Source organism: Rhinolophus hipposideros, assembly GCF_964194185.1.
Source record: "Rhinolophus hipposideros genome assembly, chromosome: 8".
In the NCBI taxonomy this organism is placed as follows: Eukaryota; Metazoa; Chordata; class Mammalia; order Chiroptera; family Rhinolophidae; genus Rhinolophus; species Rhinolophus hipposideros.
The window spans coordinates 17,491,567-17,718,022 of NC_138054.1; the positions used below are offsets into that span (position 1 = coordinate 17,491,567).

At 37.3% G+C, this 226,456-nt stretch overlaps 1 protein-coding gene across 2 annotated transcripts; it reads left to right on the forward strand.

Moving 5' to 3' along the window:
• Window positions 1–63,998: 63,998 nt before the first annotated feature.
• CAP2 (cyclase associated actin cytoskeleton regulatory protein 2) lies at window positions 63,999–206,080 on the forward strand. 2 transcript variants are annotated; one of them, XR_013993898.1, is made up of 14 exons: window positions 63,999–64,439; window positions 89,585–89,706; window positions 92,887–92,987; window positions 116,328–116,405; window positions 152,923–153,066; window positions 153,402–153,487; window positions 157,071–157,176; window positions 179,581–179,767; window positions 180,749–180,924; window positions 181,973–182,096; window positions 182,180–182,262; window positions 201,203–201,343; window positions 204,678–205,499; window positions 205,615–206,080. XR_013993898.1 is itself a non-coding variant. In XM_081057890.1 (13 exons), the coding sequence occupies exons 2-13, from the start codon at window positions 89,586–89,588 to the stop codon at window positions 204,759–204,761; spliced, it is 1,431 nt and encodes a 476-aa protein (XP_080914016.1). In that variant the 5' UTR covers window positions 63,999–64,439; window position 89,585; the 3' UTR covers window positions 204,762–206,080. The 2 variants fall into 2 exon arrangements, 1 of the variants encoding a protein (XP_080914016.1); XM_081057890.1 differs by having other exon boundaries at window positions 204,678–206,080.
• The last annotated feature ends 20,376 nt before the right edge of the window (window positions 206,081–226,456 follow it).

Genomic DNA, 226,456 nt, shown 5'->3' on the forward strand with positions numbered 1-226,456 from the left:
CTGAGGGACTATATGCAATATTAATTTGGAAATTAATCTCAATTGTCTCATATTAAGTGACCCTTTCCAAAAGAGGACAAAATTGTATCTCATGATGTTATCTTTATTCTGTTCCAACCAAGTAACGACGAAACTTACAGCACAACAAAGGCAGCACAAAAGTAACATTGGAAAATGGAGAGATTACCCAGATAGCGGAAGGAAGAGGAGACAAGAAGATTATGGAATACATTTCTCTAACAGGGGAACTATATTTAGTGCCTTCCTCACTCCTGTCAAATATTGTTCTTCTTAATTCCCTCTGAGGCTTGAAAGCGTTCATTAAGATGGCAGCCTGTGGTTTGGAGGGACAGAGGTGAAGAGCAACCAAAAAATAAAGAAATGCATTTTCATGCTTACTTTTGTCCTCTCTTCTCCTTTGAGAGTTCCAGGCTGTTTCCATGGAAATTCTAACTTGTTTTGCTTAAGCACTTGGCACAGAAGAGGTTTCATTTTGGGTATTTGTTCTGAGTTGAATTTTAGAAGTTCAATAATGATTTTAGCTAAGTCATTTAAATTCCAGGCTTTGCAATCTCAATCGTAAATCAAAATGAGAAATCAATCAATACATGTATATGAACTACAGAAGTTTTAGGTAAGAAAAATGAAATACATTGATAGCTTTGGTGTCACAAATTAGTTCTGTTCAGCATTTGGTCATTCTAGACCAACTTCTTCAGAGAGAAAGTCTATAAAGTTCCTTTCTCTCCAGTCACTTTTCTCCTGGAAGATGAATGCCACCGCTTTTTTAAAAATCCAAGATGCTACCACTAAGCTATTCGTATACTTTAAGGCAATTGGAGGATGTGCATTGTTTTCCATTTTGCCACTCTTAGAGGTAATTCTGATTCCGTTATAACAGGGATTGCGTGCCAATTGTTTTTTTCTGTTCATTTAATAGCTCAGATAATATGTTCATAAAAGGGCAAACATCTGAAGTTGACTTCCAAAATGAGTTTTAAATAGAAAAATACGTTTTGCCAAGTTTTGCCAAGTAGAAAATTGTGTTTTAGCTCTTTTTCTGAACTATCAGATTGGTGCAAAAGTACTTGCGGTTTTTGCCATTATTTTTAACCTTTTAAACCGCAATTACTTTTGCATCAACCTAATATGTTCATCTGAGAGTTTCAACCAAGTATGAACTTGTTTACTTTCTAAATATTCTGACTCCTGGCTCTGTCAACCTGTACTGCAGGGGCCTCAGACGAGGCAAAAGAGATACAGCAGATGCCTTTGGAGAGACTTAGGGTATGCATTTCCACTCTGCATTTGCTTGGTACATTTTGAAATTTCAGAAAAGAGGAGTGAGAAAGGATGTAGAACAAAATAATGAAGAAAAGGGGCACTAAAATCAAAAGCATCTCCTAAAAAGAGGTGAAAGAAGGTGCAATGACAGAGTGGCAATCACATGGGCTAGATCATGTGAAACAAGAGCTTGCCACTAAGGGGACCATGGAGGGAAGACAGAGACGTGGTTTGCTGGGTGGCAGGAGACTTCATCTAGGGATAGGGAGAGGGGGAATCATTTAAAGGACAGTAATTGGATATGTAGTTTTCTAGTTAAGACAACAGCTGAGTTTTTGAACTTGCAAAGGTTTAGACATCTTAAAAATGGAGTATATCCTTTGTAACTGAAAACGTTTAGAAAGAGACCATTGCGTTACCTCTGGTAAGATTACATAGAGCTTCGTCACGGACCTTGGGCCTCCAGGAACATTGGCATTCTTTTACCTTATCTATCGTCATTTCCCATTTTAAGCAGACAAGCGAGTCAGAAGAGAGAGGGGAATGATTACAGAAAATGTATTTACTTTGCTATCCAGTATATTTTCCTTCAGTGTATTAAAATGTCATTTGTGGCTGAGAAACATGAGCTCTTAATGTCAGTATTTGCACACGCTGTAGGCTGCTTCTGTCTTGACACTTGTCGACGCCTGTTGATGTGCCTTTGGAAAAACAATGGAAAGTTTGCAAAGGGGTTTCAAAAAAATAGGCCTACACCACTGTGGGGACAAAGCCCCCAAAAAAACAGTTTCCAGGCTCTCGGCCTCACATAGAAAGGTGCTGGCTCGGGTAGTAAATGGCCATCAACTGTGATCAGATGGCCAGCAGCTGTGGCTAGTTGGCCGTCAGCTGTAACCTGTAGGCCATTGGCCACTAATATAACGGCTGTGGCTGTGCTAGCAGAAAGGAATGGGGAATGGGGGCTAGCAAGAAGATGGTGGCTGGCAAGCGCGGACTGCTGTTAGGCAGATTATGTAGATCCTGCTTCCTGTGTCTCCAGCCCAGCCGCCAGAGAGAATATATTGGTTTGACTCCCCTACTTATGGCTCCATGGGTGTTCCTTTTTGGCCTTACCGTGTCCTGCGTTCTTGGGCGGGGAGTGGGAGCAGAGACCCCGCACGACAACCACTAACCACATAACCTGTACCAAGTACTTGCATTTAATCCTCATAACAACCTAAGGTAGGTAATAGTCCCTCATTTTTCAGACGAAGGAAAGAGTGTAAAGGAAATGAACAGCCTGCCCAAGGTCACAGTGTCAGCATGGGGCAGAACTAGGATTTCAAGGTGGGGTGGCCTGAAACCAAATCCTGTATGCACATCACCTCATCATGCCGCTCCCCAACTCTCCTCTTTCTAGTGAACCGTATGAGCTTCCCGTGGGGTTCCTTAGACAGAGCTACTAGTTCTCTGTTCTCAGTCTCTTATTACATATGAGCAAACAGCCACTGAATTGGTGGAGGGAAAATTCCTGCACGTTGGTGTGAATTATTGGGAAGAATGGGGATAGACAATTATAGGGGAGACTGAAGAAACTTCCTGTGTTGCCTGGAATAAATTGGATTCACAATTGAATCCACTCTGTTGATCTTCAGCCTGACATCTAACTACTTTCTGTACCTGCTTATCACTAGGGTACCATATTTTAAAAAATCTAATGCCAATTTTCTACACTATGTCTACTTCCTCAATAATATTTTCAAAACACTCCATATGCTCTGTTATTGACCGTGTTCAGCAACATGCTTTGCATAAACCAATGCCCAATGGGAAGATAATACATTGGGAAAGTGTAATGGGGGCAGATATGAAGTTAAAGCAATTGTCTGAAGCCCCCTAAGAGCTCAGAGGAGAATTTAAGTACAAAACCTCTGATCTTTTGCTGCTTTCCCTGCAGCACTTGCTTTCACTATTAAAGACATATTCCACGTCACAAATCTATATTAGAAAAAGACTGTTGGTAATAATCAACCCCCAATTGAACACTCTTTATAACCATCGTTCGTTTCTTTCCTATAAATAGCTAGATTTTTGGCTACCATTTGCTGGGTATCCATTTATGCCAGACACTCCACACATTATCTTAAATCCTCACAACCTCACGGTAGGCTTGGTGTTATCTTCATTTAACAGAGAGGCTAGTGAATTTGCCTAAAGACGCAATTGAAAGTGGTAGAACTATGAGTTGAAACCCAGGTCTGCCTGAATCCAAAGACTAACTGCCACTGGGTTATTTTAGCAATATCTTTCTGTGTCACTAGGAATTGTCTTAGAAATTCTAAGGGAAGCTTAATAAACATGCCTTCAGTTCTATAGACTCTAAGATCAAACCAAATCTAAGGACCCCAAAGCAAGTTATACACATGATTAAATCTCTTAATGAAAATTGCATAGCATACATGTCTCCATGTTCATCTTCTTAATTGAATTCCTATGGTCAACATTTGTTTAGTAGTAATAGTACTAAGAATTATAATGACTAATCATCTTGACCTCCACCACTTGTGCTTTTATGGGAAAAGTATTACCACTGTAACTTGCTATTGTAAACTACCATAAAATTGAATGAGTATTATCTTAGTTTGTGTCAAAGAATGTCAAATAATTATAAGCTTTTAATAAACATTGCCAATTTTAATAATAATGACAGTGGATTTAAGTGCAGAATACTATTAAAAGTGTATGGTTCAACTCATCTGCTGTTGACAGCTTGACTGTCTCCATGAAAACTGAGAGGAGATTAAGAGGAGAAAATGAGAACTTGAAGAAGAAGTAATGTCAGAAATGGGAGCCATAGGGGCTTGAGAATGTCTGTGAAGGAAAGAGGTATGCAGTGTGCTCACCTGGAAAGAGTTAAAGAAGTGAAACTGACTGGTAAAAGAAGTCACTGTGTCTGTCCCCTAAGCACACATGTTGAATGTCTTTATGTCCCGGGCATACCGAGAATCTTGATAATTTACCCTTTCATAACAGCTGCATTTCTTATCATCTTTGGCATATTTCTTCAGCGTGCACAAAGCCTCTTATCTCTCAAACAGTCTCTCCCTGGACCGCTGTCTCTTTCAGCTGCTTAGAGGCCATGTCCCTTAAATCTCCCAGCTGTCTTTCTTACCTCTCAGCCCTTGCTTCCTTTATCTGTATATATACTTTATAATCTTTCCCAGCTGCCACTTTTGGCACAGTGGTTGTCTCTTGGCTCTCCCAGAATGAGACATTTCAGCATGCTGATGTGGGGAAGGAACATAACCATTATAACAATGCAGTTTCAAAATTAGCCTTGAAATCTAGCAAGAAAAAAATTTCATCTCAGCTTTTGTACAACCTGCTCTCCATGAATCAAGCCATGCATTTCTAAAAGGATGAGACATCCCAGAGGCTTTCACAAAGAAATGCTAGACAACCACAGGGCATTTAATTGTCCAAAATAAGAAATTTCTCCCCTTAGAAATGCAGATTCTATGTGGCTACAGCCTTACTGAGGTTATGCAACACCCTCTCGGTTGGTTAGCATGTTAACTGGCATCCCACTGCATTCAAAATATAGATGCTACAAGCTGGGGAGAAATTTCATTTCATATTGGAAACTATTTGTCTTCACTTACCTGCTTGCTACCAGTATCTCTAGTTGATTATAAGCTTCTATAATCATTGTGATTTTCACTCCTCAAGGTATTCTTACAAGAGAATTTTAGTGGTTCTGCAGGATTACCAGACTTTCTTAACATGATGGATTCTGAGTGATCAAGAGAAATAGCATAATCTTAGTTTGCGGGGAGGAGGAGGAGGGAGGATTTATTAAAAACTATGTAATAAGCACTCAGGGACCTCTGTAAAGCAGAGGGGGGCAACTTCTACGATGCCACACTGCTAGGCATAGCTAGGAGTTTCTGGCTTGGCAATTCTCACTCCTTTATTCACATTCAAGAAAATGCTCAAGAAGTACAGAGGTCTTGGGTAATATCTCATTCCCTTTGGCATTGGCCAATATTGCTCTCTTCCATATTAACCTAGGAAATTGGAACAAATTTGTTAAAATATCTTTGTGTTCCTATAATGCTATTAAGATTATTATTCCAAAGGATGATATCAACCAATATTGAAGGTAAGCCTCTTGATTGTACAGAAATACATACCCACTATGCTTTGAAGTAAATGGGAACTTTATATATACTTAACTATGTACAGGTTCTTCGGAACAGGAGAAAATCAACAGGCAAGGTCTATCCAAGCTGGACTTACTCATTGTGACTGCCTTCTCAGTCAGAATTGGTTGCTGGATCTGAATGTAATCTGTAGAAATCTGCATTGATTGTAGTCTCCAGAAAGAACAGCTGGACACACACACACACACACACACACACACACACACACACATCTCCAAGTTACAAAGGGCAAACTCTTTTTAGCAATTAATAATTAGATAACAGTTTGGATCCTGATAGAAATAGTTTGTGTTAGGAGAATAGAAGCTCTATAACTGTCAACAATGAATTGGTGTCATATTTGAGATCTTGCAATTCCCAAAATTTGTAATCTAACTCAATTGGCTCAGTACTTCAGGGTTCTAGAGCAGAAAAATACCAGTAGCCAGTAGATTCTTCAAATTCCTACTTAAAAACTAAAGCTGGAATTATTTTTCATTTCCAGAGTCGTTCTTAATCTTCTTTTGTGCCTTACTAGTATTCCATTTTCCTATTCTATTACAATGATATCAACACTAAAATCCAATCTTTGGTTGACATACTGGGCATTTTCTATGTATAAGGCATGTTAAATATAATACATGTTTATGGGATTTTGCTTTGGTGTAATAGCCAACATATGGTGGCTAACATTCCCTTGACATTATTCATTTTCACCAGATCATTGAATAAATAACTTTTAAAATTTCTGATAGAGTAAAGTAGGAGTAACTAAAATGGTAGAAACTGGTTTCTTTTGTGTTTTTTCCCCTTCTTCTGCCTCCCCCCACTCCTCTGGTTCAAGCCGTTGTTTCTCAGTCTAGTTGTGTAGGACACAGCTCCCTGGCCCATGCTGGTATTATGAGCCTTGCGCTTCCCCCGCCACCCCCCCCCCCGCCCCGGCAGTCTTTCACCTGTTGTAGGTCAGTTGCTCACAGCAGCCCAGCTCCAGGGAGAGCCATTGTTCACAATCTTAGCTGTAGAGGGCACAGCTCACTTGCCCATGTGGGAATCGAACTGCTGACCTAGGTGTTAGGATCATGGCGCTTCAACCACCTGAGCCACCTGGCCAGCTCAGGAACTGGTTTCTTAGAAGTACATTTTTTACTGTTTTATAGATCAGTTATCTTTCTTATAATTATTCCAGAAGAATTATTTGCAATGGTAATCATAAAATTTTAATAAGTTTCATGATTTCAGTTATGTCAAATTAGATATACCTAGTATGTGTTTATAGATCTTTCAGACACAGAAGAGAGGTCAGTTAGTACAGCCATGAATTGAAGCGTAAAAGCTATGTAAAGACTATAGATACATGGAAGTGCCACAAAGAATGAGGCAAAACATTCTCTAAGGGTGGCAAAATGAAAATAATGTGAACTGTGGTATGAAGAATTGTAAAATTGAACAAAGAGCAGCAGTGAACTATTTAACTATTCCAATGTCTATTGAGATATAATAGGCCACCCCAAAACTCAGTGGTACAAGATCAAAAACCTGCAATTTCTTTATGCTCACTTCTTGTAGGTCAGAAATTCAGAAAGGGCATAGTGGGGACTGCCCTTCTCTACTCTATACCATCTGCTCTGCAATCAGCAAGCATGAGTAGAATGGTTGAGGTGACTGGAATGCCTGGTGGCCCCAATACCTCAGCCCCAGAGGTCACTTCCAAAATGGCATTTCCAGCACGGCAGTCTCAGGGCCGTCTGGCTTCTTACACAACAGCTCAGAACTCTAGCCAACAAGGTGGAAGCTGCATGACCTCTCCTGGCCCAGCCTGAGAAGTTATGTAGCATAGTATCTGCCACATCCTATAGATTTCAAGTGAGCCACTAAGGCCAACCCAGACTCAGTGACAGGGAACTTACAGACCCCATGTCTTGATGGAAGAAATAAAAGGTATTTGGTACCATCTTTTAAACTGCCACATTAACAAAGCTTTTTTGCAATATAAATTCATTTACCCTTAATGCCTTTTTCATGCCAATATTTAATTTATAAAAAATAAATTCTCTTTCTCTTACTATGGCTATATTTGCTCATTTTTTAAATATAAGAATTGGTGTGTTGAGTTATGAGTGGCAGAACCCCAGGATATGTCTGTGTAAGAGGCTACTTCTGACATATTACTGACTAGTTTAAATAGTAAAATAGAAATTCAGATGTCAGTAGGATATGTTAAATAGTTAGCAGATATGATGTATCACCCAACCTTCAGGAGATGGACACTTTTTCTAAATCTGCTAACCAACTTGCCAGATGTTAGGATGTTGGTCCAAATTCCTAGGGTTCAGATATACACCAGAGGAAAAATAGCCAGATCTAAGGCGCACGGAGTGAATCATGACAATAAAGGACAGGAACTCCCATCCAGAAGAAGCCAGCAGACTGTATCATTAGAAGGACACTGACCTGGAAGGCCAAGTGCTGCAAGTTCAATCCATCGCCCACCAATACTCACCATTATGTGCTCGGATAGTGTCTTTACTTCTTTGTCTTCAGTGTCCTCATCTGTAAAGAGTTTAGTTAGGCAATCTTTGGAGTCCCTTCCTTCAGTTAAAATATAATAAACACTATGATTTTAGCTCAAGTCCCGCCTACTAGGCTCGTAACAGATCAGCTCTTAAAGTGTGTATGAGAAGAAGATGGGAAAAATAATTAAACAGGCATTTCTTTGGTAACCTACTTTGTCTTTTAGCCTTTTTCATACTTCAGTGCATTTTTATTAATAAAATACCTGAATTAAAAGAAGAAAGATGTGAGAAAGAGCTTGAAGAAAAAGTCCCGTGATACAATTAATGTGTTACAATTAATATTGTGGTTCCAGAGAGAGCTTCCTAGTCAACCTGAGAAGCATCCAGTAATGATGTCCGTCTAGGGTAATGACAACAATTGCCAGTGCCCCTCCCCTCCCCTTTTTTTATTCTCTCAGCCAGGAAAAGGTGATCTTCCTTTGATATTTAGCTTGATTGACAGCCACCCTCACATTGCCTTGCGCAAGTACGCACATGGACTGCCATGAGGGGACATTTGTGGCCGCTGAAGGGAGGCTGAAGAGCTGTGTCATATTTGTCTAGGGTGACAGGGGCTTTGCCTAACAGTGAGATCCATCAATAATCCATAGCCTGGTGGAGAAAGAACCCTATTAATAAGAAATGTTGCCGTTTGTAGAAGACAGAGCCAATGGTGCCCTCGTTCCAGGGAAACAGAATATGCTCAGAGTGATGCAGCACTCCCTGAACTTTCCAGTTACGTCACCAGATAGCTTAGATCAGAAGCAATTTTAGAAGATACATTCAACATACGACTCTCCTTTCTGCCAGCCTAATTTGTTAAGGTCAAAGTCTGGTCAGAAACACACTCAACCGCTTTGTCAGTTATACTTCAATGAGAGAAAGAGACAGAGAGAGAGAGAGAGAGAGAGAGAGAGAGAGAGAGAGAGAGAGAGAGAGAGAGAGAGAGAGAGATTAACCAGAGGTTTGCTTGCTTATTTTTCTTTAACATGGGTCAAGTGCACTGAGTTATTTTGGAGACTTAGGTTTTATATTAAATCACTGTTTAAGTATAAAAATGTTATCTGCATGGTCTTAGAGCCTACATGCAAGGGTAAAAATCAACAGAATTCCCAAATCTGTTTTTTATTCCATTTATAGCTCACAGTCTTCTAGGTCTGTCTAGTTCTTCTTTATAGTAACATTCAATTATTAATCCTTCCTTACTTTAAGGTTCTAATTTAAGAGTGCTTTAATAGATTGCTCACTAGGGAACTTGCCAACATCATGGCAGGACAAGGTCATTAGCATATGATGACTATTGGAATGAACTTGGAGGCAGACAGATCTGAGACTGAGACTGGGCTCCATCCTTGCCAACTGAGTGACCTTAGGCAAGTTACATACCCTCTCTAAGTCTCTATTCCTCCCCTGTAAGAGGGAGATGATGCATCATAAAGAAGGATAATGTAAAGCAGACGACAAGACAAGGAGTAAGCATGCAATATAGTTAAATACTTTAATTTTTGCTTTTCTTAATTATTTATCTGACATATTTATTGAGTGTTTAATATGTGCGAGGCATTGTTTTAGGCATTGGAGACATAGGAGTAGAAAAGCACAGCTTTGATATCTGTGCAGCTTATGTTCTGGGCACAGAGGAAACCAAAAATAACAAGTAAATTTATTTTTCCAATAGGTGAAAAGAAACGACAAAGAATAAATAAAGAAAAGGAATTGAGGAAAAGGGTAGTGACATCTTGTTAGTTTCTCTGATAAGATGGCATTTAAACAAAGAACAAGAGGATATAGGAGAGTAAGCCATGTGGACATTCAAGGGAAGGTCATTCCAGGCACAAAACACTGCATGTGCAAAGGGACTGAGGCAGGAGTGTGATTGGTGTGTTCAAGGAAGCACAAGGGAGAAAATGAAGGTAAAGTAGAGGAAGTAAGGGAGAGGTTGGTAGGAGATGAGATCAGGGACGTGGCAAGAAACAGCCCAAACGTGTAGAACTTTGTAGATCATAATGACTTTGGATTTTACTGAGGGTGAGATAGGGAGGCACTGACAGGCTCTTAGCCCAAGAGAGTCAAGATATGACAATGTTTCAGGAGGATTACCCTACCTTCTGTGTGAAGGACAGACTATAGGGAGGCAAACAGGGAAACCATTTAATAGACTGTCACAATCATCCACACAAGAGATGATAGCAGTTTGCACTAGGATGGTCATAATAAAGGAGTGAGAAGAGGTCATAATCTGTGTATGTTATTAATTAAAGATCCAACAGAATTTGCAGATAAAGTGTGAGGTTTGGGAAAGAGAAAGTAGTCAAAAATGACTCCGAGGTTTTGGCGTGATAGAATAGAGTTGTTACTTAAAGGCAGAGTCAAAGGCAGTGGCACATTTGGCAATGTGAGGTAAGGGTGAGCGAGAAATCAAGAAATTTGATTTGGATATACTAAGTTTGAATTGTCTATTAAATACCCAAGAGAAGATGTCAAGTAGACAGTTTGATACAGAGTCTAGAGTTTAGCAGAAATGTCAGGGTCTGATATAAACTGTGAGAATTGTTGTAATCATTAGAGCTGTTCACCAATATTTCTAAGTCCATGGTGGGACTGTACTTCTTCTCTCTTCAAAGTTAGGCATAGGCGTGTACCAATTAGATGGGAGCAGAAGTGATTATGTCACTTCAGACAGAAGCTGTAAGTTTTGTTTTGTTTTCTTTTTCTTTTTCTTTTTTTTTTTGGAAGCTGTAAGCTTCCCTTTTCTAGCAACACCCTTTTCTAGCCTACGTGATTGTAGACGTATGTCAACCGGTCCCTGAGTGGCCACAGTGAAGGGGTACCGCTGTTGACTCAAGATGTAAATTTAGAGCCAAAGATAAATAAATCTTTGTTGTTCTAAAACACTGAGATTTGAGGGGAGTTTGCAGAAAAGATCTAGCCTATCCTGATAAATGTGTATGAGTCAGGAAGATAAAAATGTGTTCTAATAATTGGAACCGGATAAGACCACCTGTGGCATGAGAGTTCATGGGCTGAGCACTGAATCCTGCAGTGTCCCAAGAGTTAGAGGTTAAGGAAGAAAAGGAAGACCCAGGGAAGGAGACTGAGAAGGAGCAACTGCTAAGGAAAATTAAGAAATCACGTGTAGGAAATGCCTCAAGAAACAGAAGTAATCAACTGTGTCAACTGTGTGCTACTGGTTGGGGAAGAAAGATGAGAATTAGGAGATGAGTAATGAATTTGACAACATGGAAATTATTGGTGCATTTGACAAGAGAGATTTTGTGAAGAGGTGGAAGCAAAAGTCTGCTGTATTGGGTTCAGGAATGAATGCAAGAAAAGGAATGGGGACGGCATGTACAGACTATAGACAAGACAGGCGAACATTTTTCTGTTAAGGAAAGCAAAGGATGGACGGAGTCAAAAGAGGGTGTTCTAAGATAGAAGATTATAGCAATAAAAAGAATTATCCAATCAAAAGGAAAATATTAATGATGCAGGAAAGTAATGTCACTGATAGGCAGAAGGGGTGACCTAGTGTTCAAATGGAGAGGCTAGAGTATGGGCAGTCATCCATGGTAAAAGAGAAGACAAACTAAGGGTACAGACGCAGATAGGGCGGTAGGTGTGATGGTGAGGAATCTTTTGACTTGTTTAGTTTTTTTCAATGAAATTAGAAGCAAAGTCATTAGCTAAGAGATAGCATGATGAAGGTGAGAATGGTCTCCAAGGTTCTATGTGTTCTGGCTGCTCCCTGACACAACCCTGACCTCGTCTCCTACCACTCTCCCCCTTACTTTCTCCACTCGAGCTGCTCTTTCTTCCTAGGCCTTCCTTTAACAAACCAGGCACACCTCTGCCTCAGGCCCTTTGCACATGCTGTACTCTGTGCCTGGAATGATCTTCCCTTGAATGCCCACATGGCTTACTCCCTCTCCTCTATCCTCTTCCCTGTTTAAATATCATCTTATAAGAGAAATTTACCAGACCAGACAATCAAAAACACAAGCCCCTCCTTCCCACCTCTATCACTCTCTATCCCTTTTTACTGTATTCCTTATCATTACTTTTATCACCTGTCTGAAAAGTATATTTGCTTGCTTATTTGTTTTGGGTTTTCCATGCCCCCAGAATTTAAGCTCTATGAGTTCCAACAGTTCATGTTTTGAGGGGGGAGAAGAAGGTCTAATGCAAAAGTCTAGGAGAGTGTGAGAGTTAAGAGAACAGAGTAGGACTATCAGGCAGCTCTCAAGGCCTACTAAAGTTGATGATTGTTAATTTAAAGAACTGTATCTTTAAAATTATGCCAATATTTAGAATGTTCTTGTTTTCTACCTGAAAAACAATTCCACTTCATGAGGAAACAGGAGAGGTAAGAAAAAGTCATGAAATTCCTGATGAAGTATTTTGGGTTTTCATCTTAATGGAGTTAAAGAAGGTGTTCCAGGAGTCCCAAAGCCTGATATTGTAACTAAGTAAGTTCTTTGCTCCCAACGTAACTTTTCACATGCACATCATTCATCTCCTATTAGATACTAGTATTTTCTTTTTAGGAAATTCAGAGAAGCAGTCTGGACCAGGAACTGACTTTTCCACTCTCATTACAAAAGGCTGGACAATAGAAAAAAGCTGCGTTTACTTACAGCTTTTTGAGTTTCCCTATACAAATCTGAGTGTTTGATTTGTGCCTTTTAAGATGGAGCTACATTGAAGATGGGGACAGTCTTTGCTTATATGTCTAATTTATGCATAAGTTTAGTTTTTGCAATAGTGGTAACTACTTAAAAGGGTAAAATGACAACTTATTCTGTTATCACTTGCTGAGGGAGACAATGTATTCTCTAGAATAAAGGTGAACTACATCAAGGTAATATGCTTTCCTTCCTAGAATCTATCTTGAGTTTCCCTGCCCACAAAGGATATGGTTTTGGTGCTCTGACCCCTGATATTTTAGTATTAATTATAATTTAGTATAAATTATTTAGTATAAATTTATTTATACTAAATTATAGTATATAATTTAGTATAAATTATTGTCTAACATTTATTTCTTTGTATAGAGGACTCAACCCCACATTACTGATTAGCCTTCAGAAGTCTGCAATCTGAATGGATTCCCCACATCACAGCAGCTTCTGATAACAAAGTCTGAATCCCACTCAAACTACATATTCAGCGGGGTTGGTTGCCACTCTGTTTCTTGTCATCTTCACTCTAGGACCTGGAGTACCCTGGCGGAAACAATCTGGAATGTGGCTGTTCAGTGACAGATGGAAAAGAGTGTGGCAAAACATAAACTGCTCTTAAACTTTTTGTGGATGTGATACACATCACTTATACTCCATTGGCAGAAGCAAGTTTTTTGGCCAAGCATGACTTCAAGGGGTTGGGAAACTAGAAATCTTCTCCCAGGAAGGGCAAGCAGATATTGGTAAACAGTAACGCAATCTATCAGGGAAGCCCTCCAGTGATGGGTGCATTTGGTATTTGTTTTTATTATTCTTAACATAGAATGTATACACTGTATATGTATATTGTGCGTGTGTGTGTGTGTGTGCGCGCACATGTGTGTTTGATAATAAAAACAACAACAGATCACTCTGGATACTTTGAGGTGAATGGGCCATAAAGGTCAAAGGTAGAAGCAGGGAAACCAGCTAAGAGGCTATTGCACTAAACCAAATGAAGAATGATAAAGAGTTTAGCTTAGAGTAATGACAATGGAGATCAGGGAAAGAGGTTGAATTTATGATATATTTTGAAGCTGAGCCAATGAAATTGTTATATTGAAAGATGAAATATTTAAATGTATACCACAGCTAGCTAGTTACATAAAGAGTGGTATTCATAATGGAATATCATATAGCGATTAAACAAGGGTGTAGATTCACATAGACTGATGTCCTTTCTTGAAGTTTGCATTCCTGATTTGCCTTGCTTTTTACTATTTGTTATCACTTACGTCATTTGCCCTGCATAATAGAATAACTAATGCTCATCAAGATTACTGGTTCTTCTTCCCTTGTGGACACCCACAATGTTGATATCAAGCATAAAATCTGAGTTGTTCTAACGAGTGAAATGTGAGCAGAAGTGACATATCTGAGAATGTATTTATTTTACACTCATTGATGAAACTTAAATTCACAATGCATGTGGTTCTGGGTTTACAATCATGTTCTGAAAATGTTCAAGGTATGTTTCTATTGTCTTCCAGCTTCTAATGTTGGAAAAGTCACTTGTATATCTAAGTGCCATTGCTTTCTGGTAATTGCCGTTTTTCTTCTCTTTGACTGCTTTTGAAATATTCTTGTCTTTTTGGCTTTCTGCAATTTTACTTAGATATTCAGAGGTATGGATTTCTTTTTATTTATCCTGCTTGTAATATTTTGAGAATCCTGAGCCTAAGGATTGATATCTTTTAATAATTCTGTTCTCAGTTCTGTGTTTATCTCTTAGACTATGTGTATTTCCTTCTCTCATCCTCTCTCTGTTTCCTTCCAAAACTCTGATTTGAAGTATGTCGAACTTTTCCTCTCTGTCTTCCTTGACTATTAACCTCTTTACATGTTGTATAACATTTAGTCTCTCTGAGCTGAGGTTTGGGTATCGTTTAGGTAACTAACACTGTCTTCAATTCTGTCGAATCTGCTAATCATTTCATCCACTAAGTTTTAAACTTCTATTATTATTCTTTTTACTTATACACGTCCTTTCCTCTAACCTGCTTTATAAAATCTAATAGTCTCTGTTCTTTGTCATAATTGTAAGCCTCTCATATTTCTTTAAACATATTAAACATTAACATATTATATGTGATAATTCAAACACTCCGTTTCTGTGAACTGTTTTTTTCTGTTGGTTCTCACTCATGGCCTCTTGTTTCCTCATATTCTGGGACATTTTTGTTCATGAGCTTATTATTCGTAAAACTTTATCTAAGAGAATTCTTTGAGTACTGGGTTGAACCAGCATTCTTCTTGTATTTATTTCTTTATAGTTGCTTTATAGGCACTAACAACCTAGGATCATTTAAATTAAATTCTTCCCTTAGGATACTATGAATTATTTTTTGCTTTCCATTTACCATCAAAGTCAAGACAAGCACGTTTTCATACTTTCTTTCTCTTCTTCTATCATTTAATTAGGAAAGCTTTCGTTTTACTATATTTGTTTTATCTCATCTACCTCTGTATCCACCCCATTGTCTATCCATCACTTCATCATGTTTTTGATGCATTTGAAAGTAGACATCACCCCTAAGCACTTTAGCATACATATATATTATTAATTGAGTTCATATTTTTTTACAGTTCCTTCCTTTTAGAAGATAAAATTTAAATGAAATCAAATGCACATATTTAAAAATTCTGTTTTATAGCTTTCGGGACCAAGATATAAAACATGAACGTAACACCAGAAAGGTTTCTCGTACCCCTTCCCACTCAGTCCATGTCTTTTATTTCCAAACCTGGGGGTATCAGTTATTCTGATTTGTCCTCCTTAAATTAGTTTAGCTTGTTCTAGAATTTCATATAAATAAAATCATATAGCTTGTGCTCTTTCGTGTGAAGCTTCTTTCACTTAGCATAATGTTCCTGAGATTTATTCATGTTATTATATGTATCAGTAGTTTGTTCCTTTTTATTGCTAGCTCGTATTTGATTGTGTACATATACCGCAATTTGTTTATCTATTCTTGTGTTGACGAATACCTGGACTGTTTCCAGTTTGAAGCTATTACAAATAAAGCTTCTATGAACATTTACATACAAGTCATTTTTTGGACATATGCTTTCATTTCTCTTGGGAAAAGACCTCGGGAGTAGAATTGCTGGGTCATAAGGTAGGATTATGTTTAGTTTTACAAGAAATTTCCAGCCCATCTTTCGAAGTGATTATATTATTTTATACTCCCACCAGCATTGTAAGAGAGCATCTGCTTTCTCTTTTTGTACTTTGGTTTTATTTCTTGTTCACTATTTAAGATCCATCCTTTTGGGATCTGAGCTTTCGGTGGGGGTTTCCTATTACATTCCCAGCTTGTGTGGGCCCTAGACTTTATCTACTTTTCTGTGCCCTGAACATCAATCAAAACAGAGATTAAAGTCCACTAGAGCTGAGCAGGTACTCTTAGTTTCAGAAATGTACCTCTAGGATTCCTGTTTTTATTTCAGGTACATCCCAGTTTCAGGGATGTACCTCCAGGATTCCTGTTTTCATTTCATTTTGGCATCTGCAAATTACTTGTTTGCAAGATCTTTAAAGCATTAAAAAAAAAATCCAAAAATTTTAGTTGTTTTAACGAGAGAGATTCATTTCCCATTTTAATGGAATTAGATTTCATTAAGAAATCTAGTCTGCTGTGCTATCATAATTGGAAGTCTCCAGGATATACTTTTAAAATGTAAATCAGATCACATCACACCTCTGATTAAAATTTCCAATGGCTTCATATGGTTCTTTGAACAAAACTTCAACTTTCTATTTTGATCTTCAAGGCCTTACATGGTATAACCTGAGTTTACTTCCAGGATTTCATCTTAAAACATTACACTCCTGCTACGTTGGTCTTCTTTTTGGTCCTGAAACACACTCAGCTTTTTTCTATCTTAGGTCACTGCTGATATCCTCCATTTGGCTCTTTCCATCTTTAAAGAGAGACTTGACTTTGCCATCTGAAGTAGGCCCCTCACTACCAATCACTCTTTATTTCAACAGTCTGTTATTTTCTCATAGCTCTTATCACCATAAGAAATCATATTATTTACTTATTTATTTGCTTGTTGAATATCTTGCCCTGTTAGAGGATATAAATTCCATGAGAGTAGAGATTGTCTCTTTTGTTTCATTTATGTTTTCCCAATGACTAAAAGTGTATTTATAACCTAGAAGTTAACAATTTAATAATTTAACAATGAGGAATTGTTAAATAAATTAATAAGTGAATGAATTCTGCAGGGAATAGCCATATATATTATATATTGCGGGGCCAAAAAAAAGATGGCTTGTATTCATCTTTTGTTATTGATATATATTATTACAATTAATACAGTTTTTTCTTTCTTAAAATGTGTATACATTTTTGACACCCTCTCTCCATCTATCTATCTATCTATCTATCTATCTATCTATCTATCTATCTATTTACTGTAAAAGTACTCATGCCTGAATATGTGATTATTAAATCTTTATTTAAAAAAATAAACTGATTTCCTTATTTCTCATCTACCTGGTATTATTTGGATTCTTAAAAATGTATATGTGCATATTACTTGTGAATTGCAGGATATTACTATTTGTTGTATAAAGGAGATGCTAGTTTTCAAAGGATTTAGAACCACTGTGCTAAGTGCTCATGAATCTCTATACTCGAAGCACGAGGTCCATATTTGTCCAACGTTCTACTGAATATTGATGGTTATTCATAGACTTGTTCATATAGTCTATGAATAAGAGGGAGGTAGGGGATGGGAATTTTAAGAAAAATAAAATTCCAATAACTACCCTTTATTAAGCCTTTTTAAAATGTTACATTCTTATGGAAGATCCTTTTCATTGATTAATGTAGATTCTGGTTTGGTGCCAATGCTGAACCTGGAGCTACTCAGCAAAAGTCTCACAGCATACCGAGGCCAGTCGCTGCCTGCCTGGGGCCTGTGGACTCAGATAGTTTTCCAAGAAAAAGTGCAATGTGGGGGGGGGGGGCCTGGCTGCTCACAGAGAAAATACCTCTGGAATTGGGGGACTTCGGTGGGACAGGGTCCCAGTGGAGTCAGCAAGGTGGAGCCGTGGAGCTCACCAGACCAATCAGATTCAGATTTGGCCTGTGGGGGAGGGCTCAAAATAGGGAAGATGGTGCCCGCCTGCCTGATGCTTGGGAGGAGAACCCCTCACAAGGAAAGTGCCAACTGTCCTCCAGCCTTTGCCCCACAGCCTACACATTAGTCTGCACCTCTGACACACCCCGAGTTGCTGTCCCTGCACCAGAGCCCAGGTGAGTGCCTGTGAACGAGTGAGACTGTATATGGGCCCCTTAAGAGGATGTCTGGGTTTGTCGTAGCCCTCTGTCCCACCAGATGGTTAGAATCCCCACTGCCTTTCACAGACAGATGTTGTGGGGGCTCCTCTTCCTGGCACCAGCACTCCAGGCTGGGGAGACTCATATGGGACTGGGGATCCCTCGTTCCTCCAGGAGGAACCTCCATGGCTGAGATATCCCTCCTAATTTTCGTCCGGTTTGGAGCCAGCCTGTTTCGCATCTCCGCCCCTTCTACCAGTCTCGACACTCTCTCTTTTTTATATCCTTAGTTATAAAACTTCTGCTCAACCAGACTTCAGATGGTTCTTCAGGTTGATTGTTCTATAATTCAGTTGTAATTTTAATGTGTTCATGGAAAGAAGCAGGCACAATATTTACCTACTCTGCCATCTTGGATCTCCCTCTGTCTGACTTATTTAACTTAGCATAATACTGTCTAGGTCCATCCATGTTGTCACACAAAGCAAGATTGTATTTATTTTTTATTGCTGAATATATTTGAATTTGAAATAAACCTCTGAGGTTTGCTCTGAATCCCTGCAGTCATTTTGATCTCTGTAATGAACTCCTCATTACAAAGAGTGAACAAGAAAGTATTATCTGGTTTTGGTGTGTTGTTTGTGGCTCTGCTATGTCACTTGCTTTTCATATCTTCCATGTTTCTTGAGATGGTCCGGGATTGTGGGAATTTAATGTCATGAATCTGGGTCATGAACTCCATTAGTTTGACATTAGCCCTCAAGGTAAAGATCCAATATTAAGCTTGTCCTTATACCTTTTTTTTTTTTTTTTTGACATCTTGGATCTGAAAACAAAGGAGATTAGATGGAAACCCAAAAACACATTAATGATTGTAAAATAATGAAAATGTAAGTGGAAGCATGAAGAATTAATGTGTTCTTTATCATTCTTAATAGCTTCAATAAAGTGACTATTTTCAAAGTCAAAAATAATTCAGGATTTAATTGGCAAAGGTATTTTAAGGTTCTGTCTTTTTCTATTTTTCTCCTGACTTGGTGAAGCTATGAATTATGTTGAAAGCACTCAGCATATTGAAATAGTAGTTACTAAGACAACGTGTTAATTTAAGAATTAATTGGATTTTTAAAAATTCTCCTGCATGCGCATACAAACATATTGGTATTGTGATTCTTATTTTGCCTTAGCATAGCATCTCCTAAGAAGAGCCTATATATTCATTAGATTCTAAGAATTAATGTTTTCATACCTCCATAAGTAAGTAGAATCCTTTAAACATAATAAAGGATCTCCTTCCTGAAGGAAAGCTATTTATTACCTGTGACAGAGTCATGTTGTATACTTGATAGTGGGTGTCCAGGCTGACTCCCACCAAATTATGATAAATAGCTACTTTTATCTAAAAGTTGACTCCAGAGTTCCCATGATTATTTGTTAATGGTGCCTGGATTTATTTTCTGTGTACTTTTCTTAATTGCTTATTGTAAGCACATGAGGTTTCTGTAAAGTGGTAAATTATGCAGTCTCAAATTTGAGCTACGTAAGAGCTGGCAGGTGCTCTTGATGATACAAACTAAAGATTCCAGGTGAATGTTGCTGTTCTCTGTGGAAACCTAAGCCTTCCAGTAGACGGAAGGTTAGGGACTGACGGAAGGTACGTAAACGTTACACAACTCAACCTACATATGTTACTTATAGAGAATCAAAGCACAGGTTAGGTAAATCACTTCCCCAAGACCAGAAACTGGTGGCAGAGGCAAAATTAAATCGTAGGTCTTCATAAGCTTGAAATTCCTTGTCACCTTTTATGGAGATAGTGTAGCAATAAGCCTTTTCCCATCACCTTCATTACACACCTGTTGGCTAGGTGACAGGCATGGTGCTAGGTGCTAGGGATACAAAAGAGATTGAGACATTATCTTGTTCTTAAAGAGCTCATGCTCTTTAGAAGCTTTGAGAAGAATGAGAAAAATGGGAAGGCCCTATATCAGGTACAATTGTCTCTGCCTGTGTAAGAGAGAGAACAGTAGGATGTTCTCAAGGATGGTGATTTAAATTAAATGAAGCCTCTGCTTCTCCTGATTCTGTCTTTAAACAGTTGTTCTCAAAAGGTCCTGTAATAGCTTTGCCTCCAGCAGACCGAGAAAACAAATCTTGGCTCCGCCATTGTACTTCTTTGCATCTCAATTACTTCATCTGTAAATAAGGATGATAATACTTAACCCCTAGAGTTGTGACTATGTAGTAAAATAGAGCCTCTCATGTGTGTATTAAGGGAGAACTTACTATGTATTCACCAGGTGGCCTTCAGAGTTTCCTCTTATATTTGTTCAGCCTAGTTTTTCTCTCTCAAACAATAAGCCTTTCAAAGCTACAAGAAAACTTTCCTCAATAGCCTTCTTCTTGTGCCTCTTGGGTCCGGTGACTCCTAAAGCTGTTGGCAATGCAAAACCCCTAGAAATCACAAGAGTGAAGAGTGGGCTAGGGGTGAGGATGGGAACAGCTCAGCAGGATGTGTTGAGTGGGGAGATGGGAGGAAAGTTGTAGCGGCAGCCACTGCAGGCTCCTCAGCCATGATTGAAGTGTGGCCCAGAGCTTCAGTCCAGGCCAACTCTAGAGCAGAATCAATGAATAGAGAGTCTTCAGCCTCAATGTTCAGGATTTACATTCCATCCCCATTTCTCAGCCCCTGCAGTATAGGTACCAACAGGGGCTAGTTCAGCATTATTTAAGATAATGTTATCCTCTCCACTGGGTATAGTTGGAAACTTCTTAGGTTTTTTATTTATTTATTTATTTTCTTGTAATGTAAAATGATGGTTTTCTTCATTCATTGTAAAAAGAATATATGTCATTTTTAAACATCAGGAAAAGAAAAACGTTGAAATATAAACAATTAACATTTTGAAACATCACTATCTTTTAAACACAAGCTTGGCAATGAATTGTAAAAAAAAAAAGGTTCGATAAATGAATATCAATATTTCACCACTGATTCATGAAAAATGTTTCTCTTGGCTTAAGCTTTCAAGCATCACAATAATAATAAATATATTCAGAGGATGCATTTGCCTCATTTTAGATATCTTTATTAGTATGTATATTATTCTATATACCTATAGAATATGTATAATATGTATATTTTATGCTTATAAAGTTGGGAAACATAAGTAATGGATATCATGTCAAAAAATCTTTGGTTTGTAAGCATAATAAATTAATCTCTAGTACTCTATGCTTTCTGGACATTGTGAAATACAAAAACAAATGCCCTCAAAGAGCTCACAGTCTAGTTGGGGAAACAACCATTTCATTACTGCCAGAAACTGACCTCATTGTCTTGCTAGCAGCTACTGATTATGGTCCAAGATTCTGAAAAAAGATATTCCAACTCACAAATCAACTCCAATTTATAGAAGAACTACAGTTGCATACTTACCACCAATTCTATTGTCTTCTTTCCTATCTCTAGTGCTATACCATATGCTGCTAGTCAAGGATAAATGGAGTGTTGCTGAGACTTTATCCTACTCAGACAGTAAGATGTAGGATTGAGGAAATTATTCACATAGGTCAAGCTATTTAGGCTGTTAAATTATTAGATTATTTACTCACAGAAATTTTTGTCCTGAATTACCTAAATATCTGCCTTGGTTCTTTCATTCATTTTAGAAGTACGCTCATAGGATAAGATTGAGTCATATTCTGAAGAATCTTTGTTTACCCACTTATCTGGTACACTAGAAAAGGGAGGCATATTTAGGCAAATCTGAGTTGCTTGGCAACTGCATCAGCTTTCCATTGTAGTTAACCAGCTGTGGATGGACCCTGTTTGAGTCGAAGGATTGAGCTGATCCTCACATATTCACAAGAAGCCTAAGGTCAGTGACTGAGCTGCAATCTCAATAGGCTCTCAGGTTTGGAAGTCCCAAAATGTTATTTGTCTAAGTGCCATCCTGTCTTGTAACATCATTGCAGAGGTCTAGACCAACCGCTGCATGAACATCTGCTAAGTTTAGTGAACTATTAAAGTCAAAACTTTCTTTCAACAATGCACTAGCATGCTTAAGTTTAAACAGATGGTGAGGTGTCCAAATATTAACACTGTTTATATTTCAACGTTTTTTGTTTTCTGTTTTTCGTGTTGTTTTTTTAAAGGACATACATTCTTTTCACAATGAATAAAACCACCATAGTTTATTCCATCATTGGACAGTTTTTGCTCATAAAAATTTTTCCTTATACTGAAACAAAAGTCTATTATTCTCCCCATTAAAGATAGTTTACCTATTGGTATCTTATAGATCAAATCTATTTCTTTCCCATGTAACAGCCTAGAAACATTTTATTCTTGTCTAAGTTTTTCCTTCAGGCTAAATTTCCCATTTCTTTAATCAAAAATCGCATACATAGTGCTTAGTCCCTTCATGATCTCATCTAGTTTTCTTATTTTGTTTTTAAACTGGACTCTGAGAGTAGAATGCAGCCTTCCAGGAATCGTATGATAAATTGGTACCATGCACTAACTTGAGTTGGTACCATGTTGATACCATGCTTCCATTAATGTAACTCAAGATTGCAGGACCTGTTTGATATGAATAATTGTCTTTTTCACTACTGGATGCCATCTCTGAAGTTCATACACACTGTAGCTACCTAACCTTCACTCAGTTCAGTTTCTTCACTTTATGTCTTCTATGTGTAATAGTTTCCTCTTTATTAAAACCCCTGTCTATACGGTCTGTACCTTTTCCCTAGGGAGTGACTAATGATGGGAATTACAGACATCACAACAGACTGATAGGGAAAATGTATGGGGCAACCAGACTATCAGTTTAGAAGGAATCGTTAGCTCTCTGTTTTCCTTGCAGCAACTCACTTTCTGGTTCTCTTGTTATCCAATAAACATGGATCCATCTCTTAAAAAAAATGAACAAAAGCTCCCAAGTGAGGCTAGACAGGCTGAAACACATTCAATTTCATACTTATAAGTAATAAAATGTACCTCAATTATAGTAAATTATTAACTATGTCTTGTCATGCCCAAAATCTTGCCTTGGAGAAGAGGATGAGGGTTGAGGATTTCCAGTGCTAGCTTTCAGTTACCAAAAGAAACACTAGAGCTGTTTTTAAGGCAAAAGATAAAAGCAAAGTAGTTCAGAATCTTTTATTTGTCCTTATTCTGTTAAGTAACAAATTTAAGTTTATGTCCTTAATCTTTTACAATTATCTTTTCCCCCTAATAAAATCATAATTAACTAGATTATTATCAAAAAATAATAACTGAAACTGGATTAAATTTATTAGTAGAACAAAAGGATATATAATAAAATGGAAGCCTCCCAAATTCCCACATCTCTGTTTGTGCTACTCAGAAACAATCATTGATTATATTTACCTGTGTGTTCTTCCAGACCTCATTTTCTATGTACATACGTACATGTATGTATTGTTGTTTTTCTTGGAGATCTTCTTGTAGTAGACAGGGGAACTTATCGCATTCTTTTTAATACTTGTATCATATACTCCTGTATGAATATATTATACCTGATTTAACCAGCCTCCTACTGATAGACATTTAGCTTGTTTCTAGCTTTCACAATTAAAAGCAATTATTTTCACTTCATTAATTCAAAATGTATAACAGGTACCAAGTGCCAAGCAGTGTTCTAAGCATGCTACAAAAGTGAGCTCATTTAATCTCTAAAATAACCCATTGAGGAAGGTACTAATCTCATCGTCCCTAATTTATAGATGAGGAGACACAATAGAGCAATAAAGTGACCTGGCACAGGTTACATGGCTGTAAAGAATTGAGATGGAATTCAAACCCGGGCTGCTCTGGTTCAAGACTCCAAACTTTGATGGGCTTTGATTCCTCTTCACTGCCACAGCACAATTGTCTGGTCCTGAAGGAGATCAGCTGCTAGCCATAAGGAATGAAAGATGATTTTAGTAGCCAGTGTTAGCATATGAAACAATTGTGAAAGAAGAGTAAAAATAGAGGGCAAAATGCATCAAGAGCCACTTCCATTACATTCTACCATGTTCATTCTCAATGACCTCTGCAAAGCTTTTTGAAAGGCAGACAGGCCAAACCACCCTAAGTGATAAATTCCCCTGCAAGTGTGAAGTCACGTCAACCAGACACATTGAAGGAGTGGAGGTGACAGCCCAAAGAGCATTAGCTTTTAAATCCTGCAGAAAAATATACAGACACTGATTCAATTTTGTACAAATCTTCATTGGGGGCACACAATTATAAGTTAAGGATAAACAATCTAATCAAGGGTTTTTTTTAAAAGGAATTTGTCTCAAAAACAAAATCTTTTATCAGAGCTACAGTTGTTTCTCAGTCTGAAGAGAAGCAATTTTGTTGATCTGAAAAGCTCAAAAGCCAAAATGCACTCGATTCTTTTTCCCAGAAGCAGAGCAATTTGCTCTATGGTGCCAGTTTTTGTATTTCTTAAGATGACATTGCACGCTGCCAACAGTAATACTACTTGAATCTCAAAACACTTGAGTAGAATCTTGTCAGTGCTTTGGGTTTTAAACTTGACAAACCCACCCTCCTATTCCCAAGTGGTAAATATAAAAAATACTTGCCAGTTTCTTTTAGTACATACAATGCTAATTAGATCACTGCTCTAATTTTATTTCTGGCCTTTGGTACAGCTATAGTTTTGCTGGTATATTAGTAATGACATTAATCTTTGCACATGTTTGAAAGCATGAGAATATAAGTCACTTAACAGAAATTGCTTTTATCAGAACATTAGAGCTACATCTGAACAATTTCTTTACATTATTGGTGGTAGAAAGGCAATCTGAACTTCAGAATGAAAAAATTATAGCAAATAAATGAAGTGAAGGAGTTCATGCAAAGTATATGCAGCTCTTGGGTTAGGCAGTCAAAAGAGAAAAATTCAGAAAATTAATAGTTCATCTGGGAGACACAAATTAATTTGATGATATGATAAAAGAAAAAACATTTTCCAAGATTTAGAACAATTTACAAGTAGAGTTCTAAAACTATTGAAAATTTTTGAAATGCTTCTTGATATTTCCTTTAACAACCCCAGAGGCCACACCCACCAAGGATTCAGTCTGCTGTACCCCCACTTGAAATCTCCCCATTCTAATATCTTCCCTCCCATTTAGTGTGATCTTATTATAAAACCACTTGAGATGCACACTTCAAGAGGGGATATGAGCTCTCAATGGCCATTTTAATCTGTTTCTGCAAATAAAAGATGAACCTTCATCATCCAATAAATATGTGCATACCATTTCTCTATTTGGAATAAGTCATATTTGATAAGAGTACATCTACATCAAAAATACAAACTACAGTAGTTGCCCTTATCTGCAGGAAATATGTTCTGATACCCCAAGTGGATAGCTAAAACCATTAATATAGTACTGAACCCTATATAGACTATGTTTTTTCTTATACATACACAACTAGGATAAAGTTTAATCTATCAATTAGGCACAGTAAGAGATTAACAACACTAAATAATGATAAAATAGAATGATTATAACAATATACTGTAACAAAAGTTAAGTGAATGTAGTCTCTCTCTAATAACCTAGATGGCTACTAAGTGACTAATTGGCGGGGAGCATCTACAGCGTGGAGACTCTGGACGAAGGGATCATTCACTTCTTGGGCAGAACAAAATGGGACAGTGTGAGATTTCATCACAACACTCAGAACAACATAAAATTTAGAACTTATAAATTGTTTATTTCTGGAATTTTCCGTTTAATATTTTTAGGCCACGGTTGACCCCAGGTAACCTAAACCACAGAAAATAACACCACAGATAAGAAGGGTGGGGCTACTATAACAACTTGAGACAATCATAGGGCTAATTGGGTTTGGTTTTATATCATCTATGTAGGAAAAAATTGTGAAAGACTTTGAAATGTACCGAAAGGTTACTGGGTGTTTTCAGTGGAAAGCTATGTTTTGTTTCGAGCACACTATCCTGGGTTATTTGGTTCTATGGGATTTGTGTCTTTTACTGTCTTGGAGCTATTTTACAACTCTATAAGTTGTATATAACAACAGCAATGCAAATATTTTTTTGTCAGTGGACTGGGCAAATAAATACTGCCAACTGGATTAACAACTGCTTTCTCTCCCCTACCCTGCAGAATGGCCAATTTTGCATCTATATGAAAATTTATTTTATGGCCTACCTCTGACTCTGCTTTTTAAATTCTCCTTCGAACCATTAATTATTGGTTCCCTTATTAATTAATGAGTTAAATAAGCTCTTTGACACTTTTTCATTTTATATATATGTCATGCTTTTATCTTTTATGAAAATTATCTTTAACAAATTACTATATATTAGAATTTAATTAATTTTTTAAATTACTCAAGCTATCATTTCATTTTTCAAGAGATGCTCTAGGTTCTTATTCCCAAGAACAGAATATGGAACTACGGTTAATTCCCTCAGCTCTGCTCATCATTCTTATCTTGCAAGTAAATTTTTTCTAATGGTTTCATAAGATCTTTTGTTTGCCTTATACATGTTTTACTCACAGACTTCCTTGTGGGCTTAAGTCAGGAAAATTCATCAAATGGGGGCCATTATGGCTATTCCATCAGTGGAATAGGTTTCCTTTCTCAGACCCTTTCCTTTCTTTTTCTTTCTTTCTGTCTTTTTTTTTCTTTTTTTATTTATTATTATTATTATTTTTTTTTTTTGTATTTTTTGGGTTAGGCAGTCAAAAGAGAAATAAGTATATATTTTTGGTATATACTTATATATTGTTGCTATTTTTCATTTTCTTTTTTTATTTTACAATAGCTAAGTCAATTGAGCCAACAAAGTGCAGTTAACTATATTTATGTAGAAAGTATACTTGTGATGATGCTCAATTCAAAAAATGCCCCCTAAAAAGGCCTTTAAGTAATACAGGAATTGCATAATTTGTTCAAATTCTCACAGTGCATAAATTATTGCTGAGAATGTATTGGATATTTGAGAAAATAGAATATCTGGCTTCTAGGAAATCTTTTAATCAATGAGTATCACAGTTCTTTGAGTAGTAATTACTGTGGTCTTATGTATTATGATAACCACACACACATGCCCTCACTCAAAAAGTGCTGAGAAGGAAATATGTGTTTTTCGTTGAAGTTGATTTCAGTTTGAGACTTCTTTTAAAATTGCAAGCAATACAGCCCTGAAATAAGTAGAAACATTTGGAGTATTTCTGTAATATCTGAGGATTGGGAGCAGACAAAAGACCAGCAGTTTTGTTAACAACTTAAAACTATCCTCATGGAACCTATAGCTAACAGGAAAGGAGAGACTCAAGGAGGATCATGAAAGTTCATTAACCCTATTAGTGAACCATAGCATTCCATGCATCCATAGCAATCTCTTTACAAGGGTTGAGAATCATGAGTTTATTTTTCTCTTTAACTTACTCTTTCTGGAAATCTATAAATAGGAACTGTTGTCAACTCTGAACCTTAAGCTCCCCAGGAAACAGAGTATTCATAGGAACAAATAGACCCAAGAATGCCACTTATGTTTATAGATAAAGCAATTTGTTTTAGTTTTACTAATGCCATAAATGGCAGCATTTTCCATCATACTCTTTACTTAATAGCAAAGTGATGATTTGCATAAGAAGTCCTCAATCCTGCTGCATCCCGTCCTGATCTTCCCAACAGTTCCGCTGATCACCTCCAGGAGGTAGAGGGTGGTATTAAACAATCAAGTCAGATCTTACCATTTACTGTTGTTTATGGGAATCACCAAATTCCCATTCTGGAAAATGACTAATAGTGGTATCTACCTTACAGGGCTGCTTTGAAGATTGAAATGAAACTCGATGCGTATAAACAAGGTGTCTTGGATGCAAGAGGCACTCAGTAAACATTTATTAACAGCATAAAGGTCAAAGAATGACTCAAAAGCTGCTGCACAAAAGGTCATTTTAGGCAATAGTTCGGGAACAATCCACTCCAATTAGTACAACTCTGTCTTCCTTCCCTCCAGATAGGAAGCAGAGAATTCTTGCCTTGACACATGGTGGGAGGTAGAGGACAGAGAGGGTAACCCCCATCCCCTTAAAGGACTAATCAACAAAATTAATGTAGAAGTTCCATGAGCATTTGTTAAAGGATCCCCTGAGATGGAAGTTCTCAAGGGCGGCATGCATATTTCTGATGTGTCTTAAATATCCTCCAGGCGGTCTGTGAATTCCCTGTAGATTTAAGCTCAGTGAGAAGAATTTAAGAAAGCACCTAACTGCTCTAAATAAATTTAGGTCTCCCAACCTGGATAAATTATGTCTCAGAAAACTGAGGGAACCAGCCAATGCATTTGTTAAATAAATGTCAGTTGTCCTTAAGGAATCTTGGAGAATGAAAGACATGCCAAAAAATTAGAGAAAGGAAAATATTATCTTCTTATTCGTAAAGGGTGGAGTCTATGAATGATCAATATATGCATTTGGCAGAGTTTCCAGACAAAAATCTAGGGAATATTATTAAATAAGTAGTTTTAAGTACTTGGAAAATAAAAGGTAATGGGTAAAAATTAACAAGATTGATAATATCTATTTTAGTGAATGAAAGAATATATAGAGAATGCTTATCAAACTTTAATAAGCATCTGAGTCACTTGAAAATCTTGTTAAATGCTGGATTATAATTCAGTGTGTCTGGATGGGGCCTGAGAGTCTACACTGCTAACAAGTTCCCAGAGGATGCCAAGTCTGTTTGCTGTTAGACCACAGTTTGCATAGCTAGGCTGTATAGTACTGTCATACACTCTTGAAAGAAATACAAATTGGAGAAAAATTTATAATGTTCATTAGGATTTTAAAGAGTGCATGCTTTTTATTATAACAATTCCATTTCTCGAAATGAATTATTTCTCATTTGCCTGAAGATAAAAGGATGCTCATAATTGCGCTGTTTTTTTAAAAGCAAAAATTTGGCCACAACCTATGCATCCATCAGTAGGGGAGTAGTAAAGTAAATTGTGGTAAACTGAGGACTACTTTGAAGCCACTAAAGAGAATGTTTACAATCAGTTATTTTATTAAAAGAGATAATACTGAGCACCAGCCAACATATATTTTTAAGAAACCAAATATGTATATCAATACATACATGTAAGTATATAAGAAAGTATCCAGAAGGATAAACATCAATTTCACAGTGGTTTCCTCTGTGTGAAGGTATGGGACTAGATTAGAGGATTAAAAAGGGGACTTTACTTTTCAGTTTTTTTCCTCCTGTATTTTGCATACTTTAACAAAGAATTTATTTACAATTTGTATGATTGTTTTGAATAGAAAGGCAAGAGATGACCAATGAAAGCTGCCATGGGTTCATTAGGAATCTGTTCATGAGTAATATCTAAAAGAAAACTTATGTTTTTGTCTACTCCTCCTCCTCACATTACTTGTGACACCAAATGTGTGGGTTTTCCACACCAAGCAATTCTGACTCTAATTGCCTGAAGCTAGCATAGACCCTACACAGTAAGAGCCCAGTGTCACAAGATTCCTACTTCAGATGCCAATCTGAAGTCTGGGCCTCCAGTATTTCTGACTGTAAATCAGGAGTTCCCAAGACCCTCTCCTCAGGTTTAATAATTTGCCAGAACAGCTCACAGAACTCAGGAAAACAGTTTATTTACTATTGTAACTTTATTATAAAGGATAACACTCAGGAACAGCCAGATGCAAGAAATGCATAGGGCAAGATACCGGGAAGAGGTGTGGAGCTTTTGTGACCTCTCTGGATATTTTACTCTCCCAGAACCTTGATGGGTTCACCAACCTGGAAGCTCTTCAAACCCCTTTAATTAAGGTCTTTTATGGAGGCTTATTATATAGGCATGATTAATTAAATCATTGGCCATTAACAATTAACTCAACCTCCAGCTCCTCTTCCCTTTCTGGAGGTCAGGAGGTAAGGGTTGAAAATTTCAACTTTCTAATCACATGCTTGATTCCCTTGTCAATCAGTCTTAATCCTTACAGGCTTTCCAAAAGTCACCTAATTGACATAAACTCAGATGTGATAACACATTTGTTATGAATAACAAAAGTTTTATTTTTTATTGCTTTATTGCTTCGGAGCTATTTCAGAAACGGGAGGCAAAACCCAAATATTATAACAAAAAATGTTCCTACCACCTTATCACTTAGGAAATTATAAGAGTTTTAGAAGCTCTGTGCTAGGAACTGGAGACAAAGTATATACACATACATACATATACATATTTCTTATTATATCACAATATCACTGTGTCCTTATCAATGGATCAATGGATTTGGTCCAAGGAAAATGAGGTGGATTTGTAATTGTTAGAAACAACCAAATCAAGATCTCCATTCACCACCGAGAGAGGGATCTTGTAATGTGCTCCAAAACTCTGTCCCTGGCCCTATTTAAAAAATATATTTACCTATGCCTTTCATTAGAAAAAGAAAAATGCATTTGATCAAATTTTCAAATGAGATGAGGCTGGACAAAATAGCTAATTCTTTGGATTATAAATGTAAGAATTCAAAAATATCTTAACTACCTGGAAACGTTGATCAAATCTAAGAGAATGAAATTGATTTGGAATAAATGTAAAGTCCTATCCTTAGATTTAAAAATCCAACACACAAATACAAAATGGGGAAAACATGGTTTAACAAAGTTTTATTTGACAAGACAGGGATTTTAGATGACTGACACTCCAAATAAGTTAAGAATATAATTTGGTTGCCACACACATTTAATTACTTAGTTGAAAAAAGGTTTCTCAAGATTCAAACTAGGACCAAAGAGGGGAATTTTCATGAAGATGAATTTCAGGTCTCTGTAAAGAACTTTAGCCTGTCTAACAATAAAATGGATTGTTCTGGGAGGTCTTGTATTCCCTATTTCCAAAGATGTTCAAGCAGAGAACTACCCGTTGCTAAATGAAGTAGAAAAGCATCAGGTAAACAACCTTTAAGGCCAAATATGTGAGTCTAAAAATGTACAATTTTATGACATAAATTAGTAATTGACCTGTCATTTCAAGTGGTTATAAACAAGATGCAATATCATATCTTAAGCAAATAATTTTCTTCATTTGATCAATTCTATCAAGAGGGATAGACTTATGATAGGCATAGAAGGTAGAATAGGTGGTCCAAGGGATTTCTGCCTCACTGAATAGGGTGCATACTTCTTTATTAAAGGTACCTCCTTGAATTCCGAACCTGAAAGAGATGATAAACATCTAGTCTAGAATGATCTGATTGAAGATGAAATAGAATTTTGTGCCTGAAGCAGATAGAATTCTTTTGTGCTCAGTCTCAGCCTCACTCCACTGAGGGTGAGTCGAGCTCCTTCTCATTCCTTCACCTTTCTACCCTGGACACACCCAAAGCAAGAGCACATAGTATCAAGGATGGCTGTTACCATTTAAGATGCTGGAAGTAGTGGTACTGCAACTCCTCTACCATACATATATACTACTCTAACAGTAGTTTTTGGTGATATTCCAGAAACAAAATCCCTCATTTCCCAGACAATGAAGACCAAAGATGTAGATTCATTTTCTCCCCAGCCCCCAGCCCCCAATGGAGGACTGTACTTTGTACTATGCCTACCAACTTTATGATGTTAATGGGAGTTTTCCTGCCAAAGGATTTCTTGTTGCCCTTACACAAAACTACTGTGCCATGAATTTATTTTTTAACCAACACTTCACCAAAAATAAAAATCAAATTACTCAAGCTAGTCTTTTCATAGCTTACTTTTTGTAGACCGTAAAACTGCTATTGGTTGCCCTGATTTTGGTGTTGGTATAGGTGTGCATGCTATTGTTAAGTTAGATGAAAAATAAACCTTCAAAGGAAAAAGCAAATAGATCCATTCTGAGGATTCATGCTGTGTATGGGAGAGAGGAATTTGTGTCTCCGTGTGTGTGTAATGCTGTCACTCTAAAAATTGATGCAAGTGGGCAGAAATATGCTAGTAGTTGTTTAACTACTCTCCAGAAAGAAAGAAAAAAAACCCCACTGATCTGTAGCATTTGCCAATTTCTAAGATATAAACACTCCCACCATGGTTGATTTCAAGCTACCAACATAGACACCACTCAACTTGGCATTGGGAAGAGATATGCTAATAGCCTCTGATAAGTTAAGCAAGCCTCCTCAGCTGGAAGTGGGTGGACAAATTTAGTTGGGTATTTAGAGTAAAAAGACAAATGCCTGTAACATTTGACACCTGGAGTGAATCTTCATAACAGATTTTACAGAGGTATTTAAGGCTGGTATGGCCTGGTATGTTAAAATAAAGCAGTATTTGTTTCTTTTTCCTGTCCTTTCGCCAACTATTTTGATCAGCTGTCTAAATTTGTGTTCTTACTAAAAATTATTTTAAGAATGAAAATTGTAGCTGTTCTAATATTTATTTTGAAGTCCTTCCCATCTTTGTAAAGTTTAATCTGTATTTTTACATCAAAAAAGAAACTTTAATAACAAAGCTTTGTGTTTGCAAGAAGAAACATAATTAGATACCTTTAGAATGATTCCTATACAAGTGATATCCCTTCTTCAATAAAATATCTACATAAATATTTTGATCCCTTTAAATATGACAAAATCTATTATTTAAGGTTGATATTCCATGGCAGAAAAGAAAAGAGTGTCAGAAATTCTTGGCTGGATATACTAATAACATTTACCAACATCCCTTCCTTGCCTTCCTGAAGAGAACCTGGAAAACTGAACCATTTTTAACAGGTCTGCCTAATGAGATGTAAATTAAAGCCTACTTAGAGATTAGGAGAAAAAAGGAACAGACAGAACTATCAGCATCCTCTCCCCATCCTCTTCTTTCTGAGTGAAGTGTGAATATTGTGCCTACTGTGTTTTCCTGAAAATGAAACCTAGACAGACAATCAGCTCTAATGCATCTTTTGGAGCAAAAATTAATATAAGACCTGATCTTATTTTACTATAATATAAGACCAGGTCTTATATAATATAAGACTGGGTATAATATAATATAATACATTATAATATAATATAATATAATATAATATAATATAATATAATATAATACCAGGTCTTATATTAATTTTTGCTCCAAAAGACTCATTAGAGCTGATTGTCCAGCTAGGTCTTATTTTCGGGGAAACACGGTAAGTCAGTGGCAGGAAAGCTCATGAGGCAACTAACATGAATGAGTATGAAAGCTAACACCATAGGACTGTAGATTGAAAAGAAACAGACATTGATTGAATGAATCCTGACAACATGGTCAAACCATTGACTATACTTGGACTGTCTACATCTAGATGTCTTGTTATACGAGAAAACAGCCCTAATTTTTAAAATAAATTCATTGAAGTATACTCATATAGTCTTTTGTATCTGACATCTCTCATTTATAATAATGCTCTCAAAGTTTATCTGTAGCATGTACCACTATTTTCTTCTTTGTAAATGCCGAATAGTATTTCATTTGTGTAGATATTCCTCAGTTTGTTTTGCCATTTGTCTATTGGTTGATAACTTGGCCATTTTCAGTTTGGGGCCATTACAAATAAAGCCAGTAAGAATATTTATGTATAAGGTTTTGTAGATCTATATTTTCATTTCTCTTGGCTATATTCCTAGGAGTAAAATGTGGGAGTCACATAGTACGTTTACATCTAACATTTAAAGAAATTGCCGACTGTTTTCCAAAGTGGTTGTATCATTTTACATTCCCACCAGCAATGTATGAGAGTTTTAGTCTCTCCAAATTCTTAAAACTACTTGGTATTGTTTGTCCTCTTTTTATTGTATGTATGTGTGTATGTATGTATGTATGTATGTATGTATGTATTTGGTTTTTTATTTATTTTTAAAGTTTATTGAGGTGACAATTGTTAATAAAGTTACATGGATTTCAGGTGTAAAATTCTATAATACATCATCTATATATCACATTGTGTTTTCACCACCCAGAGTCAGTTCTCTTTCCATCACCATATATTTGATCCCCTTTACTCTTATCTACAACCCCCTCTCCCCTTACCCTCTGGTAACCACTTAACTATTGTCTGTGTCTATGAGTTTCTGTTTCTTCATTTGTTTGTCTTGTTCTTTTGTTGTTTTCAGTTTTATATACCACATATCAGTGAAATCACATGGTTCTTGACTATTTCTCTTTGACTTATTTCGCTCAGCATAATAATCTCAAGATCCATCCATGCTGTCGCAAATTGCACTATTTCATCTTTTCTTATGGCAGAGTAGTATTCCATTGTGTATATATACCACATCTTTATCCAATCATCTATCGAAGAACACTGGTTGTTTTCGTGTCTTGGCCACTGTAAATAAAGCTGCAATGAACATTGGAACACATATATCTTTATGGAGAAATGTTTTCATATTTTTTTGGTAAATACCCAAGAGAATTTGTACTCTTTTTAGATAAAAATTATTACTAGACATATAGCTATATCTTGCTATGGCTTTACATTTTATTTCCCTAAGGACTAAAGATTTTGAGCACTTTTCCGTGTGCTTACTAGCCATTCATATGTCTTCTTTGGTAAAATATCTATTAAAATCTGTTGCCCATTTTTAATTGGGTTGTTTGTCTTCTTATTTTTTAGTTGTAAAAGTTCTTTATAGATTCTAGATACATGTCCTTTATCAGATATATGATTTACAAATATATCTCCCAGGCTTATCTTTTAATTTTCTTAATCTTGTCTTTTGAAGCACATATATTTAATTTTAATGATATCTAATTTATCATTTTTTTTTATTTTAGAGTTTGTGCTCTTAGTGTCATGTCTGAATTTTTTGCTAACCCAATAGCATGAAGGTTTAGTCCTATAAGTTTTTTATAAAGGTTTAACCATTAGCTCCCTTGGAGCTAATGTTTGAGTATGGTGGAAGTAAGACTCTGTATTTATTTGTTTATATTATTTATTTATTCCTTGTTTTTCTTTTTCACAAATGGATAGCCAATAGCTGCATCATTATTGAAAAGACTATTCAGTCTTCATTTAATAGTTTGGCACCTTTGTTGCAATCAATTTACTTTAAATGAAGGGTTTATTTCTGGACTCTCAATTCTATTCCATTGATCTATAACAGGGTTGCCAAAGCATGGTCTGTGGGTGAAATCTAGCCCAGCACTTTCTTTTGCAAATACAATTTTATTGAACACAGCCCTTTTCACATGTTTACATCTTGTTTGAGCTGCTTTTGCACTACAACAGCAGAGTTGAGTAATTGTAACAGACACCACAAAATCTCAAATGTTTACTATATGGCACTTTATAAAAACAATTTGCCAATCCCTGTCTATGTGCTCATCCTTATGTCAATACTATATTCTTAATTGCTATAGCTTTGAAATAAGCCATGAAATCAGTTAGTAAAAATCCTCCAATCTTGTTCTTCTTCATCAAAATTGTTTGGGCCATTCTAGGTACTTTGCATTTCCATATAAATTTTGAAAACAGCTTCTTAATTTCTAAAAAATAGCATGCTAGGATTTTAACAGGAATTATGTTGAATCTACCAGGGGTGTCAAAAAAAATGTATACAAATGGACAATTTTGTCAGTGTTGCTCAAGCAGTAGTTCGCTGTAATCAGAAGTGTCTGGAAGAGATGTCATCAAAATGGCGTCGTGAGGTGAGCCTCCGTGAAGCTCCTCTGGAATTTACAACTACTTGAACAATAACTCCACAAAGGACACCCTGCACAGCACACAAGCAAGACGAAGAGGCCCACTACTGAATTCACCTAAAGGTGGGAGAATCGTGCGAGCGGGGGAGGTGGGAAGGGAGAAGTGCAGAGACGGACCCGTGTGGACGCAGGACGCAGACCTAGCTCAGTGCTCCAAGCTTGCTGCATCCCGGAACTACCGCAGCTGTGGGAGAGGGAAGAACTCGGACTGCTAGGGCTCCGCTTATGGCCCACAGGGTGAGGAGGCAGCATATAACACGGCTGAACCCAACACTCATGGCAGAGACCTCGAAGAAAAGACTGAGGGAAGAAGGCTGAAAACGGTGGTTTAAGCCCTCACTGCTGAGCAGAGAACAGAAGCCTTAGGCACTGAGACTAGCTGCCCCCTCCCTACCTTCCCAGAGCTCGACCCTCCCCCACCTGCCAGGTGCTAGAAGTGGAACAGTAGCAGTGTCAGATCAAAAGAACAGAGTGTTTGCTGTTCTGAGAACTGTGGACCGCAGACACAGATTCGAAGCCCAACTAGTTCCGGCAAAGAGGAGGGAGCTGTGAAAGTGGGACTGGCTGTGGTGGTGGTTGCCGCCATTGCTCTGGGCCACCTCTCACAACTCACCCCGCCCTTAGTCCCACCTGTCTGGGCAGATCCCTGCAGGAGTAAAGAACACCTGAAACATACAGGCTCTGAATCTGGTGCAGAAAGAGATGTGGAACTTCAAAAGCTCTCCGCATCCCCACAAGGATGTGGAGCCTTATGACTCAAGTGAACTGTTAACAGGAGAAGCCCGTTTCCCAGGGAATCCCCTCATTGTGTGAGAAGCTAGAATAGTGCAGAGAAAACAAAGCACTACTGTGTGAGAGAGGAAATATAAGGCTGCAGTCGGAGAGAAAATAAAACATTCTACAAACAAGTATTGAAAAACAAAAGAAAGACCTCTTCCTATCAACCCATTGCAGAAGCCACTCCTGTAGATGTCTAGGAAGAGAAATAATAAATCAGTAATTGCCATGAATATCCAAGGCAACAAGACAGCTCAGAAAGAAAGTGAAAAGTCTCCAGATAAGGAACTTAAAGATATGGAAATATGTGACTTAAATGACAGAAAATTCAAGATTGCAGTTCTGAAAAAACTCAACGAGATGCAAGAAAACACAGAAAGGCAATTTATTGAACTCAGAAATGCAATCAAAGAAAAACATGAGCATGTTACGAAAGAGATTGAAATTTTCAAAAAGAACCGAAGAGAATTTCTGGAGATTAAGAACTCGATAGAAGAAATTCAGAATGAAATAACCAGCTTAGGTAGTAGAGTTGACCAGATGGAGGAAACAATCAGTGACATCGAAGATAGAAACCTGGAAATTACACAGATGGAAGAAGAAAGAGACTTGAGACTTAAAAGAAATGAAAGAAGTCTACAAGAACTTTCTGACTCTATCAGAAAGAGCAATATAAGAAAAATGGGCATACCAGAAGGAGAAGAAAGAGAGAAGGGAACAGAGAATATATTCAAACAAATTGTTGATGAGAACTTCCCAAACTTGTGGACAGAACTGGATCCTCTAATCCAAGAAGCAAATAGAACAACTAATTACCTCAATCCCAAAAGACCTGCTCCAAGGCACATGGTATCGAAGCTGTCTAAAATCAATGACAAAGAAAGAATTCTCAAGGCAGCCAGGGAAAAGAAGACAGTAACCTACAAAGGAAAGCCCATTAGATTCTCATCAGACTTTTCAGCAGAAACTCTACAAGCCAGGAGGGAGTGGAAACAAATATTCAAACTGTTGAAAGAGAGAAATTATGAGCCAAGAATAATATATTCAGCAAAGATATCCTTTAGATATGAAGGAAGAATAAAGACCTTTCCAGACATACAGAAGCTGAGGGAATTTTTCTAATACACGACCTGCACTACAAGAAATACTAAAGGAGGCTATTTGACCACCATCAACAGGGACAATTTGTGGCAACATAAAAAAAGGGAGAGTAAAGGCCTGAACCGGAATATGGGAATGGAGAAAGTAAGTGTGCTGAAGAAAATGGAATACTCTAAATATCAAACTTTCTTTTACATAAACTTAAAGGTAACCACTCAAAAAAAAAAAAATCCAGAACTGAAATATATACTGTAATAAAAGAAGAAACAGAGGGAAACATCATACAATACCACCTCACAGAAATAATAGACAACAACAAAAAGGCAAAGAAACAATGGAGGCACATCCTTACCAGAAAACTAAAGACAGAATGACAGGAAATCCTCACGTATCAATAATTACCCTAAATGTAAATGGACTGAACTCACCAATAAAAAGGCACAGAGTAGCAGATTGGATGAAAAAACTAAACCCAACCATATGCTGTCTCCAAGAGACACATCTCAGCTAGAAGGACAAGCATAGACTCAAAGTGAAAGGGTGGAAATTGACACTCCAAGCAAATGGTACCCAGAGAAAATCAGGTGTAGCCATAATGATATCAGATGAAACAGACTTCAGGGTGAAAAAGATAGCAAGAGACAAAGATGGACATTTCATAATGGTACAGGGGACTATACAACAAGAAGACATAACAGTCATCAATATTTATGCCCCCAATCAGGGAGCACCAAATTATACCAAGCAACTACTAACAGAACTAAAGGGAGAAATTGACCAAAGCACAATTATACTAGGGGACTTAAATACATCATTGACAGCTATGGATAGATCATCCAAACAGAAAATAAATAACAAAATAACAGCCCTAAATGACACATTAGATGAAATGGACATAATTGACATATATAGAGTACTTCATCCTAAAACATTACATTCGTTTTGAGTGTACATGGAACATTTTCAAGGATAGACCATATATTGGGACATAAAATCAGCCTCAGCAAATTTACGAAGATGAAATCATACCAAGCATATTCTCTAATCACAAGGCTTTGAAATTGGATATCAACTGTGAAAAGAAAGCAGGAAAAAAACACAAATACATGGAGATTAAACAACATACTTTTAAAGAACGGCGGGGTCAAAGAAGAATTTAGAGGAGAGATCAAAAGATACATAGAAACAAATGACAATGAAAATACATCCTACCAAAATTTTGGGGATGCAGCGAAAGCAGTTTTAAGAGGGAAATTTATATCATTATAGTCCTATCTCAAGAAACAAGAAAATCCCAAATAAATAACCTCAATTACACTTTAAAGAACTAGAAAAAGAAGAACAAATGAAACCCAAGGTCAGCAGAAGAAAGGAAATAACAAAAATCAGAGCAGAACTAAATGAAATAAAGAACAAAAAGACAATAGAAAAAAATTAATGTGACAAAGAGCTGTTTGTTTGAAAAGATTAACAAAATCGACAAATCCTTGGCTATATTCACTAAGATAAAAAGAGATAAAACACTAATTAATGGAATATGAAATGAAAAAGGGGAAGTTATCACGGACACCACAGAAATACAAAGGATCAAGCAAAAATACTATGAAGGACTATATGCTACCAAATTCAATAACCTAGAAGAAGTGGATAAGTTCTTAGAAACATATAGCCTTCCAAGGCTGAACCAAGAAGAACTGGAAAATCCAAACAGACCGGTCACCAGTAACGAAATTGAATCAGTCATCCAAAACCTTCCCTAAAGCAAAAGTCCGGGACCAGATGGCTTCACTAGTGAATTCTACCAAACCTTCAAACAGGATCTAATACCAATCCTGCTCAAACTCTTCCAGAAAATTGAGAAGAGACAGTACTCCCTATCTTATTTTATGAGGCCAACATTACCCTGATACCAAAACCTGGTAAAGACAACACAAAAAATGAAAACTACAGACCAATATCGCTGATGAATACTGATGCAAAAATCCTGAACAAAATTCTAGCAAATCGAATACAACAATGCATTAAAAAGAGTATTCACCACGACCAAGTGGGGTTCATCCCCAGGGCACAAGGATGGTTCAACATCCGCAAAGCCATCAATGTGATACATCACATAAACAAAATAAAGGACAAAATCATATGATTATATCAATTGATGCAGAAAAAGCATTTGACAAGATACAACATCCATTTATGATTAAAACACTTAATAAAATAGGTATAGAAAGAAAATACCTTAACATAATAAAGGCCATATATGACAAGCCCTCAGCTAATCTCATAATTAATGGTGAAAAACTGAAGCCCTTTGCTTAACGTTCAGGAACACGACAGGGCTGTCCCCTATCACCTCTGCTTTTCAACATAGTGTTGGAAGTCCTTGCCAGAGCAATCAGGCAAGAGAAATAAATAAAAGGCATCCAATTTGGGAATGAAGAAGTTAAATTATCACTCTTTGCAGATGACATGATGCTATATATAAAAAACCCTAAAGACTCCACCAAAAAGCTGTTAGAAACAGTCAACAGATACAGTGAAGTTGCTGGCTACAAAATCAATGTACTAAAGTCCATTGCATTCCTATATACTAACAATGAAATCTCAGAAAAAGAAATACAAAAAACAATTCAATTTGCAATTGCAGCAAAAAAATAAAATACCTAGGAATAAACTTAACCAAGGATGTGAAAGGATTTATATGCTAAAAACTATAAGACATTTTTGAAAGAAATTGAAGAAGACACAAAGAAATGGAAAGACATTCCGTGCTCATGGATTGGAAGAATCAACATATTTAAAATGGCCATATTACCCAAAGCAATATACAGATTTAATGCAATCCTCATCAAAATCCCAATGGCATATTTTAAAGAAATAGAACAAACAATCATCAGATTTTTTTGGAACCACAAAAGACCCCAAATAGTCAAAGCAATCTTAAGAAAAAAGAACAATACTAGAGGTATCGCACTCCCTGACTTTAGCTTGTACTACAGGGCTACAATAATCAAAACAGCATGGTATTGGCAGAGAAACAGACATATAGACCAATGGAATAGAATTGAGAACACAGAAATAAAACCATATAAATATGGACAGATAATTTTTGACAAAGAAGCAAAAAACCATACTATGGAGAAAAGACAGCGTCTTCAATAAATGGTGCTGGGAGAATTGGATAGCTACGTGCAAAATAATGAAATGGACTGCTATCTGTCACCATGTACCAAAATTAATTCAAAATAGTCAAAAACTTAAGCATAAGACCTGACACAATAAACTGCATAGAAGAAAACATAGGTACTAAACTTATGGACCTTGGGTTCAAAGAGAATTTTATGAATTTGACTCCTAAAGCAAGAGAAGTAAAAGCTAAAATAAACAAATGGGACTGTGTGAAACTTAAAAGCTTCTGCACAGCAAAAGAAACCATCAACAAAATAAAGAGGCAACCAAATGAATGGAGATTTTTGCAAACAGTGCCTCCGATAAGGGGCTACTATCCAAAATATAGAAGGAACTCATGAAACTCAATAACAAAAAAACCAACAACCCAATTGAAAAATGGGCAGACGACCTGAAGAGACATTTCTCCAAAGAGGACATACAAATGGCAAATAGACATATGAAAAAATGCTCAACATCACTAATCATCAGAGAAATGCAAATAAAAACCACAATGAGATATCACCTCAGCCCAGTCAGAATGGCTTTCATCAACAAGACAAATAGTAACAAGTGTTGGAGAGGCTGTGGAGAAAAAGGAACCCTCATACACTGTTGGTGGGAATGCAGACTGGTGCAGCCATTATGGAAGGCAGTGTGGAGGTTCCTCAAAAAATTACGAATAGAATTACCATATGACCCAGCAATCCCTCTCCTGGGTATCTACCCCAAAAATTTGAAAACATTTATCCATAAAGACACATGTGCTCCAATGTTCATTGCAGCTTTGTTTACGGTGGCCAAGACATGAAAACAACCAAAATGTCCTTCGATAGATGAATGGATAAAGAAGTTGTGGTATATATACACAATAGAATACTATTCGGCAGTAAGAAAAGATAATATAGGAACATTTGTGACAACATGGATGGATCTTGAGAGTATAATGCTAAGCGAAATAAGTCAGACAGAAAAAGCAGAGAACCCTATGATTTTACTGATATGTGGTATATAAACCGAAAACAACAAAAGAACGAGACAAACAAATGAGAAACAAGAACTCCTAGACACAGACAATAGTTTAGTTGTTACCAGAGGGTAAGGGGTGTGGGGAGAGTGAGATGAGGGTAAGGGGGATCAAATATATGGTGATGGAAGGAGAACTGACTGGGTGGTGAACACACAGTGGGATTTATAGATGATGTAATACAGAATTGTACACCTGAAATCTATGTAATTTCACTAACAATTGTCACCCCAATAAATTTTTTTAAAAAAGTGTCTGAATGCTGATGGTAACCACTTTGAGGACCTATTGTAATTGCAGAAGTCAAACGTGACTTGTATTCATCTTTTGTTATCAGTATATATTGAGTATTACAATTTTAATAGTTTTTTTCCTTTCTTAAAATTTGTATACATTTTTTTTGGCACCATCTGTATATATCAATTTGGGGAGAACAACCATCTTGACAATATTGTGTCTTCCAATCCATGAACGTGATATCTCTCCATTTATTAGATATTTAATTTTCCTCAACAATGTTCTACTTTTCAGTGTACAAATCTTTGATTTCTTTTGTTAAATGCATTTCTAAGTATGTAATTATTTGTGATGCTATTGTGAAAGATTTTCTTAATTTCATTTTCAATTTTTTTATTGCTACTATATAAATATACAATTGATTTATATATATGAGTTCTGACAATTAAATTCACGAACTTGTTGCAAACTTTTTTGATATCAGAGGGATTATTCATTATGAATTTGTACCAACTGGACAAACAGTTAACCAAGTTTACTATTTAGAAGTGCTGAAAAGGCTGCGTGAAAAAATTAGACAACCTGAACCTTTCCCCAACAAATCATGGTTCTTCCATGACAGCAATGCACCAGCTCATATGGCATTGTCTATGAGGGAGTTTTTAGCCAGTAAACAAAGAACTGTATTGGAACATTCTCCTGACTGACCTGATCTGGCCCCCAATGACTTCTTTCTTTACCTGAAGATAAAGGAAATATTGAAAAGAAGACATTTTGATGACATTCAGGACATAAAGGGTAATACGACGACAGCTCTGATGGCCATTCCAGAAAAAGAGTTCCAATATTGCTTTGAAGGGTGCAGTAGGTGTTGGAAAAAGTGCATAGCTTCCCAAGAGGAATACTTCAAAGGTTACTATAGTGATATTCGGCAATGAGGTATGTAGCACTTTTTCTAGGATGAGTTTGTGAACTAACTTGTTAGACCTTGTATTTATCTTGTATGCTGTGAACTAGTTTATTATTTCTCTTATTTTTTGTGGCTTTTTAAGGATTTTCTCCATATAGGCTTATGATATATGAAAATAAACACAGTTTTATTTTTTCGTTTCCAATGATTTTAGGACAAAAGTTTTCAGGTTTTCACCATTAAATATGATTTTAGCTAAATATGATTTTAAATATGATTTAGGTATTTCACAGATATTCTTCACCAGGTTGGGAAAATTCCCTTCTATTTCTACTTTGTTGAGATTTTTTTTAAACCATGAATGGGTGTTGGATTTTTTCACATTATTTTTCTAAAATATTTGAGATAAACATATGATTTTTGGTTCTTACTATTTTATTAATATGGTATTCTATGTTAATTGATTTTCATTTGGTAAACCAACATTGCATTCCTGAAACACATCACAATTTTTAACGATGTATAACTCTTCTTATATGTTTCTGAATTCTCTTTTCTAATATTTTGTTAATGATTTTTGCATATATATATAGTCATGATATTGGCTAGTTTTTTTGTCTTGTAATGTTTTTATTTGCTTTGTTATCAGAGTAATACTGGTATCATAGAATGAGTTGAGAGGTATTCCCTCCTCTATTTTCTAAAAGAGTTCATGAAGAATTGGTATTATATTAAAATACTTAACAAAGTTCACCAATGAAGCCACCTAGACCTGAATTTTTCTTCGTGAAATATTTCTAACTGCTAATTCAATTTTTCTTTTTGTTATGGGTACGTTCAGATTATATATTTCTTTCTAAGCCAGTTTTCAGAATTTGTGTATTTCTAGGATATTTTTCCATTTTATCCAAACTCTCTAATTTGTTGCCATGATATTGTTTATAACACTACTTATAATCCTTTAAAATTTGGTAGGGTCAGTACTAATATCAGCTCTTTTGTTCCTGATTTTGGTCATTTGTGCTTCTTCCTTATTTTCTTGGTGGGTCTAGCTATGGGTTTGTTAGGTTTATTGTACTTTTAGTTTCATCTGTTTTCTCTATATTTTTTCTCTTTCAGTGGTTTTCATTCTAATTTTTATTATTTCCTTCCTATTGTTAGCTCTGGATTTAATTTTTTTTTCTAAGTTGGATGTTTAGGTTATAGATTTGAGATCTTCTTTTCTGAAATAAGCTTTGCTGCCGATTTGATGATTTTTTTCTTAATGAATTCAATTTAAAATTACCAGGCAAAAACATAACTTACATGTGAAACTTATACTGTAGTGAAGTCATTTTGATAACAACTAATGTTGTAAGGTCAGGGTGCTTTCTACACTTCCTATTCTGACAAATGTTAAAATAAGAAAGAAGATCTCTATTTACATGCCAATTTTCTGTGGATATAGTTTCTGATCTTGAACTGTAAGAGAAGAATCTAATAGGATCATATAAATGCCTTCCAAATGATAAATATAATCTATCAAAATGATGTGATTGCAGTTTGATATCAATATTTGGCAGTACCTAGGTATAAAATGACATTTGCAAAGAAAATACATAAAATTTCATTACAAATTAGGATTAACAGATGAACATTTGCAATTGACTTTGATGGGAGGGAACACTAAATTTGAACCACAATTAAGTAAAATGCCATCCCCAAAAGAGAATTCCATTGTTTTCATTACTAGACTTTTCTTCCCCAAAAAGTTACCGTATTTTGAATTTCATCAACAAAAAATGGTTAAAAATTTATTTTCTCATTTTACTTAAATATATATATATAATACACTTGATTTTTGCCTTCTGGACTACAAAACAAAATATTTACTATCTGGACCCTTACAAAAAGAGGGTTGTAACTCCAATATAAGAGGATATCTGCCAAGCAAGTTAAAGATTTACCCTCACTGGAAGAAAATAATACCTCCAGACCCTCGAGAATTTATCACATACAATGTCTGGCATTCAAACAAAAGTGAGTAGGCATTCCAAAAAAAAAAAAAAAAAAAACTAAATAACTGAAAACCAAGAGGAAAACAGATGATTGAAACAGAATTTATCTGTTTCAGATATTGGAGTTATCAGGCAAGAATATTTTATTTTAAAAAAATGAAAAAATGGAGAATTTCACCAAATCACTGAAATGTATGAGAAAATACTCCAAATGCTACATGATCTAGGGTGAAAAAGCATAGGACTTTTGAAAATTAATATCAGACATATCACCAAATGCTTTTTTCCCAACTTTTGGGGCTGCTTATTCTTTTATTGCCTCTTTGCATAATAACAATTTATAATATTTTATATTGGAGACATTTATATTATTTGGTCTTTCCTCTAACATGATTGATAATTTCCTGAGTTCATAGCAATTTGGGCTCTGTTTCCTCAGAAAGTACCAGATTTTGTGAGGGCAAACTCTATGAGATATTTTAAGACACAATCCAATATATTGATATACATAAAAGTTGTGACATCTTGCACAGACGTAGTCACTCTTTGTGGCAGTGCTACAGGTTTGTGTTCTATAAGTGCAGAAATTCTTGATAAATATTATTTTACACAATTCTCATGAGAAAAAAAATGAATGGTACATTTATAATTGTATGAACTGTGTTATCGACTATATTCATAACAGAAGATAACTTTAGTTTTGATCAGATGTTAATGAGAACCAAATCCTTCATTTATAATTTAAAATGTGTGATGTTTGGAAGATTTTTTCCCACAAACTGTTTTTCACTCTAATTTGAAATGTTGTTTCTTTACCAGTAAAGATGTTCTTCCAGTGTCGGGTAAATTATGACATGTCCATATAATGACACAATCTCTGGCCCTGCATCTATGTTCCCTGAGGCAGGGTGATTCAACATAGTGGACAGCAGGAATATTCCTAGAACCTATTCTTATATTAGAATAGCTACCAGTAGCTTAACTGTACATGAAAACAACTATAAACCACATAAGTATATTTTTCTAAACTTAAATTAAATGTATCCCTCACACAATGTTCCTTGGGCTAGTTTCCAAAATTGAATGCAGCCATTCTATCACCACCCCAATGAGGGAAGGTATAATGGAAGGGAAGTTGTAGTGGAAAGAAACAATGCTCTTAACTTATTACAGCTGAACATATCTTATTTTTGCAACAATTACAAAAATATACTTCTTTGTGACCACATTGCTGGCACCTTACCCGGGGTCTTAGAAGAGAGACCTAGGTAAATAGTGTCCTGAAGCTTAAACTTTATTAGATAAAAAGATAAATAAGGAATAAATAATAATGATCAAACACTGGAGATTCAGGAACTGAGATGATAGGGGGTAGGGGTAACAGACGTTCTATGATATGTCTTTTTATCATTCTGATATTTGAATGTCCTTTAAAAATTAAATTTAAATGTTTTGAGGCCAACTATTATAAATTGGAAATAACTGGTGACTATATTAAGCACTAAGTGACAACTGCCAGAAGCCTCGCTTTCTGATTAAAAAAAAGAAAAAAAAATCAGGAACCGACATGGATTGTGAATAAAACGGTCTATCCAAGGATTCTGAGGACTGAGCAAGGATACTGAGCAAGTAGTGAGAGGACTATTTCTCGTTAACCACCCTCAGTCTCTCACCATTTAGAGGGCCTTCACAAATAGTGTGCTGAGATATAGCCGAGGATTACATAATGTGGTTGCATGAGTATAAAAATTCTGCCACTGCAAATTCAGGAAGTGTAAAACTTTAAAGCTGCACCATTTACCTAGCCACGTGTCTATCGAGCACTTGACATGTGGTTAGTACAAACTGAGATGTGTTTTTTAAGTGTAAAATCCATACTCTATTTCAAAGATTTAGTACAATAATGTCAAAAGTCAATTTTACAAAAAAATTAACTTGATTGCATTTTGAATAATATTTACAATATATTGGGTTAAATAAAACCTATTTTCTCCATTTTTTATTATTTCAAATGCAACTACGAGAAAAATTTAAATTATGTATGTGCTGAAATTACATTTTTGTTGGAGAATGCTGCTTTAAAAGCACACTTTCCCTGCTCCTCCAGTTTGTAGAACTGCTGAGGACATCACTTGACACACCTATGCCAGCTTTATCATTTTTAAAGTTAAGTTTCAAAATATCAAGAGCTATAAAAACTCCCAGAGTGAGAAAATTACATATCTACCACAACAATTGACTAGATCCATTAAAGTGTTATATAATTACATTGTTCCACAATGTTCCACAAGTTTGAAATCATCTCAAGAATTTTCTTTAAAGTAATAAGTAGTTCCTCCAAATACTTCATTCTAGTTATTTCACCAATTCACTTCATGCCTCTCTAAAATATCTTAAGCTATGTAAAATAAGAATGATGGACTTCCATGATCTTTAAAAGTGATCTTATAAGAAAAAAATTATATGCAAGAAAAAGACATGTGCAAAAGCTGAATTATTTCTTACGTTGACAAAATTATTTATTACAGTAAATATTGTACTGACTCACCCTTCAATATCAGCGAGTCTACAAATCAAAAACTTATGTAAGATGATTCAATATATGAAAATCAATCAGTGCAATAAACCACATTAACAGAATGAAAGAAAAAAACTACATGATCATCTCAATTGATGCAGAAAAAGCATTTGACAAAATTCAGCACCGTTTCATGATAAAACACCTAACAAACAAAGAATAGAAGGAAACTACCTCAACATAATAAAGGCCTATATGAGAAATATCAACAGCCAACATATGACCCAATGATGAAGTTCTAAAATCTTTTCCTCTAAGATCAGGAACAAGACTAGGATGTTGCTTTTGCCACTTCTGTTCAACATAGAACTGGAAGTCCTAGCCAGAGCAATTAGGTAAAAGAAATAAATAAAAGGCATCCAAATTGGAAAGAAAGAAGGAAATTTATCTTTGTTTACAGATAACATGGTCTTATCTGTAGAAAACCCTAATTATTACACACACACACACACACATATACACACACACACACAAACTGTTAGGACTAATAAACAAATTCAGCAAACTTGCAGTACACAAATCAAGACTCAAAACTCAGTTGCATTTCTATACACTGAAAACGACCAATCAGAAAGGTAATTAAGAGAATAATTCCATTTGCAATAGTCTTGAAAAGAATAAAATACTCAGAAACAAAGTTAAAGAAACAAGACTTGTGCACTAAAAATTATAAAATGTTGCTGGAAGAAATTAGAGAAGACATCAGTAAGTAGAAAGACATCTCATGTTCATGGATTGGAAGACTAAATGTTATTAAGATGTCAATGATGCCCAAAACAATCTACAGATTAAGTGCAATCCTTATCAAAGTTGCATTGATTTTTTTTCCCCAGAAATGTGAAAATCCACCCTAAAATTTATATGGGACCTCAAAAGATCTAAATAGACAAAATAATCTCAAAGAACACAAAGTTGGAAGTCTCACACTTCCTTGCTTCAGTACTTCCTACAAAACTATGATCATCAAAACAGTGTTGTACTGGCATAGGGGAAGACATATAGACCAATGGAATAGAACAGAACCCAGAACTACACCTTCACATATATGGTCAAATGATTTTCAAAGAGGGTACCAAGACCATTCAATGAGGTATACCACTTGTCTTTTCAACAAATGGTATTAGGAAAACTGGATATTCACATGAAAAAATAAAGTTGAACCTTTACATCATTTCATATGAAAAAATTAACTCTAAACTATCTAATCCTAGAACACTTTCATCAACCTTAAAATAAACCATTAACAATAATTCCTCATTTCCCTCTCCCCACAGTCCCTGACAACCACCAATCTACTTTCTGTCCCTATTGATTTGCCTATTCATGCAAATGTATTTGTACACTATGTGGCCTTTTGTGTCTGGTTTCTTTCACTTAGATTATATTTTCAGTATTCATCCATGTTATTTCCTCTTTCAGTACTTAATTTCTTTTCAGGAATAAATAATATTGTTGTATAAATATACCATATTTTATTTATCCATTCACCCATTGGTGGATATTTAGGCTGTTTCCACCTTTTGGATATAATGTTATTATGAACATTAGCATACAGGTTTTTACATTACCACATGTTTTGTTTATTTCAAGTAGATACCTAGAAGCAGAATGGTTGGATCATATGGAAAATCTGTGATTAGCATTTTGAGAAACAGCTGAACTGTTTTGCAAAGTGTCTGCTTCATTTTACAGCCCAACAGTAATGTATAAGAGTTCCAATTTCTAAACATCCTTACCAATGTTTATTATTGTCTTTTTTAATCGTAGCCATGCTAGTGGGTTTGAAGTGGTATTTTTGTTGTGATTTGATTTGTAGTTCCCTAAAAACTAATGTTGTTGGCATCTTTCATATGCTTATTGGACATTTGTATATCTTCTTTAGAAAAATGCCTATTCAATAGGGCTATTTTAATTTTAATCGAGTTGTCTTTTTATTGTTGAATTGTAACATTTCTTTATATCTCCGGATACTAGACCTTTATCAAATATGAGTTGCAAACATTTTCTCCTACTCTCTAAGTTGTCTTTTTACTTTCTTAATAGTGTTCCTTGAAGCACAACATTCTTGAAATTTGATAAAGTCCAATTTATCTATTTTTTCTTTGGTTTCTTATGTTTTGGATGTTATAGTTAAAAACAAAAACATTGTGTAACCTAAGGTCTTAAAGATTTACACCTATTGCTTTCTTTTAAGAGTTTTATAGTTTTAAGTCTTACATTTAGTTCTTTGATCTACCTTAATTTTTACATATGGTATGAGGTAGAAGTCCAAATTCATTGCTTTTCATATGTTTATTGAGTTGCTTCAATAGTATCCAGTTTCAACTTTTTGTTAAAATGACTTTTTTTTCTTTATTGAATTATATTGTCACTCTTATCACAAATCTATTTGCTGATAAATGTAAGAGTTTATTTCTGGACTTTCAATTCTGCTCTACCTATATATCTAGCCTATGCTAGTATCATACTGTCTTCATTTCTCTCACGTTTTACTATGTTTTGAAATCAAGACATACGAGTACTTTGTGTTTTTCAAGATTGTTTTAGCTATTCTAGGTTTCTTGCAATTCCATAAAAATCTTAGAATCAGCTTGTCAATTTCTACAAACAAGACAGTTGGGATGCTGTTAAGAATTATGCTGAATCTGTAGATTTATTTGGGGTTGTTGCCATCTTAACAATACTAAGTTTTTCAATCCCCAAATATGGGATGTCTTTCCAATTACTTAGATTTTCTGTAATTACTTCTAATAATGTTTTTTAGTTTTCAGTGTGTAAATCTTGCCCAAATTTTGTTAAATATAGTTCTAAATATTTTATTGTTTTTGACGTTACTGTAAATGGAATCGTTTCATTAATTGCATTTTCATATTTTTCCATTACTAGAAGGAAAATTGATTTTTTTGCATGTTGATAGTGAATCCTTCAAACTTGCTGACTCATTCATTAACTCTAAAAGTTTTTTATGTGTGTTTATTAGGATTTCTATATTCAAGGTCATGTCATCTTCAAATAGAGATAGTTATACTTCTTCCTTTTCAATCTGGATGCCTTTTTAAAAATTGCATATTGCCCTGGTTATAATCTCCTGCACAATGTTGAACAGAAATGGTGAGAGTAGGTATCTTAATCATTTTTTCTGATCTTATAGAGAAAGTTTTCAGTCTTTTATCATTAACTTTGATGTTAGCAGTCCTTTGTAGATGTCCTTTATCAGGTTGAAGAAGTTCACTTCTATTCCTAGTTTGTTGAGTGTTTTTATCATAACGGGAGCTGGATTTAGTCAAGTGCTTGTTCTGCATCTATAGAGAAGATCATATGCTTTTTGTCCTTTGTTCTATTTATATGATGTATTACATTGATTTTTCTTATGTTGAAGCAAGCTTATATTTCTAGGGCAAATTACTCATGGTTATGTATGAGGTGTGATAAAAAAATACGGTGAATGTTTAAATTAAAAAAAATGTATTACAGTAAAAACGCATTGCCATTAATCTCCCTAAAAATACTCCTCTTCGATTCGAACACACTTATCCCAACGTTCTTGCAACTTTCTGAAGCAGTTCTGAAAGTCCTCTTTCATGTGTGTCTTTGGTTGCATTGTTGTGGCTGCCTCAATATCCTGAATTGATTCAAAATGTTTTCTTTCCATGGTCATTTTGACTTTGGAGAAGAGCCAGAAGTCAAATGGTGCCAGATCTGGTGAATCAGGTGGATGAGGACACACTGTAATGTTTTTATTGACAGAAATTGCTGTACCAGAATCGATGTGTGACACGGAGCATTGTCATGATGGAGGATGAAACCGTTTGCCCATTTCATGTTAACGCATTGTTTATGATCCATGATTTATGACACACTTCAAAACACACCTTGTCTCAACTGTAGCTCACACCCAACTGACTTCACTGAACAAGCTGAAACTTATCACACACTGTTACTGAGGTTTGACTTGCCTCTTCCCTTATTGAAGATCCCTGCCTTTCCATTGGATGGCACTCCGCAGCAGCGTTCGCCGTATGTTTTAATCACACCTTCTATGTTGTTGGATAGTTTGATAGTATTTTGGGGGGGATTTTTATATCTACATTTACAAGGAATATTGGTCTGTAGTTTTCTTTTGGGGGGATGTCTGTCTGCTTTTGGTGTCAGAGTAATACTGGCATTGTGGAATGAGATGAGAAATGTTCTCTCCCCATCCTATTTTCTAAAAGGGTTTGTGAAGAATTTGCATTATTTGTATCTGTATTGTACATATACTTAAAACTATTTGATAAAATTCACCAATGAAGCCATTATGACCTGGACTTTTTTGTGTGAAAAGATTTTTATTTATTAATTCAATGTCTCTTCTTATGGATCTATTCAGATTTTCTGTTTCTTTTTGAGTCAGTTTTAGTTGGTTGTCTTTCTAGGAGTCTGTCCATTTTATATAGGTTATCTAAGTTCTTGGTATACAATTGTTCATACTAGTCCTATATAATTCTTTTTATTTCTGTAAAGTCAATAATAATGGCTTTTTCGCTTTCTTTCCTAACTTTAGTAGTTTGAGTCTTGTCTCTTTTTTCATGGTCAGCCTATCTCAAGGTATGTTGTACTTCTTATCTTTTTAAGAAAATTACTTTTGGTTTTGTTAATTTTTTTCTACTGTTTTTATGTGCTCTGTTTTATTTATTTCTGCTCTAATCTTTGTTATTTCCTTCTTTCTTGTTGTTTTGCATTTAAATTGTTCTTCATTTTCTACTTCCTTAAGACAAAGGTTAGATTTTTGATTTGAGATATATTTTTTCTTTTTAAATATGGGTGTTTATAAACTTCCTCCTTAGAATTTCTTTGGCTTATATCCTGTAAGTTTTGTTGTGTTTTTATTTTCTTTCATCCCAAAGTATTTTCTAACTTCCCACATGATTTCTTTTTTGACCCATTTATTTAATTTCCATTTATTTATGACAAATTCCTTCTAGTATTGATTTCTGGCTTCATTAAGTTGGCATGGCATATTTAGATTTATCCCTCTTGTTGGGTGTATAAGTCGTTCATCCCTTTTAATGCTCATTAGTATTTCATTATACAGAGTGACCAGTTTGTTTACCCATTCTCCAGTTGAAGAACATTTGAGTTATTTCCAGATTTTAGCAATTAGGAATAAAGCTACTATGAGGATTCATGTATAGGTTTTTGTATAAACGTAAGTGTTGTTCACTTGGGTGAATATCTAGGAGTAGGATTAATGGGTCCTATTGTTAGTGTATGTAACTTTACTTTTTTCTAAAATGGCTATGTCATGTTGCTTTCCCACCACTGATGTATGGGGGTTCTAGTTGTTCCATGTCTTTGTCAGCACTTGGTATTATCAGTTTTTTTATTATTATTATTTTAGCCATTTTAAAGGATGGTACCTCATTGTGGTTTTAATTTATATTTCTTTAATGACTGATATCAAACATCTTTACCTGTGCTGATTTTATATAGAAACATTTTTGAGAATCTCTCTCTCTCTCTCTGTCTCTCTCTCTCTCTCTCTCTGTCTCTCTCTCTTTCACACACACACACACACACACACACACACACACACACATCATGATGACACACAGTGCCACAATGGGAAGGATTTACAGTAGCTAGAGGTGGGAGAAGACTTTCACAATTCATAGTCTACTCTTATTTATGTACTATTTAAATTTTGTCAAGAGCATGTTTATTTAAAACTTTTTTTAAAAAGTTAATTTTTAAAACATTTTCTCCTTTATATAAAACCATCTCTATGCTTTATTAATCCTTTAATCGGGTTTCACATGTAAAATACAAGGACAGTAGATTATCCAAACAACTACAGGGTAATCCAGCTTTAAAGGGGATTGCATCCAGATCTCTGCGCTATCCTTTCTTTTTAATTCCCTTAGTTCAGACCTCATCATAAAGTAAAATTTGTTGTTATTTATTTCATATTTCCAAAAACAATCAATAACCAATCACTTTGGTGACTTTAATAAAAAAATAATAGCAAATCAATGTCATATGCTCAAAACATGCCTATCAGATGAAGAAATAAAAGCTTAGAAAGGGAGCAATGTGGAATTTTTATTAGAGATCAGAATGTCTAAAATTGGAAAGACTGAGTGTTGGAGAGGATATAGAACAACTAGAACTGCCATACACTACTGGTGGGAATATAAAATGTTTGGAAAGCATTTTGGCTGTTTCTTAAACACTTTCAAAATACCTGGACCATATAGTCCTTCCACTCTTAGGCATTTACCTAAAAGAAAGAAAAGCATGTGTCTATACAAAGACTTGTACACAAATGTTCACAGCAGCTTTATTTGTAGATTCCTGGACTGTCCATGCATTCATCAATATGGGGATGGATAAACAAACTGAGGGTTACCCATAAAAACAGAATATGACTCAAAAGTAACAGCAAAAAGAATGTGGGTGAATGTCAAAATAATTATGAGTATGCTGAGTGGAAAAAGCCTGACAAAAAAGAGTACAAGCTATTTGGTTCTACTTAAATAAAGTTTAGAAATTGGAAACTAATCAATAATAACAGAAAGCAGATCAGTGGGTGCTTGGGAATGGGAGAAGAGGCATGGAAGAGCAAGACAGAGGGAGTACAAAAATGCAAGAGAAAACTCTTGGGGGTGACAGATACATTCATTATCTTGGTGGTGGTGATGGTTTAGTAGGTGTACTTAGATGCTAAAACTTAACGGATTATGCAATTTAAATATGTAGAATTTATTTTGTCAATTATTCATCAATAAAACTGCTTAAAAATGAGTTAAACCTTAGCAATATTTGAGAAGTGTTTGATCTCCTTATCATATAAATACATTATATAAATAAGAAGCCATGCTCACAAGTTTGAGCAGCAGGCTGTGTTTTTTACACCTTAGAAGCATTAGATGTTACTGATGATGAGGAAAGAGTGTCAGAGATGGGCTGTTTAAGTGAGAGAACACTGTTCTCCTCTCAGCTCTTTTCTCCTATATCCTATTGAATGGCCAAATGCTTTAATGTCCAAACAGTTGCCACTACCATGTGTGGCTATTCAGCATTTGAAATGTGTCTAGTGAAGAGCTAAATTGTTCATTTTATTTTAATTAATTAACACATTAAATTAATTTAAATTTAAATTATAATAGCCACATATGTCTAGTGGCTACCATATTGGACAGAGCAACTCTAGAGCACTTCCTAGTAGAAATCTGTTTCATGGTCATTTTTCCCCAATTGCTATTTTCATCTTTCTGTCTTCACCAAAGGGTAACTGATAAAGACGATGATTTCTGGCAGTGGTGGTGGAGGCTGCTGCTCTGGGAGATGAAGCAGGTGGGCTGGAGTAGGGAAGCACACCTGAACTTTACAAATCAAACTTTGATGAACGCCTCCATCATCACAGAAAGTTCTTTTGGGCAGCATTGCTCTCTAGAGGGTTCTCGAAAGTGTTTGAACATGACAGGTTTGAAATAACGTGCAAAATGAAATTTGCTGTCTGCTTATTTCCAAAGCCAGGAACTGGAAAAGCTATTGAACTGCACTGGCTGCTTGTCTTAAAATACACAGAGCAAATGCTACAATGAATCAGCCATTATCAACTGGGCTCAGAACACAGCCGGCCATCACTGCTCCAAAAACCAGGGAAACATGAGATCTGGGACTTTGGCAACAGGGCTGGATTTTATGTGGATACCTGAAAAACTATCTACAGAATGTACTCTTACATAATAAATAAGCTTCCTTCGCTGATAAATGCCAATTTTCCAGTGGACCATGGAAAATTGGCTATTTTGAGCCACTCTGTGGGAGGCCACGGAGCTCTTAACTTGTGCTTTGAAGAATCCTGGAAAATTCATATCTGTGTCAGAATTTGCTCCAATCTGCAACCAGTTCTCCGTCTTTGGGTGGGTGGGAGGGCAAAAATCTCTCAATGATTATTTGGAATCAGATCAAAAATAAAAAATAAAAAGCTTATGATGTTGCTGTTCTTAGGAAATTTGATACAGGTTCTGGTTAGACATGATCTAGGAGATGATAACTAAACATTTCAGCAAGACAGCTACTTCCTGACATCAGGCATTTTTCGATTACAAGAGGGTATGATTATAGTTACTTTTCATTACAATCTCTGTTAATGACCACATTAGACTTTATGCAAAATTCCCGAGTACAGGAAAAGTCAGACACTGTAATCTCTCCTGAGTTATAGAAGTTAGAATAAAGAAAAACACAGTTATTCAATTATAAAATATGGGTGTTCATGACACTAAAAGAGTTTCATGCTGTGGTTGAATCATCTGCTAAATAAATGCAATAATTCAAATTTTAAAAGTTCAAGTGTATAATTATAATTTTAGAAGGCTTATCAACCGTCAGACATATTGGAATGGCACCAGACAGTTATTCAGACTTTTCTGCAGTTACTTTTAAAAAAAAAATGTAGTCAGCCTGGTCTTATCTTGTAGGTCTCTTTGACACTTTTTATGAAGTTGTAGTAAATCAGTCAAGATCTTCTTATCTGAAGATCAAGTTTTGTTGAATGAAGAATGAATTTTCACTGCTACATCTGTGAGAAGTAAGGAATTAATCACTTTTTTTCAAAAATCAACTTAGATTTAAGATGATAATGATGATGATGATGATGATGATGATGATGATGATGATTCCTCTTCCTCCTCCTTCTTCATGTCAGAAACTGGAAATATAAACTGTACTCCATTCTGTGCTATAGAATTCTCCCCATTCCTGTTGACAGCCCTCTCCCCACGGGCATTTAAAGAAGTTGCATTGATTGTATTTTATTCACTTTTATTTCATCACAACTAGGGAAATCCACAACAGTATATTTATTAAAGTTTCAAAAATGCAGAATTGCACCCATTAATGTTTTTATTATTCTTAAAACATGAAATAAAAAATGTAGCCTCTCTAGGTTCTTCCATTTTAGATTCAGGACTACTTTCAGTGAGACTTGTCACATGGTCATGGACGGTGGACTTGAAAGTTTTTATTCCAGCCACACCATGGTCCCAAACTCCCTCACACCGCCCCGCCCCCAGGGCATCCACCCCAGCCAGCCACGTGTCTCACCAACCCTGGCACGGCAGGCTTTCATGGCTCTGGCTCTGTCTATTCTCTCTGCCCTGCACAGGACCACATACCTTTCCTGCTGCCGTCTTTAGGGATGCACTGCCAGATGGATCCATGGCTATCCTTGCCTTTCTCCTCTCGGTCACTGTGCCTCCAGTTTCGCCAGCCTCCTGCCCTTATTGATCCCTCAAAAGTAGAGGCATGGGAAAAGAGCCAATGCTGAGCCCGACCCAGCTCCTCAGTCAGAGCTACTCCCTTCCTCCTAATAATAGACTTGCACTATTAACAGATTTGACAGGGCCCAGAGAACTTCTGAAATGGCATAAAGTGAACAAGGATGCCTTCTGTGTATCAGATGAAACCCAGCTGCTAACATTCTAGTCCCACATGAAATCTCATTTAAAAGAACAGTAATGCAGAAGCTAACAGAATAACGAAAAAAGCCAAAACTTTACGGTAGCTTCACATATCCTTCAGAGAACTCTTCCAGGGGGTGCAGACAGAGGTACCCTGCCCCTGCTACTACCAGAAGAAGCCTGAGGGTGTAATCAAATGTTTGCATGTTGACTCCTTTTCTTGAATTCGGGAATTTCCTTCTGTGTGGTCACGTTCTTGAGTTGGCAGCTGAGAAAGCCACTGACAGCTGCGGAGCTATTTTCTCCTTTAGTCACAAGATGATGGAGATAATCTAGGATGGAAGTGTGGGGGAGAGAAGGAGGAGACGGATGCTCTCTGCTCCAACCAGAAGAGGGTAACATGGCTCTTAGATCATCCCTTCACGAAGATCAGACACCTAAATGACTCATGATTCTCTCCCTTCCATTTGATGAGAACCAACCGGATCATATCAGCTAAGCTCCTGAGCTGTCAGAACGAAGGATCAAATTTTAAAAAGTCTTTTTATTTTGTTTTGTTTTGTTTTAAGGATCATTACAAAATACATAATCTGAATTGCATTGTTTCCCCCCAAAACTGAGGAATCCATAAAACTCAATAGAATACTATTTCCCAAGTAGGAGATCTAGCGAGGAAAATTATTTAAAGTTAATCCTCTCTGTTTTGTTGATGACTGTCTAGCTAAAATATGAATAAAGTTGGATATCTAGAGTTGTTCACTGTAAAAAGTTTTCAGGTGCCCTGACTGGGAATGTATCTGATTGGAGAAAGTTATTGTTTTGGAATTTTCCACTTGTCGTCACAATTCCATAAAATTGTAGTTCAATCACTCTTTATTTTATATGTATTAAGCATACTCTGTATTTAATCCATGCTAATATTGTATATATATTATAATATTGTATATATATTATTGTATATATAATAACATTATATATTAATAATATATATTAATATAATATATAATATATAATAATATATATTGTGTATATAACAATATATTATTATTATATATTATTATATTATATTATATTGTATTGTATTATTATATATTATTAATATATATACAATATTAAATTCATAATAGGCCACTGATCATTATATTTATTGTTTAAAATTATTTTGAACAATGAAAGTTTCTTCCAGACAATGCATATTTTCTAGGTTGTTCCCTGAGTGTTATGTATAACAATGCTCAGTTCAACCAATATCTGTTGAGCACCTTCTATGTGCAAGGTGGATGGATATTTTAACATTGCTGTCACTTAAAAGTGAGTTGTTAATTTTGGCTAAGTTCTAGGTAGACTTCTCCACATCCTTCAGTTTTTCTTTCTTCATCATTATTAACTGACCATCTTATAGCAATAGCATAAGCCCTTACTTCCGCCATGATTAAATTAGAAAGAGTATTCCACTCAATAAACATAATTTTATTTTAAACACTGAAATGTAATTCTCTATTTTAGCTATATATTATGGCTTCATCTTTAACTTACAACAACAAAATATACCACATAGAAGATATGGAAAGAAATGAAAGAATATACAAATGCTAGCATGTTCTGTTCAGATGATATGATTATTCTTATCTGTTCTATATTTTCATTATTTTTAAATACTACATTAAAATGAAAAATATGCAAAGTGTGCCTTCTTACTAATAAACCTCATCTAACCAGTGGCCTCAGGCAGTTTCACCTTCTTAAGCCTTCTTTAAACTCAGAATAAAAGAGTTGAATTCAATATTGGCACCTTTTCCGGCACTCACTCTGGATTCAAATTGGCTTCCAAGTTTCTTAAATTCTCTTGGATAATCTCTCTCCCTTAGGCTATCTCTAAACTTTTGAATCTGGCTTTTTTTTTTTTAATTAGAAAATAATAATTCTCTTACTGGCTGTTTTTAAAGCCATTATCTTATTTCCTCCCAATAATTGGAATTAAAAAAATATAAAACACTTGTTTATAGTTTTATTTTCTGTACTATTTTGGACAAACCTGTCTATTTCTCTGAGCTCTGACTTTAAATCTGGATTTGTTTCAGTAAACAAATCAACAAAACTCTTTACTGACCACCAATCGCATGTCATGCACTGTCTTTGGCTAGGACCACTGGTTTCAGTTGTCCACATGTATCTGGCTAATGGGTGAAAAGAGGCAACTGGCCAACATGTGCCAAGAAAAAGAGATTCTGGGCAGCCCTTTCCTTAGCATTGCATAATGATATAAAATAAATTTGAGATAGGTATGTTCCTGCTTTTAGGAACTTAAATATAGATAGAGGAGATGGAAAACAGAAAACAAAGGAAAAAAATTTTGAGACAGTAATTTATTTGCAATTTAATAAAACTGTAAATTTCGAAGGTATTCAATGAAGGAAAAGAGGACTGGAGTATTTAGGTATAGCACCAATGAGTCAGTGGAATATAAAAAGAATATTTAGTTTTAAGACCAGCGGTCTTATCTATTTTTAGTTACATGAAATTTTCATGCAGGGACAATCTTATCCATAAAGTGGGTTATTAGAGACATGCCCTGTGGTTTGAGTGGTGTCCACCAGCTCCCTTCATCTTCTCAAATGCCTCTGAACCTCACTCACACCCACCTCGTTGCCTGAGATTAGTGAGTTATCTCTGTGGGCTAAGGTATGGCCATCACAAGGTGCCCTTTAAAAAAAGAAGATGGCCCCTAAATTAAACATCCCAAACATGATCTGCTTGGATGATTCTGCTGAATGAGCATGTTCTCACCTCTGCTCTGGAGAACCAGAGTATTCACCTGAGGCTGATATGCTAGCTTTGCTGAGGGACTTGGAAAGAAAAGGCAGGAAGGAACCACTTTTCTTTGTTTTGTACTTCTGTAAATCATAGATATCTCCATCAGTTTTTAGACATAGATGACTCTAAAAAAATGATAAAAGCATGGATTATGGACTCAGAAAAATGTACAAAACCTAAAAAGTTACATATAATTAATTCATGGAGCTCATAGATTCCTGAAGCCTGTTTGGAGATCCTAGAGATCAATGAACAAAGGGTCATTTTTTAGTGTCTGTGGTGCTGGGAAAACTGGTGTCCACCTTCCCTTTCTTCTATTTATAGTTCTTCCACTCAACTTCCATGCCCCTCCCTTTCTCTCCCCCACACCATTTGTAGTGGCGAGAGCCGTTAAAATAATGACTAAGGATTTTCACATAGGAAAAAGGAAGGCTATGTGCTTCTACCTCCAACTTGTTTCCATGTTCTAAAACTATGTAACGAAGAGAAAGGGGTAGCCAAAGGACGCTAGGGAGTGGGGAGAGGTGGGGAGAAAGGTGGGTGATGGAGGTGGTTTTGTAAAGATCATGTGATGTGGACCGCTCTGCCATACTTGTTACTTGCTCTGTCAAATGGAAGCTCAGTTTAACGTATCCGGGAAAATCAGACCACGGGGCACAGCCATCACAGAGTTCTGTGTCTGGGTCAGGACATACGGAAATAAAGAAGATAGAAATCCTTACTATGGACTTCACATGGCAAAAGTCTGGAATATTTTAAACTTGTTTTCAGGGTCTTTGACTTCTCAGGCACAAGGTTCCAATGCTGCAGTGCAGAGGAAGAGGGTCAGGATGCAGGCACTGAGCTACCCTGGTTCCCTGTTTGAGAACAAAGAATGTAAAGAATTCCTCCACCCAGAGTAATCAGGGGCTCCCTGCTACCCCTGCCAAGGGAGTTTGTATTGCTGAGAGGGGGGCACTCTTAACTTAATTTTGTCTATGTAATTTACTCTTGTCTCTATCTCATAAATCCAAGACAGTATTACTCCCCTTCCCCTTTCTCTGCACAACTCACCCTGAGGTACTATAAAGTTCCGCCATTTTTTTTAGTCGGGTTTATTCATTCCTGTTACATCAGCTCAATGGAAGCAGGATCAGCTTTATTTCTAAGGGTTCTTAGTGATGCTTAGACAGAAATCCCATCATGACTGCTCCAATATCAGGTCTCTTAGTAAGTTTTTGTGATATTAAGTAGTAGATTTCTATTTGTTCCTATTTGTTCCTACAAAGTGTAGGGATTAAGTCAAGCCAGACTGCTGGATCCCAAATGCCACTCATTAATGTTGCTTTGCTACGTAGGCAAAGGGCTAACCCTCTCTATGCCCATTTCTTCATTTATAAAGTGCAGATAAGAACAGAACCCTCCTCCTAAGACTGGCGATTTAATACATACGTATAACATGCTTAGAACAGAACTTGGCATATGGTAAGTGCTCATTAAATTTTAGCTATAGTTGTTAGTCTGTTTGCTGAGAGTGCCGTGTTTTCAGCACCCACAATGTGTGAGTCAACCACTGGTAAAATTGCCATCGATAACCTTGCACTTAGAAGTCATTAAAATGAAATACAAACTCCCAGGGCATATGGGGAACATGTTCTTCAGAACTTCTGACTCTAGAGAAGGTGTATTGGTGGAGGCACACCATCATTATCTTTTCCTCCTCATGTGCCAGGGAAAATCTCCAAAAAAGAACGCTGTATTCACTGGGTGTTTTCCATTTGCCCATAAGAGACCATAGCAGTAGGGTCCAATAGGCTAAGGTAAGATGGCACAGGGGTAATAATCTGATATCAGTTGTGTCAACAGCCATGTGGGTAGCGTAAGCTTCACAGAGACCTGGGGCCCAGCATACATTGAGGGCACAACTTGGAGTCCCGAGACTCATTCTCTCTCTGTGCACCAGCAAGAACATGGCTTAGGGGTGTATTGGTTTCCATCCAATACACCCCTTGTGGGGAGAACTTTTCACCAAGCCAGCACAGAGACGGTTAGCCTCCTGCATGTCAGACTCATACACAGGTGCATTTGGACCCCAGAAGCAGAGTCTGGGAAGACATCATGGAAGCCTAGATTCCATCTGATACTTGTATAAGTTTTATAGACTATGAATTTTGAGGTCTGAGTCACCTACTCTCTGTCAAGGTTCTAGCAAAGACTCTTCATACACAATAGTTAGCTTAAAAGTGTTGTGTTACATAAAGAAAGGCAGAAGAACAGTAGAAACATTCCAATGATGAGCCCTTCTTCCCCACCTGTCTACCATATTATCAGCTCTTGTTGCAGCCCTGCCTGGTGGCAATTGTAGTGTAATCCAAGGAGACAATAAGCAATGAAGAGGAGGAAATTCAGATGTAAGAGTAGGGGCCCCAGGTGGCATAAGACAAGAATATTATTAGCTTTGGCAAGGAAGGGGATATCAATTCAAATGAAATCTAAGGAGCAGGGAAGAGAGGAGAAATTATGAGATAGAGGGGAGAAAAGTTGAAGGTGTAGAAATTAACACGGTATCAGCAGATCTCCTTTGCAGCAGATAATGAGATCATCTGCTAAGGAGAAAGGCAGGTTTGGGTTGGAATTTCAAGAAGAACTGAAAGATCTGGAGGATTTCCTCGCCTTTCATATCTTTCCAATCCTAGACAGCATCACCAAATTAACCACTGTTTTCCTGATTCTGCTGCAAAACTGTGTATAGTCCCCCAGTGCCTGCCTCTTAGGGTTCAAACATCCTAGGCTAAGATCGAAGGATTCCACCACCTGGAACCTACCCTTCCTTCCCAGATTTGGTTCCCACAACTCTCCATTCTAGCTAAACTCACTGACTGTCCTTCATACATTTCCCATCCTTTATCATCTCTCCACTTGCATTCCTGCTCGCCTTTCATCTTGAGTGTCCTTCCCGCACAGTCCACTCTTACTATTTAATTTCTCCTTGAAGGCTCAACTTTCCACCAGGATGCATTCTCTTACCCTAGTACTGGAAACAACCACCCTCTTTTCTGCACATGCACAGAACTTTGTTCATGCTTCTCTTAGGATGTTTTTTGCAGTCTTCCTTACACTGTGGTTATTTTTATACTCTCTTCATCTTCTTACTGTGTTATAAATCTAAGGGCAGGATTTGTGCCTTATTCACCTTTATACTCCATAATACTTGATACCCCAATGCAAAATACACTTAGCTAGAGAAAATGCTCTATTAATATTTGTTGAAGTCAATGCTAGGAAAAATAAAGTCATATTAGGATGCTTGGAAGTTTCCTGTGAACCCGTACAGATAAGTTGTTGTGGATATATTATTTTTTGCATTCCTGGAATAAAATGTTCTAAATACATATATACTTCATTCATTCATTCTTCAGTATAAATGTATTAAATACTTACTGAATGCAAGGCATGTGCTTGCAAGAGATGGCACTGGTTTTGGATATACTTGTATGCAGTATATGCATTCATTTGTCATTTGTCGTTTTGTTTCCCTTCTTTCCAGACAAAAGGGAGCAAAGAGGCACTCCATCACCACTGTTAACCGAGGGCAATGTGTAATAAGAATGACTTTAAGTTGTGACCTATGGGGTCAGAATAAGACTTGTAATGCTGAACTGAATTAGCTGCAATTTTAACATCAACACAAAACATTGGCTTTTTAGACATTCATCCTTGTGTTTACTTAGAAATTTTGCTTTAAAAAGTATCAGTTACACCCTCCCCATTCTCTCTCTTGTCTGTATTTATTTTCCTGACGTTCATTCAATGAAGAGCTTCAAGTCCACTTTTGAACATTGAAATAAACTGATGAAAATTGAAAATCAATGTTTTCCTTCTAATAGTTTGAGCAAAAAAGTAAAATGCCTCCAATTTTCTAATTATAACTAATATAGAATGGGGAAATGGTCACAAACTTACACGCTCAAAAAGTAGATTGGTTTGGGGTACGTTTGTTTTTAAATAATCAAGCTTTTTTTTTCCTTTTCAAGCTGCTGCATGTAAATACATTTTTAAAATGTTGTTTCAAGATATGAGTTCACCTGAACTTGATGCTAAAGGATTAGATGTCCACTCCTTTTCCTGCCAGGGCCTCTAGCCATGTACCGGGGTTGAGGGACACACAGGCCTGCCTCTTGCTTCCCAAGAACCCCTCATTTCTCTGTACAAGTGTTGGAAGTCTAATCTGTCCGTGGCTCCTTCAGCCAGGAGCTTCTTGGATCCTTGCAAAGCTGTCTGATGCAGTTTCGTTTCTTTCATAGCCTGGCGCTTGGCAGGCTCCCTCTCCCTTCCTCTCCTTCGCTATCTCCCTCTCTTTTCTCCCAAGGCCCATCTGCCCCTCCTTTTCTCGATCCCCCTTTCCTCTCTGCTGCCCTTTATTTCTACTCCCCACTCGCGCAGCTTTGCTCTCACTCTCCCCCACGGCTTCTCTGTATTTGGAGCTTCCGGAAGCCACCGGCGACTCTCCCCTGGAGCAGCGTGACTGACACCGACTCTTTCAGGGGGGAGGAGGGGAGGAGGGCAGGCGGGAGGAGGGTGCGAGTGACCGAACACGGATTTGCATCGCCGAGAACAAAACCCCAAGACATCCAAGCAGGTAATCCTGGAGCTGCTGGGCAGGGCGAGGGAGGGGAAGGCCGGGGATGCAGGTGCGGGGGGCGCCCGTGGCCCGCGCTCGCAAGTTGCGCGGAAAGGGTGGGGTGCAGAGCGGCCGGGACGCGGCGGCGGCGGGCGAGGAAGAAAGGCTGTGCGGACGTCTGTGGGGACTGGACACCCGGGACCTGGGGCGGGGACCCTGGCGGGGGCCGGGGCCGGACGCCTGGGCCGCGGGGGCGCAGGCGGGGGCGGCCTCCTCATCTAGGTCAGCGCAGCGGCGCGCCCTGCCCCCGCGACCGACCCCGGCTCAAGGTGCCTCCCGCCGCTCGGAGCGGGTTTGCGGCTGGACAGGCGGCGGCGGCCTCGCGCTCCAGGCTCCGCTCACTTTGCGATGCTCGTCCGCTGGGCTCTGAGCCTCACGGGGAAGCGTGTGTGCGGGGAGAGGGGCTGTCATTAGACTGGATCTGATCACAGCCACCTCCATCAGGGCTGGAAAAAACCAGCCCTGGCTTCTCTGCAGGACCTGACTTGAGTCAGTGTGTCATTGTAAAAACATGCAAAGGCAGCTGAGGCACTGAGGGACAGCTTGGAAAAGGGCACCTCACCACTGCTGCTTTGGGTAAAGAGGGTTGTTCCTGGCAGTATCGGCGTTATTATCCTTTTTAGGGTTAATAATCACGTGTGGGTGGTGTTTCCTTTCCTCTCATCAGAGTGGTGTCCGGCATCACAAATAGCCTGCAAGTTTTAGCGGTACTTGAATCGATGCATTCTTTACAATGAGTAAATATGGGTGACTGCATTTAGGAGACTGAACTAGGGTTAGGTCCAAATAGCCAAGCGGAGATGAACAGTTAGCAAAAAAAGATCAAGAACCTTTGATTATTATTATTATTATTATTTTAATGTGGAATCCTAGTTTTTTTTTAATTGAAAGGGGCCTTAGAGATTTTCCAGTCACTCCTGGAAATTTTTTGAAAGGAACAACTTTGTTTCTCTGAGCAGTCTGCTGTCTAACAAAAAAAAAAAAAAAGAACCTTTGATTATATAGTCTTGGGAAAGCAGAAGCCTATGAGACTTCCGCACCGTAGTTTACCAGAATTGTTTACACAGCACTGTTTCTCAATTGCGAATAAAGATTTTTTTTTTAATTTAAAGAATGCCTTAGAATTCTGGGATAAAATATCTAAGCTCACTTAATGTAAGATTACAACAGTGCAGTGATGTTTGGGGAAATGGTTCTTATTGGCTATACTGTAAACCTCTTGAGGACAAGGTTGGGGTTTTGGTAGTTCTTAGAGCATGAAAACAGTATTTGAGTCACAGCATATAATGAGAAGACGATAAAAGTTTATTAAACTAACTCAATAGTTTGAGTGTGGCTGGATCATGACTTCTTGAAATTGCATATTTTGCAAGGAAAGACTATTCCACAAATCTCCAAATCTAAAAATCCTAATAAAGTTAGAATCAAGGTGTCATATAAATATTAAAGATAAAGAGACAAAGAAATTAACTGTGAGAAATCATGAAGGTGACCATCAAGCTGGTCTTAGCTGGTAGGAAATAGATTTCTGCTGCTCAGTGTTGATGTGAGAAGTCAAATTGGTTGATAAAATGAAAGGTTTGGCAAACTTTTTGTGTAAAGGGCTAGTTGGTAAATATGTAGGCCATGCTGGCCGTGTGGTCTGTTTAGTAACTACTCAACCGCACCATTGTGGCTTAAAGCAGCCATAGGCAATACGTACAAGCATGGTTTGGTTGCATTTCACTTTATTTGTAGATGCTGAAATTTGAAGCTCATGTAACTTTAACCAGTAGGAACATCTTTTTCTTTTTTTCCCCCCAAGCATTAAAAAATGTAATAATCATTCTTAGGTTGAGAGAAGACAGGAGACAGAAAAACAGAAAGGTGGCGGGGAGGTTTATCCCATTGGTAGTAGTTTGCTAATCCCCCCTACATGTGACAGAGTTTGGAGATGAACCTTTTGAAAGGATTAGTGGGCCAGATTCTCCTAGTGCTTAAGTCTTACCTGGAAGTTAAGTTAAATGCCTTCAAAAGTAGCATTAGCTTATTTGTGGCATTATAGTGTTTTGTTTGGTCTTGAATTCTACCTAACAGATGTCTTTATGAATGAGGATTTTTTTAAGTTCTTTAATTATGTAATATTTTATGTATAACAATAATATTCTAAGTTTATGTGAGCTTTAAACATTATATTCAAATGACCACCTGCGACACCATCACATAGCTTTAAAAACTAGGGCTTAAGAACTACATAATTGTGAAAAGATAACCCAAAAAATGGGTGAAAATATTTTAAAAGCATATATGTGATAAGGGACTTGTATCTAATGCATATAAAAAGCTCTTACAACTCAATTTATAAAAGATAAATAACCCAATATAAAAATGGTCAAAGGATCTTAATGGATATTTTTCCAAAGAAATGACCAATAAGCGCATGAAAAGATGCTCAACATCATTATTCATCAGAGAAATGCAAATCAAAACCACAATGAGATACCACTTCACATCCACTAGGATGGCTAGATTCAAAACATCATCAGATAAGTGTTGGCGAAGAAGTGGAGGAATTGGAATCCTTATACACTGCTGGTGGGAATATCAAATGATGTAACTGTTTTGGAAAACTTTTTCAAAAGTTAAAAATAGAGTTGCCATATAATAAAGCAATTTCACTCCTAGGATATGTATCCAAGAGAAATAAAAGCATATATCCACACAGAAACCTATATACAAATGTTTATACCAACACCATTCATAATAACCAAAAGGGGAAACAACCCAAATGTTTATCAACTGATGAATGGATAAACAAAATGTGGTATATCCACACAATAGAATATTATCTGGCCATAAAAAGGAATGAGTACTGATACATGTTACGATGTAAATGGATCTTGAAAACATTATTGGAAGTGCAAAAAGCTAGTCACACACACAGAGAAAAAAAACATACCGTATGATTCTGTTCATATGAAAATGTCCAGGACAGGGAAATCCCTAGAGACAGAAAGTCAATTAGTGGTTGCTTAGGGCTGGGGGTTAGGGAAGCAGGGCGGGGTTGGGGAGGGTTGGGGTGATGAAGGATACAAGGTTTTATTTTGAGCTGAGGAAAATGTTCTAAATTTGATTGTGGTGATGGTTGCATGTATCATTGAATTAAGCACTTCAAATGGGTGAATTGTATCATATGTAAGTTATATCTCAGGTAAGCTATTAAAGAAAATAAACAGAAAGCTACAAAAAAAGAACCAGATTGTTACCTATACTGTTGCATACTGCGTTGTGCCCTTCTTTTATGCCATTCTCCATGTCCTTCCTAACCCTGAATTTTCTGTTAATCATTCTCTGGTTTTATAGTAAAACAGTTTTATGAAATATATATGTAGTTCAAAATAGGATGTTGGTAGGTTGGCTTATTTTTGATTTATTAAAAGGGTATATATAATATTCTCACTTTCAAAAAACTCAACATTAATTTTTTGAGAATTATCCGTATTGCTGCATGTAACTATATCGTATTTGTTGGCAAATATTTCACAATTTATCTTTTCTCTTACTGATGGGCGTTTGAATTGGTTCCCATGTTTTGCTATTACAAAGAGTGCTGATTTGGAAATCTTTTACACTTATCTTGGCACACATGTGCAAGAGTTCTTCCATGTGAATGCAAATGTCCCATGTATCTTAATGACGCCCCCAAATTGATTCTTTTTCTGACTTTTACATTAATGGTATATACCCAGTTTATTTGTTCCCCCAAACCAAGATAAAATGACTAGAGCTGAGAACCTGACTTCTCATCCTATTTAAATTCTAATTGTAATATTTATTTTCTCATGTCCTAAGAAGTGTGGAAAAACACTAATCTAAAACTGTACAGCTGAATTTTACAGCAGGCTCACTTAACCCAATCACTTATGAACATCTTCACCTCCTTATATCACCTGGGTTTAGGATGGGACAGAGCACAACTTTAACTATTAAATCAAAGGGATATTACTTTAAGCGAGGTAGGTAAGCGGTTACTAAACTTCACTAACATTTTCCTTGTCTGGTATCTTGCTGGGTAGTCTAATATTTCTAACATGATTAATTTGGTTATTCTGGTAGCAAGCCAGTTGGAAATCTGGTATTTTAACTTTGGGTACTTTCTAGGTCTGCCCTGATTCAGGCTGTGAACTTTTTCAGTTCATTCAGGATATTTCCACTTTATTCAGGAAGGGGAGAAGCACCCTAAGGCCAGAAGAGGCCATTATAAGGGATTTTTTAAAGGTTTTTTTCTTTCTGTGGTAAAATATACATAACATAAAATTTACCGTTTTAACCATTTTAAATTATACAATTCAATGGCATTAAGTACATTGACAAAATCATACAATAGTCAACACCATCCATCTCCAGCACTTTTACATCATCCCAAACTGAAACTCTGTACCCATTATACAATAACCCCCCCACAGGCCCCCCCATAGTAAGTACTATTCTTTCTGTCTCTATGAACTTGCCTATTCTAGGTATTTCATATATGTAGAATCATAGAATTATTTGTCCTTTTGTTATGTGATCTTTTATATGCAGCGGAATTCCATCTTGTTTTGTTTTTCTGTTCAGTAGACTCTTTTTCCACTAAAGGAAAACATGGCTTGTTTCACGTAGAAAATATGCGATACAATTGTTTGCCTTTCAATATACGGCCCTTAGAAAGGAACAGACATAGGAAGTTGTCTAAAACCAGAAGAACATTTATGGATGGGGTCTTTATCTGCCCTGTTTAGTTGATTAGACATTTAATAATCCTGTTTTCTCATTAACCACTTAGTCAAGTGGAGAAGGTACAGTTAGTCCTTAATTCTTAAAGTTTCATACCTATCTGATGAATGGGTGAATTAGGTAACCTTTGATGTTCTTGTTAGCCCCCAGCTTCTCGGAACTTTAAGGCCATTCTACAATAGAAAAGTTTGATCTAAAACCATTCTTGTTTCGATAGAAAGGGGTTTTAAAGATCAAGAGGGTTCTGGGAGACTAAAGTAGAAATGTGGAGGGCTAAATGGCAGTATTGAAGGGGAGGATAGTCCCTGGAGAAGCTAGATTATGGAGACATCAAGGAGAGACCTCATAGTACATAAACAACATTTATTGTCTTGTGTCAATACTTGTACTCAGTTTCATTAGAAAATAACCTTCATTACTTTGCAGCAGTCCGTGTGGAAATTCACAGAAACTCTGAGATCCTTTGGTTTTTCATTTCCTCATGCTGAATGACTATAATACAAGGTCTGACAATGAAGTTTGGAAACTTGTTGCAATGATGTTGCTAACATTTTTTGCTATCAGAGGGATTATTAATTATGAATTTGTACCAACTGGACAAACAGTTAACCAAGTTTACTATTTGGAAGTGCTGAAAAGGCGGCGTGAAAAAGTTAGACGACCTGAACTTTTCTCCAACAATTCATGGCTCTTGCATCACGACAATGCACCAGCTCACACAGCACTGTCTGTGAGGGAGTTTTTAGCCAGTAAACAAATAACTGTATTGGAACACCCTGCCTATTCACCTGATCTGGCCACCAATTAGTTCTTTCTTTACCCAAAGATAAAGGAAATATTGAAAAGAAGACAGTTTTATGACATTCAGGACATCAAGGGTAATACGACGACAGCTCTGGTGGCCATTCCAGAAGAAGAGTTCCAAAATTGCTTTAAGGGTGGACTAGGCACTGGCGTCGGTGCATAGCTTCCAAGGCGTGTACTTCAAAGGTGATCATAGTGATATTCAGTAATGAGATGTGTAGCACTTTTTCTAGGATGAGTTTGCAAATTTAATTGTCCGACCTTGTATGCCCAGCACAGTGAGAATCACAGGGGATGCAAAGATGAATATCAGTGAGGGATCTGACCTAAGAAAGAACAGAAGTTCACTACGGCTGTGAACATAGGTCTAAAGGGTCTGCTTAGATCGTTGTCATCATTAGTTTCAACTTTGTTCCTACTTAGTTTGATTCAGAGAAGAATCACTGGATTCTTATAAGTTGGTTATTTTACTCGAAGGCAATAAGAATCAATCAAATAGGACAACACTAAAACTACTGGTCAACGAGATTTTCCAGAACTAAGTAAAATAGGCTTCTGAGTGGCGAATTTTATTTCAGTATGATTGTAGTCTGATATGTAGTTGAGGTGTCCATTTTATGGACTCTGAGTTTTGAAGCCTCTGTATTGCCCAAAGTGTGTATGTATGGGAGTAGTGTGATATAGAGGTGGTCTTTCCATCAGATGAATACTATTTGGTACTTCTGCCCACCTCTCTCCAGTGGCAGGAAACTCAGATATTTGGCCTAGTTAGAAGGTTGATGGAAAAGTCCATCTAATTAGTTGCTTGGTATTAAGCTAAACACAGACAGTCTTTTTCCTGGCATCATGTAGCATACTAGAAACTGTGGCTAGAGATTTTAATGGGTACAATGCAGGTTCACAAGTATTTGAACAAAATTTTTAAAGTTTGAATTTTCATTTTTCTTCCATAGCCACTTTTTCTTCATTTCTTAGTATTCTCATGGTACCTTCTATCTGTTCAGAGTTTCCACTGTGGACAAGCCTCCACCCCTCTTTCCTACTTCCTAATGGCCTCTCCCTTCATTAGGACTCCTCTTCCCTCAGTGTCTCTTCTGAATGAAAGGTGGACAATTATCTAATTTAAGTTCTTCTGCAATTGAAAACTTTAAAAAATAAATTTGGTAATGCAGATGAGTCTAGGTAGTATAGAATGGGGGGGCGGAACTCTTTTTTTGTGCTTCTTATTTTAGGCTAGCAATCTTCGAACTGTGTACATTAAGTATATACAAAAATTTCCACAGGTACATGCACATAGGAACTTGGAGAAAATAAATTTCCAAATCCTCATCTTACTATATTCTTTTTTCCTAAAAGTGGTCTTCTTGCAGGTTCTCTTTCCCACCTTCTTTTCCATAAACATATTTATCTCACTTTACATAAGAAAGGCCTATATCTAACCTATGTTATTAATCCATTTTACTAAAGGGCCTATCTCTCACCCGTTTTATTAAATTGTGTTATCCAAAGATGTAAAAATCTAGGGAATGGGGAGGGCAAAAAAGGGGAACATTTCAGAATATCAGTTTTAGGGGTGAGAAAGTCAATAATTGTAATTCTTGGGCATTGCAAATCTGTGTTTTCTAAGTCTTTGTTTAAAAACAAAAACAAACAACAAAGTTTTGGTCGAGATGGCAGAGGTATGCCCCATACCTCTTGCTAAGCAGTCCCAATAAATGCTATACTAGCCTTCTCTCATGACCACATCAAAATTACAACTAAACTGCAAAACAACCATCATTGAGAATCTTCTAAACTCTAACTGAACCAAATGTTTATAACTAAGGATATAAAGAAGAAACTATGTTGAGACGGGTAGGAGGGGTGGAGATGAGAAACAGGCTGGTCTCATACACACATATGGCATTTAAAAATTGGGAAGGATATCTCAGCTGTGGAGGAACCCCATGAGGAGCAAGGGGTCCCAGCCCCACACCAGGCTCTGCAGCTCAGGGTTCCAGTGCTGGGAAGAGAAGTCCTCACAACTTCCGACTGGTTGTGAGAACCAGTGGAGATTTTGGCTGCTGGAATCCCAGACATTCCCTTTAAAGGGCCTGTGCATGGTCTTACTCACTGATGAACTCACTGACTCTTAGCTCCAGCACTGGGGCAGTAGCTCAAAAGGAAACAGGGACATATGGGGAGGAACTGAATTGCCTGGTTCCAGCACAAGGGCTGGAGGAGCAGCTTCTTCCCAGACAGAGGTTCTGGCAGACGCCATTGTTCCTTTGTTGAGCACTCCCTCGACCCAGTGTACGGATGAAGGCTGACACCATATCTGAGTCTCCATCAACCTGGTTAACCCTGTTTGCCCCACCCTGGTGATTCCCTGAAACTACACTCCACCCAACTTGTGGGCCCACCCAAGCAGCTTCCAGTGGCTTTTCCATACAAATGCCCTGTCTAGGACAGTGCCTTGGCTAAGGACTGTCCTAAAACCTCTCAAAGGTTCACAAACCCTAAACAAGCAGTATCTGACTTTGCCATGCCCCATACCTCTTGCTAAGCAGTCCCAAGCCTGGCACTAGCAGTATCCAGCCTTGGTTCCCAGCTTAGTCTCTCCCAGATACCTCCAAGCCCTGCACAAGTGGCAACCATCTAAAGATCACTTAGTAGCTCATACCAAGTGGCCCGAGGCATGGCACAGGCAGTTGCTGAACTTGACCTGCAACATAGCTGCTCCCAAGAGGCCTCAGAACCAACACACTCAGAGGCCAGCTTCAGACCACACCAGAGTACAACCCAATCACCCCCACAAATGACACCCAAAGGGAAGACTGGGCAGGCAACACAGCCCTGATAAAGCAAATCCTGCTTTGTAGGGTTAGTCCCTGCACAATTGCTCTTTCACTGTAGTCACAACCAGTCCTCACGATCAGTCAGCCTGAGGGTCAATCCCTCTCATTGAGGTGCCAACAGTAATCAAAACTCAACCATAACAGGAGGGCCCACACAACCCAAATAAGGGACACACCTGGAGCACCTGGCTCCGGTGACCACGGAGACCACACCACTGAGCCCCTCAAGACTCCTATTACAAAAGGTCACACTTCTAAGATTGGGAGACACAGCATCTCTACCCAATACATAGAAACAAAGACAGGGAGGCAGCCAAAACAGGGAGACAAACATGTCCCAAATGAAAGAACAGAACAAAGCTCCAGAAAAGGCACAAAATAAAATGGAGACAAGTCATCTACTGGTTGCAGTTTCAAAACACTAATTATAAGGATTCTCGATGATCTCAGTGAGAACTTTATCAAAGACATAGGAAGTATAAACATGGAGATAGAAAACATAAAAAAAGAACCAGTCAGAAATGAAGACTACAGTAACTGAAATTAAAAATACACTAGAGGGAATCAACAGTAGATTAAATGAAGCAAAGGATCAAATCAACTATTTGGAAGAGACAGTAGCAGAAAACACCCAATCAGAATAGCAAAAAGAAATTGGAATACAAAAAAAAATGGTGATAGTTTAAGGGACCTCTGGGATAGCATCAAGCATAACAACATTTGCATCCTATGATGCAAATGTACCAGAAGGAGAAAAGAGAGAGAGCAAGGAATTGAAAATCTATTTGAAGAAATAATGACGGAAAACTTCCCTAACCAGGCAAAGGAAATAGACATACAAGCTCAGAAAGCACAGAGAATTCTAAAGATGAATTCAAACAGGCTCACACCTAGACATGTAATTAAAATGCCAAAGGTTAAAGATAAAGAGAGAATCTTAAAAGCAGCAAGAGAAAAGCACTTAGTTACCTACAAGGGAGCTACCATTAGACTGTCTGCTGGTTTCCCAACAGAAATTTTGCAGGCCAGAAGGGATTGGCATGAAATGTTCAAAGTGATGAAAAGTGAGGACCTACAACCAAGATTACTCTATCCAGCAAAGCTATCATTTAGAATCAAAGGAGAGAAAAAGAGCTTCCCAGACAAGAAAAAGCTAACAAATATGACAAGAAATGTTAAAGGGACTTCTTTAACAAGAAGAAAAAAACAAAAACAGAACAAAAGATGAATAATAAAATGGCAATAGCTACATATCTATAAACAATTACTTTAAATGTAAGTGGATTAAATGTTTAAATCAAAAGACATGGTATCTGAATGGATAAGAACACAAAACTCTTACATATGCTGCCTACAAGGGACTCACTTCACTTTGAAAGTCACACACAGACTGAAAGTAAAGGGATGGAAAAGGATATTTCATGAAAATGGAAACAAATAAAAAAATTGGGTAACAATACTTATACAAGACAAAATAGACTTTAAAACAAGAGACAAAGAAGGACCCAGTAATCCCACTGTTTGGTATTTATCCCAAGAAACCCAAAACACTGCTTTGAAAGGATATGTGCATCCGTATGTTTATTGCAGCATTATTTACAATAGCCAAAATATGGAGACAACCTAGGTGTCCATCAATGGATGAGTGGATAAAGAAGAGGTGGTACATATATACAATGGAATATTACTCAGCCATAAAAAAGAATGAAATCTTCCCATCTGCGACAACATAGATGGACCTAGAGGGTATTGTGCTGAGTGGAGTGAGTCAGATAGAGAAAGACAAGTGCCATATGATTTTACTTACATGTGAAATCTAAAGAACAAAATGAACAAACAACAGAAACAAACTCACAGATACAGAGAACATTTTGATGGTTGCCTTATAGGAGGGGTTTTGAAACGATGAGTGAAAAAAGGGAAGGGATGAAGAAGTAAAAACTGGAAGTTACAAAATAGTCATGGGATGTAATGTATAGCATAAGGAATATAGTCAATAATGTTGTAATAATTATGTATGGTGTCAGATGGATACTAGATTTATCAGGGTGATCACTTTGTACATTATTTAAATGTCTGATCACTATGTTGTACACTTGAAGCTAATATAATATTGTATGTCAACTGTAATTGGAAAAATAAAAAATATTTAAAAATAAAAAAAATACAAAAACTGAAGTTCAGTCTAGTCAAATTGTAAACTGATGTGAAAGCAAAAATTTAAGAGAGGTTGAAAGTATGACTAGCATACAAATGAAAAAAGGGAATATTTTTAAACATTAAAAACTGAAAGACCCAGAACGGTCTGCAATCTGTTCAAAGGGGATCGTTGATAGGAATGTTGAAATGAAATTGCTTAATAGATGTAACTCTGGCTTCTTCAGTTTGAGAGGGAAGTCAGTTGAACTTCCACAGGATAAAATTTATTTGCATTCCCATAGACACCAATTACTTACTTTATTATAAATTTTCTATAAGTTAACTTGTATGTCTGCAGAGTGGTGAAATAACCTAGTCAAAGATAATGAAAGGCTGAAACAACCCAGATGGATGAATAGATCAGGTACTCACTAAATTTCAGTCTTTCCCATTTTTTCCTTACGCTGATGATTAAAATAATTTTTGATATTTCATTACCATGTGATATTTAGTATATAGCTCAGAAGACATTAAAAAAATTGAAATTGATATTTCTCTTCATCTATTCCCATCTCCTCGTTTATGTGAACATAGTTTTCCAACATTTATATTGATAAACATAAAAATTGAGAATGAAATTGATGTTCCATCTTGACTCATTCACAATAAGTATACTCATCCACATATGCAGGAAATAATTAAAAATAAAAGTGCTCATAAGGGGTGTTTCCAATAGAAATTACTTTTTATTTACATTTAACAATTATTTGTCAACATTTGCAATATTTGTGTTGTTTTGATAAGTTGTATTCTAATAATAGTAACTTTTTTGCAATTGAATTTAAAGTGTATATACATGTATTTGATGCAGAAAGAAATATGATAGGGTAATGAATCAAATATGTTACAGCATAAGATGCATAAAACTAGGATGAACTTGTGTAGGGCAAGAAGAGTGGAAATATAATTAGCAAAATTTGTGACTGTTAAAGGGCAGCCTGTTCATTCTTTTAAAATGAAGGATGATGAATTCCAATAAACATATTTCAGTGAGTGATAAAGTAGTTTAACTTTTACATATCAATGTTTACAGAGTGCTAAAAGTTACATTCTTCACAATTATTCATATTTTTGTGAAAGTTTTTACATGTCTATCTAAAAATGTGCGAGAAAGTTTTACAAAATTCCTTTAAGTTATCTACAAATAAAAGCTTGAAAATCTCTTTGTAACTCATCCTCCCTCTGTTTTCTGACCAAAATCAAGAATATACAATGTGATAAACACTTTCTGCAAGTTTAGCGTTGGTAAATGAACCAATTTATTGATTGACATAGTTCGCGTGACTTCTTTTTCTGTTCAATTTAAGGCAGACATTTAAGAACTAAAGGCCTTGGTACTTGGGAGACCTCTCAAAATGGGATGATAGCCTTTCACATTTTATTTCTTATCAGGCAGTTACATTTTGATTTCATTCATCTTTCCTTTTTTCCCCTTTGGAGGCACTTACTGTAACATATTATGTGTGTGTGCATGTATGTGTATAATAATCTGTTGATAGCTCTGTTTGGATCTGTAAATGTATAGCCTTCACCAAATTTGGGGAGTTTTTGGCCATTATTTCTTCAAACACATTTTCTACGTCGATCTCTTTGTCCTCTCCTGGGATTCCAGTGACACTAACATTAGGCTTTTACGCTTTGTTCATTTTTTTGTTCAAACTTTTTTCTTCTCTATTCTTTAGATTGGATAATATCTATATCATCAAGTTCACTGACACTTCCTTTTGTCAGCTTCATTTTGCTATTGAGCCCATCAGTGCATGTTTTTTTTATCATTATTGTATTTTTCAGTTCTAAAATTTTCACTTGTGTCTCTATAAGTTTCGGGTCTGTACCAAGAACTTCTATCCCCAGTCCCTGGCATGTCAAACGTTTTGGGATTGAATTCTTGGCATTTTGAGTATTAAGTTGTGAGACTCTGGGTCCTTTGAAATGTTCCATTTTTTTTTTTTTCATCAGGCAGTCAACCCAGTTCTGTCTTGCAGTCTGTGGGCAATGGAACATCCAACGTCAGGCACATCTAACATCAGTTAGTTTTTCAAAACCCATACTGTGTTGTTTTGGATCCTGTAGAAGGAGAATTTAGGGGTTAGTCAGAACTTGGACAGTGGCTTATGTCATAGCTCAGTTCTCAAGCCTTTGGACCTGTCCTACATACACACAGCCCAGCGGAGGAACTGGGGTTTGTGCTAGTTCATGCACAGGATCGGAGGTTTCCCCTTCTTCAGTCTCTCCTCTCTGGGATTCCTCCCACACTCTCCTCTCCCTTAAGAGCCCTTTTTTCCTGGCCTTCTGGACAGAAATATTGGGTTTCTCACAAAGTGTTAGTTGCTCACACAGCTGCAGTATAGACTGGGGCCACCTTCAAGGCAAAGCCGTGAGAGAAAAGTGAGAGGAAAAAAAATAACAAAAATTCTCCCACACTCTTTGGACCACAGGGCCTCTTTTCCCTGCTCCTCTGGGTTTTGGAGGAACTTTTAGCTGCCTCTGCTTTTGCTTACTGTTCTGCCACACAGTTCTGTGACTGCGGCCACTCATGGGAGAGAAAAACGGAAATAAAAAAAAAGTCTGGACTTTCCCTCTCATTCTTCCATTTGCAAGGCTTCCTTTCCAGGTCTTCTGGAAAGGAGGAGGAGGGGTCTCTCAAAGTTTTCTTGCTTACACCCTCTGTGCTGTTCTGAGCTCGGCCCAACTCTGGAAAGAAAAGAAAAAAAGAAACACAGAAATGTACTCCCAAATGGGTCCTTTTCTCAAGTTTTGGTTGCCTCCTCAATTCACCTGCTGCTGTTTAGTTTTCAGAGTCAGGGAGTTGCTTTTTGTGTTTTGAACAAAGTTTGGAGATAGGCTGCAGTGGGCTTATCCCTTCGTGGCCAGCACTGGTAACCCCCTTCCTTCTTTCCATGCCTTCCCTTATACCTTTTTCCCCTTCGATTCCCCCCACACCTCACCATTTTTTTCTTCCTGTTTTGCCATTTTTTCTCTGTTTCCCCTTTCCTCTGGGCTCTCAGCTCTAAAGAGCAAACAAGAAGAACCTACAGTCTTTTGGTGGCGCACAGCTCTATTCAAAAACTCTGATTTTGTTAAAGTAATAAATCGAAGTCAAGTATGAAAGTAGACCCAGAGTTTGGAGATACATGAAGAAGCAAAAAGGGGTTAGAAGAAAGCTCTTGGGGCAAATCGATCACCTGACTATTTTAGATCAAATGATCCACAGTCACGCTTGTTGAAAATGTCCACGCATAAAACTGGCCCAACACTTAAGAACTGACCCTTAGGGTTTTTCTTTTAAGGGATTTGCTGAATCTGTTATTCAATTGTATGTAAATACTACAATAAATACCAGAATGCTGAGATTAGGAAGATTTTCAGCAAACTTTACTACCTTCATTATTCTAGAAACATGGCATTCTTAACACTGAGATGACAAAGTTTAATAAAGTAAACTATTTCTAGTCATGTTGCAAGAAATAGCTGACTTATGAAATGATATCCCCTTATACACTTTCAGTCAGTGATGATTCTGCAGTTTATTTGTTCTGTGTCGTGGTCATAGAAGTGTGGCGTGTGAGATGGTATGGTCATTGTGTTTGGGGGGCAAGAGAGGCGGTAACTCTCGTGATAATTCACAGATTGAGCACTTGCTGGGAACAGATCACAGTGATGAATGTGCTATGGAGAAGTCAGAGGTAAATTACAATATGACATTTAGGCATCATTTTATAGTGTACGAAGTTCACCTCATCATCTCCTTCAATCTTCCCAAGAATCCTGAAGCAGTTATTATTTAATAATAAGTAGGTAACACTTACCATTTAATTCCATTCCAGAAGTCCCCTGAACTTTAGGTTCCTACTTGCAGCTGCCAGCTGTCATCTCAGTATCACTGTAGGCCCCTCAAACTAAGGGGTCTAAAACTGAGCTCCTCCTCTTCCTTAGCCACCTCCATTCTCTATCTCTGTTTTTATTGGCACCACCTTATCCCAGGGCAAGACATCTAAGACATCCTACCTTCTCTCTTTCCTTCCCAACCCCATTTAATCCCTTTAATCCTTTCTCAGATTTTACCTATTCTAAACATCTCTCAAATCTTTAATCCACGGTCATCTTCATACATGGTGAATCCCCAGATCCCCTCCCAGCTTTATAGACCACTTTTTCTAACTACTCACCAATCCCGTTACTCCTGGCACATAGTGAATGCTCCATAAATATTCTCTGGCTGTAATGCCTCCAGGTCTTTGCACAGGGTTGGGCAATAGGCTCAGGAATGCCTTTTCTTACCTTTCCTCTGAATAACACCTCCTCATCCTTCGAGATTTCGTTTAGTTTCCAACTATACTTTAGTAGCTTCCCTACTTCCCGGGGCTCAGGTGAGTACCCAGTTCTTGGCCCTGCCATTCTCACATACCCCGATAGCATTCCTGTGTACTTTTCTATAATAGGATTTTTCAAACGGTAGGCCCTTGTACTCTGACATGTGCTTCTTAAAAATGCTGATTCCTGACAAAATGCAGAACCACTGAATTAGTATTGTTGAGACTGTGGCCCAGGAATGTGCATTTAGGAGTCCCCACTCCTCCCCAGTGATTCTGACACACAAGAGGGAGAGGAGCAGTAAGAACCACTGCTCCGTTCTGTCCCCATATCTTGGGACCTACAGTAGTTCCAGGAGTGAGGGGTGGCGCCATTCAGAGCAGTTTCTGGCTAAGTGTAATCTCCACCTATGACTTTGCTGGGAGAAGACAGCAGCAAATTACTCAGGTTTAATAGGTTTTCAGCTATACCTTTATAAAGAGGAACTGGATTTATGAGGTCGGTGCAAAAGTAATTGCGGTTTAAAGGGTTAAAAATAATTGTAAAAACCGCAATTACTTTTGCACCAACCTAATATTTTTTTGTTTGTTTTTTAAAAGTTTTATTGAGCTACGATTTTGCATACCATAAAATTCACCCATGTTAAGGGCACAACTCAGCAATTATTAGTACACATACCGCATTGCACAACTGCCACCAGAATCCTATTTTAAATCATTTTCATAGCTCCAAATAGAAACTTTGTGCCCATTTACAGTCACTCCCCATTCCTATCCATAGCCCTAGGCAACCACTAATCTACTTTCTGTCTCTATTTGCTTTTTCTGGATATTTATATAAATGGAATTGTACAATACACGGTCTTCTGGCTCTTTCAGTGGCTCTTTCACATAGCATAATGGTTTGGAGGTTCATTCATGTTGTAGCGTATATCAGTTATTCACTCCTCTTTACTGCCAAATAATATTCCCTTGTATGGATACACAACATATCATTTTTCCATTCATCAATTGATGGACATTTAGGTTGTTTGCTTTCTTTCTTTCTTTCTTTTGGCTATTATGAATGATGTTGCTATGAACATTTGTATACAAGTTTTTTGTGTGTGGACATGTTATGTTTTTGTTTCTCTTGAGTAGATAACTATTAGTGGAATGGCTGGGTCACATGGCAAATATATGTTTAACTTTTTAAGAAACTTCCAAACTGTTTTCCATAGCAGTGGCACCATTTTACATTCCCACAAGCAATGTAGAAGTATAATTATTTATAGCCTCACCAGCACTTGTTACTATCTCTTTTTGGTTATAGCCATGCTAGTGGGAGTGAACTGGTGTCTTGTGTTAATTTGTATTTCATTAATGACTATTGATATTGAGTATCTTTGCATGTACTGTGGCTATTTGCATATCTTCTTTAGAAAAATAGCTATTCAAATATTTTGCCCATTTTTACATTAGAGTATTTGTCTTCTTATTATTGAGTTTAAGAGTTCTTTATATATTCTGGATACAAGGAAAACAATACTTTGACTTTATGGAGAGACAAAAGGTCCATGAAAACCCTGTCCAGGCTGTGGTAGCTGGCCAGCGGGGTCTTTCTTCTCCCAGTGTCAGGATGTGACCCTTGGGGAAATCCTAGAAGCACCTCTTTAACCTCTACCTCCTCCATGGCCTGAACAACAGCAAGAGGGCAGTGTGGGGCCACAGGAATAGAAAGAGCTTCCCCAACAGCACTGGAGCCTAGAACCGGTTATAGAGGAGTTTGGGGAGGTCATTCCTTTTCCCTAAAGAGTTCTTGCCTTACATTTAGCTAAGGGAGTTCCCACTTCATGATAAGTGAATGGAATAGGGGTCTGTCCTGGTCCCACTCAGCATTCAGAGTCTATGATTTTATGGCTCGGTCCTTACCCAGTCCCACCACTCCAAGTCAGGGCACAGAGCCAGCCTTCGAGATATACTTAGATTTGCCCTTGGTCTCAGTTCCCACTGGGCTCTTTCCTGCTGAAACAACCCTGGTCCCTGTGGCCTGGTGGCCTGGTGGCCTGGAGTGCTGTCCTGTTCTAACAGCCAAACTGTCCATTCCTTGAGGAAATCATGGTGCCTTGGAGACAGAGTATATGTCTCATCCACCACTGTAGCCCCAACAGCCAGCACAGAACACAGCTCAAACACATTCTTATACAATTTTCTTAAGTCAGTGAATGAAAAAGGAATGAGTTCGTGTATTGGAAATGAGAAACTGAGAATGAGACAGGTTAAGTAATCTGCCCAGAGTCATTCATGTGGTTGTCAATTAAGGGTCAGGGTCTCAAATTAATGTTCTCTGATGCCAAAAATGCTTTTTCCATTACATTAAATTATGAGCCTTAGCCTCTTCAGAGATTGTAACCTAGAGAATAAATATTTATGTTACAAGACTGATCGGGGTGGTTCTAAGGAATGGTACCACTAGAGTACAGAGGGCAAATGGGATGGGAGGTAACTTCTATATGTGGTTGTTTATTGTACTTTCTATAGTCTACTCTGTATTTGATGGAGATGAAAGGAAATAAATACTTCAAGGCAAGTTACCTCTGATTTTTGGCACACTCGATGACCTCTCACAGGAATTGGGATTTGGAGAATGGGCGCAACAGTGCTGGGAAGGACCTTTGAAGCAGTAGAAACCATAGAACCACAGCACAGAAGACAGATTGGAGGCAGGGGGCATATGTGGGAAGGGGCAAGTCACCCTTGTGATTGGATCTCAGGAGACTGGTGAGGTATAGAGGGCTGGGGTGAGGTTCTGTTGAAAATCAAGCTGAAGAGTTTGCTTTTTTTCTCTGCAGTGGCTTGTTACCAGAGGCTTTAGAGGAATCAGTCAACTAATCAGGATCTTATATATGTTTCCCCAGTTTTGTGAAAAATTTAAGGTGTTCTTTTGCTTCTGTAACTCTCTGATCTCTTTTATTCTGATTACACTGTTTCAACACTCTGAGCAACTTTTGGAACTCCTTTGCAATAAAAAATAGTGGTGTGGTTTTGTTTGTTTGTTTGTTTGCTATTTGATTAGAAGCTGGCTCCAGAAATGCTCTATAGGAGAGTAAGCGAAAGATATGAAGGCGGACACCTTAGCAACGTGAATGTATCTTAGTGAAACAATTTCCTGGCTTGATTGAGCAGGGTCTGCTTCCAGCCCCGCGCACTACAGTAGGCAGGAAATATATTTTAATCTCTCTTAATTTTCTAGATATGAGCACTGTGCTTAGGAAATCGTGGGAACTAACTGAATGAATGAAGTAAGTGAGCCAGTCACTGAATGAATGAATAAAGTACTATGGTTTGTTTCTTCTATATATATCATTACTCCAATTAGTAATAGTGAATTACAAGATCACTTCCCTTAGTGATCGGTAGCTTCCTGAAAGGAAGGAAGGTAATTGATATAGTCATGGTAAAGAGAATTTAACAATCTAGGACAGCCTGATTTGATGATAGTAGTTTAACAAAATTTTTAAATTGGGGTGTAATTATAGAGAAATTAGTCTATGGCGAATTTATTGTTTGCAGAGAGCTCTCCTATAAGCCAGCTGCCCAGATTTGCAAACCAGGCTGAGAACAGGTTTGAAAGTCTTCAATTACCTTAGTATTACGTCAAGTCTATAGTCAATTTAATCTTCTGCTCATGATCTTTGAAATCCATTGGACCTGGGTCTCCCTTATAAATCAGGAGAAACGGACACCACAGTTGTTTCTGCACCATTGGCCTCATGAGGAGAGCTTTAAACTACCATGTTTCCCCAAAAATAAGACCTAGCCGGACCATCAGCTCTAATGCGTCTTTTGGAGCAAAAATTAATATAAGACCTTGTCTTATTTTAATATAATATAAGACCGGGTATAATATAATATAATATAATATAATACAATACAATACAATACTGGGTCTTATATTAATTTTTGCTCCAAAAGACACATTAGAGCTGATGGTCCAACTAGGTCTTATTTTCGGGGAAACACGGTAGCAAGCCTGACACCCTGAACACCCAGCCCTTTTATTAACTTGAAAAAGTTGTCAAAGTTGCCTTGTTTTATGAACTTGCTATGAGGAATTTATAAAACCCTTTGCATAAGATGGACTTTTAAAAATTTTGAAATCCTAAAGAAGTAGGAGCTATGGAAAACCCACCGGTTCACCTTCGAGGGAGCAAGTACGCTCTTTTAAATCACGGGAGGAAGCCACTGTGGTTTTCAGTGGAAAAAACTAAGCTTGTATCTTCTTTTAAATGGAAATTTCTCCTGTGAAAGTCTGGCTTTCCGCCTGATCTGGGATTGTGCCAGTGCGTGGGTAGGAGAGGGAAAGGCAGTGAGTGGTAGCCAATTAATTAGTCAATCAAAAAGTATTTATAGAATTCTCCATGTACGTGGCAGCATGTAGACTCAGTGGGAGACCTCAAGAAGAGTATCAGTCCATGGAAAGCTTGGACTGGTCTCCTTAGGAGGCCAGGTGTGCCATGTGCTAGCAGAAAAGTTAACACAAGGAAGTATTTTAACTGGACAGTATGTCTTACAGATACCAAGAATGTAATACAGACAAATAGGCTGTTATTCTGGGCTTATCACCACTTACTCTGGACCATGGGGTGTCAACTTTCAAAGCAGCTTTCAAAGCTGCTTTTTATAACTAGTTAGACTGAGTAGTTAGGTCTTTCGTAGACCACTTACCACTGAGCATACGATGGTTTGGGTGAAAAAAAAAAAATTGAGGTATGAAGGAGTGCTATTTTCCAAAAATGATTCCACAGAGATTGTGCTTGTGTCCTTTGCAGAAGACTGTTTACAAGCAAAAGAATCATTATAAAAAGCTCTGGGGAAAAATATGTGATTAAAAAAACTACTAATTACCTAGCAAAATTTTCATTTTATGGTAACCATTACCAATGGATTTGAGAAAACCTCTTTTAGAAATGTTGGAGGAATATGTACATGCACAGAGGGCAATGAAATGTTTAAAATAATAATAATAAATATACTAACCTAAAATTTTCAGCTAATCATTTCCATTGGCCAGATATTCTAGATGATTGCTGAACATTTCAAATACACGAAAATTTGGTGTAGTGGTATGTAGATCTAGCTATTTCCCTGGAAAGCAAAATGAGATAGGATGTCTTCATAACAGTAGCTAACGTGTTTATCCCTGACCATGTGCCACACTGTGTAGGCCTTCACATGCACATTCTAGCAACCCTATGCATAGGTAGTTACTAAAGCAAACAAAATTAAGCTCTTTTCCCAAAGTTCCCCAGCTAATGATTCCAACTGCCCCAGTTAAATGTGGGCAAAACAATTGAGACCTTAGAAAATGTTTGAAAGTGTGGGGAACTCTCCTTTACTGGAAACTGCTATGAGAAGGTTAGACGTGCTCTCTCGTTTAGTGCTTTAGGCGTAGTCATAATACTATTGGTATAACACTGTACATAACACTGGACAGTCTTAGGAACTAAATATCTGTACTTTGATGATGGGTTCTATGAGATGACCAGTGAAACAAAAACAAAAAGAACTTTTAAACAATGATAGCAATCTTTTCTCTTCAGAAAATGTTTCCCTAACACCATACTATTCCAAGACAGTAGATGAGACAAAACTGACTGGCTTTCTTGTTGTAATGTATGAAGTATTTGTAAATGTAGGCAACTGTGTGTAAGAGATGTTTGAATTGCTTAAATATTAAGAATATTAAGAATGCTAACTTCCTTATTTGAGGAAAAAAAAAAAAAACTTTGCTTTATAAACTCACCCAGAGACAAATAATAGGCAATGCCTGTTTTCCTATCTTTTCTACACCTCTTGAAAATCATTTATAAAGAAAATATTTGATCAACAACCTAACATATCTTCATGAAAGTTCAAAATACTCAGGGCAAAGAGAAGATCACAAAACTTCCTCTAGAGAGGAAAACACAGGTTACATCCAAAGGATGAAGAATCAGAATGGCTTTGGACTTCTCAACAGCAACCTAGAAAGCTAGAAGACAATGGAGCAATGCCTTTAAAATTCTGAGGAAATTTTCTAGCCTGGAATGCTATACTCAGCCAAGCCACCTATCAAGTAAGTGTGAGAGCAAAACAGAGATATTTTCAGACATGCAAGGTCTCAAAAAAGTTGGCCTTTCATGTACCTTTTGAAAGAAGATAATGCTCTTTCCAATTAAGGAAGTACACCAACAAAGAGGAGGCTATAGAGTCCAGGAAAGAGTTAATACCACATAAGAGGACAGGGGAGAGAAATCCCTAGAATGATGATTCTCTATTCACCTTCAGTGAAGGTGAAGGCAGATCGCAGGTTACAGATATGCAGCAGGCCTACGGAGGAATCATGCAATCAGACTTACTCTCCAGAAGAGATATCTCTGAGAAGCTAAAACTAATAGAATTCCAGATGTGTTTGGCCCTATGGAAAGGAGACTTACACAACTTGGGAAGAGTCTGACAATAAGTAATTTTTAAGTATATAAAAAACGGAGAGGCTGAAGAATATAGATCTAGGAAAACAGGTTGTGCAAAACATGATTTTAGTATACCTCATGACTCAGCTGTGAATAGTCATCATTGTGTTAATACTAATTATTAGTTACACAAAAATTGTGATATAACACTATTGAGAGGATGAGATAAAAGGAAATAATGCACATATGTGCCAGTGGGGATAGGGCAAGGAAAAGGTGACCCCTCCTGTTTTGGGTGGGAACTCAAAACCTAAAACTGAAGAAAACAAACAAGACATAGAGGTATAACCATGTTACTTAGAGATAGGGGGTAATTACTAAAAGAAACAGCTAAAATAATTGAAAATGGTTGACTTTCAAGCCAAGGAACGGAAGGGGACAGTCATGGGACTTGTGTTTTTATCACAAGCCTGTTAGATTTGTTGACCCTTTATATTCTGTGAGTGTTTGGCTTTGATAAAAATTAAACTTTGAAAAAGGAAAACTGAGGGGGAAATTCAAGTAAGAAAAAAAAAAGACAAACAAGGGTGAGTTATACTTCCCATTATAAAGAAACTCAGAAGAGAATACTCAAAAATTAATGCAAAACAAGGAATTAAGATTAATCTCAAGTATTGTTTCCTAAAACATTCAAAAGAGAAAGTTGTGAAATTCTATGTTCTTCCACCTTTTTCTTTCCACCCACCCTCACACTCTGGACAAATGTTGGTGTTTATATTGTATACGCTGTAGGTTATAGGGAACCTCAACTCAAAGTTGGTTTCTTTGGAGTAGAATTACTAGAAAATCTGAAGGCCAAGTTTGAGCTGCATCATCTAAGCCAGTCTCTTGGTTTCCATATGTTTATCTGGGTTCTCTTTGCTTCTCATCTAATTCTTAGAACATTTTATATCTGGCCATCTTGTCATTTTTCCCTCCTCCACTGGCTTCCTAATCCAAACTCATCTGTCTGCCCACCTGGCCCTGCTTCATTCCTTACCCTGACCTTGCTGTCTGCATTTGCTTTGCCGGCTCTATCCATTTCCTCAGCCTAATTCTTCATTTCTGGCCCCCACCTCTTTATCAACACTTGGCTAAATCCATTTTGAATAACCACGGCAATTGGAACTTCCTGGGAAGAATTTGGAAAATCTGAAGCTCTGTTCTTTCTTCATTCTTGAGAGCCAGGACAGCAGCTGAGGGCACATGTGGGGAGAAGTGTGTGTACGCACGTGTGTGTGTGTGTGTGTGTGTGTGTGTGTGTGTGTGTGTGTGTTTTGGGAGAAGAGGGCACAGCCATTTTGGACCCTGTCATTTTCCCTGGGAATACTAACATGTATATTTTTGGTATCCTGGTGTATTCTTTATTTGTTCTTTCATTTCTCCTAGAAACTATTCTAAAATTTTAAACCCGGGGCATCTTTCCAGCCTCCTTGAATGAGCTGGATTTTGACCTCTTAAGAGGCTGTGGCAAGACTTCAGTTCATGGTGATTTTATATGCAGTGACATCTGATTCACTTTTAGACTGCATTCCACACCAATCTGCCCAGCCCTGCAGTTTATGGTCTAACTCCTGTTGTCTTTCAACATATGGAGCACTATTAGATAGTGTGCATTTGGGTCTTGTCCGGGAGGCTGATTAAGCCACAGTCAGGGACAGGACTCCTCCGTGTGAAATGTAACAGGCCTTCCTGAAACAGCTCTGGAGCTACTGGAGGTACTTGGTGCTTTTCTGTTGGGGGATGGGCAGTTTGCTAACAAAGCAAACACATTTTTTTCCTAACATGAGCTAGGTCTATGGTGGTAACATTTGGCAAGTTGAGTAACAGGGAACATAGATAACTGAACAGATGGGCAACTATTAAAAGATTTGAGGGGCTTTTATCATTTCTCAAATGGCCTTTACCCACGTATAGGATACCCAGTTCCCTTACAAGCTTACGTAATGGAGTCAATTAATTTCCTTCCTTTTTTTTTCAATTGCTATGAAAGCAGAAACTCTGACATTAAGAGGAAAAGAATAGATGAGAAATTTCTAATTTTGAATCTCCTTGGGATTAGATGCTGATTTCAGCCGTGCAGAAAATACTGCCCCATATTTTGAAAGAGTAGCTGCTGGCAGTTTTAGAGGAGATGACTTTCCAAAATAGACAGTGAACTCCCCCATCCGTATCTGGTGACCATCTGACATTTGGATGCAGAATTACAGAGCAATCCACGTGTTTTGATAACTATAACCTTGCTTTTAAAAAAGGCAGTAGCAAGTCATCATTACATTTAAGCTCAAAACTAATGGACTACAAAATAGAAATGCACTACAAAAGAGAAATGCATTCCCTGCTTCCCAGCAGAAACAGAAAACAGTCACACATTTTAGAGCAATAAAATTTACCCAGGCTCCGGGGCAGTGTTGTCTCTGATGCAGAAGCATGCCAGTCCTCTGTGGCTCAGGATGATGCTTGGAAAGTTCATAAAAGTGGGAAGTACAGACCCTGAGGTGAGGCCTGTTTTACTTTTTCTGGGGCAGCAGCCTGATTTTTGCCAAGAATAGGTTGGTACGGTCAGAGTTATGGTACCTATCAGCTAGACCTCATGCACCTGGCCTAATGAGAGTGGGTTCCCTTAATAACATCACATTCCAGGGTCAATAATTTTAAGGTACTTATCTTGGGTAGCTATCTAAGATCTGTTTGGAAGCAGGAAAGCCCCAGCCCCCCACTTTTATCCCCAAATCCTTACTCAGCTTCCAACCCAGTTTATCCCAGCCATGAGTGTTGGGTGACTGAAGATCACTTTGTCCAAAAACCACCCCACCTGAAACTAAGTTTATCTAAAAATAACCAGCAGCAAAAGGACATAACCACTTTTACTATTTTAAATTAAAATATCTACCACCCGGAATAATTGTTATTTAAAATAATTCAGCAACAGAAACACAGAAACAAACTAATAAGTTCAAGACAATTCACTCTGGAGGTGATGGCCTTGTTGGGCTGCTAAATGTTACACAGTTTCACAAACTCATAATTCTGTGCTGGGCTGTTTGCATTCAGGTAACCGAGTAACAAGGATTATCAGTGGGTTTAGTGTCCCCTGGAGAATTATACTTTAACAGAAAGAATTATCGGAAATAGTTAAAATATACTCCCACCATTCAGTGGGATAAGAGTTGGCAATATTAATTGTGAGATATATATTCCTGGGCTTTTAAGTAAATGCTAGACATAGACTGTGTCAAAGCACAAAGAAGCACTCAGTGAGACACTGGATAATGGTATAAAGAGAGTGAATATTTGTGTATTGCATATGGGACTTGTAAAAGTCATTGAATAGAAAATAAGCTAATAATTTGTTATTTTCACATATTTTTCTGATCGGTAGAAATACTCTCTAGGTCAGGGGTGTTCAAACTTTTTTCAACGGTTTTCTCTGAGGGCCATATGCGGTAAAATACACAAACAGCCGGGCCACTCACTCAAGGTGAAGTACGTATTGCCTCACCTGGTTTATTTAAGTAAACTAAATATATTTTTGGAATTTGCTGCGGGCCAATCAACAATGGATCGTGGGCCGCAGTTTGGACACCCCTGCTCTAGGTAATTACAGCCCTGTCGAGTAATTTTTGCTTTCCTTCTTGCCGCTGATAAGTTTGATGGTGGTGTCAGCTTGCTAATCCTGCCTGATACTCACATGGCCTGCCTTTGTGCCCCTGTTCTTCTAGAATGGCAGAGATGCAGGGGCTGATGGAAAGACTGGAGCGGGCAGTCGGCCGCCTGGAGTTGCTGTCTGCAGCGTCACACCGGTCTCCTGGGGATTGTGGGGAAATGAACGGTGTCAATGGAGGTAGGGACGCACCCTGTTTTCATCACTGGTCACTTAGTTGTGTCCCCAGCATTTAGTTCTCAAAGAATATTTCTCTCAACTTCCCTATTCCTTCCTTTATATGTGACCATGACATTAACCAGATGCAAGAAATCCCTGAAAAAGAGAAAGGGAAGAAAAGTTTCAACCCACAATCCATGAAAATTACCAGTATCTCTGCCTGTTAAGACTGTAATCCATGTGCCAAATACCATGATTCTTTCATTTTAGTGTTTATACTGCTGTTCCACCCTCAATGACTAAATATATTATCTAAGTAGTTATCAAAAAGAAACTAATGTTCTCAGTTAGAATGTAAATTGGAAGGAATTATCAGTCTGTAGATTTTAAATTTAAAGAGTCAGTGAGCCTGAAGTGAACCCAGTATGACTTTGGTGTTACATGATCACATCACATTGTTTTACCTTTGCCTGTTCCTTACCAAATATGCTTTTAAAGTTGTATGGTAATACCACACTTAAAAAAAAATTTTTTTAATTATATGAGCAAACATAAGAAGTTAATTATTTCTTTAAAAGGATTCCATGTATTGCAAACTCTCTAAGTTACCTACAGTAATTTTTCCAATTTCTTCTAGTCTACGGTTGCAGATTTAGCAAATAAAAATACAGGATACCCAGTCAAATTTGAATTTCAGATAAACTACTTTTTTTTTTTTGGTCTAAACGTGTTCCAAATACTGCATGGGCTATATTGAAAGGTACACACCTATTCTAAAAATTTATTCATTGTGTTTTATTTTAAATTCAAATTTAACTGGCCTATCTGCATTTAATCTGGCAACTCTCTTCTTGTCTCACATACGTTTCCTCCTTATCTGACCCATTTTGAAAACTGTCAGACTTTTGGGGGCTGAGAAAGCCTTGGGGAAAAGAAGGTTTCAAACAAAGCTTTTACCAGGCAAAATCCACATTGGTACTTCTAGAATTTCAGGCGTATTTGGAGCTGTGCCTTGTATTACATGCCCTGGGACAAAAATTACTGTGTGAGCACAAATTCACAGGCTGGTTTTTTCTTTTTTTCCCCCTCTGAACACAATGAAAATTAAAATGCTTTGAATGAATTGAAAGCGGATGTTTAAAAGAAGGCTGCCAGGGGCCTGTAAGTTTTTTCCGCATCAATTGAGACACATCTATGATTTCACTTTAAGCCTCTTTTTTTTTTCTTTAACTACATAGTTGGTCTATGAGGTTCAGTAAACCTTATTTGTAAGAAAATATTTTTTTTTACTCCTCTGTAACTTTGTTTCCTTATGACTTTGGCATCCAGTAATAAAAAGACCTTTCTCTAAGATTGCCAACCACAAATATAAAGCCCACAAATAAAATAAAGTTAAAATCCAATTCCCAAGAGATTGTTTAATGTTGTTGAATAAAGAGAAAAACCCCTCCATAATTTGAACTTCACTTACTCAAAGAACTAACTAGGCTGCATATTTTATATTCTTTATAAAAAGAAAAATTATGGGAAAACTAATAGGCTAAGCAAAATTGTAAGGCATATAATTAAATTAAGTATTTAAACTTGTTTTCTTAAATAGCAAAACATCCCAAGCCAGTTATTAAAGTGATGTCTTTTAAAGCAAGCAATTGGTTATCCTACTTGAAATGAAGTAATATAATTAGTAAGTAAGATAATTGGCAAAACGTCTGAATGATAGCCATCCTTAAAACATTTGACTAATCCTAAACAATGTAATTTCCATTTCTTCTTGATTAGTAGGCTTTGGTAATTTCCTAAATTCTCTTTTAACAAATCCTTAAGGACAACCTCTCACCTTAAATATAAATATTGTCATTACAATGATGCTATAATTCAAGATAAAAATTATTTTTTATTTAAAAAAAAACACTTTAGAAGGAAACCAATCCATTACAAATCCATAATATGTGCAGATCAAAAAACTGCCCTTCTTATGGTATTGGTATTATGATGTGTTTTGATGTGCTTTATTTTTCCCCTGACAATCAGGTATGTTTTGACCAACAGTGGAAGAAATATTGGTGCATGTCTGCCAAGTGACAAGTACTACGTTAGGTGCGAGGAAATCTAAGATGAGTTTTACACAGTCCTAATCCTGCAGAGTCGTTGGTGTTGATGCATTACTATACAGGGCCACAAGTGCTCTGATTGAGGGGTGCTCAAAGGATGCAGGCAGGGGTGAAAGATAGGCCGTTAAAGGCTGCCAGGAGGAGGTGTGAGCAGAGTTGACTGATGAGAGGAAATTGTAAAATACTCCATTTTATCATTATATTAATACCTTCTGCTGTATAGAGTCTTTCGTCACATTTCTAAAACTTTCCTCCACTTTAAATACTCAGCAGAAACCTCTCATGCCTCTCCCACAGCAACAAACAGGTTTCTCTGTTTCCAAGTGGATCCATAAGGAATCTTTGGGCTGACACCTTTTTATGTTCTAGAAATTGGGACAGACTGTATTTTGAACTTTAGGATAACTCAGCTTCAGTAGCCTGCTCAGAAGTTAGACAAGGTACAGAGAGCTGTAAACAAATATATCCATCACCCTTTGGGCCTATGGAAATGCGCAACTGGGAAAAAGGGAAAACGAAGGAAGCTTCATCTTATACATTTATGTGTGTGGAGTCCTAGGTTTTGGCTTGGATGTTAAGAACCTGTAGTGCTGAGTTTTTTCAGTTATTATCTTTCTCCATATTAGGGACGTGAAGTCCGGGACTTAGACACAGTTTTTTTTTGTGAAGTAAGAGGCAGGGAGAGAAATGCAGAGCACACCAATCACCATTGTCACTTAAGCTTTTATAGTTATTTGGCAGATCAAAACTTAATCTGCATCAATCAGCTCAGCAGTCATTTTCATGCCCACCATAGCCACTTCTCCTCCCCCTGGAAGTGAAGAAGGAACAAAATGTGTGACATTAACTTTCTTTTCCTACTTGCCCAGAGTTCATTATTACCTTTTCATTGTCATGGAAAACATTGATAACTGTTTGCAAGGCTTTTATAGCACCTGCTCCGGTCAGTATAGAAGAAAGTACACTGGCTTTGGATTAATAAGACTTGGTTCCGTTCTTGGATCTGCCTCTTATTTGTAATGTGGCTTTGGTCAAGTCATGTGCTTTTCATTAAACTACCAGGGCATAACAATATATTCTTTTTCAAAAGGTGTGGCACCCTCAGTGGAAGCCTTTGATAAGCTGATGAAAAGTATGGTGGCCGAGTTTTTAAAGAAGAGTAGAATCCTTGCTGGTGATGTGGAGACTCATGTGAGTACTTTCCTCCCTTGTTTTCCATCAAAAGGATCACTACTATTAAAAAAAAAATTAACAATGGTTAGCAAGGATATTGAGAGATTGGGACCCTGTGTACTGCTGGTGGGAGTGTAAAATGGTACAGCCAATATGGAAAAGAGTATTGTGGTTCCTCAAAAAATTAGAGACAGAATTATAATATAATCCAGCAATTTCCCTTCTGGATATATACTGAAAAGAATTGAAAGCAGGATCTTGAAGAGGTATTTGTATACCCATACTCAGAGCAGCGTTATTCATGATAGCCGAAAGATGGAAGCAATCCAAGTGACTGTGGACGGATGAATGGATAAGCAAAGTGTGGCATATACACATTAATATGTAAGTGAATATTATTCAGCAATAAAAAGGAAGGAAATTCTGATACGTGCTACAATATGAATAAACCTTGAGGATATTATGTTAAGTGAAATAAGCTGCTCACAAAAAAGATAAATACTGTATGATTCCATTTATATGAGGTACATAGAGTAGTCAAATTCATAGAGAAAGAAAGTCCAATGGTGGTTGCCAAGGGTGTGGAGAGAGAGAAATGGGAACTCGTTTAATGGGTATAGAGGTTTAGTTTTACAATACAAATCAAACTTCAGAAAACATTCTGAAGATCTGTTACACAACAATGTGAATATACTTAACACTACTGAACCGTACACTTAAAAATGGTAAAGATGGTCAATTTTTTACTATGTATATTTTACCACAGTTTTTTAAAAGTACAGCTTGGGGGAAAGCAAAGTAATAGAATTTGATAATCTCTGGATTGGTAGAGACCTTTAATGATATCCAGGCCTTTGATAAGCTGATGAACAGTATGGTGGCTGAGTTTTAAATACCTTTTACACATTTTTAAATGTTAGCATCTTCTCTAAGGCTAGTCATTATTTGCACATGTTTAGTGAAAATCTAATGTATAATAATAGCCAAACCCATTAACAATCTAAAAGAAGTTTATCATCAGGTTCTTTTTCATTTGCCTTTGTTTCTTGCAGAGGATTGAATTCCAAATCCATCTGCTTATAGATTTCTTAGCAATGAGACAATCCTGGCAAAACCATTTTCAGTATAGATTCACAGAAAATCTGATTCTTGAATAATGTTGTGGTTTGGGGTTAACAAAAAACTTAAAAAGGTATTCTCTCTCTCCTTGCTCCTTCCCCAACTAGACATTATATGCAATAGTCTTCCAGGACATCTGGTGACTCAAGTTATACCAAAGGTTCCAGGATTGTAATTAAATAGGTGCTTATCTCATCATATTTGCAACGAATTTGTTTGCCACATCCAAAAAAAATGAAGATTCTTCTCATGACCTCCATTTTTATTAGGTATTCCTGTTGAAATACCCATTGGCAAAAGCGGGGAAGTTCTGAAACACATGAGTTCTAGAAAAATCTGTGCAATAAGACATGTTTACTTCAAATATATCACAGAGCTCTGTAATTACTCTGGTCTGTTTTTGAGCTTAATGTTTTTGTTTACAAGAAAACGTATATGTAGAAAGATAGTGGCTGAGCTTCTTATATTCTAAGGCATGATAGTACCTGAAAACTAACATATAAAATGGAACATTATCCTAATACACTAAAAGAGATTCTTGAGTGATTGATGAACATTTACTCTCTTGATCACAATCACAATAATCATTGTATCATTATTGTTACTGTTAATTAATGTTGACATTGTACTTCTGAGGTATGCCTCTTATTAGTAATATCTCACAAAATTCTATGTAGACTTTTTTTACTAGAGAATAGTGAAGCCTGTAAATAAGCATATTTAATTTTTTATTTTAAAAATTGTAGACATTGCGTGCTAAGTCTCTTCAAATTGCGTAGTAAACAGTTCCTTTAAATTCTTTTTAGAACAAAATTGAGTTATAAAGTGTAGCATGATTTATATTAGGTTTTTTCTTCTCTCCACTCATGAGCCTGAAAACAATATGACTCAAATGAAAGAATATTCTCAATAATAAATACATAATACTTTTTTAGGAAGGAAAGAAGGAGGGAGGGAGGGAGGGAGAAAAGGAGAGAAGGAGGGAGGGAGAGAGAGAGAAAGAGAGAAACACTTGTCATCTGAAAGTTTAGACTCTGATGCTACAACACAAAGAAAAAGTGCAGGCAGCTATCATCCATCTGCCCATTATTTTAATACATTGAACAAGTAGTTTATTTTTTCTCTCTTATAGAACCATGTGTCATTGACATTAAGCTTGCAGCTGCTGCCTCTCACATAAGCCAGAAGTGGGGGTTGAACTTTGTTCCAAGAACACACCTGTTGCCTAGAAAAAAACAAAAAACAAAAACCTCACATACCTGATTGTACAGTATGGAAACTTGAGAATGACACAAATGTGCATCATGTTAAATCCTGTCCCTGTGCTTAAAAGCTATTTTACAGATACTAATAATGAATAAGGACAGCCAAGCTATGATTTAACGTCTGTCTCGATGTGTTGGCTGCTGGTTGGGCTTAATTTACTGAACATTCAATAGTCTATTGACAGAACAGACCGCAAAAAAAGTGGAACTAATAGCTACAATTAGGAAGCTCTGCTAAACCGAAGAATATAACAGGTTTAGCAAAGATTAGATCTTGTAAAGCCTTCTTGTATGTAGCATAAACCAAAGGGCTTATTTAAATTACTCTTCAACCAAGGAACAATGATACAGCTTGCACCCCTTTTAAGAAAGTACAAACAATGCATAATTTTATAATAGATGTTTAGAATAAATATAGTCCTCAATATCACAGGAAAGGATCCTCTAGAAACTGGGCCTATGTTAATACCAAGCCCTTCCTCAGACACCCTTAACCCTTAGATGGACGAATGTGATTGTTTTTCTTTTTTTTTTTAAAGCTGCCCTGTTGTTTTTCATGGCATATGGAACTAAGTTTCAGGTCCATTTCTAAATGATTTGACAGTCATGAAGCAGCTGCAGGTCACATAGCTCTTCCTAACTGGAACCCGTTTTGGAGATTTAGAGAATTTAAATTTGAACTGTTTCTAGAAGTCTGCAACATTTATTTCTTATTCTTGATTAAAATGATTTAGAAAACACTCTTTTATTAATTGTTTAATAAAGTGACAGAACCACAATTTGAACAAAAGGGCAATAAAGGTCTGCACACTTAAGCAGAGTATGATTAATCGCACTGCACTATGAGTTCCCCGACTTTATGTAGGATGAACCCTTTTAGACAATTAGCATAGCCGCACTTTTAATGGGTCACCATCAGTATTCTAGATGTCGTTAGTCTTTGTCATTTATTTAAACCATCTGCAAAATGTTTTGTTCATTTTAGACCATGCTGGATGGATAACGAGTTCAAGGAGTGGCAAAACAAGGAGTATCGTCCGCTGACTAGCACTGGCAGTTTGTATTTGGATTTTAGAGCTGGCTCTGCTTTTTACAGCATGACCTTGAGCTAGTCCCTTACCCTGCTCAGTAGTAAGGCTGGACGACCTCACTTGGAAGGGCCTTCCGGCTCTCACAGCCTGATTGAGTGACTCAGCTGCTGTGTCAGCCTTAAAACATGAGGGGCGATTTGGTTTCCAGTCGAAGAACTTGCGATAAGGCAACATCATCACCTTTATAAAAAGCTTCTTGAGCTATGCCAGGGAAAGTACCTCAATCATCTGAACATGTGAAGCAAGCAGAAGGAAACATATCAGAAGAAGGACACACACAACACTAAAGATAAAATATCCTCCTTTCCCATGGTATAGAAGGAAATCAGACTCCCTCAGTTAAAAAGACCTTGAGGCCTCCATGAGTCCGTCCTTCTTGGTCTTACAGGTTGTCACCTCTTCCTTTACATGGACCTTATATCTGGGATAATTAATAATCTTATCTCTGGAATAAATAATACAAAAATACACATTTATTTTGCTAATTCTATTCATATTTTTTGGTTTTGTAGTAATTTGTACTCATTTTTAAAAGTGACCATTTGCATTTTTGGTGTTTTATAATCTGGGACTACATAGGAACCCTCATGCCCCTGCCAAAAAAAAAAAAAAAGAAGATGGGAAGCACAAGTTTGGGGTTGACTGAACAAAAGAGCCCATTCTACACAGATCTTCCTCACTCCCCCACTCATCTTCAGTCCAGTTGGCTCGACCATTAATTTCTGGTTTCCTGCTAATTGTTTTAATTTGAACATTTATTTTTATTAGACATAGAATACCTTGGTAGTCTCAAACCCAAAGGATCTGTACATCTTTGATATTCTCCAAACAGCAGAGATCAAGAAATAAAAAAGAAAAGCCCATATAAAGAATTCTGCCTCAAGATTTTACTTACACAGGCTTTAAAATTGGGAATCTTCTTTCTTACCGTCTTAGCCAGTTATGATAGTCAGAATTATTAGAGAAGGAAGTGCCTTAGAAATCAGATATCCAATATATACTCCCTTTTCTGTTTTCTTTCCTTGTCTTCCTTCCTCCCTTCCCTCCTACCTGTCTTTTGCTCATTTCTTCAGAGCAGGAAACTGCAAACTAGAGCAGTTAGGTGATGTGTTAAATGGAGCCCCATATCTTAATGGCAAAGCCAGTAATCTTGTTTCCGAGTGTCAATCCATTACATTAGGAACCGCCTCGCTTTGGCTGGCTGGACAGCTGTGTCTCCCAACACCTTTGTCAATCACTGAGTCCCTAGGGAGAAGCAAGTGGCACTTACCTGCTACCATCTTTCTGCCCTCTGCACTGCACAGCTGTTACTGTTCTTCTTACCAAATTTCCACAGTATAAGGAACAGTCATTATGATGGTTGGTTCAGGAGCAAGGGCTGAGGAGAAGGTGAAATATCACTGTAACTTGTGCCTTTCGTGTGTCTCCTCAGAGCAGGGCTGAGGGAGCTGAGGGACAGGGAGAATGGTGGCCTCCAGGATAGATGAACTGTGTCCCTCATGGGTCTTCACTTATGCCCCATCGCATTGGTCTTGTCTCAGCCTGATCATCACTCACTGAGCTGTTGGTACCAAATTTGCAGAATTCAGAAAGGTCACAGATAGGTTAGTCTCTGTTATCATTCTTTACAAGAATGTGTAGAATTTTTATTCTCAGCATGGAACAAATACTTTGCTATAAACATATGCTTTGACTCATTTCTGCTAAGTCATTGGGTGTAGTCGGACATCCCTGTGACCACTATTTTACATAAGATGTTTGTTTTTAGAGCATGTAATCCTTGTTTCTTTCCTTGAGCATTCTAGTTTCATAGCACATTAAGAGCTTTGGGGACAGGCTAATAAGAAACTGGATTTGGAATCTAAACATCTCTTAAAGGGCCATCAGGCATCACTAACCACCAGGATTGCCCCCATTTGCTCTATGAAAAATAAAATATGTCACCAAAATATTTTGCTGAAACAATGAATTAGGTTCCATGAATCTCTCAGGTTAAGATGATACCTGCCTTTTTTGCTTCCTGGACAGTAACTATATTTTTGCTAAACTTTTGTCTGAGTGCTTTTTTTTTGGCTTCTTAAAGCACACATTCTACGGAAACCTATGGAACAGCCGTCCTGGTTTTCCTTCTCTGTTCTTTGTTCACTGGCATAAACAAAATAGAAGAGACAAAATACACAGGGATGCATTTTGAGTATGTCCAGGCTGCTGTGGCTGGGAGTAAGCTATGTCACCTACCAGCTGGCACCTCTTGGCCCACATCTGGAGAAAAATTAGATTCTTGAGTCTCACATAAATGGTATTGCTCTATGTAAGCACAGCAAGAATTTACATCTCAGTTCATGTCATGAGTTTCTGAGGGTAACCAGCAACTTATCTCCAAAGATTTTTCTCCCCAGAAATACCCTTTCAAAGGATTATTTCCCGTTTTAGAATTTAGTCACACTGCCCAGTACTGCAATGTGTGTCTCCTTTCCCTTTCCCTTGCCTGTTTCTTTTTTTTCTAGCCTTCCTTCTTTCTAAGACTATGCCAGTAATTGAACATTTGTTGTTGTGTTCTATTTAGACTGCAGGATTACTTCTTAATTGTTTGCCTGGAGGCTGTTTCAGCATTACTTTGTTCAAAAGTAATAACTTGATTTCATTTAGATTATCTTGTTATTTCTATCAATGCATCCATCCCCACAAAACACACACACACACACACACACACACACACACACACGTGCACGCACACACACACAAACGTACATATGCACCATTCACCTAAGAATTCCTCGTTATGCTGTTAATTAGCTGCATATAAGAAAAACCAGTTTGGTCGAATATATGGACACTCTCCCAAGAGTCACTCTGATTGTAGGAAATGTATTTGTAGATTTGTTTGTGTACATTAGGCATGTACAAAATATGCTTTCTCATCTTTTGCATTTTTCCAGCTGTATTTCCAGTTTAGATTATGGTTTAAAACTATAAGTTTTAAAACATCATATTATACATTTTATAACACATAATAAGCCAACTCTTTTTCTATATAAAATATAAGATGTTTTGCTAACATGAAAGAAAACAGGATATTCAAGGAATTTATAATTTGTCATTCATATACGTTTGCAATAGAAATCCTTCCCCTTTCAGAAAACAGTTTGCAAAATAAATATTTTAAATAGTAAAGTTGGAATTCTGATATTTTTGATTGCTTTAGTTAAAACAGATTAATATACAGGAAAGGTAGCATGATTTATCTATTGGGACCCACCTGTTGAGTGTTCGGGTTTATTTCAAGATTCCAGAAGTAGGCTGATATCCTCTGACCCTCTGTGTTTAGCACTGTGCCCATAATAAGTCGTTAATAAATGTATGCTAAATGAATGAATGAAAATAAATTCTTAAGTGAATGAATCAACTCCTTAATGAATTATTGAGTCAATGGATGGATGACAGTACTATGGCTGACAATTTGAATCAAGCAATGTCCTAGACTAGTGGTTAAAAAAAAAAAAAAGGCCAGATTTCAAGTCATGAATTAACAAGTGAAATATGGAGAAATATAGACTTTGTGGATTTTTGTTTATCACACACACACATAAAAACGTCCTGAATTTATCATAGCTCTGACAATTTGTCTAGTACCTCCCTTGTTTCTTTTGTTCTCATTCCAGTTTTATAGTTGAGGAAAGTGAGCCACTGAAAGACTAGAGCTCTAAGGCAGCTTAAGAAAGCTAGATGAAAATCCATAAGTGATATGAAAATGTATCCATATGTTAACATAGTCATTGCCAATAGAAATCCCATGAGCTCTATCTAAGACGGTATTTTTCTGAACCTTACTATAAGTATTTTAAACTGAAGGTCACATTTGAAAAAGAAATAGAATTTTGTGTGGTGTTTTTGTTTGGACTGAGTTTCCTCTTTGATCATTAATATTCAAAATAATTGTGGCTAGGCAAGAAATAACTTTGGAGTCTGAAAGGGCCAGTTGGGAAATTAAACTTTTGTCTGGGACTTCACTGTGTATTTCCAATAATCAACTCTCCCCAGTTTCAAGAGTCTTTAGCTTTATTTGTATAATTTTAAACATCTGGATGAAAAGTGAAAAATTCAGTAGATTGTCTCAATATAACCAAATACAGACAGTGCCAAACTTTTAAATGGGGACTCCCATCCCAAAGTTCATTTGTAAATTAGTTCTTAGAAACTTGGAAGACACCTGTCCATAAACCTAATGTAAGCGATGGGTGGTTTGGTTCCTAATGCAAAGATATGGAAAAGCATTACTCTCTGTGCAGTAGACAGACCACTGCAATTCACAAAATCTTTGCTAATGGTCTGCCACAAGATAAGTACAGAAATTGCAAGACTTTGAAAACTTGTATAACAATCCAACAGAGTAATTTTAAGTCTGTTAAATTTAGTAATTAAAAAATCTGGGGCTTGTGCTTTGTGTATCTGGTTTTCACTTCATGTTTCTAGTGAAGCTTGGTAATTTATTTTACAAAAGGATTAGGCTGTGACATGAGAAATTAAAAAGAAAAATCTTCACCATAGGTTTTTTTTGAGCAGCACGTATCTAATGCAAAATGCTGGAAAACATCCTTCCACTATGCTTTTAGTTAAATGATGCAGAAAAACAATAACATTAAATGAAAAAATAGTCATTTATTATGAATGCTGGTACCTGGGGGAATGTGAGTTTCATTAGAGAAAGACAAAGAAATAGATGGTGATTTCTATTCAGATTATCCATACTTTCAGCTGATGTTGGGCCTGATTCCTTTCTACTTTTTCTACCAAGCATAGGATTTTTCTTTTTCTTTATGAGTGGATGTCACACTCCTTTGATTATAAGAATAACTTTGAAATTCACAAATGGGACACAAGAAGGCAGGAAAAGAGATTTGCTAAGGGTAACTGAGCAAGAACTGAAAGAAGAGAGGGATGAAGTCATATGTACATTGAGAAAGATTATCCTTCCTACAAATAAAGTCTGGAACAGTATTCATCAAATAACTGACAATGATCATTTTTAGGGTCATTTTTAGTAAAAGTTTACTGAAAGTTTTTACTTGCTAAACATCTGTGTCTTTTAAACTGTTCACAAGTATGTTTATTATCATCAGAAGACAGGGGAAGGAATATTTGATACTTTAAGAAAAAAATCTTGGAATCAAGGTATTGCCTAGAAGGGAGTCTAGGCACTGAATAGCAAAAGACAAGTAAGACAATGCAGGCATCAGAGGGTGTTGATCCTACACAGCTTGGCTCTAGGACGACCCTAGTGGACAGAGGTCCAAGCTGCCTGGAAATTCATGGGGGTTGGGGAACCTGTGCTTCATCAAGGACCATTCACGGGTGGAGTGTTCATAGTAAGATCTCAGTGTAGTTGGATTGATGTTGGGTAGACATGGTTGATGAATGAACAAAATCTGGTTCATAGGAAAATTTTTTTGTCAGTAGAGATCAACTTTGTTTCCCTACCTCAATTTCATTTTCCATATTAGAAAGAGAGGCAGTGGTAAAGAATGGGAAAGAAAACTAGCATTTATTGAGGGCCCGCTATGTGACAGGCACTTTGCCAGCTAGCCACGAACATGGCTTCGCTTGATCATTAAGAGAACCCTTCAGGTGGGTAACATTCAAGACAAAGAGGCCAAATCTAAGAAAAGTTGGGTAACTTGTGTAGGGCCATGAAGCTAGTAAGGGGTAGAGTTGGATTCTGTCGTAGGCCTATCTGAATATCTAAAGCTCACAGTTTCTCTGCTACACCACACTGCTTTCCAATCTTTGCAGTCATTCATTATTAAGCAGAAGTTACTGAGCTTCTGTTGTAATAAATGTCCTCCTGTGTAAGAACCTGGCCTAGTCCTCAAGAACATATTACCTACTTAGGTACACAAAGCATATATACATGCATGGCAATTAGGTAAGAGAATGGCTTAAATAACACAAGTAAAAACATAATGCTTAGTGTCACAGTGCATTCTAGAATAAGGAGTACCTCTTGTCTCTAATATTTTGGAGTGGTCTTAGAGCCACCAAGTATCATTTACTTGTGTAGACCCAACATATATCAACCGTGAAGTAGTTCTGGCTTCCTAAGTCAAAAGATTACGTTTAAAATGTGGATAAAATGCTTTAGATTCCTTAAGTGTTAGAAAAACAAGTTACAGATTTGGAAAGGGGCCAATCTGCCAAGTATTTAGTAGCTACACCATTGAATTTAAAAATGAAGTTAATTTAGGAGAATGGTTTTGTTCAGAATTCAAACTTGTAACAATATTCATACCTGTCAGAAAAGCAAATGGATTTAACATACAATAGTGTTTTCTTTTTTCTATTCTCATGCCTTGAAAGATACTATTTTAACTCTTCCAAATTTTTGATCTTTTAAAATATAAATTGTAACAATTATTTGGAAGAGTTCTATATTGTTTTTTTTTAATGACAGTGATTGGATTTATATTATAGATTTTGCAAACTTTTCTGCATATTCTGTTTCTGTAACCTCCTTGTTTAACTTAGACCATATGTTCTGGGCCTCTTTCCATGTCAGTAAGTTGAGCTCCACATTATCATTTTTAATGACTGCATAGTATCTCATTGTATGGTTGTACCACAATTGATTTACCCAGTCAAAATTGTGTATGGTTAAGATAATGTACATACAAGAATACGAGGCCTGGATTAGAGTGAGACAAATGAGGTCCCAGGGTGTGGCTATGAGAGCGAGCATGCCTGGTCCTGTCCCTGCAAGGATGGTCATCTAGTATGATTTATAAGCATTGTAAAAATTAGTAATGTGATGTTTCAATTTTTCCCCTATCAGAAGTGAAATGGCACTGCATATTCTCGTACAAACATTATTTCATGATTGTACAATTATTTTCTCAAGGCGAATTCCTAGATTTGGAAGTGTGTTAGATCCATGGCAAGTACTCCCTAATATTTATTGTCCCCTCTGCCCTCCTTCCTACAGACTCATATGGTATTGATTCATACTCTCACAGTGTCTACAACTGCTTTAGACTATTTGGTGATAATTACAAACTAAGAAAATAGGAATTTTAGGGAAACAATGCATGATTTGATATTAATATTCATGGCATTGATTGTTTAAAAATACTTTGCCCTCTGCTGGATGAGCAGAAAAGTAAAAAACAAAGCTATACTCCCCTATATAAAACCTCCTTTTTGCAAAAGAGAACTATTTATTAATTCTACCTTTTATCGATTTGGCATACCAAGAAATTTGTTTAAATTGTCTCTTTGGGACTGGATATGACATGTTTTGGATGGTGTTGTTTGGGTGTTTACTTTACTTTAACTGGGAACAATAATGCAGCTGAGATATATAATAGATTGCAGGCATGGATATAAAAAGGACACATTAGAGCTGTTCCTTAGTGTCAGAACTGTGCACGGTGGCTGCTGTAAATACTTATGTGAGCTGGAAGTTGCCAGGGCAACAGTCCTATTAATGAAGAATAAACCTCTTTTATTATCAGTTCTTGAATGCTTTTTTTTTAAATAAAATATGCCTAGTAGTCTAACATTGACATTCTCAATCTACCTACTCATCTTTCCTTTCTAGACGGCAAAGCTAGTTAGCTCTATTCAATAAGCATGCCTCTTTTCTCTGCCATGAGAGTGGAATCATTGGAGAAAAAACAGTCAACTGTAAAGGCAGTAAATATACTAATACATAACAATTAACTAATGTAAAATTATTGTCCTTTTGATATGTGCTTTGGCTAAGTCAGAGCCTGAAATTGACTGGGACTTGATCAGTACTTCAGCAGGCCAGAGTCTTTAAATTAACCTGTCTTTATGATTTAATGGAGCATTGCCAACACATTTTTAAGTAAGTGGAGTGTGACATTACTGCTTCCTTTCCCTAGTGAGACTGTAAATTTAGACTGTAAATGTGTGCACACCGGATATTTTAAAAAGCCAGCAGTGACTGAGTCATATAAGCATTAGGGAACCCTGTTGTCTTGAAAAGCCAGGGAGCCATGGTAAGGGGAACGATGGTTAGAAATGACTGGGTACCAACCATGGTATTTCCTGGGTTCTAACGAGAAGGAAATCTTTTCTTCAAAAAAGGATACATTCCCATTTTTCTGAGCATGCTTCTTGTGTTTTGTTAAGCTAACCAAGTGGGAAAATTTACCTTTTCAATTAAGGTTATCAGTTATCCTTTCCTTTCAAGACTGGATGTTTGTTAATTGTTTCACACAACTAGCACTTTATCGCTTATCACTCACATTCACTAATCATTTTCTGTGTTCATGACTTATTTCCTCTGATTTATACCTGGTAGCACCCAGGCACATAGTAGGCACTCAGAAAATACTTTTTGATTATGATATTAAATAATAAACCTGTTTTACTCAGTTATATCCTATAAATATTTTTTTCCGATAATAAAATTTAAATGTTTGCTGTAGAAAAATTTCACAATGAATTTGAAGAAGAGAACAAAAACCACTTATAATCCCCCTACTCAGAAATAACTGCCATTGATATGGCTTATTTATTTCATAAGGACATTGTTCAAAGTCCTGTTTTCTCCTCCATCAGATAGAATCAACAATGTGATCTGTGCCGGCCATAGGTATAGGACAAGCGACACATGCCAGGCACTGGCAGGGTACAGGTAGTCCAGGTGAGATATTAAGATGCTCACTGAAGTGATGGGACCAACTGTAGTTTAAGTGAAGCTTGGCCCTTCTCCTGTGTCACTGTGACAATTCCAGGTTCAACAACAAATAGCAGTCCACCTGATTTCCTATTTAACTTAAAGCTTTAGACTATGCTGCTGACAAAACAGATTTTGCCCTTAGAACAAGTTTTTAGCACAAGCATATGTACTAGTTTCTTTGTGAATGGTAATTCTGGCTTCTTGTGACCTTTCCTGTTGGCACATTGGGAAGAGAGAGGGCCCTTTCCCAAACTTACCATGTAAAATTGGCAAAAGTCCATGGGAACTAAAATCATGGCGAAGAAGCATTACGTACTTGTATATTTTATTCTTGGCTGTGACAGCATAAAGGGGCAGTTTGGGTGTTGTTTTAGTCCCCTAACACCAATAATCTTCATAAATACTTCCAAGCATCCCCAGATAAATATGATAAAAATAACCATAATAAGCATAAAGAATAAAATCTCATGTAGTAAGGATAGAAGCATCGTTAGAGAACGTTGCCATTTTGAACACACAGAAACATTCCAAGTAAAAATAGTGTTTATCATAGAGTCTCTTGGTGATCTCCCATCATCACAGTCCTTCTATCCTTTCCACCAGATAATTGCCCCTAAGCCCTTCCTACATAGAAGTTCATAACCTCCTTCCTTACCCCACATCTTGTCCACAATCCCACATGAATGTGTCAAAGGCATGATGTTGGGACGGAAGTTCCAAAATGTTGTCTGAAAACTGAAATGGAATAAGTTTATGCTCGTTTAAAAAAAAGTGGAGGAGGGACTTGCAGTTTCTGGTTGTGCGTATTAGGGAGCTTAGAAGTCTCCACTCCTCCTAACAAGCAGAAAGTTGAACAGACTGAAAAAAAAACCAATAACTCTTCTTCTTCTTTTTTTTAATTTATTGGGGTGACAATTGTTAGTGAAATTACATAGATTTCAGGTGTACAATTCTATATTACATCATCTATAAATCCCATTGTGTGTTCACCACCCAGAGTCAGTTCTCCTTCCATCACCATATATTTGATCAATAACTCTTCTTAAATCCATAAGAGAAGCGGGGACACAGAGCACGCTGCTGTCCCCAAGATCTGAGAGACAGGCAAATACAGAAATTGCAGTCTCTGGAGCAGAGACTCATGAAGTAAACTGCTACAGGAACCAGTGCTGGGGTAGGAAAACCTGAACTGTACTTGACAACTTTTGGAAGCTCAATGTGGACAACTCTGAGAGTTAAGAACTCCAGTGGGACCAGGTCATAGGGGTAATGGGGATGGGGGAAGGGGTGCTCCACAATACTGTGAGATTTGCCTACAGCGTTTGATCAAGTTTCTACAGTAAATATTCAGGGAAAATCCCTTTAGCTTCCAGCAGGGGAGGAGAAAAGGAAACACTTGAAGTCAATCAGAACACTGTTCTTAACAAGGCCTGTCCTCAGAGAAACTAATTAACCAGAGCCTAACCTGGTAGGATGTTATCAGTGCCTAATTGGACTGGGGAAGGGAAATGCTCAACTCTAAATGGCTCTAGTCTTCCACACTGGGCAGGGAAATACCCAAGTCCAGCCCACTCTAGCCATTCTGTCCCACCTAAGGGGGAAGAAAACAATTGAGAAACACTTGTGAAGTTCATGTCCAGAGACATAGGCTCATTATAAGACTGAGACCTAATCATAGGACTAAAGTATGCTTACCCTCCCCATACTTCACCACCACATTGCTAAAGTCCTATTTGCAGTTCCTTTTACCCAGTATATCATGTTCACCTATCAAAAAAAAAAATTGCAAGGCATATGTGGCGACAGAGCCAGGAGTGCAGTTTTCAGGCTCTCGCCCTCACGTAGAAACATGCTGGTTCAGGTAGTAAATGGCCATCAACTGTGATTGGATAGCCATCAGCTGTGGCTAGTTGGCCGTCAGCTGTAACCAGTGAGCCACTGGCCACTAATATAACTTCCGTGGCTACAATGGCAGAAGACGGGGGCTAGCAAGAAGATGGTGGCTGAGCTAGCAAGAGAGGATTACAGTTAGCACAGCAGATTGCAGCTAGCAAGTGAGGTTGGTTGGCAGAGAGAAGTGGACGGCAGGTCTCGGATAGTGTGGCTCCTGCTTCCTGTGTCTCCAACCCAGCCACCAGCGAAACTATAGTGGTATGACTCCCCTCTCTATGGCTCTGTGAATGTTCCTTTTTGGCCTCACCATGTCCTGCGTTCTTATGTGGGGAGCAGGACCAGAGACCCCGCATGCCACCCCACATGACAGCATACTAAATGGTAGAAAACACAATTTGAAGAGATAAAGCAAGCATCAGAACCAGACGTAGCAGGGGTGTTAGAATTTTCAAACTGGGAATTTAAAACAGTTATGATTTACATGCTAAGGGCTCTAAAGGTAAAGTAGACAGCATGCAAAAACAGATGGGCAGTGTAAGCAGAGAGAAAGATTTAAATAAAGAACCAAAAAGAAATGCTGGAGATCAAAAACACCGTAACAGAAATGAAGCATGACTTTGATAGGTTTATTAGTGGACTGGACATGGTTGAGGAAAGAATCGCTGAGCTAGACTGTATATCAATAGAATGTTCAAAAACAAACAAAAAAACAAAACAACAAAGACTTAAAAAACCCAGAATGTCCAAGGATTGTGTGACAACTACAAAACAGTAATAAATGTTTCACATATGCATAATGCGAATATCAGGAGAAGAAAGAGAGAAGGGAACAGAAGAAATATTTGAAACCATAATAACTAAGAATGTCTCCTGAATGAATGTCAGACACCAAACCACAGATCCAGGAAGCTCAGAGAACACCAAACAGTATAAATGCCTAAAAACTACACCTTAGCATATCATTTTCAAATTACAGAAAATCAAAAATAAGAAAAAATTCTGAAAGAAGCCAGAGGAAAGCAAAACCCTATCTACAGAGGAACAAAGATGAGAGTTACATATGACTGCTTTTCAGAAACCATCTAAGAAAGAAGAGAGTGGAGTGAAATATTTAGTGTTGAGATAAAAAAATAAAAAACTGACAAGCTAGAATTCTGTATCCTGCAAAATTATCCTCCAAAAGTGAAGTAAAAATAAAGGCTTTCTCAAGCAAAAATTTAGGGAATTTGTTGCCAGTAAACTTGCCTTACAGTAAATATTAAAACAAGTTCTTTAAAGTCAGAAACTTGCATCTATATAAAGAAAGGAAGAGATTCAAGAAGGAATAAGTGAAGGTAAAATAAAAAATGTTATTTTTCATATTCTTAATTGATCTAACAGATAATAATTTGTTCAAAATTATAGCAATGATGTATTCAATTATGTATATTTCTGTATATATCATATATATACATAATTTCATATATATATGAAATTAATGGCAGCAATGATACAAGGGACAGGAGGAAAGGATTAAGACTATTTTGTTATTATAAGGTACGTACACTACTGTGAAGTCATATAGTATGATTTGAAAGTGATCTTGGTCTTGGATTAGTTGTAAATGTGTATTGCAAACTTAAACAAGTTAAAAAATAATATATGCTCAGAAAGCAGAGAAAATGGAATCATATAAAATGCTCAATTAAAACCACAAATATCAGAAAAGGAGTGGAAGAAAAAATAGAAACAAATAACAAAGACAACAGATAGAAAACAGTAGTGAATGTTTTAGGTATTAATCCATCAATAATCACTTTCAATGTCAGTGGTCTAAATACACCAATTAAAACACAGAGATTGTCAGAGTGGATCAAAAAACACTACCTAACTATATGTTGTCTACAAGAAATCCATTTTAAATATAAAGACACATATAGATTAAAAATAAATGGACACAACACCTGAAACTAATAAAAAAAGAAAAAATAAATAAATAAATAAATAAATAAATAAAAAATAATAAATAAATAAAGTACTGAAAGAAAAAAAATATTAATGCTATCCATACCTATGTTTAATTTATATAAAATGAACCTTGTTATGTAAAAACAAAGAAAAATAAATAAATAAATAAATAAATAAATAGACACAGAAACATATATTAATACCATGCTAACACTAATCAAAAGAGGGTGTAGCTATGTTAGTTTCAGACAGAGCAGACTTCCAAGTAAGGAAAGTTATCAGGGATAAAGGGCATTGTATAATGATAAAGGGGTCAGTTCTCCAAGAAAACATAATTCTTAGCGTGTATGTACCTGATTCTATCAGTCACACTGATAGAACTGCGAGAAGAAATAGATGAAGCCATTGTCATAGTTGGAAACTTCAACATCCCTCTCAGAAATGGACAGATCCATTGGCAGAAGATGAGTAAGGATGTAGTTGAACTCAACACCTTCAATCAACTGGGTACAATGGACATCTGTAGGCTAGCCAATAGCAGCAGAATACACATTTTTCTCAACCTCACACATAACATTCACGAAGACAGATCACATTTTGAGTCATAAAACACACCTTAGCGAATTTGAAAGAATAGATTCATATAACATCTGCTCTCAGACCACAATGAAATTAAACTAGAAATCAGTAACAGAAAGGTAACTGGAAAAGCCCAAAATACATGGAAATTAAACAATGCACTTTGAATGACATATGGGTCAAAGAAGAAATTTAAAAATATTTTGAACTCAGATGTTAACTAGCTTTATTGTGGTGATCATTTCACAATATATACAAATAACAGATCATTATGCCATATACCTGAAGCTAATATAATGCTGTATGTCCATTATACCTCAATTAAAAAAGTATTTTGAGCTAAATTAAAATGAAAACATAAGCTCAAAATTTTGAAGATGCAGTAAAAACTGAAAATAGTGCTTAGAGGGGTATTTATAGTATTGAGTGAATATAATAGGAAAGAAGAAAGCTCTAAAATCAATAGTCTAAGTTTCTACCATAGGAAACTAGGAAAAGAAGAAAAATAATAATAATTAGAGCAAAAATCAATAAAATTGAAAACAGGAAATCATAAGAGAAAATCAAACCAACCAAAAGCTTGTTCTTTGAAATGATCGATAAAATTGATAAGTCTCTAGACAGGCTAAATAAAGAAAAAAGAGAAAGGACACAAATCGCTAACATCAGAAATTACAGAAACCATCACTACAGATCCCATGGAAACTAAACGGATAATAAAGGAATACTGTGATCAACTCTATGCCTAGAAATTTGATAACCTAGATTAAATGAACCAATTTATTGAAAGACATAGCTCCAAAACTCACACAAAATGAAGTAGACAATCTGAATAGGCCTATGTATAAAGAAATTGAATCAATAATTAATAACCTTACAAAAACTAGAAGGCAACAGGCCCAGATGGGTTCACTGGTGAATTCTACCAAGCATTTAAGGAATAAATTATGCCAATTATATGTAATCTATTTCAGAGGATAGAAGCAGAGGGAACACTTTCTAAGTCATTCTAAGAGGCCAGCATTACCCTAATACCAAAAGAAGACAAAGACATAAGAAAAGATACTACAGACCAATATATCTAATGAACATATAGGCAAAACTCTTCAACAAAATGTTAGCATGTCACATTCAAAAATATATAATAAGAATTGAACACCACAACCAAGTGGGATTTATCCTAGGTATGCAAGGCTGGTTTATCATTCAAAAATAAATTAATGTAATCTGTCATATCAGCAGAATAAAAAGGAAAAATTACATGAGCACATCAACAGATGCACAAAAGCAATTGATAAAATCCAACCTCTATTCATGATTTTTTTTAAATCAGTAAAATAGAACAAGAGAACTTTCTCAACTTGATAAAGACTACCTACAAAAAAACCTACAGCTAACATCAGACTTAGTGGTGATAACTCAAAACTTTCCCACTAACATCAGATATAAGGCAAATATGTCCCTCTCACCACTCCTTTTCAACGTCATATTGGAAGTTCTTGCTAATATTATTGGATAAGAAAAGGAATTAAAAGGTATACAGATTGGGAAGGAAGACATAAAATTGTCTTTCACCACAGGTGACATAATAATCATCTGTATACAAAAATCCAAAAGAATTGACAAGAAAGAACAAACCAACCATCCTGGAACTAATAAGCAACTATAGCAAGCAGCATTTGTTAGAGAATTTGCTACAAATGTACATTCTTGGGCCCACCCATTCCTACTGAATCTGAAACCCTGGGGGTGAGACTCGACAATCTGTTTTAACAAACCCTCCAAATGGCTATAATGTATGCTCAGAGTTCAAGGTCAAGAACCGCTGATGTAAGCGTTTTTCATGGTTCTTAATATTTCAACCCGGGTACCTTTCATACCCTGACTGTATAGGATCAGTGCTTATGCTCATGTCTACAAAATTAGGTATCTTCAATCTTGTTTTAAGCAAAATTGTGAAGTGGGTGAAATTTGTCTTTGACATCCTATCACCTCTTTGTTGGCCCAGTTTCTTGTCTGGTTTTCATCTATCAGGTCCCTCTTTACCTCTTCACTGGCTGAAACTCAAGGGATTTCTTCTTTAGGGTAGATTAGAGGCCCCTGCAGAATAAGATCTAAAAATACAATAACTCTAATTATAAAATTTAGTACAATGCAGGCTAAATGGGGAGGAATGTGGGGATGCCATTGACAGTGACCTTCCCAGGGCCCACAAGTTGCACCCAATGAACAGATGCCCATTCCCCTGACCTTAGTCAGAGGAGGACGAGCCCCTTCCCTTTGCTGTCTGGTTCCCAAAAAGGGGGCTGATGCAGTTTCAGAAGATCTAAAAATGCCTTTGGCACAGGCACCCTGGCGGGATGCTTCTTGCATCTCCTCCAAGCCTTGCCTGTGCCCTTTCTCCTAATTGCACCTGTTCATTTTGTCATCCACATGGTACTTTGCAGCTATTAGCTTTCCCAATGAAATAATGCAAAGCTTTGATGAGCATTCAGAGATCAGTTGGACTTCCTCAGGGAGCCAGCTCTTTCCTGAGGGGATTACATGGAGATAAGTCATATTTAGCTGGTGTCTGCTTATCCCTAGGCTTGCTTTAAACTGATTACCGAAATTCACTCTCCTACTCTCTCCCTTAGGACCACAGAACAAGGTGGTCCACCAATCTACCTTTCCAAGAACCCCATTTGCTTATGTGATAACTGATAGAGTTCAAACAAAATGCACAACCTTGACTCTTACCCAAACTGTCCCTTTCCTCTCTGCACACATGTGCTCATAGGCAAATGTATACCCACAAAGCTCACTAACGCTCTCTCAGCGTTGCTCATGTGTGATGGACAAACTCAGCAAAAACCCTCAATTATTGGCCGTTACTGGAAATCCCTACGTTTGGCTTTTTCTTTCACAATGTTTTGAACTGCCTGGGTGAGCCAAATTCTCCCTTTGGAGTTATCAGAACTCAGCAGGTTCAATTTGCTCCTAAATAGGATGCTGTCTGGTTGAGGGCACTCCTGAAACTTTCCAGAAGTAAGAAGCAGGTTGGTCAGAATATTTCAAAGGTGGAATAAAAATCATTTGAAATATGGACCAATGAGGTTAAAAATGAACGTGGTTTAGAGTCTGCAAATTAGGCCCGGAGTTCCAGGGAGCTGGAAGAAGTGCACAGCTGAACCCTCAGATTTGTCTACGTAAGCAAAGTGAAAGGGAGAGGTGAAGCAGATATCTAGGTATTCAGCCATTCTTTGCTCCAATCTTCAACCCTATTACTGAGTGAAAGGCCATTTGGGGGTAGAGACTAATTAATAAAATTGGCCATCTTCGCTAATCGGCCCCACCAGAAAATTGCTCTATTAGCAACAGGCTAAATATTATTTCTAGAGTTAATGATAGTGTGTTCATCTTGGGATAACACAAAGGTATTGTTAATGTTGCCTCTGCGCAGCAATTTTAACTAAAGAAGTCAGGAGATCCCAAATTACTGTTTCCACAGCAACTATAATTCAGTCGACTCTGCAAGGTTTTTCATAGATAAGGACAATACCTCTATATTATTGTTGCTGGGAGAAGTGCAGCTTTTTTATTTACATCCAAGTTCTGGAAAGTTCTATTCTGTAATCTTCTTTTTAGAAATGAGGTTGACAAAAATCCTTCTGAACCACTGAAAAGACACGTTTTGATAAACATTCATGTAGCTCAGAGCTTCACATTTATAGGGTCATATGGCCTCCTGGACAGGAAAATTTGAAAATCTTCTATTCCTCCCTAAGGAATATGATCCCAGCAATATAACCCCAGCAGCCAGGCTACCGGGACAAAGAAAAGAAGAGTTGGTGTACTCCAAAGTGGAAGATACACCCTCATTTAAAAATTCATGAGACTTAATCAGTTATACTGGTGATGATTGAATTTGTAATTTTAAATGAATGGTTTACTAATCTTGATTGGAGTTCCAGCATTTTTTTTTCAGTAGAAAAAAAAATCATTGAATGAGAAATAATGAGAAAAATTAGAAACAAGATTAAAGTGCTCATTTCAGTAAATATTTTAGAAAATTTGTCAGATACCAAAATGTGATAATGAAGTGGATTGACAAAAACTAATAATTTCCCAGTTAACACAGTTGCCCTTCCGGCCCAGAAAATTGTCTGGTATTGACACTGGGGTGAGATTAACCTAATCCTATTGCTGCTCTCCTTGAAAATGTATTAAGCTGGTTCTTACCTATTTATCAAAGAAGAAAATTATTATCCAAGATGACAGAGATAGAATCTGCCCCCAAACAGATGCAAAGCTAACAAGGAGGAGATTAAGAATGAAGTCAATAAGTGTAAAATAGTATAAATTTATGACCAAATAAAGCTAAATTAGAATTCCCCCTCGCCCCCCACAAATGCAGGCAGGGGGGGAGTTTAAAAAAAATTCACCGAGGGGTGGCCAGTCAGCGCATAGGCTCATAACACCAAGGTCGCCCACATGGGTCAGTGAGCTGCGCCCTCCACAACTAGATTGAAAACAACGACTTGACTTGGAGCTGATGGGTCCCAGAAAAATACACTGTTCCCCAATAAAAAAAAATTTACCAATAGTAACCAAAGAAAAAAGCTATAACCTAAGCTAATATATTTCAGGAACTGAGCAGCTTTTGGTTCCTAATTCTGCCCCTATTTCCCATCCCCTTAAAGACATCTAAAACAGAAGAATTGAAAAATATAAGAAAATTTCCCATAAATGAATAAAGGACCAAATCTATTCCAGGAAATATAATATAGAATGTATAAAACCTAAACATGTCTTAGTTAAGCTATTAAACTTCAAGGACAAAGATATAATTCTTCAGGTGTCAAACCAGAAAAAGTCAATTTCCTACAAGGGAAGAAAAACCAAACTGGCTTCAGCTTTCTCCTCTGCTACTTTTAGTGCCATGCTATCTGAAAATGGAGGACGAGAGAGACCTAAAGATGTTATATCCAGCCAAGATGTTAAAATATAAAGATGATGGGGAGACCTGCTTAGATCTGAAAAACTAAAGCAACCTTAAGACTTTTTCTGAAGAAAATACTTGATAATGAGAGTTCTGCCAATAAAAACGTATCAAAATAACTCAAAAATGAAGTTATGGTAAAATGACTGGTGTTTAAATGTAGGTATGTTTAAATGTAGAACTAATTCTAAACAACTATGAGAATTAATATTACAGATAGAATATAAATACTACCAGTTGGGCAAAATAAAAATAATAACCAAAAAATATGGAAGATAGGGGAACAGAGATAGAAAGAAGTGAAAAAATACTGATGTATGTATCTTTCCCAATTGATTCCCAATCAGTATTTTCTAAAATTATATAATGTACTTTAAAATATCAACACATAATTTTCCAGCCTCTTAATATTTTATAATTGTTTTTTTTTTACCTTAGAACTGTCATTCAGGACATACTTATAGTGCAGAAACTTTCATTTGAAGTTTATCATTTTTTCCTCTTTGATCTCTACTATTCAATCATAATTAAAATTTACACTTTTTATTTTTAAAAATAGCACCTAGGATAGCGTCTCATTTTACAAAACTCTGCAAATAGGTCTTCAATGATGCAATGATGTTCATCTAATATTAATGATGATTATTTCTAGATTTTGAGGCATTTTAAAAAAACTTTGATCTTTGTAATCTTCAGCATTTCAAAGCTTATTCTAAATCATTATACTTTGTGTTATGAAAACAACTGTGCAAATTTTCTAAAACTTAGGGGAAAATGATTAATTATGGTTGATGCAAATATTTGGAATTCTTTTCTTCTTCGTACTCTTCTGTAACTTTTTAAATTTAAAAAAATTAAAAGATTACTTTTTAAGAGTGGATAGAGAGTGAGGATCAGAGACCGTGTGTTTGAAGATATTCCCACCCACACAACTCCTTTAGGGGGAGTTGAGTCCAAGTAGCACTGAAATTTTTTCCAGACCCATCTTAATGACGGGTTGTAGAAGCTAGATGTAGAAGCCACTAGCTCTCAGTGAGCATATCTTTATGGGGATGGCTTAACGGACTATTTTCTTCTCACCAGAAGGTATGGAACAGATTTGGGCACACTATGAAAGAGGACAGGAGATCTCCTTTGAAAACAATTGCACTTTGGGGATCAAACATTTTTTAACAGCTGTGTTGAGAGATAATTCACATAACATTCACTCTTCTAAAATGTACAGTTCAATGGTTTTTAGTATATTTTACCAAGTTGTGAAACCATCACCACTGTCTAACTCCAGAACATTTTCATTACCCCCAAAAGAAACCCCATACTCATTAGCAGTCACTCCCTGTCCCTTCCTCCCACCAGCCCCTGGCAACCACCAATCTACTTTCCGTCTCTGTAGATTTGTTTATTCTGATTATTTCATGTAAATGGAATCATACAAATATGGTCTTTTGTGACTGACTTCATTCACTCAAAAGAATGTTTTTAATGTTCACCCATTTTGTAATATGCATCAGTACTTGATTTATTTTATTAATGCCAAATAGTATTCCATTGTTTGGATATATCACATTTTGTTTATTTATTCATCAGTTGATGGACATTCTGGTTGCTTCCACATTGGCAATTATGAATAATGCTGCTATGAACATTTATTTACAAGTTTTTGTGTGGACATATGTTTTCATTTTTCTTGGGTATATACATAGGGATGGAATTGCTGAATCATAGGGTAACTCTGTTTAGGAGCTCAAACATTCAAACTCCCCTCTTCCTTTTTGTTCCTAGGCAGAAATGGTGCATAGTGCTTTCCAGGCCCAGCGAGCTTTCCTTCTGATGGCTTCTCAGTACCAACAACCCCAGGAGGTAAGAGTGTTGCCTAGAACATAGTGCTGCCTAGGAAATGGGCAGTGTAAAATAGAAACAAGGAAGCAACAGAACCAGTTACTGTGAGAGACATCCCAAAAATAAGATTCACATATAGGTTCTGTCTCTAATCCAGATCCCGATATGTAACATTTCTTCTGTTTTCATAATCTTGTTGTGGTCAAATTCTTACTATAACAATTGACATCACCAGTTTAAAAGGTCAATATTTATGTCATTTCTATCCTATTATTTTCACAAGTCTCACAATTGTTTTATAATCAAGAAGTGTTTACTGCTAAATTTTAATTCATGCTTTGTGCTGCTTTGTTTTCAAAAAGTGTTCACATCTACTGTCATCGATATTGTCTATGTATGAATTTGATTATCTTCTGTTTCATACGTAGCATAGATAGGCTAAATCAGTGTGTAACGAATGAAATTATTCGTTTAAAAGTAGATCGATTACCAGCATACCTTGTTAAATAAGAAAAAAGTAAGAATTGTTCTTCCGACTAAATATCTGCCTCTGAATTTCAGTAACAACCATATAAATATAGAAAATAATTTAATATTCATTTATAAAAAATAGCTTAAATTTAAAAGCTCATTTTGAATTCTAAAACAAACTCTTGAAATTGAAAAAGTTGAGCTGAGAATCCTGGGAAACTTTGACTTTCAGGGGATGAAGCTCAACTCCATAAAGGACCAAGACCTGAGACCTAGACCCACCCTGGAACAGTGGTTCCTAGCCCTGCCTGTGCAGTGGAATTACCCAGGAAATATTTTTAAATACTAGTGCCTAGCTCACAGTCCAAGAGGTTCTGGTTTAATTGGTCTAAGGAGTGGTGTTGGCCTTAAGAGTTTGGAGGCTTATCAGGTGATTCTAACTCGTCATCAGAGCTGCCATCCACCACCTGGATGGAAATTCCTTGTGGAAAATGATGTGTTAGCACACAGCCTAGCCAGGTAGCTTTGTAGGGATCAAAATATTCTATGATACTCTGTGGATTCATTTCTTCTTTGGCTTTCTCAGTCCCTGATATTTTTTTTTTTTCCCTTTGCAAAAGAAAAGAGTGAAAGTAGGAAATCACAATGTGATGCATTCTAGAAACAGCCTTTGTCTGGCTTTTTGGTGATTAAAGTGAGGTGACTTCAATGCATCATTAAGAGTCTCAGATGGAGGGAAGAACCAGGAGTTTCTTGGCTGGCACCCCACTCAATCCTTTCTTTAAGCACAAAACAAAAGACCTCTCTATTGGCTTTGCAAGCCTTACACATAACTGTCACTCATTAAATACTGGGTGAAAAAGTGAATGAGTGAACAAACAAACATATGAATGAATGCACTGGGACCATGGCATCCCAACCCCAAATGAGCCATGGTCAGGGATAATGTATGACTTAGCTTATGGCTATACGGATTCTTGGGTGTAACATCTGTAGTTCCACCTTCTTACTCTGCTGCCTTCTTGATAAAAGGGAGAGAACTGGATCTGTTCCAGGGGACTTGTAGCCAGGAAGGGCATGTGCTGGCAATGTTTCCTGTAGCATTTATTATGTGCTCTGAGTGTAATAAGCCCCAGCAGGACCAGGGAGGCAAAATGCAAAGCAGTGTTTGGATGCCCACCTCCTTTTTGTCATCTCGATCTTTACCCGGATGACTGTCCCAGTAGTTCCACTCAGTGGAAAAGCAGACTTGTGAGGTCATCACCAGTGGTGAGAACAGTCCACAGCCAGGCCTTGCTTTTCCCCATGTATATTCTAGAAGATATATCATGAAGAAGATTGCCATTCACTCAACAGTTTCTCATAGGAACAATATTGTAATTGTCCATGTCAACCTCCTTTCCTTCTTTCAGGAGACTATTAACACTTATAATTTTAGCTCTCATTGTCATATGGCAGTGGTTCCCAGACTTTAGTGTGTATGAGAGTCACATGCAGGGTTATTTAAGACATAGATTGTTGGACGCCACTTACAGAGCTTGCAATTCAATAACTCCTGGTTGAGGCCTAAGAACCTGCATTTCTGAAAGGTTCTTAATAATGGTCCAGGGACCACACTTTGAGAACCTGTGTTGTATGGATGGCTCTCGCTGTTATGTCTCTAGCTCAGATTTGTTTCAGGTGCTTCTAAATTTCATTTTCAGCTGCCCCTAGAGTACTGCTTCTCAAACTCTAGTCTTCTTTTGAATCACCTAGAGATCTTGTTAAAGTGCAGGGTCTCAATCAGTGGGTCTAGGATGGAGCTCGAGAGTCTGTAGTTCTAATGAGCTCCCAGACACTGCTGCTGCTGGTGGTCTGTTGCTGTGCTTTAAGCTGCAAGAACTTAGAAGTCACCACCTGAAATCCCCACAAGCATAAAATCCCTCAGAAGCCAAATATCAAACTCCTGTTCTTTTCTCCTAACATTTCCATATCAAAGCAAGCTGTGTTATGCTGCTGTAACAAACATCTCCAAAATCTTGGTGACTTACAATAGCCGAGGTTGTTTTGTTGCTCACACTACATGCCTAAACAAGGTGACTTACTTTCTAGTGGAGGAGTTATTGAATTATTTCTCAGATAATTATTTACTTATATACATATAGTTGTAATAGGGCTCTGAGATAAAATGGTAGAGAATGAATCTTTAATGGGAGTTCTAAGCATTGGGAAGGGAAGATACTTTAAGCCAGGAGGACCTCCAAGGGGGTGCCCTCAATCTTGCTGATGATGGTGACCACTAATGCTGCAGAAGCATGAGGCAAGACCAAACTAACATTTGTGGTCAGTTGTGGCCTAAAGATGGTGTAAGCAGCAAGATGCCCAAAACTGAGCGTGAACACCCTGGCCAGCAGGAAGCTGGGCACCTCCTAGAGCACAGGAGAGTACTGATAAAATACTGGAATCCACAATGATACAAGCTCACCATTAATCAGTGGACAAATATTTATCAAGTGCTTACCATGATCCAGGCACTGTAAAAACAAACACTTATGAGATGGAGCAGGGCATATATCGAATATTAGGTGGGAGGAGCCCTTAGGAATCATCTCTTGCAGCACTCTGAATTTAAAGATGAGGCAGGAGCAGTTCAGAGACTGGGTAACTGGTTTACTCACTATTTCCAAAGCTGATGAATTGGCCCAGGATAACTCTGATCCCCAGAAATCTGAGCCAACACACTTCACCACTGCACAGCTGTCTCCAGTGCTCTACAATGTTGCTTTAAGCCAGAGTGCCAGCTTTCAAAGAGATTTGATTTAGTAAAGGGTGACTATCAAAGAATAAAAGTATTTTATATTTATCAATTACGAGCGAGGTAGACCAATAATGCTACTGAAATTCAGGGAAGTGGAGATCTTGTAGACAAAGATATCAGGAAAGATATTATGGAGGAATAAAATGACAATACTAAGGCAAAAATACAGCTGCTGTCAATGTAATATTGGTATTACAGTAATATTAATAAAGTGGTGGATTTATTTAGCACAAATTAGAAAAACAAATCCTGGGTTAAATATGTTTAGGGAAATCCCATACCTTGTTCAGTAAAGAAACATGTTAAACCTTATTAAACTCAGGTCTTCCCAAACTTATTTGACATGGAGGCTTTTTGTAGAGTGACATCTATTCACATTCTACAGAAGGCTGGTGTACCACTTTGGAAAATGCAGACCTGCACATTTCTTTTAAGTTGCTTTAAATGTTTGATTGTCGTTGCTTTATTCTAACAATTGAGGGGATTCTATGGTCGGCTGAAGTCTCAGATGGGTCCCAAGATTCCTACCACCTAATGCGTAATCCCCACCCTTTGAGTGGAGATAGAACCTGTGAATTTATAGGCTATCACTCCTTTGAGTAGGTTATGAGCAGGGTAATGGGACAGCCACTCCAGTGGTTGCGTTGTATTATATAAGACTGTCATGGTGGCTGGAGAGATTCTTCCACTGGCCTGGAAGACATGAGCTACCACATCATGAGTAGGCAGCCTCTAGAAGCTGAGAGGGACCTCCTGCCAACAGCCAGCAATAAAACATGGATCTCAGTTGTACAACTACAAGTAACTGAATTCTGTCAACTACATAAGCCTTCAGGGGAACCCAACGTCCAGATGGGAATATGACCCGCCAACACCTTGTTTTCAGCCCAGTGAAAACCTGAGTAGAGATCATACAGAAATTGTGAGATGATAGACGGATATTGTTCTAAGCCACTAGGTTTGTGGTAATTTGTTATGCAGCAATAGAAAACTAATACAAATTGCCTCGATTTCCTTCTCCTTACCAGACTCCAAAACAACTATTATTTTTTAATTAAAGTTTATTGGGGTGATAATTGTTAGTAAAGTTACAGAGGTTTCTGTAATATGTCATCTATATATAACATTGTGTGTTTACTACCCAGAGTCAGTTCTCTTTCCATCACCATATATTTGTCCCCTTTACCCTCATCTACCACTCCACTCCCACCTTACCCTCTGGTAACCACTAAACTATTGTCTGTGTCTATGAGTTTTTGTTTCTTCATTTGTTTGTCTTGTTGTTTTCAGTTTTATATACTACAAATCACTGAAATCATTTGGATCTCTACTTTTTCTGTCTGACTTATTTCACTTAGCATGATAATCTCAAGATCCATCCATGTTGTTGCAAATGGTACTATTTCATCTTTTCTTATGGCAGAATTCCATTGTGTATATATACTGTATCTTCTTTATCCAACCATCTATTGAAGGACACTTGTTATTTCCGTGTCTTGGCCACCATAAATAAAGCTACAGTGTTACATCGGAGCGTATATATATATCTTTATGGATAATGTTTTCAGATTTTTGGGGTAGATACCCAGGAGAGGGATTGCTGGGTCATATGGTAATTCTATTCGTAATTTTTTGAGGAACCTCCACACTGCCTTCCATAACGGCTGCACCAGTCTGCATTCCCACCAACAGTGTGTGAGGGTTCCTTTTTCTCCACAGCCTCTCCAGCACTTGTTACTATTTGTCTTGTTGATGATAGCCATTCTGACTGGGGTGAGGTGATATCTCATTGTGGTTTTTATTTGTATTTCTCTGATGATTAGTGATGTTGAGCATTTTTTCATATGTCTATTTGCCATTTGTATGTCCTCTTTGGAGGAATGTCTCTTCAGGTCCTCTGCCAATTTTTAAATTGGATTTTTTATTTTTTTATTGTTGAATTGTATGAGTTCCTTATATATTTTGGATATTAGCCCCTTATCGGAGGCATTGTTTGCAAAAATCTTCTCCCATTCGCTTGGCTGCCTCTTTATTTTGTCAATGGGTTTTAAAGCTAAAATAAAAATAATTGTTATTTTTAATAAGGTCATGAGCCACTGACCAAAATGTGAAGTTGCCCCCCCATTTGCTTTCTCTTCCCTGTCAGAGTTCCTCCATCCTCACCCCTCCATCTATCCTGTGAGAAGCAAGGTAAGAGGTTCATCTATAGGCCTGATTGACAGTGATAACATCCAATTTCAAATTTCCTTTACATAGACACTATATATAGTAAGAGCCACACATCAGAGTCATTTATGGGATTTATATGTCAAAATAAAACTGTAGAATGTGTTTAATTGGATAGAGGTGAAAGAAGTAGTTTTTTGGCATTGATACATTTCACATCACCTGGGAGAAATGTGAAACATGATCTTTAATCATCTCCACCATAAATGACCCTACAAATGTAACCTCCAGTAGACCAGTGCCCTGGATGGCCAATACCCCAAGAAAGACTATCACCAGGGGTTTCCAGGCAGTCACCACCCCCCCCCAGGCCCTACCTCCTCCAGCTCCAGGTAATTTGCAAGCAGATGGGCAGCAGTGGGATGGTAGAGAACCACCTCTGTTGTGCTGTAAGTAGAGCAGGCATTCTCCTTCCCTCCCATGTACTCTCTTCATGTTTTCTCCAATATTTCTCATGCTGCAAAGACCTGACAATGAAATGTCTGTGCATGCATGTGCATGCCTGTGTGTGGGTTTGTGTGCCCCTGTGTGTGTGTGTGTGTGTGTGTGTGTGTGTGTGTGTGTGTGTATGTGATTAATGTGTACTGGGACACAAAGAAAAAATTAATCCTAAGTTTCCAACTTTAAGGAAGATGGTTTATGGTCGTTGATTGCCCTGTCTTCTGTCTTCTTCAGGGTGACTGGTGGCAAATTGATCTGGGAAAGTCCATAGTACTTTTCCACGGAACCATTTTAGCCAAACCAACTTGTCTAAGTTACCCACTTAGGGGAAGACAGTTTTACTGTAAGCCCATGATTCCCATGATTCCCTATCTCTATTATAGGGATAATAGTTTCCTACTTCATAAAGTTCTTGTGAAGACTGAATGAGAAAAAGCAACAAGTATCAAGGTAACTGGTATTAGTTAAATGTGCCAAGCAAGTATTTTAAATATATAATTCTACATTTATCTTGAAACTAGAAAAGAAAAACCACAAGAGAAATAAAAGGTAAAAAGTTTTCATCCTTTGGATCCTACTGTTACGATTTTTATTAAGCAGAGGTATTTTCCAGTGGTCTGGGTTGACAGAGTGTCAGGAAGGAGAACGCTTTAGAATGAATCTAACCAGTGGCTCACTTCATGACCTTTTCCAAATGAACGCTATAGTCTCACTTCCTAAATATGCTTGAGTTTCTGCACTTACTGATATGGCTGAAGGGATTGGTTCTCTTCACTACCAACCCAAAAGCACCCAAAGGCAGTAATTTCTAGAATAAGAGTATAACCTTTAAGCCCAACTAAAATATCCTCTCAGGTACAATCTGTGAAGAGCAGGTTAAAAACTAATTCCTTACTGATACCTACAGATTTGGGTTTGGGTAACCGGAAGCTTTCTGAGGAGCATTTTATGTTGTAGGTGGAGAAGTGAGGCAAAAAGAAGCCTTTGCTTTTCGTATGAGCCTTTCCATGGCAAGAAAATTACCTCGGTAATTACACCCTGGCTAGCATGTGAAGGCTGGATATAGATGCTGGTTCACGAAGAATAAAACATCAGGGAAGGAAGGAGAGGAAGAAGTTTGTGTGATATCATGGGGGTCTGCTTGAGTTGACAGCCTGAAGCTGCCCAGTCAGTGCTGAATCCCAACAGGAAAGCTAATCATTAGTTTATCAGGATGCAAAGAGGAGGGTAATCAGCAGGGAGAGTAATTCTGTCATTCTTCTGCCCAGACTGTTTGTTTTAACAACATAAAGCTGTGAATGAGCCTGTGAGCTGGGACCAGGGTTAGTAGCTTTATAGGTATTTAGAAATCAGGACTGTGGAGGCAGAAAGGATTTACTAAGATCCTGTCCTGCTGGACATCATTCACAGAGACTTTTTTTTTTTTTAATCTGATAAAGCACATTAGCTCATCTCTCTTTGTGTAAGACATGAATTAGATAATGAATGGCTGCCCAAAGGAAGTGAGGTGGTTATCACACACAAGGGATTTGGGGATTATCAGAGGGGTAAAGGTTAATAAAGAAGTAAGATCCTTTGTTTTCTCAACTATTTCATGTGAAGTTTGTTACAATTCCAGAGTGCCTTGATGGCAAATTCTTCTCCAGAGCTAGAACTATGTATATGGCTAGGGAATTTTTCATTCTCTGTTTAGTGGGATGTTGCGATCACTTTGTATTTTTAATAAAATAATTATCAACTATTTATCATCCTCCACTGTGAAGCTAAATGTTTGCCTGCTAGCCACCATGAATCTGATATTTTTTAAAAAATTGGAGGCGTTGCAAATTTTTGTCTTGCAGGCTAAATTAAAAATTAATTTAAAAGGAGGTCATTGAGCCATTCAACAAATCTTCTTAAAAACCAAACATATTTTGTTCTTTGATTCGGATTTGCTACTTGTTCATCGTCTCAGCAGCCTTAATTTGGGTCCTCTTTGCAGGATATAGCTTCTATCATCTGTACAAAGCTGCATATGCGAAAATAGCAGACAGGGAGAAGGTAATTTCAGCTGGCATTCCAGTCTGGATTCGCTGTCATAAATTACTTAGCAGAGGGCATGGTCCATTACTTTTTATGGTCATGTTCTATATTTGTATGTGCTGGGGGATGGATCACATGACAAAACCATCATTTGATATTAGTGTTTTTGTGCTCCAACTAGTGAGGGCTAGATTTAAGCTTCACTGTGCAATACTTTTAATTTGTATATTTAGCTCTTAATTGAAAATGCAGACATTTCCCTAAGTACTAGAATTACAAATAATCCAGAATAAATTTTACATAATTGTTTTTTAGGAGAAGACAAAGTACTGTATATCCTAACTAATTGAAATGCACTGTGCCTTCCAGAGATTTTTAAAACATAAATTTTGAACACAAAGAAGTAAACACTGCCAGAAAAATAAAGACCCATATTCACCGTTTTATACCTCTTAGGTCCTCTCCTATCTTGAACAAGAGAGCCTTTTACTGATGGCGGTTCATTTTGAAGGAGATACATTTTCCAAATTAATCAAGAAAAGAAAACACACACACGCTTTATCCCCTCTATTCTCAAGCTTTTTCCCCCTCTATTCTCCACATCGCTTCCCCTAAGGCAACTTAATATTTAGGTTTCTAGGGACAAACAGCTAGAGAATGTACTTCTTTGATGATTACTTCTTTTCATAAACTAAACAAGAGAAAAAAAATGTTCTTGTCACATTTTGGTGGGTTAGCTGCTGTGAGGACTAGTGTTTCCATATCTGGAATCACTTATTAGATAAATTTGCCTGTAAGTAGTTGCTTCAGAACTTTGTTAGGCCCTGTTCACTTTACATACTCCAGCCCTCTTTAATTTCCTCAACTCCATTAATTTATTTCTCAGGGCTTGTGTTTTTTAACCAAACATTTACTGGATGCCTACTATATAGCATTCATAGCGTTTGGCGGTCCTGCATCTATTGTTATCTCATTTGTATGAGAGCATACCTTGGAGAAATAGGGTCTGGGTGTTATTTGTCATGATTCCTGTGTTTTGCACTTATCTTAGCTGTTACTATCCTCATGCCTCCACCACAACAACCATTCAAACTTTCCTACCCACTCCCTCCTATTAAGGAACATGTTAACTATGCCCTTTGATCGTCTCTTTACAGCTCTGAACTTTCTCAGCACTTATATAGTGGTTTCTGTCTAAACAAAAGTAACTTGTTTATGTGTTATTTTAGAAACATTCCACTGTTATTTTTTTTGTGCATATTTTCTACCCCCTCAGCAAGATTCTAAGAGCTTCAGGGAGCTTTATAGTAGATATGTGTTTGCTTTTATGACGTATTATGATCTTAATTATATTTTGTTTTATTTTATATCAAGTTTGATAAGAAGAGAGGCTTGGGCTCCTGGTCACTTTTGGTTTTTTTGAGGAATAAAAGTTGGGTTAATGGATTACAGTGACATACGTAGGGTACAGAGTGAAATGACATTTTTGTTTAGTGATACTATTATCTTTAACCAAAAAAAAAAAAACAACGCTCAAAAAACTTAATATTCAGAGCAATATTTAGTAAAGATTGAGATATCAATTGAAGGTAGATAGAACTAGTAAAATATAAGTCTTCGATCAGCCACATAGAATTAGCCTTGCAAACCTATTCCTTATGGGAATTTGGAGAAGGGAGGATTAGAGGAAGAACAAGTGATATGGTGTTAATAAGGCATTTCATTTCAAAGATACCATTTCTCTCAAGCACCCTTTTACAAAATGAGTGCCTTTGAGGCTACCACAGAATGGTTCATTTCTAGATGTGTGGAGCTAATGATGAGAAATGATCACAACCAGATTTGGGTGACAGATGTAGCTCGAGCCTTCAATGGTTATAGAATATAGGTTCTGGGAAGAGTGTGCTGATTAAATTCACATGGGCTGTAGAGATCCAGCTGGCCTGATATTTAAGTGCTGTTGAAAAATGTTCCAATTAGATGGATTCTTCCCTGAGCAGAATTTTCATGTAAATTGTGAAAAACAGCACTTTCTTGAGGCTGTGAAATTGTTGTGAGTGTCCAGTGTCAGCCCTCTGAAGCTGTTAATCAGGCAGTGAGAACCACAGAAACTGCAGTATAGAACAACTCCAGGTTTTATAGCATCTTCATCCAGATGAATTCTCTATGTGGAATAATGGGCAGCACGTCACACAAATAGGATTTAAATGATGCAGGCAACAAGAGTCCCACCATTTTCTTTGGCTGAATATCCTATAGTTGAATGTGTACAAGACTCCTCTTGAAAAGTCACAAATTGGATTATACTTTCCCAGAGGAAAAGGGATATCATTTGAAACTTCACACTTTACCAACTTGACAGCAGATAAAGCACAGGCAGGGCAAACTATACATCATAAAAACTAAAATATTATAATTATTTAAAATGGGAAAATGTGGCTCCAAGTCCTATAAAATGGTTATAAATATACTGTTAACTTTAATTATGAGTCCCTGATGAACTCAAACTGCATATACAAGTCATAAAAAGTCTATATCATAACTTACCTATCTGAAATTGATGATGGCTATAGTCAATATTCATCAATAATGATTTTACTTGATTTTTTAGAATTTGAAGGGTCTTTTTGTAGAAATGTACTGTGTGGTCCATATGGGTTTTCTTTGTTGAAAGAGTCATTTTTTAATTTAACATATAAGACAAGATACTCATTTACCTGGACATAAAATACATAGCTGACGCACAAGATAGAATTACACAAAAATACCAAACCTCTGACCTCAGTCAGTATACAGGAGGCACCATACATAAGACACTCAAACACTCTTTTATTCTCTTAGCTATTTCTAATTATATCAGCTTAAATGACTGTTACATGATAACTGGTTTCTTTTTTAATTAAATTTATTGGAGAAACATTGGTTTATAACATATGTTTCAGGTGGACAGTTTTGTAACACAACAGTTATATACTCCATTGTGTGTTCACCACACAAAGTCTAATCTCCTTCCATCACCATATATTTGACCCCCTTTACTCTCTTAATACTCCCCCAGCCCCCCCCGATCTATGTCTTTAAAATACTTTTTGTGGGTGAGTAAGAACTCTTTCTTTTTCTTTTCCTCCCTTCACAGCCTTTCTCTGGCCTGGACAGAGACCTTCGGAATCATTCTGTAATTTTCTAATGCTGTACTTGAGATTGAACTATTCTTTGCAAAAATAGCAACCAAAGTACTATAGCATTCAGAGACCTTCCCAAGGATGCATCTGAGATGGTTCTCAGTCAACTCTTCTTTGTGCTTCTATCTCCCGGGACTTAAATAGGCAAAGGAGTCGGAGAAGAGGAGAACTGTGAGGAAAGAGGTGGAGATAGGAAATCATGTCCTCGTGGTTTATCAGCTAGAAGGGAGGGAGGCAGTTATGAGCCAAGCCTGTGGCTCTGCACCTCACAACTTTTTAGCATGTGACTTCTCTGTGCTAAAAAGATCACGTTTCTTTGCTCTTATTTTCTTCTTTGTGTCTTTGTCCATCATGTGTAGCCTGCAAAGCAGGGAATGTAAAGTGTAAGGAGTTAGTTAATAAGAAGGCAGTAACGAAGGACTCGAGCAATTACCGCATGCCATCCAAACACTTCAGTCTCCTTGAACTTGTTCTTACCATCTTCCTTTGAAGTCAGGTTACCCTAATCTTAGTTGTTTTCCTTGTATTAATGGACTCCTTATGCTCTTATGTTGTCCCTGGCACCAAATCAATTTGATTGTTGACTTGGGTAGTGAGTAATCATTTAAATGACTACCAGTAAGTAGCAGGGAGGAACTGATATAATAGGATGCGATTACTCAGTACTTCCGAGCAATGAAGCCCAGCCCTGTGTCAGTGCTCCATGAGAGCCAGAATGAATAAACCATCGAAAACCAACTGGACCCCAGATATTCAGGATGATTAAGACCTTCTCTAAGACCACTTATTAAATGGGTCTCTGGAAGCCTCCTCCTGTCTTTGTGTTTGTGGAAACAAATGGTACCTGGAAAGTCAACCCCAATCACTTTTTACAGTAAGAGAAGCTCAGGGGTCTGGAAGAGGAAAGTCTTCTTCATGCTAACGGGATGGCTGTTCTCTAGCAAAAGGAAAGTCACACTCAGCAAGACCATCATGACAGGCCTCAGCATAATTAATTCCCTCTGGCCTATCGATTGGTTTTCAACAAATATGATTATTCCTTTGTACATAAGAAATAAAGCACAGAAAGATTACTTGTCTGGTATCTCTCAATAAGAGCAAAAAAATAAATTGAAAGCCAAGGTTTACCAATGCTGAGCACGAATGTATCACTTCAGTCTCTCTTTGGTTGGGCTTTTTTGTTCCTTTTTATTTCTTTCAATGTAAATTAAATCTTGTTCTTCCTACCTGCACATTAAGATAACTGGTTTATAAGATCTCCCAAGCCGATGTCCCCACAAATTTTACCAATGAGTAGTTTATTGCTCTGAAATGCTTTATGTGGTTTTAATCTTGTTTGGTTTTTCTAAGTGGAACATTTTACTATGGGTGGGACCTGGAGACAGATTGGTTTTGGTTAAAAGAGTACTTTTGCTGAGATGTTCGATGACCTGCCCATATTTTTGACTCTCCAAAAAGGATGACCACCATTCCATTTTGTCCTTGATTTTTTTTGTTTTGTTAAACAAGTGAATTCAAGAAATTCTAAAGGAAATAATGTAATGAACATTATACTTTAATGGTGTATATTATTTCACATTCCCCTCAGTTCTGTGTCAAAGTGCCATTTCTACTCTCTGCATATAATGTAATTAAATATTCACATTTTCTCATGTCAGCCTAATCTGTATATTTGTAATTTTAATTGACATATTGTATTCAATAATTATATATGACATGATTTGATTAGGCATTCTATTTTTTCAGTTACTTTAGTTAATCATAAATTCTTATGATCCATATCTTAATTCTTTATTCTATTCTCCAATAAATTTTAGCCCATACATATAAAACATAATTTGTATTTCTAAAGAAGAATATAGTAGTGAAGACCATCAAACAAATCAGCCTTTATAAAGAGCAAACACTACCCAATGTCCTCAGCTGAGCTTGGGGAGAAATTCTGAAGAGTTGGGGTGAAAGGATAGATTCAAGGGGTAAGGTTCTAAAAGACATTTAAGGGTATGGAGGTTAGGCCATGGCTTGCCTCTTTGATTGATATTATATATATATATGTATATGTATATGTATATGTATATGTATATATATATGTATATGTATATATAAAGTTAATTGTATGACATTGCTTAAATGGAATTCAGTTGATACTGTTTTCCTAATATTGTTTAAGAATATTATAGGTGTATGTTTATTAATGTGGCTTTGTCTCCCTGATGTGATAAATTTTGGGAAAGAGATCTGTTTAATTCTGCCATTTAGTTTGTTTTATATATCTGTTGGTTTTTCCTTAACTATTGCAATTTTCCATTTTGTCACTATTCTTTGTTCAGGCAGGTCCTGAATAGAGTTTGTTATACAATTACAAATTTTATTTCTTCTTGCATTTTCTCCACTTTTCTTACATGATTTTTTTTTTAATGTTGCTTGGGACATAAGCATTTATTATTTAAGATAGGTTATGCCTATTACAATCCTATAATAACCCCTCATTACTTTTTATTCAGAATTCTTTTTTCAACCTGATAACATTATAAGTATCCACACTTGTGTGACCTCCTTCTAATTTCTCTGAAATTTTATCTAATCAATCCTTCCCTTCTTCTCTCCCTACTGGCTCCTTCTGTTTAGTCTGCAAACCAAATCAGGTTTCTCACTCCTTAAAAAAAAAACAAAAAACAAAAAACAACTTTCTTGACCACCTAAACCATCTCTTTCCTTCACTTCACTGCCAGACTTTTTAAGAACACTCTGTCCTCCCTGATTTCATGTCCGCAATTCCTTGTCACTTTTCAGTCTCCTGTCACCTGTCTTGTCTCCTTATCATTTTACCAACAAAGACTTTCCTGGTGCCCTGGTATCTTCCTAATTATCCTCATTCCATTCAACCTCCTTGAAGAATCTTTATCACTAACCATCACCCTCCTCAAAGCTTTTCCTTCCCTTGTGAATGAAACTCTAGGTTGTCTATTTCATTTAATTTTTTTCTCTGACTTCTCCTCCTTCCTCTATCCCTGAGTGATGTATTCCTTCAAGATTTAATTCTCTATCATCAGAACAAGACTTGTTTGAACGTAGGCTTTCCCTGGTCAATTTCTTCAAATTCCATGCTGGTAGCGTCACCCCTGTGTTAATGCTGCAGCTCGGGACTCCAGGCTCTTACTCCTTAACCCAGGTCTGGGGACTCCATGTGAGCCTCAAATTCACTTTGTCCAGAACCACACACATACCTTAACCAAACATTGTTTTCCCTCCCTGTTCTTTCTCTCAATTGTTAAAACCCCAAACCACCTTGTCACTTGAACTAGGAATTCCTCCATCCTCCAGACCCCTCCTTTTCTCTCACCCTTCACGTCTAACCAATCTCTGAGTCCTGACAACATCCAGACCCCGAGAATCTATGGGATCTGAAAACTGTGCTCTATTCCCATTGCCCTAATGCAGAATGAAAAAAAGATGGGAGAGCAGAAGGGAAAAAGGGAGGGAGGAATTACAAAAAGAAGGAAGAGAGGGAAGGAAGGGATAAAAGAAGGTGGGAGAAAGGAAAAAAGAAGAAAAGAAAGAAGAGAAGAGAGAAAGGGAGAGGGAGAGATACACTGCTTTTTAAGTTTTGTAATATAAAGGTATTATAAGCTTGCTTTTTAAAATGCTGTGGAATAAAGGAAGGCATAAGAAGAAAAAGATTCCACCACTCACTGAATAGCAAGTTAGGTTTGACCTTTTATAACTAGTCTCTCTGCTTCAAAGCTCCCGCTCCTCTAGTCTGTTCCCATTCTCTCATCATAGGTAATGTTATCAAAAAAAAAAAAAACAAAAAAAAAAACAAAGAAACAAAAAAACAAAACGTGAACAAGTAGAAAATAAAACTAATCTGGAATCCTGTCCAGTTGTTTCCCATTGCCTATGCAATCAATTCTATAGACTCCATAGGATGGCATTTGAGGCCCTTTGCAATTTCTCATTTCAACATCTGAGTCCTCTCCCCAAAAATCTTCTCCCACAGTGAATCCAATATCCCAAACATACTGGACAGTCAAAGTTCTCCGAACAGGTCAACTTTCATGCCTATGTTCCTTTGCTCATGTGACTGTGTGATCACCGGAAATGCCCATCCTTTTTCTAATCCCTGTATTTTTCATTTTAACAGATCTGTCATATTCCATAATTTGTTTAGCTATGCTTGGAAACACCCAGAGCCGCTTTTTCCAGGAGCTCAAGTTCTAATGAGGGCAAAAGATAAATCTGAAAGTGGTACATAGTAAGAAATGCTGAGCTTGTTGGGGACCTTTAGGGAGCAGTCTTGAACACTGCCTAGTGGCTGGGGGAGGTGGAGGAGTCACAGACAAGGGGTCCTTGAACCCAAGATAACCAGGTTTGAATGTGTGAAAGTGCATGTAACAAATGGAAAAGCCCAAAGTATCTCTATGCTTGTATTTAAGTGTGTTAAGTCTCAGACCGTCTTCCTCCATTCCATCTATCAAAATGACTTGGTGCTATGTTTTTTCTTTTAAACAACAGATTGTTGAATTTTTTTTAATCCAGCCAATTATGTTTTTGTTTTAATAAGCAAGTTTAGGCTGTTCACAGTTACTTTTTGATACATTGTTTTTCCTTAGGCCCAAGTACATTTATATTTGTTGTAGTCATTTACTGCTGTTTCTTTTCATTTCTGTTTTCTATGGTGGATTTTAAACTCTTTATTTCTTTTTGAGCTAGCCAAAAGCTAACCTTGAGTGGTCAATTTGTTAACATTTTAACTTTGATGTATTTCAGAAAAAAAACATTTTAATTGCTTCTATTTATTTCTGTTACTAACTAAATAAACTTCGATTCCCTTTTGGAAACAGAAGGAGTCTTTTATTTCCCCTTTTACTATTCATTCTTTATAGTTATTATCTGATATTCTTTTGAGGTTCTGCTGGTACCTGATAGTTCCAAGAATTTATTTGCTAATTTACCAACTGTTTTCATTATTAATGAAAGGATTACTAATTAATCCTTGTTTAATACTCTAATTCATTTGTTTCTCAAATCTCTTCTAGCCTTAATTATCTCTTAAAATGTCGTAATGGCTATGAGTCCTTGTGACCCATGGTTTGTATTTTTAGTTGGGCAATTGCTTTAAGTTCTCTAAGTATTAAAATATTTCTCCCTGCCTTAAAAGAGCAAGGTGACCCTGGTCAAGTACATTTTCTTGGCTTCGTTATAGTTTCTCCACACAGCCTTATTCTTCTCCAAAGTCTAAGGAGGGAAATCGAATTACATTATTACCATACATCATTAAATATCAACTTCTCTGATTTGTGATAGCTTTAAAGCTTTGCCTTTGTCTTGATATTGTTTTAAAGTGATGGACAAACACGTGAAGGGAAATTTGGGCATAGAAGTCACCCACCACTGAGTAGGTTTGTCAGGATTCTTATAATGTCTATGCCAGAGTTCTGTTTCCATTCAGTAACATTTCTGTTATATCTGTGCCTAACTTTGTGCTCAGCACAATCCTTTTCTGACTCCACTGGATTCCTAACGTGGAAAGCTTGAGATTCTTTATTCTGTTTCCTAGGTGATTAGTTTGCTAGTTCTGCTTAAAAAGTACCACAAACTGAGAAGCATAAACAAAAGAAATGTATTGTCTCATTGTCCTGGAAGCTAGAAGTCCACAATCAAGGTGTTGGCAGAGTCACATGCTCCCCCGAAGCCTCCAGGGAAGGATCTGTTCTCGGCCTGTCTCCCAGCTTCTGGTGATTTGCTGGCAATCTGGTGTTCCTTGGCTTGTAGACACATCGTCTTGGTCTCTGTCTTCATGTTCGCATGATATCTATGTGTGCCTGTCTCTATGTCCAAATTACTTTCCTTTCCATAAGGACACCAATTATTATGGATTAGGTGCCCGCCCTCCTCCAGTGTGACCGCATCTTAACTAATCACATCTGCAACACCCCTATTTCCAGATAAGGGCACATTCTGAGGTACTAGGGGTTAGGACTTCAGCATACGAATTTGGGGGAGATGTAATTCAGTGCTTATCACCAGCTTTGTCAGGTTCTATTCCAATATTATTTTCTGTGTAATGCAGCCAAAATTTGGGCTAGTTGTTCTAGCATGTCATGGTAACACTAACCACCTGTGCTGTACCAATTCTCCTCTTTGTGTTTTTATTCCTTTATAACATTTGCAAGTTTTGCTGAGTTCATAACACTCCATACTCAGGTAGATAACCCCAGGTCTATTGGGGCTTTGCTCATTTCCCTTTAAATTGCAAAACTGTTACATATAACTCTCAGGCTGTTAATCGGTGATTTTTATTTGTTTGACTTAGTTATTATTTATGAAGCATATCATATTGTATTTGTTGTATCTGTTTGTTTCCCTATTTCAGATCATTTGAGGGGGGGTTATTATCCCCAAACTCTTTCTCAAGAGTCCAGGGTACCGAACATGCAACTGTTTACGTTAATTCTTTTTCCCCTCCATTGTTTCCTTTCTAATTCTTATGACCAGTTCTATGAGAATCTGTGTGACATCCTAAGATGTCATATGCATACATGGAACACATGTAAATGTGTGCAGGTGGCCATACTCCATGGAGATATAACCAAAAAGACGAACTCTCCAGGATGCAGAAAGGTTACAGTTTGGGATTCAAGATTACAGTGGCTTAGGCTCCTGTGCAAAAGAACCAAATAGCAATCCAGAAAAGGAAGGTATTAAAAGAATGGATATTCAAATCTATGTGGAGCCCAGCACCCCTTGATAAGGCATTGTCACTTGTCCGGCTCCTACCACAGACCAGCTCCTACCACATGCCCAATTCCTACCACATGCCTGGCTCCTACTATAAGACCACAAAGCCCTTGGGAAGGCTGGCCTTAAAGGCAGTTTGGAGGTCTTTCCCTGGTATTACCAGTAATATTGTTTTCCCATCAGGAACCACCAACTCCTTGTTCAGTGATAAGAAAAGTGGACCGTACTTCCTAAACTATATACAAGAAGACCCTGAAAACAAAACAAAACAAAACGGAGGAGCTTTCCCTAGAAAACAGCCCTCTAGACTCTCTCCTGTGTCTCTGGACACATACAGGTCACTTCTGTTTGGAAGTGTGTAATTCCAGTGGGAAGAGGGGTCCTAGTAACTTAGTGGGAAGAACTGATCCACTCCCATGCTTATGTCCTGGGGGACATATCAAGTCTGCTAGTCTGAGATGAGAGCCATTTTGACAGACCAAAATCAAAGACAATTGATTCCATTTGTTTTCTCTCCAGAGCTCTTCACTGACAGCAAGGATGTTTGTGAGCAGGGAAAGATAGAAAAGAATCATTTCTATACCATTCTTACAAGTCTGCTTCTGTGTATTCGACACTGGGGCAGGGCCCCCCTCTCAGGCAAGCCTGGTAATGAATTGTTGGAACCCGCAGCCAGGCTCAAATGACGACTGGGTGCCTCTTTGTCAGACACACGCTGTGCATCTGGCGTCATCACCAGTGGTAACATGATAGGACTCACAATTTTAATTTTAACCAAAAATACATCTGTCAAGTTCATTTCAGCTGATGGGATAAATATCATATTTCTCTACCCATTTGTAAACACCTTGCTTTTCTCTTCGATCTAACATGTTTCCCGGGTGTTTTACAAATGGAAAAATCAAATAGGATACACATGGAACTGAAGTGTGTGTTGTGAGTGTCATTTGAGTGTGGGGTAGTTTTATGTGGAACTGGGTCCAGTGCAAGCAACACCTACGTGCCTGACCAGGAAATCTGACTGTGGCAGCTCCATAGAATTGTCTTAAGTAGTAAAACCCGACAGTCAGTCTGATTTTGAGGATATTCAGTAGCTGCCTGTGGACATCAGGAATTGTCCCTATTACAGATGAAGGATGGACTCTGTCATTATCTCGGGATCCACATCCCATTGCTTCTCTGGACACAAACTATTCTTAACCAAAGATGGTTTTCTTTCAGTGCCTTTGAAAATCGTTCTTTATGATTTTATAATATGACGATTTTTCTATATGACTGCAAAATGCAAGACTGAAATGCTAGGGTCCAAATTTTGTAATCGCAATGAGAGTGCAGATACAGAAGGGACAGTATTTATTTTGTGGCACTGGTGAGTTCATTGGAGAGAGAATTCGAGATAAGCAGAATGGCAAATGGAAATAATATTTATATTTTCTCCCAATCCTAATATAAATGGCATGAGTACTGATGGCATTTTGTGTGAATATTTATGAGACCTTTTAATTCAAGGATCTCAGAATTCTTTTATCACCTGTTGATTTTCACAATGTCACGCTAGAGTGCATGGGTAGTAATGTTACACTCCATCTACAGATGGAGAGATCAAAGCTCACAGATGTTCAGTTACAGAACTTGCCAGAGACCTGCAGAGATCAGCGGGGTTTGTTCCAGCCCAGGACGTAAGCCTCTGGTTACTGCTGCCACCCCAACCAGGCTTGGTCACCGGTGACACTCCTGCCCAAGGCAGCAAGTGAGCTAGTTCTGAGAATCACATCTGTGGCCTGGGATCAATGGGACTGGTGAATTTTGACATCACCTTCACAGCACCCATCGTCAGCACCCTTTTCCTGCCATGAAAGCTCCTACTATCCATCCAATGGTCCTCCTTTCTTGTCAGATCCTTTATTGCTCTTGGTTGATTTTCACTTACCCTGAAAAAGGGTTAATTGATAACTAAAGGGGTTAGTAATTATTAATAAGTTCATACTTTTCCAAAAAGCATATGCATTTGGCAGCCACGTCTTCCCACGATTACCTTCTTCTACCTCTTGCTATGTTCCTTCATTGTCAGGAATCAGAGATTCATAGAAGATTCTTTGAAAGTAGCCCTCAAACTCCATCTCCATGGCCCCCATGTTTGCCAAGCTCCCATGCTCTGATGCAGGGCTTTCTGAGGATAAGGACGGACAAGGGAAGAGGGAATGGGAGATGACGATTTGTGCATACTCCCACCTTCCAGAGCCACAACGCCATGAAAGTTTGAAAACCTAAACATTCCTCATGTATGACAATCGGCTATGTTTGTGGCACTGCCTTCCTCAATCCCTTATCAGTACCTATAAACAGCCACAATGGGCCTCGCTGCGCTGTGTCTGCTTTAGTGCTGCCTTGCTGCTCATTGCTCTGAATCTCTCCTCCCTGCCAGCTTAGTTATTTTAAGCTTCCAGTTCAGGCACTGCTCTGCTTAAGATTTACCCAGAGCTCCTCACTACGATCCACATTCCGCAGCATTGCACATGGGGCCCCTCCAAGAACACATCTCCTTGTGGCTTGCAGCCCCTTGTGGCTTTCACCCAGAACACCCCCACAGGATTCGTATTCCATGCCATCCAAAAAATGTGTTGTTTCCTGCACACCATGACTTTTTATGCCTCTGCTTTTTCTTTTTCTTTTTTTTTTTTTTTTTGGTCTGCTGGTTTCTCAGCCTAGAATGCCTTTTCCCCTCAGTTTTTCTCATCCTTAAAGAATGAGCAAACATGGCCCTTCTGGATTATCCCACCTGACCCCACTCACCTCAGACCTGCTTCTCCCCCACCCTCCTGAAGCTTGGTCACAGAGCTCCACTGACCACTGTCACCCTGTGTTCACGTGACCATCTCATTCATCTGGTACCAGGAATGTGGTCATTGTGGTAATCAATAGTAATTGTTCAATTACTTTTATTCCTTGCTCTTTTTAAAAAATATTTGTATACAAGTCAACATTAATTTTCAGAGATAAAATATTAGGTCTGCCTAAATCTCAGTTTCCTCTCCTGAAAAGTGGGGATAATAATGCTTCATTTCAAAGTCATTACAAGAATTAGCATCTATTGAGGTGGAAACTGTCGTGGCATTGTGGCATCTCACTAAATAGTAATTTGCATTAGTCATTGAAGAAGGCATTGTGTGTTAGCACAGTTGGCTTCAAATTATACCCTCCAGAAGTCTAAGGAGGAAGGGGATTAATGAACATATAGCACCTGTTGATTCACATCTGTTCCTTGGGGTGGATATTATTCTCTCCGTTAATAAGGAGCAGAGTCAAGACTAAAATCCAGGGTGGATTCTGGTGCTTGTGGTGTGTGGGAACTCCATTGTCCTGCCCCTTCTGCCCTAGGGGCCTGTAGCAAACAGGACACTCTGCCACGAGAGGCTGATACGGGTCTTTTGCCTGTGGCCCACTCCTACAAACACAGAGAAACACTTGCACCAGAAAGTCTAGACAATAACATTAATTCCACAATTTGTAAAATTAATGGCTATAAGAAAAATTGCCTTTAAAGGAAATCTACAACACAATAACTACTATTCAGTACCGGTTTCAATGGGCCACAGTGTTAATCTCAGAGTCCCACCTAATGCCAGCACATCATTTATGCCTGGCACTGAATTTGGGTAGCCTGTCCCAAGGACTGTCCGTCAATGTTCCAGAGATTGTCAGGGTACCTATCTGTGCTCCAGCATATCTAGTATGTACCAGGGGCACATAAGTCCTTTGCCTGGGATCCTCAAGTAGAGATGACCTAAGTTTCCACCCCATCTAGGAGGACCAGTGCTGGAAGCTCATTTTGAGTGCATATCATGGGCACTGTACTCTCAGTTCTTCTATCACTCATAATATTTGAGCAATAAATAAGTTTTGGTTATCTATCATCAACATACTCTTTCTTCAGTATCTGAGATCAGTAAAATATTTACTTGAATAATTATGAAAATAATACCAGCTACCATTTTTAGGCCTCTAAAAATATTACTAAAATGTTATAATATTTTTTAATATTTAATTAAATTTTTAAATATTTAATTTATAAATATTAAAAGATATTATACACACATAATCTTATTTAGTCATGATCAGAACCTTACAGATGAGTATTACATATTTTAGATACTGGAGCTTAGAAGGAAGAATTAGCCCCAGCTACTGTGAAAAAAAAAAAGAAATTGTGATTCAAATCCAGATGTGGCCCACTATGAAGCTAGTGCCTTCTTTTGTTATGCCTAGAGTATAAGCTTTAAGAGCCAGACAGATCTGGATTCAAATCCTCATTCTAGCCAGATGATCTTAAGGAAGTCACTAAGTGTTTCTCAATCTTGTTCCTTCTTCCAATAAAACCGGAATAATAATGCCAATCTTCCCACGGTTTTGCAGTGTTTAAACTAAGATGCAGAATACAAAGTACAGTGCCTGATTTGTAGTAGGTGAATAATAATTTATTTTTTCCCTCCCCCAAACTGATCCTCAAATGATACACACCTCCAAAGAATTTGTCCAGAGTTTTGTGGGGTTCCTACGTGACTGATCCTATTTGCTGCCCAACTCATCTGCTCTCAGGCCCAGCCCGTCCCTATGTTTATTCTGGAAGGAGCACTTGATATGCTAGAAGGAAGGAGAGTCTCACGTTTTGGCCTTTCCTTTTCAGGAATTGTATTATATTTTGTACTTTGCAGTGCTAACTTGTGATGCTGTGCAGGGAAAGCTTAGAAATTCAGAGAAATCTTCTAAAACCAACTACGGGAAATAATGGTATATTTTTCCTTTTTGTAAATTTACCAACTTCTTATGATGTTGGCCAGTGGTAGGGTGCATGTATTCATATTTTAATTCTGTATTTTGGAGTCACCAAGAAAAAAAGAACTGACTGTATTTAATAAAGTAATTCTATGGGCTGAAAGTCAGAAGGACACAGAGCTGAGAAAAAGTACCTAAAAGAAAAAAACAAGATTGGTGAAATACCAAGCTGGACAAATGAAACTGCAGCTAGCGGGTTTTATTCTGTAATGTTCATCAGCAGCAATCACATTATCTTGTACTGTGTGCCAAGGCCAAGAGTGTCAGGAATTGAAAGTGAACTATATAGCCTACGAGTGGCTAAATTCAGGTTAGTCAGTTGGGGGGAAAAGCAACTTTTATCCCCCCTCTACTTTCTGTTTTCTTCTCATTGATGTTCCATATTTCATTCTAATCAGCTGCTAGCATGTGACAGACTGGCTAGAGCAAACAGAATTAACCAAATATTCAGTCAAATATTTTAGTCAGCCAAATATTATCACTTAAACCTTTTTACATGAATAAAAACTCCCTAGCACCCTGATTCCTTTGTACTGCTCTACTCCTTTTTTCATAGTGTGATGTATTTATTTATTATGTCCATTGCTTACTGTCTGTTTACCACTTATAAATCCCATATGGGAGATCTTTCTTTTTTCACTAATGTCTTCCAAATACCTAGGATTATACCTGGCATATAATAGATATTCAATACATATTTTAACAGATAAGACCCAGAAAGGAGGATGAGGTCAGGGTAAGCGGACACCAAGCAGAAAAAAAGCTTATGAAGGAAAACAGAAGAGGACATGAAAGAAAATATTTGATAACTTTGTTCACTTATGAATAGAAAAAAATACAGATATCTAAACAGGATCAACCATTGCCATCTTTATATAGATAAGTTGATGACTGCTACCCAGGTCATCTCTGACTTCTCAGAAGGTTCATTTTTACTTGTCACTTCACATTAATTTGTGTATTCATCCATTCATTCACCTGTTGTGTGACTGTATTGATGTGACTATAATATAAAAATGCAAGCTAGACAGCCAACATGCACTCATATATCATGATCGGGTCTATCCCAAAGCAACCATCTTAAATAGTGTGCCTCCATTTGTAGCTACACTTAGTTAAACTATGGCACAGATGAAGCCAAGTCCAAGGGTTTCATCTCTCTGTGGGCCAGCTAGTTTCAGGATATAATGAGTAATTGGCCAGATAAATTAACAAAAGTTTTACCGCCAACCACAGTATGTACCCATAATCCAGCTAGCTGTCTCAAAAATGTTTGCTGCTGGCCAGGGTCGATGACTCAGCACAAGCCATCACCAGGAAAGACACAGTACAGATCTAACCCCCTGCTGATTGTGGGCCAAAAGCACCATCCTTGTATGTGGAACATTTTATACAGCGTATTGTACTGAATTGAGAAGATGCTCCCAAGCAAAGGCAAGCTGAAGAGTAGAAACCGGAAAGGGACCAAGTTTGGGGGGAAAGTTAAGGACATCAGCAGCCGCATTGCAGATAATATTAGTGAATTGTGGCCCCTGGGAAGGTGCGGTTTAGGCTAAACTAAACATCATGTCAAGTCTGAACTCCTGGTCTTCCTGCTAAAACCTGTTTGTTCTGCAATTTTTCCTCCTCAGGGGATGGCAGGTCCGTCCTTCTAGTTTGTTCAGGTCAAAAACCAAGGAGTCATTCTTGACCCCCTCCTTTGTTCAAATAGCCCACACCCAATCGGAAATCTACTTTTCACAATCTCCGCTACCGCCACTGTTGTCTCAGCCCACTCCCTTCCTCTGTCATGCAAATTATTGTAAAGTTTCAAAGATGATCTCCCTGCTTCAATCTATTCTCCATACAGCAGCCAGAGTGATTTTTATAAAAGAAAATCACATCATGTCATTACTCAAAACTCTATGGCAATTTCCATTTCATTCAGGATAAAAGCCAAAGACCTCTCAACAGTCTGCATGATCTGTACCCAGCTCCCCACCACGTCCTGTCCTACCGCAGACCCCACCACTTTCCCCCCTCACTCATTCTGGCCCCACTCATCTGCTTGCTTGAGCATTGGAGACACAGCCTAGCCTTAGGGCCTTTGCGATGGTTGTTTCCTCTTAGAATGATTGTATAATACTTGCTTCCCCCAGATAGCCACATGGCTAATGCTACCTCCAAGTATTTTTTCAAATGTCACCTTCTAATGAGACCTGCTGGCAGTCCTATTTTAAATTGCAACCGACTCTCACATGTATTTCTGATCCCCTTCACTTGACTCTATTTTTTTCCCCTATGGCTTCTAACACCTAACATCCTATGTAATTTAGTTATTTATTATGTTTGTTGCTTTTTGTCTCCTCCTGAGAAGGTTAATTGTATATATTAGCTTGACTGGGCCACAGCATCCCCAGATATTTGTTCAAACATTCTTCTGGGTGTTTTGATAAGGATGTTTTAGAATGAGATTAACATTTAAATCAGTAGACTAAGTAAAGCAGATTTCCCTCCTAATGTGGGTGGGCCCCATAGGATGAGTTGAAGGCATGAATAGAACAAAAGGCTGACCCCTCCCTGGGTAAGGAGGATTCCTCCTGCCTGACTACCTTCCAACCTGAATGTCAGCTTTCTCCTGCCTTTGGTCTCACCCTGAACTTTAGTTCTTTGTGGGTCTCAAGCCCATTGGCGTTCAGACTGGAGCACCACCATCAGCTATGCGGCGTCTCCTTTCAGCTTGCCGATTTACTTGTCAGCCTCCAAAAATCTGCTTCTCTCAAAAACCCTGACTAATACGCTCCCCATCACACTTGAACTAAAGAGGACAGGGACATAAAGTCGCTATATGTTTACTGCTGTACATTGTATTGTTTACTGCTCTACTGCAGCTCCTCTGACTATCCCTGGCACATAGACAGAGCTCAATAGATAGTATTTGTTGAATAAATGAAGAAACAAGTGAACTAACAGGTAACAAGGTGCCTCTCTTTAGAGATATAATGAATACAATGGTCTCCATTTTGTTACATAGTCAAGTGCTACATACTTTATATCTAATGACTGAGCCAAATATCAAATAATGGTCTTCCTGCACGTGCCTCATAGAAGGTAGTTCTGGATGTGCACTGCTTTTATACTGGCTTCACACATACTGTTAGCCACACTTTCTCTTTGAGGTCAATGTGGAAAGCCGGGCACAGCAATCACAAGCACTGATGAGACTTGGAGTGAATGTGAGCCATGGTATCAGGGAGCCTTAAATCAGGGAAAGCTCTGGGATTCCTCTGGACTTGGAAGTAGCCGGAATCCTTCATGGGTAACAAAAAAGCAGCCATGGCCACGTGCAGCATGGGGGAAAAGAGCTCAGGACCTGAAGACTAAAGGCAGATGTCATTAGCCACCACTTTGCTCTGCAGAAAAAAAAGGACATTGTGATTCAGTGGCATCGTTTCTAAGTGGTCTGCCTTTCCATACACAACGTTAGACGTGTGAGAGAAAAAAGAGGAAACAAAGAGGATAAGCGAAAGGAGAGGAAGAGATTGTAACTGCCAAAGGTGATTAGAAGCAGGGGAAGGGCTGGCCAAAAAAAGACCTGCAGAAAGACAGCAATAGAAGGTAGAATCTCAGTGCAGTGGGGAGGGCTAGGCCGATAGCCCTCCCAGGGATTATTATGGCCCCTAAAAGCTGTGTGTGTGTGTGTGTGTGTGTGTGTGTGTTAAGAGAAAAGAAACTTCTTTTTCTCCACTAAATACCCTTGAAAGTATCTCCATGGTAATGAGCAAGACTGGAGCAATAACTGGAGAGGATGAGGACAAATGAATGGTCACAGTGAATGGTCCAGCAGAAGCCGCTCCACAGACCCTCTAGAAGCTTTTCCCAGAGTCTCTTCCACAAAATACCAATTCCCTGGAAAACTTTGGCGGGGGGGAGGGGGGAGCATAAAAAGTTACATGGGCAAAAAAGTTGAGAAGCATGAAGTTAAACAGAGTTAAATAGGTTTCTTCAATATCTCCTTGAGTATTCTGTGGTTAATCTCGACTTGCCAAAAGGGGGATGCCATATGCAGAATTCCCTCACCTCCACTGACCAGGATGTACTCTTTGTATTGAGCTGCTCACCAAACTGGGACCAGTGCTCTGTGGGGTGCACTCTGAGAAGCACTGCTCTTGAGAAAAGCAACCATGGACTCTTATAAAGATTGTGCTAACTTTAAAAAAGAAAACAGATTTCTGACTAAGGATGATTGGAGTTAAATATCAGTAACTTGGTAAAAAAAAATGGTAAATCTACCCTGTGGGATGTCTTAAGACTCACAGTGTAGTTGTTGAAATCCTTTGCATCTCCTGAGTTTGAAATGGAAACTATAGATAAATGTCATCTCAGCAATGTTCTGCATAAATGAATCTCCAAGTAAAGATCTGGCCATCCCTGGACAATGGGATACTTCTCCAGGGAAAAGACAATGACCCAGTAAATGCAGTTGACTGGTTTGGGGTCTTTCAAATGGTGACTTTGGTAGTTTAAACTGAGATTTATCATCAAAAAGTAGACACAGCTGGTGAAAACTAACCAACATAGTGTTTGGCATATGGTCAATATTCAACAAATGTTGGTAGAAAAAAATTAATGGCAGTTCATATTTTTTTCTATTTCAAAGAACTAATTTCTGATCCCAGCATACTGTTTTAGATTTTATAAAGCTGGTGAATTTGGTTTTGACAGTTTTCTCCAATTTATATCCCTAGAGATTGTTGATGAAGTCCCTGTGCATTTAAGTAAAGCACAGTGAGATCTACTGCTTTTCAGTTTTAATGTTCGGAATCCCATAAAGTAAAATTATAGGTGATTCTAAAATTCATCACTGTCAGAAGCCAGATGTTACCTACCCAGATAGGGGAAGAGTTGATATCTTTTCAGCTGGGCCAATAAAATGAGCTGAAACAATAACAAAGTGAAGATGAAGCTGGCCACCCAGCCTATTCTCAGTGCTTATTGTGGATAACCAGGTCAAGCTTTTGATTTTCCGATTAATTTTCCCTTTCGGTTTCTGTCTGCCATGATTTTATACGTCTTTATTTGTCATTGCCCATTATTGATCCACTGTTTCCTTTCTGGATCTCAAATAAGCTAGCTAATTCCATGTCCCTGCCATGAACCCAGCATTTTCTAGAACCCATTTTGTCAAGTCCAGTCACACAGGAGAGATACGCTAGAGCTTTCATATGTGTCCCATGTGTATCATTCGTTAGCCTGCACATCAAAGGGAAAGATATGTTTTCTCTGACTGGCTATTACCTTCTTGCACTACCAGTGAAAGACTCTAGAACAACGTTAATGAAAACTGTAAACCTTAACCTGAGGGAGCAGTTAATGTTAAGGGTATATATATACACATATTCCTTATATATATATCAGAAGACAGTAATATATATATATGTATACATGCGTATATAATGTATATGTATGTATACATATATATGTATATCCCTTAATTATATATTATACATTTAACATATATATAATATCACTGTCTTCTGAACCTTGTTGCAACAAGATTCAGGATATGAAATATAAGGACAAATTATTGTAGGTCACTGTGTGAACATCTAGATTTCCACTGAATTTGAATTTTTGTATCATATACCTAGCTTTCTGAGACATGTCAAACATTAAGAACTTAGAGAAAACTGTGGCCCACATATCATGTGAGTAGAACTTGCTCTTGTTCTGATAAATAAATTGTAGGTTTTAAAGTGAGCACTCCCCAAAATACTGCAGCACAGAAACTAGAATGATGAAAGATAAGGTTCACACCTGTGAACAGTGGCAAAGACAAAAACCAGTAAGTGAGAACTGACACAGACGTGTCCATTGCTCATATGTCAATGGTCCAGAAATCCCAAATAAGGCTTTGAATAATTCTGACAAGTTGAAATAATATTGATAGCAACAGTATAAATTATTATCTGAAAAGGAGGAAAATGACTTTGGACAAGGCTCTTTAGCCTATGGTTTGCTGAATGCTTTTGCAGAAGAGACTTTACATTAAAAATGCCCAATTGGCAACTGCAAGTGCACTGTTCTACTTTTATGGGAAAAATAGAACCATATGACATCAAGCTCCAGTGCCATCCATGAGGTCCTGTCTGAATAGTTCTACGTCTCAGGCTCTAGACCTCTGCATTTCCATCTGTCCTTTTGCAAATGTCAGTGAAAGAATATCATCGTGCTGATCCTGGGCCTCAGTGCAGTATTAAATTATGTTTTATATACATGGGTGCCTATCATTATTATTTTCTATGCTTTTTTGTATGTCTGAAATTGTTTGTTTTTTAAACAAATTATTACTGAAAAACTGTGCTAAGGAGTATAATGGGTTGTTGAAAATTTTGATTTAAAATGCAAATAGGAAGTTATACATGTTAGAAGCTTCTCTCTCAGGTATCTCTCCAGAGCAGTTCATTCCCCAAGGAGAACAAATCTCCTTGGTTTTACTCTTTAAGAGTGATTTTTTAAGGAATATAAAAGCAAAAGGCTTTGGGATTCTTGAGTGTATTTTTAGGAGAGTTTAGCAACCCAAAATAAGATAATGGAATATATATATGTATGTATGTGTGTATATATATATATATATATATATATATATATATATATTCCATATCCATATATATATATAGAATATATATATATATATATATATATATATATATATATATATATATATGGAATATAAAGCCTAATGAACATATAAAAATATTTTCTAAGGAATTTGTCACAAAGCAATATAATGACAACTACCATAGTATCATGTACTTTTGTGGTGCTCTGTAGGTTTTGTTTATTTAGATTGACTTCTGTGACAGTTTGCAGATGTTTTCAATTTTCAAGTTGTCTTAAATGTACAAATGTTTCTGAAAGTGTTTCCATGAGGCATATTCTGAAATCTCCAAAATATTTCTGGACAATATTTATATAAGAGGAACATGACCGGGAATGAGCCTAGGGCAGTATCTACAATTGCACCAAAGAAAGTTAACTTAAATTAACATTTCTGATAAAAAAAATTTACTCCTGACTTAAAATGGTGAAAACAGTTGCTTCATGTATTAGAATTTGCCCAAATAATACATTTTTAGAAGCAAACACTGTACCTGATTTGGATAACCTTGCCTAAAAAATGTTAACTATTCTTCTTCATCTGAATAATTTATTTTAATAATTTCTAAGTATGTTTTCCTGAAGCTACTTTCCTGATGGTAAGAAAGCAGCCTAATATTTTTTGATATATGTAAATTTATTATCACCTATGTGAAATTTTTCCCACCGTTGAAGGTACAAAACTGGTTAATATGTTTTAAAACTTTTCCCTTTATTACAAAAGAGATGCATGTACTCATTGGAACTTTTCAAATATATGGATAAGCTAATAAAATTAAATAGAAATTTTATGTTAACGCTTTGAAGTATACCTTTCCATGTTTTCTGTACTTTAGCTCATACATATGTATACACATGCACCCAAATGGAATCAACTGCTAAAATGTTGCAAAACCCACACAAGCCAAAGTAATAATGATTGATATTTGGTTGTATAGTTGGCTAAGAAGTACTATGTGATATGTGCTTTCTTAGAATTTTAAATGGATCCAAATATGAAAAAGTCCGATTTTTACTTTAGTGCCATTAAGTTTGCCCAAGTTGTAATAATAATGCTTTTGTTATAACATCCTTTTTAAATTGATAGCATTCTCACAATACTTGGCAAGAATATACTGATGGATTTTTATTTGTTTTTGTGCTTGTTGGTTTATTTTAATTGAACTGCTTGAATTCAACTCTTAAGACCATTCTTTATGGTCTTAATAACTATTATTTTAAAGTCAATTATGTTATTTTTGAAGCTATCTCTAATAATTATATCTACAAGAAAAAAATCATTTAGCAGTGCATCTCTGTATGTGGTGGAATTAAGAATGTTTATTGTTTACTTATGTTTCCCATCTGTATTTTCCAATGTTTCACAAAGAGCATTAATTTTCACAGAGTATTAATTTTATAATCATCAAAAGAAATGACCTAAAAAGAAATAACAAATGATTGATCCATTTTCTACCGAATGCAGAACACACAAAAACCCTGGATTCCAGAAATAACAGGCTTATTTCATTTTACTCAATGACACATCTTTGAGGTCAAACTTCCAGGGTTTGTTCCATCCCTTACAAAACAGCATGAGTGGGAATTTGGTTTTCCTTTTTGGGTAAAGTTTCTCCAAAGCTTGCTGATAAAGCTCTTTAATTTTACTTTCTGCAAAACAATTATTTCTGGAGTTAAACTGAGATGAAGTTGATAATGGGTCTCAATTCTTCAACTTTAAAGCAGAAACTAATGTCAGAAAGTCCTGAAATACGCTCCAGAGTACAGTCCCATCAAATGAAAATAGCCCTTGGAAACATTTGCTGAACCTTGCAGTTTGGGCATAGATCTCCTTCATTTTGGCTTTTTTTCACCTTCTGTTAAAGCTCAGAAACCCGGGGAAGGGCAGGGGAGATGTTTCAGCTAATCTTCACATGAGCCTTGAAAAATGATTTTTTTTCAGGGAAACATCTCTCAGAAAAGAAACATGAGTGATAAGTTAAAAAACATAATCTGAGTGAGAGCTGTGTAACCTTGACAGAGTTTAAGTCATTCCAAAGCACACTAGCTTCTGGATGTTTCTGAGGAGCCACGACCATTGACAAAACCCAGGGTGTCTCTTCAATACATCTCCTTCTATCAGTGGAAAGACCTTTTGCAATGTTAATTGACAACAATGTAACACAACCTGTATTTGTTGAGTATGCCTAATACATGCTTGATACTTAAATAGGTATAAGTACCTCAAACTAATAGTCTCCCCCATTTGCTTTTGCCAGAGTGCTTTGGAATGACTTTTTGTCTGACACCCCACACAATCGGCCTTGATGGAAATCACACCATAACTCTAATGTTCACTCTCTGTTTTTGATTCCAGCTGTGAAAGTTCAGGATGAGCTGGAGAATGTAAGCCTACTTTAAATTGCAGGAGAAATCTATTGGCACAAAATAAAAGCTGTACTGTTTATTAGGGTTGTGCAAATAGCAGTTGAACTTAGTTCTCTTGGCATTGCTTTTTTTTTTTTTTAATGAAGACAATTCTTCACACAATTGCCAAACTAAGGCAGAAGGAAACTTTCTCAATCTTTATAATGTTTTCATCAGATAACCAGTATAAAATATTTTCAAGAATACTCTGTCTCCTTGGACTTTAGAGTTTGTTCTTGGGAAGTTAGAAATAAACAAAGATGGCCTTAATAAATCTATCTAACATTGTAAATACACAGTTTCTGGTTCTTTTTTCCTTTGGGGCAATAGGCCAGGTTTCACCAACAATTCAGATATTCTGGCCTTTCTCAAAAATGTCATTGCATGAAGAATATTATGGCTTAGCAAATTGTTGGAGAAAATTAGGATGCTTTTTAGTAGTTTTTCCAAAATTAAAAATCAGCTGCATTCTGGGAAAACTGATAATACACCTTTGATTGGGTATTGAATTTGGTATAAAAATAATCCCACGAAGAGGGTAGTGTTTGCCTTCTAAAGATTCCTGGGAGAGGAATTAAACCTGACTTTCAGCAACCATTACAAACAAGCATGGCATAGTTGAGTTTGAGGCAGGGACTTTAGAGGGTTTTTGTTTGTTTGGTTGTTGTTGAAGGTTTGGGGTAGTTGTTGGCTTTTCCTGTAGTGCCATTTCAGCCATATATTATTTTGCTCAGGCTGCCAGAACAAAGTACCACAGATGGGGGGCCTTAAACAACAGAAATGTGTTTTTACACAATTCTAGATTTGTTTTTCCTGAAGCCTCTCTCCTTGTAGATGCCATCATCTCCCTTCTCCCAGTGTCTTCCTGTCTCCCAGTGTCTACCTGTCTGTGTCCCAATCTCCTCTTCATATAAGGACACCGGTCATCATGGGTTAGGATCTACCCTAATGACCTTATTTTAACTTAGTTACTTCTTGAAAGGCCCTGTCTCCAAATACAGTCACATTCTGAAGTACCAGGGATTAGTACTTCAGCCTATGAATTTGGGAAGGACATAATTCAGCCCATTAACAACCCTGATTTAGGGTCTTCGTGCCAAATCTATAAGATTTTTTTCTTTGTAACGGTCAGAAGGGAGAGTGAGAAGGTGAACCGGTATTCATGAATTTTTCACAAGAGCTGGCTAGCTTCTGCAGCAACTTTTTTTGGTTTTCTCTTCTTCAATATAGAAGAATTAAAAGGTCCACTGAGAACTTGGAGAACACCTTGCTTTCTTTCCCTATAGTATTTCTTTTTGTTTCTCCCAAATAAAAACATGCCTCTGTCCATCTATCTGCATATCTCAGGAAGTTGCTCTGGTTGTGTTTGCATATGAGGGACAGGAAAGAGCTGGTCAGTGCATCTGGTCAGTAAGGGAGTTTTTAATTGGCACTTACGTTGGAGATCACCTACCATTTGTTGAGCACCCACGTGTACCTAACTCTGTGTGAAGTATGGACCTGTTTGCTCCTTTACACCTCACAACAGACCTGGGAAGTGGGTACCATTATCGACATTGTTTTGCAGGTGAGGTAATGGAATGGTAATTTGTGGAAAGTCCTACAGTCAGTGGGCATACTGGATAGCAAGGACTTGAACCCAAGTATTCTCATTCCAGACCTGAGCCCTTAATCTCTTCACAATATCTTTCCCTAGTCTTGTTGACAGAAAAACCTGTGTATAGGGAGCTAACTGTAATTTTATGAGTATCCAATATAGAGAAGTGTCTTGGGGGTGTCACAGCTTCTCTGTCTTGGGTTCTAGCTCCAGCTCTACTAACACTTGGTAGCCGATCTTAATTTAGTAATCTGCCTGAGCTTGTATTCCAATTATGAAAAAGGGGAGAATTGGATTAAATCCACATGTCCCAAACTTCTAGACTGAAATTCATAATAAGATATACATTTTATTTTGCAGACCAGTATACACACACACGTGTCCATGCACATACTACATAACTGAAACAAGTGTTCATAAAATACCCACCCTTACTACATGTGAATGTCCTCTAATATTTCCTCTCGTATTTTTTAAAATACTGATTGTGACCTACTCGATTGAGTCTGTCAAAAGCTAAACTAGATGACCCAATTTAGACTCCTGTAATCCTAAAATCGTGTTAGCCTATGTGGATTTTATTTGGGGCCTCTCTTAAGTACACAGTCATCATCATTAGAGAAATGCAAATAAAAACCACAATGAGATACCACCTCTCACCTGTCAGAATGGTTATCATCAATAAATCAAACAACAAGTGTTGGCGAAAATGTGAAGAAAATGGAACCCTTGTGCACTGTTGGTGGGATTGCAAATTAGTGCAGCCACTATGGAAAACAGTAGGGAAGTTCCTCAAAAAAATAAAAACAGAACTACCATATGACCCAGCAATCCCACTTCTGGGTATTTATCCGAAGAAATCCAAAAGATTTCACAAGTTCAAAAAGGCATGTTCATTGCAGCAATATTTATAATAGCCAAGATATGGAAGCAACCTAACTGTCCATCGATAGAGGAAAGAATAAAGAAGAGGTGGTACATATATACAATAGAATATTACTCAGACATAAAAAAAATGAAATCTTATCATTTGCGACGAATGGATGGACCTAGAGATTCTTATGTCAAGTGAAGTAAGACAGGCAGAGAAAAACAAATACCACATAATTTCACTTATATGTGAAATATAAAAAACAAAATAAACAAACAAAACAGAAACAAAATCACAGATACGGAGAGCAAACTGATGGTTTCCAGATAGGAGAAGGGTTGGAGGTCTGGGTGAAAAAGGTGAAGGGATTAAGAAGTAGAAATTGGCAGTTACAAAATATTCATGGAGGTGTGAAGTACAGCATAGGGAATATAGTCAATCATATTGTAATGACTATGTATGGTGTCAGTGGATACTAGATTTATTGGGGGGATTACTTTGTAAGTTATAGAAGTGTCTAACCACAATGCTATATACCTGAAACTAATATAATATTGAATATCAGGTGTAATTGAAAATTTTAAAAATTGAAAAAATACATAGTCATCTATTTGAAACAAATGAATATCACATATTGCAGGAGACATCCTTTTCATCTTCAGTCTGGTCTAATTTCATCATCATCGTCATCATCATAATAATAACAATCACTTCCACCTGTTGTGTACCTCCCATGTTTAATATGCCAGAGGTTTAAAGTGCCATATCTCCTTAAAGGCAGTAAGTATTATTATCTCAGATTTACGTATGAGAGACCAAGGCTCTGATATGTAATTTGCTCAAGACCCCTAGGTACCACGTTTCCCCGAAAATAAGACCGGGTCTTATATTAATTTTTGCTCCAAAAGACGCAATAGGGCTTATGTTCAGGGGATGTCATCCTGAAAAATCATGGTAGGGCTTATTTTTCTGGTTAGGTCTTATCTTTGGGGAAACACAGTAGGAAGTGGCAGAGCTGAGATTTGAACTAAGGTTATTCTAATACCAAAGCCCTTACAAACAACATTTCTTTTAGGGGAGAGTATGTATAAGGGTCAAGAAGGAGAAGCGAGATCTGGAAGCTGCTGCAGCTGAACATAATTTTTCCCTAGTGGTTTGCTGCCCCTGGTAGAAATTATTTTGGGGGTGTTAAATCACCACCATAGCAGTGATTAAAATCTACACCTGGGGTCCCCTAACCCAGATCACCTCCAGACCAATTAAATCAGATTTTCTGGGTGTGGGACCCAGGCTTCTGTTTTTGAAAGCTCACGAGTGATTTCAATATGTAGCCAGTGCTGGAACCTTTGCTCTGAAGTCTTGATTAGAGAAATTGAAGAGCTTTAAGGGGCTTTTTTCATTTCCTTCAAACAAGATTTAGTAAAGTACTGCTAAAGCCTCTTCAACTGGTTTTACAAAACTGGAGTACAAGACTGTTGCTATTTCTTTGGAGCGCGCGCACACACACACACACACACACACATACATACACAATTAGGTAACCCTTATATCTGCTCTTCAAAACCAAAGAAAGTAGACAATGCTAAGAGGGCGGATGGGGAGATGTTACAAGCACCTATCTCTGTGATACTTCATAACTCAGCTCACACAATTTTGAAAGTCCTTTTTGTATAGATAGAGAAGTCAATTATTGAATTAATCATAAGTGAGAGTGATCAGTAGTCACCAGGGTCACCAGGCAAGCTGACCCTGGCATTGTAGAAAGCCAAACCAGAGGAAGGTAACTGTAAATATTATAAGCCATCACATTTTCTTAAAAAAAGCCTCCATGAACGATTTCCACTTTTTCATATGGATTGTGGTAACTCTGGAAAAAGCAAGGTCCCTCCCACACATCATTTTCCCACAGGAATAGGAAGATAACCTTTTACTAACCTCTCACCCAGCCTGATTTTAGACCTGTGTTATTGCAGCGTGTGATCTATGAATGCCATTTGAAAATATAACTGATCCATACTCAATTTCAGTCTGTTCCATGCAGGATTCTCTACAACAGGGGCTGTATCATATGCTGGGGGATTTTCCATGTCCTGGGAGACAGCGTTAATAATGTTAAAACTAAGGGCAATTTTCATACTTCTGAGAATGAAAATACAGTCTTACCATAACAAAACAAAAAAAAAAGAAAAATCCATTCTATTCAGAAAGCCCCAACAAATGGCAAATGCTGAGTACGCCCCCTTAGGCCAACATGGAGGGAGGTGTCCACTTTAGTTCTGTTCTCAGTAACAGTGCTCAATGTTTGCTTACAGAATGATGTGGCTGCACTTCTGAAACCAATATCGGAAAAGATTCAGGAAATCCAAACTTTCAGAGAAAGGAACCGGGGCAGTGCAATGTTTAACCATCTCTCGGCTGTCAGTGAAAGCATCCCTGCTCTGGGGTGGATAGCTGTGGTGAGTCCAGATGCAGGGCTGCCCCTGTACCTCGTCACACTTTGGGAGTATTTAAGAGAATCCATAGCTACCTTCCAGCTCCTTTGTCTTCTGTCTGTTACACTGAAGGAAGATTCCGGGCAGGCTGATTGCATCAGCTCTTTCTTACCCTACTCGAAGTTCAGTGCTCTGTGTTCTAAGATGTGGAAAGTGTTTGATCGATCTTAACAGAGCAAAATTTGCCTCTAGCTTTTGAGTCAACATCTCCATTGCTTTTCTTCTTCTTTAGGGCATTTTCTTTCTTATTCTCTCTTTTTTTTTTTTTCTATGCTTGGATGATGGTCACGTTCTCTCAGTCTCCCAAACCCGGTCCTTATGTCAAGGAGATGAATGATGCTGCCACCTTTTACACTAACAGGGTTTTAAAGGACTACAAACACAGGTATGTACCTTCTTTTACTGACCAAAATTTTAGTTGATTGCTTATTAGACATTTGTTTCTAAATTTTAATATAGTTCATTAATGATTTCTTTCAAAGACTTTTAACTAGTTTACAACAAGTGTTAAAAGAAAAATCCTATCTTTGCAGGTAAAGCAAAGTGGAAAGTGAAATCTGTTTTCCAGATAATACATGTGTTTTAGAAAGTCTGCCTCAATTCTCTCCTAATTGAATAAACTCTCTCCACTTGAATGCATGTTATCTATTACATATTCGCACAATAATGAGAGAGTTCTGTGATGGTTTGTGATGGACCAGCCCTATATGGTCACAAAACTTTAACATTGTCAAAATAGAGTTGGTTGGTGAGCAGAGAGAAGAAAGGAGGAATCAGGAAATGAAGTACGGAAATGAGATGAGACAAACCAATGAGAAGAGAGATTGCATTAAGATGAAATACAATTGCGGTGGATAGAGAGACAGTTATAACAACCATTCACAGGGCTGTTGGGAGTACAGGTGAGTCTGAGTCAAGGGATTTTGCCTGCTAGAAGAACCAGCTTTAAAAAGTCATTGTGTTCTACAACACAAATAATTGATCCTAGAGAGACTTAAAATGGGATTAGAATTGAAAATGGGACCAAATGGAGAGATGCTAGATATGAATATCCAGGAAAATGTCTCTTAAATTCCTTTCATAGAGTTTAGTCATTCCATGTTAGCAAAACAGGTCTTGTAGCTTTTAAGAAGGGCAGCTTTAGGAGATATCAGCATGCCTCTTTCCTCTTCCACCCTGAAGGAACTTTGGTGAAGACAGGTATACCCAATAACACACTTCCTGCACCCAGAGAACTATGGTTGAGGCAACTGTGTCCAATGATACAACTCCAAATGTTGCCATGTTGCATTAGTCTATAGAATTGTGCAATATGAATGAGAAAAAGCATCAGAATTGTATGACAGTCACTCTCACATAAAAATAACAGTTCAGGAAAGAACAAATTTAAGTTATGAGTTAAATTTGTTAAGTTACCTGGTCATAAAAGTATCGGCATGAACATTCACCCACAGTGACTTCCACATCATAAAAAATCTTCTGTACTTCATGGTTTTTTTTTCAGAATGCACAGACACGCACCTATACATGCCCATTCAGTATACCTTAGGCATCCCATAGGCCTCTGCTTTTTTTCATATCACGCTTGAAGGCCATTTTTGTTTTTATCTCAGGTCATCAGCTCCTCTCTCCTCCCAGTCCCTAACTGAGGTTATGTTGGGGCCATAAGTATGAGTGATTCCTTCCATGTGGAAGCATAGCAAGTAGGGTTGTGGTTGTCTGCGTTTTTGTACACACACAAGTAGAGTCCAGTATTTGTCCCTCCATGTCAACTATTGAGTAGAAAGCGTACTTCTGGCAGTATCAATGACAACTCAATTATACTTAATGGACCACCTGAAGACTGTGGAATATGCTGGGGCAATGCAGCTACAAGTGTGGATTCATTCATTTCGCTTCCAGAAGTAGTCAGACCAGGCCTAAGCCACCACTTGGCTTACAGGGGTGGCACCTGACAGAAGCAGAATACCGCGCACCACTCATTTAACACCCATGTATCAGTGCATCCCGCCAGCTGTGCCTCACTGAGAGCTCAGTGCTGGCTGCAGGACGCTGCGGTCTTTGCCACTCACTGCTGCTATGGGCAGACAGGCCTGTGGGTAAAGGAGTTGAGTCAGGCTTCTTTTTGATTTAAACACAAGGACTATGAACAGTGGAGTCTGCATCTATACAGCCCTTATGACTGGCTTGACTGGTTGTTTGGCTCTTTTTCAATAAATGAGTAGACTAAGTTAATTATTTTGACTTTATAGAGGTTTGGCTTCTCTGAGTCATAATCATTATAATCACATGCACTTACCATAGCTTCTTCCAGGGTAAGTGAAAACTGAGGATGGGTTTGCAGCTCCTGAAGTGTAGTTGGGTCCTGCTCAATGTGTTTTCTCAGAGACCAACTTCAGGCTAAAATATGCCATATTGTTATTCCTTATTACAAGTTTTGCTAGAAATGTTTTCAAGTCAAAAATCATACTGTGATAGTTAAAAGGAAAATGAATTTGACTACGCATATTTTGACTTCATTGCTTGTTAAATTTTTTAATAGGAAGTATATTGAACACACAGCCTGCTATTTCTATAATGCCTACAGACATATGTGTGTATTGTATGAACATATACATATATACATATGCACATATATGTATTAAATAACTACATATAGAAATATCTGTGAAATTCATTTTGAAATGATTTTAATTTTCTAATAATAGCAGTTATATATGTTCAGGGCTCTGTACTGAGACCCTCAGAAAACCTCATAGGATAAGGAAACTGATGTGAGAGATCTATGACCCCACACTTAGGCTTTTGGATTTTAACTGGGAAAGTGAGAGAGTGATGGTGAGATTTTTCACAGATTTGTTTCATATAATCAGCAAATATAAAAATGTAGAATAAAACCAAACTCATGTTTTTTTCCTCTTAAAGAGGTGAATAATTATGACTTCAGTTCCCCCATTTCACTTTTCTTAAATTGCATGACTTAATATAATGGGATTCTAAACTGGTGGTACTTGGAGCTTTTTCAAAGACAACAAAACAAAATATCTCCAGAGAAAAGTAATTATTGACAAGAGTTTTAATAATAGAGATATCCTTTAGTGATTGTCTTCAGATTAATGACCCAGGTTCATGATTAAAATTTTGTTGACAGATATTTCATTATTTTATCATTTACTACTATTTCATTCAAAGTGAAAAAAATGTGTACGAGTAGGTGAAAATTTTCCAAAGGAAATGCAACTGTTTTTGCCTATCATAAGTTTAATATTTGTTAACAGTTGTTCTCAATCCTATATGTTAATCCTGTTATGAAAGGTAAGCATTTTATTATATCTTGGTTGAGTAAAATTGGGCTAAAAATACTGATAATACACTGCCTAGCTTGCATAGTCATTATGATTATCAAATAAAGGTAATTTAAGTGAATATCCCTTTAGAAGTATTAATGTTATCCATTTCTAGGAAAGCGTTTTTCTTACAACTTCCTTGCCAGTCTAAAATTCTCTAATGTGGTTACACTTTCAATTGAATAATTCAACCAAAGCATGAGAAAACAAACCAAAGAACTTTTTTTCTTTTTAATACCATTTTCCTTCCTGAAAGCACATTGTTTTTTCATTTTGTATCAGAAGAAATACAGAAAGAAACGGCCTCCACTCCACATTCATCTCCCCATGAGAGGTGACATGAGGACACATATCCCGAATTGGTTTGGTTCTGTGGGGTTCTCCTTTGTGAACCTCTCTGTTCTATAACTGGTGATCAGGGCATTCCACATTTCTCAGCAGAGACCCGGACCACCTTCCTTGCAAGGTTCTCTTTGGAATTGGTTCACGGTGACTGGAATAGAAAGACGATTGCTCTAGGGTCATATGGAGCTTTAGTTACTGTATTACCATATGCCCCCCACCCCCAATTTTTTAAAAATTTTGTTGTAGATCCTAACACCTCTCTTTTTTATAACAAAGCGATTTGCGCCATGTGGATTGGGTGAAGTCATATTTGAACATTTGGAGTGAGCTTCAAGCATACATCAAGGAACACCACACTACAGGCCTTACCTGGAGCAAAACAGTAAGTACCAAGTCCTCTTCCACCTGGGAAACAAAACACCATAAAAATATTCTTTCCCAGTAGCCTAATAATCTTACACTTTAGAATTTACTTCAAGGAAAGCATAAGATAAAATACACATATAAGTAGAAACCATTTATGAAAATGTCATTTGTCATAGGGAAATGTGGAAACTGCCTACATGACATACAGAAAGAAAATGATTAAGTTGTCAATGATAAGAACACAATGAAACAATCTACAGCCATTAAAAATAATATAATAATTACATGGGAAATGATTTACTAGTCAGCTAAGTGATAGAGTGCAAAAGTTTGAGTATTAAAATGACATATACGAGTACATTAAGAAACTGTGATAAAAATTGCGGGATACAGGACGTTTTGAAATTATTATTTTAAGAAGACAGAATAATGAATAAATTGTCTTTTTTAATGTTTTTTATTTCACTTTTGGTGTTTTAAGGTTTGTTGAATATTTTTGAACGCTTAGGCAATTCTAGTACTTTGTGTGATATTCTAGTCCTAGGTTAAAATCTCAGCCTGTGTCTGTTGCCACTTTAATTCCCACGTGAGATATTGATCTGACTTTTGTCCTCTTCTTCAGCCTTCTCTCCTATCTTCCCTTGTCTTACTTCTACCCAGCCCTGCCAAACTACTTATGGACTCCTGAACACATGCAATGCTTAGGTCAAACCAAATCCAATTTTGTTGTTGTTTCAAATTTTTCAAATTTCATATGGTTTAGCCTTTATTGCAATGTCCCAAATAAATATCATGCTGCATGATCTGCATTCCCTGGGAAAAGTACCCCTTCCTCTTGTCAGCTTCATCACTACCTCTTTAAGAAATTTCCATTGATCTCCATCAGCTCCCCATCTGGAATGGCCCTGCTCCCTGTCTCCTTCAAAGCTTTAGTATACCTCAGTCATAGCCCATAGCATATAGAATTATAAATTTTTGTGTGCTTTTGGAGCTCTCTCCCTCTACTGGAAACTCATCTCTGTCTTCAGCTCCTCCCACAGTATCTGGTACTCAGTAAATAGTTTGGACTAAATTGTGAATTAGGGGTCTCTTAGAATTTTCCTTGCCCTTTTAAGACTGCATACTTGTTTGGGAAGTGCTTCTTATGGAAAAATCCCTTCCATTAGAAATGAATATTACCTTTCTGTGGTCACAGTAAGCACTGAGAAGATGAACTAGTGAATTTCATATTTGTGAATTCTGTTCAAGGGTAGAACTCACACTCTCCTGATAGCCTTACTCCAGCACCTAACCCTCATTCTGAATGTTGATGTCAGTAGAATTGGCTTAACACCAAGGCAGAGTTTGTGATTTTTCAAGGGAATGTGGGACGTCTGCATTTGTTCCCCAATACTTGTACAAAAGTTAACATTGACCCCTAAAGACTGACTCTTCTTTTTATTTTCTACGTTGCCTATTTTTTCCATAAGTTGAAATGCACAGTAAAAGACACAACTAAATTGATTATTTTCCTTTTGCCTACAATATTATGATTTCTGAGAAGAGAGTTCATAAACATTTGAAGGGGTTTAATACAGATGGTATGTGTGGATATGGGTGGGTGTTTGTGTAGACTAATTGGAATTATTTTTCATACATTTCCAATGAGATGCTGTTTTGTAATAAATCAATTTGTCATAAAGGAGAATTGTCACATGTTCACCATGGAGGTAGATCATCATGAGAGAATAACAAAGTAAGCATCAAAAGTCCTTGGATGTATTATTATTTCATGGTAGATAAATGGAAAACAAACGAGAATCCACTTGTGGAAAATACTCATGTCAACAAATGCTAGCCTATTAATTCTCTAATGGGGCCCATGGAAAATGAATAGAAAATTATTTTTAAATGGCTTGAATACTTTTAATGCAATATAGAGAGTTGAGTAATTGTGTTTTGAATATAAAAAAGAATTGATTATTAATTATAGAAAAATTAATGTGGTTTTTTTCCTTTGTTCTAGAATGAATACTTATATTTCCATTATGTTCATTACAAATATATGCCTTTAACAGTGACTTTCAAACTTTTAAGACAATCCATAGTAAGAAGTACATTTTATCCACACATACATCCTACCCACAATACTAAAACAAGTTTCACAAAACAGTATTTTATCTCACCACATGAAATGCACTCAGATGTTTTCTTTTCTATTTTATTTCATTTTTTATAAAATTCTGGCTGAGACCCACAAAATTGATTTCACAACCCACTAATGGGTCACATCCCACATTTTGAAAAACATGTTATAAGACATAAATGTTATAGTTATACAAAACATAAATGACCCTTAGAGCATGCATTGGACAGCGTTGCCATAATAATAATTATAGCTATTATTTATTGAGCACATCATGCTATGGAAAAATTCTATTCAAAATGATAATCATTATAAAGCAGAGCATCTACTTCACTTCTTTAATGAAAGAGTAGTATGATCACATTTTGGTCAGACATTAAAAGTGAGGAATGAGTATTGTAAGAAAATGTTGGTTCAGAGATAACATCATATGTATAGAATCTTTTGACAAGCTTTAAAACATATGAATAGAAGCATATTTCCTGATATTTTTATCCTCTTCTAAGAGTTGGGGTAAAAAAGCTATTTAAAAGTATATTATAAAAATTGTAGTTTTAATTTTAAATCTAAATTTCTATTTAAAGTATTAAAAACTATTTAAAAGATTCCAAAACAATCCACAGCATAAATCAAACTAATTTCTCTTTACTTACTATGGTCAGTTGACAAACCAGCAAAATGAATGATAAACATTTATAGCCAGAATCACAGCATTCTTGCAAAGAAAAGGAAAAGGACTCTTAGAATTATCTGATTAAATGGAATTTGGGAAGGAAAAAAAAAAAGAAAACAATTTCATTTATTTGCTCACTGATCACAACTATGTAAAAAATATGTATGTATAAAATGATAAGGATCCTAAAAGAATGTAGAAAGATGTGGTGTTTGTGTTTTTTGATACCACAATATTCAGAAGTTTTAAGAATCACATTCCATCGTAATGGACAGTCCATGCAATACTCTACATGCACCACAAAAAACTTGTGGCAACCAAACATACTATTCTACAGGAAATTGTATTCAAAATGGTAATCACTCTAAGACAGAGCATCTGCTTCATCTCTTTAATGGAAGAGTAGTACTATAAAGTTTTGGCCAGATGTTAAAAGTGAGGAATGATTATGGTAAGAAAATGTTAGTTCAGAAATAACATCATAGGTACAGAATCGTTTAATAAGCTTTAAGACATATTCATAGAAACGTATTTTCTGATGTTTTTGTCCTCTTCTAAGATTTTCTGATGTTTTGTCCTCTTCTAAGATTTTGAGGTTATAAAAAAAAACTATTACAAAATATTCTTTTTGAAATTATAGTTGTTAATATAAAAATCTACATTTCATGTATTTTAAGTAACATTTTCTTTTTTCAAATTGGATTTTGAGATTTGCGCTCTATGGGGTTTTTAATGACCAACTGCATGTTGCTGGAGACCCTGAGTTCCCAAGGGTACATCACTCTAAGAAAGAATCATTCCCCCTAAGTTAGCACTTGGAACTGTATTTGACTACTCCCACCTCCTAACCTTTACTTTCAGACTGCAGCTATGTCAGACAACTGTTGCTCCCTTTAGTTGTCACAGCGAAATGTAAAACTTTCAGGCCAGCGATATTTCAGGACAGTGATTGGCAAGAAGGTGTGTGTGTGTGTGTGTGTGTGTGTGTGTGTGTGTGTGTGTGTGTGTGTGCTGGCATGGAGATGAGGGGGGGGGAGTTTGGGGGAAGCAGCTGTGGAGTAATCTGTTTGGAATTTCTTGTTACATTTACTGTGGCCAATGGAATCTTATTCCAGTCAGTTTTTCTTCAATATGACCATGGACTAAAGGACTCTCCACCAGAAACTTCTTGTAGTTTTCAGTTAGTTTAATTATTGGGAATACTTTTCCATGTTAATTTACATAGTTTTCTCAGTGTTAGGTCTCAAATGTTCTATGTAGAATAAATTGATCTTTTGGCAGGAACCCAACAGAGACACTGTTATTTATTATCCCTTGCAGTTTGTCAGATTTATAATATTCATTGGTAGTTCCTGCAAATCAGATAACTAAAGCTAAAAGACTAAGGCCTAATTTATACACTTATAATTATTGACATAAAATTATTTTTTCTATGAATGGTCTAGATCAACATTCCAACTATTAATCTGTTCTGTGTGGATGGATCTGACCAGGAACAGGTCATGAAAAGAATTTCGTAAATAAGATAAAATGTGGTTGTTTTCTTAACTTACTGGTATTAAACTCATTGACAGATTCTTGTTCCTTCACATGTCTTTCCGAATTACTTTAGCTTTGGAAACAACCAGGGTATAATTATCTGTAGAGTAGAATACAAATGCACATTAATGAATGTGTATAGTGTCTTTTGTAACAATGATATAATTCTTTCTGTTAATAATGTGGATTTAAAAAGTCTATTCTATGTACCAATTGTCTTCCATCCTAATCTCCCCTGAACCTTCAGAAAATGCAAATAGTTAGGAATGGTTACAGTTATAAACAAGGTGGGGTTTTATTTTTTTCCAAGCGAGACACTTTAGATCACTCCTTTTCCTCTAAGTAGATATTTCTTTTCAGGCTATTTCTCAATGTAAAGGTCAAATGTCCATTAACAAAACAAACATTTAAGTTTGCTTGTGATTAAATTAAAATGCAGCCAGAGGGTATTCTGACTTATTATAAGTAATGTAGACACTGTAGCATGTCATTAAATATGTATGCCTTGAAGTTTTCAAATCTTCTGACCTCTCTGGCTTCCTCTTGATTTAACAACCAAAAACTCAAATATTTGACAACTAAATTTTCATTTACAACTTAAAACAGAATTATTTTATGTATTTTTAAAGAAAAAATTTAATAATCATTTTTCCTATTTTTTGACAGAGTATACAAACATTTATTTCACAAAAAGTCCAAGGTACATGTGATACCAGCTTTTTACACACAATGGTTTAAACTTGTCCCAAACCTATGCCTTAGATTTATTAAAGTGAATGGATAAAGCCTCAGATGGTGTGTCAGCTGATCTCCTGTATGGCTAGAGAGAGTGGCACTCATCAGTCTACCTGACCACAGCTGCATTCAGTCTGCTTAATTGCACTTGGGTTTTTAGCTCCCTTTAGGGGCTTTGGGTGGCCAATTTCTTTTGTTCTCTTCTGTAAGAGATCCAGGCTGCTCAGAGGAAGTTAGTTAGTGTCATTGAATAACAGCTGAGCTCCAAATACACAGATAATGGAGTTAAGTTGGACCTGGCTGTGAGTTCATCTTGAAGAGACTACGTAATTAAACAATGCTTAAGCACCTACTATGCCCCAGATTCAGGGCAAGGTGCTGAAATACAAAGATGGATACATAACAGAATAGACATAGTTTCTGTCCACTAAAACTCACATTTCAGCTGAAGACAATATAAAAATACAACATGACAGAATAGGGCAAGTAGTATGCTACAGGTAAACCCAAAGCATAAGGAATAGCATAGACCATGAAAACATGGCGGGACACCCAGTCCTGTAGTGCAGTGTGGCTCTTGGGCCTGCAGCAATTTGGAAACTTGTTAGAAATGCAGAATCTCAGGCCCCACACCAGACCACCTGAATCAAATCCTGCATTTTAACAAGATTTCCCCAGGTGATTTATATTCATATTAAAGCTTGAAAAGCACTGCTCTAATGTGTTCAAGTTGGACCAAAGGAATCCAACTTGAGGGAGACTCAATGGAGATCATTCATTTTCACTCATTCATTTATTTAATAATTTATTTAGTAACTATTTATTGCAACCCACCATGTATAGAACACATACCAGGTATTATATGTATGCTACAGTTTCTGCAATCAAGCAGAAAGTTTTAATTATGATACAAAAATACATGGCAATACAAGGCTGTGTTGGAAATAAACCTTACTAATTAGACTCCTGGGTGGGCAAGGGCAGCAAAGGGGCTGACATTTGATGTGGGTCTTGAAGAATGAGTAGGAGTTCCCTAGGCAGACAGTAAAGGAAAGGGCAATTCTTAACAGAGAATTCAGCATGTGCACATAGGACATGAACAGAGTATTTTAAGAGAAAAGCTGGTAGTTTTCCAGAGCTGAAAGTGGGAAGAGGTGAGACCAGAAAGGCAAATTGGGGCCAGATGATGAAATCCTTATGTGTTATCTTAAGATTGGTCTGTATGTGGTGTGCAAGGATTTTTTTTCCTTTTCCATAGATTTTTGAGCAGAAAGTTACACACTATAAATAAGAATTAGGAGTTGTGTGAGACAGATGGAAAATGGAAGAGATTAGAGGTCTTCGTAAATGTTAGGAGACTTGAGGATCATTAGGGGTGGGATAATTTGTATGCGATCGAGAATGTAACAAAGGCAATACAAAAAAAGATGACGTGGACACTGAGTTGGAGGATAAAGGGAAGAGACACAAAAAGAGAGGGCGAGAGCTATCAAATCTAAACCCACAGTTTCCAATCCAGAAATCTGGGGGAATGATAGTAACATCAATAAAAATAGGGAAATCAATAGAGTTAGTAGAGGAGCAAGAAAAATATTCACGTGAGCTTTTGCCATGCTGTGTTTGGGTGAGACATCCATTGAGGTGGAAAGGTGTAGCAGGCAGGTGAAATGCAGGTTTGAAATTCACTGAAGGAAGGTGGGGAAACCTAGAGATGATAGTTAAATAGACAAGAAGATAGAAAAAAAGAATACAATGGACAATAAAACCTTGGGGGATACCATTATTTAGAACATTGTGTAAATCAGTCAAGTAGACAAATAAAAGAACTAGAGTCAAGAGTCTCAAAGCTGAAAGAAAGATAGACTAGTTACCACTATCAACTGTGACAATTGTTGAGTAAGGATTGGAAAAAGGCTGCCGTCATCTATTTTATTAGTGACCTTTAGAAAGCGGTTTCTGGAGAATTGGAGGTAGATGCACGTTTATAGAATTAAGGAGTAAGAAGGTTTATAATGATTTCTTGATTATTTATTGACCAGTTGTCTGATTTGATAGATTACTGCTTATAGCTTCAATTTTTGCCTTTTCAGGTTTGGGGATTATTTGTGGGTTTTATTTTTACCTGCACTATATTTCCAGTAGAATAAGTGTAGGTCAAACATAAATATCTACAGAAAAGTATTCTAGAGGAGATGCAAGATGTCAGAATAGATAAACACTGTGCCTGCTTCCTTCCATGAATACATTAAAATTACAACTAAATTATAGAACAATCAACCTGAAGAACCACCTGAAGTCTAGGTGATCAGAAGTTTTATAATTAAGGCTATAAAGAAGCCACATAGAGACTGGTAGGAGGGGCAGAGACACAAACTAGCCCCAAACTTCCATGTGGCAGTTGAGAACTAGGAGGGTTATCTCGGCCACAGAGATAACCCTCCAGAGGAGCAAGAGACCCCAGCCCCTCACTGGCCTCCCCAGCCCAGAGTACTAGTGCTGGGAATAGGAGCCCCCACAACATCTGGTTGTGAAAAACATTGGGGATTCTGACCACCTGGGTGGGACAGAAGGCTACAGGAAACCCAGGTATCCTCTTAAAGGGCCTGCACACAAACTCACTCACTTGTAGGCACTCACCTTGGGCTCCAGCAAAGGGACCGTGACTCAGGGATGGTCAGAGGCATGTGGGGAACAGAATGAGGTGTGTGGCCTCGGGGTGAACGCTGGAGGATTTCAATTTCCCTGTGTGAGGTCCTTCTCCCATGCAGCTGGCAGGCAGGTATCATCTTTAATGTGTTGAGCCCTCCCCCTATACTTGCGGTCAAATCTGAATCTGATTTGTCTGGTGAGCTCTGCTGCTTGGCCCTGCTGACTCACTGAGACTTCACCCCACCCAACTTGCCCAACTCCAGCAGCACTTTCTCAGCCAAAACCAAGCCATACCCACATTGTACTCTTTCTTGAAAAACTATTGGACTCATGTTTTATTAAAGAGACCACTTCACAGATTGTGCAGATGTCTGACCACTGCTCTGTACACCTGAAAATGAAGCTGAATAATACTGAATGTCAATTGTAATTTTATACACACACACACACACACACACACACACACACACACACATATATATTCCTACACACACACAGGATGTGGAGAACAACATAGGGAATAGAGTCAACGAAATTGTAACAGCTACATATGATATCAGAGTGGTAGTAGATTGAGGGAGGGAGGTTATCACTTTGTGAGGGGTGTAAATGTCTAGCTATTACGTTGTTTTGTACAACTGAAACTAATAAAAAAGAAAAATTCAGAAAAAAAATAAAAGTAGGGGGGGAAAAAGCTATTGGAGTCCCCAGGACCCAGGCGGATAACAGCTGACTTTGGTGTGCTCTGGAACTTTTGCTGAGTAGCTCCAGGCTCAGTACTGGCACCAAACCAGAGTCTACATTAACCTAGTGACCACAACTCTTCCCATTCTAATGAGTCCCTCAGACCCTGCCTCACTCAACTCATGTACCACACAAGATTTTATCAGGGGCTGAACCTTAAAAGAGTGGCAGGTGGCAGGAGGCCTTGGTGTGTTCTGGCTTTTTGAAGGGCTACCCCAGGCCTGGAACTGGTGGCAGATATCCTTGATTCACAGTGGGGCTTCTCCCACCCACCTCCAGGGTTAGCACAGGCGACAAACAACTGCAGATCGTTTTATTGCTCCTACCAAGTAGTCCCCAACTGGTCACAGGCAGTGGGTGACCTGGGCCTACACCAAAACCCCTCCCAAGAGGCCCCAGAACCAACACACCTGGAGCTTGGCTTCAGACCACAGCAGAACACCACCCAATTAGGCCCCAAAGCGGCACACACAAAGGGTGGTCTCAACAGACATCAGAACCTGGTGGAGTGAATTCCACTCAGGGGGGTAACCACACCTCACCCTGCACAGCAGCCCATAAGCTATGGACGTGGCTAAACCCCACAACCAGTCAGACTGAGGGTATATGCTACCCACTGACATGCCAATAGTAATCAAGGTTTAACTAAAACAAGAGAGCACACAACCCACAAAAGTGACACACCTGGAGCACCTGGAGCAGGTGACCATGGGGACTGTGTCCCACAGGGCACCTACTACATAGGCTACCTGGCCAAAACTGGGAGACATAGCAGATCTACCAAATATATAGACACAAACAAGCAACCAAAATGAGGAAACAAAGAAACACATCCCAAATGAAAGAACAGGAGAACTCCAGTAAAAGAACTAAACAAAATGGAGGCAACCAACCTACCAGATACAAAGTTGAAAACAATGGTTATATGGATGCTCAAGGAACTCCGTGAGGACTTCAACAAAGAGATAGCAAGCATACAAAAAGGACATAGAAACAATAAAAACGGACCAGTCAGAAGTAAAGAATACAGTAACTGAAATGAAGAATGCATTAGAAGGAATCAACAGCAGACTAGATGAAGCAGAGGATTGAAAAAGTGATTTAGAAGACAACGTAGCAGAAAACACCCAATCAGAACAACAAAAAGAAAAAATAATCCAAAAAAATGAGGATAGTTTAAGAGACATCTGGGACAAAATCAAGCATAACAACGCTTCACATCATAGGGGTACCAGAAGGAAAAGAGAGAAAGCAAGGGATTGAGAACTTATTTGAAGAAATAATGACTGAAAACTTTTTTAACCTAGACATACAAGTCCAGGTAGCACAGAGAGTCCCAAACAAGATGAATGCAAGCAGGCCCACACCAAGACACATTATAATTAGAATTGCAAAGGTTAAAGACAAAGAGAAAATCCTAAAAGCAGCAAGAGAAAAGCAACTAGTAACTTATACGGGAGCTCCCAGAAGATTGTCAGCTGATTTCTCAACAGAAACTATGCAGGCCAGAGAGATTGGCACAAAATATTCAACATGATGAAAAGCAAGGACCTAGAACGAAGATTACTCAGCAAAGCTGTGATTTAGCATTGAAGGCAGATAAAGAGCTTCCAAGACAAAAACAAAAAAGCTAAAGAAGTTCATCATCACCAATCCAGTATTACAAGGAATGTTTAAGATGGAAAAGAAAAAAAAAGATCAAAATTATGAATAATAAAATGACAATAGCTACATATCTATCAACAATTACTTTAAGTGTAAATGGATTAAATGCTCCATTCAAAAGACATAGGAGGGCTGAATGGATAAGAAAACAAGACTCTTACATATGTTGCCTAAAAGAGACTCACTTCAGATTGAGAGACACACAGACGGAAAGTAAAGGAATGGCAAAAGATATTTCAAGAAAATGGAAATGAGAAAACAACAATAACAACAACAAAAAATTTGAGGTAGCAATACTTATACCACACGAAATAGACTTTAAAACAAAGACTACAATAAGAGACAAAGAAGGACCATGTAATCCCACTTCTGGGGATTTATCTGAAGAAAACCAAACACTACTTCGAGAGGATATGTGCATTTATATGTTCGTTGCAGCATTGTTTACAATGGCCAAGATATGGAGGCAGCCTGGGTGTCTGTCGATGGAAGAATGGATAAAGAGGAGATGGTACATATATGCAATGGAGCATTATTTGGCCAGGGAAGGGAATGGGTTCTTGCCATCTGTGGCAGCATGGATGAACCTGGAGGGTACTGTGCTAAGTGGAGTATGTCAGACAGAGAAGGACAGATGTAATGTGATTTCATTTTTATGTGGAATCTAAAGAGCAAAATAAACAAAGAAAACAGAAACAAACTCGTAGATACAGAGAACATATTGATGGTTGCCAAATGCAAGGGAGTTTGAGGTGAGTAAAAAGAGAAAGGAATTAAGAAGTACAAATTGGTGGTTACACAGTAGTCGTGGAGATGTAGGGTATAGCATAAGGAATACAGTCAAAAATATTGTCATAACTATGGTGTCAGATGGGTACTAGATTTGTTGGGGTGATAGATTAAAAAGGTGAAGGGGTTAGGAAGTACAAACTGGTAGTTACAAAATACTCATGGGGATGTAAAGTAAAATGTAGGGAATATAGTCAGTAATATGGTGATAACTATGCATAGTGCCAGGTGAGTACTAGACTAGTCAGGGGGATTGATCACTTCTTAAATTATATAAATGTCTAACCACAATGCTGTACACCTGAAATTAATGTAAAATAGTATTGAATGTCAACCGTAACTGAAAAATTTTAAAAGGGAGGAAAAGGTGAAGGGAAATAAGTGGTCCAAATTTCCAGGCATAAAATAAGTTATGGGGATGTAATATCCAGTGTAGAGAATAGTCAATAATATTGTGATAGCGTGGTACAGTGTCAGATGGTTGCTGAACTTATCACGGTGATCATTTCTTTAGGTATATAAATGTTGAATAATTATGGTGTACCCCTGAAACTAATATCATGTTGTATGTTAGCTATATTTTAATAAAAATCTTTAAATAAATAAATATTACAATTTTATACACAATAGTTTAAAGTTAGTTGTTCTGTGAAGCTCTAAGTAAGCATTTATACTTAGAACTATTTTTATTATATCATAAATACCTTTGAGCTTTATTTTTAGTTGATAAGAATACATAAATGTTTTTAGAGTATTTACTCTCTCTCCTTAAATCAAAACAGTAGTTGCTTTTAAAACTGCCTACTTTAACGATCAAGATTATTTCATTTACTAGAACATTTTCATAACAAGAACTCGAACTCTCTAACCCAAGCTAGGGCCAGCAAGTTAATATACGTCCCTAATTTATTTAAACCATCACCTTGGGAATATTTTAAGGTATGCTTATTTAAAATTCTTTAATGTGTAATGTTGAAGGTATTGCTGAACTTGGGGGTATCCTGTTGCCCGCTCTCTGCTCCAGCCCCTGTTAGGAAAATCAGGACGTTTGATGGAAGGGTGCAGGCAGAGCTGGCGTGCCTAGAGAGGAGGAGACTTTACTGTGTCAACTCACTGTCAGTCCCAGCCCAGAGTGGAGCCACATTGGGCACCCCAGGTTCTCATTGACGCTGACGTACCATGCCACAGGGTCCAGCCTCTGAGCCTTCACTCCTCTAGAACCCTCCCACTTCCTGAGACGGGGCCTCCTAGTAATCACCTTCATAGCTGACTAGTGTCATCCATCTCCCTGTCCCTCCCCAGTGAGAAAAGACAGTGACACATAAGCATTTGTTTGGGTCACCCTTTTTAGGATACTAAGTGGTAGCAAATCTTCCTTCTTTAGAAGCGAGTTTTATCTTTTCAAATGGCCAAAAACAATTGAGACCCTCTTTGAAGAGGAATTGATTAAAATAATATTCTTTTCAGTCAAAGGGAGCGAGTACAAAGGCATGAGTGATTGTTTGGTATGTATGTTTTTGTAAACAGATCTGAAAGCAATCCTAAAAGAAAGTTTAGAGTAGTAGTCATTTTATTAAGTCAGTGTGTCGCATCAGAAGGTAATACTTGGAAAGACAACACTAATGTGGATCTGTAAATTCTTCTGTGATTACTAACAGTTCAGTTGCATCTATTTGTTGTAATGACAACACACACGTCCCCTGTTTTGGGGAATCTTGCTTCCTTGTTTCAAATCCAATCCATCCATTCTTCAAAGTCTATTTCAAATGGTTTGTTCCCCAAACCCCTCTGACCTGCTCTGCTTATCACCATGTCCTTCCCCAAGCTGGAAGTTCTCCTTTCCCACCACAGAACCTCTGTAACATTTCTTAAAAATCTGTATTCCTCTGAGGATACTTAGCACTTCCTACCTTATAAAACAGGTGCTTACTTACTTCAGCACCTACCATGTTTCAGGCACTGGACTGCATTACAGGTGATGTTAAAATGCATCATGAATGGTTCTTCAGAGCTCAAGCTCAGGAAATGACCAAACCTGAATTCATAGACAAATAATTACAATATAATGTGAGGCATCATCACAAGGGTGTTTTGAACCGGTCCTTGTAATAGAGAAATAGGAAATTTCCTCTTAGGAAAGTTCAAGAAAACCTATGACAGAAGAAAACTTTGAGCTGAGCCTTGAAGGATGTTTAAGTGTTTTCCAGTTAGTAAAATGGCAAAGAGCCTTCCATCCAAACAAAGTCACAGCCTGAGCTAAGACACGAAGTCCAAGAGGCAAGTGCTTGTTGTCTAAGAATGCAGAAGTGTCTTTTCTCCTGCAAGGCTGTGCGTTCACTGACAGCAGGGTCCTGTGCCCGTTCCATCTGGGATGTGCAACAGTGCCTGGTACAGGACCCAAACACATGTGCTATGTGTAACACCTTAATTTGTAATCACATTTCTTCGCAATGAAATTTTCATAGTGTGATTCCATTAATTACAGGTTGTGTCCATTGTTCAAGAGCCACATAAATAATATTTCTTTATTCCTTCTATCAAATGATAGTAATGGAAATGGATGATGCCTTTTATTACAGGCAGCGGCATATTGGTTGCGTGTCTCCCCTGTACCTGTCACTTGCCACCACATGCCCTTTATTCCCAGTAGGTATAAACTCAAGAGATGCAATCTAATGTTAGATTAGGCAAAAGGTATTCTTAAAAAGGGAAGGGGTAAAGGTGCAGATTGTCTTCTAAACGTAAAGCAAGCCCTTCATAGAGTATCACATAGAATGGAGCCCAGACCAGTGTCTGTTGGTCCAGGTTGCACCCTTCATGGAAACTAAGCTAATTACAGACCTTTTCCCAGACCTAAGCGCCAATTAACCTTTCCTGTGAATTTTGGAACTGAAATTGAGGCAAAAGTTATTCTGTCTTAGAGTGCCTCAATTATAAAGCTCAGCTGATATTGATGCTATTTTTTCATTTTTTTCTAAGTAAATAATATATATAATATAGAGCCAAATATAAATCATCTTTGTAACAGCTATTATTTTGCCTCACCTCCACCTCTGCCATCTACCAAGTATGGATAATTTGAGGAATAAAATAGTTTCTTTAGGACCCTAAAATCTGAAAGAAAATCAAAAACTTTAATTAAATGATAGTTCAGACCTAGGCTTTGTAGCCAAATGAAGTAGTTGTCCAGACAATTCAAGCCACATGTCATTCACTCTTGGTCTTCATACAACTGTTGGCTATCTATAGTTTGTCTCTTTGATGGGTATTCTCTGCTATCTTTAACTCTGGAAAATTTTCCCATGGAAAATTTAATTTTATCTTTCCTTCTTTTTATGAGAAATTTTATTTTCAATCTGCCAATGCTGGCAGACAAGGAGAAAAGACAATCTGGAAATTCCAGATTTGGTTCTGATAGCAGGAGCAAAGCAAGGCCAAAGTAATAATTAAGGCTGCTTATCCAGACAATTTATGCAAAATAGCCGCATCGCTTGATCAAATTAGAATATGTTCAATATACTCTTCTGGACTCTGCTCTGAGGGCTTGGTCTGCTTTTATCAAACATTTCTACTTTCTATAGAACAGAAATCACCACCTATGCTTTTTAAAGAGCCATATTCAATATGTAAATTAGAACCAGCATAAAAATACTAAGTTACTGGTTTCCACTAAGATAGACTGTGTACGTCATTCCCAGACTGTTTTCCAATTTAAAGCTGTTATTCCTTCTCTGAAGGGACTGTATTTTTTGTTCTTTTTTCATCTATTGCTATAGCTCACATCTCTCCAGGTCCTCAAAAGCATGTTATACAGAGACCACAGGAGAGTGGGGACAGTAGGAAAGAGTGAAGCCATCAGAAGTCATTGATGAAACCATGAGATTTAGGTTCTTATTACCTTCCCTCTTTACTTCTCTCTTGGCATAAGGGTGTTTGGAATCTTGACTTTGAAGGAAAGTGATCGAAATGGGCCCCCAACATTTCCTTTGCAATTGTGGGGCCATCTTTTTATTGCAACTGCATATAAACACTGTTGGTACTTTCATGGAAACCTAAAATTTGAGTGGTGTTCTGTTACAATAGATAAAATGGGAGATATTCCCTAAATTCACTTTTTAAAAAATTTTAATAAACATACGCTTAAAATATTATGCAGCAGTTTATTGTAGTATTTTTAACAATTCTGTTTTCTTGGAAAGGACCCCAGAAACTTTGTTTTCACTGGAAGAAGAAGTCTCAAAATTATAGGAAGTGATAAGAATATGAGAATAGAGACTAAAGTCATAAATTCACTTTGGCTTACACTTATGTTGTACTGGAGGATCATCTGTTAGTTTATGGGCAATCCTTTTTTTTGATTATAGTTGTCTGCCAATAAAAGCGTGACATAAATATGAATGTAAAGTTTGCAAGTACTTAGAAATTGACAAATTTGGAAATGTATCAATTTCACTCAATTCTTGATGAAAGTACATCTTGCAGAAAATAGAAACTAGTTTTGACATCTAAAATATAAACAAACCCTAAATCACAAATTTGTGAAGCATTTCTTGCTGCTATGAAAACCGTCTGACTTATGTGTAAAAAGTCAGTCTTTAGGTCTGAAACTGGTAGTTCTTTCTCTTAACCCTTCCTTCCTATTGTAGTATATCAGAGGTAATCATCCTCTTATTTTATCTGCCATATTACACAAGATCATTTGAGATTCTTTGTCTTTGGAAAAATTAATAAATGTTCAATTGTAAAACATTGTGAATTCCTGTAGTTTTAGCGTGTTGATGTAAGTGTATTTGTGACTAAAATGGCTCTGTGATTTTTAAACTGCTTTTAAAATGTATAATTGGGCAAATATAAGTTGTCATTGCTACTAGGTGATTAATGGGCCAGGATGGCTTCTAAATGGACAGCTAATGAGAGAATCTAACCAAGAAACAGAAGACAGCCATATGTGTGTGATCATGAAGGGGAGTTGTGGTGGTGGCCATGAGGGAGGGATGGAGGCAGGGGAATGATAAAACCCATCAACAGAACCACTGCACGGCAGCTGTTTCATTTTGCAGCTTTATCTATGATCTCCACAAATACTTAAAGACAGGTGGCTCAAAACATTATTCACTAAGCTTGTTTTATAGAAGAAACATCGTAATAAAACCTCTGTTATGAGGGACATAGTCCACTTATTCCAAGAGGCTATCTATCACATTATCTTTTTTTTCATTTTATTGTTTTCTGCTTTTTAAAAAATTGGTAAAGACATGAGCCAAGATATAGGTTGCCTGACCTATTCTTAGAGTGGGAGATCAATGTTATCTATATATACATTTCTTTCTCCCTTGCTTAAAACCCCTCAGTGTCTCTCCCTGTAGGACCACTGTCCTCTACAAAACACTGGATGGTATGGCCCCGGCCTAAGCCACCACAGCCCCTTCTCTGGCTCCCCTGACTCCTCTCCTGAGGAGAGCTGGTCACAACCCCTTGGTACTCATGTGATGCGTGACACATATCAAACTGCTTCTACAATTACTTATTTGTGCACTTGACACTCCCACTAGATGATAAGCTTTTTAACAAACAGGATGTATGCCTACTTCATCATACACCCAGGTCCTTGCAAGGCAGCTTTCGATAAATGTTTGTTTGATGAACTGACAAGTGAGCCCTACTTATTGTAATTCATTTTCAATCCATCTATTAAATAGTTAGGCTCTATTTAGACCAAATCACCTGCTACCCCTGTTGTTGGGTTTGAAAAATCTTAGAAATTAAAAGGTGGAAATCGAAAATGTCCAAACAATTTAGTTATTAAGCAAGAAATCTTAGATGGAAAACTTTTCTTTGTAGCTGATTTTTTTTTTCCACTTAAGCAGTTATGTTTCACTTTTGCTTAATTTTTTTTGTGTGTCACAAAGACATAAAACTTCTGTCTAAAAGTACCTTATTGTCCTGCTTTCTACAAACTCAACAAAATGGATAATTGGAGTCCTTTTTGTAGATTATTTAGATCCAAAGCTAGACTGGACATGAATTAACTGGATAACTAAGGCAATGGTGTTTGTCATGGGGGATCAAGTGGGTTGTTAATTGCATATGTAATTGGCACCAGCAAAGCAATGTGGAGATTTCATTTAAGAACTAGAAGTAGTTTCCCTTTCAGAATAAAATCTAAATTCTAAAGTAATAAAACGTGAGCACTTATTTCAAGTAACATGTAATGAAAAAGTCAATGCACATTAGTATGCAACTACAGAGGGTGCCAAAAAAAATGCACACACAATTTAAGAAAGGAAAAAACTGTCTTAAAATTGTAATACTTAATCTATACCGATAAAAAAAGATGAATACAAGTCATGTTTGACTTCTGCAATTACAAGAGGTGCTCAAAGAGGTGGTTACCATCAGCATCCAGACATTTCTGATTAAGACGAACTACTGCTTGAGCAACGCTGAGAAACGTTAACAAAATATCCACTTGTATACATTTTTTCGGCATCCCCAGTATATTATATGTAATAAGTTATATAATTATATATGTAGTATATATATGCCAAAACACTACAAGCTTTGCACATGCCACATACAATGGTTTCATTATTTGATATTTATAATTCATATACATAAAATCAGAGGCAACAGCTCTTCCCAGCAAAGTTGAAATTAATTTAGAGAAAGGGATTTGCAGATGTTTGAGTCTTTGTGCCCCTCCTCCAAAAAAAAAGTATATAATCAAACATCAGCACTCAAAATTAATCTTAATAGCGCTTTCAAAAGCAGCATTTTTAGATTTTTGTGCTGTGTTCTTGCAACATAAGTGAACTTTTGCACCCTGAATATGGCCATTTAAAGTCATAAATGTGCTGCTTTTCTTTTTTTTTAAGTTGTAAGCTATTGTTAAAATGATTTTAATAAAATATACTTTTCAGTTGTTTCTAGTCTGAGGCTCTAAGGTCCTGGAGACTCATTTCATCGACATAGCAAAGTAGTATTTTAGAAAAGCATTTGTTGGGGGAGGGGGCATTGCTGCTTAACTAAGGTTCAATCTTAGTCCCTTCAGTTTCCTTACCTTTACCTTCCAGTCCATGTGACCTGTGCCAGGATATCATAATTCTGTAGGTCCTGTGCTTTTCGATGTATCATTCTACACTATAGAAATAAAAGTAGTTGTCAGGATAAAACACACCATGAAAGAATTTTTATTAAGAACAGAGTTTCTTTAGAAGGACCAGGAAGATTCAGATAATTTTCAAGTAAACTGCGTCTTCTATTAAATGTCTTTGTTTTATTCTGCATGTGTAGATCTGACTCCTGTAGCCTCTGTTCCGAGAAATGAGTGCCGTATGCAAACTAATTAAATGTTATCCCTGTGACTCTCCCGCGATCCTTTCAGGTTCCTGGAGCAGGTACTGTTGGTTCAGAGGCTCTTCACCTCAGTACATCCAGACAAGTTTACCCATCTGGAGTGATCCTTCTATATCCCTACACAGACCTCACCGAAGTGTGAGCTGTGCCAAGCCTGTCCAGGGCTCCTTTCTTCTCTTAGCCCCACTTACCATAGGGCCTACATCCCATTGAGAATGAGAAGTAATGGATCACTCAACAGGCAACTGAGGCTACAGGCCCTGATCTAATCTACTACTTCTCATTCAGTCTAGACAAACTGTTGCATTACCTCCACCATGAGAGTTTCTCTCTGAAAGGAAATCACACCAAGAGACAATGCCCTTAAGTCTCCAGTGCCCAGGAGGGTCAGGTCCCATCCCATAATAACTTGAACACTAAGCAGGGAACCCAGATTTGGGTGCAAGGATTCCATTACTGGAACAAGCAGGTACTCAGGAAAAATTAGGAAGACGAGAGGCCAGTTTCTAGAGCCAGGGCGCAGAGTTACAACAAATCAGCGTCAAGGGTGACTTGATGCTGGGGTACCAGTGTCAATACCCAAGATGTCTTATGTCCCCATAGAATCAAGCCTGGGTCCACAGTTGGCTGTAGGAACTTGGTCAGCTGCTGAAGCATTAGAGGGGTGGAATGAGGAATAGTGGAGATAAAAATTAAGCTGGTTTTACAGATTCAAGCCAGAGGCCCAAGAGCAACACTACATATGTCTTGAGGCTGCCCATGCCTCTTGTTCTTTAACTTGACTAGTGACTTTAAAAAAAAAAAAAAAGTCTAAATATAGCTTAAAAGATTTCTGTGAAGTTTTTATTGAGATACAATTGACACGTAACATTGTATTAGTTTCAGGTGTACAACATAATAATTGAAAATTTGTATATATTGTAAAACGATCACCACAATAAGTCTAGTTAGCATTCAGCCAACATGTAAGTACTTTTTTTTTCTTGTGATGAAAACTTTTAAAATCTACTCTCTTAGCAACTTTCAAATATACAGTACAATGTTATTAACTATTATAGTACACCATGCTGTACATTACATCCTCAGGGTTGATTTATGTTATCACTGGAAGTTTGTTGCTTTTGACCACCTTCACTCATTTTCCCCATCCCCCACCTCTGGCAACCGCCAATCTTTTTTTTTTTTTTTCTGACTTTGGATTTGCAACCTACAATCTTAAAAAAGACTTTAGAATCCAGCGGATATGTGCTTGGATTATGTCTCTGCCATTTACTGGTTCTTTAATATTGACTCCGCCTTACTGATTTCCTGCTTTATTTTCTGTTAAAGAGCGATTTCCGTACAGTCCTAGTAATACGGTTGTGATGACTAGGACTAATCTGAGCACATACCGTAGCATAGAGCAGTTGTTCCCAAACCTGTCAGCACATTGGAATCACCTGTGGAGCTTCCAAAAACACAACGCCTATGTCCAAATTACCCCAAAGAGCATTTCTGCAACATGGCCTCGATTTGGGGATTTCTAAGAGATCCCCAGATGATTCTAATGTTCAGAAAAGTTTGGGAACCCTTGGCATAAAGCCTGTCCTATACTGAGCATTAAATATCTTGTTAAGTGAATGGAAACAATTAGAGCCTGGCACATACTAGTCTTTCCAGAATTCTTGGCGCCCTTCCCTTCCCTGACCATCTCCTCTCTGTTTTTATTGGGAAGCTCGAAGACTTAGTGTTGGTCTGTGATTCCAGTTGTTGTGGCTGCCATGCAGGGCCAGGCCCACGTGAGTATGCAGAAAGCTCTAGTATCATGTGCTGTAATATCCTACAGGAGGAGAAAGAGGCAAAGTTGCATGCAAGGAGCAGCCCACAGAGATCCTGTTAAGGGAATGTCTAATGAGTTTGCTTTCAAGTACACTGTATACGAAAGCCCCTGAATGCTAATTGTAAAGTCACCTTGGAAACCAGAGTCTAGTTTTGTGCTTTCACTGGGGCTGATAGAGGAATGAGCCAGAACCCACAAAGGATAAGTTGAAGGCAGAGTTTCAGCTGGTCCTGAGTTCTCTTACTTTTTGGCTTTTATATTCAACATTTGTTGCAATAAATCCTTTGTTTAGTATTCCTGGGTCAGCCATTTGAATGTATCAAAGTTCTTAAAAGTTGAATATGTGGCTTATTGGTTTCAATGTCCTTTTATGGTTCTTGGAGAGAGGCTCTGAATTCTGAGAGCAAGGGAACCATGTAAATCATTCTAAGATTTAGAAACCAGTATCGTCTCCCCTTTCCACAAAATAGAAGGACTATAAAGCTGCAGTGTTTCAGCTGCAGGAGACGGGTCTGTCCCTTCACTGACTATTTGAGTTATTATGTGCTTATGAGTAAAAATAATACTTTGTGGCTCTTGGTGTCTGGAACTGAGGCCTGGAATATTGTTTGATGCGCAAAGCTTATATTTTACAGCTCTTTATGATTCAGAGAAAATTCTCAAATTTCACCCCAGTAACATAATAGAAAACATTCAAGATACTGGAGAAAAGAAAAAAAGGTCTGTATCAAGAACTGTGCAACCATTTTCTACTTGACCTGAGAATCTTGATGGAGTCAGTCTGGTCTTCCTTAGAAACCAAAAAGCATCACAAATTATAACTTCAGTAGATAATACCTGTAGCTTGCTCAGTTTTTAAGACATAAATTATGACTAGAGAAAAATCTTTTGAAATTTTATTTTCAATTACAGTTGACATACAATTTTATATTAGTTTCAGGTGTACAACATAGTGATTGGACATTTATTTATACAACTTATGAAGTGATCTCCCTGATAAGTCGACACTATTCATAGTTATTACAATATTACTAACTATATTCTCTATACTGTACTTAACATCCCTGTGACTATTTTTGTGACAGGCAGTTTGTACTATGAGAAGAATCTTTTGTTTTCACGGTAATTCTATACTTAATAGGGATTATATTAAGTACTTTGCAAATTGTGTGGGGTTTTTCAACAAAAAACTACTGTGGATTAAAAACCTGATATTGACACTATGTACTACGAAGTTGCTTAGGAAAATGTGGATACGCTGTCTTTGTTAATATTTAACACTTATGTACTGTTTTACATCTTGTATTTGGTATTGAAGATACATGATCCTAAGCCACACTTCTATCACTCTTAATTTTTTAAGTTTCCTATTTGTTTGTTGAATTAGCTTGTAAGTCCTTATTATAGGAATTTAAAAGTAAAATGGTATATAACACAAGTTTAAGGATATGTGTGTTTTTATCCTACTAGTTTTAAACTTTGTGATAACTGCACCTGTGGAGTTCTCTCAAAAGGTTAAAACAGATCCCTCTTTTTTCTATCACCTTTTACTGCCATTTGAATTTGTTAGAACTTCACACTGGATACAAGGGTCGCACTTCCCATAGCATAGAAAATAAGAACAAGCATAGATCTTGCTCAGGAGAAATCCAGCTTTTCGTTGGTTCACTAACAGTCAGCATTTGTTGAGCCAAACCATCAGAGGGATTCCACACCCGACCACCTCAGGTTTGGCAGCATCCCAGTCACACATGGTCCTTGCTTGGGGGTCAGTCTGAAGCATGCATACTTGAAAAATCGGTTCCAGAAATTTTCAGTGTCTCTTTCTTTATCTGTTCAAAAAGGTTCAAAAACATCTAATAATCACTGAATAATTTTCACCTCTCTCTCTCTCATCGACAGTAGCAATTTGTAGTGTCCAAAAATAAAAGTTGGTCCTTATATCAGTTAGACCACTTTTTTCTTATATTCTCCATTGGCCAACGTCCAGTTTCATTTGTATCCTGAGCTTTGGACATGAACCTGTGACTATAGCTTTGTTTGCCTCTGAGTTGGGAGTGTGAATCCTGGACATAGAGTTTCTAACTGGCAGTTTCTGACAGATGAGTCACGTTCCATGTTCCATGTTCCCAAGGCAAATTCTCCCTCGGTCCTAGGTCTTCCCAAACAGACCCATGATTCACAAATGTACCTCCTGGGTGCCCTTTGTGAATCTTGAACCCCACTCCCTCATTGGCAACAGGTTCTAAGTGACGTTGGCAAAATCCCAGCTCTCTGCAAAGACGTGAGTCTCAATGCAGTACTTTCCATCTTCTCTCTCCCACAGGGACCGGTAGCATCAACTACTTCAGCTTTGTCTGCCCTCTCCCTGGGGCCTGGCCTTCCTCCACCCCCTCCTCCCCCTCCTCCTGGGCCACCTCCACTTTTTGAGAATGAAGGCAGAAAAGAGGAGTCCTCTCCTTCACGCTCAGCTTTATTTGCACAACTTAACCAGGGAGAAGCAATTACAAAAGGTGAGAAAACTAGACCTTGAAGCTGTCTCCCCTTAGGCCCAGGCACACAGATCTCCCCATGGTCCACACTGATGGATGCATCATTCAACCCCTGTCCCCCACACACATAGGGAGTTACTGTTGAGAAGGCAGAAACCTACAAGGTTGATGGGCTCAGTGGGCTGTTGCGTGGACCAGAAAGCACTCAGAGACTCTGGGTTCTAAATCAGCCAAGACACTGACTGCATAACCACTTCAGCCCTTGCTGCTTCAACACCTTCTGCAAGCAAGGCATCAAAATCAATTGAAATAAAAATGAGAAACAACAGCACCTGTGTCCTCAAGCAGTGTACAGGCTTGTCAAGGAATTATGTCATTGACTACTTTTGTCCTCACAGTGAAAGGTTAATTAAAAAATAATCATACAACATTTAATAGAATCATGTTGCCAAAAACTTTATGCCAATGAATTTTTGCTTTGCATGGGTAAAAGGAATTATGGCTTAATGTCCCTATGCACTGGGCTGGGAGTTCAGAACCCAAAATCCTAAATTTTTCTCTGGCTCCAATTAGCTGCACTGTATCCTCATCTAAAAAATAAGGGAATGGATCTGTAACCCTAAAATCAATTCTGTACTCTCATATATACTTACTGGAATGCCTTAACCTTTGGATTATGTCTAGGGAATGATTCATCCATGTGAGAAAAAGTAAATGAAACGATCCTTTTGGCACTGTGGTTTGCCTTTTGCAAAATTTTTATCACTGCATCTCCTTAAAGAAGAGGTTCCTCAAATTGAAAAATACTTACAGTGCTTCCATTAACTCTAACTTACACAAGTCTCAAACTCTGCATATTAACCTTGAGAAAACACTAGCCTGTTGAGAAAATAGCACTAACAAAAATTCTTGTGCTGTTTACATCGTGTTGATCTAAGAAGTTAGGGACATTTCTCTTTGCATAAAATATTAAAAAAATGTGTTTATGTGTTACCTTCCCAGGACTCCGGCATGTCACAGATGAACAGAAGATATACAAGAATCCCAGCCTACGGACTCAAGGAGGACAAACTCCATCTCCTACCAAAAGCCACAGTCCAGGCCCCAAGTCTCCCCAATCTCATTCCCCTCAAAAACATGCTCCTGTGTTTGAGCTGGAAGGAAAGAAATGGAGAGTAGTGAGTGAAGCCCTTTAACCTTCATTCCTGACACAGTCTAACAGAAGGATTAATGGCTAAACTGTATACCAAGGTCTTAAGGATTTCCAAGTGAAATGACAGGAGCAAAAAGCCTGGCTAAAATAGAAACCAGGGCCTTTCGGAATGCTTCCATAAACCGTTTTCTGTTTTTCATTATTTCCCATTCATTTTTTTCTCAGCTTTTTAAAGTTATTTTTTTAGTTGTGGTAAAATTACACATAACACAAAATGTACCATCTTAACATTTAAGTGTGTAGTTCAGTGGCATTCAGTACATTCACCCTGTGTGCAGCCACCACCATCCATCCACAGAACTCTTTTAATCTTTAAACTCTGTACCCCTTAAACACTAATTCCCCATTCTCCTTTACTTCAGCCCATGGCAACCACCTTTCTATTTTCTGTCTATGAATTTGACTACTCTTTCCATAAACTTTTAATCTGTGCCCCATTCTGATCTGCTATAGGATTCTATCTCACTGATGGAGATGCTGATGTAACCTACGAGTTCACCCACATTTTCACCATTGTGTGAACTGAAGATACTTTGAATGTGGATGGAAGCTGGTGCCCCCTACCAATCCTGGGGAGTTACCCAAAGATTGAGGACCAAAGTCTCCCACAAGGTTGCCATGGTCTGAAAATACACCGAGACTTAGACCGCTGCAGTGACCCTTACTGGCCTATTTGCCCAACTTGTATGTGACACAGCAGATTTTGCTACAGCACCATTAAGACCAAAAAGCTCTCACATGCCTGTTCCAAACCCCACTCAGTAGCCCGGGTGCCTGATACTTGACTGTTTGCAAGTTGACACCAACCCCCCTTTCAAGCAGTTCTTCCATCTATTCAAAACATTACAGTGACAAAGACCTGTGGTTTAGTCAGTAAGAAAATGGTTATAAAAGAAAGAACATATTGAAAAGCTATAATTAATGAATGCTGCACACCATAGTAATTACAATATGCAATGGATTCAATTTATCTATACATCCTTATATTTAATATTTGCATGTTTTAATTTTAGGAGTACCAAGAGGACAAGAATGACCTTGTGATTTCAGAGACTGAACTGAAACAAGTGGCTTATATTTTCAAGTGCAACAAGTCTACCCTACAGATGAAAGGGAAAATAAATTCCATTACAATTGGTAGGGCAGAACTATGGCTGTGTAGTTACTCTAAGTTTTGTGTAAACATGCTCTACGTATTCAGCGAAGTATTTTTTTCCTAGATAACTGTACAAAGTTTGGCCTGGTGTTTGACAATGTGGTGGGCATTGTGGAAGTGATCAACTCCAAGGACATCCAAATGCAGGTAAGTGGCCCTTTCAACCATGCTCTGCCCCCATGATGGCTTTGCACAGACCATCCATTCTGCCGGAAAGAGGCCCTCCGTGTCCGCCTAGAAAATCCTGTTCTCTTTCTCCCTAAACACAGCTCTATCATCACCTCCCCTCTGAAGCCGCTTCTTACTTCTTAGGTAGTGTTAACTCCTCCTTTTCAATCTCTTAGAACACATCCTATTTTGCGCTTCAATTACTGGTTTACCATCTCTATTTCAAAAACGGTTAATTTAATCTTTACAGCCCCAGAAACTTGCACAGTACCTGTACATGTAGGTGTCCCATAAATGTTTGATCAGTGAAGGATTGAAATGAATCGTTGGTTCTGGGTAAGGAGGGGGAAAAGTTTTTCCAAAGAGTCAATGAGATCATAAAAAAAAAAAAAAAGCAACCTGGAAAGCAGGATTGCAATTGAATTTTCAAAACAGGAGAAAATCTACATTCCTTTAGTAATTTTGAGTTAAACAGATGAGATGTTATAATACACAAAAGCTTCTTACTTTTGGCAAATTATAACTTCTATCTTTGATTACATTCCTTTCATATTGGTAACTATCCCTTATTATCTGATGTTTTCTAATAATGTTTGTTAAAATTGGATTCTAGTCTTATAGATTTTTCTCTTTCGTGGGCTTTTCACCATTGCCATGCTTTTAAAACCATTTTTTAAATTAAATTATTGTGATAACATTGATTAATAGTATTATATAAATTTCAGGTATACAACTTTATAATACACCTGTATTCTCCATTGTGTGCTTGTCACCCAAAGTCTAGTCTCCTCTCATCACCATATATTTGACCTCTTCATTCCTCCCCCAATCCTCTTCTCCCCTCTGAGTTTGTTTGTTTGTTTTGTTTGTTGCTTTTTGTTTCATATCCCACATATGAGTGAAATGATACAGTTCTTATCCTTTTCTATCTGACTTATTTCACTTAGTGTGATACTCTCAAGATCCATTCATGTTGTTGCAAATGACAATATTTCATCTTTTTTTGTGGCTGATTAGTATTCCATTGTATATATGTATCATATTATCTTTATCCAGTCGTCTGTCGAAGGACACTCAGGTTGTTCCCATGTCTTGGCTATTGTAAATAATGCTGCAGTGAACATAGGGGTACATATATCTTTACAAATAAATGTTTTCAATTTTTTTAGGTGGATACCTAGAGGAGGGATTGCTAGGTGATAAGGTAGCTCTATTCTTAATTTTTAAAGGAATCTCCACACTGTTTTCCATAGTCACCACTGCCACTTTTAATCCATTCAATTGTACATTTTACATTTTACTAACTGCCACTGAAGAAGCTGGTTTTCCATGTGTCTTTTAAATGGAAAGAATCGCTGCCCTCTTCCACTGTGTGTACTTTGGCAATGCACTTCCTCTCTTCTCTGAGTTCCCTTCCTTGAAACACAAGGATAGCTGGGAGATAGAAATCCTCTACAACCCCAAATTCTAAATATTCTTGCCACATAGCCTCTACGGATACATTTACTTCTGTGACATTCCAGTTCCATATATTCTCTTCAATGCTGATGGAAATCTTTCCCCTAACCCTTCTGATTCCACTTCTTCATTAATTCCATTCCTTGATTTAAAAAAAACTATTTAAAAGAAAGCACCCAAATAATTTGTCACAGATATATATGCTTAGCTTTACCATGTAAACAGGGAAACTTGACCATCCTTCAATCACACTTTAGATTCTAAAATGTGAATTATTTGCCCAAGGCTACTTAGCATCAAGCACTCATACATTCATTCACCAAATTTGCCTAATGTCTAATATGTCAGGTACTGTTCTAAGCTCTAAAAATGTCAGTAAACAACTGAGACAAAAACCTTTATGAAGCTTACATTCTGGCAACACTATCTCCCAATTTGGTATTTCTGATAACCACATTTATCCATTTAATAATTGGGTAAAAAATTTAAGGAAATCACTCATCATCAGGAAAAGTCCAATTACTCAAGGACAAGTATAGTTCATAAAAACCTAATAATGACCCTACAATTTCTAAAAAACTGTTTTGGATAGTGGAAGTTTCTACATAAAGAGCTATGCTCTCTCCTACTTCGCATCATTTTTAACAAAACAGAAAGCAAACTAGAAATAATATTCTATGGCAGAGGAGAGAGTACATATCTAGCCAGATGAAAAGTATCTTGGAAATAAATAATCTAGGCTAACATCCCCCCTCTTAATTTTACAGGACTTATTTCAAGCTTCTTTTTATTCTTACAGAAATGAGATTGGGTGGCAATTATGATACCATATATAAGAAGTTAGCATTATTTTTTTTTAATTAAAGTTTATTGGGGTGACAATTGTTAGTAAAGTTACATAGATTTCAGGTGTACAATTCCATATGACATCATCTATATATCACATTGCTTGTTCACCACTCACAGTCACCCACAGTTCTTTTTCCATCACCAAGTGTTGGATCCCCTTTACTCTCATCTACCACCCCTTCTCCCCTTACCCTCTGGTAACCAATAAACTATTGTCTGTGTCTATGAGTTTTTGTTTCTTCATTTGTTTGTCTTGTTCTTTAGTTGTTTTCAGTTTTATATACCACATATCAGTGAAATCATATGATTCTCGACTTTTTCTCTGACTTATTTCGCTCAGCATAATAATCTCAAGATCCATCCATGTTGTTGCAAATGGTACTATTTCATCTTTTCTTATGGGAGAATTGTATTCCATTGTGTATATATATCACAACTTCTTTATACATTCATCTATTGAAGGACACTTTGGTTGTTTCCATGTCTTGGCCACCGTAAATAAAACTGCAATGACATTGGAGCACATATATCTTTACAGATAAATGTTTTCAGATTTTTTTGGTAAATACCCAAGAGGCATTGCTGGATCATATGGTAATTCTATACTTCATTTTTTGAGGAACCTCCACACTGCCTTTCATAGCGGCTGCACCAGTCTGCATTCCCATCAACAGTGTATGAGAGTTCCTTTTTCTCCACAGTCTCTCCAACACTTGTTACTATTCTCTAACGGTTAGTGATGCTGAGCATTTTTTCACATGTCTATTGGCCATTTGTATATCTTCTTTGGAGAAATGTCTCGTCAGGTCTTCTGCCCATTTTTCAATTGGATTGTTTATTTTATGTTGTTGTTGAGTTGTATGAGTTCCTTATATATTATGGATATTAGCCCCATATCGGCAGTGTTGTTTGCAAAAATCTTCTCCCATTCAATTGGTTGCCTCTATTTTGTCAATGGTTTCTTTTTATTTGCAGAAGCTTTTAAGTTTGATATGATTCCATTCATTTATTTTAGCTTTTACTTCCTTTGCCTTTGGGGTCAAATTCATAAAATGCTCTTTGAAACCAAGTTTAGTACCTATGTAGTAAGCATAGGTACTAAACATAAGTTTAATACCTATGTTTTCTTCTATGCACTTTATTGTTTCAGGTCTTACGTTTAGGTCTTTGATCCATTTTGAGTTAATTTTGGTACATAGTGACAGATAGCAATCTAGTTTCATTCTTTTGTATATGGCTTTCCAATTTACCCAGCACCATTTATTGTACAGGCTATCATTTGTTCATTGTATATTTTTGGTTTCTTTGTAAAAACTATCTGTCCATATTTATGTGGATTTATTTCTGGGTTCTTAGTTCTCTTCCATTGGTTTGTGTGTGTGTTTTTCTGCCTGTACCATGCTGTTTTGATTATTGTAGCCCTGTAGTACAAGCTCAAGTCAGGGAGTGTGATACCTCGAGCATTGTTCATTTTTCTTATGATTGCTTTGGCTATGAAGGTCTCATGTGATTCCCTACAAAGCTGATGATTCTTTATTCTATTTCTTTAAAAAATGCCTGTGGGATTTTGATGGGGATTGTATTAAATGGCCTTGGGTAACATGGCCATTTTAACTATGGTGATTCTTCCAATCCATGAACATAGAATATCTTTCCATTTCTTTGTGTCTTCTTCAATTTCTTTTAAAAATGTCTTAAAAGTTTTCAGTATATAAGTCTTTCACATCCTTGGTTAAGTTTATTCCTAAGTATTTTATTCTTTTTGTAGCAATTACAAAATTCATTGTTTTTTAAATTTCTTTTTCTGAGATTTCATTGTTATACATTGGAATGCAATGGACTTTTGTACATTGATTTTGTAGCCAGCAACTTTACTGTATTCATTTATTGTTTCTAATAGCTTTTTGGTGGAGTCTTTAGGGTTTTCTATACATAGCATCAGTCATCTGCAAAAAGTGACAGTTTAACTTCTTCATTCCCAATTTGGATGCCTTTTATTTATTTGTATTCCCTGATTACTCTGGCTATGACTTTCAACACTATGTTGAAAAGCAGAGGTGATAGGGGACAGCCCTGTCATGTTCCTGAGCATAGAGCAAAGGGCTTTAGTTTTTCACCGTTTATTATGATAGTTGCTTAGTGTTTGTTATATATGGCCTTCATTGTGTTATTTTCCTTCTATACCTATTTTATTAAGTATTTTAATCATAAATGGATGTTGTATCTTGTCAAATGCTTTTTCTGCATCAATTGATATAATCATATGATTTTTGTCCTTTATTTTGTTTATGTGATGTATCACATTGATGGATTTCCGGATGTTGAACCATCCTTGTGCCCTGGGGATGAACCCCACTTGGTCGTGATGAATAATCTTTTTAATGCATTGTTGTATTCGATTTGCTAGAATTTTGTTAAGGATTTTTGCATCAGTATTCATCAAAGATATTGGTCTGTAGTTTTCTTTTTTGTTGTTGTCCTTATTAGGTTTTGGTATCAGGGTAATGTTTGGCCTCATAAAATGAGTTAGGGAGTACTGTCTCTTCTTCAATTTTTTGGAAGAGTTTGAGCAGGTATTAGATCCTCTTGGATGGTTTGGTAGAATTCACTAGTGAAGCCATCTGGTCCCGGACTTTTGTTTTTGGGAAGGTTTTGGATGACTGATTCAATTTCGTTACTGGTATTGGTCTGTTTAGATTTTCCAGTTCATGGTTCAGCCTTGGAAGGCTGTATGTTTCTAAGAACTTGTCCATTTCTTCTAGGCTATTGAATTTGGTGGCATATAGTCCTTCATAGTATTCTTGGGTGATCCTTTGTATTTCTGTGGTGTCTGTGATAACTTCTCCTTTTAAATTTCTGATTTTGTTAATTAGTGTCTTCTGTCTTTTTATCTTAGTGAGTCTAGCCAAGGGTTTGTCGATTTTGTTAATCTTTTCAAAGAACCAGCTCTTTGTCACATTAATTTTTTCTATTGTCTTTTTGTTCTTTATTTCATTTAGTTCTGCTCTGATTTTTGTTATTTCCTTTCTTCTGCTGACCTTGCGTTTCACTTGTTCTTCTTTTTCTAGTTCTTTAAGGCGTAACATGAGGTTATATATTTGGGATTTTTCTTGTTTCTTCAGATAGTCCTGTAATGATATATATTTCCCTCTTAAAACTGCTTTCGCTGCATCCCCAAAATTTTGGTAGGATGTATTTTCATTCTCATTTGTTTCTATGTATCTTTTGATCTGTCCTGCAATTTCTTCTTTGACCCAGTCGTTCTTTAAATGTATGTTGTTTAATCTCCACGTATTTGTGTTTTTTCCTGCTTTCTTTTCGCAGTTGACATCCAATTTCAAAGTTTGTGATCAGAGAATATGCTTGGTATGATTTCAATCTTCTTAAATTTGCTGAGGCTGATTTTATGTCCCAGTATATGGTGTATCCTTGAGAATGTTCCATGTACACTTGAAAAGAATGTATAGTCTGATGTTTTAGGATGAAGGGCTCTATATATGTCAATTATGTCCATTTCATCTAATGTGTCATTTAGGGCTGCTATTTCGTTATTTATTTTCTGTTTGGATGATCTATCCATAGCTGTCAATGATGTATTTAAGTCCCCTAGTATAACTGTGTTTTGGTCAATTTCTCCCTTTAGTTCTGTAGTAGTTGCTTGGTATATTTTTGTGCTCCCTGATTGGGGGCATAAATTTTGATGACTGTTATGTCTTCTTGTTGTATAGTCCCCTTTACCATTATGAAATGTCCATCTTTGTCTCTTGTTATCTTTTTCACCCTGAAGTCTGTTTCATCTGATATCATTATGGCTACACTTGATTTTCTCTGGGTAACATTTGCTTGGAGTGTCAATTTCCACCCTTTCACTTTGAGTCTATGCTTGTCCTTCTAGCTGAGATGTGTCTCTTGGAGACAGCATATGGTTGGGTTTAGTTTTTTGATCCAATCTGCTGCTCTGTGCCTTTTTATTGGTGAGTTCAGTCCTTTACATTTAGGGTGATTATTGATACGTGAGGATTTCCTGTCATTCTGTCTTTAGTTTTCTGGTAAGGCTGTGCCTCCATTGTTTCTTTGCCTTTTTGTTGTTGTCTATTATTTCTGTGTGGTGGTATTCTATGGTGTTTCCCTCTGTTTCTTCATTTATTATACTATATATTTCAGTTCTGGATCTTTTTTGAGTGGTTACCTTTAAGTTTATGTAAAAGAAAGTTTGATATTTAGAGTATTCCATTTTCTTCAGCACACTTACTTTCTCCATTCCCATATTCCAGTTCAGGCCTTTACTCTCCCCCTTTTTATGTTGCCACAAATTGTCCCTGTTGATGGTGGTTGAATAGCTTCCTTTAGTATTTCTTGTAGTGCAGGTCGTCTATTAGAAAATTCCCTCAGCTTCTGTATGTCTGGAAAGGTCTTTATTCCTTCTTCATATCTAAAGGATATCTTTGCTGGATATATTATTCTTGGCTCATAATTTCTCTCTTTCAACAGTTTGAATATTTGTTTTCACTCCCTCCTTGCTTGTAGAGTTTCTGCTGAAAAGTCTGATGAGAATCTAATGGGCTTTCCTTTGTAGGTTGCCGTCTTCTTTTCCCTGGCTGCCTTGAGGATTCTTTCTTTGTCGTTGATTTTACACAGCTTCAGTACAATGTGCCTTGGAGGAGGCCTGTTGGGATTTAAGTAATTAGGTGTTCTGTTTGCTTCTTGGATTCGAGGATCCAGTTCTGTCCACAGGTTTGGGAAGTTCTCGTCAACAATTTGTTTGAATATATTCTCTGTTCCCTTCTCTCTTTCTTCTCCTTCTGGTATGCCCATTATTCTTATATTGCTCTTTCTGATAGAGTCAGAAAGTTCTTGTAGACTTCTTTCATTTCTTTTAAGTCTCAAGTCTCTTTCTTCTTCCATCTGTGTAATTTCCAGGTTTCTATCTTCGATGTCACTGATTGTTTCCTCCATTTGGTCAACTCTACTACCTAAGCTGGTTATTTCATTCTGAATTTCTTCTACTGAGTTCTTAATCTCCAGAAATTCCATTTGGTTCTTTTCTAAAATTTCAATCTCTTTTGTAAAATGCTCATGTTGTTCTTTGATTGCATTTCTGAGTTCATTAAATTGCCTTTCTGTGTTTTCTTGCATCTTGTTGAGTTTTTTCAGAACTGCAGTCTTGAATTCTCTGTCATTTAAGTCACATATTTCCATATCTTTAAGTTCCTTTTCTGGAGACTTTTCACTTTGTTTCTGAGCTGTCTTGTTGCCTTGGTTATTCATGGCAATTACTGATTTATTATTTCTCTTCCTAGACATCTACAGGAGTGGTTTCTGCAACAGGTTGATAAGAAGAGGTCTTTCTTTTGTTTTCCAATACTTGTTGGCAGAATGTTTTATTTTCTCTCCTACTGCAGTCTTTTCTTTCCTCTCTCACACAGTAGTGCTCTGTTTTCTCTGCACTATTCCAGCTTCTCACACAATGGGGGGATTCTCTGGGAAATGGGCTTCTCCTCTGTTAACAATTCGCCTGGGTCATAGGGTGCTGCATCCTTGTGGGGATGCGGAGAGCTTTTGAAGTTCCAAAGCTCTTTCTGCACCAGATTCAAAGCATGTATGTTTCTGCAGTTCTGTTTACTCCTGCAGGGATCTGCCCAGATAGGTGGGGCTAAGGGCGGGGTGAGTTGTGAGAGGTAGCCCAGAGCAATGGCCACGACCACCACCACAGCCGGTCCTCCTTCCACAGCTCCCTCCCTTTTGCTGGAACTACTTTTGCTGCGAATCTGTGTCTGCGGTCCACATTTCTCAGAACAGCACTTATTCTGTTCTTTTTATGTGACACTGCTACTATTCGGCTTCTAGCACCGCATAGGTGGGGGCGTTGCCAGCTCTGGGAGTGTAGGGTGGGGGTGGCTAGTCTCCATGCCTAAGGCTTCCGTTCTCCGCTCGGCAGTGAGGGCTTAAACCACTGTTTTCAGCCCTCTTCCCTCAGTCTTTGCTCCGAGGTCTGCCGTGAGTGTTGGGTTCAGCCATATTATATGCTGCCCCCTCAGCCCTGTGGGCCATAAGCAGAGCCCTAGCAGTCCGAGTTCTTCCCTCTCCCGCAGCTGTGGTAGTTCCGGGATGCAGCGAGCTCGGAGCACTGAGCTAGGTCTGCATCCTCCGCCTGCGCGGCTCCGTCTCCACATTTCTCCCTTCCCTCCTCCCCACTCGCGTGATTCTCCCACCTTTAGGTGAATTCAGTAGTGGGCCTGTTCATCTTGCCTGTCTGCTGTGCAGGGAGTCCTTTGTGGAGTTATTGTTGTTCAATTAGTTGTAAATTCCAGGGGAGCTTTACAGAGGCTCACCTCACGCTGCCATTTTGATGACGTCTCCAGCATTATTTTTTAATGTAAATACATCACATTCAAAATAAGAAACTAAACGAATTAAATATAAAACATGAAACTATTGAAAGTAGAGAAAAGAGTTCTAAATAGTCAACAAATTTACAGAAGGAGACAATAATTCTAAATTGAGAAGTAATGGATGAAATTATCAAAAAAGATAGATATGCCCACTTAAAAACTTTAAACTTCTGAATTCCATACAATGAAACACTATGTAAACATTTTTAAAAGTCACTTAGAATGATATCCATAGTATGTTGTTAAGAGGAAAGAACACTTTTATACCATTATGTAGAGCATGCTATCATTTTTGTAAATACAGATACATAAAGTATGTACAGATATAGCTGTAATCGATAATTATAGAAAAAAGTTCAGAGAAGGTATACTTCCTTCTGTACCTGAATTAAGGGTATCTATCAAAATCCTGTAGCAAAAGTCATACTTCATTTGAAAATGGAGATTTCCCATTCAAGTCAGAAACAAGAAGAGAATCCTTCTAATATTGCTTCTGTTGGCATTGTACATCAGAAGCTAAACATTAATGAATGCCAACTATAATTTTATATATATAATGTGATGGTTCAGTGTGAGGTCGGAGGGATAGTGGATGGGGGGAGGGGGGTTCACAGTATGAGGGATATAAATGATGAACATCTAAGTATTACCTTGTTTTGTACACCTGAAACTAATAAATAAATTAATTAATTAAAAAAAAAAAAAAAAAAAAAGTTGTGACCTATGCAACAAAGCAAGAAAAATAATTGAGAAACAGAAAACTGGAAAATGAAGAGACAAAAATGTTCTTTTTTTGGTCAACAAAATCACTTAATATAAAATCTAAGAATTTCAACTATAAAACTATAAAAACAGTCAGCAAGATTGTTGGACACATTATGAACATGCAAAAATCAATAACATTTCTTTATGCTACAAATAAACATTAGAAAATATAATAGAAAGTAGCAGTAAAATTGCACCAAAAACTAAAATACCCAGGGAAAAAAATTAATCAACAGAAATAGAAGAAATTCATGAAGAACACAAGAGAGATGTAAATAAATGGACAGAAAGACATCAATATCAATCGTTGTCATTTAGTTAATCTATAAGATCAGTGAAATTTGATTAAAAATCTGAACAAGGTTTTTAATGAACAATGGTCTTAAAATTCATTTGGAATAAAAATGGACAAGTGTAGCTAAAACAATTTTAAAGAAGATGGGGTGAAGGGACTTGCATACCAGATATTAAGAGTCATTGTAGAGTGTTATATTTTTGGAGGAATACAAAAATAGAGTAATGAAATCAAATAGCAAGCACTGAAGTAGACAGATGGAAAGGTATTTTAGGACAATACATGTGGAGAAAAAATATTGCATTCCTACCTCACACCATACATAAAAAGTCCTAATTGTGAAAAAATACTTTTAAACTTTGAGAATATAATACAGAAGAAAATCTTTATGGTGTTCAACTATAATAGAAATTAATTAGGGTCAAAAAGCAAACGGGCACAAACTGTAAAGGACAGATGAATCTAACCACATTAAAATTAAAATATGTTCAATAGAAGTCATCGTATACAAAGCTGAAAGACAAGCCATGGGTTGAAAAAAGATACTTATAATACAGATAATCAAAAAGGATTTGTAACCAGAATTTATAAATAACTTAACACAAATCAATAAGAAAAAGACTAATAACCCAATAGAAAAACGGGCGAAGAATATTAAGTCATTTCAGAGAAGAAAAAACTGAAGTGTTTGATAAATATATGAAAATATGCATAACCTACTGAACAGAAACAGGAATGCAGATTATTTCCATAATCAAATATATCTTTTCACACTCATCAGTTTTGAGATCCAGGCTGTCCTTACTTTGCAAGAAGTGTGTTGTCTGAAACTCATGCATATCAAAACTGTGCAACTTGAGGACTGCCAGTATATTAAAAAGTCGGATGGTACAAGGGTTGTTAGGAAGTGAAACAATGGGAACCCTGATACATCAGTGTTGGGAGAATAAATTTATTATACGCACTGTGCAGAGCAAATTGGCTCTGTCTAATAAAGTTAAAAACATTCATAGCCTGTGTCCGAGCAATTCCACTTTTAGGTATATACACTAAAGAAGCTCTGTAGTACATTCATCCACGAGACATCTAAAAATGTTTATTGCAGTATCATTCATAATGACAATAAAAAACAATAAATAAATGCCCCTAATAGGATACTATGTAGTAGTTAAAATGTGTGAACCACAGTTACATGTATAAAAACAGATAAATCTGTAAATCAACATTGAGCAATGAAGGCAAGTTACATTTCCAGTCAAGATGTCAGAGTAGCTAAACACTGTGTTTGCCTTTTCTCACCACCACATCAGAATTACAACTAAAGTACAAAACAACCATCACTAAGTATTGCCTGTAGTCTAGCTAAACAGAAATCCTACAACTAAGGACAAAAGATGCCACCTCAAGATTGGTAGGAGGGGCAGAGACAGAACAAGCTGGTCCTACACCCATGCGTGTGGCAGGTAAAAATAAAAAGGGATATCTCAGCTGCAGAGGTACCTCCTGAGGAGTGAGGGGTCTCAGCCCCACACCACGATTCCCAGCCCAGGGTTCCAGTGCCATGAAGAGAAGTCCCCACAGTTTCTCTCTGTGAAAAACAGTGGAGATTGTGGCTGAGTGAGACAGAGGTCTGCTGGAGTCCCAAGTATTTCTCTTGAAGGGCTTGAGCATGGACTCACTTGCTGATGGACTCATTGTCTGAGCTCTGAGCTCCAGCACTGGGGCAGCAGTTCGAAAAGTACCAGGAGGAATTGAATTGTCTGACTTCAGAGCAAGGGCAGAAGGGGGAGCTTCCTTCCAGTCGGAAGCACTGGCAGAAGCCATTGATCCTTTGGCAGAAGCCCTCCCCCATTCAGCATACAGACTAGGCAGGCACCAGAACCCTGCTAAAGTGAATCCTGCTCCATAGAGTCAGCCCCTGCAGAACAGCTCCTCCACTGTAGTCATGGGCTGGACTACACAACCAATCAGCCTGAGGGTCAATCCCTCCCATTGACATACAAACAGCAAACTCAACTACAACAGGAGGACACACACAACCCACACAGGGGTTACAACTGGAGCACCCGGCTTTGGTAATCGCAGAGAGACTGCACCACTGAACCCCACAGAACACCTACTACAAAAGGTCACTCTACTAAGATAAAAAGACATAGCTGCTCTACCTAATACATAGAAACAAAACCAAGGAGGCAGCCAAAATGAGGAGATAAAGAAACATGAAATGTTTCACATGAAAGAATGGAACGAATCTCCAGAAAAAGAACTAAACAAAATGCAGAGTTAAAAACACTGTTTGTAAGGATGCTCAATGATCTCAGTGATTCAACAAAGAGACAGGAAACACAAAAATGGAGATAGAAAACGTAAGAAAGAACCAGTCAGAAATGAAGACTACAATAACTGAAATAAAGAACACATTAGAAAGAAAAAAGAAATGAAAAAGACAAATATAAGACAAAGCAAAGAAAAAAACTAAAACAAAAAAGAAAAAAAAATTTTTAAAGTACATTAGAAGGAATGAACAGTAGATTAGATGAAGCAGAAGATTGAATCAGTGATTTAGAAGTTAAGGTAGCAGAAAACACCCAATCAGAACAGCAAAAAGAAAAAAGAATCCAAAACAATGATGATAGTTTAAGGGGCCTCTGGTCCAACATCAAGTGTAGCAACATTCTCATCATAGAAATACCAGACGGAGAAGAAGAGAGGAAGGAATTGAAAACCTATTTGAAGAAATAATGATGGAAAACTTCCCTAACCTGGTGAAGGAAACAGACATAGCCCAGGAAGCACAAAGAGTCCTAAACAAGGTGAACCAAAAGAGGCCCACAGCAAGACACATCATAATTAAAATGCTAAAGTTAAAGTCAGAATCTTTAAAGAGAGAATCTTAAAAGCAGCAAGAGAAAAGCAGTTAATTACCAACAAGGGAGCTCCCATAAGCTGTCAGCTGATTTCTCAACAGAAACATTGCAGACTAGAAGGGATTGACACGAAATAGTCAAAGTCATGAAAAGCAAGGACCTGTACAACCAAGACTACTCTACCCAGAGAAGCTATCATTTAGCATTGAAGGACAGATAAAGAAAAAGCTAAAGGAGTTCATGAACACCAAACCAGTATTACAAGAAATGTTAGAGTACTTTTTTAAGAAGTACTCTTTAAGAAAAAGAAGAAGAAGATAAAACATATGAATAATAAAATAACAATAACTACATATTTATCAGTAATTACTTTCAACATAAGTGGATTAAATGCTCCAAACAAAAGATAGAGTGGCTGAATGGATAAGAAAACAAGAGCCTTACATATGCTGTCTACAAGGGACTCACTTCAGATCAAAAGACACACACAGACTGAAAGTAAAGGAATGGAAAAAGATATGGCATGAAAATGGAAGTGAAAAAAATTTAAAAGCTGGGGCAGCAATACTTATATCATACAAAGTAGACTTTGAAACAAAGGCTGTAGTAAGAGACAAAGAAGGACCCAGCAATCCCACTTCTGGGTATTTATCCAAAAAAAAAAAAACAAACAAACCAAAACCACAAAATGCTACTTCAAGGGGATGTGTGATTCTATATATGCATTGAAACATTATTTACAATGGCCAAGATATGGAGGCAACCTGGCTGTACACCAATGAATGAATGGATAAAGAAGAGGTGGTACATATATACACAATGGAATATTACTCAGCCACAAAAAGAAACGAATAAAATCTTGCCATCTGCAACAACATGGATGAACCTAGAGGGTACTGTGCTGAGTGGAGGTAACTCAGAGAAAGACAAATGTCATACTATTTCACTTATATGTGGAATCTAAAGAACAAATAAACACGACAGAAACAGACTCATAGATACAGAGAACATTTTGATGGTTGCCAGCTGGGAGGGGGATTGAGAATGGGTGAAATGGAAAGGGATTAAGAAGTACAAGTTGGTAGTTACAAAATAGTCATGGCATGTAAAATACAGCATAAGGAATATATACTCACATATAATCAATAATATTGTAATGACTATGTATGGTATCAGATGGATACTAGATTTGTTGGGGTGATAACTTCATAAATTATATAAATGTCTAATCATGTTTTAAACCTGAAACTAATATAATATTGTATGTCAATTGTAATTAAAAACAAATTTTAAATTCTTAAATAAATAAATAAATAAATAAACAAATAAATAAATAAATAAATAAAGGCAAGTTACAGAATGGCAGGCACTGTAGAATGTGTCGCTCTATATAAAGACTGAAAATGTGCAAAACTATATGCACATGTTAAATGTCCTTATGAGGGCTCAAAGTCACCTATCCAAGGGACAGACCTGATATGCATAATTAACACAAAGTTCAGAAGAGTAGTTACATCTGGGGAGGGAGGAAGGGAAGTGAATGAGGTGGTGGATGGTAAGGAGGGGGCTTCAATGATATTGTAGGATTATAGTACTAAAAAAACAAAGAAGCCAAATGTTAAACTCTGCTAAAGTTGTTTCACAGACACATATGTATGCTTATTTACATATGAGTATTTTTATAATATTCTTTGTATGCTTCTATGTTTGAAATATATCAGTTTTTTAAGGATATGGGCATGTAGTCTAAAAATAATCTGTAAAGATCAAGCATGGTTATCTGCCCTCTGTCCAGAGAAGGATAGAAACTTGGCAGCATAGCTCAGAGACGAGAGAGATAGTTTACTGACTACTTTTTGAATTTTTGGATAGTCAAACCAAGTGAATGTCATTACTTATTTAAAACATTTAACAAATGAATAAACAAAACAGAAACAAACTCATAGATACAAAGAACAAACTGATGATTGTCGAATGGGAGGGGAGTTGGGGACTTTGTGAGAAAAGTGAAGTACAGATTGCCCCGAATAGCCAAAGCAATCCTAAGAAAAAAGAACATTGCTGGAGGTATCACAGTCCCTGACGTCAGCTTGAACCACAGGGTAACAATAATCAAAACAGGATGGTATTGGCAGAAAAACAGACACACAGACCGCTAAAATAGAATTGAGAACCCAGAAGTAAACCCACATAAATATGGACAAATAATGGTTGAGAAAGAAGCCAAAAACATGCAACGAACGAAAGACAACATCTTCAATAAATGCTGGGAAAATTGGAAAGCCACGTGCAGAAGAATGAAACTAGACTACTATCTGTCACCAAAATTAACTCAAAATGGATCAAAGACCTAAACATAAGGTCTGAAACAACCAACTGAATAGAAGAAAACATAGGTAGTAAACTTGTGCGCATTGGGTTCAAAGAGCATTTTATGAATTTGACTCCAAAGTCAAGGGAAGTAAAAGCTAAATTAAATGAATTGGACTGTATAGAATTAAAAAGCATCTGCACAGCAAAAGAAACCATCGACAAAATAAAGAGTCAACCAACTGAATGGGAAAAGATTTTTGCAAACAGTGCCTCCGATAAGGGGTTAATATCCAAAATATACAAGGAACTCATACAACTCAACAACAACAAAACAAACAATCCAATTTTTAAAAAATGGGCAGCAGACCTGAAGAGACATTTCTCCACAGAAGACATACAAATGGCCAATAGACATATGAAAAAATGCTCAACATCACTAATCATTAGAGAAATGCAAATAAAAACCACAATGAGATACCACCTCACACCAGTTAGAATGGCTTCCTCAACAAGACAAATAGTAACAAATGTTGGAGAGACTGTGGAGAAAAAGGAACACTCATACACTGTTGGTGGGAATGCAGATTGGTGCAGCCACTGTGGAAAGCAGTGTGGAACTTCCCCAAAAAGTGAAGAATAGAATTACCACGTGACCCAGCAATCCTTCTCCTTCTCCTGGGTATTTACCAAAAAAATCTGAAAACATTTATACATAAAGACCCGTGTGCTCCAATGTTCACTGCAGCTTTATTTACGGTGGCCAAGACATGGAAACAACCAAAGTGTCCTTCGACAGATGACTCGATAAAGAAGTTGTGATATATATATATATATATACAATGGAATACTATTCAGCTGTAAGAAAAGATGAAATAGTACCATTTGCAACAACATGGATGGATCTTGAGATTATTATGCTGAGCAAAATAAGTCAGAGAAAAAGTCGAGAACCATATGATTTCACTGATATGTTGTATATAAAACTGAAAACAACTAAAGAACAAGACAAACAAATGAAGAAACAAAAACTCATAGACACAGACAATAGTTTAGTGGTTACCACAGGGTAAGGGGAGAGCAGGATGGTAGATGAGGGTAAAGGGGATCCAATATATGTTGATGGAAAGAGAACTGACTCTGGTGGTGAACACACAATGTGATATATAAATGATGTCATACAGAATTGTACACCTGAAATCTATGTAACTTTACTAACAATTGTCACCCCAGTAAACTTTAATTTAAAAAAAAAGATTCCTAATGACATTATTTAAGCACCTAGCTCCATATGTGTTCAATGTTAATCCTTAGACTTTCAGTCTAATCCTTAGACTTTCAATAAAAAAAATTCCTCTTTTTATTGAAGCTGTTTTGATGGGTTGTTCATTACTTTCAGCTGAAAGAGTTCTGACTAAAACAGACAGCTAACTTTTTCTTAAAAATGCATGAGTTTTTTGAGTGGAATCAATGAATAAAATATTCAAAAATCTCCCCCACTCCCCCAAAAAAGAAGTACAGATTGGCAATTACAAAATAGTCATGGGGATGTAAAGTACAGCATAGGGAATATAATCAATAATATGGTAATAACTACACTGTGGTAATTGCCAGGTGGGTACTACACTTACCGGGATAAGTTCTGTAAATGTCTAACCACTATGCTGTACACCTGAAACTAATAAAATATTGAGTGTTAACTGTAATTGAAAATTTTTTAAAATTAATAATTAATAAAAAAAAAACATTTAGTACACTGTTTTAAAAGGCCCTGGACACAATAGAGACACAAAGCAGCTTAGTGGTTGCCTGGGGATGAGGACAGGATTGACTGAAAATGGGCATTAGAGATATTTTGGGAATGATGGAAGTATTCTAAAACTGATTTGAAGTGATGATTGCACGACTGTAAACTTACAAAAATATAATTAAGTTGTACTAAAATTTAATTATACTACTGAAACCAGGTGAATTCTATGTTTGCAGATTTTACCTCAGTAATGTTGTTTTTTTTAAAGATTGAAAGGGGAAAAAAGGGCATGGACCAAAGTTCATGTGAATTGATCCAGTAATTCTGTTTTTGGCAAACTATCCTAGAAAAGAGTACAAATTATGGGAGAGAGAAGAGACTAGGAGATTCCACGGAAATTGTGGAAATTTTTATGGAGAAATAAATTTTTGGAAAACAAAACTAATACAGAAACATGTATTAAATGCTAGAGCATTGGCCTGGGCAAAGGCACATATTACCTGTCACTCAGCAGAGGAGCTACTCTGACCCAGTTCTCCGGATAAGAAATAATCTCCGTTCTCATAGTGTTCAGAGACTACCAGGGAAAAGTGCATGTATAGTCTACTCTAATGTAGTATTGACTGAAACACTGTGGAAATGACAGTTCTTGCCATATCGGGGTTTATTTATTTATTTATTTATTTATTTAATATTTTTTAAAAATTTAATTAAAGTTTATTGGGGTGACAATTGTTCATAAAGTTACATAGGTTTCAGATGTACAAATAGATGAGGGTAAAGGGGATCAAATATATGGTGATGGAAAAAGAACTGACTGGGTTGTGAACACATAAAAATTTTTTGCTATTGCTTTTTCAGACTTTCAAATGCATAAGGTGTTTTAGCATTTTTAGCATAGTACAGCTATATATATATATATATAATGTATTAGCATACTGCACTTGCCTCATGTGGCCCCACTCTGTCTCATAAAAGACTCACTGACTATTTACTCCTTTTCTTTACTTGTCTGGTAGTCATACAGTTCTGGTCATTATGTAAATGCTCTTCATCATTATAAAATAAACAAATTTAGAAATTGTGAGAACATTACTCCTGAAACATTCTTGAAATACAGATATGTATTATTTTCATTTTATTCTATTTTACTTATGGCAAAGCCCTGTGCTTACCTGACCTTGAACTACCTCTACTTTTTTTTTTTTTCCACTGGGGCTCAATTCCAAGTCGGTGTCCAGTTTCTATGGAGAGAGGAGAAAACAGAGAAGTGTGGTGACCTGGCTAGACTCCCCCTAAGGAATTCTTTACATCACCTGCACCATCAACAGGAGTTGCTCCTTTGGTTTGCAATCCAGCCTTTTCTTCAGGGTGAAAGAGGAGATGTGTTTATCACTTCAATTACCATTACAAGAAGGAAAATTATAGAGTTGTAATATGGTCATTGGGGGAACAGTCTGCCCCTATAGAGATGTTGGGGATATGTCTGAAAACTGTTAAAAGAGAAATTTAAAACTGATCAAAATTTTTATAGCATTTAGTTATTTGTAAACAATACAAAGAATCGCCTCCTCTTGTGTATGGTCCCTTTTAGCTATACAATGAGTGGCTTGAACTAAGTCTCCAGTTTTCGTTCCTGAAATTAATACATTTCAAAATACCTAGACACTCATTATCTCATTTAAGCTTCACATTCAACCAGTGAGATTTTTATCTGGCAAAGGACTTATGTGAAAAGAATTGTAGTGTTTCTTATTTATTCTTCTTTAGGTTCAGAAGAAATCTACTCAATTACAGAACAATTTATTTGCTCTTAAATGACAGTATTAGTACTTGTTTTATTCCAACTTTCATAGAGATTTGTAAAAACTAAAATTTTAAGTACATAAAAGCAAATGCATCTTGTTTCCTTTATCATGAAATCAAATATATGTTTCAAGTCCACTAACAGGGTTGTGAGACTTTTTCTCAACATTTAGCTGCTGTTTTCAAATTAATCCTTTTATTTTGTCTCAGGAAAGAGACCCTGAGGTTTGAGAATCCCCTTGTGTGGTCCTTTGGTTCTGTCCCCAAGTGACACTTAATTCAGACTGGAGACCGTGCAGTTAACCCACCTCTCCGGCCCTGACCCAGCTATTCCTAACACTTGGTTAGGTCCATGGATTGTAATTATTTGAGGACATTGTATTTCCATTTCTTTGCTTTGGTCCCATGTTTTTTTTTCCTATTTCAGGTAATGGGGAGAGTGCCAACAATTTCCATTAATAAGACAGAAGGCTGCCACATATACCTCAGTGAAGATGCATTAGACTGTGAGATAGTGAGTGCCAAGTCATCTGAAATGAATATACTTATCCCCCAGGATGGTGATTATGTAAGTACCTTTTAAAAGACTGTAAAGAATTTTTCTTGAGCCTTCGTTATTAACATTCTTAGAGAGTGATTAATCAGTCAGCTACCAACCTATGAGCTTCATTTGTAGAATAATTCACAAGCAGAAGAGGCATTCAGAGAGTTGCCTTTACATATCTTCTCTCCTTTTAGTTCCTTGACTGTGCTCACTCCTGGATTTGTGACTCCAGGCAGTTTACTAATAATTACCTGAATGGGCTACCATTTATAAAATAGTACATCATGCATGTGAGTTCATATAAGTTAGGACTAAATATGTTTCCTTTGCTATGCTGGAGGCCAACAAAAAAACAGGGAGAAATGCTTTGGGGAAAAATATGAGGGTGATAAGTAGACCTATTTGTGTGGGTATTCTTATGTCAGAAGTTCTCAAACTCAGCCTAAGAATCTACTGGAAAGCTTGCTGAAAATGCCAGCTCCCATAGCACGAATGTAGAGGTGGGACTCGGAAGGCTTGGAGTGGGGTCTGGGAATCTGTGTTTTAATAGGCCAACAGTCCATCCAGCCACTCTTCTGAGAAACATTAGCCTAAGTGATTTTGTCACCATTCATTTTCTTTGCCTCCTCTCCCCCAACAAATCAGCTTCTAACAGAAGCATGCAGATACCTTCCTAGGTTGAAAAAAAAGTATAAATACATCCTCTGCACCTCAGTGTGGTGGACCTGCCAGTTGTAACTATTTAGAAGCAAGCTATTGCTTTCTACTAGTTACTGCTTCTTGGAAGTATGGAAATAAATCCAGAGATCATTCCCCGATTCTAATTGTCGGAGGGTGCCGTGAATTGGGGAGGATGGGAGAAAACATGACTTAGCAGGTACCTTTGGAAGAAGGGCCCCCATTGGCCTGTGGGTCAATTACCAGCTGTCTACACAGCCATCAGCACTCAGGTTAATCTCCTTAGACAGAAAACATGACTGCTCTCTCATGTTCTCCTTTCCTTGAGGGACATTGGGTTTTGTCAAAAAGTCCAGGGAGACATTTGGTCCAAAGTTAATATAAATCCCGCTCTTCCGAGAGAGATTTAAATCCCACCCACTTACTTAACCCCGTGTGCCATTACCAGCCAGGCTACCCAGGCAAAAAGGATTATTATTGTCAACACAGCCACAATACAATTATTGGACCCACAAACATGGTACAATTTTTTTAATCTACTCATCCTGTAAAACAAAAGTAGAAATAATTCATTCTGGGTTGTTTGAACCCAGGGATGGTTTCTAAGCATGGATGTTTTGGATAGGACCACATTTCAAGGACCTTTTGGCATGGGCCAAATGTCTCTGTGGATGTTTTGGACAGGCCCAAATGCCCGCTAAGCTGTCCTTTCCTCACCTCTCAGTAAGTTCTTCAGTGCTACCTGGACACATAATATATATTGCAGCCTAGAATTTATCATTTAAGTCTAAAAAACAAAACTCTGCCAGCATTGGGCTGTGCTTCACCGCTAGGTGAATGGTCAGCCTCGCCCTGAGCTAAAGAATCTCCTCCCGCATTCTCCACCTAAACCAAACTACTCAGTGCTAAAGCCAATACAGAGCAGCTCCAGAGAGGAGAGCCAAAAATTAGGGCGAGCCCTGGCCTTTGCAGCTGTTTAAGCAGAGGGCTCAGCTGCATGGAAACTGGATGTGCTAAGAAAAGCAAATGGGGTTTGGATGAGCACTCCAGACTGATGAAGCTACAATCCCCGGGCATGGTATCCAGACATCTGTATTTGTTAAAGCTTCCTAGGAGATTCCAGCATGAGCCAAGAGTGAGATCCACTTACCTGAAGGATGAGTATAGGTCAAAACCTGAACTTGAAACAGTACAGTCTTCCCTCTGTGAGTAAATTATCTCGTGCCCTCTGTCCTAGGCCCTCTTCACACATTTTTCAGTTGGAGGTAATAGGGAACAATAAAGAGGTCCTGCTGTGGGCATTGTCATCTGGGATTGGATAGTAGAGATGGTGCATACCAAAAGAAATCGGTCCCCCAAAGAAGATCTGTCATCATATTACTATCACTTTACTACCAAAAAAGATTGGGAATGGCTGAAGTGCAGTTACTATCAAAAAGGTGCCTTTACTCCTAAGTACTCTCTATCTGGCCTTGTTAACTCATCAAAGAAGAGCTCCAGAAGGAATGTTGGCTACACACACACAGATACACACACACACACACACACACACACACACACACACAATTATTAAGACTGGTTTCTTTGCTTCATCTTAAGACTTTGCATTACAGATTTCACTCAAGGAGAATTCATCATGCATTATAGACAGGGCCTTCCCTTTAACGTAAATAAATAATGGTTCCTTCCTAAAGAAACAGTTGGATCCTACACCTAAGATATGTTCTCATGTGTGTCTCCCATGAAACATCACATCTCACTGATGGTGAGGACAGGCATCAGCTTATCACAGAGCTAGAGTTTCAGCAGTGCTGTATGGACCGGAAGTCCAGGGAAGCCACAGAAGCCAGGGCCAAGGGGACTTCTCCTACCTCTCTTCTTGGTCCTGTTCTGAAATAACTGGAGAATCACTGTCTGGGGAAAGGAGAGATTCCAAACTACCTTTGTTTTGGTTATTCTGAATTTTTTTCTCTGTGTGTGTGTTGTGTGTGGTGCATGTGCATTCCTTTCTCAGTGGGAAGAGTAGGGTGGCAGGATGAAGGGTAATCAATTTATATAGAACCCAAAGCACATTTTTATATTTCATCAGTGTAGACAGGTAACACCAGGATAAAACGTTTCTACTCGGTGTGATGGGACCAGCAGCCTTGGCGTCTTCTGGGAATTTGTTGGAAATGCAGATTGTTATTCTCTTTCCCAGATCTACTGAATCCGAGTCTGCATCTTAACAAGATGTCCAGGTGATTCCTGTGCATGTTTGAGTTTGGTGGAGAGTCATGGGTAACAGAGGCTGTCTAGGTTTGAACTCTGGCTGCTCTGCTTACCAGTGATACCAACTTGGACCAGTTGTTTAACCTCTCAGGTCTCTCTTTGCTGCAGATGGCATCTCAATTAATATCTAGCTTATAGGGACGTAGGAGATTGACCAAGTTTATATCCAGTGCTTTAAAAAAAAATGCCTGGTTGTTAATAAGTTCTAGCTTTAATGATGAGGCTGGCAGGTTGTCACAGAACTGACACATGACTATGCAAGTCTCCATATGACACAGAAGTCCTCGCCATGAAATGGGTTTGAGTTCCATAAAAGTCTTTGTCCATCACGTGAGACTCGTCAGCCTTCCATCTGTTTGCAGAAGGAAGCCTGGGTTTAAATATCTCTGTTCCTCTTGGCTTTTTCCAGAGAGAATTTCCTGTTCCTGAACAGTTCAAGACGGCGTGGGATGGATCCAAGCTGGTCACTGAGCCTGCAGAAATCATGGCCTAACCTCCAGAGCGACTGAACCCCCGATCTGAATCCCCACATCCAAAAACTAAATAAAAGGCAGCACTAAAGACCTAGAAGTTGTAGTAGCACCTATTGCTTCAGTTTTGGCCTCCAACAATTCTGTGCTGTAGAAACAGCATCATTTCTGACATGCCTTCACAGGCGTTTTGAAGTATTAACATGTCTTCATGGTTTGCCTTCATGTGATTTGAGTTCCACATGATGAGTTAGGAGCATTGCACATTTAAAGGGAAAAAAAAAAGAATTCTGTTCCCTCAGATCAACACAGTAGCTGATAGGTAAAAATATTGCATGATTCATTTTTGCACTTACGTTTAATTGCTAGTTGGGAAATAAAACCTTTGAGAATTTAAGATGTATATTTTTACCTTTTAGACAATTTCAATATGATGTAGTGGTAGTATGCTCTGAAAAAGTTACCATTTTTTTCTTCTTATTACTACATGTTCACCTTTATCAGCGTAACTGCTCTGTCAGAATGAATAAATATTTCGACCCATATTTTTACAAAATTCCATACTAAGGACCATATCCAGTTTCCTGGTCCTTGGAAGACTTGTTTTCTTTAGTTATTTAAAACCAAGAGTAAATTGTAAGGATTTAGCATAAATAATTTCTTACCATGTGTCATTTCGAAAACTTTTACTTTTCTGCATAAAGATTTTTATGCCAAAAGATTGGTGGGAGGAAGCAGATATCATACCTCACAATTTTACAGTAAGATCAAGCTTAATTTTTTTTTCCAATTTTGAAACTGTTAAATATCAGATGCCTTGTAAGTGATGTCTTTAATGTTTTATTATATACTACTTTCTTCTTTTCCCTTTGCCAGACTCGTTAACCAGGCTCAAAAATGAACACGAAAAAGCCATAGATGTATTACTTCTTCAAAAACCTAAGGAATTATTTGTTGGTTTGGCTTGCTGCTCCTATTTTGTAGTATTGATAGTACATGCTTTTTCAACATAAGAGTAACCATCATACTCCTTTGTATCTTTTTAGTACATAGTGCTGAAAAAGCTGCCACTTCTTGGATCATGTGTAATGAATTATAGTATAATGCTTGCAGACCCAATACAAGCATATATATTGTGCCTATCACAGCCTTTGGAATATATCGTTTCCGTTTTTTAGATATCTTCTATATCCATATAGGATTTAAATTACTAATACTCATGTACCAAGGTTTTGCTATAGAAGTTGTGTCTATATGAATAATGTAGTGGCTTTAGTAAATATCTTTTTTTCAATTGTAAATTTATTCTGAAATAAAGTAAAATTCTAATTGTTTAAATGCTGTGATGAATTCTGGATATTAAATGTATTATTTATTTATTTATTTCCTGCTTTGATTTGTCCCTTGCTCATCTGTCAGATTTAGGAAAGAAAGTTGCATTCTTCTGATTGAATTAGAAAATGTACCCAGCATGCCATCACCTTTCCCAAAGAATGGCTTCTCCTAATAGGTATCAGATAAAGCCATTTGCATTTGGAACATCTGTCAGTGAGAAAATTCTAGAATCCAGTTTTATAATTCAAGGTCTCTTCACTGAGAAAATCCTTCTCATAGATATAATGTAAAGATTCCAGAAAATAAATTTGTAAGTATGATACAGTATTATGTACTAGGTGTGATAAAAACTATAGTGAATGTTTAAACTTTTTAAAAAATGTGTTACAGTAAAAGACACATTGCCATTAATCCCCTTCAAAATACTCCCCCTCGCTTCAAACACACTTATCCCATTATTCTTGCCACTTTCCGAAGCAGTTCTGGAAGTCCTCTTTTGTGAGTGTCTTTAGTTGTACTGCATCGATGTCCTGAATTGATTCAAAACCTTTACCTTTTTTGATCATTTTGACTTTGGGGAAGAGCCAGAAGTTGCGTGGTGCTAGATCCTATGAATAAGGTGGATGAGGACACTCCGTGATGTTTTTATCTGACAGAAATTTCTGTACCGGAAGCGATGTGTGACACAGAGTGTTGTCATGATGGAGGATGAAGTAAAGACACTCATGAAAGAGGACTTGCAGAACTGCTTCAGAAAGTAGCAAGAACGATGTGATAGGTTCCAAGCTAGCAGGGAGTATTTTGAGGGGGATTAATGGCAATGTGTCTTTTACTGTAATACATTTTTTAAATTTAAACATTTACTGTATTTTTTATCACACCTCATATACTATATATTTTTAATGTATAATATAAACATAACTTCTGTAATAAATTTACAAATAAACTTCTGGAGGAAAAGATTTTAAATGGGAAGAAAAGACTCTATAAAGGACATGCTACATATTCATTATATAGTAATAATTCTATATTGAAAAATAAATCCACTCAAAATTCTTAGACTCTCTGTCAACTGACCTTGGACTTAACATCAGCCTTTCACAATGCTTCACTGCAAATATTGAAAATCTAGACTTGAGGCAGCTGGTTGGCTGAGTTGGTTAGAACACAGTGCTCATAACACCAGCATCACCAATTTGATTCCCACATGGGTCAGCAAGCTGTGTCCTTCACAACTAGATTGAAAACAACAACTTGACTTGGAGCTGAAGGGTCATGGAAAAACACACTGTTCCCCAATATTCCCCAATAAATTTTTTTTTTAAATCTAGACTTGAGGTTCAAACAATTATTTTATCAGCCCTGGTGCCCTAAGTCACCTACTGGTTTTTTCAAGTAGCTTAAATTTGTTGGAAAAGGAAAACACACACACACACACACACACACACACACACACACACACACACAATAAAACCTCTGGCAATATATAGGAAAACAATTACCAAAGACAATGCAGCATTTCCAATATGCTTTCTTTCTTGCACATTGCTGAATTCCAATGTTACCAAAGCTATCACCTAATAAATATTATCAAAGAAATCCATATTTAGCAGAATTGCATGTCATACAAATTCACAAGAAATCAAAACAAAAATAAGCGTCAGTAAAAAATTAAGTGCAAAGGTCTCCTGTATCTCTTTACTTTGTAATATTACAAAGCATCATTTTATAGGATCAAAATGATAAAATAATCCAAGAATCTTTGTTGTCTTGAAAATCCTTTCCTTGATAATGCTATGTCCATTACATAATCTATTTCTTACTGATAGTCTTCCTTCCACAGCAAGTCTTCCTTTCAAAGTGAGTAGTCAATGTTAACCATGTCTCCTTATTTATGGAAAGTCTAGAACTGGTAGGAAGTACATACAGTTTTAGTCATTCACTCTTTCATTCACTGAAAATGTCTACTTCAACTTCCTAGAAGCTAGATGAGTTTATCTAAGCAATCCCCTCATTTTAAAGGTGAAAAAGCTGAAGTCCACTGACATTAGCAATTTGAAATTAGACATTAGACAAGCAACCAGGTAGAAGTAAAGCAAGAACTAGAACACACACACATACCTTTTTATAACTACTGTGATTTGACTTCTAGTCTAACCACTTTTCTGAAACTCCAAAGTCATTCAATCTCATGGCTTTATCTCATTCCTCATCCACTGAGACTTTTGACATCACATTTTCTTTATTAAATTCCCTTTGCCTTTGATACACAATAAGCTTCTCTGGCTCCTCTCCTTTCTACCTTTCCCCCCCTCTCCAATGCTCATTTGTCTCCCTTAACTTCACCTATCACCTCCACGCAGGTGACTCACAAATCCACATCCCCAACCCAAATCCATCTCCCCTGATTCTTAATTCCAACTATTCACAGACTATTCCTGCCTGTCCCAACTTCATTCAACATGGCTAAAATGAATGCACATTCCCCACACATATCCATAGTTTCCTCATCTGCCTTTCTAGTTAAAGTTATTTCTCATCAAAGGTTTAAAACCAGCTATTTCCTGTGACAGGAAACCATAAGAACCAGATCTGAAGGGAACCAGTCTTGAATATGTTTAACTCGTGATATCTTTGCGACATTTAATTGGAAATGGAGAGTAGGCAGTTGGATATGGGTCTGGAGTCTTTTCCCTTGCTCTGATGTCATATCCATAGGAATCATTTCATAAGTTTAATATTCCAAAAATGACTTTCATTAAACATGTGCATTTCAAAAGAATTACTTTAAACCATTGGCACTTTCTGTACCACTTCAGATACAGATATAACTTTAAGGGCTTAATTGTTTCAATTGAGACAAGCTGTTTTTAATAGTTTTTCAAACCCTTCTTCTGCAAGTTTAACTATTTCAATGTTTCTGTACATGAAGAAGCTAATATCTATGCTTCAAGTAGAAAGTAAGCCAGCTGAAATTAACCAGTGATAATTCATCCAGATTTCTCCAAATGGTTTTTGTTCCTCTGCTGTCTGTTTAGTAACTTGGCAGAGAAATGTGACTAACAAAGAGTAATGTTTGTCTATCAATACAGAATTTTTTTTTCAGGGTTCCCTCCAATACAATGTATCATTTTATATCTAAAGATAATTTTTGTCTAAATTTATAACTTTGAATATTTGAGTTCTAAGGTCACCTTATTTCAATATCTTGCTTTTTAGGACCATCATAGTCAAAAAATGATACCCCATACTGACATGAAGATCCAGATGAAAGAAATGCATCCATTGACCACACTTACTAAACCATAATGCTAATTTTTAAATCCCATCCACTAATATCATAAAGGGTTTTTTTCTCATTAAAGTTCAGTTAGTAATTTTCCATGATATCAATCGTTCACTTTGGAAACTAATCAGAAGATGTGCATTTGAATTTAAAAAAATAAATAACTCTATGGCTTCATATCTTCAACTCAGAAGTCAATAAACTTATAATGGGAAGTCTCCCCATGAACAGAACAGTTCTGTAGATTCTGTTGGAAGGAGTGAGATTTATGTGGGAAAACATTTTCCCTGCTCCTTGTCCCTATGGGGCATAGTCATGCCCACACATAACAAATAGTGAGCCTTTTCTAGAGAGCTATTGACACATGGCCCCCAGCAGCCTGCCCTGCATGCGGCTGATATTACAACACCCCCTGCTTTGGGCATTCTTCTTCAGTTTAAAAGTTGTAGAGAAAATATCAGTTAGATGGATGTAGATTGTCAGTTCTAGGAGAGTCTTCTGCATGCTCCCTAAGGAATATTTAAAGACATTGTCCTGTACCATTACTAAAAGATGTATAGAGGTCCAGAGAAATATTTTATAAGAGTCATGTATGATACGCATCTTTAGGAAAAGGATATATATTTACGGCAATATGGCATTGAAAGGAGCTGTAAGTTACATGTGTTTTACATACCCTGGGATAGAGAAAAGTTGGATAAAATAACTAGGAATTTTCTCCACCATTATGGATCTCACTTCTTTAACTCTGACAATAGCAAATCAAAACAGAGATTTGTATATTTATCTAATTTAAGCTAAAAAAATGAATTTCACTGCTTATTGAAAAATAAATAGTATTTGAAAACCTAAGTTATCCAAATTACCTGCCCAGAATCACTAAATACGTGGTCAACACTTTCCTATATGCTCAATCACCACTGATATGCAAGTATCTGAGCAATAAAAAGTAAATATTTTAATGTAAGCCTATTCAGTGGATGTGGAATTCTGGGAGTGATATCCTATCATTAACCAACGAAAATCTTGTTTTCCAGAGAGTTACCAAAATATTCTCTCATTTGGCAGCATCGAAAATAATTACATCAGCAATATGGTCTACATTCTGCAGGCTGCTTCTACCAACTGCCTAGACAGCTATTTTCTCAAATTAATTCCATACTCTATAGTTTTCAGAAATAAGTCTCACTTCAACATCTAAGCTGATGGACATATTTCCAGTAAGGCTTATCTTCATAGAACAAAAGCTCATACTTCATTAACTTGTCAAAAAAGTAAAGTAAGTCTTACATTGATTAGACAGAGATCGGCATGGGAGTCAGAAGATCTGGTTTCCATTTAGATCTGCCACTAGCCAGAGGTATATCCATTTGACAAATGCCTGTGACAACTTTAAAAATATGTAATTCTTTAAAAATGAGATCAATGTGCTAAAAATATTTTTTCAAATATGATTAAATAAATATACAACAGAACTGCCTGTGGCAGAGTCACTAGCTGGGCACCAAAATCTATTTTCTTTCCTTAATAGACTGCATTTGCCAGCCTCCCTTGCAGTCCAATGCCCATATGACTAAATTCTCCCTGAAAGAATGTGTTAAGTATTTTAAATCCCACTTTAAAATTTAGTGTTTTAGGAGAGCATGTTTTCTCTATGTTCCCTTTCCCTTCCACCAGCCAGATCCTCAAACATGGCAACCAGTCTTAATCATGCAAATGACAATATGCTCTGATTATGTAAGAACAACAAGTTACTCTGGGTCCCTGAGTCACCATATGGAAGACAGCCACTCACTGATCTGAACCTGCCTTAGGTTCTGCTGTACATTGTTTTTTAAAGTGTAATGAGAAATAAACTTATATTGTGTTTATACTATTACACATTTGAATTTATTTGTCAGAGAAGTTTAGACCACCAAAACTAATATCCACCTAAGGAACCCTCTGATTTACTGGCTCACTCACCAGATATGCCTTCAACAAATTCGGAAAGATGTACAAATACATTAAGTAAAATAAGCATGTATCAGAAAAAAAGATTTTAAAAACGTTTTTATTAAAATGTTTGTCAAAGAACTATATTTTGTTTGTATATAAAGTCATATAAACATATTTAACAAGAGACAGTGTAGTATAGTAGTTGAATGGATCATAGTTTTATCACTGGCTGCATAATTTGGGGGGTAAAAATCACTTAACTTCTCTACATTTCAGTTTGTTCTTCCCTAATATAGAGATGATAATAACAGTAATTACTCACTGGGTTACTTTGAGAACTAAATTAATTAATATATGGCACATAGTAAAGATTAAATAAGTATTAGTTATTATTATCATTATAGCATAGAGAAAAATATGGAAAGATACACTCTCAAATGGCAACATTGGCTATCTTTAGAGTATGGGTTGGAGGGAAGGACCTTTCCACTTTATCCTTTACTATTTGAATTTGTCAGAATAAACATTATAAGCATTTGATTATTAAAATTCCCATAATTCTTTATGATTATTAAACATCCAATAATTTAAAAACACATTCAAAAGAAGATAATTACCTTTTAGTTTGTCAATTTATTTTTGTCTGCTTCAGATTATAGGTTTGTTTCAAAAGTATACACATGAAGAAAATGTTTTATAATAAATATAAAAAAAATACAAAGGGAAAAATCAAATAATATCTTGCAAATGTTTATTTTTTTTAAAAAAAGTGGTAAAGCATTTATTAGCACAACTGCTTAGAATGTAGCGATACCAATTGAGCAAATTAAGCATTTTTTAAATATTTCTTTGTGATTGTTACTAAGTATAAATGGAGCAGGAGTCATAGTCCCTGTCTTGAGAAAAAATATAGGTTCAAGAATTCTTTAGAGAAACTTAAATTTTCTTTGTAGTTTCCAAAAAATTATTTTTAAAACTACATACTTTTTAAAACACTGGAAAAGAAAACAAATGGGACAAATAGTTATATACCAAAATACAGAAAATAAAAGGAGAATGACATAGAAAAAAATAGAGCAAGATGAGAAATAAGACCAAAGATATTATAAAAATAGGTATAAATGTGATAAATTATATTATGAGAACACAGAAACCCAATTCAACAGGTATATACAGTAGTCCTCTCTTATCCGCGGTTTCACTTTTGTGGTTTCAGTTACCCCCAGTCAACTGTGGTCTGAAAATATTAAATGGAAAGTTACAGGAATAAACAATTCACAAGTTTTAAATTGTTCACTGTTCTGAGTAGTGTGATGAAATCTCACTGTTCCACACTAACTCATTTGGGATATAAGTCATCCCTTTGCCCACACTATATACAGTAAAAGGGATATTTTGAGAGAGAAAGAGAGAGAGAGAGAACACAACTTTTATTACAATATAGTTATAATTGTTTTATCAGTAGTTATTGTTAATCTCTTACTGTGCCTAATTTATAAATTAAACTTTATCATTGGTACATATGTATAAGAAAAAATATAGTATATATAGAGTTTGGTAGTATCCATGGTTTCAGGCATCCACTGAGGGTCTTGGAGCATATCCCCCATAGATAAGGGGGGACTACTGTACACTGTTTTTTAAAGTCACATCTAAAACAAATCATCTCGGGGCAGCTGGATGGCTCAGTTGGTTAGAGAGCGTGCTCTAAACAACAAAGTTGCCGGTTCAATTCCCACATGGGATGGTGGGCTGCGCCCCCTGCAACTAAAGGTTGAAAACGGCAACTGGACTCGGAGCTGAGCTGCGCCCTCCACAACTAGATTGAAGGACAACGACTTGGAGCTGATGGGCCCTGGAGAAACACACTGTTCCGCAATATTCCCCAATAAAAAAATTTTGGAGCTGAGTTGTGCCCTCCACGACTAGATTGAAGGACAACAATTTTGTCATATCAAAGCCCTGAAATATTATAAATAAATAAATTAAAACAAAGCATTTCAAAATGTTAGAAGTAAAAGGATAGGTAAAGGGGTATTAAATAAATGCAAACGGCAAGAAAGCAGCAGTCACAATACTAATAATAAAATTCAAAGTAAATATATTTAATAGAAAAGGAAGGTTTATTTTATAATGGTGATGGATACAATTCACACCGAAAATATAACTCTCAGAAATCATTATATGTTTGTATTGGTTCTGTTGCTGCAAAACACATTACCACAAACTGAGTGGTTTGAAACAAAACCCATTTGTTATCGCCTAGTATCTGTAGTCAGAAGTATGGGCATAATGTAGTTGAGTGCTCTGGTCAGTCTGGCAAGACTGAAATCAAATCAAGATGCTGTGGAGCTGTGTTCTCATCTAGAGCTCATGTAAGGCTTAGCATCCTCTTCCAAACTCATTCAGATTATTAGCAGAATTCAGTTCCTTGAGGTAGTAGGATTGAAGTCTCTGTTTTCTTGCTGGATATTGGCTGGGGATCACTTTTAGCTTCTAGAAGCCACCCTCAAATCCTTGGCTCATGGCCCATATTACAGGAAGATCACAGCATGGCTAGTTCCTTCTTCAAGACAAGACCAGTATGAGGATCTCTCTCACTTCCAATTTCTCTGACCTTTTCTATCTATTTACCTTAAAACTCTCTTTAAAGGGCCCACCTGATTTGCTCAGGCCCACTCAGGATAATTTACCTTTCGATTAACTTAAAGTTGACTGATTAGAAACCTTAATCATATCTGCAAAATCCCTTCACCTTTGCCATATACTGTAACCTAATCATGGAAGTAAAACTCCTTCACATTCACAGATCTCACACTCAACAAGAGAGATTATTCACAGCATGTACACTAGGAGGAAGGAATTTTGGAGATGGTCTTAAAATTCTGCCTGCCACAGTGTTGAACTGTTTTTCATAAAAATATATTAAGCAATAACTGAAATACAAAAAGATGAGTTAAAAAATATAATAATGTGCTCTAATATGTATTTCTGTCCTGGATAGATTGAGTATGCAAAATAAATTTGACTCTGATATGAAAAATCTAAATTATATCATCATCAAGATTGATTTGAAAGGGCCGGCCCAGTGGCTCAGGCGGTTAGAGCTCCATGCTCCTAACTCCGAAGGCTGCCGGTGAAGGCTGCCGGTTCAATTCCCACATGGGCCAGTGGGCTCTCAACCACAAGGTTGCCAGTTCAATTCCTCGAGTCCCGCAAGGGATGCTGGGCTCCACCCCTGCAACTAAGATTGAACACTGGCTCCCGGATAGCTCAGTTGGTTGGAGCGCTTCCTCTCAACCACAAGGTTGCCAGTTTCGACTCCCGCAAGGGATGGTGGGCTGTGCCCCCTGCAATTAGAAACGGCAACTAGACCTGGAGCTGGAGCTGTGCCCTCCACAACTAAGACTGAAAGGAAAATAACTTGAAGCTGAATGGCACTCTCCACAACTAAGATTGAAAGGACAACAACTTGACTTGGAAAAAAAGTCCTGGAAGTACACGCTGTTCCCCAATAAAGTCCTGTTCCCCTTCCCCAATAAAATCTTTTTTAAAAAAAGATTGATTTGAAAGATTAGAACTCTAAAAATAGGGAATATATAGGGGTGGCTGGATTGCTCAGTTAGTTAGAGCATGAGCTCTGAACAACAGGGTTGCCTGTTTGATTCCCACATGGGCCAGTGAGCTGTGCCCTCCACAACTAGATTGAAGGACAAGGATTTAGAGCTAATGAGCCCTAGAAAAACACACTGTCTCCCAATAAAATTAAAAACAAAAATAATTGCAAAAACTGCAATTACTTTAAAAAAAAGAAATATATTTGTTTTTCCAGCCAAAAAGTTAGGAAAAGGAAATAAAATATATCAAAGGAATGTTGAGATATACATTAACAAAGCAAATATTAAAGAATTGTGAAAATTAAAATGTTATTTTTTAGGTTTAAAAAAGTAAAGAAGAATGTAGAAAGAATAGTCTATACTGACAACATGGATGGTAATCCTTTGGGGTGCAAAGATATTTCTTTGTGGTTTGAATTTGTTATAATAAACATATTTTACTTTTGCAATTAAAAATAGATGAATGGTAGGCAAATAACAAACAATCTGTGTTTATTTGCAGATTAGCTAGAAAGTGTCAATTATATTGACCATTTTTCCAATAGCTTATGGAACGCACTTAAAAATTAATCATATCATAGTTCAAAATTAATATCTCAAATTCCAAAATGCAAAACATACACATTGTTTCTGAGTACAAGATAGTGAAGTTAGAAAATGAGGATTAAAAAATAACTAAAAGATTAACATTTGATGGGTAGTTCTTTGATTTTTAAATTTCTTCAGTGGTTACAAACATCTGTAGATTTTTTTCTTCTTGAGTCAATTTTGACAATTCATATTTTTCTAGGAAATAATCCATTTCCTATGGATTTTTTTAATTTGTTGAAATGAAGTTGAACATCATGTCGTTTTATTTTTTAATTGTTTCAGTATTTTTAATCATGTTATTTCTCATTATTAATGTTCTATAGCTGCACTTTCTCCTTAACTAATATTGCCAGAATTTTATGTAGTGTATTGTTTTTTTCTTCAAAGAACTAGTTATCTGATTTATTGATAAGTTGTGCTATCTTTCGACTTTCAAATCTCTTGATTTTTGATAGCCATCTCATTTGTTCTTATTGTTTTGCATTGACAAATATGCTGCAGGAAATATGTAACTTGCATCTTTATACCCTAATGCTCATATTTCTGAAAGGTAGATTCCTAAAAGGGGAATTAATCACAAGTCTCCAATATTTTGAATGTTAGTAGATACTACCAAATTGTCCTTCAAAAAATTTGAGCAATCTTACACTTGCACAAACTGCATGAGTGAACCTATTTCTCCATACCTCATCAACATTGGGTACCATCAGTTTCACTAAGTTTTCTAGTCTGACAGGAAAACATGATATGGCCTATAAAATTGATTGAGGGTGCAGGGAAGCCTATTATACAAAAAGAAGATAAGTTATCATGGTTGGTTAATAAGAATAAAATGAGCCAGGTTATTAAATTTAGAAAAGAGTGTACGGGTCAACAACAACTCTGTGACAGGAGAGAAAATGGAGGGGAGATCCAACATGGTGGAGTAGATAAACACTGTGCTGCTTTCTTCCATAAATACACTAAAATTACAACTCAATTATAGAACAATCAACCTGGAGAACGACCTGACGTCTGGCTGAAGGGAAGTTTTATAACTAAGGATATAAAGAAGAAGCCACATCGAGACTGGTAGGAGGGATGGAGATGCAGAATTCACTAACGCCAAACCTCTGTGTGTCGATTGAGAACCAGGAGGGATATCTTGGCTGTGGAGGTTCATCACTGAGGAATTGAGGGACCCCAGCCCCATACCAGCAGTTCTGCAAAGAGGAGCCCCTACAACATGTGGCTGTGAAAAACAGTGGGGATTCTGACTATCCTAGTGGAATGCAAGACAGTGGAAAATCCAGGCATCCTCCTAAAGGGCCAGTGCATAGAATCTCTCACTTGCAGGCACTCACATTGGGTTCCAGTGGAGGGAGGGTTGGAGGGGTGTTAGAGACATACAGGGGGGCAAACTGAGTTGTGTGGCTGTGGGAGGAGGGCTGGAGGGAAGTTTGCATTACCTCTGTGTGGGGACAGAATCCCAGAGAGCAGTTTCCAGGCTCTTGGCCTCATGTGGAAAGCTGCTGGCTCAGGTCATAGATAGCCATCAGCTGTGACTGGTTGGCCATCAGCTGTAACCAGTTAGCCAATTAGCCACTGATATAACTGCCATGGCTGTGTTTTGTTGGTTGGTTGGTTGGTTGGTTGGTTGGTTGGTTGGTTGGCAGGCAGAGAACTGGACAGTTTATTGCGGATAGTGTGAATCCTACTTCCTGTGTCTTGTCCGGCCACCAGTGAGACTGGGGTGCAGGAAGACCCCTTGCTGGGGTACTGGCGGATGTTTGCTCCCTGTATCTCCAACCTAGCTGCCAGCGAGAATATAGTGGTATGACTCCCCTATCTATGGCTCCACTGGTGTTCCTTTTTGGCCTCAGCATATCCTGCTTTCTGGTGTGGGGAGTGGGAGTAGAGTCCCCGCATGACACCCTGCCAGGGTTCCTCTCCTGTGCAGCCAGCAGGCTGGCACCATATTTCTTGTGGTAAGCCCACCCCTATGCTCACGACTAAATCTGAATCTGATTGGTCTGGTGAGCTTCACACCTCCACCCTGCTGACTCAGTGAGACCACACACCCCCCAACTCACCCAACACCAGAGGTACATTTTCTAAGAGCAGCCAGCCCCACCTGCTTCGCACACATTTTTGGAAAACTATTAGAGTCCAAAAGATCCCAGGTGAGTAGCAACTGGCCTCGGTGTGCTCTGAGACTTTAGCTGACTAGCTTCAGGCTCAGCACTAGCACCAAATCAGGAAACACTTCCTACACTAGTGATTCTCTGAGACCCTGCCTTATCTAAGTTGTATACCACATGAGGTTTTATCAGTGACTGAACCTTAAGGGAGCTGGCAGGTGGCAGCAGGCCTTGGGGTGTCCTGGCATTTTGTGGAGCCATCCCAGGCCCGGCACTGCTAGCAGACATCCTTGTTAGCAGTGTGGCCTCTCCCACGCACTTCCGGGGTTAGCACAGGTAGCAACAACCACGGATCGCTTTGTAGCACTTACCAAGTAGTCCCTGGCTGGTCACAGGCAGTGGTTGACCTGCGCTTGCATTGGAGCCCTTTGCAAGAGGCCCCAGCACCAACATACGTGGAGGTTGGCTTAGGACCACAGCAGAGCACCCCTGCCCCAATTAGCCCCACAACAGCACAAACAAAGGGCAGTTTCAACAAGCACTAGAGCCCACTGGAATAAATCCCATACAGTAGAGTAGCGCACAGCAGCCTGCAAGCTGTGGACATGGCAAAAACAGAGAGCAAATCAACCTCGTTGTCTACCCCACCCACTGATATGCCAAGAGCAGCCAAGGCTCAACTATAACAGAAGGGCACACAAAATTCATGCAAGGGACACTCCTGGAGCATCCGGTGCAGATGACCAGGGATACTGTTCCACTGGGCCCTACCGGGCACTTACTACATCAAGCCACCTGGACAAGACTGGGGAATGTAAGAGATCTACCTAATACATAGAAACAAACAGAGGGACAACCAAAATGAGGAAACAAAGAAATACACCCCCACCCTCCAAAAAAAGAAAAGGAGAAAACTCCAGAAACAGAACTAAACAAAATGGAAGCAAGAAACCTACTGGATACAGAGTTCAAAATGATAGTTATAAAGATGCTTCAGAAACTCAGTGAGAACTTCAACAGAGATAGACAGCTAAAAAAAAAAAAACATAGAAAACATAAAAAAGAACAAATCAGAAGTGAAGACTACAATAACTGAAATGAAGAATGCACTAGAAGGAATCACCAGCAGACTAGATGATACATAGGATCAAATCAGAGATTTAGAAGCCAAGGTAACAGAAAACAATGATTCAAAACAGCAAAAAGAAAAAAAAGTCCAAAAAAATGAGGATAGTTTAAAGAGACCTCTGGGACAACATCAAGCATAACAACATTTGCATTGTAGCGGTACCAGAAGAAGATAAAAGAAAAAGGGTTTGAGAACCTATTTGAAAAAAATGATAACTGAAAACTTTCCTAACCTGGTGAAGGAAATAAACATGCAAGTCCAGAAAGCACAGAGAGTCCCAAACAAGATGAACCCCAATAGGTCCAAGATACATTATAATTAGAATGGCAAAGGTTAAAGAAAAACAGAGAAGCCTAAAAGCAGCAAGAGAAAGGCAACTAGTAACTTATCAGGGAGCTCCCACAATATTGTCAGCTGATTTCTCAACAGAAACTTTGCAGGCCAGAAAGGATTGGCACAAAATATTCAACATGGGAGAGTGATGTCATAGGAATGGCAGTAGCGGGGCGCACTTTTTGAGTTCTCCTCCAGATCTTATCACAAACGGGACATCTATAACCCATCAAAGGACTCTCTGCTCATCACACAGAACAGCTAAGAGATTCATGCAAGGATTACTTGAAGGTGGGCAAATTGGGCGAGCAGGGGAAGAGGGAAGAGAGCGGAGTGGAGATGCGGCCAGCATTTGCGGCTGTGGGGACATGGCCCGCACCTTAGGCTGTGGAAACGTGGCCGGCATCCGCAGCTACAGAGACTCAGGGGATCCCAGGATGGAACAGAGAACATAGAGAACACAAAAGCCAGGATGTGGGCTCTTTTCCTGCGTCCCACAGCTGATCTCTCACTCCGAGGGGGCAGCATATCCAGCATTTGAGGCAATAACCTCCGCTGAGACCTCCAGTTGGGCCATAGGTTGGACAAAGGACACAAACTCCATACCTGGGTCCCTTTCTCCCCTGCTCTTCCAATCCTACCCCCACCCTTCCAGAGACTTAAACTGGCCCCTGAACTGAGGAGTAGTGTCAGATTACAGAGGAGCCTTAGAGCTCAGGCTCTGAGAAGACTGCCGTGCAGCTCTGACCCAGGGAAGAGGCTGGGAAGAGTGTGATTTTTGCTGGGCTAGGAGAAAAGAGACTCCTCTACCCCCAGCCACCACCTTTTCTGGCCTGCAGGAAGAGTGTAACACGGCTGGGCTGGGAGAGAGAAGACCCTTCCATCCCCAGCCCCCACCCTTTCTGGCCTGCTTAGGGCAGAGCAATTACAACTGCAGAGGCACTCCCAGGGATCAGGAGTAGGCAGCAGACGCAGCTCTGGGCTTTCAACAGCTCAGAAATCTCCCTCCCGCCACACACACACACACACACACACACACACACACACACACAGAAGAAGTACCCTAAGACTCAGGAGAACTGGACACAAGGCTGGTGGTGCTACTCTCAGTGCACATATGTGCAGGCAAGGGCAGAAACTGCACTGACTTTGTAGAAACTACCATCTAGACCCCTCAGCCCCACGCATCTAAATCTGCAGTCCCAATGTCACTCTGGGCACCAGGTGACTGGTTCTGCCTGCACAATACACAGAGGACTCTTTGGTACAGCAGAGGACAATCTGGAGGTCACTTGGAGGGCTTAAGCCAAGACTGGCACTGCTTTTTGTTTTGTTTTGTTTTGTCTTTATATCTTTGATATTTTTGCCAGTGTTGAGTGGGGGTTGTCGGTTGTTTTTACATGTGAAGGTATTTGATTTTTTCTTTGTTGTTGTTGTTGTGCATGGTGATTTGCTTTGTTCTGAAATTGCCCTACCAGGGCCCATCTTAAGAGGCACAAGATTCAACACACCCAGAGGCCAACTCCAGACGAAACCAGAGTACTACCGGGTTTGACCTACAAGTGACACACCCAGAGGGAATTCTCTACAGGCACAAGAGCCCATAGAGGCCAAACCACATTTAAGTGGTCAACCCTCACGCAGCAGAACACCCTGCGGTGGGCAGAGCCAAGTCTCACAACTAGTCAGCCTAGAAGTTAACCCCACCTACTCACAAGCGAAAAGCAACTAGAGATCTTCTTTGACGGGACAATATGCACAACACAAGAGTCACCTTTGGAGCACATGCAGAGAAGAACACAGTAGTGCAAGTCAAATATAAAGGACACATACTACATAAGATAACCAAGCAAGAACTAAGAACTCTAGGGGATCTACCTAATACATTGAAGCAAACACAGAGAGTCAGCCAGAATGGGGAAACAAAGAAACATGTCCCAAACAAAAGAACAGAAGAAACCTCCAGAAATGGAACCAAATGAAACAGAGGTAACCTACCTATCAGAGACAGTTCAGAACACTGATGATAAGAATGTTTAAGGAGCTTAGAGACGACATAAAGAAGGATAGAGAAATCATAATGAATAACCAGTTAGAACTAAAGAATGCAATTACTGAAATAAAGAACTCACTTGAAAGAATTAATAGCAGGTTAGATGAAACAGAGGATCGAATCAGCGACTTAGAAGACAAGTTAGCAGAGATCACCCAAACAGAACAACAGGAAGAAAAAAGAATAAAAAACAATGAAGATGGTTTCAGAGACCTCTGGGATGACATCAAGCACAACAACATGCGCATCATAGGAATACCAGAAGGTGAAGAGAGGAAGCAAGGGATCAAGAACATATTTGAAGTAATAATGTCCAAAAACTTCCCTAACCTGATGAAGGAAACCAACATACAAACCCAGCAAGTGTAGAGAGCTCCAACCAGGATAAACCCAAACAGGTCCACACCAAGACACATTATAGTTAAAATGGCAAAGGTTAAAGACAAAGAGAGAATCCTAAAAGCAGCAAGAGAAAGACAGAGGGTTACATACAGGGAATTCCCATAAGAGTATCAAATGACTTTTCTACAGAAACATTGAAGGCCAGGAGGGAGTGGTAGGAGATACTCAAAGTGATGAAAAACAAAGGCCTATAACCTAGATTGCTTTATCCAGCAAGGCTATCATTTAAAGTTGATGGAGAGATAAAGAGCTTTCCAGAAAAGAATAAGCTAAAGGAATTTATTACCACCAAGCCAGCATTGCAAGAAATACTAAAAGGACTTCTGTAAATAGAAGAAAGACGAAAACAATCTAACTACAAATTTTAAAATGGCAATAACTATGTACCTATCAATAATCAAAATGTAAACGGATTAAATGCTCCAATCAAGAGACATAGGGTGGCTGAGTGGATAAGAAAGCAACACCCTTGTATATACTGTATACAAGAAATTCACCTCAGATTAAAAGACACACACAGGCTGGAAGTGAAGGGTTGGAGTAAGATATTTCATGCAAATGGAAATGAGAAAAAAAACTGGACTTGCAATACTTCTATCTGACAAAATAGACTTTAAAATGAAGAACATATTAAAAGACAAAGATGGGCACTATATAATAATAAAGGGATCGATCCAACAAGAGGACATAACCCTAGTAAACATCTATGCATCCAACATAGGAGCACCTAAATATATAAAACAGATATTGACTAACATAAAGACAGAGATCAACAGTAACACTATCATAGTAGGGAACTTCAACACACCTCTGACAACAAGGGACAGGTCTTCCAGACAGAAAATCAATATGGAAACAACAGCCTTAAATGACACATTGGACCACTTGGATTTAATCGATATTTTCAGAGCATTACACTCCAAAGCTGCAGAATACATGTTCCTCTCAAGTGCACATGGAACATTTTCCAAGATAGACCATATGTTAGGCCACAAAACAAATCTTGATAAATTTAAGAAAAATTGAAATCATACCAATTGTCTTCTCTGACCACAGTGCTATGAAATTAGAAATGAACTACAGGAAAAGAACTGGAAGACACACCAATTCATGGAGGCTGAATAACATGTTACTAAATAATGAATAGGTCAACTAGGATATCAAGGAAGAAATCAAAAGATATCTCGAGGCAAACGAAAATGAAAACACGACAACCCAAAATCTATGGGATGCTGTGAAAGCAGTCCTAAGAGGGAAATTCATAGCACTGCAGGCCTACCTAAAGAAACAAGAAACATCACTAATCAACAGTTTATCTTCACACTTAAGGGATCTGGAAAAAGAACAACAAAATAAGCCCAAAGGGAATACAAAGAAGGAGATAATAAAGATCAAAGCAGAAATAAATGAAATATAAACCAGTAAAACAATACAAAAGATCAATGAATCCAAGAGTTGGTTCTTAGAGAAGATAAAGAAAATTGACAAACCTTTAACCAGACTCATTTAAAAAAAGAGAGAAAGGACCCAAATTAATAAAATCAGAAATGAAAGAGAAGTGACAACAGACACCACAGAAATACAAAAAATGTTAAGGAATTACTACAAGCAATTACATGCCAACAAATTTGACAATCTGGAAGAAATGGACAATTTTCTAGAGGCATACAACCTTCCAAAGCTAACACAAGAAACAGAAAACCTGAATAGACTGATTACCACCAGGGAAATGAATCAGTAATCAACAATCTCCCAACAAACACACAAAAAAGAAAACTACAGGCCGATATCTCTAATGAACATAGATGTAAAAATCCTCAACAAAATATTAGCGAACAGAATTCAGCAATACATTTAAAAGATCATACACCATGATCAAGTGGGATTCTTCCCTGGTATGCAAGGGTGGTTTAACATCTGCAAATCAATTAATGTGACACACCACATTAACAAAATAAAAAATAAAAATCACATGATCATATCAATAGATGCAGAAAAAGCATTTGATAAAATCCAGTAGCCATTTATGATAAAAACCCTTAAGAAAGTGGGAATAGAGGGATCATATCTCAACATAATAAAAGCCATATATGATACACCCACAGCTAACATCATACTCAATGGGGAACAGTTAAAACCATTCCTCCTAAGATCAGGAACAAGGCAAGGTTGCCCACTTTCTCCACTTCTATTCAACATAGTGCTGAAAGTTCTAGCCACAGCAATCAGAGAAGAAAAAAAATAAAAAGCATCCAAATCGGTAAGGAGGAAGTAAAATTGTCATTATATGCAGATGACATGATACTATATATAGAGAACCCTAAAGACTCCACCAAGAAACTATTAGAGCTGATAGATGATTAGTAAAGTAGCAGGATACAAAACTAATATTCAGAAATCAGTTGCATTTGTATATACCAATAATAAAACATCAGAAGGAGAAATTAAAAAAACAATCCCATTTATAATTGCTTCAAAGACTATAAAATACCTGGGAATACATTTAACCAAAGAAGTAAAAGATCTGTAATCAGAAAATTATAAGACACTGAAGAAAGAAATGAAAGAAGATACAAATAGATAGAAACACATACCATGTTCATGAATAGGAAGAATTAATATAGTTAAAATGTTCATACTGCCCAAGGCAATATACATATTTAACGCAATTCCTATCAAACTACCAACGACGTTTTTCACAGAAATAGAACATATAATCCTAAAATTTCTATGGGACCGTAAAAGACCCCGGATAGACTCAGCAATCGTGAGAAATAAGAACAAAGTAAGAGGTATAACAATACCTGACATCACATTATACTACAAGGCTACAGTATATACAATCTGGAAGAAATGGACAATTTTCAGTAATCAAAACAGCATGGTACTGGCATAAAAACAGACACAAAGATCAATGGAACAGAATAGAGAGTCCAGAAATAAATCCATGCCTATATGGCCATTTAATCTATGACAATGAAAGCAAGAATGTACGGTGGGGTAAAGACAGTCTCTTCAATAAATGGTGCTGGGAAACCTGAACAGACACACGCAAAAAATGAAGCTGGACCATCTCCTTACACCACAAACAAAAATAAATTCAAAATGGCTTAAAGACTTAAATGTAAGATCTGAAACCATAAAATTCCTAGAGGAAAATATAGGAAGAAACTTCACAGACATTATCTGGAGTAAGATTTTTACTGATATATCACCTCGCGCAAGGGAAGTAAGTGAAAAAATAAACATGTGAGATTACATCAAACTAAAAGCTTTTTCCCAGCAAAGGAAACCATCAATAAAACAAAAAAGAGATCCTACTGAATGGAAAAAGATATTTGCCAATGATATATCTGATAAGGGGTTAATATCACAAATTAATAAAAAACTCACTCAACTCAACTCCCAAAACAACAAACAACCCAATTAAAAATTGTGCAGAGGACATGAAGAGACATTTTTCTAAAAAGGACATACAGATGGCAAACAGACATATGAAAAAATGCTCAACCTCACTAACCATCAGAGAAATGCAAATAAAAACCACAATGAGATACCACCTCACCCCAGTCAAAGTGGCTATCATCAATAAATCAACAAACAACAAGTGCTGGCATGGATGTGGAGAAAAGGGAACGCTAGTGCACTGTTGGTGGGATTGCAGATTGGTGCAGCCACTATGGAAAACAGTACGGAGGTATCTCAAAAATCTGAAAATGGAACTACCTTATGATCCAGCAATTCCACTCCTAGGTATCTATCCGGAGAAAACCAAAACTCTAATTCAAAAATCTTTATGCACTCCTATGTTTATTGCAGCACTATACACAATAGCCAAGACATGGAAACAACCGAAATGCCCATCGGTAGATTACTGGATTAAGAAACTGTGGTACATTTATACAATGGAGTATTATGCAGCCATAAAGAAGAAAGAAATCTTACCATTTGCAACAACATGAACTGACCTAGAGAACATTATGTTAAGTGAAATAAGTCAGACAGAGAAAGACAAATACCATATGATCTCACTTATATGTGGAATCTAAAGAACAGAATAAGTGAATGAACTAATCAGAAACAGTTTTGGAGACATAGAGGAAAAATTGAGGATTGCTAGATGGGCGGGGGGCTGGGGATAAGGGGGAAGGTGAAGGATTAGAAAACAGTTGGTAACAACAAGATGGCCACAGGGTTTTGAAAATTAATTTAGGGAATGTAATCAATAATGTTGTAAAGATTTTGTAGGGTATCCGATGGACACTTGTCCCATTTGGGAGACCACCTCAGGGATGATGTAGATGCCTCATCACTGCACTGTACACCTGAAGCTGAACAATAATGAATGCCAACTATAATTATATATATATATATATGTGTATATATATATATATACACACACACACACACACACACATATATATAGGTATATATATGTATATGTATGTACTTAACAAGAAGCGGAGTACAGCATTAGGAATAGAGACAGTGGAAATGTAATGGCTCTGTGCGATGTCAGAGGGATAGTGGATGGGGGAGGGGGGCTCACACAGTGTGAGGGATATAAATGATAAACATCTAAGTAAAAAAAAAAAAGTTAAAAAAAAACATTCAGCATGATGAAAAGCAAGGACCTACAAGCAAGATTACTCTACCCAGCAAAGCTATCATTTAGAATTAAAGTACAGATGAAGGGCTTCCCAGACAACAAAACTTAAAGGAGTTCATCACCACCAAGCCAGTATTACAAGGAATGTTAGAGGAACTTCTTTAAGATGGAAAAAAAAAAAAGATCTAAATTATGAATAATAAAATGGCAAGAGCTACATATCTATCGGTAGTTACTTTAAGTGTAAATGGATTAAATGCGCCTCTCAAAAGACATGGGAAGGCTGAATGGATGATAAAACAACA

Coding starts and splice junctions, on each gene's coding strand:
- CAP2 (XM_081057890.1), top strand. CDS start 89,586: ATGGCAGAGATGCAGGGGCTGATGGAAAGACTGGAGCGGGCAGTCGGC. Junction 153,067..153,401: donor CTCTGGGGTGGATAGCTGTG/GTGAGTCCAGAT, acceptor ACGTTCTCTCAG/TCTCCCAAACCCGGTCCTTA. Junction 153,488..157,070: donor TTAAAGGACTACAAACACAG/GTATGTACCTTC, acceptor TTTATAACAAAG/CGATTTGCGCCATGTGGATT.